This window comes from Metopolophium dirhodum, chromosome 7 (genome assembly GCF_019925205.1).
Source record: "Metopolophium dirhodum isolate CAU chromosome 7, ASM1992520v1, whole genome shotgun sequence".
In the NCBI taxonomy this organism is placed as follows: domain Eukaryota; kingdom Metazoa; phylum Arthropoda; class Insecta; order Hemiptera; family Aphididae; genus Metopolophium; species Metopolophium dirhodum.
In genome coordinates this window covers 18,868,675-19,157,032 of record NC_083566.1, presented here as the reverse complement: position 1 = coordinate 19,157,032, position 288,358 = coordinate 18,868,675, and the positions used below count along the sequence as shown (strand labels likewise).

General features: G+C 27.5%; 3 protein-coding genes and 1 pseudogene across 11 annotated transcripts; 1 reads left to right on the top strand and 3 right to left on the bottom strand.

Moving 5' to 3' along the window:
* Positions 1-77,514: 77,514 nt before the first annotated feature.
* Positions 77,515-222,869, top strand: LOC132949494 (tachykinin-like peptides receptor 86C). 6 transcript variants are annotated; one of them, XM_061020416.1, is made up of 11 exons: positions 77,515-77,654; positions 116,953-117,050; positions 153,234-153,565; positions 187,773-187,986; positions 206,345-206,479; positions 207,083-207,163; positions 214,118-214,268; positions 219,097-219,293; positions 219,356-219,486; positions 220,167-220,302; positions 222,732-222,869. In XM_061020416.1, exons 3-11 carry the CDS (start codon positions 153,244-153,246, stop codon positions 222,796-222,798), a joined length of 1,434 nt encoding a protein of 477 aa, XP_060876399.1. In that variant the 5' UTR covers positions 77,515-77,654; positions 116,953-117,050; positions 153,234-153,243; the 3' UTR covers positions 222,799-222,869. The 6 variants fall into 6 exon arrangements, with proteins under 6 accessions (XP_060876399.1, XP_060876398.1, XP_060876401.1 ...); XM_061020415.1 differs by having other exon boundaries at positions 153,231-153,565; XM_061020418.1 differs by having other exon boundaries at positions 153,231-153,565; positions 220,167-220,314.
* LOC132949495 (uncharacterized) lies at positions 222,670-225,322 on the bottom strand. Of its 2 annotated transcripts, XM_061020421.1 has the most exons (7): positions 225,197-225,316; positions 225,042-225,101; positions 224,879-224,956; positions 224,091-224,162; positions 223,993-224,022; positions 223,834-223,917; positions 222,670-222,915 (listed from the first exon to the last, which is right to left on the bottom strand). In XM_061020421.1, exons 1-7 carry the CDS (start codon positions 225,255-225,257, stop codon positions 222,848-222,850), a joined length of 453 nt encoding a protein of 150 aa, XP_060876404.1. In that variant the 5' UTR covers positions 225,258-225,316; the 3' UTR covers positions 222,670-222,847. The 2 variants fall into 2 exon arrangements, with proteins under 2 accessions (XP_060876404.1, XP_060876405.1); XM_061020422.1 differs by lacking the exon at positions 224,879-224,956 and having other exon boundaries at positions 225,197-225,322.
* Positions 225,323-238,026: 12,704 nt separating this feature from the next.
* Positions 238,027-260,448, bottom strand: LOC132949303 (regucalcin-like). 3 transcript variants are annotated; one of them, XM_061020126.1, is made up of 6 exons: positions 260,293-260,448; positions 239,977-240,164; positions 239,686-239,886; positions 239,210-239,440; positions 239,019-239,131; positions 238,027-238,952 (listed from the first exon to the last, which is right to left on the bottom strand). In XM_061020126.1, the coding sequence occupies exons 2-6, from the start codon at positions 240,158-240,160 to the stop codon at positions 238,704-238,706; spliced, it is 978 nt and encodes a 325-aa protein (XP_060876109.1). In that variant the 5' UTR covers positions 240,161-240,164; positions 260,293-260,448; the 3' UTR covers positions 238,027-238,703. The 3 variants fall into 3 exon arrangements, with proteins under 3 accessions (XP_060876109.1, XP_060876107.1, XP_060876108.1); XM_061020124.1 differs by lacking the exon at positions 260,293-260,448 and adding an exon at positions 240,231-240,940 and having other exon boundaries at positions 238,028-238,952; XM_061020125.1 differs by lacking the exon at positions 260,293-260,448 and adding an exon at positions 240,231-240,920 and having other exon boundaries at positions 238,030-238,952; positions 239,216-239,440.
* An 8,965-nt stretch (positions 260,449-269,413) lies between these two features.
* On the bottom strand, positions 269,414-277,513 carry LOC132949104 (regucalcin-like; annotated as a pseudogene).
* Positions 277,514-288,358: the final 10,845 nt, after the last annotated feature.

The following is a 288,358-nucleotide window of genomic DNA, read 5'->3' as shown; positions in this document are numbered from 1 at the left end:
ATTCTAATAAGTTTTTATAATATTGACTTTATCCCATATAAATGTTCCAATTTCATTTTTCAATTCGTTGATAATATATGAAACGAATTCTTTGCTTGGAAAGCAATGTTTTAGAAAATTCAGAAAATGCAGTTTATATTTAAATATTATAAATAATAATTTCTGATGCATTGATGCGGAAGAGTGAGGGGATGGACAATCTGCCGAACCGAATCTAACATTTTAAACACTTAATATAAACAATTTTTCACACACGCGTCATGGTATGAAAATAAAAAAATATTTATAATTCATATTTATAACGATTTTCTACCGAAAAAATAAATTACTTTAATCTCAATATTATTTATTAGTTAACGATATCTTTGCTCAGAATCGTTTTTCGTTTGTTCGTTTTGTATTTTAATAATTTATATTTGGGTATATTATTATTACTAATAATTATAGTAGTTGTGTTTGTTTTATTTCATTAATTTATTTAGTACTATACCAATAAATTATATATAAATTAATAATTTTTAAAACATTGTGTTCAAAAAAATAAAAAAAAATTTTTAATTAGAGTCTTGTAATGTACCTACCTATATTTAAAAAATAAATAAATATAATAATAAATGTTGAACTTTTAGGGACATAATAGGTAACACATTCGTGTATGTAGTATTACACTATTTATATAGGTATATTTAATTTATATACTTATACGAGTATATGAGTAGGTATATTATTCATAAGTGCGCACACGTCAGGATAGGCAGTTGACCATTCCGTGAATATACTTTTATGTGTACATGGTTATACATCCCTAATCCCTATGATATAGAATATAGATATTAGGTGAACAATAGAAGTTAAGTATGTGACACTAAATTAATAGTTACCTATAACTTATAAGGTTATAACGTTGTATTTGGAAAAAAAATTACCAGTTATTAATTAAAATTGTATCTTATGACTATTATCAGTTATAAGTCATAACATATATTTCTATAAATTAAACCAAAATATTTATATATTTATATTAAGTACCCTGTATAGGTATGCACCTATTAATTATAATTATTCTACAAACAGCGACTGGAAAAACGACGACGGCGTTTATATCTCGCGTATTTTATACATTTCTAGTCCGGAACTAAAATATGCTTCTACAACACTTGGATAGCACATTTTTCGTGACATTAAATATTTGTTTTAAGACTTAAAAGTAAATTTAGCCCCAAAAGAATATAAAAACAAACTTACTTTAATTATCGACTCCTTCGGCGGAATCCGTGACGTGTGTGAACTGCGACGCCCATGAGGAAACTCTCCAGAATACAGCCAGAACTTAGAATATTGTGATTTATGAAAAATAAAATTATACGAAACGCCGTAAGTTTTTTGCTCATATCTTCTTTGTTTATTGAAAATTTAGAATTTTTAATCGACTGTGTCTTCTGCAACGACTTTGAGATTTGCCATAGATTAAATAAATAAATGATAGATATTATACTAGGTACGTCATATGATGAATCCACGGATATAATATAATGCAACTTTTTATATCAAAGAGTTCTGTGTTAAGGACCAATTTGTTCATTGAAATTTGATATGACAATAAACCAAAATAGTTTATAATTTTGAATTTGAATTATAATAATATGATATAGGTATTATTTAAATTATTATTTTAGTTTATCAATTTAATTATTGATTAAGGTGGTGAATAGATATCAGAATCACAAGAAAATGTTTATAAGAGCATATTGTATTTTATGAATTATTAAATAAAAATGTGATTACTGGATTTTAGAGTTATCATAAAGCCATAAACGTATACAGTAAATTCATCAAGTACTATAATACCAACTATATTTTTACAATGATGTGTGTTTTTTTTTTTATATTTTTAATTATTTTTTCTTGTGGTCTGTGTAAACGATAAGTATTCGTAATAAAGATTCAATTTTCATATATAATATTATATTATAGGCACTCAGTATGTAATCATATGTTTATTTTTAGTTTAATTTAATTGTAGGTATTTAGTAAATAATAATAGGTATACGAAATTGTGTTTTCGAATAGCAATTTATTGTTTGTATTAATACCTACACCATAATAGGGAACTAAAATTTTGTAAATGATGTACAAATGTATTTTTGGTGTTTTAAGGCTGCTGTAAGATCAATTTATGAGAATCCTTGCATTAAATTGTTAGGACTATTTGATATGAATAATTATTTTATTACATATAGGTTTATAACATATTGGTAAGTCGATCAGAAACTATATTTACACTGATAGTAAAAAGCTATTAAAAAATCTATTATTTGTATTTATTTGTTAATAATAATTAAGACTTAAATATTAGCAGTAATCTTGTTCCTTTCACAAAATGTTTTTTAATTATTTTTAATTTAATTTACATTTATCCCAAAGTGATCTCTGAATAATCATTCAATGATGAATTTAATAGTTACATACTCGGTTACATTAATTGAATTATAAATTAAAATAAACTACAGTTTCCAGCTTCTACTACAACATTATTTTATATTTTATTTTATGTTTTTAATTTTTTAAACGCAGTCTGCACCTTGTGTTGGTGATTTTACACGTAATATAATAAAATTGATACTAGTGATGAGTAGGTAAGTACCTTATTGTTTAATCAAATTTACACGATTATTAACTAAAAAAATATCTATGAAGTATAAACATCCGCATTTCCATTAACTATAAATTCATAATTGTATGAGCTATACATGTTACATATATTTTTCAAAAAAACTATTTAAAAAAACAAGAATAATTCCTATTTGATGTCACACGGGTTGATCTAGCAACTGGCTGCTACGGCAACTGTGCAATTTTTTTTAAGCATAATAAGTTTTGAAAACGTCCAGAAAAGAGTTGGTTTCAAGACTGTCTGTCTTGATAACAACTAATTTAATTTAGAGTGTATTGTTATATTACATTATAATGAAATTAATAATTATAGTAAAATATATAATTGCAAGACATTTAATACCTATATCTATAGCCATCCATAAACTACACTAAAAAAGGTGTAAGTATGCTAATAAAATATATGAGGTGTATAATGTATTTATGTATATAAAAATATAAAATATAAAGATTAATAACATTATATTGTTTTAAATACTTCGCGCAAACCTAAGGTGATACCCGGCGTATTGTATAACATGCAAAAAGGTGCGTATTAAACTTGGCGTGGTGAAACGAAGACGGTCTCGCGTATTTTATACGTTGCGCTATTGGGATTAAACTTATAAATGCTTCTACGTCACGTAGTTAACAGATTGCCCGTGGCAATAAATATTTAATTTAAGTCTAAAAAGTAAATGTAAAATAGTAGGTAATAATATAAAAACAAACTTACTCGTAAACATCTACTCTTCCGGTGAAACGTAGCGAGAGTGCCGCCGTCGCCGAAGAAACATCTATCTTCATCCATCTTCATCTAATCATCTCACTCCGGTGAGCTGAAACTTGAAAGTATCGAAATATTTTATGAAAATAATCTGATCAAACGAAATTTAACGAACTGACCGTTTATATTTGTGGCCTATTATTTTTTTGTTCACTGAAATCAAAATATACAATATATTATATTTATAATACAATAGTATTTCTGAAACTATTAGAATTGTTAACAGTCGCCGACGAATTTCGACAATTGACGATTGCCATAGATATTATAAAATATATTACGCCATAGATATTATAAAATATATTATTTACTATGATAAATCCAAAGAACTTATATATTATTATATAAGTACTCAGTATACCTATACGGTATATTTATAAATCGTATGTTCTTTTACAGAAATCTTTGTGATCTGCAATGCACCTATTGTGGTTTTCTATTTCAATTATAGTTCGCATGCCAAATTTAACTATACAAACTGGTCCGCAAGTTTATAGACATTCTAATACATTCTCCCGCCAGTGCCAATAGACAAAGTGTTTGAGAAGTTATATTTTTTTGGTACCTAATTAATTTACAATATGAATTATTATAAGTTACCTATGTAGGTACTTGTCCAAAACTCGACTACCTGCAAATCATTGGTTTTTATGGTATAGACTTACGAAGTTCACGATTTTCGGTGTTTTACGCACCCGTACAACGCTTAAAATTTACCGAGCTTAAGTATTACAAATTAATTTTTTTTTAATCTAGGTAAATCAACGTTTTAAAATTGATGATGCAAAAATAATTCTGACACCCACCCATGGTGGTTTTACATAACAAGTCGAGGGATGTTTTTGATTTTAATTGTTCGAGCAAGCGCAGTGTGGTATATACCGGGTACATATGAAAATACCAAAAATTTCAATTAGTTATAATACATATAACTTAAAAATAAGACTGACCGCCAAGTTCAGACTTCCCTGTCGTTTTCAGTTAAAAACTAATGATTTCCGGCAATTATTTTTTGCAATATCGTTCTTAATTCGTTGTTACTTGTAATATATACATATGCCTATTTTAAAAATATTATTCGTGGGTAATTGAAACGTCTAAAATATATTATCATATACAAATACGATGATAAACAAATAATAATAATTCAACTTAACCCGCTATGGTATTAATAATATTTAATAATATCAAATGTGTGTTTTTTTTTATTTTTTTTTTGTGTTTGTCATCACCTTTTAGGACAGTAAAAGTGCTTGAATTTTCTTTAACAGTAACTTTTCTGATAGGAAAGTGAATCTAGTTGGTACTATAGGGGGGTCAAAAGTAAAATTTTCCCAGTAGTTTTCAAAAGCGACGTGAAAAACAAAGGAAAAACGGGAATTTTTTACTCAAAGTCCGTTTTCGAGAAAATCGATTTTGGTTTTTGGTGCAACTCTAAAACAAATGACCGTAGGTACATTAAATTTTGACTGAATGCTTATATTACCATTTTCTATACACCAAAACATTTTCCAAATATTTTGACTTATTTTGAGCTGTTTACGGACATTTTTAGTTTTCAAATTTTTTAGTTTTTTTTTTTTATAAATATCAATAAAATTTTATCTGTTGAGTAAAAAAGCTTGAAAATTTAATAGAAGGCTCCTAAGTTATTGTTTCAAAGGCAGATGAAAAATATTAAAAATCCTTAGTCACAGTTTTTTTTTATAAGCATTTTAAGTTCAAATTTTGACAAAATACTGAAAAATCACGAAAATTAGCAAATTATTTTGAGTTGAGAATTCATAAAAATTTTTCTTTTTAAATCTAAGATTTGAAAACGTAATATAAGATTACTCATAAGTTTTTCTACCTTTATCAAAAAAAAAAATGTCTACAAGAAAGACAAATTAAATTTTTACAACATTTGATATTCACTCGATTTCTCATGTAACGGTTTTCTTATTTTGTTGTAATTATAAAACGTATGACTGTAGATACTTAAAAATTTCACTGAATATTTATATTAGCATTTTCTATACACCATAAAATTTTGAAAATATTTTGACTCTTTTTGAGCTGTTTACGGACATTGTCAGTTTTCAATTTTTTTAGTTTTTTTTCTATAAATATCAATAAATTTTTATTTGTTGGGTAAAAAAGCGTGAAAATTTAATATAAGGCTGCTGATATATCGTTCTAATAGCAGTTAAAAAATATTAAAAATACATAGGCTCAATTTTTATTTATAAGCATTTAAAGATCAAATTTTGACAACATTTATCAAATTTATAATTTAATAATTATTTTGTAGTTAAAAATTTATAAGTTTTATATATAAATTACCTTATTCACTATAATATCATCAAATATACTTGGTAATATCATAGGCTGACGGACCGTTTTCGCTGAGAATCGTTTTTCCTATACAATGATATTATATCATTGAATTCAAATTTAACACCATCCATTACAGTGACCCACTTGTAACCTACTGTACAGCAGAGCGACATCCACTTACCCAGCTTTTTTTAATTGACCTCCCTTTTTATTTAATTCCTGATAAACGAGTTTTGGATAAGTACCTACCTACATAATAGGTACCTGTCCTACCTATATTAATTAATTAAAAACTATTTTTAACATGACGTATTTATTTATTATTTTTGTCTTTTAGTTTATCTAATTTTGTATGATTAAAATATGTTCCTTTATACCCAAATAATTTTTAAATACCTACAAATAATATAGAACTCAATTTTATTTTAAAAATAAATACTTTTATTAATACAGTGTTGACTTTGTAGATGGGTAGTAATAAATTAACTGTACATTCAGGATTACATGCATTCAGGTGAATAATTATAAGATTGCAATGATAGATGTAAGATGTAAGATGTATTGTTGATTCATCAATACGATGCTGGGTGGACTTGAGGACTTCCCATGTTCAGCGACCGGCGTCGACCCGTTTTGTGGCACAGCGGAAACTTCGTACAGCTGACTGTTCGACAAAGACACTGTAATATTATTTGAAAAATATTATTTCTACTTAATCGTAATAACTGGGTATAATGAGTTTAATATTATATTATTTTACAATAAATATTAAGTACCTATATTATTAGCTTCTAATAATTGGGACGTCATTTTTTTAGATATTGATCCGGACAAAATGATGCTGGCCCAGCGCTATGCCACGATTTATGGCGTACCTATCCGATGAAATTGTTGGAGACTCTTTCAAACTGGGCAATCTGATAAACGGTGACGTGATCGTTACTTCGCGGCCATCATAGGGTAGACCAGAATACACAAAAATGTAGGTCATCGGGCCGTCGGCTGTATGTATGATAAAGTCCTGGAAGTGGGAATGACAATAGCCCCTAAAATGCTGTTACGCCTCAACCTTAATAAAAACAAAGAATGATTAAAAAATGGCAACGGAATTGGCCTACAAATCTGAAAATAAGTTTATGGACAGATAACTTCTCAACGTAATATTATGACCGATCCAATAATAACTTTCCATAGGTACATCAGACCTATGTGCGACGGCTACTCACCAACGTATCGACATCCACCAGATAACTTTGGTAAGTTTTCAAACTATACCACTCATTCTTGCGGAATGCTAAAGAAAATTAATTTATTAGATAAATATTATACTATAACAATTTTTAAATATAGACGTTTTCAACTCACAGTTATGCAGATGGATGTCGAGCGATTTGGGAGCGACGTCTGATACGCCATTGTTCTAATGAATTCAAACATAAATAATATATTATTATAATATTTTTATATGTATATAGGTACGGTTGGGTATATTAAATTAATTAAGTAGGTACTACGTTAATATAGTCTATTAATTATTTTTTTACTATGCTTTTATTGTATTAAAATATACACAATGACTTATAACTTGCATTATTGGACCGGACATACAGCAACGTCGAGTTGAGGTACCTGTCCATAAACACATTTTCATCAGCAAAATATAATATAAAATATAAAGTAAAGCAATGCATAAAGAAAAAACTGTATTTATTCATACAATTTTGAAATCAAAAACATTAGAACAAGATAATGCTTTCTTGATAAATTAAAAATATTTTGTTTTTTGGATAGCGCTGGGAGTTTTTGTGCACAAACGTCGGTACCTGGTGCACATTTCTGCACAAACGATGCACACACGTTTGGCACATTCAAAAATCCAAATATTCAATGTGGGGGGGGCTACCGTTTCAATGCCCCCCCCCCCATTTTGTTTTAGGGATAGAGCTTTCAGTTTTTGTGCACAAACGATTGGACTTGGTGCACATTTCTGCACAAACGATGCACAAACGTTTGGCGTGGTCAGAAGTTCAAATTTCGAAAGTGGGGGGGCCATTGAAATGGACCTCCGGATCTAAGCTTTTTAACACACGGGTAAAATGAAAATATACGCCCATTTCAGGGAGATGACCAAAATTAGTATTTTTAATACGAACAATCAAGCACACTCACACAGTATTGTAAGGTCAACCATTAACAAAACCTTTCGCAATATACTTGACTAATAAATTATTTACCACAAATAATTTAAACGATTTGAAAACTTAAAAATGAAACATTTTCAATTTTAAACTAATCAAGTAATAGTTTTAGAAGCACTTCTTAATGGGTTATTTAAAACTAAAATCTGTGGTCAATATTTCTAAGTTCCAGGTTAAGAATAAATAATATTGATAATAATAACATGTATGAGTTATTAATTATTAACAAATCTAAATTAGGTATCCATTGCTTACTTTTAATATAAAAAGCATTATGTAAAAGAACAATATTAATTTACAACATAATAATATTATACATTTTTAATATTTGTTACAATCAAAACTTAATATGTACCTAGGTGCTGAAAAAATACAATGAAACAAAAATGTAATTATGTACTGAAAATTGTAATATAATGATTATAACATGATAAAGAAATTTACTTTATCATGGATTAAATGTATATACTAAAACACCTACATTCTACAATCTACATTTTATAAATTTCCAAAATAATAAGAACCCGGTTTATTTGACATCTTTAACGATTTTAACTATATAAATAAATTAGATGAAAAAAAGTTTATAATAAAAAAATTAAACAAATAGAATATAAATGTCCTTTTAAATTATTTTAATTTAATATGTAAAACATGATATTCAATCTGACTTGGGCTATATATCAATAGGATAGTAATTTTGTTTCAATTATTTAATTATGTTGTACTTTTGTACTATCAAGTTTATCAAGAAAATTAATATTTGTATACTTGTATTTAAAAAGCTACGAAAATTATGTAATTTAATAAATAATCTGAAAAGTGAAAACAATTAAATCAGTAGTAACAGTTTATGTAGTAGCCGGTAGGTACCTATTTGAAAAAATATACAATTGTTAATTTTAAATTACATAACAATAAATTACAATTATTAATAGTACCATTTTTTGGATTAAGTTTTAAATAACTATCTACTTAATATATAGAAAAAATTTATAAAATATATTAATATAATATATTATATTATATGCAAGAAAACGATGTAATTTACCATACTTTATTATATCATTAATCGGAGAGTACCTACGTTAATCTATAGGCGTGTACAGTTGACAGTTGTGGACGGGTATTTTCACGGCACAGCGTACTTATTTCATATTTTGTCCTTTTTAATTTGTAATTCAACGTTATTATTTATTAGTTACTACTTATCTCGATTAAAAATAAAATTATTTTATTTTATTCGCATACCCAATATTACACATTTCCTGTAAAATATTATTTTGTAGTTTTGATTTTTGTTTTAAAGTCCATTTTCAATTTTAAAATTTAAAACCTTAAAAATACGCCCTGCGATAAATCCCTTACTTCCCCCTCACCCCCCCCCCCCCCTAGATCCGGCCCCGCTGCTAGTGCATATTTTATCATTAGTTGACTGTTATCAAATCAAACGAAGGAAAACAACGAAAGCAACAGTAGGTATTTACCATGAAGTAAGATATTTAAATTTTTTTTATAGTTCGTGATATTTGATTATATATTTTCATTTATTAGCTCAATCATCATGTTCTATTTTTATCGTTAACCTTGAAAATCTACACATAAGTCATATCACACCCGTGTAAATAGCACGATTTATGTATTTTTTCGATAGTTTCGGAACACAATATTTTCAATATTATATAATCTCTACATTGGTTACTGGTCTAATAGCGTTACTAATGTTGCGATCGAGACCATTGTTAAATTCAGTAAAGTGTCGAGGGTAAGTAACAGGCTATAATAATTAATAATAACAATATAAAAAATCCAGTCTGACCCACCGTCTCCGATCAGAATAGTTTTTCTTATACAATATGATACTATATCATTGAATTCAAGTTTAATACAATCCATTATACATTGACCCACTCTTAACCTACTGTACAGCAGAGCAACATTCACTTATCTGCTTTTTATTTTTTATAACAATCAGAAAAAAAGATGACGGTATGGAAGTAAAAATTTAAAAGTATGAATAATATTTAAATATTTTATGCTTCATTGTTTATTTAATAATATGAGAAAATTAACAATCATTATAACTTATAAGATTAAAGTTTCACAACAAAAATTAATTTTGATAAATATTATATTGAATACGTGATTAATGAATTATATATATACATGTGTTTGTGTATTTAGTTTGATAACTTGGAATGGAATTATGCGATTAAAACATATTACATATGTATCTGATACATAATTTATTATTTACCTTCAATATCCAACTAACCACATATCATTGTGTTACACACAACTTTAATTTGTTAACCATTGAAATGTTCCGTAAACTCACATAAAATTTAAAAAAAAAACATATTGTTATAATAATACAGCACTCCTGGCTGTTTTCAATATTATTACGAGAATCTAAAACTGAACTATAATTAAATTGATGTTAAACATTGAAAGATACTTATTATATTTTGCAAATGGCCAAAACCAATTGTATTTTAAATTACAGTCGGATAACTAATAGAGATAACCAAGCTTTATTGGCACCAGCTAGACGGTCGAGCAAATAAAATGAAATCACCAATTTATCAGAGAAAAAATGTAAAAACGTACAACTCTAATAATGTATTTGATAAAATAATAGATCATCAAAATATAATATTAAATTATATTATTGAATTCATACAATTAAGATGAAAATTATATACATTATACCTATCAATGATAACGTCAGAACCATAGAAATGAAAGGATACTAATAAATATAATAAATGATTACTTAAATAAAGCAAACTACCTCTACCTATACAAATGAATCATAATATTATGTTTTAAAATCTAATATTTTATTCCAATCGTCGTAGCAGCCATATAATTTTCTTGAATGGCTTTCTTAAAGTCTTTTTAAATGTCACAGGAGTCAATTTGTTGAACATTCATATATTTTATAGTATGTTTTTTACTTACTCAACATATATTATATGCACACGGTAATGTTTAATACATAATTCACAAATGCAATTTAATTTATTTATGAACACGATTCCACGTAACACTTAACTACTAACCGTATAAGTATAGACAACGATTACAGTTTTCTTATTGATTATAACTATTTAATGGTGGGTTAGTATTTTTTACATTATTTCTGGTGATTCTATTGTTTGCTTATCGACCTTCAAATTAGTTTCAAAATAGAATGAATAAAAATGTAAATTAATTTACTTTTAGGATTTGTATATTTTTTGCAGTTCTTAGTTGTTCGTCATATATTATAATGGTTTTAAACTTTAAAGTCAATTCAGTCTTTTTTAGTTAATTTTGTACATTTATGTGATTTGTGATAGTTAATTTATTTTATATTATTATTTTTGTTTTTTTGGTTCATATTTGATTTTAATAATATAAAATAGTGTTTGAAAGGTATTGTCGTCCAACCAATTAAAATAAATGATATGCCACGAGCGACTACGTTAAAACATATCAACTGTGTTGATGGAATATAATCATATCATACATTATTATTATTTATTTATTTACGTTTGTTAAGATATTTTCGTTTTTCTTATATTATGGTGTTCAATTTGTTTTTCCAAACCACTTTAACCAACTTCTGTAAAACGATTTAACAACGGAGTATTACTCTTTATGGGTTCATCGCTCCTACTCTATATTAAATGGATTCAAACAAATTGGAAAATTATGTTATATAAAATAGGAGTGGAACTGATCTCAGAAAAACATCGAGTTCAATATTTGTCTGTAATAATATAATTTACATATTAAAAGTCATAATATTATCATATTGTGTTTTACAAGGGTGTGCATGTTAAAATCCATACGCTTTATCCACAGGTGACCCATTTAATAAAATATAAATGACGTGTTCAAATCAAAAACTAAAACATCAACGGCAAAATAATTATATAGATATGAGATTAATTATTAATGGTGTTAATATTATAATATAGCTGTAGCAATGTAATAATATAATATTATGTCCTTATCTACACAATATGGCTTATGATATCACGATACGATAAAACGTTTGTCAATTTGTTCGTCCTTCGGGATCGTCGCGCGATACGCCCACAGTGATCCAAAATTTGAAGCAAACTGCACAGTAGCAACATAAGCATGGTCAGGTCCTCTTAGCAGGAGAGGTAAAACCGTAACTGGGTGGGCCCGATGGGGTTCCAGGACTACCCCCAAAATGAATTTCCAGTTACGGTCTTAAAGTGAGTCAACAATATTTGAAATTAGAATCTTCAGTCCTCACACAAAATCATGTATATTTTTTCAAACAAAATTGTATATTTGTCTTTACGGTTAGGTAAAATGTAAAAATATCACAATACAATATGATAATTTTTATGGGTACGGTTTCGTCGATTTAAAATATTAACCGAAAATAAAAAATAAAAATAAAACTAAGACCCGTCAGTAGAACAACAAAAGGTTCTTTGATCCACTCTAAGAATGTATAAACTAATAAAAACAGATACCCACCTCAACCTTTATATATATATAAATATAAATGTATTATTATTTGCCCAAGAACGTACTTATTACTATTGTTTATACCTACATTTATTTTACAATATTTGCAATTCTATTTGAAAGACACTGAAAAGTCGTTATTTAAATATAAAATTAGTATACTAACCTACCTACAGAATAATATTAAAAAAGATACACGTGTTTTTTACATTAAATGTAAAAAATATTTAAGAAATGAAAATTATAAGAAATTTAAAAAACATACGTCTGTATGATGGATTGATAGGTATTGCACCGAAATAAAATACATTTGGGGTTCTAAATTTGGTTGAAATACATCCTGCGTACAAAATATGTATAAAATGTTTAATTTTAAGCTCGCTAACTATATTGTAATATGCTACCTATTGATATAATATGTTCAACATACAGCTTATTAGAGCATAATCAATTATACAAAACCATGCGTAAATACCTACAAATTATTACAATACGTATTTGTTGTCTTTGAAATATTTCCATACCATAAGATTAAATTACATCATTTTGTTGTATTCGATTGAAATAAATATAATTGTCTTGCAGAACTCTTTTAAAATGAGACAGAAAACAACATTAGTTAATATTACCTATCGGCTACCACTTACTATGTATAATTATAGCTATGGGAATTTAAATTGGAAATACTTTTCGGAAATTAACACGGTTATATTATACAATATATTGTGTGAGATTTAATTTACGTAAATTTATTTGGCATTGACATATTAAGAAAATATTTGACGTCGTGTTCGGTCACACGAAGTATACTGAAAATTTAATGAAGAACGTCATATTTTGTACGGTGTGGGAGTCTTATAATTCAAAAATTCAAGTGACGTGGAGGAAACGTATAATCACCGATTATTCACCTAGTTCGTATGATTGTAATATAATGTATAATATTATGCATACCATTTACCAATCATAATAAACATCTCACCTCATCGTGCTCCTTCAATCATGCGCCTCTTAAACTTTTTTATATTTTGACGCTTCTAATTATTTTCATTAGAACATTTTACTTTGTAAAAATAATATTTCAATATTGTAATTAACATTTTGTAATGTTGTACCTATTCGATAAGAAATAATTAAAACTTTTTATAATAATTTAATTTATATAACTTTTTACTATAATTTTATAGTTTTGTAACAATCCTATGTATATCAATATTGAATAAGTATACTGTGTCTTTTGTCAACCCACAATGTGGGCAGTTCGCTTAATTAAGTGTTTACCTGGATGTATAGTTAGAAATTTTAGAATATATTTTTATATTATGTGACCACTAATGTTTATGTTAAGAAATTACAAGTAAAATAATATTTTTTGTAATTGTTGATAAATGTTACTAGTATTGGTATATCATATTTCAACTGGGTATCGTGTACCTACCTATTTTTTGAAGATGGATGGTTGGGGGGGGGGGGAGGGTAATTCATAAGCTGAGTTAAGTTTAATCATTGTAAGGAGTGCTAATTTTTTTGAAGTCTGTGAGTCCTCTTTTTTTTATTTTCCCGATAAGAGCATTGGAGGGTATAATAATATGTTTATGCGCAGGTAAACTTTAAATCGTGTAACCGCTCTTAATTTTACAGCAAGTTTTAAAAACTAATTACGCTAATTTATTATTATGCGTTCCATTTTTTAAGCGTCCAATCTAATGATAAAACAACATTTTTACATTTCATAATAATTATACCACCGCATATAAATTTATTTTTAATGTTTTTTTGTCAAATTCATGTTTTGGGTGTACATAGTTTGACCCGTTGAGATATATTTTATTAATTTCAGGATAATTATAAAAGCATCACTGTGAATATATTGTGTGGGAGCATTAAGAGAGTGGAGGGCAGAAAAACCACTACGTTTCCGGTGACTGTTGAAGTATATAATAGACGTGTACAAAATATTTGTTTTACGACTTCATCGCTCACTACTGCAGGATTCATGGATTCATTTAAAATTGTTAAGTGTATAAACAAGTGCTCGCGTTCCATACAATATGTTATACGCTGACCCGCTCGTCTCAAAACACTTAAAAATATTGAAACAGATGAGGTGACAATAAAAACACTACCTACCTATATAAGTATAATAGTATATATATATATATAATATAAATTATCTCATATATACGTAGTGCACAGATACACGCAAAATCCATTGTTTGGGTCCGTTTACTTGTAAAAGCCACCTGAACCAGACAAAACATTGTGAAACCCCTAAGTGTGTATCGCACTTTATAGATTTGAACTTTTCTCGGTCTGCACTACACTCATACTTTCTCCGTTTCAGTTATCTCGTACAGGCGTTGTGTATAAATATGGGTGACTTGAAAAGTATATATAATATTAGAGTTATAAAATGAAACATTCAAGGACCTACCTATACGTATCATGTAAGTAATTCTATGAGATGATCCACAAAACTAAATTACGCTATTTCGTAATTATTATAAGGGTTTTTCGTTCTCTAATCGCGTGAAAACAGTCTCGTGTCGAAAATCTGCAGAATCAATTGCACGTCCGTCTCACGGTTAGTGCACTAAATTTGCTTGCTGAGTACCAATATAGTTTGGAACTCGTTGATATTATATATCGGTGATGAAAACACACATACCCGTCGTCTCGAAGTCGTATATAATATATTATTATAACGATGGAGAAATCTCGAGGTTATATACTATGTTATACATTGCATGTTTCGTTTGTGTCACGCGACTTATACTTTTTGGCCTATTATACTCTCCCGATTAACGTTTTGTTCAGAATTGCAGATGCATTATTATGCCTCTCGGCCATCCGTTATATTATCCATGTTATGGATACATACATGGCGCCTATTGAGTTATTGTCCAGCTTAAGATCAATATATTTCTTTTGTAAGTTTTGTATCATGTAACGTCACATGAAAAAAAAAACATCCTTTTAACCAAGTGCTATACAATAATATAGTCGGCTTACAATAAGATTATCATTAGTTCTCTTAACAGTTTTCAGCTGCACAAACTTCATGTAAACGGACTCAATTGAGTGGTATCTGTATGGTTAAATTGTTATGTATTTTGTTACTTTTTATTGGTTTCTAAAATGATTTATGATTTCACCAATAATTATTATTTTTAATTAAAATGCTATCTATATTAGTCATTGCTATTAATATTAAAACTACACATGAACAATAGTACAAATACCTATAACTTACGAGACTATGAATCGTTCGTCTAGGGTTTTGATAGTTTTACGTTTGATAAAATATATATTAAGTTAATTCAATATAAAAATAATTTCCTTGCAATAATATTTCAGTACAAATATTGAGAATTGAAATAGATTTTTCCTTGCCCAACTAAAATTCAATATTATTATAGCAATAATAGAAGCAGAATAGAAAAAGTGAAGGTCTTCGGTCTTTCATGAATCCAATTCAAGACGATGCATTTTATTTATACATAGTAAATAAATTATATTAAAGCTATCATAAATACTGATCAAAAAACAGCAAAAGACAATGTAAAAATATTAGCTAGGTGATATAAATATAAAACCACAAAGCTTATAAAAAGTGGGAAAGTTGATAACCGCTCTCCTGTTTAGTATACGTGTCAAATGTACCTCGTCACTAAGTGACAATAACTGTAATTTATGTGTTAAAAATTTGAATTCGATAGGTAACAAATCATTGCATACGAAAAACGATTCTGAGTTAAGACGGTCGGTCAGATGAAAAAACTTACGAGGAACCTTGTATTAAAATTTCAATATTTTTGCCCGACCAAACATTTTTTTCATCTATATCTTTAAAAATAAAATTTTTAAAATCAGTCATATAAATATTTATTGAAAATGTCAAGTATCAGTTAATTATGTTATTGAGTGATACCAAAAAAACAAAATCAATTTCGTTAAAAAATAGATTTTTGTAAAAATTCTCGCTTAACTTAATTTTTTTTTGTCTTCCAAGTACCTATTTAGAAAAAATAGTTGGAACATTTTATTTTTGAGCCCGCAATTGTACCAACTGTTACCAATTTGTTATTAAAAACCACCTTCAAATTTTAAAATCCAAACTTTTTTTTTGCTAGAAACAGTGTTTTCAGACATAAAAAAACACATAATACATTTATCGTTCCATTCAGAATCGAAAATGTGTATTGTTATTGAAAGTTAGATTGATAATTTTCATTTATATCACCTATATCAGGGGTCGGCAATGGGCGGACAGCGGGCAAAATCTGGCCCGTAGAGTGGAAATAACCAGACCACCAAGAATATTTTTTTTAATGATGGTTTTCCGTACATAATAGATATTAATTCAATATTTGATTTATTTTTATGTTATATTTGGATGTACTTTGGCTCAACATACATATTATGTGAAACTTCGTTCTCGATAATGACGTTTTCAAAAAAAAAAATAATATTGTACTGATCTCCACCGTGACAACACTTCGACTTCACACTAGTTGTTCTCCAAGAGCACCAAATTTTAAAAAACTGGTTAATATTATATCATATTAAATAATTTGCTTTAGACAGCTTAAAGCTGTATATTTAACACAAAAATAAATAAATTATTAAGTATTAACTAATATTTAAGTTTTTCTGGCTCTCAACAATTTTTTTTCAAATTGTCCGGACCGCTATAGAATTTAATTGCCGACCCCTGACCTATATCAATAAAATATTAAGTTACAAATTTATAATTTTTTGTTATTATTATTATTATAAAAATCAAATTGGCGATTTAATATAGCTGTGAAAATGTATTAAACTAATTTATTTAAGTGAATAATGTATGCATATGTAAACAAATTTTGAACCACTGATGATGATAAACTACTCTATATACCTACGAATATTATAGGCATAAAAATAAATCCATCGATAACATGTTTATGATATTTTAGTATCAATCACTATTATAGTGATAAGAAGAGAATTTTAGCATGAACAAAAATATGTAAAAATAAAATATAAATAATATTTCATTTTTCATTTAAAAAAAAATTCCAGTAATTTTTATTAAACCCAGCAACTAAAGTATCTAATGGATATATTTTTATATTTATCATTATCAGGATTAAATTATCTATGACGTGTTATCTTACATGTCATTTGTATAAATCCACACTTATACATTATGTGTCTACTGTACATATGCAGTGAGTGTGTGTGTGTGTATTAGCATTTGTGTTCATGTACTTATATATAAATGGATAACATTTTAAAAATTGATTAACTACACTCCAATAACTATCTTATATTTTTTGACAGTTTTTAAGTTCATTATTATGTAAATGATAATTTTTTTATGCAAAATTATATTGAGATTATATTTCGAAATAAAAAGACCCTTTTAAAGTTTTAGCCATTTGTCTGAAAACTATTATAAACACGTATTTTAAGCTAAAAATATTAAGATGATAATAAATTACCATTAAACGTTCTAAATTCTTAAAAAGATATTCTTTATAACAACGAATCCGGAGGTGTACCTACTAAATTTCAACTTTAATTTAATTTGAATTTTCTCGGAATAACTTCACAATTTTTTTCTTCAACGGTTATCTATTTGCACATTTGCATATTACTCGTAAATATTTTTGTAAAATATATAGTTGTGCATAACTTGATATTATTTTAATCTGAATAATTTATCGTTTAAACTGCAATATTATTGTATTATTTATATGACTAATATATTATTTTATTATTAAAACATATTAATTATGATTCAATAATGCATTATGATTGTAACTTTTATATTTATAATTAGTATACATAATTTATACAATATTAACACTGTTGCATTTTTATGATAATATAAAATTCCCACTAAAAGTGCGAGAAGGGTAGTTAAAAATGATTTGGGTTTTGTATATTATTATGTAGGTCACAGATGACCTTTTCATGATACACAGTGCATGTAATAAGACAATTTGAGGTAGGAATGATTAGTAAGTAGGTTTTGACTTACTATCAAAATTCTTGATAGGTAAGAACACGTTATTAAAATAATTTTAAAATATGCCCCAGGACAATATTTTTTTAATACCCCAAATTTAATACTGATAGACAATTTATAATAATTTGGTGAAATATAATAAATATGACGTGTACATTCAATAAAAACAAATAATAAAATAGCGAAATAAAAATGATATATAATTACCCATTTCCAACCATAATATATAGTTTAATATTAATAAAATAATATCTATTGAAATCCATAAAAATGTATTTGTTTGAGAATAGAAAGTTTATTGTAAGTAAAACTACAGGGGTTGTTTAACGATGTTTACGATAAAAACATACTTATTAATACCAACGTTATATTATTAAAGAGTATAATCAATTAATTATAAAATGTCGATAAAATGGTTTTATAAGGATGTTGTTATAAACATTACACCAAAATATGTACTAAAATGGCGTCAAAACGGGTTGATCTTAATTTCTTCGTTCTTTTTTTTTTTTTTTGTTATTTAAAGTTTTCCTGACAATCATCATCTAAACTTATGTATGTAAAATTTAATTTTTTAACATTTGAAAATTGGATCACAATATATGGTATAAGTAGTTGGAACTAAGGATTATAGTGTAACGATTTTTACATACGAACAATTAACATAAAAAGATAAAAAAAAAAAAAAACTTGAGTAAATAAGTATACAATAATTACAATAAAAGTAGCTATTTCTGAATTATGACGTCGTGGGGACGACCACGTTGAAGTCTGTGGTTGATTGGGCGGGCATTCAGTCCATAATGTAGTGGACCACTTGCTTTTTGTAGCTGGCTGAAGAATCCAACCGAAAGTTCCTCGATGTATTTTTTTATCGTTGGTAGTTTGAAATCTTGGTGCAGTGCCTCGTTTCGCACAAACCATGGGGCTTTTTTTATTACACGTAGGATTTTCGATTATAGGAAATTTCTTCGTCCTATTTTATTGTATCAAAACAAGTACTATACGTAAATATTATTAATAAAATAAGTAATACGTTTGACACAAAACCCGTGACATTATGACCAATTTATATTGTCAACATTTTTGACATTGACCTATTGTCAATGTCATTAATAGATATATTATATGTGTTCTTCATTTAAAGATTATATCGACTAAGTCAGAACTTAATTGTATACCTACATATCAGTAAGCCAGTAAGAGATCGGTTAAGGTGTATTTCGTGGAAACTCAAAAACTCGAAGTAAAAACCATGGTTTTGTATTTTTGAAATTATTATACTTTTGAACTTGAAATAGCATTTTCAGTTTTCACCATTGGAATTTGGAAAATTGTTATGGATTTTATATTGATATTTTTACTTTAAAAGTCACAGTTTTTATATAATATGCAACCCCTAAAACCCCCTTAACATATTATCAAACAGCCCTCGCTTTTGGTGGAAAGGCGGGGTTATGGATGTGTATTTATCTTTATTTTTCATTCTATGTCCGCCCCACACGTTATCGGTCAATTATTAATTGTTTTTTTCTTTTACATTTCAGCATCTCTTTTTTTAACACATGGGATATACTATCGTAATTTTGAATTGGATCTGAGATAGATAGACTACACATTAATATGTTATATTATATTTAACAGTAAAACCAATGAGGTTCAAACGAAAATTAGCTGCAATATACAAACCCATAGTCATATAACGTCGCTGTCCCGACTTATACGGTATGATACAATTATTACAAAAATAAAAAACGCAATATACATCGGCCAAATCGTCCACTTTACGCGATTGCTTAATGTCTTAACGTTTAAAGTTATTCGCAATAATTTCCAGTCATCGATAATAACTACCATGCGAGGGAGTTTTCCATTTATTGGTTTTAGTCGACCAATAAACTTTAACCCGACGATGAAAATTTCTGGTGGAACAGATTATAATATTGTTATGGGCCGCAGAATACAGTTGCAATTTTGAGGCCCTGGTGCAAAACACATTTTGAAACAATCCAGCACCGTCGACATATAGGGATGAATTATAGGATGTAGCTTAGCTTCTAGTAAAAATAGGTTCCGGGAACCCCTAAATATTAGTCAATAAATAAATACCCTCCGGCCACCAATTCTTTTATTTGTGCCTATGACCTTAAATGGTGCACAAATAAAAAGTTTAACTTTGAGGGTCTCCCTGCCCTTGGAATGTGTCCCTGCTGACCCAGCAGAGAAAGTAAACGTCCTGTGAGACGATAAATAAACGTTTCGGCTTTTTTTATCTGATGGTGGAAAACATAATAACTGCGAAGGAAGAAGAAGAGAGGGCGCGACAGTCGGTAGAGGGAAGGTGACTATGACCTTCCGTTAGGTGTTTGTTGCTACCACGAGACTTCACAAGTGGTGGGTACATGGCGCCTCGCGAATAGGAAACTCAGTACGTGACTTCCAAATACTACATGATAATTGTATTGTGAGTGGATAAGGTGGGGTAAGTCTTGCCTAAAACCCAATGTTGCAAAGCCAGTCCTAACACTGTACACTATCAGGCTGTCATAGTATGCCAGGGACCTATACACATATTATATACTAGTTATCGCCACGGAAAGTGGTCCCTGACTTCCGGAGTGTATATGGATATTAGATACCAAATTGTAATAAATTGTTTTATGTATTGATTGCTAAAAAAAAAATTAATAAACGATGGCAGCGATGTCGACGTGATGCTTGAGCAGTTCTGGCAGCGCCGTCGATGCCACAAAAAAAATTGAATGCAAGTTTCAAGTACAATTAAATAAGAAATAACACTGTAATAAAAACAAAATATTAATAAATATAAGCACAAAACAACCTTTTTATTATTAAAACTAAATTGTTAAAAAACAAAGGTTTTTTCTCATACAAACATTTAACAATATTGAGAACGAACAAATAATTTCAATCAGGACATTTTGATTTCTTCGCCTTTTTATTGGAACTATCATAAATATTATCTTGTTCATAACAAAATACTTTTTCTTCAGTCCTTTCATGAAATTCGAACGTGTAGTTTACAGTTTATTGTGCCAAAACTTTTTTTGATTTTGCTTAACCGAGATGCGGAGTTACCATATATACATTTACAGCAATACACAATTAAAAAAAAATTATATATACGACTTTTGGGCCACTCACGTACGTATGTACCATGTATCATTATCGACATGTAGGATGGAAAAAAAAAGGCTGTAATTGGAGTCCTTGGCGTCGGTCGTCACTTTGTGCATGGCTCTAAGTTAAAACCGAAAAAAAAAAAATACGAATACGGTCATTTACTTTAAGTGTGCGAGAAGACTTCAAGAATTTTATACTCAAACACGATGGTATATATTTTGTCACGGTTCGCTTTATAATATTTTTATTTTTATCACCACGCCTTAAGCCATTATACTATTGCTTGTACGAAGTAAATTCAATGAAAGCTATTCGATATTTCTGCGTCTGTTAATTATTGGTGTTACGCAAAGAATACGTGGGCACATTATGTTTCCGATGGAAAAATGCAATCATAAACTGAATAGCATAATATTGTTATACATTATGTAATATTTATTTATTATTGTTACAGCATCAATTACTATAGATTATTAGCTTAAAGTAAAATAAATATTAGCTATATAAAAAAAAATACAATGTTTTCTGAAATTGCCATATTTATTATATATTATATATATTATGTGTATAAATAATAAATAATATGCTGCGTATAGAGACATGTCTTATCATTTGCTGAAAATGTCGATATAAATAATTATTATTTTAAATATATTTTTTTCATTTTTTTCCATTTCTCCCATGAATTTCGCTTTAACTATTTATCGTTCTGCAACGAAATCACCTCATCAACGATTTTTATGTGTGTTTCTCACATGTAGGATATTATACTAACATTACTGCAGGATGTATATGGTTGCAACTTGCAATGTGGTTTTACATCTCAAAACTTGTCATTGAAATTAAAGGAAAAAATTCATTTTCAGGCGTATCGTAGAGATTTTTTCTACTAAATGCAATACGTATCGAACTATTTGTACGTTTATTTTTCACTAGATATAAAGAAAGATATAACTTTTAGATTAAGGTCAATACAATATAAAACTATAATAGCTTAGAAGATAGAACAATGCATTCGTTTTACAATAGTTTATTATTTTTATGAAAACTTTTTGAGACAAATGAGTTCTTCAAAAGTTTTTCGTTATACCTTCATATTGTTATATTCTTATATATCAGAAATCTCATGTAAATAGTTTTTACAAAAAATTCATTTTCCGTTTTTTTTTTCCTCTAATCGAAAAGAAAATCTACAGACAACCTAAGAGAAATGTTGGATGAATATCAACAAGCTAAGTTTTAACCGAGCTCTACTCAAAATCGTTTATCGAATGTTTATAACCACTTTGAATTTAAACTAATTAAATAATAACTAAATTACACACACTATACGTTATCATCACTATGAGTACTTGTACAATTATTTATGCATACCTAGGTGAGACGAGGGTAGGTACCCTTTAAGGTACCTTTAGGTACCCAAAAATAGTCCAGTCCCTATTTTTACTAATTAATTTATTTATTGTAAAAAGCATACCGATTATATAACAACCTTTAAAATATTTTGTTTTCATATCAAACTAGTTAACTTTCGAATAATTGGTAACAGATCTCCATGAAATCAATGTGGACTCCACGAGCGAGTGGCTAAAATATTTAAACTTACAAACATCGGGGATCATAGTTTTATTCTGCGCTTCAATATAATAATATAGTCACTAGTCAGTGTAATGGAACTGTATGATACTACAATTTAAATAAAAATTCATCCCCGAACACAAACGGCTATATTAAATAAATACCATGACGTGGTAAAAATAAAACTATGAATTGCAAATGAAATGTTTAATAAAAACTGTTGAATTAAAAAAAAAATACAAAAGCTCAATATCATGACGTTAAAGGCACTGCAGCGCACCCACAGTAATGTCCCTACACTTTTTTCTTGGTGAAGGGATGAATTTCATAGATTATGTATATTCACTTTTGTGATTTCCATTAATTTATGTATTATGAATATTAAACATATTATAATTTCTAAATTTCCAAATAAAAATCAATAAACATTAAAACAGGAAATAGGTATGCATAAATCAATACCTCGTGTTTTCAAATATAATTATATAATGTGTTGAAATCAAATACGAAAACACAATTTTATTTACAACTCATATGACATATAATATTGTATGTCATAAAAAAACATAATTATTTTACAATTTTCAATGGATACAAGGCTATAAGTTTAATTTAAAACTTAGAAAAACAACCATAATATAATATACATTATACATAATTGAAAACAGTGGACCCGAAGAAAAACTAAAAACATGAAACTTGTTCTAAGGTCAACGTAGATATATTATACAAGATGATCAAACAATTTGGAAATGCTATAATTACTGTTTACATATTTTTATACCCACATAATATAGTAATAACAATTAACACAGATGCGCACATTTATCAGGTAAAATATGACCACATTAGTTAATATAATATTACCGTTTACCAGTTCTAACTTCTTATTAGTGTAATGGCCGTATCCAGTGTAAAAGTCTTACTATAATAATATTAAATATATATTATATAATAAGCTAAAAACAACATCTAAAAATGTTTGTGAGACGGGGAGCTCAAGCCTTCCTTATTTGCACTTATGGCAGTATCCAACATTTTTGAACACTCTGAATATCCACCTTTGTTATAATTTTTAACTATTATACAATAAACATTATGAACTGTATTAGACGCTGTCGTTTACAAATCTTCAATTGTGATTGTTACTACGGCCTGTTCACACTATAATAAATTAGGTTAAAATCAATATTATAGTTATTCATTTGTATTATTATGATAGTACCACAGTACGAAAGTATGAACAGATTTACAATTAGCAGAACAATGCTTAACGTGTGCACTGCAGTGCACAGTCGTAGGTGTGTTTATATATAAACAAGGCGTTGACCATATTACGATATTATGCATTATCAGTCACTGTAGGTAAGTAAGTTGGTAGGTAGGTGCAGGACGGTACTCGGCACAGGTCTTAGTTTTAATAATTTAATTCCATTATGTTCGGATTACCCGACGCGAGCAAGTACACGATTCTCGTGAAGAAGCGACGCAGAAGAACGAAGTGTGAAATACGATAATCGTACAAATAATAACCTGAAAGTAATGTGAGGAAAAAATATTTTAGTGCGGAATAGTGTCACGAGAATTTAATTTCAGTTTTAGTGTGTGAAAAGCAAATCTTGTTAACACTCATTGACATAGTACATAATATTTTTATCATTTTGATATGTCAGAATATTATTGTAAACCCAAATTAAGGCCATAGAATGAAATCAAAAAATTATGTTTGCATTAATTTGTTTGGAATCTTGTCGAATTCAAAAGGTGTAACTATAATATACGAGCAGTGCAATTATTCTGCTCAAATATTTAAGTATTTTATTAAACTGCAGAGTAAAGAGACATTTTAACTTGTTTATCTACCTACAAAATAATATTCATGAAATATTTTACTCGAAAACTCAGCTTGGTAAATACTTTTAAATGCATATTGTATGAAATATTTAAACCAGGCTGCAGTGAAAAAAATAGTGTATACATTCTCGTGAAATATTTAACGATAAAATTATGTATGAGTTTCAAAATGTTTTATTTTATACACGCTCTATATGTTATAATTTAAAGTCGAATTTGATTCAATTATTTATAATATACTAAAACAACATATCGAATTATATTTTTTATAAATAAATGTATAATTTATTAGAAATTTAATATTAAAACCCAATGGATACTGATGCTGTGTACCAATGTACAGATTCTGTACAGCATCCTATTTGGATAAGAAACTCAAATTTACAAAAAGGTAAAATTTGTTGTATCCACATGTTATCACTGCCGGTATACATACGGTTTTTGAGAAATATTAATAAGTTACATAATATTTTTGAGAATTTACATATTAGCATATTTTATAAATCAAATCAAAAGTTCTGTAACTTTAGTCTATATATAGTTTTAACCAAACGATTGTAAGTTGTCTGTTTAGTACGTTGTGGTTTTGTAATATGTTCCACTTGTATTATAATATGATTCAACAACTAAACCTGTGTGGATAGATAGGTACTAATTATATACTTGGGAACTTGACATAATATATTATGATATATATGTAATAGGTAATACAATTATATATTTTGTAAAATGTCGTAGGTATATAATTGTATTTATAACATACACCTAGTTGGATATTATTTAATTTTAAACTTATAATGCATTTATATGGTACCACGCTTTGTCACTAACTTTAAAATTTAGTGACTCAGTGAATTTAACGTAGTTACCTACTGTATGCTACACTGCGTCACTGCAGTATAATATTTTAATTATAATAAGTAATGTAAAAACAAGATGGATTAAGTAATATCTCCATACACCACAGCATAACAGTAGTTGTTTGCCAATAAGAAATGTTTAATTTTCATCCGGAAAAATGTTAATCTCTAATGTATATTCCGTCCACATTGTCAGTTGTCATTAAATTTATTAAAGAAAGTTATTGCGTCCCGGGCAAGGCATCGCGAGTTTCGGGGTATTTGGCACTCACTCGCCTCGCGACGCCTCGAAAACCACAAATAAGAAAATACCCCCTCCCCCACCACCCCGGGCTTGCAAACAGCCACGCCGGTATAAAGGTCATTTATTTTATTTATTTTTCACTGACAGAAGTTGGTGTGTGTGTGTGTGTGTGTGTGTATACACTATACAGTATAGTTATTGGAAGAGGAGTTTCTTGCACACGTATTACCGTTGATTTTAAATTTCCCAATTTTCAGTAGATGATCGAATTTGTAACGGTCTATTGAAATAAACGGAACGCATTTATGCATTTCCAAATTAAAACCTTCCCGAAAAAGTGTTTTCAGTGTAAAATAATATATTATGTAAACTTATTTGAAAACAATATTATAGGTAATTCGTCGTTGCAAAATTAATTTTATTTTCTGTCACTCGGAATCTAAAATATAGATATTATTATACTTATAACTTTATTTTGCTGTTTTTATTAACCCAATTACTCGACCGGTGTGCTATTATTGTTTGTATACATAATAATATTATGACCTCGACGCTTAGTGGTGATTTAAATTCATGTATAATCATGCAACTTCTAAATTAAATAATAACTATACTTAAGTTTAAATTCAAGAGAAAAAATACTTTAAAAATAGTTTATAAAAAAGGACTTCCGACTAGTAGAACTTTAAAACGAATTTCTAAAAAAGTTTTTGCTGTGGATACATAGCTCGGCTTGTTGTTAAAAATGGTAATAAATATTTTTATTTTTTTTAAACGAAAGACATCGTGGACTCTTGTATACACGCCTAGCCGAATGTGATGAAGTAGGGAGTTTTAGCCTTTTGGTATCTGGCCTCAAGACGTGACTAGTCTAAGGCTGCGACTACTACACGCGTACAAGTACCTACCTAACAACAGAATATATTTTAAACAATGTGGAACTATATCGATTATGAACCGACAGCACTGGAATGCTACGAGTGAACAATTTGTTTTCAGCGAATTTCCAACTAATTGTATTATCTATGTTATATTTTAATATAATATTCTATACAAATACACCATATAATATGTTAAATTCTATAACGCAGTTGTTTAGGTTTGAATGAAGTGAATATTGATCGCGAAACATATTATTAATAAATACAAAGTGCAGTTTGATTTTATATTATAATATCATTGGTACGATTAGTCTTAATAAATGACATTCTGTTCTTAACAGAACTGACAACATATATTATAATATGTGATTACTGCCTATACGTAATTGACCTTTTGTTCTACTCAATATCTCTAGCGACTAGCATAATGTTAATTAATTAGGTTACCTATATAGGTAATTTCTGGTAAACTATATACACACATTTTTTTTTATAACGATTAGAATAAAATCGGTTAGCCAATTATATATTTCAATCCTGTTTGTTAGTATTATAGTAGTAGGTATAAATAATAAAAAAAAAAAAAAACATCAAAACATAAATTATCATTTTATTCCATTTTTTTTAAAATATACTATTGGTAGTTAAGAATAATAATATACCTACTATTAGTTTTTAGGAAAAATAAATAAATTACAAATAACAAAAGTTTTCTTTTCTACCAACAAATAGCCCATATTATAAGGTATAGGTATTGTAATTATTAATGTATCACAAATACTTTTTAAAATAATAATTCTGCATGCGTAGTTATTACTAATGAGTAATGAGTAATGGTAAAATTTTAGATTTACTTATTTTTTTTAAATATTAACGTAGGTATCTAAATAATACAATTACCTATAAAATAATATATGCCAAATTAAACAGAAATAAATTTGTGTACTTTCTGTTTAATTATATTATGTTGTATTTAATATAATACCATAGGTATTCTGAAAATTGTATGTGCTAATACTTATTTTATTTTTAATAAAAAATATTGGTGCAATATTAGTATAATAATATTAATCCAATAAACCATCATAATGTATTTGGATATTAATTATTTTTTAACGACTAATTATAAAATATTTTAAATGTATATTTTACATCTCATTTTTCAATAGCCTAATAATTATTATACCTGAACAAAAGCATTAAGATTTTTCAATGTACAAATTTTGTTATGTTAGCGGATTTTAATTATAATTAAGTGACCGATAATTAAATATTTAAGATATTATCTTACATCTCGCTTTTCAATAGCTTATTTCTTAATAATAGCTTTAAAAATTTACAGCTAACAAGTTTTTCAAAGAAAAATAATACACAAGCGGCATCAACACAATACACGCTCGTATTATTATTGATTTTTCCAAAAAATCGCACTTGAAATAATTTTGAATGAAATAAAAATTATTTTGTTATGCTTTTAGTGTTATATAATTTAGTTGAGGGATGACATCTTTGAAAAATGTTACTCTCGTTTAGGCTTTTTTAAACTTAAGTTGCACTATATAGCTATACAAATTTAGTCTATGGCTCACCGTAGCATTAGGGTTTTTTTTCATGCACACAAAATAATAATTATTGTTGATAATAATAATTATGTACACTAAAAGTATTTCAAAGAATTCACAAACGTTTTAAATAATTGTTAAATATAAAGTTATAGCGATTTAAATTATTTAATTATTATTCTCGCGTGGTTGGATTTTATGGCGATTAAACTATTTTTATAGCAACGTGGGGCCACGTTAAACGATATTAGATCTACATAAATCCTTTGTACTTGAGAGCATAAGTTTAAAGCTTTTTTCCCGATTAGTTACAGCCATAATGCTAGTATAACATTGCTGCTAAACTCCTTAACTTGTACGTTTTAAATTCTAAAAATAACTCGTTAAAAAATATAGGTAAATGAACATTCCTCAGCTTAAGCGCTGTTAAACACAAAATATAGGTATTGTAATATAATTATCGTATTCCAAACAAAAAATACAATTATTGATAAATTTTTAATAAATTTTATTTTTATATGATAAATTTTAATCCGACAAGTTGTCACATTTGTGTTAGCCGTTTAATTTGCGTCTTAACTCTTTTTGAATATAAGTAATAGTAGGTACTACCTACTCAATATTATGCTGATAAGAATTTTATTCGTAACTTTTCTAAACGTTTATTTTTATACAGTACAATTTATTTTTATTATCACATAATTACATTTCAATAATTTTAATAAAAGCTGCACATTCTCATAATGTATGTTAAGTGGTTTTTAATATTATTTTCACACTTTTCAGATATATATCTTTTTAGTTTCTGAACAAAGTGAAAATTGCATTGGTTTATAGATATCAAGTTCTTTTTTAGATAGACTTTTTTTTCACACTGAAAAAGTTTCAAAAGTTTCATGAAGTCCAAACGGGCGATTGGAAATCGAGTCTAGAATTTACATTTAGAGAAGTGGTAATTTGTCGATTTTCTCACTGCAGTCTTCAAATTTCCAGAATTTGCAGTTTACCATCCCAAAAAAATAATAATATATTAAAACAGTATTTCGTTGAATGGTGTTGATTGGAGAATATTTTAGTAAAATGTTGGTATGAGTAAAGATAATCCTATAAGTTACAATTTTTTTTCATTTTATTTTGCAGTATAACCGCAATTTTAAGTTAGACCAAATTAAAAAACGTTCATTGTTCTTAATTGCATCAAAATGTACAAAAATACGTAGTCTATTATTGTTTTCAATTTTTGAAATTCCACTCATTATTTATCATTTAAATAGTCATCTAACGCAAAGCAAAACATCCTATAATCTTGGATTAATGTTGAGGCTTTTTATGCGATATGATTATAGGTGCCCAGAAAGGGACAAACGGCTTACCTACAACGGTATTTGTATCGATTAGTTTCTTACTCCGATTCATACAAGTAAGTACGCGTTTGTTCGGGAAGCGTTTTTGTTTTCCTGTATTGATAAAATTGTAATATATTACAAAACCATTCGTAGGTACATGCCACAGCGTGATTGTAAAATATTATAATGATTCGACATTTACGTACGGAGTATTATAAGTGATATAAATCATCGCACATAATATACGAGTATAATTTGTTGCTTTTGTTCTTCTTCACGGGGTACGGTTAAAAATTCAAATTCAAACTTTGCGCTCCGTGTGATTTATTGTGATTCAGCTCGAGTGCAACAGTATGGTGATGTATTACAATGCGAAACCACATCAGTGGTCCCGGAAATATTGCTCTTTAGCAGTAGATCCGGTGAATTGTATACAATATTGTTATCTAGAAAATAATGCATCGGTTTCGGGGTCGTATATTATTACAATGTACCTGCTATAATGTGATTTCGATATCAAATGGAATTAATCTTGCCGAAATTTCGTACACGTGTTACGTGCGGTCACGAGCGTTGTCGTACTGACCACACGTATTATATAATAATAATAACAATAACATAGGCAATATTATGCACTATTACCCGTCTAACACGAAATAAAAAAAAATTATAGTTACTGTCAATAGTAATAATACCTAATAATAATTCGACCAAACACCGTAAATTGAACAAATTTGCAAAAAAAATTATGCACGTTCAAAGCAACGAATTCAAACTATATTATGTATACGGAGTGACTCGACAGTCACGTTTTTGGCCACGTAATAATGTCGTACTCGCATATTATACGGTACTATACTCTAAATTTTAAAATTACCCAACTACATTTAACACGAAACCATCGCGTAGGTACAGTTAAAATAATTTTATTTCTAGTTGAGATAAACCAAAAAGTAAAAACTATAATTCATATTATAATAATATGTTATGTCCTTATAATATACTGTAATATATATATATATATTAATAATAAAACAATATAATATTTAAAACGAAAATATTGCGTACAGTTAAAATCATTTTATTTCGAGTGGAGATAAACTAAAAATTTTGTACTATAAACCATCATAATAATATGATAATAATTTGGTGTCGTTCCAATAAATACTGCGTTTTAGTGAAATAGTTTTGAAATAGGAAAATAATTGACGGCGACAAAGACGGTGAAACATTATTATATCGCTGCGCCGGGTCGGTCGATGAGAGTATTTTGATTAAAACCCAATTCCGAAATCAATGTCGTGTCGCTGCGGCAACGGTGACGTGCCGTTCGTATTTTTTTCCCCGTCCTTAGGTAGGTACTCAATACTTCCACGAAACGGACAATACTGTCGGTCGTCGCTGGTTGTTTGGAGGGGTGGTCGGTGGGTGATACGCGCTCGAGAGGACTCGGAACCTTCGCGGCTATTGTTGTCGCACCACCACCGCCGACTATAAATTATAATAATAATAATAATAATAATAATAATAATAATACTATGGAAACTCGACGGCCAAATGTCCGAAAATTAGAACGGATTCGAAAGGACAGCGCGACGGACGATATCATTTGACGCGTTATTATCGCCATTCGCCATAATCCGCATACGCCAATATTCAGCGTATACCATACATTACAGACGTTCTATTTTACGATAATATGCGATCAATTTACTGGAATATTATAGCCCGTGAATAATATATATAGATAATAATATGTTATGCTGAGTTGGGGGGATACTTCCGGTTCGGTTGAAAAATCGTCCAGAATCCGCTAATAATGTGAACAATAATCGAGTCTCGAGACGACGAGAAAATAATGGCACAGTGTGCACAGTACGAAATCGATTGGGGGGGGGGGGGGCATGGTATGCATCAACAACAATATTTTTCGAAGGTTAACACATTTTCAACAACTTTTTAACAATATTACCGATATAATAATATATATAATATTATATTATATGTACTGGTCGGTTACCGTTTTAATAAAGGTTTGTTTTGTCTTACGTATATTACCGAGGCATATTATATGTATATTATCGACTATAATAATATAGTCGATGCTGGTACCTATATTATGGCGTACACAAAGGAGGGAAAGGAGGTCAATGGTAAAAACCTAACTTAACCTAACAAAAATAAGCATTTTAAAGCAATTATAATAAATATGCACTTAGAAAAAAAAAGTATATAAAAATAATTTTAGGCGAAGCTGATGCTGACGCCTCCAAATTAAAGAGTCTATAAGATACGCCTATGTTTATTCAGTTAAATCTTATATTATAATACTATGATGATATTAGTTGTCACGATTGCAACTATAATATCTTAATTATATAATCGTGTGGTCCCAGATAAACAATTAATTCAGAGAATTGACATTGGAAATTCCATCTGCTGTCTACATAGTATATCTTGACAACCTATTGTGTATAAACTATATTATAGTTTACACAACTGTCTAGGTATATAGTATATTGTACAGGGTTGTCCGTGATGATTTGCCCGTTGCAATATTTCCAAAATAATGGAGATATCATAATTTTGTTTTATTCATAGGATTCGTAGAGACAAGACTTTTGTAAAGTGCATTTTTCTGAAAGTTTTGACGTTTCAACATTTTATTTTAATTAACCCCATGATTTTTAATATTTTTTATTTAGTTTCAAAATAAATTGCGAATTAATAATTAATACCATAGTCATTAGTTTTGATATTATCTTTTCTCGTTCTCTGATAAGACTTACCTATTTAATTATTTGTTTTTCTACAACATTGTAATACAAAACTAAAAAATAAAATTTTAAATCATGGAGTTCATAATAATAAAATGTTGAAACGTCAACATTTTCAGAAAAATAAACTCTATACAATGGCAAAATAATGAATAAATAATTTTTTCTTACTAAAACATTAAATTAAATTAAAATATTATATATTTGTAGTCATTGTCCCTGCGAGTCTTATAAAAACAGAATTATGATATCTCCATTATTCCAGGAGATATGACAATGGATAAATCCTCACAGGACATCCTTTGTACCTACTAGTGTGTAATAATATAGAAATATAGTTGTTGTGCTATATCGAATTCGTATATTGGCACTATAATGTACTTGTATGGTAGGTATGTGTTACAATTAAAATAACTACATTGTTCTGTGAATATATAACATCATTTACATCAATATTATATTTATAAAGCTTATCTAAGTAAGAAACATGATTTAAAAACAAATCATGGGGAGTCTCATCCCCCACCATTTACGCATCTTGTTTAACCCTCAGTAAAAAATGAAACAAGAAACCGAGAACGGATTACGATGGACAAGAATCAATTTTCAAACTGTAAACAATAATAATTATTCAGTCGTGCCGACAAGTTACGGCTGGCAATACAATTAATAACAATACATTTATATATATATACACGCGCGCGCGCGCGCTCATTCTATTCGAAAGAAACAGTGCAAAAGTTTTCCAATTTCAGTGGCCAATGACGGGGTGGTAAGGGTGTCGTTTTATTCTAGTTTACACAAAAAAAAAAATAAAACGTAGGAATTTCCGAAAACTTTTTACATTCGGTAAACGCGGTTCAGCGTGGACTGCACAATGGCTATAATGACGCGTTGTGCTTTTGTCTCGCGAACTGTGTGTGGTCAACGTGTACACAATTTGTTTATTAACCAAATTACATAAAATTTGATGTACGCCCATCATGGTAAAATTGTGGGGAGGGGCAAAATAAAAAAAATTCTCAATTGTAAGATATAATAAAGATTTAATGTTATTTTCAAATATTCATGAAAATATGATGTTATGCTAAATATTAATAAATTGTATTTGTATTGTTGTAGGTATATATTATAGAGTTAGTTAAAAAATATTTTAACAAGTATAGAAAAAGAAATAGATAAACAAATAATCCAATCAAATATATTATTCAGTATCATTAAATGAGAACTGCGAATTTCTTCGTTTTATCCAAACATATTAATGACATCCCGAATGAAAGTATCCTTGTTTATGTTCACTCTTTTACGACGAAGACTCATCGCACACAACCCATTTAAACGATCTTCACCTGTAGTCGACCGAAGTCACGTCTTTACTCTTCTCAATGTACTGAACGATATTTCTATTGTGCACGTTGTCGGAGGCAGTGATATAAAAACATTAAGTATATGAAAAATAGCAGGATAATATTCGCAATGAGCCAATAAATCAACAAACGCAATTTCATCACACTGGGATTCAACCAAATTTTTATCAAGCCAATAATGATAACAAATATTAAATTCCTCTATCATATTTTCAGTTTTATAACAATCACTAATCGGCTTACTTATCTCTTTGAAATCATTAATGGTGTACTTTTAATATTTATAGGATGTAGTAGACTTATTGATAATGCTATTTTATTTGCGTTTGAAAATTGCCATAAAAAAGATTATATTAGTGAATCTAAGTATGGAATAAAAATAGAAAGTCTGTGATAGCGTTCAACAGAATCGGTTACGTAATTTGATCTATTTTTGCTTTGGATGTAGTGCGTGGAATTTTAATTTCTGCGCCAATTCTTTCTGCCATGTATAAGGAGTTACTAGAAATATCATTGAAAATGATATCTGATCGCTCTGTCTCTTATTATTGAACATAGTCAATAAATCTTGAATATGATCTTGACGCGGCTACGACGGTGGTGGTGGATGGTCCGCGGAGAGCCGGTCGTTGATGTGGTAGGATGGGTGGCACACTCGAGCGTTAAAAACAACAAACACAATTTCGGGTGAACAAGATCGGTGTTTATTTCACCCCGTACCGGGTACACGTATATATATATATATAATATATGTATACAAAAAAAATATTAAAGGAAAAAAAAAAAGAACAACTGACGGCGGGCTATATGAAAAAAATATAATATATATGGTTGTGGTCGTGGTGTGTGCTCACAACGTGTGTCTTTTTTCTAGTGACTAGTCTACGACGGCCGGTACTTGTTCTACGCGACTGCCTTCCCGTCCCACCTTGTGCCTTTGTGGCGCGGTGGGGGAGTTGGCGTTGTCGCGCTGTAGCCCGTAGTGGCGGTTGACGAAAAGTGTAGACTGGTCGCTGCGGTACCTGTACTTTGTACTGGTGGCCGCTGCGTACCGCGTCAATCTTAGAACAAGTATAAATCAATAGACTTTGTCTGCAGTTTATTGATAACTGGTTCTAATTGAGCAGAGTATTTGCATATGATATTTAAGGATATAATAAATTGTGAAGTTTATGTCGCACATATGTTAGTCGATGAGCTTTTTTGCGAGTAATGGTATAAACATAAGACAACACACTATAATATACCAGTTAGACTTCGTGGGTTATCATTTTGATCGATATTCCACTGCGTACCCTACAGTAGGTATAATATTATATTCATGAACATATAGTTGTTTTTTTTTTTTTATTCGTTTTTGAAGCATCGGTGACTATGGCCATATATAAACATTTTGTTAGAGGTTACGGTTCATTTTGTTTTTTTTTTGTTTTTTTTTGTTAAGTGAGAACATCATGGGGCGACGGAGAGTAGGCTTGCCACTTACTTTGAAAGTATTGCGCACTTTTTGAGTAATTTAGTTTGTCGAAAAAGTCGATAGATAGATTTTGCAGTGACGTGTAGGTTTTAACAGTGGGAACTTTGAAGTCTGTGAGAAGGGCTTCGTTTCTGACGAACCATGGCATATTTGACGTATGTTATTGAAATATAATTATGTTTCAACAGAAATTGTACACAGAGTTATATTATAATACTAGGTTGAAATATTCGGCGAAAATCCGTTTGCTGATTGTATCATTTTCACGTGTGAAAATTATAGCGTAATTTTACTATACCTAAATGGTTTTTCCCCATGTAATGACATAGGTATGCACGTTGGAAACCATAATTTATTAATACTAATTTTCTAGTCACAATGCTTTAACCTTTTTTCTTGTTACTTGTTTTAAATTTGAAGGTATTTATTTGTTCTCCTATGTATTGAACCATGTATAATTAGATATGAATAACTGAATAACGAGACTGACCCGTTTGTGTTAATTAATTAAGAACCAATAATATTATATTAATAACACAATAACTCGAAATGTTCTTTAATATTTCATTACCACTCTCCATTGCAATAGGTATATTTATTATTTTACAAAATGTGTTATTATTATAATGTATTATAATAATAGGTATGTAATTTTTTTTTTATACTCAAGAATGAATATAATATTGATTTGCTTAACATATTTTATAGATAAAATTATTTTGAACATCTAAGAATTTATAATACAGAACCGTTACTGAAAATTATAGTGATGGAAAATAATAAAATATTATTATTATTGTTATTATTATTACTTTTTATTTAAGTCGAAGCCTCAATAATAGGACCATTGACTTGTAGTATATAATTAAATTATTTAAAACTCTCTCATCAAACGTTATTCCGGGTAAGCCTCTAAGGCGCCTAAAACGAAATTGGTGTAAAGATATGCTAACTTAATATAAAATTTAAAAAAAAAACAAAAACAAAAACATTAAATAAATAAATATATATATGAAAATTAATGTATAACCTCAATTTTTAAGTGTCATCACTGGGTGGCTGCTTTTATCAAGCGTATTTATGTATTATATCTTGTATTTCAGATAATACTCTTATTGTGCCCATGTGGTACAGATTTTGTATTTAACAATAAAGGAAAAAAAAAATTATTTAAAATGATTTGTACAGTTTATTAATATCTTTCATGAATAATACATTTGTTTTAATGGAATCTTCGTTGGTGCACAATGCATTGTGGAGGTGCTCGGGTATGTTGAATTTTAGTCGGGGTTCTTGTGTGTCTTTGCATTCTGTGATAATATGTTTGGTTGACGTTGGATAGCTACACGTTTGGCATGTCCTTGGTGGCTTTTTTTTCTTCTTCTTCTGCTTCTTCTTATTATTATTAAATTGTATATTAGTATAATTTGATCGATACATATTATGTATATATGTCTATATTATTTTATATAAAGTACCTGAGTTCTGAGTTGTAAGTTCGTGTTTAAGACCTTAAGTGCACAGAAAACACAACGAACACTGAATTGAAAAACTTCTTAGTCTGCAGTTTGCACAGTCGGATCCATGAATATAAATGCCAGACCGAGGTGCCAAAACTAAACTCTTTACTCATATTTTTATACATATTACATTTATATAATTATTATACTTTCATAAGTTATATTTTCGGTAAAATCGATCATTCGCCAAAAATGTATACATTGGTATTAGAAAATAAATGTATAATATATTTTTATTTAAACTTGTAAACGGCTACACTGATTGTCCAGAACTATCAAGCTTCCTCAATTTTAAAGTTCCTCAACGTAGAACTAAGTCTACTAATATTTTTTTATATAGGTTCTCAAAGAACAAATTATTTTTTATCTTCACCTGTCAACAGAATTATGTAATTAAAGAAACATTGATTTATTTAATTTTACTTCCTTGGAATCTTTTAATAATTTCTATGTTAATAGATTTTTATGTTTTAATGGATTTGTATTATTATTATTATTGATTATTGCGGTTGTTATTATTATTATTGCCTATCATATTTTGTACTATTAATAATATCATGTCAATATTGTACTTGAATCTTACGATCCGTTTATATAATTTAAATAAATAAATAAAAATAAATATAAATAAATAAATACTTACATTTGAAAGTACCACATTCTTCTATCGTAAATCACCAGAAATCAGGATATGAATTATCACGTCATATTGAATGGTTAAATATGTGTTTTGTCCAACAATGTAAATAGATTCATAATAATTCTAATATCTAATGGTAATATACTAATAACATATATTTTAAATATTTAAACTGACTATAAATAAATGAAAGGTTTTAATGTTATTTTTATCCATTATCCGTATTATGCATTACTATAATAGCACATAAACAGTTATTTTAAATAAATATAAATCGCATGTTATTATGATGTTATCATAAATTGTAGAGTTAATCGTACAATTCCATTATAAAATACATTTTTTTTTATTAAAAAATGAATTTTAAATTTTAATTTTAATCAAACGATAAATTACAATAAGTTCAATTACTTTTTATTACAATGAGGCATTAATATTGAATTATTATGACGTGTTGTGTATAATAATATATATTTTAAGACAACACAAACAATTGATTTTAAAAATATTTTCAATATGACAGGTGCATAATATAGTATACCTACGTGAGAAAACCCTCCAAAATGGTTTGATAATGACATAGTGCTACTGAATAAACAACTATTTAATCTTACATTCCAAATTAATAATAGAATAAGTAATCTTTTGTAATCAATAAATAATTTAGTGTATTATTTATAATAATGTGTCCACCTCTACCATAGTGTTAAATAGTTTATTTCTTATTATTATCATTAACACCATTTTAGGTATAACTTATAAATTAAAGAAATTTTCGCAAGCGTGTATCACTGTATCCTGTCCAGATTTTAATTTTTTAATTCGTGTTGAATGCAATTACATTGTTTGTTCGTAGTTTGTTAATTATATTCGTATTTAATTAATAAATATTGTGTTTACTATATCATTTTAAAATCTATAGAAATACAAATTTCGTTATTTCATTCATTAATTTTCTATCATCTATAAAAATGGTAATTCTTTCATTACAGTGTATTTTAAATATCAACGATTTAGCTAATTTTGACGATTGTAGGCTATGCTAAATGGTCGATCAGGTTTTATCCTGATCATCCACCGCTGTGATTATGAGCTATTTATTATTTATAATATTTTAGATTCTGAGCGAAACGATGAATATTGATTTTACAATGATGTGTGTTTTTTATTTTTATTTTTTTTTATTTTTGTGTCTGTCATCACCTTTTAGGACAGTAAAAGTGCTTGGATTTTCTTCAATAGTAACTTTTCTGATAGGAAAGTGAATCTAGTTGGTACTTTGGGGGGTCAAAAGTAAAAATTTCCCAGTAGTTTTCACAAGCGACGTGAAAAACAAACGAAAAATTAAGGAAAAACGGGAATTTTTACGCAAAATCTGTTTTTGAGAAAATCGATTTTGGTTTTTGGTGTAACTCTAAAACAAATGACCGTAGGGACAAGACATTTTGACTGAATGTTTATATTAGCATTTTCTATACACCATAAAATTTACAAAATATTTTGACTCTTTTTGAGCTGTTTACGGCCATTGTCAGTTTTCAATTTTTTTAGTTTTTTTTTCTATAAATATCAATAAAATTTTATCTGTTGAGTAAAAAAGCTTGAAAATTTAATAGAAGGCTCCTAGGTTATTGTTTCAAAGGCAGATGAAAAAAATTAAAAATCCTCAGTCACAGTTTTTATTTATAAGCATTTAAAGTTCAAATTTTGACAAAATACGGAAAAATCACGAAAAATAGCAAATTATTTTGAGTTGAGAATTCATAAAAATTTTTCATAAAAATAATGTTACACAAGATTATCTATAAGTTAATCTATATTATCAAAAAAAAAATGTCTACAAGAAAGTCAATTAAATTTTTATGAGCGTCTGAAATTTATATTTTTACAACATTTGATATTTACTCGATTTCTCATGTAACAATTTTCTTATTTTATTGTAATTAAAAAACGAATGACTGTAGATACTTTAAAATTTCACTGAATGTTTATATTAGCATTTTCTATACACCATAAAATGTTGAAAATATTTTGACTCTGAGTTGTTTACGGACATTGTCAGTTTTCAATTGTTTTAGTTTTTTTTTCTATAAATATCAATAAATTTTTATTTGTTGGGTAAAAAAGCGTGAAAATTTAATATAAGGCTCCTGATATATCGTTCTAATAGTAGTTGAAAAATATTAAAAATACATAGGCACAATTTTTTTTTATAAGCATTTAAAGTTCAAATTTTGACAACATTTATCAAATTTATAATTTATTAATTATTTTGTGGTTAAAAATTTATAAATTTTTGACTTTTATGGGTAAGGATTGAAAATTTAAAACAAGGCTCCACGTAAATAGGTTATATATAAATTACTTTATTCACAATAATATCATCAAATATACTTGGTAAAATCATAGGCTGACTGACCGTTTTCGCTCAGGATCGTTTTTCTTATACAATGATATTATATCATTGAATTCAAATTTAACACCATACATTACAGTGACCCACTTGTAACCTACTGTACAGCAGAGCGACATCCACTTATCCACCTTTTTAGAATTATTAGGTACTTGAATATTATTATTTATTTGAATCTGAAATAATAGAAGCATACAATGGGATCTAGAGATGGGGAATGTTGAAAAAGACAGTGTGTTTTTTATAGGGTTGTATTGTGATGGCTTGGATGATTATTTTTTCAGTGCTTGAGATAAGATTAATGTAAAACACAAGACTAAAAACGGAAGTTGGTGACAAAATCTCTTTGTCTGAGCTCCGTGAGAAAAAAATAAGCGGTGGTTCACCGGTCGAACTATAATATAATATTACGACACATGTACTACCCTGAACTTCATGCCCCATCCAAATCTGGCCCTTTTTATACTAATTAAATTGGTGTATATTTTGTGTTAAGCCCACCCTTTTTTTCAATTATATATCTACCACAGAGTACAGCCAATAACATTTTAAATGCTAATATTCTCATTGCGCGTTTATTAATTGTGTTAGACAAATACGTACGTTACTTAAGTACACAATACTACGCAATAGACACCGAATTACTTGAAAGTGGTTGCAAAATAATAGCATGTAGGTGAAACTCATAATGTGTAAACATTTTTTGATTTAATTTGTATTAATACTTAATTAATTATGAGTACACATATTGCGAACACTATAAATACAACACATTATTTCTATGCATCACGTACATAATACCATAGATCGTGACTTGTGATAGGATATCACTGATAGCTGCATGCCACACAATTATTCGGGTAGAGAAATATGGGGAAGCAAAACTACTGGACGGAGAATAAATTATAAAAAAATTATCCCAGAAACCCAAAAAGGATTTAAAACAAATACTCTACCATACATTAAATTCATATGCTTAACGATATTATTGGTTATTGACTGGATAAAACTGAAAAGTAGATTATTCTACCATATTCTTATGTCTCTTCCTGCAGGCTTTCTTACTTCCTATTCGTTTTAAGTTCTATCTTGAAAAGCATGACTGCAACAAAAAATGGTAACAACTGAAGCCAGTGGCATTTCCAGGAATTTTGAATGAGAGGAGGGATGTTATAAGTAATAATATATTTAAAAGACTTAATTTTAAATGAAATACTCCTATTTTTTATAATTGTTTTATTCTTCTTATTTTTTTGCATACAAATACTTTGGTACTTTTACTTTTTATTGAAATAACTAAATAAATAAATAAAAATATGTACCATCGGTACATGATAAACCAATGTACATTCTGGAAAATCTACAAAATTAAAAACAAAGACTTAACTGATGTGGTATACATCATACAATAGGTAACTGGATAATATTATGATGGAAGGAGATGTCCAGTGACACTACTTCAACTAACTTTGATACTTTAAATGTTATTTGAAAATTAAATATTTACTAATAATATATCAATTAAGGAAAAAAATATTTTAATTTAATAAAGTTGTTCAAAATTGTTTAAAATTGTTTAAAGATAGTATTATTGTAATACTTTACCTATAAAATCTATATATTGTATTTTGTCATCGATATGGGTACATTTCTCATGGGTAATCACAATAATAAATTGACCTAATAAATAATAGTTCATGTTGTACAATATTTCCTCATCGATATTTTTCTATGCATAATCTAAATGCATTTTTGCAATAACTTCTATTAAAAGTAAACATGTGATTTATGTAATCAAATATAAAAATGATATATTCACGTTATTTGGGTTTTATCAATAGGTACGACCATTATTCCGAAAAAAATTTGATCTAAATTTAACTAAGGTTATTTAAATAATCAGTTCATATAATGTTTCCACGATTAAAATTGGGATATTTTCGTCTCATCGTAATATACCCCATCATTCTCAGTGAAAAACGTTAACCATGTTAGTATAAATATGATTTATAAATTAATGACAAAATTATATTATGAGTTATGACGTACTTTTGCATTCTGGTATATTATACCGGGTGTATCTTATGACATTGTACGCGAGGTATTTATATATTTGCCAATATTTTTTGAAGGCAAGCTAAATGGTGAAGAGTACCTTGCTTATGCTAATAATAATTATCTATGGTTCAAATTTCAAGTTCATAATACCACTATGAGAAGAACACCAAAAAACATTGCATTTTTTTCATTACACATCTTTTTTAACCCCCATACATAAGACGTATTAATGTCAACTACCTTAGCCACCTGGTAAAGAATCCAAATCTGTGCTATTGTAAAAAAAGTAGTTGTGGAGAAAAAAATTTAAAGTAATTAATTAATTAATTACGATTATAATAATACTGATTTTGGTGATTTTAATGAACTATGTTTGCCGACAAGTTTTGTTTTTGTTTTTTGGACGTGTCATTAGATTACCAATTTAAGTGTATAAAAATATAGTTATAAAAAAACTATTTAGTTCTTGTAAATTTAACATATACTAATTATATTTCAATTTAAAGTATTATGCATTTTTTACTTAAGTTTAAAGGACCATAGTTAAAAAAAAACTAGCCAAAATTAATGATTTGAATATCAACATTTTCAGAAAAAAAAGCTTTACCAGAATCTATTAAAAAATATAATGATGACCAATTGAAAAAATAAAGTTGAATTTGCTATTGGTACTAGCAAAGTAAGTAGTAATTGTTATAAATAAATTGCATGATAAAAATAAAGAAACAAGTCTTTTTTCGTTTTTCCGAAATTCCATATCATCGATCTATAATCGTTAAAAAAAAAACCCGTGTACAATGACATAATACACCTGTATAATACACCCTGTATATACACCCTGTATAATTATATGTCGAAGCTTCACCATGTAATATCCTTGTTAAAATAAACAAAACTATTGATTTATATTTTTATTATATTTTAACAATTTCATCTCGTTGGCTTATCTTTTTCCTGTAAGCAAATCAGATAAAGAAAAATATTTAAAGACTAGATATATTATATAATATTGTACTCTATTATAACGCAATTTTTTTAAACTAACAATAAAATTATTAATTGAAATTTAAGGGTAAACATGTAGAAACACAATAGTACAACTGATGTTTGATTTCGTTGTTTATATCGTTAGACTGGTAGCAATGGCTCTGTGGTAGTGAATTTTTTTTAATTTGTTGGGTGCCTCGTAATTCTTGTACCCGTGTCATAAAAAGTATAGTACCTAGTCAAAACATACATACAAAACCTGATCCAGAGGTTTTACTGGTTAACAATGACCAATCCGATAGTGAATTATTGGGTGATTCCTAGGATCGTGATAATTGTTGTACCGTTACCGTATAGCTGATTAAGAGAAAAATGTTACAAAAACAAAATCAGAGATTATATTTTCAAAGTATCATAATTTTGTATTATACATTGCTACTGGATCAAATAGATGAGATGTCGATAATTTATATAATTAATCCTATATAGTTAATGATAAGTTGGTTGGCTAATTCCTACTACTGCACGGACTTGGTCTTCAGAACTAGGTTGTTAATGAGATATAAATAGTGTTTTCCGAGTTATATTTTACAGGTCCTATTATATTGCTATAATGAAATTAATACTAATGACTCGCCTATAGTAAACAAACCAGAAAAATAAGATTTTAAAGGTTTGTGGTTGCTTGTTTCTACATCTCCGGCGAAACTCGGGTACTCGACTGACTCGGTGTATACTTATACTATCGTACTCGGTGTCCTGATTACCTAAGCCTAGCGGAGGTAACATAATAACGAGTCATTAAATGCTACATTTTTCCAATGCAATATTGTATGATAACTATACTAATATATAAAGCTGTAGGGTTTGTTTGAACGCGTTGATCTCAGGAACTACTGGTTCAAATTGGAAATTAATTTTTTTGTTGGATAGTCCATTCATCGCGGAAGGCTAAAGGCTATATAACACCACGCTATGACAAATTAATAGAAGCCTGGGGAAGTGCTCAAACAGGAATTTTGAGATTTACGGTAGAAATGTTTGTTTATATAAATGGTCACTATTGGTTATAGAGAAATAGTTAATAGATAAAGTATTTATTTATTATTGGTTGTCATTGGTTAATCGGGTAGATCAGGTACAACTGGTACAAGCATGCATCAAATCGAATTTTCGCACATTGCCTACCTGAGTGCCTGTTATGCACTTAATGCAGTGAGTTACACCAAAAAGAAGTTGAACAATCACAATTTTTTGAAGAGTTTTTACGGGTTACGAAGTGCGAACTAGAATTCAATTATATATATATATAAATGAATGTTTATGAGAAGATTATTTCGGGCAACAGAAAAGTTAAAATAAATCTATAAAATCATACACCGACTATTAAATAACGCATTGAAAAAAGTTTTAGTCATATAAAAGTTTGTACATTTAACGGGTAACGAAGTGCACGGGATCAGCTAGTTTACTATAATTGATAGTTATTTATTGGGTCATCACTACAACACACATGTCTATTTTATTTATTTACTTCCAACTATTGACTAAAGTAGTAACTAAATTATATTTATCTAGTTGTTTAAAGCATTTAAAAAATTTTAATTTTTAAGGGGCCTGCTCGTGTGTCTTTAATAATGGGCAATATTTAGGCGATTATATGCAATTTCGTTGCCGCCGCCCATGTAATTTATGTTAGTCGTCAATGATGATTAGTGTGAGTGTGATTGTATGCGGGTACCGGGCTGCGTATTTACGGATACTACTCGAGACTGGCCAATAGATCCCGAATTCAGTTAGGGTTCGTAAAACAAATTTATTTTACGGATACTACTTGAGTCTGGCTACTATGTAATATACCGCTATACTCAAATAAAGGCACATGTAATTTACCGCTATACTATGAATTTATCTAAATTTATTCTAATTTTGTTGATAGGTTAAAAATAGGTATGTAAAAACAATATTATTAACAGTGTATTTGCGACTATATCTATAAAAAAAATTAACTTATAATCTAATATGTAGAATGTAGATATATTACAATAATTTTAATAACGTTCATATACTAGTATTATTTAAATGTCTGTATTTTTTGTCTACGATATCTACATCCTTTCCTAGATAAGCAAATAAATAAAAACTATTATAATATTCTTAATTAAAATCCTAAAATTCAATTCCTATGATTTTACCTACTGTATCTACGATATCTACATCCTTTCATATGTTTTTATGTTTATAATATATCCACGTATAATTTAATATTTAAATATTAATTACTACTATTATAATATTCTTCGTTAGACATTAACAGATTAAAAATATGGTATCAATTGCCACGTATAATTTAATATTTATATATTAATAGCTAAAGGTGGGAGAGTATCCTAAATATAAACCTTAATGTCGGGTTGTATATCGAGGATTGCATTAATTTTCCTATTACAAAAGTTATTAATAGTTATTGCTTTCGCAGTTACACTTATGAGTTATGACTTATCACACTTAAATATTATTAGTTGGTAACTTACTACGTAGGTACGCACATTATGATATTTTGGAAATATAATTTTATTTACATTTATATCATCTACAAATATGTCTCACTTTTTTAATTTCGATTCTAATGTCCAAGTAGTGAAGTCTTATATCGTTAATGATAGTGATTATAATGCTACAATTAGAACCAAAATTTGCCAAGTCGATGATTCATACAGTAAAGGTTGCGATGATTGGGTTCGGAAATATTAATTATATTCAAAAACAAATTCTGAGTGGAGATGGTTTGGCAGTCTAGGATATGTTATAAGTACTATATTAATTATATTATTATTATTAAAAAAAAAAATGTAGATACCAGTGGCGTAGACATGATTTCTGAAAGGAGGGGGATCAAAAAAAAAAAAACGACAGCTAAATGGGAGGTGAGAAAATTGGAAAATCTTCACCCTCCCCAAACTTTGTCTAAGGTACCTAGTAATATATTTAACAATAAGGAACAATGAATATAATTTGAATTGATTCAAAATTCACATTAAACACAATATTTAAGATTATCCACTCCAATACTCCATATTCTATAAAGTCAAAACTTACAAAATGCTACATCATTAAATAAAATAAATAATAACTAAATTAACAAATCTATCTAAATTTTTTTTGCTACTTCAAAATCTAGTGGAATTGTGGAAGTATTTAGTCGAGCCCACATACGTCATACATATTATTATATATATACTATATGTATAGTGTCGTCTCTATAAATAATAAGATAAGCTATAAATTATAATAAAGTATATCCATCGTCAATCGTCATCGACCATTTCGACCAAATAATTAATATTACTATTTACTTTGCAATTAATAAACGATAATAAAATTATAATGGTATCAGTATGTTGACAAAACTGTCAAAATTCAATAGCTCGATAGATCATAATATGACAAAATATTACATCATAGTGCATACTACATAATGTAAGCAAAAACAAAAAATAAAGTTAATGGGTGGGGGGATGTGACCCCCACGTCACCCCTTGTCTACGCCACTGGTACATATACCCAAATAACCCAACTCACTCAGTCATAGTAGGTATAAACATTATACAATTTAAAGTACCCTCGACTAATAATTTTTTATTACAGCAATATAGCTAAAATTGTTATTTTTGGTTATTTAATTGGTAATTTCATCCGAATTTGAACTTAAAATAAATACAAAAAAAAAAAACTGTGTTTGAATCGTTTTTAGATTTTTTTTGCAGCAGAATTAACTATTTACGTGGAACCTTGTTTTAAATTTTCAATTCATAGCTATAAAATTTAAACGTTTTATACATTTTATTTTTATTAACTGAAGAATTTGTAATCTTTCAATTAAATACATTTTGTCAAAATTTGAACTTTAAATGGCCTATGTATTTTTAATATTTGCTTAATGTTTAATCAAACTGCTATTATATAAACTTATGGGGAATCTTGTATTAAATTTTCAAGTTTTTTAACCAACGGATAAAATTTTATTGACATTTATAAAAAAAAAAAACTAAAAAAAATTGGAAATTTCAAATGTTTATAAATAGCTTAAAAATATTAAAAATATTTTGAAGATTTTATCATGTATAGAAAATGCCAGTATATACATTCAGTGAAAATTTAATGTTTTTACGGTAATTTGTTTTAGAGGTACAACAATTAATGTTCGTGTGATTCACTAATTTAAATAAGTGCATTTTTTCATACAAATAATATTTTATAGATATAAAAAAATAAGATATTTCATTTTTACTAACCTCCATGTTTCAAATAGTTGATATATTTGACGATCGGTAGGATTGATTTGTGCATTAGCTAATTGTTTAATGCACTCCATATTATCCGCATCGTCAATAGAACTAGTGAGTTGTACTTCGTGATATGTTTTAGCAGCAGCAGGTCATTCCACCATTAAAATAGGTAATGAAATTTTCGCGGACCTCCTTACTTACTCTAAGGTAGCTATATGCTTCAGCATTATAAACTCTATGAGTATGGACAAATACTACCTACCCGAAAATAAAATAAATTAAAAACCTAAAAATTAGTAAAATAAAATTATTTATTTGTTTGGAAAAATTGTCTTACCTTTATTTCTGTGTCTAAACCTTGACGCATATATTGATCTTTTCTTTGTGTGTTCACAGTATTTTTTTTTACTACAATTTTAATTGACGCACTGCAGTTTTTATCACGTAACCTTGTCAAATTAGAATTATGACTTTTATTCTTTGATGAATGTTGGCATATGTAGTCTCTACGATAAACATACATTTGTTTGTTAGGAAATGTACATCTAACTATCCAATTTGTTTTTGAATATAATTAATATTTCCGAACCCAATCATCGCAACCTTTACTGTATGAATCATCGACTTGGCAAATTTTGGTTCTAATTGTAGCATTATAATCACTATCATTAACGATATAAGACTTCACTACTTGGACATTAGAATCGAAATTAAAAAAGTGAGACATATTTGTAGATGATATAAATGTAAATAAAATTATATTTCCAAAATATCATAATGTGCGTACCTACGTAGTAAGTTACCAACTAATAATATTTAAGTGTGATAAGTCATAACTCATAAGTGTAACTGCGAAAGCAATAACTATTAATAACTTTTGTAATAGGAAAATTAATGCAATCCTCGATATACAACCCGACATTAAGGTTTATATTTAGGATACTCTCCCACCTTTAGCTATTAATATATAAATATTAAATTATACGTGGCAATTGATACCATATTTTTAATCTGTTAATGTCTAACGAAGAATATTATAATAGTAGTAATTAATATTTAAATATTAAATTATACGTGGATATATTATAAACATAAAAACATATGAAAGGATGTAGATATCGTAGATACAGTAGGTAAAATCATAGGAATTGAATTTTAGGATTTTAATTAAGAATATTATAATAGTTTTTATTTATTTGCTTATCTAGGAAAGGATGTAGATATCGTAGACAAAAAATACAGACATTTAAATAATACTAGTATATGAACGTTATTAAAATTATTGTAATATATCTACATTCTACATATTAGATTATAAGTTAATTTTTTTTATAGATATAGTCGCAAATACACTGTTAATAATATTGTTTTTACATACCTATTTTTAACCTATCAACAAAATTAGAATAAATTTAGATAAATTCATAGTATAGCGGTAAATTACATGTGCCTTTATTTGAGTATAGCGGTATATTACATAGTAGCCAGACTCAAGTAGTATCCGTAAAATAAATTTGTTTTACGAACCCTAACTGAATTCGGGATCTATTGGCCAGTCTCGAGTAGTATCCGTAAATACGCTACCGGGCTATCTACGTCACACTGGATGTGCGCACAACGGTACCGCCGACCAAAAATAAAATGCGTAATTTTTTGCTCAAAACACGCTTTACGGGAAAAACTCTCACGCATCGTATAGAGGTCTGATTTGATTAATTTTTTATTCGTTGGAAATGGGATAATTTTCTACAGGGCGCATTGGACTTCGATTTTTAATTTCGTTGTTTAAAACATATTATATAGTAAAAATAACAAAATCTTGAGAAAATTGGTCATATTCAAAATCGCATTATATGGTTTAGAAATATAATTTTTAAAATCTAAGTCTAATGCACCCTGTAAGAAGTGTCTCTTTCAAAAGAAAATTATCGAAATCGAATCATTCTACGAGGCATGAGAGTTTTTCCTGTAAGGCATGTTTTTGAGCAAAAAAACAGGTCACGTGCAGACCCCTTAGTAAATTAATGTAATACAATATTATATTATCATTGTTAGGATGTTTATGATTAACATAACACAACTACAATTTATTATTAATAAATTAGTAAAAAACATCTAGTATCATTATTTTTATGAAATTATTTAGATTTTAGAGGGGCGTATTTATCTAAATAATTTAATCCCAGTGATTTTGATTTTTAAAAAGATATTATTGGTAAAAAGTAATATGCCACAAATCCATATTTATTTAGTTATGAGTAAGTATTTATTTTATTTTTTGTGGTCAACGCTACCTTAGATAGTAATATCGTTTGGAAGTATTAAAAGAAAAAACCAATAATCCAATTTCTTTCGACATCACCTATAATATTTTTGTATTTTTAGTTTGACATTTATGATTTATAAGTTAATAAAGCTCTTTATACATTTTGAGTCTAAAATAATACTGTCACTATCAATAATTGTATCATGGTATCATTTTTGACGGAATTTTGGTGTTCTTCGACATAGTATTAAGATGGCAGTTAAGATTGGTTTATTTTTATAATAATAGCGTATCTGGAAAAATGTATTGCTATTTTCTCTCAAACAAATATCTTACGAATTCCAAACAAAATGATTTTGCTAAAGATAAAATTGAATGATTCTTATTTCTTACTATCTAATTTATATTTCAATTAAAATTCTATCTGTCATTTATGTTTATATTTTTTAAGTTCCGGTTTGTATTCATCATCAAATTATACGATATATATATTTAATATAATATATCTATTATTATCTATACAATGTTCATATCAATTCTTGGGAAAAATAGAATTACTTATACAGTTATACAAATTTTTTTTTTTTTTTATTTATTACCCCGCGGCAACTTAGGCCATTGGGTGGTTTTTTTAACTGTGTGGGAGGGTACTGTAGGTTTAAACACGTTTACACAGTTTGCAGATTTTTTAGTGGGCACCCATAGGTATCTGCCATGTCCGGGTGGGGGATAGCGTCACTTCTCTCCGGACACCGTGAAGAAAAATGCCACCCGCGGCCGAGGATTTGAACCGGCGTCGGTGCGCGTCACAACCGACGCCTTAGTCCGCTCGGCCACTCCGTCCCCCTATACATATTTTATACAATATAATATTATATAGTTACCACCTATTGTTTAAAAAACATTATTTTCAAACATGCACATTATATTATCTATTATTTTTAGGGGAAAATAATCACTTTGCTTGAGTACCTACCTACTGCAGTATATTCGATATATCTTCGCAGGTCATACTTCAACAAACGACCGTCTTTCTAGAAGGACATTATTTATTTTCAAACTATTATTATACAACGAAGAGATAGTAGGTAGACACGCATTTTACTTACATATATTAATTGTTCTATATTTATATTTTTTGTAAGCTCGATTCGTTATTTTAATGGTCAGTTTAAATTTTAAAATGTCAATTTCCTATTTTTCTACGATTCACATATTGCAAGAATCACTTCCTTCCTTAAAATATCCATATTGTTTGACCTCTTGGTTTTTAATATTTATTTTTATTCCATTTAATTTTATGTTTCATATATTATCTAGAAAATAAAACGATTAAAAATTGTCGGTAATAATATTATAGTATTATAAATATATCAACATCAAATATTTCATTTCACTTTTGCAGCTTATCATTTACCAGCTACAACTACAAACATAAGACTATAGATTTATTATTGTGTCCATATTTAGTATTATTATTTTAACCAATGTCCAATAATATAAATTAATAATATAATTTGTGGTCTATTTTTTACTCTCTTTACATTATTATGTTGATTACTATTTGTCCTGAAGTAACCGTTGAAGGGTTTAGTAAACGATATTTACAAATATTATATTAAGCACAAACTACAAACTGTGCCGTATTTACTACAAGTAAAGTTATCTACAAATCATAACGAAACTCTGATTTACTGCATGCAATAACATTTGCATCTCTATGGTATTCAATACCCAATTTGGGTACACGGTCTTATCAACAATACAGATAAAATAACGCGTAGTAACTTACCAAATTTAATATTCGTTTTGTACGTTTAATTTTCTATGGTTTTTCTTGCAGTCAAATAAATAACATTAAGTTATTACAAGAAAAATAATTATTTCCATTTTCTCAACAAAGCAACAGATTACAAGTCAGTAGGTATGATTATTATTACCGTACTTGGGTACACATTTCCGGGGAATTCTGTCTTACACCAGACTTTCAGATGTACTACTTTTCTTTTAGATTTTAATTTCATCCAACACGGTTGTATAATATTACTTTAGGATAAAACATGATATTGTAGTAGAATAGTACTATATTATAAATCTACTTTCATAATAAAATATGCAGTGTATAATATTATACATTCGGTATGTTATCGATGTATACTTAATAATTGTAATTAAAACCTTTTATACACCTAAAATAGGTATATTCATCTCGAAAGGTAAAAAACCAAAAGTATAACAATAATTGTATCAATTAATTCAGTTAAAGACAAATATAATAAATTTACAAAAGTAATGAGGACAATAGTATAATACATTTTTAATTATATTTTCCCACGTAAATATCAATTTAATTCTCGTACGAAAATCGACTTTTTGTGTTTAAGTTTAATGATTACACTCGTCTGTCTCAAACCAAATTACTTATTTTAGAACAATTTCAATAATATATTTTCATTACTGTTTATGTTACTGGATTCAAGCTAACTGTAATAAGTGCAATCGCACAGGAACAATCTCTAATGAGTAATTTTGGGCGTTGTGATTGTAGTTTAAAACAAATAGCAGTAGTCGCCTCAGCGGTTTGAGTTTAATTGGTCTGTCGTGAAACCAAATAGTATAATTACTTTTATTAAACAGCATTTACGCTGTATTAAAACGCGAAGTGAAATGTAAAAGAGCGTTTTGACGATCGATTCAAATTGTCAGGATGATATTTCGCTTCATAGGTTCAATAAGAAGTAGTCTTAGGTATGACAAAATTTTAAATTAAATCAACTATATGCACCTATGCATACACACAAAGTTATGTTTGGATACAGAACAAAGCGAAGTACAATTTATGGATGGAGCGTTATATTGTTTGTCGATAGTTCTTCATTATAACAGTATAGTAACGTCATCCATATTAATTGTAAAATGTGTTGAAAATTAGTTATGTGTGTATCGACGTATCGTGCTATCAGATTGAAAATAAATGAGTTTTTAAATTTGAATGAGTATTGCTTTAATACTTTGATTATGATTACAAAATTTTTTTTTACACAAAACATAATAATTATTTATCCAACAAATTCGATTAAAGACTTAATTTTACTTTTTTTATTAAAATAGATAAGTACCTACCTCCGTTTGATTAGTTAATTTTTGTATACATTGAACTCATTTTGCTCTTATATATATTTCAAATTACAACATGGCTATAGTGAGTTCTCTTCAAATTGTTTAAATCGGTGGAAAAATGACATAGTTTGTTCATCTGATTGTTATTATCGTGAAAATATGATATTGTATGAGTCATCGCGTCACTAAGTATAGGTAAAAAATATAAATAATATTCACTAGAAAATATTTGATCTACTTAAAAGTTAAAGGACTTGTGGTTGCTATATTACGTTTTCAGTAACACTATTTTTATGAAAACATGGTGAAAAAACTAAAAATAAAAACTATTACCGTTGAATAGATACAACAAAGTATAGGTACCTATTACTAAAAAAGTTGAATTAAAGATTGTATAATAAAAGTGACCATGATAATATAACCATGGTTATTACCTAATTATCTATGATAATTGACAAACTATATTAATGATTTCATTTTAAAAGCATAATATATGATTAACGCGTGTTTATAAATTATTTAATATAAATTATAAAATTATAGGTTTATATTTGCGTATTTAATTATATTCGCTGACCCAAACAATAATAAAAAACATGTCATAGAAAATAAAATATGAGTTTTTGTTCAGATAAAACATTTATAACTTACCAGGTCTGCTGTGTTATGAATCTGTTTTTATAACTGAAGACAGTATAATATTTACTCTAGTCCATGTCCAATGACAGAAGTGCCACCATGAAAAAAAAATTGATTCGTAAAAATTGGTATGTATAATTGGAAAAAATATGTATAGATCAATAACTGGAAGCCAAATGGCCTCTAACCACTCACGAATGCGTTTTTGCTCGTGTATATTATCGTACATCAAACGAGTAAAAATAAAACAGATACTCTTTTTTTAAAATAAAAACAATTGTTCATACATTCTTGACTGGATGATCAAAGGCTCCTTCCGATAAACCGTTGTTTAAAATCGCTCCAAGGTGAGTGCATGGCAACTATGTTCAGAATATGCCAAAGCAGTGTTCGATAAATAAACGATTCAGATTTTTGTACCAACAAAAAATTTTGCATTTAACGACTACGAGATCTAGTGCACTAGAGAAAATTCAAATCATTATTATGTTCAACTATAATGTTAGTTATTAACAAAAATGGTTAAGTACGCGTAGATAATATTATATTGTTCAGATAATATACTGATACAAATATCAAATTAATTTTAATCATAATAATAATTTCTCATTGAAATATCATTATGTTTTATAGTTAATCAACTATAGTTTAAGCTATGATACTCAAAAGAAAATGAAATTGAAACATTTTTCGAACATATTCAACAGTATATAGAAATACATTTTTTCTAAAATTATTTGTATTATATTATATTATTATTATTATTATTTTTCGAATACAATGGCTGTAAATTAAAACCTATATCACCTCTCTTAAGGTCACGTAATGATTGCAAAGAAGCGAAAATTAGACTATTGACCACCTACATTGAACCAAACAACTATAATATAACAACTGCCCGGATTAAAATATTATAAACACCACCCGTCAATAATGACCTTTAATCAGAAATTACATTTATATTATCTATAGTGTACTAAATTAGCCGCTTGAAATTCGATTGATATCGTTTATTATAAGAACTATAATATTACATTATGCTCCGTGAATAATAACTGCAATTTTCGCAACGTCAAGAATTCACCGGGTCATAAAAAATTAAATCAGCTCGTTAGTCTCAAGTCACAGACTTAAGAGGACGATTTTGCATCGAAATCGTCATCACTTATAGTTTATAACGAATTTGATTAAAAACACAATTTTTTTAATACAGTTCTTAATGAATTTTTGAATAATTTATTGTTTACTAAGTATATGGCATCCACTGTTTAATGATCGACCTTTTTTATGGATTAATTACGAGTCTAGATTTATGATTGTTTTATGTACATTAGCGTGTAAATTATTGCTCGATGGCAATCGAACTGTCTCGTAAATGTAAATACAATATCAGAGTTTTTATAACATTACGAGTTTCAATTCACATCTCGTCCGATTCCTCGTACATTGTATTAATTAATTTAACACGAATGTAATAATTAATTTACATTCGTGTTATGTAATAGTGTTAACAAAAGGTCATAAAATACTGTTATTCAAATAATTTGCTATTAAAATTAATTTTAACATGATAATTAAACATAGCACGAGCATATAGTATAAAGAAAAAGTAGGATCAGCGCATTTCGGTGGTGGATGGTCCATCGTCTCTTCGGGCCTCAGACAGGATAGTGTAATTTTACTGTATTCGATTTGAATGCAATGATTGCATTCGATAAAAAATGATTCTGAGCGGACGAGGAAATCTTTTTTATTTAATTTTATTCGTTTCTATGGTGATAAACAAAGCGTTTTAAGAACAGCTTAAGAACGATTTATATAAATAGGTAATTCATATAATTATAATTTATAATTAGGAAATATCATAAAAATGAAAAAAAAAAGAAAAGAAAAGAAAAAGCTCATAAGTCGTTCAAATGTTTTGAAAATTTTACCATGTCTAGGTATGAATCATATAAGTAAACAACCCAAATTTCAAGAGTTTTTACAAATGTTTTTAACCGAAGTACAATAAAAAAACTCCCAAAATTTAAATGTCTATAAATAGCTCTAAAATGGCTAAATTTTTCAGAACTTTAAACCGTAAGGAACAAAATTCAAAATACAACAAAAAATATCTCGTGTAATTTTTCATTTGAAGCAATATTTCTGGTAGAAAACGTCGTCCGTAATTATTTATTATTATAAAATAGTGAAATCGTACGATTTTTCTCCTTTAAACGCTTTTATTTCGAGTAGCTTTTCGAAAATCGAAAAATAACCTCTTTAAAGTACCAGCTCAAGAACATTACCTTTCAGAAAAGATGCTATAATTGATACTTTTGAGCAAGTTTAGAGGGAGAAAAAGTGTTTACAGAATAAAAAAGAAAAAGAAATAAACATCATTGTAAAACCATTACATTCCTCGCTCCGCTCAGAATCTAAAAATGAAGCAGTATAGGTATGTCTGAAAATCTTCTTTATATTATAATAATATAATATTATTATGTTTCCGCGAGTACACAAAAAAGAGACATAATAACATACTGCAGGTATTATACTAAAAGCTGACACAATATAATAGTTTTACTTCCCAACAACGTACGACAAAATGTAACTGAAATGTTACTCATTCTTGGTACAGTTTAAAAAAAAATTAAATCGAATACCTCCATTTTTCGTGTCTACATGTTCGTAAAATATTGATTCGAGGATGTGTGAATTCGCGAAAATCGTGTCGCAAAAAACATTCCGTACTTGTAAAACTCAGCTGTCTACCCAACACAAGTCCATAGTGTTTCTATTGATTTATTTTTCTATAAAATAAATCGTAGCAGTATTGCAGTGACACCAACAATTATTATTGTATAAACAGAAAAAAAATTATTAAAAAAAAATTATAGCTATCAAAAGATCGGGTATGAGAATTAACGAAAACCATCTCGTACGAAAAAAAAACGTTTCTGATTAGGTGTGCTCAACTATCGTCGAGCGGCAACATAAACTCTGAACTCGAATGGAATTTCTTTCGATGTGATTCAAAATTTCAATACGGTGGAAAAAAATACTACTAGGGTACCTAAATTATAAGTATTATAATATATTTTATAATACCTATTAAAATATAAGAAATAATTCTAGTCATCGGATCCGCAAAGTTCTCCCTTGCAGAGTTAAACGATGACATATAGCTGTTCGAAAGAAATACACAACTATAATAATATTATACACTGAGCTGCGACCATAATATAATATGCACTGACGTAACTTCGTAAAACATTCGCTCTGACCAAAAAAAAACCGATTTCCGCCTGTAATAATATTATTGTTACGACGTCGTATCAGTACAGATTTTTTTCGAACAGAATGAGCTTTTTTTTTATGTTGCTCAAGTACGTATTGAAAATCGCTCGTGCGGAATATGCACGCTGATTTTATGTCGTTGCCGTCGAAACACGGTCGTGGTATATAGATCGGCGGACGAACACGTCGCGTTGTTCGACGATCGGTATTCGGCGGCAGACGCACTTACACCGGCGAGGACCGAAAAGAGCGTGTGTGGACTCACGTGCGTAATGGACGCACGTCGTACCCGTAAAAACCATCGGACGTGTAATATGTGTGAAATAAAAAAATAACAATAATAACGTTAATAAAAAACGAATACAGTACACAGACGGTATACAGCGTCTAACTTGCGATACGACTCGATGTTTCATTGTGTTGTTGTGTGTATTATATACAAAGCTCGTATGGTGACGGCCGCGGAGACGACTACGACAGCAGCGTGTTACGGGCAAATATATATATGTGTGTGTGTACAATAATGGCGTATATAATGGATGCTGCCGAGTGCAGCGATTTGTCGACAAAGGTGTTACAATAATATTCTATTCCAAGACGGTGGAATATAATGCATGTATATGTACTCAGACGACAAAGAGAGAGAGAGAGAGAGAGGGGTAGTGGACCAAAAAACGACGGTTACAATAATATTATTCTACCTATATAATATTATTATAATAGTGTGTATTATAATGATATGTAGGTACAAGCTTGCATAATATTATGTTATTGCGATGATATTTTGATTGGAGTTTGGCTGTCTCGTAGCTGTTGACAATAATTCAGGAACCATATAATATTATATATTTTGGTTTTCGACAGTTTATTACTTAACGACTAGCCCCGACGATGCACGGACGTGGTTCAGTTGCAACGTACTTTTACGATGTTTCGTATTATTATAAATTATAATTAATAGTTAGGTAATAATATCAACAGATACTTGTTACTGTATACGTTTTAGTAAAACACTTTTGTTGTTTACCAATTTGTTATGCATTTTAAAATTTAAATTATTGTTTTGTCATTAAAAAAAATAGACTATAAGAACTTATAAAAAATCGTTTCATTCTCATTTACCTAAAAATGCTTTCAGTTATTTAATATAATATATTATTGTTATAATATGACTATAACCAATATAGGTACTATAATATTCTAATATTCGTCTTGAGTCTTACTCATTTATATCTTACACATTTAATGACATTTGAATAAAATATCATTTTTTAACACACCTCAAAAATTAACACTAGTGTAGCTAAATTGCCTATTTAAAGCGCCGTGCGATTATAATTTTACTATTAAAATAAAAAATAAACTCAAAAAATGCCATAATAATAATAATAATAATAATAATTATTATTATTATTATATTAGATAATAGACATAATGACGAAAAATTGAAAAATCATGTGTTAAGAGGACGTAACACTGGTATTTGTTGTCGTCTTATAAGTGCGTAACATGGCAAATTTACGCTCAACAGAACACGTGTAGCATCGTAAGTTTAAAAATTAGAGTGAATTGTCCAATTATGAAACTTGATGGTAATAATATTATCTGTGTTTGTATGTAGGTTTTTTACGATAATTCAATTTTTTAGCAAGTTATGCGTATATAATATACCGTAAATTAAAAATGCTCATAACTCACTTAAAAACTGCTAGTGTTACGTCCTTTTAACTTGAATTGAATAAACCTAAGCAAATTGTCTGATACCTATGCATTTTGTTATATTCGGACACCAAGATCACCATACTATGTATTAATAAATTCTCAACAAAAATCATGTCATAACATGTGGTTGTATAAACTATAAAATATGTACAACTCAATTAAAAAACATCATGTTTGCACTTATACCTACTAAAATGTATTTTTTAAGTGTATTTACCAAATAACCTAAGTTTAAATGAAGTAAGCGATTTTTTTTTTAAAACAAGGTGGGAAAGTTGGTAAGTAAAAATTAACGCTGTGCAGTAGATACAGTAGGTTTTGTATGGGTCACTGTTATGGATAATAATAGTGTGTAAAATGTGTATTCAATGACATAATATCATCGTATTCGGAAAACGATTCTGAGCGAAGACAGCTTGTTGGCCAATATAAATAAGTATAATATTATATCACATTAGTCAGTCTAGGATATTTGATACTATAAAATTAATATTGTCATTAGCAATTTAATTCACTATTAGTATTATTTAGTAGGTTAATTTAATTTTTGCCAATAACATTGCAAATACTGTTACGCCATATTGTATGTATCCGTGCATTTAATTTTGAATAAAATATAAAGCATAATAAACGACTTTTTTCAGTATTAACTATGATTTTTTTTTTAACTAATATAATAATAATATAAAGTTAATTAAAAATTAAATTTCTGAACATCTATTCCATGAATGATTTAATAAAACAAAGAACAATAATTGTTCTATCCACAGATGGTAAACATTTTAATTAAAAAAAAAAAAAAATTGGTCGTTAATTAATGGAGTATGAATTTAATTTTTAAAATATTTTAATTTTCGAAAGTTAACTTGCCTCCACTGTAGTTTTTGTTTCAAAGAATTGTTCATAGCGAGTCTGACTGGATTATTATTTTTTTTCATAATATTTTACGCCCAAACGCAACAATGAATATTGCTGACTTGTTTTTTAGCTCCATAACAGAATACGCCCCATTTATTACACTGTATAAGATTAAAATATGTACCTATATTATTTTATCAAGTTTTCAACATCTAGGGGACAAGAAATATTATACTATTGGATTTCAATTCTCAATAATGTGGTTTCAAAATGTATCGCAGTGGGTATAAATGTATATTATGTATCGGTACATATTATAATATATTATATTGTGTACATTATAAGCGATTTCAGAATATGTAAAAAAATATTATAATAACATCAAAAATTAATTAAATTATATAGTTAGTATTTTTTTTTTATGTCTACTTATTATGAGAAAAAAAATAGGTACCTTCGTATTCATCTCCTAATCATACTACCTATAGTATAATACTATACTATGTATATAATATATATAATACAAAATACAAATGATTAATATTACGTTTCTTTTCAGGTATATGACAGGTTACTAACCCAAGCGTATACATTTATATACAATTTATATGTACGAATGAAACGACAACTCTTAACTGATATAATACAATAAATAAAAAAAACTTTTGTAACATTTTTAGCTCTCCACAATGTATAAATATATAATATATAAAACACACATGACATTATATCGTAAAAAAATTTGTTTCCTTGTCCCATTCAGAAACAAAAGATCGTATCTACCTGTTTGTTTTAATATTAAAGTTAAAGCAATAACAGTTAGGTATAATAAATTAATCAGCAGATTTATAATAATACTATAATAAGCTAAAAATGTGTATAATGTAAAATAAATATTTTAATAACCTATATACATATTAGGGGAGATCGGAGACAGTTGTCACACGGGTTAGTAGGTATAGTCACAATGTTAATAACTCTGAAACTAGATTTTCGTTATATTATCTATTGTACACGTACAACTGTTACAATGAAAATAATCATCTTTATCTCGGCTATGGGCAGATTGTAATCGTATAGCGAATAAATTTTAAGACGAAAAATGTGAACTTTAAGTCTGTGAGTAATTTTTTTCCGTAAATACATTTAATATCTGACAATATTAATAAATGACCTAACCTACTATCATAGGCGAAGTTGTAATTGTGAGCTCGACACATAACTAATACTAGTGTATTACGTCGTCTGTATTGATTAAGAGTGATAAAGGTCATAAAGTTAATTTGTTGACAAATATTAGCTTGGAGTCTGTTGTCATATGCGTTTAAAAGGTTCATACTAAACATGTTTAAATTAACTGTTACATTTTATTACCTTGTTGTTTTTAGATTTAGAATAGATAGATGAATGTGTTGATTTCACAATGATGGGTATTTATTTATTTTATCTATCTGCAATCACATTTTGCCTTTTGGAGCAGTAAAAATGCTTTGATTTTCTGCTTTATCATATTTTCTAGAAATAAAGTGAATCTAGTTAGTATTTGGCGTGGGAGGAGGGAGGGCAGATTCAAAGGCAGATAAAAAAAATTAAAAATCCTTAGTCACAGTTTTTATTTATAAGCATTTAAAGTTCAAATTTTGACAAAATATGGAAAAATCACGAAAATTAGCAAATTATTTTGAGTTGAGAATTCATAAAAATTTTTATTTTTAAATCTAAGATTTGAAAATGTAATATAAGATTACTCATAAGTTTGTCTACCTTTATCAAAAAAAAAATGTCTACAAGAAACTTAAATTAAATTTTTATGAGCGTCTGAAATTTATATTTTTACAACATTTGATATTCACTCGATTTCTCATGTAACAATTTTCTTATTTTATTGTAATTAAAAAACGAACGACTTTAGATACTTTAAAATTTCAGAGCGACATCCACTTACCCACCTTTTTTTAGTTTATTCTCAAAATGTTGTTTTGAATAATGTGACAAAAAGCACTTGAAAAAAAAAGAAATATTGAAAACTATGACAACTGGCCCCGGTCTCCTCTTATTCTATAGACCAGCAATAAATATTTACATTGTATATAAAACCTATCATTACTACAGTAGAGGGCTTAAATATGTTTTGTACCATTTTGATCGATAAGTTCGATGGGGTTAGATGAGCATAAAATATATACATAAATGACTGTGTACCGTATACCTACGTCATAATCTAACTATAATAATTTCAAATATTTAAATATGACCTTTTAATAATAATACAAATTCTCTGGCATTGCAAATAGCATTCGTTTTTATAAATATATTATTTATCAGACTAATAAATTAATTTAAACAAAAAAAACTTATGTTGAACAATTATTTATATTAACCAAGAACACAATTTTAAATGTCAACTTGTGACTCGAGTATTTTAAATCTGATCTAAAGCTGATTAAAATAATATACCTATAAGTATATAACATACCAAAAACTTAGAGTCACGATATTATTACATTATTAATTAATAATATTCCGTTGTTTGATTATTTTAAATGTCTAAACTCTATGTTTAATGCACCTATACCTGTATAACATAAATATGGTTATATCTGAATTTAATTATGGGTACTAAACGTATTTCCGTGAACATGTACTTATTTAATATAATACTTAAGTAGACATGGTTATTAGTTATTACCTATACATATATATACGTATACATGTATACAGATGATGAAATAGTGTTAAATTATATAAATCATACAAAAACATAATAAACAAATGCTTTGAATACTGTTCTAAGTATTATAATAGTACTACTAAATTAATATTCACATATTTTTGTAAGTATCATATATTTATATGTAGTAATTTTAATTTTAATTTCGTTGAAATTTTCATTTTATCATTTGTTTTATATTTTATGAAGGTGTATAGGTAGTTCATCGAATTTACAAAAACAATGTTAATAATGGCTGGTACAAATTTTTAAAGAATTGTACACTATAAAATTAATGTTTATCATATTTAATTTCATTCAAATTTCAAACATATTTGATGCATTCCAGTAAATGTTAAAAGAATTAATGACATATTTGTACTTTCATAGGTGGAATTTTTGACCGGATAAAAAAGTAATGAGAATTTACTTACCTGGAAAAATAATCTAAAATATGTGTAGTTCCATTGGAATTTCAAAATGTTACCTTGCACATTTATCTCAGTAAAAATATCTTTAGGAATCTTTACCAATGAAAGTAAGGCCTATTCAGGAGCTTAAAAATCCTAAAACATAAGTAATAGACTACTATAAGGTTCGATGACATGTACACCCAGTAAAATTATATAAATTGTGTATGTATTAACTATTAACTATCTAAGTTTGATCCTATATATTGTTTTAATTTCTTAAGTAAAGTAAGTAGGAAAAAATCAATTTAAACTCAAAAATATGAATTTAATGTAAAAAGTTTGTCTTTTTTTGTCTAAAATATTGCAACACTCGCAAAAGCCATGCAATAAATACAACGCTGAAAAACACAGAATTAAACCATTACATAATATACGCGTCAGACAAAACAAAAAATGTACACAATTCAAGTCACTAAATATTAACATTAGAAAAAATCAAAAATTATGTATTGCTCTGTTAAGCCGATTAAATTAATAATCTTTTTTTTCTTGTAAACTTTGTAAAAAACCATTAGTTTGGAGAAAAAAAATTGAAATCTTAGTAGGAATTAATTAAATATTTTTTCAAGAATACATTTAATATTTTAAATATTCAAAACGAAGAAAAATCGGCAATTCCTTTTAATAATAACATCATTGAGTATAAAATTGTACAATGTGAACTCTATGGTTATATTTCTATGGTTTGTAATTTATAATGCTTTTTAATTAACAAAAACCTTATATAAAGATGGAAGATAAAAGCAATTTAGAACCATCGTAATTCTTGAGAATTATAAGGGACGCAACTTCAAGTAGTTGAAAACATATCAATGCAATTCGATCTTTATATTTTTATTTAAGTAATTTTGCTATAATTATTTTACAGAGAAAATAAATTAAATAACATATACATAAGTTATACATATTATATAATATTAAACATGTATGTTTTATAGATTTGTACTACCTACATCCTACATATTATAGTTAAATGAAATTATTACTATATTTATTATACCATCCTATACCTATACAACGATCAGTAATAAATACTCTATTTTTTTTTTTTTTTTTTTTTATTGAACTTAAGCCCGGCGACTATGGCCATTAGCTGTTGTAGGGGTTATGAACTGTGGTAGGGGTAAGGTTGGTACAGTAGGTTGATTTTACGATTGTCTTAACGATTGTTACGGTAGGTAGTAAACACGTGTATGTGTGGCAAGGTTTTAAACTACTACGAACCCGGGTGGTCACCCATCCGGGAGCTAGTAGCTGTGGCCGTTAATGACTCCCAGTCGCATTACACGACTGGTAGTAGCCAACGCGCCACGCCAAGCCACAAATACTCTATTTAAAAATATTTAAGATGAAACAATATTAATTATTGGTAGATAAAGATACATTTTTCATTAAATAATAAAGTTAATTCTATTGAATTTAATAGGTAGTTAAAATGATTTGCAACTCTTCTAAGTGATATCGAATAAGTTATTTTTTTAGTAAGCCATCGGCTTTTAAATTAATAATTAATAAATAACCATGCTTCCTAATAACTTAAAATGTACGTGTAAACTAAGGATAATAATAAAAATAAATATTATAAGATAATATTAATTAAGTTGTTATTTTACGTTTAAAGAACAAAAAACATGTATTTATTGACTGGTTAAGTTGTGACGTCTAGCGTTGTATTGTCCCAAAATTAAAATACGAGCAGATATATTATATATAGTTCATAAGCTATATGAAATAATATTATAAAAATAGTATTAAAATTAGTAAATATAGATCACAAAATTTGGAATACCTACCGGCAATTCATTATAATACTTAAATAATAAAAAGTAATAATAAGTATTGTATGGAATGGATATGCATTGTATAATAATGAACGTTAGTGTTAGAGTTATAATCAAAAAAAAAATGTTAAAACATTTGAATGCTCCTTAAAATGTCACCTTAAAACCTACTGATGCACTACTGTACTAGTGACAACTACTAATAGAGTGTTATTTTTACAAGTCATAAAGTCTTAATCATCTTAAGTCATTTTTCCTAGGATATGTAGGGAAAATATTGAATATTTTACAATTTAATAAATATAGAATTGAAATAAATATTATTTTGATTACAAATTAACATTTACCATATTTGAAAATTAGACAGTGCTATAAATTATAATAATAAAATAAAATAAACTTGCTCACATACAATAACAGGTAATACATTTTTATAAATCGTATGTGTATTATTAAAGATATAATTTTATTTATGTTGATAATCAAGAGAAAAAAAATTTAGTTGTAAATTGGTAATCGAAATCAACTATTTGAAAACAAGCATCTCATTGTAGGAAGCCGGATGAATTATCAGTATCCAACCCATTAGTAAACACGTCACACGAATCAGGGAACTTGGACGATTTAAATGAATATAAAGATTACCAACTGTCTAGGAAGAGAGATTACGAAGGACGCTAGCAGATAGTGACCAAGAGAAATACAGAGTTATAACTTTAGGGTTAACCATCACTATATCCACGTTACGTTAAAGTGTGGTGAGAACCCATCTCTGCTCGATGATTCAAAGAAAGCTATTGTGTGGCAAACTGGGTGGGTGTGACGATACATAGTAATGTGTAAATGCATTCAATACCTACGTGTTTCAAGGGCAGCTGTTCTTTCCAGAATCACGTGACGTTAAAAATAATGTATACCGACTACCGATTACTATAGATTTCCAGAATTTCCTATAGCTACCTATTTGTTCTAGTTAAAAACTGAATGTGCCATTGCAAAATATTCTGATTTTCAAACCAAAATGTAATATCATGTGAAACCTTCTAAATTAATATTATTATTAATAGTAGGATATTAATTCATGTCAATATGCGAATTGTATGGTATCATTCACTCTTTACAACATTTTATCAATTAAATAGTTTTATTGAAACTTTAATAATTACTGTACAGTTTAATATTATGTCTTTTTATAAACACATTAAATGATCACAATTAAAATGTCTATAACAGGCTTTCGCCGCTAACTACGATGTTTTCTATTTCAAAACCTGGTATTCAGTAACAGTTTTTTACTTTTGTATCATTTTACTATTTTAGAATATAAAACCATAATACAAATTGTTAATCAGTTTTACCTACTTATAAAAAAATTAATAAGTGGCCCTTCCTATAAATCAAACTTAACATTACGCTCATGGATCTAAGATTAAAAACTGTATAATATGGAAAAGCCAAACAAATGCTTATATTAAAGATTCCATAATCCATAATCCTCTACCTTCTTATTCAAATCCACTAATCCAAAATTTATACGACCCTTTATTGATTTTTGATAATCCTCGTAAACGCCTGATGCGTAAATGGAGGTGAGATCTCATACAATATAATGATTAACTAACATACTTATAGAAAGTGTCATCAATGGGTTTTTTCATCACATTTATGCCTATTAGTCTTTTTTTTATTTACTCGTCACTGATGTATCACTAAAAAACAATTTTTTTTTTAAATAAAAATTTCAAAAGAATAAAAATTGTATACAAAAGAGTATCTAGGTCTCTATAAATATTGTGCATATGAAATTAAATTTTATAATGTGTAGTTTTTCTTATATTTAAGTGTATTAGGCAACGTGTGTGGTACTAAAAAAAATTATAATATTTAGTATTGTATTTTTCGATAAGTTACATTGTAAGACCGTATGGTATATGTAATTGTAACGGTTACAAGGTATACATTTATGATGAGTTATTTAAAATGTGATAAAGCCGAAGTACCTAGTACCTACCTATAATTGTTTCATGCAAAATTAAAATGAACGAATATATTTTTTAAAATACAAATTACTTAATAATTGAGAATATTTAATAGTCATATGAAAACATTATATTATGAGTATATATTATTATATTATTGGTTGTTGAGTATTTCAATTAAGACTTTTGACTATAACGTTTGACAGCCGTATTTGGGCAATGAGATATGAGGCAAAACATAGAATTTTAAAAATTTGTGCTAGGTCGTCATTCAACAGACGAAATCTTTGTTTAACTTTGGCAATTAAACACCGATTACAACTTAATGAAACATTTTATAAGGGTCGATTATGTCCTACCATTAATGTAGGTCCTCGTAAAATAATTAGTTCAATGAAAGTAAAAAAATTATTAATGAACTCAATCTTAATTCCAAAGAAACATTATTATTTCCTGTTACTTGGGCTACTGTTAAAGGTACATGGTACAAAATCAATAGCATACTACCTCAAGATATTATTGAAGATGATAATAATTTCAAATTTATTTCTGTTAAAAATATATATATTTACAGTTCTGATAAAATCATTTTTGAATTTATTCCGTTAATTACTTTATGCCTTAATGAACATGTCTGTGCCTACGAAGTAGAATTCGATGAATTTGTAGATAGTTATAATTTTATTTTCCAAAATTCTATAATTTCCCCTATACCGAATCATATAAATATCACTGCAGATGGAACTAAGTATATAACTATAAGGAGTTCTTTGTAATGTATTGTGAACAAAATTGTAAAAATAATAACTTATAATTTCCTGTATACAAGTAAAAAGAACATTTTTAATTATCCTATTATTTTATAATGTACATATGTTTATAATTTGTTTTAAGTATAATAGTATAATTTAATTTAGTGTAAATATATAATTATATTGTATTGTATATTTGTATATATATTAAGTATAATATTATATATCATCTAAATATAATATAGCACGTGTGCAAATTATCCAGTAATGATTGTTATTTTCCCATCATTTTCCTAATACAAGGTTGATTAATATTAATATTTCAACAGTCAGTGAAAACAGGGGCGGCTCCAGGGAGGCCCTAGGGTCGTAGCCCCTCCGAAGTTTGTATTTCTAAAAAAATGTACGTATAATATTACAATATAATTTGTGTAAGAAACAATTAAATTTGATTTTTATTGCATATTAATAATTGTTCCCTTAACCAGCAATTAAGTATATCCAACATAACCATTTTATTATCATTACAAAATGATTTGCTGCTCGCATAGTTATATATTGTTCCTTCAACAATAGTATAAGACATAAATTAGTTGTTCCTACAGAAAATATTTTGCCGCTAATATTTGGTTTTATGTGTTTTGTAAGTTGAACAAGAATGTATGTGTTTCTGTTACATTATTTCTGTAAGCATCACCAGATCAAGTTTAGTAATAAACACAATTGTTATTGTAAAAACAACTAATAACATCCAACCAAAATTGATTGGTGTTCTTAACTGAAATTACTGCTATCCGTGAGCCAACTGCTTTTCATTGTTGTGATTACCATAATTTGGTTATTAGAAATAATTTTTTTTTTTCAGTGGGTTATCATAGTAATACAGTGTACTCTAGCTTATCCGCGAAATAGTGTGGCTTGATATCCACTGATAAATGAATTCCGCGGATAATCCGCTAAATTCAAATTGAAACGAAAATTCAATAACTACATTTTTTTTAAATTATAACAATGTAAATTTGTTCATGTTACATGTCTAGTATTTAAGGAAAAATGATACCACTTTTATTTTTATTTTTTTGGGTTAACCGATAACCCGATAACGCGTTAGTTGAATTTGATCATGTACATGTTCGTTTTGCAGAAGACCGAGGATAATCGAGAGTACACTGTGTTTTAACAATATAATTTGATATTTCCTAATGCTGATTAGTTATTAGGTACTGATTACCAATGTAAGTAACAAATTGACATTTCATAACTCAATACCACAGTTAATAGTCACCGATGAAAATCAATTATGATGTGCAATCATTATAATTTATGACCCGTTTCAAAATAATTTGATCAAACGGGTACAGTTAAACTTTCATATTATTACGAAGTCTCGTGGGTAGTTCAAAAACGTAGTATTGAGAAATTCATTAATTAAAATGAAATAAATTTGGTTCTAATTTGGTTTGGTTCACAAAAATATTTCGTTAAACAGAAAACTTTATTAAATGGAAGTTCGTATAATTATATGGATGTTTCACTGTATAGTATTATAGGTACTATTATAGTATTATATATCGTTATCATGCTGAAGTCCGAATTAAAACGATTTTTAAGTTCATCACACATGGCTGTATTGTCTATTTGTGCGAACAACTCAATTGTTTCGGCGATTAAAACCAATATACACTATGGCCCGTGCATTAGAAGTTCCCATTAACAGTTTGCAGTCTCTCGAGGTTAATGTAAATTTATCAACATGCATTATTTACCGACTACGACGCATATATTATTATAGACAACCTTTTAGCGACTGTTTATAGTTGTACACAACTTGCTTAAAGTGTTGTACCTCTGCTTGTATCCATAGTACCTGCAGCGCCGTCATTCAGTGCCACATTAATATCTGAAAAATGTATCACAAAAATAAACACAAAGTTTTGATTCGACAACAGTGAATACATCGATTTTATGACTACAAAGTTATAGATCATATTTGTATTTTTATGAATTATTATTAAAACGTAATGTTAGACATATTATGTAGTTACTATTGATTCTTAAGCACTGATAATGATCAAATTGGCGTTATTGTAGATTTTAACTAAATTCTGACGTATACCAATTTCAATAAACTAAGGCAAAACATTAAGTTTCAATTATTTAAATTATAGTACAAAATGTTTCTTATCGTACATAATATGAATGTATAAATGTATTTTGTATAATATGCAACTCAACACATAAAATGAAGTACAAACACATTTTGTTTGAGAACGAAAATACAAATAGACCGGAAAATTACCCATTAAATTTGGTCAATTAACGTTGTTAATGTGGTATGCTTTGTTATTGCTAACCGAAATCATCATAATATGTGTCATTATAATTATTATAATATTATTTGCATACTATACTATAATAGTTATTGCACCGCGTTGGATGTCGTTGAAATCCGTGCTCAAGGTAGTCATTAAAATTATATATTTAATTATTTAAACATAATATTTATATTGTTAAAACCATACAGCAACATGTACCCCTCCCCATGTCGTTTAATACGTTATTGGGTTAAGGGTTTATACGTGTCAATGAAACGAAGTATTCGCCAATTTTGCTATATTCCTCGGATTACCCACTTGTTAACTCAACCACTAGCATCACTTTATTCTATAATAACAATGTTTCTCGTTAAGCATAAAAGTGACTAATTACTGGCTCCTATTAATTATACGAGGCGCTATTAACGTTCCCAAAGCAAAGTGTTTCGTAAAATATTATGTCAGTATAGGTACACTTACCCTTCTCAAATAAATCCGAATATCTAGGTTATCGTGTACACTCAATCATTTCACTTCGGGACGTACCTACGCCACCCCATTTAACTAACAGGATTATTATTTTCCTTTAGTTGATTTCCAAAAGGTCTATTGTGTTAGTCTCACCTTGATTTAATTTCGAAAATAATTCATCTTTTCCATTTGTATAGGCATTATAACAAACGAACACGCCGTTTCTTGAAAATGAATAGTCGACATAATAATCAAAAGCAATGATCATAACAAATGATCATTTTTTCATGTTTTTACCTTAGAACAATACATAACCCGTCCGAGTTTCTCGTGAATTCACGTCACGATTTCCCTAAAATTAATTACTGTGGGCCATGTGAACTTATAAATAATACCACAATACTTGGATTATATTTTAATCTCATTCGTAGACAATCTATAGGAGTGGTTCTCAAAATATGGTAAGCCAGTGGTACGGTGATACGCAGAAAGGCTCAACATATTGTCTGTACGTGGAAGGCCGTTAGGACGCACAGAATAAATTAATATTTTACTAATTTGTGTAACTGACCTAATATTTATTTTATGTTTTGTGCAAGTAGGTACTAAATATTATTATACTATAAAATGTAGGTATCTAAATTATCATTTTTAAACATAATTGTAAAAAAAAGTATTGAAATTTCGAAAAGTTCTATTTTTAATAATAAGTGATACCTGACCGAACCTATCTAATGCACAAGAGTGGTAGGTAAAAAAAAAAGTTTGAAAATCTCCGATCTATCAAAAAACAAATAGTTTTTAAAATTAATCAACGTAGATTATTAGGCCAGAATATTAACGAATAATATATATTTTGACGTATTCTATTTAAAATCAATGCCTTAACTAAATAATGTGGTGAAGTGATTACTAGAGGAATTATATATAATTTGAATATTTTCAAAAAAAAATCAACCTGACAACCTTAATGAAATAAAAACCACTAAATGTCAGTTTATAAGATTCTACGGTTTTAGCGGGAGAGTCTAACACGTACGGTGGCACCAGTTGAAACTTCAACTTGCAAGACGTAACAACTGACGAGTTAGTGGAATGAAACCGGCAAAATCCACTGGGCATACAAAATACATTGTAATAAGTATAATAATATGTTACAAAATAATTTTCTTCTTCGATATTAATATATTCCTCAGATCTAAATTGGCAATGTTATTGTAGGTATAAACTATCTCGTATATAAATATGATTTAAAATAAGCAATATAAAAATTATATATTATTATATAGGTATATTTTATTTATATAAAACCATCCATATTTTATCAACATAGGGATATTGGGTGCATACTACTAATATTGAATTATATATAATTATATATATATATCATATTATTATTTAACACCGACCAAAAAAATACATACAAAATTGAAACAAATAAATAGATTTTATATATTTTATTATATGTACCTACCTAATTATTTATTATTTTATTAAATTACTTATCATGTAAAAGTTAATGTTTTTTTCCACGAAAATGCTTAAATAGAATAATAACTGAAATGATTACGCTTTTACATAATAGTATTTATTTTGAAAACTTATTTTACATTAATTTAATAATTAAAAGTTATGAAAATAGGTATGATCGGGAAATAATATAACTATAGGTAGGTACTACGCATAAGTATAGCCGTATAAATATTATAAACAACGCTGTATTAATGATACTATTTTATGCATTTCAAATAAAAGCTATTGCACTATTTTCGATTATTGTAAATGTTTCATAAATGGTATGAAGGAAATTATTAAAATTGTATACATTTTAATGAATTATGCTTGATTTAAATAAACCCGAAAAACAGTGATTGTATAAATACGAATACATGAAAATATTTGAAAGCTGTGAAATTGTTGTAAAATTGTTTACAAATAAAATGTAATTAAATTGAACAAATATTTATGGAGAAAACATTTGGTTTAAAATTATGGCAGTGAATTCTGAGGTCCGACCTTTATTTCTCTAATAAATAATAATTAAGGCATTAATCTGTTGTTATATTTGGTAAAAAACTTGAAAATAGCAAAAACTGAAAAAAGAACATAGACCTGTACACCTAGTAAATTAATGGTTTTTATTTATTTAAAAATTCGATAAAGACAATACTGAATACAATTAAAACAGTTTTTAAATGAGATGTTTGACACGACATGAAAGTACGTTTTAATAAATTTAAAGTAGGTAATTTCTAATCCAATATGAAACTACAAGAATTTTCAACGCGTTTTTCTATGTTCGTTATACATTATTAACTACGAAATTGATGTGTTGAGTGGAAAATGTATAAAAATAACAAAACAATACACTAACATTTTCAAGTGCTCGCAATATACAATATAAATGTTGTTACTGTGTATGTGTGTAAACTCAAAATGCCAAAATAGATTATGACAAGACGATCCAAACTAGCATAATATGAATTACTATTGATCCTCTGAGCGTGATAATACGCAGCTATAAATATATATATAACTGTAATAGTACTTTCAACTTCTGGCACCTAATGAACTAGTTAAAAACATTCTCGCATCAGTATGAATCTTACACCCACTGAAATTGAGAAAAACTAACTCACAAAGAAAATAACAAAAGAAGCCATCTGCACAGATAATAATATAAGCATTTCAGTGATCGCGAAATTTCTAACTTAAAGGACCATTTGAGAAGTACGCCGCTCGTAGAATAGAAAACTTTAAAAACTCAAATGAAACATTGTTCATTTTAAATATAAACGAAAAACAATTAAAAAAATGAATCGTTATGTACCGTTAATTATTTGACGTAAAGTTGATATCAAAAAAATAAATAATGTTATAGTCTTCAGACCTTCAGTGGCCGTTATTTACATACAATAAATTCATTATGAATTACAATATTATTGAATATTATCATGTGACAAACATTATGTGGGCATGTAAAATATTTTATATAATTTTCTACCGTTCTAGATTTTCTGCAACACATATTCTGCGTTAAAAATATATATCTATGCAGGAAAACACTTATTGCCCAACTTAACCATAGTTTTTAGAATACGAATATAGTATTTATGTACACGTGATCATAAACATTAATGGTGGAGTGTAGATGTCGTAAAATGTAAAATATTACGAATTATAAATGTAATAATATTAATACGGTTACCTATATTTATATTTAATATTATATAGTATATAACCCAACAAACAATATAATATTAGTATATACAATTATACTATATATACTGCACACGATATTATAACGTGTCGTATAATACCTAATTTAAAATGAAAAGTTCTACGCAGTTGAACCACATTCCTTCATAACGAATTCTAAAACTGATTTGATTTATAGTATGATAACAATTTAATGACATTAATGAAACAAAATAAACTTTAAGATAAGAACACAATATAATATTATAACAAGAAAAATGTCAAGTAATGCTTCCTATGAAAATATACTCGTTGTTGTGCTCAATTTTGGCGACGCATTGACACGAAACGGGACGAACGTAACATAATAACAGTATAATGGTAAGATTTAAGGGAATCGACATTGGACAATAAATTCAATAATGGCTGGATTTTCGTGTTAACGAAAACACATAATATAAAGGAAATATTGTCGGTATTTGCTGTACGGAACAGACATTTAACTTAAAGAAGTACAAAAGTTACTACACTTTTTATAGTTATTTTTATCAGAGGTACCTGTATATTATATAATAATATCATATATATTTATTATAATTTATTATCTATCTTAAAATCGTGTCGAAATGTATCATCGTAGTATAAACTGTATACATTTCTACATTTCTACGCCATAGATTTTCGACGTCGTTGGTTGACATCAAAAGAATATTTATGTAAATACAACACATGTTTAAATTGTCAATTATACACAAAGTATAATATAATGTGCAATGAACATCGACATCAAATGGAATAAAAAGAAAACTTACACAACAGTCGCTTATCATTAAGCATATAGACAGATTTAATGTAGGTACCTATTGGTAAACCTATTACTTAATACTTATAAAGTTATAAAATATATTATACTATGTACAGTTATTATAATACCAAGATATTATTCCCTATTCGGTTGTTGTATTTACAGTTTTAAACTAAATTAAACTGGTATTATTATTTTTTTTTTTTTAAATAACATTTTTTTTTATATCTATACAATATTGTAAACAAACCAGACAATAAAAACGTGATATTAAAATTATTATATTAAAAATAATTTGTATACGTGAATTCACCAAGAATGCTCACCACCTTTTTTTCCCTTTCAAAATTAATTTATTCAAATGAATTAGTTAAACATTTTTTTTTGAAATTTGTAAATTGTTGATGTACTAAATTCAAAATTTTCACGAGTAGTTCTCAAATTGTTGTTAAAATAGTTATATGTACGTGGACAACAGTTAGGCGGAGCTATGGGTAACTAGTCAATCAAATGTTGAAATTGTTTATTATAATAATATCGTAATACTATAGGTACTATTACAACAAGTATAATACAGTAGCGGATCCAGGGCTTAATTTTAGGGGGGGTATGGAGGGGACAAAAGTACAAAAAGTACATACATTTGCTACAAAATTGGCTAAACACAGTGTAAAACAAAGGGAAACTACGGTGATTGGGGGAGGCAAATGCCCCCTTTGCTCACCCCCTGGATCCGCCACAGGTATAATAAAATAAATGGTGATTTGTCGCAGCATTTTAATATACGAAAAAAATATATTTTGGTACATATTTTGATTTAAATAAAACCTAACATTTAACGTAGATAATAATGTGTATTTTATATGTATTGATAATATCACAATTTAAATTTGCCCATTACTCGCTTGAAAATTAAAATATGTATAGTAAAATTTCCGACGCCCAAGTACAGATAATGTTCTTACATAAAAGTTTGACTATAGGTGAATTCATTGTAATATCAAAAACTGACAGCACACCATAATTAAAACTAGTGAATGAAAATTTGTTATGTCATACATTTGAAAGACGGAGACAACAAACGCATGGATACCGTAATCTTAAGTATTGTAAAAAAATCTTGATAATTTTAGAATAAGTACAGTCTTTAATAATATATTTATAAATTTTAAAAATAAGATTTTGCATAACTGCGTCGTTGAAGAAAAATATGGTAAGCGTGCTTTGTGAATCATCCTGTACCTATATATTTAAATGGTTTTATTATATAAAAACTATGAACTTAATATTTTAACTTTTCAAATATCATTTTATCGTATTTCTATTTCATGTTATCGTATTCTTTGCTATTTTTATTATTCATTGCTAATCGTTTGATTTAAGACAAGATCTAATGAACGATAAGGAATCATATTATATTTTATTTTGAAGCTATTGAGAATTTTAGAATACCACGAAAATATTGAAATCCTATAAAAATAAACGACTTGCTCTGAAGTTCTTGGTAATACCAAATACAAAAAAACAATTAAGCCATCATCTCATTTACCATCATATCACATTTTCAATAAATTTATATATGTATATAGAATATAATATTTGAAATTTCCAATAAGCTTACAAAATAATAAAATCTAATAAAAATGTTATCAAAAATAGATATAGATACTTGAGATGCGATACACAATATTTTAACAGAAAAAAAATGACTAAGTCAAAACTGTTTTTATGTATATATTTATATTTACCACATGGTATTAGTTCTATCATTCCAAATACAAGTATCTACAATACCAGGCCTACTCGTGTACAGATAATTGTATTGTTTTCCTGCTAACATCGTAATACCTTAGTCATTACTCATCAATTATAATATAAAATAAAATCTAATATATTTTGATTTAATATCATTAACAGTATTTAAATTACTAATATCATAATAATATTCAATACGCTTTACAAAAATACAGTGTTTCCTGCAAAGGAATTTCTGTAAGTAATGTTTATTTATTATGCATAAATATGCTTTATTATAGACTATAATATATTATGGTGAGTTTATATACTAAATTGTTATGCTAACCTTAATATTAATTTGGGTTGTTGGTTTGTTATTTTATAAACAAAAATACAATACTATAATAATATAATAGTATATAACCGTACGAAATAATAAGGCAATCGTAAGGCGTCGTAAAGCCATTATAATATGAAATGATAATTTCTGGTTTTGTAAATAACAATATGTATATATTTAAATAAATATTCTTCAAAGAATAATTTACATAAGTATTTTAAAGAAGGACATTTTTCATTTTATTTATTTACAAAATGTTTTCATTGTTAATGACATTTTTGCATTTTATAAAATATAGGTAAGTACTTACATTATAATATCAGTTATTAAAATGACACTATATTTACCACGTTTTTTTTTACTTTATGAAAATTATTATAAAACGTATTATATAGGTACTTAATGATAAATTATATTACTAGAGATTAAAATCGTTTACTCACTGATTGTGCTAAAAACTATAAAATAAATAAAAACGTACTCGTTCATTTGGCTATCATATTTCAAGTCGTTCTAAAATATTATATTAGGTACCTACGTATAATAATCAAGCATTCAAGCTAAAAGCTAAACCTTTTGTTCGTCAAATACTCAAATATGTATAGTAGGTATAGGTTTCATTCACACTAAGGATGTTTATAGATTTAAAATTAACATGCAGATTGGTACTCGGTGAGGAGACGTCTAGGAGACCATAACAACTCAAGGAGAACTGCCTCTCCGAGTATAATAATACTTATAAACTAATACATGAATTGAGTACGTAAAGCTATTCCTTTACACTGGAACGTAGGGACCGGCAGAAAATATATAATATTTATAATGATGATAACAATTATTTTATCAGTATACAAACATTTGAACTCTGTTCGGCTGCTGTGTGAATGGTTATTTTACAGCGTTTTTCTACCCTGTTATTCATTTTATTTATTTATAACAATTTTTCATTGTTAATGACATGTTTCCATTTTATGAAATAAACTCAAGCACTTACATTATAATATCAGTTATTAAAATGACATTATTTACCACGTTTTTTTCACTTTTTAAAAATTATTATAAAATGTATTATAATATAGGTACTTAGTGATAAATCATATTATTAGAGATTAAAATCGTTTACGCACCGATTGTGCTAAAATCTATAAAATAAATAAAAACGTACTCGTTTATTTGGCAATCATATTTTCAAGTCGTTCTAAAATATTATATTAGGTATATGCACAATAATCAAGTCAAGAGCTAAACGTTTCGTTCGTCAAATATGTCAAATAGGTTTCATTCACACATCAAGGATGTTTATGGATTTAAAATTAACACGCAGATTTCTATCGCGACGTAGGGACCGGCAGAAATTATATAATAATATTTTTAGTGATGATGACAATTATTTTACCAGTGTACAAACATTTGAACTCTGTTCGGCTGCTGCGTGAATGGTTATTTTACAGCGCTTTGCTACCCTGCGTCGTAGTACCCACGCGCGGGCACACAGGGTTTTCATGAATAGGGGTTGTGCGTAGGGGAGGGGGACAAACAAATGTGACCTTGCGCCGTAGGAAAAACCGACGGAACTCTCAAAGCCCGCGACCAGTCGTGACACGTGCTGAGCCCGGTGAGAACGATCGAGTTCGAGAACACGCTTATCGTCATCCCCGGCGACGAAACACCGACTTTATATGGATACATTTCCGTATGCGTTTTCCGGTGTTTTGTCGTTTGTTTTTTTTTTTAAAAAAGGTAAGACCAACATAGATATTATAAGAGTGTAATAATATAACAACCATCGTACCATATTAAGATAAGTCCGAAATAGATTTTTAAGTAGATAGGTAATGAATAAAGAAATACAATAAATTGTTTAATATTTTACCATAATATATATTATATGGGCTAGTTACAAAATATATTATAATCGTTTTCTTAGTTTGGTGTTTTAATTTTCGTAGATGGGATTTTAAACCTTTTAGACTAACCATCGAAAAAAAATGTGTAAAAACTGAGGTACATTTTTCGGTTCATCCATAACTGATAATTCGATACTATTAAGGGGATTCGATACCGTGATTTTCTGTTTTTGTCTAACACACGCGCGACATAGTATTTTAGACGTGGTTTTTGCCAAACATTCCAATTGATCTATTGAAGCGATAAGAATTCTGAAAACAGATTTGAATTCATCGTCAAGTCTACTTGAAATCAACTCTCCCACATTTTTGATATTATCCCCCAAATCCCAGAAAACGTCATAATATTAAAAAAGAGTATTTCAATATTTTTGTATTTCAATTTTTGGAGAAGCTAAAATCAAAAAATCAAAATTGTGGGAAAGTCAATTTCAAGTAGACTTGACGACGAATTCAAATCTGTTTTCAGAGTTCTCATCACTTCATTAGATCAATTGATATGTTTGGCAAAGAATCCGTCAAAAATCCTATGTCACGCATGTGTTAGACAAAAACAGAAAATCACGGTATGGAATCCCCTTAATAGTGTACGAATGTTACCAAGAAGCTTGTAATTTAAAATGTATATAAATAAACTAAATAATTTTCCACAGGATACATAGGATAGGATATAAATAGGAATTATATAATATTATATTTAAAACAAAATATAATAGGTATGTTAAAATTAGGGGTTTTTGTTTGTATAATACAGTATAGAACCTAGCAATATCTTAAATGATCGGAAATTAAATAAAGGTTATAGAAATATTGTATAATATCACCAATTTTAAAATGGCAAAATAATTTCAGAAAACATTTTAAAAACAACAATAATACAACTATTTTAGAGTAAATTAATATGCAAATTCTACCAATCCAAATGTACCTATAGTTACTATAAATAATTTAAATTTAAAATAATGTAGATAAAATACACAGTAAATTATATTCTTAAATATGAAATATTTTCTAATAATACAAACATATAACGTTTTTTTTTTTTTTATACAATCTGTATAAAATAATTTTATACTGTGTACAAACTTACTTCTCTATTTATAACACATAGTATACTGTCGAGATAAATCCACGGTTAATCCTTAAAATTAAAATTAAATGAATCTAGGTCATGTAATAAACATAAATATGTTTAAACACATAATATATTAGGTGTATTTTAAAAATTCCAAATTAATACTGATATGAACATTTCATAAACTAATATAACTATATTTTAAATAAAAGTGATTAGAATTCGTATAAAGTACAATTTTAGATTCTGAGCGAAGCGATGAATGTATTGATTCTACAATGATGTATGTTTTTTTTTTATTTTTTTTTTTATTTTTGTGTCTGTCATCACCTTTTAGGACAGTAAAAGTGCTTGGATTTTCTTCAATAGTAACTTTTCTGATAGGAAAGTGAATCTAGTTGGTACTTTGGGGGGTCAAAAGTAAAAATTTCCCAGTAGTTTTCACAAGCGACGTGAAAAACAAAAGAAAAATTAAGGAAAAACGGGAATTTTTACGCAAAATCTGTTTTCGAGAAAATCGATTTTGGTTATTGGTGTAACTCTAAAACAAATGAACGTAGGGACATGAAATTTTGACTGAATGTTTATATTAGCATTTTCTATACACCATAAAATTTACAAAATATTTTGATTTTTTTTGAGCTGTTTACGGCCATTGTCAGTTTTCAATTTTTTTAGTTTTTTTTTCTATAAATATCAATAAAATTTTATCTGTTGAGTAAAAAAGCTTGAAAATTTAATAGAAGGCTCCTAGGTTATTGTTTCAAAGGCAGATGAAAAAAATTAAAAATCCTTAGTCACAGTTTTTAATTATAAGCATTTAAAGTTCAAATTTTGACAACATTTATCAAATTTATAATTTATTAATTATTTTGTAGTTAAAAATGTATAAAATGTTTAACTTTTATGGCTAAGGATTGAAAATTTAAAACAAGGCTCCACGTAAATATGTTATATATAAATTACTTTATTCACAATAATATCATCAAATATACTTGGTAAAATCATAGGCTGACTGACCGTTTTCGCTCAGAATCGTTTTTCTTATACAATGATATTATATCATTGAATTCAAATTTAACACCATCCATTACAGTGACCCACTTGTAACCTACCGTACAGCTGAGCGACATCCACTTATCCACCTTTTTTCGTATATATTTATTCTTAAGTCAAACAGCTTAAATACGTGTTATTACTTCATTTAAAAAATGATTCTAAGCATAGTTTGATTCACCCAAAATATGATGATAATTTTATTTTATGACAATACGTTCACATTCTCAAAAAAATTACTTTTCATTTATGTTTTGTCATTTAGTATTCAATTGCCGATCCACAGCCTATAGGTACCACTTAACTACTTTAATTTAAAAATATAGTTATGTGTAAAATACACATAATTGTATAACTGTCAGCTTCATTATCCATTTAACTAAATATCTATTATTAACAGAAATTTATTTGATAATAAGTAATCAAAATAATAGCATTCGTAAAGTATTTCAAAATGTATAACACTGTTTAATTATTATTATTATTATTATTATTCAAATAATAATTGTTTTATAACGTTTCATAAACAATGATATACATATTTTATTTGGATCATAAATTTAGTTTTGAACGATCCATTCTAGGTATAGAAATTGAAATTTATGATGGCTATTATTATCTAATTCATATAGAAGACGATTAAAAAAAATGTACGAATATAATAAAATTAATTTATCTTTTGCAATTTGTTGAATAAAGGAATACACATCAACATATCATGCATGTTTTTTATAATGTTCAGATGCCTAGAATCAGTATGGATATATAATTATAAAAAATTGTGTATAAATTATTGTTATAAAAAAATAAAAATCTAGTATTGAACATAATTGGGTGGTTGATTTTTAATTTAAGTCAGATCACAATTTTTTGCACAGTGATTACTGATTATTCTAAATAGTATGCTACCTAGCATACATTTTACATTTATTTTGATTAAAGTTTATCATAAAAGTTATAAATTTCTGTAAAAAATTATTGTTGGTTTAATTATTTGTTTTATTTGTGTTTGTCATTACCTTTTAGAACAGTAAATATACTTAGAATTTCTTCAACAGCAACTTTTCTGATAGGAATATAAATCTAGTTGGTATTTTGAAGTAAAAAGTAAAAAATTCCCAATAACTTTCATAAACTCTAAGAAAAACAAAAAAAATTAAAGAAAAATGGGAATTTTTTATTGATATATTGTTACCATAGCAGTTAAAAAATATTAAAAATACATAGGCATCATATTTTTATAAGCATTTAAAGTTCGAATTTTGACAACATTTAAAAATTGTTTTGTAGTTGGAAATTTATAAAATGTTCAACATCTATAGCTAAGGATTGAAAATGTAAAACAAGGTTCCAAGTAAATAGGTAAATAAATTACTTTATCATCAAATATACATAGTAATATCATAGGCTGATAGCTGATTGAGTGTCTTTCGCTCAGAATCGTGTTTCGTATGCAATGATAATATTATATCATTGTCAGCTATTAAATCATAATCTATTAAAAGCTCATTTTAAAAATAAAAATATTATATTGTAACACAATTTATAATATTGTAGGAGCATATTTTTTTTTAATAAATATAAAATCATATTAAACAAATTAAGATATTTTTGCTCGTCGTAATACTTGAAAATACCTATACTGTATTTTAAATATTTAAAACCTTGCTCTTTGAAATATTTTTTATCTTTTTAGTGTACTTAATATATTGATATATTTTGAGTTATCTGTTCAGTCCATAAGGCTTCTTAAATCCTGTACTTATAAGGATAATCATTGATAAAACAAAGACAGTAATAATGTAAGGCTTATATTTGTTATTCTGACTACTTTATTACGATTCAAATTCTTAAATGTATTATGCCAGTCATTCCACTTGATTGATAAATTATTTCTATTATTGAAAAATATAATAATTTCATAATATCATATTATTCCCTATCAGATTTGCTAGGATATAATCGGAATTGTTACCTCTTAACACTTAAAAGTGTACCTACAAATATGCGTTTAGGGTTGTATGATTAATAAATACGACTTTAAATATCGTTACTTACTAAAAATAACAAAATGCATACATAAAGCATTCTACTGACAAATAGCGAGTGTGAAGTGATAAGTGACGAATGACAACATTTGTGGGTCTATAATAATACTGAAAATTAATTGAAAAAAATAACATTAGGCGACTACTTGATATAAGCTATTTGTCGATAAGTGAAGAACAAAAAAATAGTAAAATTAAGGCATATAAGAAATTATAAAATTATAATTATAATTAAAATTATAAAATATCTGTATGGTTGCATTTCATATCCTCTACTCTGAACTAGGAACCACGAACTAAGATTAACAGGACTGGAAACAAACAATAGTGCACGGTATACCTATTATGAAAAGATCCATATCTGTTACGAAAAGTCAACGAGCCATTGTGGCGCCATCTCTTAGTATTTGTCTTTTTTCGTCAGCTTCATACACTGTTCTATGACCGAACGGTGACTTATTCAATTTCTTTGCCATGATCGCTTGTTAACTTTCCGTAACAGATCTTGTTCAAATGATAAAGGTTTGTTTCCAGTTCTGTTTCTTAGTCCGTGCTAGAAACTGTTTTGTATACAAATTTTAATTTTAGCGATTGTAAACAACGAAGATAAATAAGTATGTATTAAACCGTTGAAATGTACCTATTTCAAAAATCTACAATTCTCAGAATTCCAATGCTTTTTTATTTGTATACCTTCTATATTAAATTATAAATTTTCTTTTTATCCTAAATATAAAAACGTTTAAATAAAACTCTATGAGTTTGACGGTCAACGTAATGATATTGATTTAGAGTTGGGGGAATATCGGATCTAAAATCATCAAAGTAAGTGCTTAGAATAATTTTTTAAAACTTTATAGTAGGTACCTTAAAACATTAAAATAACAAAAAAAAATTAATCCAAAAAATTTGTACCCCTCCAAACTAATAAATAATAGACTCTCCCCATAAAATCATATGTTATTTTACAATGTAAAATTGACCATCTCAAGGAAAAATTGCACACCTCAATTCTGATAATATGTGACTTTTTTAAAACTGTACAAGTGGACAATTTAATATAATCTACCATTATAAACTTATACATTAAATACCGTAGCAAACAACGTTGAAACAATACGACGAACGGCTTGATCGAGAATCGACTAACCATACTTTATCGTGTTGATCACACTGATGGTATTTCTCGAAACCATCGGTTTGCCGGGAATCAGTGATAGTTTGTTTTCCCTGTGGCATTGTCTATTATCAGAAAATTGGAATATTTGTATTGCCATGACCACGGGCCATCCACGACTGACGCAATGGACAGAAAAAATAAATAAAGATGAGTTGGTTATTACTACTAGTTAGTAGTTACTAGGTATCTAGTAATAACGGGAAAAATTATAGAAAAATCAGGTTTATGTCAGTGGCTACCATCTGTTACATCTGTCTAGTAGAAATTAAACTAAAAAAAAGCCCATTACAATTTCATATAATATGACATATTAATAGAGTTGTAAAATTGACGTACATTTTGTATATTTTGATATTTTTGTTATTTAATCATAACTTCCTCTTTTTCATGAACTTATAATTACGGTAACGCTTATTTTTATTATTTACTGGGTATTCACTATTTATGATGGTATTATAAATTAAAAACTTTAAAAGTACCTACATATATTAGGTAGTGTATTATTGACTTTTTCATATATTTTAAATTATTATTTTATATTAACGTAAATATTAAAAAGGTACCTGTAAAATAAATTGCAAATTAATCAAATCAGATTCATTAGATACCTATAACATCAACAGAAAGTTGTGATATTAACATACTATCATGCACTAGTATACGACTGTCATAGACCGCGATGTCGATAATATCAAACTTAGCGAAGGTATAATTAATAGTGATCGTAAATCGTAATAATTTATTGTATGGTTTATAATATTATTATCTATAGACTATCAATAATCAGTAGTTGTGGGCGTGTTGAACACTTGAACGTTTTACATTTTATGTAGACTATTCCATTTCATTTATATGTTATGAATATTCGCCTCGTTAAGACGTTTAATTTTAGATGTCCATGCTATTTTTTTCTGCAAAAATATATTTACTTGTAAAATAAATAATCGGTAAATGTACATGGTAAACATTTACCGAACTTAAATCTCTATTCTCTACATGTTAGTAACATGATATTAATTTCCAAAACATTAGACTTTAATTTAAGTCAAGCAAGAAAAAGCAAATGCTGTAAGTCCCGAAACCTGGATATTATCATTAAACCCCGTATAATTACTATAACCACACGCTCCGCCGAGGTAACATTCCAATTACAATTATTTTTATTACGATAATAACGAAAAAATATAATATAATATTAAAGCTTTACCACAGTTTCGATATACTAGTTTGTATTGGGGACTTGGGGTGCGTGGACCACGAGTAGGTACATTATAATATTTATTAAAGTAAGTCATATTATTTTGATATTGATGTGGGTATTGTATTACTTAAATCCAACCCGCAATTATTAAAATATACCGTTGCACACTATATTTTCATAATATTATTGTAAGATGTGTTTCCGGTTTTTCATTAAAAACGACGAGAGTAAACTCTTGTTGGTGCGAGTGAAATCGAAACTTATTTTGTTTTTTTCAAATGCAAGATTTTTTAGGGTAGGTACTTATGTACATTGCGGTAGCTTTAAACTTTAAATAATTAACTGTCGAGTCCATAAGTTATGATTTTAATGAAACATAGACTGTCTTAATAAGGACCTCGGAGAGTCATGTCCGTAGTCGGAAAATTTCAAATATCATTTGACGCATCAAAATAATATTGGTATACCGGAGGACGAAAATTCTTCATAATGTATTTATTATGTGTATTTACAATTACACGACGAAGTCGCATTATCATTAATTCGTATCCGCAAAACGCAGAATAGGTTTTCGATTCCACTCACTACCATTGTATCATTCAAAAAGTTTGCGTGGAACACCCGGAAACACTCTGTACGTTATATATTATGTATGGAAATTAGAAAGCTGACATGGTATCTGTGGGTACATACAAACAATTTTATAATGTATCGCTTGAGACATAATAGTGTACGTATGATAACAAACATTTCATACTGTTATTTAAAATTGTTCGCATTCTGTGACAGTGTTCGTTTTACCGTTGATACGATTTCATTATAGCAGTAACGAAGCTCACATTAAGTTCGCTGGCTATTATTTATCTCGTCCTAGTGTAAACCAATCTCATCATGGTTTGTAATATGTTTCAGCAATTTAATTATAAGTACGTTTAGGGCCTCCCTGATTAAAAATAATGGTATTCTACATACAGTTTACACACATAGTGCGTGGATATTAATATCACATGCATACGTGTTTCTGTTATTTACTTTGCAATGACGTTTACATTATATATATATATATTAGAACTACAGGACTTAAATTATTGTTTATGGATTTGCTGAGTGTCAGAATGTCAAATTAATATCATATCATTAATGAATTAATAATTTATAAAATATCCTTGAAATTGTCTAGGCCGGGATCGGTAAATCGGATCCCAAATGACCTTATCCTGGTACTTTGGGTCCCGGAAAAAAGGTACTACCTAGGTAAACTCAAATCGGCGTATCGTATTAATTTATTAATAATTTGTATTAATTTTATTTTTATATTAATATTTTGTCATTTGTTCTCTTAAGTGTTGTTTTTTATCGAGCGTACTTTTCTTTTTTTGTGTTGTGCATCGACATTTTATATGCGTTTCTGACTGTACTTCTAACAGTTCGTCAACAAAATTAAAATATTAGGATGAATGCTGTAAAAGCATTGATTTAATGGACAATAATATGATTTGTTGTACGCACGGTGGTAGCTGCAAATTCAGACCAAATATTTGGGTGAAATGTAGCATCAGGTGAGATATAATAGTATCGACATCGAGTATATAATCGCAAAATCACTGTGTTTGTTTGTCATTAATTGGTTGTATGGTCATTAAATCATCTACAAAACATTCCGTAGCTCGAAATCCACGGTAAAAATAGATGGCTACACACCACGATTTAAGATAGTATGGTTGGCCAACGACCCATTAGAAAAATGTTATCACACGGCCTACGGTTTGAATCGCGATTTAAGATAGTAGTATACTACTATTAGTAGTATTATAGTACTATCTTAAATCGTGCTACACACACACACACACACACACACACACACACACACATTATCACAATCATTATTATATTTTGTTTGTAATTTTTGTTTATCTTTCGGTGCGTAGAATTAATTGGTGTCCGGGCAGTGTACTGCTATAATAATAATTATGCTCTCGGGCCGAACAGGTAGGTAAGTGGGCTTATAGCCGGGACCCAACTTACCTACAACTTTTTTTTTCGGGACTCAAGTTACCGCTTTCAAAATGTATATCTAATATGTAAAAATATTGTTATTGTGTGTTTTTTTAAAAATATATTTTAGATAATTAAACCGAGATATAAAATTAAAACCGGTGGGTATAAATAACAAACGACATATTCTTAGTAGGTACCGTAAAACGTTTAAAAAAAAGAAATAAAAACCATTATTATTTAATTTTGTTCACACAAACGATGTATTTATTTAAGGAAGGACATTAAAAAAAAACGTTATGTTACAAATTTATATAAATATTTTAGTAAATTCAGCTAAAAGTTAGATAAGGTTATAAAAGTTTAAGTAAATTTTTTTTTATTATTATTTATAATCTTTCATATTTAACTAGTAAACATTTTAACTATTATAGGATACAAAGAATTAAAAAATTTGACACAAAATCATCAGAAATTGTCCAGAAGGTTTAGAATATTGTTTTGATAATAATAATAGGATTCATGGTTTCCATAATATAATACCCGTTCATAATTATTAATTATTAAATGTAATCGACGATATAAACATATTGACACTAAATATGGTAACATAAAAATAAAAAAAACAAGTACGCATACCACTTAATAATACCTATTGGCTAACAAAAATCATGTATAGTTATTTTAATCTTAGAACATTTCAAGATATAAAAACTTTTTTAAACAACAGTGAACACATTAAATAAAAAAGAATTTGGTAGGCTTTTTAGCATGTTGCAGTTATTACTTATTAGCTTTTCAACTTACATTTTTTTTGTTTTAATATTACTTTTTATTACTTAATAGTTTGTGGTTTTGTATTAACTATCACAATAGTTATACATTTCAGATCTTTCTTTTCAATTGTTTGCATAATAAATTGAAATTCTCAAATGCATAATATACATTACCTATATAATAATATAATTATTGTAAATGTAATATGTATAACAATTTTATAAATGCGTATATTTAAAATGTATAAACTTTAAATACAATGCACGACGTATTTGATACCAAAACGCTGTTAACCTTAAATAAAAATAATATGTTAGGTTTAATTTGTATAAGAAAATTATTTATGTTTTTGTATTTGCTTAGTTAAAAAACAAAACAATATGGGTGGCTTGGAACGGCGCGTTGGCTGCTACCAGTCACGTGTGACTGCGAGTAAGTAACGCCCGCTACTAATAGTTCCCGGATGGGTGACCAGTGACCCAGTATTTTGTTCTATAAAACCTGTGAATTAAAGATAATAAGTATTTGATTATAAATGGTACTATTTATGATCAATAGTATAACCACTATAATCATAATGTATAATGTAATATGTTATAAAACTATTGCTCCATGCAATATGATGTTATCATCCTTGTTTTGATTATATGAAATACGATTTGAATGTATTTAACTAGGTATATCCACTATATTTTAAATCTTCTTTTAAGTTTTAACCCTTTCATGATACTACAAGGTAATTATTTTTAGAGCAAACACTCATTATCGAATATAATTTTACTTTTTACATATGATTTATTATTTTTTTTTAGTCATTATAAATCAAAATTTATGAAAAAAATGGATTTTCAAGAATTTAGTTCTGGTATAAGCAAATTATGTAAACGTTTATTTTCAAAAAAGTTTAATAATTTTCAAACCTATATTTTTGTCGTTAGTGTAGTGCATCAAAAATGTAATGATTTCGTGAAAATACTTCTAAATATGGGTATAGGCGTATTGGTCGGCTCATGTTTTTATAACCACATTTCCAATAATTCTTATCATATATTATTAATTTACTATATTAGGTCAGAATGCCAGATTATCTGCAGGTGTACCTATAAATGTTTTTATTTTATAAATCCAGTTTTAGTTTTTTTTTCAACGAAAATGTATAGCTAATATATATTGTTTAAACCATATTATAGTGAAATCAAATGGGACATTTTTCACATCATTATCAAATTTTTTTCTGTCCCTATTTCTTTGGATATTTTTTGTGGATATTATAATTCTTCTCTCAGTCACCTACCGTCGACTCTATATTATAGTATAAAATATCCACAATAGCGACTACTTAATTTAATTTGTATCTTTTATTATAAATATTATAACACCAAATTTATATTTTTTGTTAAACGGTTACTTTAAGTAATATATAAATGCTATATTATATAAAAAAAAAATATGCATACATTTAATAATTTGATTAGTATAAATATTGAATTATATATATAAATACACACAAACATGTATATACTTTATTGTTAGACCTGTTGTGAAACTATTAATAAGTGAAAATAAAAGATACAATTTAAAATTACCTTGGTTATAGTAAAAGTAAAAGTTTTATTATTTTCGTTCATTTAATTTAAATAATATTTATTTTAAATAATTGTATTACCTAAAATGGAGGCAATAAAATTAGGTCCTAAATAGTTTTAATAAAAATAATATATAATATATAATTAATATTGTGACTTATTTTTGTAACTTTAATATTGTCTACCCACAATGATTTGAATTTTAAACCCATTCGGTATTCCAAATGCACATAATATTTGGCCCTCGATATCCCTTAAATTATTCCACGTTTGAAAATTAAAATAAAATGAGTACAAAGCTTTTGTTAAAAATTACGTAAGCCATAATACCATATGGAATTATATACTATACTATATAATATCTTTATATTTTTAAAATACATTTCAAGATTTCCTGACTTAGTAGTTTTAACTTAATCAATACAGAATAGTGAGCACTTATAATAATATATAATAAATAAAAATATTTCATCTATAATATTATAACAATCGTCCTATTTCTGTATTATCTCCATAATGCTTGAGTAAATTATTATTTTACTGTATTTTACGATACCAAAATTGAAACATATTACATAAACTAAAGTGCAATAGTTTGTAAATACGTAGATGGAAAATATTAATTTATTGCAATATGGCAGTATTATGCTTTTTGAAAATTTAAATATATATTTTAATGTTTAGTTCAATGTTAATTATTAATTTTTCGCAAAGTTATTTAATACATATTTATATTTATTTATATACAATGTGATTCACCAAACATGTTCACCTTCTTTTATCTTATAAAACAGATTTAAAATCTGATTTTCAAATTATCAAATATACAACACCATATTTATAAATTCGAGAGATTTTTCGTACTACATAAAAAGTGTCTTGTGGATATACAAACTTCTTTTTTTCAAATGAAAACTTCTCTTTTAAATTGTAAATTATTTAGTGTATACATTTTCTGAAAATGATGATATATATTAAAATCAAAATTCGAACGAGTCGTTTTTGAGTTCTCATTTGAATAATAGCAGTTTCAAGTTTGTATATCACTACAAAGCACTCCTTAAGTAGTACAAAACATCTCAGGAATTTAAAAATATGGTTTTTAAGTATAGGTATATAAACAGTTTCAAAATTCAAATTATATTTATATTTATTATAAATCAAGAAATAGGGGTTAAATTTAAAATGTATGTAAAATCTGTATATCAATTGATGTTATTGTTAAAAAACAATAAACTAAAAGCATGTTATGATAATTATTAAAAATACAAAAAGTAAACGTTATTGATTGTGGTTATAAAAAAAACCCTTTACCTAGAGGTAGAAAGCAAAGAATAGATTTTTGTTTTGAATTTAACAGCCAAAAATGTTTTTGATAAATTAATAAGCTAATAATTCTTAATTTATTTAAACACAAAATATTGAACGTTGTAGTTAAGATATTTTTGAATGAATTGAAAGCATCACATGTGCCTATCCGTTTTAATTTCTATTCGACTTTCAGAAAAAAAATGTTTACTCTTAAGCCCCTACGATTTGTACTTGAACCACAATATCTAAAATATTTGTGGAGGGGAGGGGGGGGGGGGGAGTCAGTAAATTGTAAAGTATTTTTAGTAGTTGTTGTAGATTAATATATGGGACCAGCGATATAATTAATGACATAGGTACCTATTATCACAGTATAACACACAAATCAAATCGTGTCCAGTTTAGTCCACATTAGTAAACAGTTAATAAACTTGACAGGGTATATTAGCTATACTAAAATTATTTTATGTGGAAAAGTTAAATGGTTTTTGTTTATTATTTCCACTTGCCTAATATATTATGTGATACATAGTTTAATTTTTGACCAAAACATAAAATATTCACTTTTCTTTAGGTAATTCAATACAAATCCACATCAATTTAATGTTAATACATTTCTTTGAGATATATTATAATTCAATTAACTTATTTTATATTTCTTTTATAAAATAAATATTTTAATGGTTCTGTTAAAACTAAAGTAGATATACCTTTACTATAAATCCAAGCATTTTAATAATCCTCGCCTTGTGTTTTGAATTTAAATCTTCGTACGATCCACCCTAAACATATTTTAAATGTTCACTAACAATTTCAGATAATAATGGTTTATAATTTATATCGTTAATAGCATGGTTTTTTTTGTTACGACTTCCTATGTAAGTATTAGGTTTAAAATGTACCTATTTCATAATGATTCATTAAAAAATGCACGTTCTAATTCATTAGTTGTATAATAACTAATTCACATTCCCCATAATATAAAATAATAAGCACAAACCAGTTTTAGGATATTAAATATAGGTACAATTTAATCAATCTATAATAATTAATTTATGATCTCAGTTTGAGGAAAACTTCTGCCAGATCTCAGTTATTGAAGCATTTGAATGGTTTATGGTTATAATACAATAATATTCCTTTATGAAATGAATGCCTTAATTCTCACGTATAATGGTTCATGACATAGGTACTTGTACAGTGGCGTGAGGAGGAACTTTATTTAAGGCACGTGCCTTAGTTTAAAGAATTGCGGGTGTCCTGGAGACTGGGGAATTTCACATAATATAATAAATAATTTATTAAGAACACACTAAGACTAATCCAATATTTCTCATTTACCATTTACGTAAATACTTAATCACTTATATAAGTATTTATAATGACTAATATAAATTATTATGCCTCATAAGTGAATGAAGTTCGCCACGCTGTACATAATATATCTTTCTCTATGTTTCGTATGCAAAAGTGAAAATTACTACAGTCTGTTCAAAACAAAAACTTATATTTAATTTCCTACACCTAACTTTATAAACTACTATTCGATCGAAACCCTTTGAAAACTGCCCACACAACAACAGTTTGAATATAGTTAGTATTATGTTGAATAATTACATAAGGACAAAAAATGTAGTAATACTAAAAAGCAGTTAATTTACGATTTTGTGTTAACTTTGTTCGAATGATTCACGGTCACAAAACTTGGGCTGGGTCGTATGAATTTAGCCAACTGACTTAACGTGTTTACTCTTGCGGGCAGCTGCCAGTGACCGTTTATCTTAATCGGATTTCGTATTAACAACTTTTTGGGGAGAAAAAACTTAAAAACTTGTAGTATAGGTATACCCTATTTAAAGAAATATAATATAATAATATATAAGATATATTTTTTAATATTTTAAATTTAAGTGAAATGATATATTGCTGGTAATTTTAGATTCTGAGATGAGCGATGAATGTATTGATTTTATAATGATATGTTATATTTTATTATTTGTGTGTATACGCGAAAAGTAGGTAAACGATATTTATAGACATTTTAAAATTGAAATGTTTTTTCTATTAATACAATTTTGTTGGGTCAAAAATCTTGAATATTTAATACACGATTTCTTAGAAGTTTTTATTTATAACAGTAAAAAAATATTTAAAAAAAATACACTGACAAGATTTATTTCAAAAACGTTTTAAGTTAAAATTTTGACAAAATACATAAAAAAAATCGCAAAAATTTGCAAATTATTTTGTAGTTAAAAAATTTTAAATTAAAAATAAGACAATTAGGTATAATCGAAAAATAATAATATGTACTAGTTATTTTGATAAATTTAAAAATATTATTTGAAGGTACCTACATGATACTTTTAAAGTATATTTCATAGTTCATAGTTCATACACACAATGACGTTTTAAAATTCAATGTTTTCGGCCATAAAAAATCTAATAGCTCCGCCTACTGTATCACTAATACTAAAATAAATTACATTAATAGCAACAATATCATCAAATATACTTAGTTATACCTAAAGGCTGACCGGCATTGCTAAAAAGAGTTTTTCATATATATCATTGAATTTTAATTCAACACATCTGCAATGGATACCTACCTAATGTACCTCAGCAGAGTGCTACCCACCTTTGTGCCAGAAGACGTTTTTTATTGTTTAGAATTTGTTTCTTTCTTCGACTTGGATGAAGGTTTATGGTATCAAATTAATTCTAGTTATTACTTTGAAAGAGGTCTGAAGTTAAAATTTCCCAGTACTTTATTGCTAGTTGATCGGGAAAAAAAATAAATTGAAATGATTAAGCGAAACCGGTTGTCGACAATATCAATTTGGTTTTTTGTTGCAATGTATTTATAAGAAGATAACAGCAGAGACTTGAAATATTTACCAAATATTTATATTGGCATTTTCTAGACATGATAAAATTCAAATAATAATTTACTCATCTATTATTATATACACGTTAATAATTTTAATTTTTGTGATTTTTATTCGGATTATGTATAACATATTTATTTCTAAATTAAATGCTTGAAAATCTCATATAAATTTCCTCACAAGTATTTCTTATAGCAATAAATTGAGAAATATCAAAAATATATTATCACTTTTATGTTTTATAATAATATAACCTTCATATTTCGAGGACATTTGTCAACATCTTCAAACTATAAGGTAGCTAATTATTCATTCAATTTGTATACATACGGTATAAAAATTCAATAGAAGATTTCTCATAAGTTTTCCTTCCAGTAGTTTAAAAAAAAGTTTAGTGTAAAGCCACATTAATGATTTATGAATGTTTGAGTTTAAAATTTAGACGAAATTCGTCAAAATTGCAATTAATACTATTATTTTCTTTGGTATTGACTTAAAAAGTTACAACAGCTAGTAATATTGTATGAAATAATATTATTAAAATTACTATACAATAAGATAATATTTTTATTTATAAAATATTTGAGATTTGTTTTTACAGAAATTAGATAAACCAACTTTATTACTAATACAAATATAAATTATTAATAGCAATCTAAATATTTAACAAAATAACCTTAGAAATATTATAAGCTAACGCACACATCGTATACAATGACTTATGATTCAATTAAAATGTGCACTGCCCTATTCAATGATGAGTTACACACGACAACTATAATATTATACAGTAGGTATAGAGAGACATTCCCGAGTTTTTAGGTTTTTTTTTAAATTAATCAACAAACTTTAAATTTATAAACGTACAAATTAACACTTAGAATATATTATCTACCTTGCAGAAATACCCCCTCTAAAAGTAAGAAGACTACAGATTTCCGTCAAATACGAGATAAAATTATCATCGTCATCAAGTCTAAATCACACTAATAATTTACAAAAATTAACTTCACTATTGAAGCACCACAATCTCAAGACCTTCGATATCCTCCTTTCGCGTTTCCCTGCTTTCACTCAATAGTCACCATAATGAATCAATCAGAATTTAAAAAAAGTTTCAACTAATAGTACAACCTATAAGCAAAACATCTCCAAATTTTACACAATTTATCTGGAGAAAAAAGTACACAGATGCTTCAAAAAGTCACGTGGGAGTAAGCTTCGGTAATCTGGAATAATATAAAACTTATATAATATAAGCTACATAATACAAATTCAATTTTTAGTGCGGAATCATACGCAATCCTCAAAGGTATATACAATTAGTCAAAGACTCAAATATTCCAAAAGCAACAATTTTCCCAAGATTCTCATAGTGCGATAAGCAATATCGAAAATTTGTATAACATTAACGAGATAAATATTCGGGTACAAAATCTGTTACAAAACTTCCGGAACATCTTTCAGAATCACTCGGCCACAACAGATCCTTCCACACTCGCAGCCACCTTAGAATTCATCATAAAAGCAAATATACAAATTAAGCATATACCTTAAGATTAGCTTTATTCTATCATTGCTGATAGGTATTAAGAGTTGAGTTTTTACTATCACAACAATTGAAAACATAATATTACCTAAACCTATTTTGTTTTAATGTTTGATATTCAAAAAACAGTCTACGAACTATACATCTATATTATAATATATTAGACATACTTTAATGATATTATTATTATAATATTATGTGATTGTTGAAAACGTCGAAGTCTTCTTTTTGTATACATTTTAAAACGACAAAATAAATGTATAATATTATATCTATATATTAATTATGAAATGTGGCAAGTCATTTATAAAATTATACGTCTTAATGTTTAGTAAAAAAAAACCATTCGTCAGTAAATATTATGAAATAAACAATCCTTCTATCCTTCACATCCGTCTTCCGTCTAACATTTTACAATATTGAATTTGTTTATAAATTAATATAATATAATATTGATATTGAATAAAAAACAACCGAGAAACATTATAAAATATAGATTTTACTAGTCAATATCAAACAAAAGTATTTCAAGCGTAAAAACCTACATAATTTAAAATTAACAATCAGTACCCAGTACTTATACAAGATGGTTTTCATAAAAATTCAAGTAATTCAACACATAAATAAAAATTAAATGTCAAGTTTAATATTTAAAAGTACAACACTCTCTCTTTTTATTCATATCTTTCTGTCTCGTATATCCACCCTCGATTATCTTCGTCGTTCTCGATATAAAATTAACCCTTGTCTACCATTCCATTATTATACATAAAGCCATAAAGGTATGGCTTATACCTTAATATACACAATATTATATTCCTTTGCTAACAACGCTTTCGTTTTCATCACTTGAAATTCCGTAAGGTTAATACAAAAAGGTTTATGTACTATAATATAGTATATTATGTATATATAATATTATATAGTATTAATATACCTATTATATTCCATATAAGTCATGTTGTATTAAAATTGTCTTGTAGTATTGTCATTTGTCATAGAATATAAAGTTCAAAGTACTAATAACGTTAAATATAATTCAGTTCTGGAACTGTGCAGTGTGTCACTGTAAGACGTGGATGTGTTCCGTGTTATTTTGTGTTGATGCGTTAAATTTGAAATCTACGTATTCGACAATCGATTCTTAGTGGTTTTATTCAAATATGTGCTTTCTGAAAAAAACCTAAGGGAGTTAAATTTACCAATTAAAATATAATGTTCAAATATTTCCCTACAATTCTCCACAGAAAAATATCTAAAAAAAACAAACAAACTGCAAATTTTCTCTTTTGATCCAGATAACAGGCAATGCCAATAAAATAATATTAAAAGTATGATAGGTATTTATATTAATTAATGCAACAAACAAATAATAATTATCAAACTAATATAATTATTAAATATTCTTGCGTTTGGTAAATTGATGATTTTGTGTGTTATACAAGTGCATAATATATAAATATAAATTTGGTTGTTATGGAATTCAAGATATATCTTTATAGTTTTAATGCTTTTCGTTATGAGAATAATATGGGTGTTAGCCATAATTTGGAATTTTATAAACCACATTTATGACGCATTGATGCATAATGAAAATAATTTATTGTACAGACTTAATCTTGATATTATGTGTTTCTCCTTTGGCAAAGCGGCGTTGTTGTAAACATTAAAATCTTACATATTATTGGAAAACTTCTTATTTTAAATTGTCATCGTTGTGTAGTTTGTTTGTAGTCATTATAATAACCATTAACGCTCATCAAAAATTAAATTATAATACAAAAATATTTGAATTGAAATTAATGCAATCAAAAAAAAAGGTGGGTAGGTAAGTGGATTTCGTTCTGCTGTACAGTAGGTTACAAAGTGGGTCACTGTATAATGGATGGTATTAAATTTGAATTCAATGATATAATATCATTCTATATGAAAAACGATTCTGAGTAGTGACGGTTTACCAGTGTGGATATTTTAAATTATATTTTTATTGTTATTACTTATTATTAATACAGTAGCCGGTAAGTTGAATTAATATTATTGTAAAATTACAACAAAATAACTCGTTATTCTTGGTTATTTAATATGTAATTTCCTCCAAATTTGAACAAAAAATAACTATAAACAAAAACTGTGTTTTTATATTTTTGAAATTTTTAGTTACAGAATTACCTACGTGGAACCTTGTTGTAAATGTTCAATCCTTAGCTATAAAAATTGAACATTTTATAAATTTTTAACTACAAAATCATTTTAGATTCTGAGCGAAGCGATGAATGTATTGATTTTACAATGATGTGTGTTTTTTTTTTAATTTTTGTTTTAAATTTTTTTTTATTTTTGTGTCTGTCATCACCTTTTAGGACAGTAAAAGTGTTTGGATTTTATTCAACAGTAACTTTTCTGATAGGAAAGTGAATCTAATTGGTACTTTGGGGGGTCGAAAGTAAATATTTCCCAGTAGTTTTCAAAAGCGACATGAAATAAATGTTTTAATAACCTATATACATATTAGGGGAGATCGGAGACAGTTGTCACACGGGTTAGTAGGTATAGTCACAATGTTAATAACTCTGAAACTAGATTTTCGTTATATTATGTATTGTACACGTACAACTACTACAACTGTTACAATGAAAATAATCATCTTTATCTCGGCTATGGGCAGATTGTAATCGTATGGCGAATAAATTTTAAGACGAAAAATGTGAACTTTAAGTCTGTGAGTAATTTTTTTCCGTAAATACATTTAATATCTGACAATATTAATAAATTACCTAACCTACTATAATAGGTGACGTTGTAATTGTGAACTCGACACATAACTAATACTAGTGTATTACGTCGTCTGTATTGATTAAGAGTGATACAGGTCATAAAGTTAATTTGTTGACAAATATTAGATTGGAGTCTGTTATCACATGCGTTTAAAAGGTTCATACTAAACATGTTTAAATTAACTGTTACATTTTATTACCTTGTTGTTTTTAGATTTAGAATAGATAGATGAATGTGTTGATTTCACAATGATGGGTATTTATTTATTTTATCTATCTGCAATCACATTTTGCCTTTTGGAGCAGTAAAAATGTTTTGATTTTCTGCTTTATCATATTTTCTAGAAATAAAGTGAATCTAGTTGGTATTTGACGTGGGAGAGGGGAGGGTCAAAAGTAAACTATGTCCAATAGTTTTCAATTGCGTGTTTCATGTTTAAAAAAATAAGACCAAGTTTTAGACAAAATTGAATTTGTATTTTGGTGTAACTCAAAAACTAATAACCATGGAACCTTGAAATTTTGACCAAAGGTCTATAATATGATCGTTTTCCATAAATGATAAAATGTATTTATTATTCATTCATTTTGAGCTATTTATAGCAATGAGACATTTTCGATTTTTTTTCAATTATCGTCGTTTAGTATTGACTCAAAAATTACGACAATAATATAATATGACAGATATATATACACTTTTATAATAGTTAAATATTAATATTAATATTAATAGGTATAATAAATGCAATATCGTCGGCAAAAATTAAATAAACCTACTAATAAGATAATACTAATAGTAAAATAAGTTACTTAAATAGCAATATCGAAAAACATATCATGAAATATACTTGATATAGTCTGACAGTAAAAATACCATTACAGCTCAGAATAGTTTTTCGTATCCAATGATGTATCATTGAATTCAAATTGTACACATTCATTACAGTAACCCACTCGACACCTACTGCACATTTGCCCATCTTTTTATTTGTGGATTTAATTTACTTGTATAGAGTAATTCTAAAATTATTATTGACAACTAAAAGTTTAAATGTGATGTGGTTTGTCATTAGAGTTACCTTGGACAAATAACCCCGTGATGATATGACAAACAACCCAGTGGCGGAGTCAAGCCCGGATTAAGATAGTTTTGGGCCCGGGGCCAAACAATTTTAGGGGCCCATAGGCCATAACCATAATCAAAATTTTGGTGATCCATAAATAAAAATAATTAAGACAAAAAAAAATTATATTTATAAATTTAAATTTATTTTTTTTAAATACCTACAAAAATAAAAATTTTATGAGTATAAATAAGTTTTTCTTGATTTTTGGGCAGCAAACTCTTTAATTATTTCATCGGTATTAATTGCCTCCAAAACATCACTCTCCGAACACAAAACCATAAAATTATTTAAATTCTCTTGAGAAGAGCTTGTTCTATATTTGTTTTTTATACGAGCTAATTTAGAGAATGCTCTTTCAGCTGAACAATTTGCAACAGGTATGGTTAGATATATTTTAATTGCAGTATATAAATTAGGAAAAGAGAGTAATAGATTTTTTTTATTGAAATGCTTCCAAATATCTAGCAGATAATCTTGTGTGTCATCATATGTTTACTGATAGATCAATATTTTTTGAATTGTATAATTTCATTTTGTATAGTATTGTCAACATCTTTTTTATACAATAAAATAAAATTGTCAAGACTCTTATTAACTTCTTTTTCTTCATCATCAGTATCTTGTGGTAAAACAACATGTAATTTTGTGATGAACAAAAAATTGTTTTTTAGAAAATTATAAACTTCAATTCGTTTTTCTAATTGTGAACAAAAACTATCTATAATAACATTATAAGCCTCTACTCTAAACTTGTCATAACCACTTAAAGATAGGTACTTGGTTACAACCAGAGTCATTTGGAAATTTCTTTTTTTTTTATTCTCTCTTGTACATCTGACTATTTCTCTTTTATTTTAGGACTAAGTGTACATGTTTCTTTTGATTTACAAAATATACTATAATTACTAGGCAAATTATTTTGAGTTGAGAATTCATAAACATTTTTCTTTTTAAATCTAAGATTTTAAAATGTAATATAAGATTACTCATAAGTTTTTCTACCTTTATCAAAAAAAAAATGTCTACAAGAAACTTAAATTAAATTTTTATGAGTGTCTGAAATTTATATTTTTACAACATTTGATATTCACTCGATATCTCAACGATTTTCTTATATTTCGTAATTAAAAAACGAATTACTGTAGATACTTTAAAATATAATTCGAACGACCTTGGATTAAAATAGATGATATGTCTCGCACGAAATATTCGAATTTATAGTAATACTGTAACCTTTCGATAATCGATAAGTATTGTTTACAGAAATTATTTTTTGTGATAAAGTGATAAAGTTTGATGGGATTTTACTTGACAGCTGATGAAAAAAAAAGATATAACTTTAACACTTAAAATAAACCACTATTTATGGAGTCTATATTTCCTGCATACAATTTATACAAGTACATGATGCATGTACCTTTTAGTAAGTATGCATAAAATAATATTATTTTCTATTACTTATTACTTAGTTATAAGTATTTATACACAAATAAACTAAATAAATTATTATATCTATCGCGTTTTCGAAGAAATAATTTCAAAATAGTTTTCATATCGATAAGTATTTATTAATATTGGGCAGTACTTAACAATACTTTATAAATTGATATACATAACAGATTTTACATTTTATTATATTACAATAAATATAGGTTCAATAATTAATATTTTACAAGAATAGTTATTTAGAAAATATATAGAGGAGGTACATAGGTAGATCGTATTTAAAAATGATATTCTGAGCCCACGTAATATGTTGGCGGCGGCGGTGGTGGTCGCGGAAACCCTAAGCGAGGGGCTGGCACCCTCATCATTCTCGGGGGCTGTGCAGGCTGCCACGTCGTGTAAACGGCCGGGCCGAAGTTTTGCATCGGCAGCGTCGGCGGTGGAAACCTTAAGTGAGCTGCGGCCACGTGTCCCATAGCGAAATTCGATTGCTGCCACGTCGTGTAGAGAGCCGGGCCGAAGTTTTGTACCGGCAGAGGCGGTCGCGGAAAGCCGGAGCGAGCGACGGCTACGCTTTCAGTAGCAAAATTCTGTGGCTGCCACGTAGCCGGGCCGAAGTTTTGCACCGGCAGATGCGGTCGCGGAAAGTCGGAGCGAGCGACGGCTACGCTTTCAGTGGCGAAATTCTGTGGCTGACACGTGGATTTTTGGGAGCGGCGGCCGCGGCACCGGTGGGGCCGTGATCCCGGAAGATCTACTTGCGTGAATGCGTGCCTCTTCATCCTTCTTTCGGTCTCGTCGTTCGCCTTAAACACAAGAATAATCACATAAATTATTAAAATTTTATTATTGCGAAGTCGGTGTTGCAATTCGTTTGACCAACCGGCGTGTCCTTCGATTTGCCACAGCCACAAACCAGATGAAATCTGGGGTCACCGTTTTCCAGTTCAATCCAGTTTTGGTAAAATTTGCGCACAATATCCGTAATTTTTCGTAAGTTGAACAATACGGTGATCAGCAACAACCGGACGGTGAACTCGTTTACACAGTACATTGTTATATAAGTTATAGTTGTAGACAAAATATTAGAACGACTAACAGTTAGGCTGCAGAATAACAAATGATGACGTTTTTCAAAAAACCGTTTTAAGGCTTGACTTTATAATATGATATACGTTGTCATGTTTTTTGATTGAAGCCAGAAAACAAAAACGATTTTAAACATAATACTATTATTTAATATCGAAAAATTAAAAATATGTGGAAATTTAACTGAATTTCAAATCAAGTCCGGTCGACAGTATGATGTGCGAAGCCCACTGCCTACCATTGTATATCAGACAAAAGTACCTAATTACAAAGTTCGCAGCCAAAAAGATGTCTATTCCCCAAACTGGCATAATAAGGACAATCTCAAACCCCTATCACGAACACCTCCTGAAACCTCTTTATATAAAGCTCCACGACATCCTTGAAGAGATATCCTTCAACATCAGCAACATAAAACCTAAAGAAACTTTCTCAACAATCCCTCCATGGAACACGAACCACATTGAAGCCAATATAGAACTCATCAAATTCAACAAATATGACACACCTCATAGTCTGATCATCAATACCTTCTACGAAATAATAAACACCGAATTCAAAAATTACTACCACGTCTATACAGATGCCTCCAAAACAACATACGAAACCGGTTTCGCCATTACCCACAGGGATGAAAATAGTCTCCATAAATTAGACCCCTTCTCCAGCATATACACAGCTGAAACTTTCGCCATACTCGAAGCTACATTAACCGCACTCTCCTCAAACCACGATAAAGTCCTCATCATAAGTGATTCTATGAGTGCAGTCACCTCAATAGCCAACGTACATACAAAATGCAACCTCGCCCAAAGCATTCAAAACGTTATCCACTCAACCGACAAATCTATCAAACTCATGTGGGTTCTATCTCACATTGGCATCCCCGGCAATGAACTCGCCGACGAACTGGTGATGAAAGCGGCTAGCTTCCCGGACACTAAAATATACCCGCATGTAACATACGACGATGCAATCCGAGCCCTCAAATCGAAATTTTATAGTCTCTGGCAGAATCAATGGGAAAAACAAACCAGCCAAAACAATAAATTTAGACATATAAAACCATCAACCATAAAATGGCCGGACCCACCTGTCAAGCTTACACGACATGAAGAGACCATGGTTACCAGAGTACGTATTAGACATACTAGAATCACACACTCCTACCTTATGCGTAAGGAGCTCAAACCCATGTGCGAAACATGCAACAGTGAACTCACCGTTCATCACATATTCTTAGAATGTCCCATTTACCAAAACGCCAGAACAAAAGCGAACATAAACACCACCTCACTCAAAGACGCACTCGGACCAGGACAAGAAAAAAACATTACAAACTTCATCAAGATGGCCGACCTCACCACGAACATATAAAGCAATGGATCAACGACGCCACATCATAACCATTAACTTTTAAACTGTATTTATAAATTATTAATGTAAAAAACCAAATTGTAGGCTAATAAACTTTGTATTTGAAGCCTTAAATTAAATAAAAAAAAAAAAAAATATAATTAGATATACCTATAAATACTTCATTATGTTATTATCATATTGATTATGTATGAGATACTTATTACAAGTATTTATGTTTTTGTTTAGTTGAATATTATAAAAATCGAACTTCAGAACTTATACCTATTAAAGTAAATAGGCATATACATATTTTATAACCAAGCTCAGTAATTTTATTTGCGATAAAATATAAGTTGCGATTTATATTACTTTATTGAAAAATACATAGGCACAATTTTTTTTATAAGCATTTAAAGTTCAAATTTTGACAACATTTATCAAATTTATAATTTATTAATTATTTTGTAGTTAAAAATGTATAAAATGTTTAACTTTTATGGCTAAGGATTGAAAATTTAAAACAAGGCTATAAATTACTTTATTCACAATAATAATATCATCAAATATACTTATTTCATAGGCTCCTATCATAGGCTGACTGACCGTTTTCACTCAGAATCGTTTTTCTTATACAATGATATTATATCATTGAATTCAAATTTAACACCATCCATTACAGTGACCCACTTTAACCTACTGTACAGCAGTGTGACATCCACTTATTCAACTTTTTTAATTTTAATTTGATAAATGTTGTCAAAAATCAAAATTTAAATGCTTATAAAAAAAAAAATTACGTCTATGTATTTTTAATATTTTTCAACTGTTATTTAATCAATATATCAAGATCCTTGTATTACATTTTGATGCTTTTTGGCCCAACAAATAACATTTTATTGATATTTATAGAAAAAAAAACTATAAAAATTGAAATTTTAAATAGCTCAAAACAAGTCAAAATATTTTGAAAATTTTATCAAGTATAGGAATCGATTATAATAAACATATGATATGAACCTCTAGTGTCTTCCGTTATACGTTTTTGAATTACAACAAAATAAGAAGATCGCTACACGAAAAATCGAGTGAATACCCAATGTTGTAAAAATTTGAAATTCAAATGCTCATAAAAATTTAATTTGACTTGATATTTGTTTTTTGATAAAGGTAGGTAATTTTATAAGGAACCTTGTATTACAATTTCAAATCTTAGATTTAAAAAGTAAATGTTTATGAATTTCTAGCTCAAAATATTTTGCATATGTTCTTCATTTTTACGTATTTTGTCTATATTTGAATTTTAAATGCTATTTTTTTTCTGGGTGTTTAAAGTATATTTATGATACAAGTTATTAGTTAAACTAAACGTCTTGAATTAGTATCAGTAATAAGTGTATTAGTGTATGACATTTACCGATTTTATAATTGGTTTTCTTAAAATAAAAGTGTAAATACTCGGATAATTTCTATATAAAAAATTTATAACTCTAACCTGGGAGGGGGACGCCCTTACACCCCCCATAACTACGCCACTGATTACTTTATAATATTGATAAACGTTATACAATTATATCCTATTACGTTGTTAATTTGCATTTACTGGAAAATGATACAACTATTATAGTAGTACGTACCATAAATAAAATATAAAAAAGTATGTGCAAGATACACGGATTAGCTTGTTTTGACGCTAGTTTCGATTCGACCATTTGGGCCGTAACGTTTATTATTATTATACTAATAAAATCAACAATAAGACATACCATAAACGAATTTTGATTAAACCTAAGTTTACTATAATGTCTATTTATCATTTAATGACATTCTTATAAGTGATCCTTATTTTATGACGGTAAGGATTATCTAAATGTATATTGATATCACTATGATAAGTATAACATAACTATAATACAATCACGAGTTTTGAAAGTAAAGTATCGTTAGCTAAAACTAATGTTAAACTATTTCCAATTTTAATTATCAGTCTTATTACGTTGTTTAGAGTTCGTATGAAATAATTTTTAACTTTATTATAGTTAGGTACTACACTTAGTTATCTATATATTATTTTGTTTTATTTACATGTAATTATGCATATAATTTTCTTTGAATAATTATCGATTAATATTAGCCTACATTAAATCTATTTAAATTTGATATCATGAATATTTCACATTTTTCCCTATGAGCATATTTGGTCCAAAAGATGTGAAGTTAAAAAATGATATCGATCATATTGCTGTATTTATCACTTGACATTTTTGTACCTCAAAGGAATAATACTTTATAGTTCTAAAAGTCAACATTGGCCTACATAAAATGATTTATACGTCTTATGTATTATTTTTACCTGACATTTTTGTTTACTGCCTATTTGTATAATAAATTTACACCAAAAAATTTTACATTTTTCATTGTTATGTCAAAATGTGTACATCCACATTATGATCTTTAGTGCAAGTTTAGTTTCTGAAAAAAATAAAACAGATAATATTCTACTATAAGCTCATTAACCAAAAATTACAGTTTATATGGAGTTTTATCTATAACTAAATATTCATTCAATTTTCATTCAATTTACACTCGTTGAATTTGCCATTACTTAAGCATTAAGATGATGTACTATTGATGTTAAAAATAATAAAATTTCACCATGAGAAAATTAGTTAGTGAAATTAATCGTGGATAATGATTATACTGTTTTATTGCCCAACACGGATTAAACTCAACTAGTAGGATATAGACATAAGACATATTATGTCTTTTATCTTTTATTGTAAATTAATTATGTCGGATGGCACTACTGAGTGCCCTCCCAATATCTGTTAGTCTCGCTATGTATTATTATCTTTAATCTAAATTATTTATTGTATCAAATGTGTATAGATTGTAATTATATTTTAATAATAACAAAAAAAAATTAATTATAAATATAAATAACTGTAATAAATATGGAAATAATTGGTGTCACCCAAACTCCATACAAAATATAATATATTAGTAGGATATTAAGTAAGAATGTCATTTATATGTATTACAAACTGAATATATAATACTTGTCATAATTACTACAGAATTTGTGCCACGAATAAGCTAAATTTCTCTGAAAATTGTCTGAATATAATATATTTTACCTGGATCTTATCCAATAATGTTTTGTAAGTAATTTTTCTCTTCCCCCTATAATGTAAACGTTGAAGTAGTTTTGTTTACTTACAAAGTGAAAGATTACAAACCAAATTTTTGCAAGATACTATCCGACTTTCTAAATATTGTGTAAGATTTAAATGAACTATTATGTGATGTTTTCGAATTTCAAATAGAATATATTAATATAATTTTTATCATAATAATTATAGTAAAATGAATTTTTAATGTTACTTCTGCTTTTGTTTTACTCAACGAATTTATGTTTATAGTAAACACGTTCAGCAGCTCACCATCTCGAAAAAAAAGTTTTTACCAAATCGACCGAGAAATGAATTTCTTTAATAATACGATGTTTTTACAAGGTTTTTCGGTAAAGGATTATATAATATGATCAAATATGCAGAGAAAAACGTGCACAGTATTAATTTTGATAGGTACTTTACATTGATTTATAATACTTCTAGATCATTAATCATTTGACTAAATTGAATTATCTTGTACTTCGTAAACAAAATATTTAGGTATGTAGATGTTATTTTGTAATATTATACATATAGAAGTAATAAAATAGACTGTTGTGTAATATATTACAATTTTATTCTTTCTTGCATTATTCTCCCCTTATAATGTTGATAAAGTTTAATTTTACTATATAAATATTAAATACATATTACAACAAATTATTAGAATAGTAATAATACTATAGGTGCCTATAGGTAAATATCATCTTAAGTATTTCGTTTATAAAAAGCTTACTAAACGTGTTTTGACTTTTGTTTATGCTAGTTATAAGGATTATAAAAAATATGTATTATTATTATTATTATTTCTAAAATTTAGATTTGTCCTTTTGATAAACGCAGATAAAACAGATGTATAAAAAAATTAAATGGAATAATTATTATTTTTCTTAATAAAAAAAAAAAATAAGATATCACCTAAAATAAACTGATCTCAAAATATAACAAATTGTTGTTGTATGGATAATCACGCATTTTGTCAAACGTGTTTAGTTATAATCATGGACTAAGAAATCTTAATAAGTAGATAATATATTATGTTATAATATCTTAGTACGTGGTTATCATAGTATGCACATTTGTGTACAGCTAGTTGAATAATATACATTTTTTCGAATCGCGTGAAATAATAATATAGATAACATCTATATTCTATCCTCAGGCTGAAACAATAATTTATTAAAGCTATCTCCTCCTAAACTAATGGAACCGATTTAAAAAAAAACTTGAAATATATTATAATCACGGCGGTAGTCTGAAAAGTGTATGGATGACCCCGATTCGATGTTGTCGTTAATTAATTACAAGAAATTATTTATTTACACACTTGAGACATACATGCGACGATATACTCAATACCCAACTATCGAGGTGACATATTATTCTATTGTCAGTAACAGACATATTTGACATGCCACCATCTTGAAAATCTAACAAGTGGAATTAGAACGTTTGAAAACTCAACTTATACAGCGTATTCCCCCTTCTCTTTTTTTCCGTTTGAGCGTATAAGTATAATATTATTACGTAATACACGGGTATAAGACTACGGATGTATCTCTTCAAATTTGATCGGTTTCCATTATTCTGTGTCCATACTTCTCAAAACAAACGGTTATCTAATGTGCATACATATTTAAATTTAATATAATAAAATTATTTGTGCACGTGCGCGTAGAGTTATTATTTTTAAGACGAGATATTATTCTGAAGTACCATTAGTGAACAGCTTACTCTCCAAATTATGTACACAAACTTTTATTATTTACTATTACCAAATTTACCGAACTGTTTTAATTAACAGATTGTAAATATCTTGATAAATAAAAACAAAAAGATAGTACTTATTAACGGGAATTATCGAAAAAAAATAACGTATTGATACTCATTCATATTTCATACGAATAACATAATATTATTATAGGACACTACCATATTATTATTACAACCATATTTATTCGAATTTTGATTCCTATTGTACCGTTAACGTCGCCATTAAAAAAATACCAATCTTCGTGTACCTACCTACTCGAAAACGATTTCCTTTAAACCCTTGCATATGCAGTTGGAATTATCATCGGTCACAAGGAATAACTGTATGAAAAGCTATAGCTGATATTGGCGATATTGAGCTCCAAATATTGAGTTAACATACCTACATGGCACTGGCACGTATATGAAGACGTTATCTAGGTTATTACTTATTGCTGAAGCCGTCGTTTAATTTCGATCGACTGTTAAAAATTAACTGCAAATTGCTATAGTTGAGCGTCGAGATGAAATTCAACGATTCATTTACATAATGGACATTTATTGCCGTTGTACTTTTTTGGAAACTACAACAACCAAAAATATTATTAACAATTATTTTTGACTATGCATATAGGTAATATATAAATGTACTAATACTATGATAGTTGTATGACATACTGATAATGTAATAACGTTTTGATAAAAAAATTATATTGTAGTTGTTCAATTATGTCTTAATGGATTGTAGAAAATTAAAAAACAGTTAAAGTTTATCACGTGCAGAATATTGTATTAATAACATCTTATGTGTTATAAGTTATACGTTTTATAGACTACCTATTGTATAATTATACGTATTAAAGCGATTAGTAATACTAATTTATTGTTTCCTAGAACTTCGTGTAAGTACTCGTACGAACTGGAATTTTAAAAACGACCACACGTTAGTGCATAATGAAGATTTAGATCATTCATCAATGACAACCTATTTTACATATAATTTCCAACGTTAAACACATAACGTGTTATACATTTCCAAGTTATATATTTAATGTAATCCAACATTTGAATATTATTATCATGACATAGTTTATCCTGTTACCGCTTTGGTGCGTATCGATCTAAATTAACGGTGTAGTGCTAATATATTAATGTATACAATTTTTGTAACCATAATATCTTAACTTTTATATTATATAATTGTAAAGGAAACTGCATTAATTTAATTTTAATTTCTACAATCTATAAAGTAACTTATAACACATATATACATTATATTAATATTTAACAAATAAAACATAATATTCTACCTTGAAAGAAAGGTAGAATTCAAAAACTTATCGTTAATATTATTCCAATGTCGTTTGAGACTTTAAAGACACTTGTTCTATACTGGTTCTCTACCATTAAGCGTTTTAATAAAATGTGAGAGATTTTTCAATGGATCAGCAATAATAATGAAATTCTTGGATAGAAACTATGAACGTGTCGTTTTATTGAAGGATAAGATGACAAATAACCTTGAGAACATTGATGATTATCGCAGATTTTAAATCCTTCGGAGTTGAACAAATTCTTTAAACATCCTGAATTTTCTTACACGAAAAAATGTTCAATACGGTATAATATATTCGTCGAAAAAAATGCTTAAGTTAAGTAACAATACATAGAAATTGGTTCCAATAAAATATATTATTAAAGTAATTACTTAATTAATACTATTATTGATGATATAAATAATAACAATATAACACATCCATGTATCGTATATAGTACGGAATTATTAAAAAATAAAACTTAAATCAATTATAAAGGATTTCATGGGAAAAAAAGTGTATCAGCTTTATTTTAAAATGTTCTTTAAAAATACCACAGTATGAAGGTAATGGCTGATGGCTAATAAATCCATAGTAATATGATAATGATTAATGATACTTATAAATAATATTAAATTGTATGCGATATAATATAATATATATTACCACCTTCCATAAAAAAAATATTTTCCTAAATACAATATGATTCCTAGTATGTGTAATAATAATGGCCTATTATTACATTTAATAATACGTTCGTTCTAATTCTGATTTTCGGAGCTTTAGTGTATATTTAATGGTCTTATTTTCAAATACTTAAATTCTGTATACCACGACCATCTAGGAGTGTCCTGTAGCGATAACAACTTCTTTTTTTCTTTTGTAATTTCGTCTAGTATTACATATTATGTGTCAACGCTGCAAGTTGATAATGTATTACTTATGTAATCAAAACTATGAGTAATGACTTACAAATGTATACCATCGAAACTCTACAACGTTTTAATTCATAAAATGAATACATTAATGATGTATGGTTATTATATGTGAAGTTCAAAATCATAACAAGTGTGTAGCAACCGATGTTAAGCTCCAAGTAACAACACAAAAAAAAATAATCTTCGATTTAATAATCTAGATAAGATGATATTTAATGAATATTATATAATGATATTTGTATATAAAACTATCTACAAACAATAAGTGTAATGAAGGTGAACATTTAAATTTGTATCTAGACAGAAATATAAATGCCTTTAAACATAATATATATGTTATAATGTGAATATATGATGGATATTTTTAATGTTTTTTTTAATAGGTACATACAAAAACAATATATATATTTCATAGTTATCGTTTGTTTTATTATTTTATGAGATACGTACTATTATTATATAAACAGTTTTAGTGAGTATCATTTGGAGATGAAATAAAAAAATGATTAATTTTACCCACGACTTACACCTTCATTTAGTAATAGTAATAATAATTTAACTAACACATTACAATAACATAATTATTATTATCAATACTGTCCGGGTATCATGGAACTGAGTAAATATTATTCATTCTTATATAAGTTTTTAACTGCTTGGTTTATTTTTCCCCGTGTATACGAATAAAAAAGTGTATGCGAACAAATCATATATAGGTTTCAATATGTATTATTTCTAAACTATTTTTCTTGTTTTTATACTGTATAGTACTGTGATTATATAAAACCAACTGATTTTATGTACAATTTTACTTGTAATATCTCGTTAAATATTTAGAAAATATATATTTTGTTATTTATCTTGATGATATAAAAATAAATTACTTACTATGTACATACTTATCGTTGGTAGCGTTTATAACTGTACAGATTTCTATAGCTCGAAAAACCTAACGGCAAAAACTACGAACTTGTGATAACGTATTCTGATGTTGATATCTGTCGTTATAGTCACTAGTAAGTCAATCTTAATAAGTCAGTCAGTCATGATATACTCATCAAAAAGTCTTAATATTTATTGACGAAGAACTACAGCTGCCTTAAATATGTGGATTATTTTGCTATTTTGAATGAACTTCAATATTGGAAAATTCGGATTAATTGTCACATAAATTATTTAAACGAGCCAGTAGTTTTATCGAGCCCTTTGAATACTACGTACCTACGTGTAATGAATATTGAAATCAGTAATAAAAACAAATTAATCGGTAATTTCGAAACCACTAAGTACAACATTACCTAAACCTGCTTGTGCATCTCGCACGGATCGTATACAATTAAATTATAATATCATAAATCGTAAACCAATGGCATGCGGGTAATGTACTAATGTAAAATTATAAGTATAATTATGGTGTAATAAATAACTAATAACAGTGTAACATAACAGCTAATCTGTGTCCATACGTTATACACATACATTTCGTACACTATCACATTGCGAATTCTGTTAACATAGCTTAACTACTACTACCATAGAAACTACCGACGTCAGAATAAATTAATAGATTCCGGTGGAGAATGGTACAAAAGTAATAACATAGAACCACCTCTCCGGTAAAGTGTTTGTTTGTATACTAATAACATACAGTTTTAATTTTAAATGCCCTGTTTTATTAATTTCTGGTAATTAAAAGATATGGCCAAACATAATATTATTCTTTAACTATTTAGTTTTTTTTTTGCGTTTTACTTACTATTAACCTTCCGTTAAGCTGTATAAATAAAATAATTGATTATTTATTTATTTGTATCGTAGAACAATGTTGTGTGGAGATGATCCATTTCCAACAGCTTGATAAAAAAATAAAAATAATTTCATAAAAAGAAGATTTAATATGAATTTTTGGTTGTTCCGATCCCAATTATATTATATAAACATTGTATACCCAGTCATAGTTTGTTTTTTTCTCCATTAACACCTTCAAAATTATCAAATTATATTTAATTAATATAATATAATACAACTTTCAGAACACGATAGTCAATAAATATTTTAAATTTTTCATTGATAGATATCACAACAATGTGTACTACGCAACTGGATAGTATACAAATATACAATATACACAGCACTACAGCAGTCTCTTTATTCGTAATTTAAATAACTTAAAAACTTCGTGTTTTGACGTTTTGGTGCAATAAATTCAAAAGAATCTCAAAATAAAACGGATATACATTATTTTTAAATTCCTATACCTACCTACCAATTTCCTATTTTAATTTATTATAGAGTTGTATTCTTTAAAAGTTATACCTAGGTGATTTAAATAAAATAAAATTTTAAAATTGAAACACTATACTAATTACTAGGTATAACTAATTATTATATTAATATGATCGTATTAAATATATTTTATTTATTATATTATCATTTGCATATAAAATGTGTATTGGTTTTTGTCATTAGTTAGATATTATACACGCCAGAGTATGAGTGGGGATACGTATTTTAGAAAATTTGATTGACATTACATTTAATAATCAACATAATATTTTATTTCAACTACTAAATGAAGTATTCTTTTCTATTTTTATGCACCATATATATATAATATATATTATATTTAAATCAAATAACACAAAGCTGAAAATAACGATTAAACAGTCAAACTAATCTTGATCTTCGATATAGGATTTTAGTATTTTATAATATAAGGCTATGGCTTTAAGCTATCGGTTGAAATATGTATATAAATTCAAAACAAATCAATTGTTCGAGTAATATAGAGAATAAAAGTAAACTTGAAGAAAGTTTAAAATCGTATAAAAAAATAAAAGTGATACTAATAAAATATTCTGATAATGTGATCTGTACGAAGTCACGTATGGTTAGAAGTATCATTTGAAATAGGTCACGTTTAGTTTGAAAATAAATTATGCATTTAAGATTTCTTTTTATATACTTTCCGGTCCATACATTACTTTTGGTACCGCACTTTTGGAGATAAATGTGAAAACGACAACTAAATGCACTTTTTCGAGCACTCTACTAATATAAGCACGACCGGTTTACGTAATTTATGGCTAACGTTGCGTTTTGTCCGAAATGAAATAAGACAAAGGATTACTTACCGTCACGTTTACAACGGTAAGCTGACACAATATAGGTACATAACCAATCTATGTTGATTAAATAAAGTATTAAAAGATGAATAAGTGTAACATTGAGAACATCTAAAAAATAAACGTTTAATAGATACTTGATATTTTACAAGTAACATATTGCAACTGTTTTTTTTTTATTTTAAAATTATTAATCAATAAACATCTGCTAGCTAATACCCATAATGAAATTCTAAATTTTTTTTTGTTTTATACTGACCAGTAAGGTTTTTACACAAAACATATTATACTTCTAATAAGTAATTTCTAATAATTTAAAATTAATACTATACTTTTATAATTAACGAAGCTGAAGAATAATTACCAATTATGACCATAATCACACATAAGACTTTTGATAACAATTAATCCATAATCACAATATCATCTAAATATAAACTAGAAACTATAAAATAAAGAATGTTAACGCTAGATATTATTTATGTTTTTGAGATATAAAAGATAATAAGTATTTAGTGTTGAATTTCAAAACAAACAATTAAATTTCACAGATGTTTAAAAGTTTTCGCACAGCTTGAAGCGTCCAATAGAGAAACAAACTTTTTTTTTTAAATTGAAACCTCACGTTTTGAGTTAAATTGTTCTCCAAATCACTTGGCTGTCAAAAGTCAGACAATTTAAGGGTACACAAATCAAAATATATTAGAAAATATGTTCACGCTTTCAATTATATTGTATACTTGTTTGAAAGTAAAACACAATTAAAATTCATCAAAACAAAGTTAACGTTCAACATTTTTAGATATTAAAGGTATAATCGTTGAGTTATAAAAAAATCTAAATAAAAACTTTTTACCAAAAAAGATTTTAAATAATTATTTTATAAATCCTTCACGTAACTAATTAAAAATAGCTTATTAAAATGTAGATTTGGGATGTTGATTTTTGGTGCACTAAAATGTTAAAATAATACTAAATTATTCACGGTTATTTGAGAATTAAATGCTAAAATATGAACTTATAGTTATTATTATTTAATTGTATATTGAATATATGAATAACCAATGAGATGATAGGTACAATGGTACAATATGTATTAGTTTTATAACTATATTTTGACCGTCATCTTTATAAGTTCAATTACTTTTGTCTATAAAACTATTTCTTTCACTTAATATTATTTCAAAACAAAATAAGTCTCTAATTTACGCGTTATAAAGATTAAATAAAATAAGAAAAAAAATAAGATACTGGAACTAATTTATTTTATAAACAAACAAAACTTATCCATGTATTTTTATCCCCATCTCTAACATTTCAGTTGTCTTCGTTTGTAAGAATTAAGATAATATGTAAGATTGAAAGAATTTATACGCTCAATCTTTTTGGTATACCTATATTCCATCGTTAATTATTTTGCTCACTGCATGGAAATAAGCAATAATTTAAGATAGAGAAATATTAAGTCTTTTTTTTTAATTAGATGCTTAACTATTAACAAGTGTTAACACACGAAATCTACAATTATATAACATTAGTTAATTAGTTATCTTCTTCAAATTGATATATTATTGTTGTAATTGTTTTCATTATAATATAGTAACTTATTTTGTAAAGACTTAAAATTATGCAAAAGATACATTTTCAAAAACGTTAATGTTTTTTTTTAAATAATGATTGTCTAACGTTAAATGGATCACTCCGTATATTATTATACTGACAATAGTGATGAGTGATGACTGATGTTTATTATACTATTGAACTATTTTGTATTTAATTATCTATTGATACACCTCGTAGATTATTATAAATAAGCACAAAGGGATGCAAAGGTTGACATTAATACATTATGTATATGGTGTATCATAAATAATTACTTTAATCTAATCTCAATATTATACTATAACATAATATAACAACAAATTATTCACCTCGATTTGAATCTATCAAAGTACGTTGTGTATCAGATAAACATTATGTGGAGTTGTATTGTTTAAATATTAACATTGACTCCATAATCACATTTTACTTTAATAATTTTTTTAACAATAACTATAATGATTGCATAATATCATATAGTATTGAATTTAATTTAGTGTTGATTGCATTATACAGCACTATTCAATACCCTCCTAAAAAGTCAAAATATAGATTATACAAACTATGATGTGAATTCAGGTAGCTTGATTTAGTAACAGGTAGTTAAACAGTTTTTAAATGTTTGATATCACAATAACGTTATTAGACTTACCAGAAATTACAAAATAATAAATAAGTGACATGAGATCAAAAAAAAAAAACTGTTAATTACATCTGGATTCTAATTTTATTGGTTAACTAACCGTATATAAAATTGGTTGTGAAATTAGTTTTCCATAAGCCGTATGTAATAAACAGTAAACAGTTACGACTAAAACAGTATAATATAATAGAGCCCAACATTAAACATTTTTTTTTACTTCTAAGGTACATAAAAACTTTACCAATGAATAAAATTCGCATTTCAAATATAAATTTATTGGTTTTAAACAATAGTTTAAAGTTTTTTAGATTCGTAATTGATTGTAACCAAGCTATTGGTTTTATAATAATGGATAATTGTTTGGAGTAGTTAGAACAATCCAAAAGTTTTATTTACATACAATATGCATTTCTGGAAATTGGACATGTACTATACAATTATATTGAATTAACAATTATATTAAGTGCTATTTATTTCGCAAAGAAATCGTCAAAATATCTTCATTCTAAGTATTATCTACATATGATTAGCCCGTAAAGATTAATTAAATTAAAAAATAAAATAAAGAACGCGACTGCAAAATAATTTAAGCATAAATATAAATTTATATAGTCACTCAAAGACTTCTTAAAGTTTAAAGTCGGTTTTATTCACAAAAAAGTTATGGATTTTCTAATATTGATACAGTATATACGTAAACACTGTTAACATAAAATGCAAATTCATTTTAAATTTGCATGCCAAAAATAAACATATATTTTATATTGGCAATTTCAAGTCTAAAAAGTTTGGAAATCCTAAATTTGAAGTGGAGTTCACATAAAGTATCTTTTATATAATATTATGCAACAATAAAGTCACAACGTGAATAGTGGATTTCTACGTTTTTGATATATGCTGTATGTTTATGAATTTATATATTGAACATGTGTTAGGTATCATATTATAGTCACAATAAATAATTATTTAACACAATAATATTGAATAATTATAACATAAGATATACGGCAGTAGAGGTACTTGGTTAAAGTTGATTTACCGTAGAAGCACATGATTTAATTTACGACCAATTATAATAATATTATTCAACTCATCTCGTTTCATATAGAACTTCCAAGTTACGTTCAATTTATAAATATCGTGTGTCTTGGTATATTTCTGAGGTCAGAGACCCAATATTTCAATATACATATACACACGTATTCGGTACGTGTTTTTCTGTCGTAGTTCGGGGGATATAAGTAAAAGCTTGAATTGATGATAACATTTATCGATAACTACGAATAATATATAATAATATGTTCTAACGTAGTCCTGAACTTAAACAAATTATTCTGAAAATAAATGTAAAAATGAATTCGTTATAATATAGTAGTTATGCAATTTATATTGCACAATTATTCAAACACTGCAGAAGTCGTAAGAATAAACATAATAATAAGAATCGCCTTAGAATAAGCAATTAAAAATATGTGATAATTTTAAAAAAATAGAAAAACTTAGGGAACAAATGATGTCGAGATATAGGTAGATGAAAAGAATCAACATGTATAACTTACTATTTATTTACAAAAGTTCAGTTTTAAACAGAAAATACAATTTTAATTTTTGAACTTTTTACTTTGTACCTCCTTGAATTTATTGCACATCAAGCCTTGACTCATGAGACAATTCTCCATATACGTCACTGGTTGACTACATAATTAATGCACCACTTGGAGCATAGCTAAATGTTATAATAACTCAACATAGTGGGTATGGTTACATCGCCGTACAGGAAAGCTCATTTTTCGTGTCAAAGTAGAGAGTGCGTGATCTAGTATTGTTATCTACCTTAGTCCTGAACATTAATAATTACCTACTTCCTTATAAAAATCGATAATTATTTATTTCAATTTTTTGAAATACCGTGATTAGCCTACTTGGTGTTTATCACGCCTACTGAAAGGTATCTTATCAACAAAATATCTTAATATTACATGACGTCATTACTAGAAGAGTTACTCAGTTTTAGAAAAATACTCTCGACGTGAGATGAATAAGCCATTCTTCATTAGAGTTTTATGAAAATTAATTTATAAATAATATATTATTTGTCATTTGATACGTTCAAATTTTATGTTCCAGAATTCATCTCAAAAATTACAAAAAATAAAATGCATTCACTTGGTTTACATAACAAGTAAATAACATCGCATATTTATTGTTGACGAAAACCTCAATTGGTAATTATTTATTGTTATTATTATTAGTATATTATATTTTTTTATAGATGATTGTAGATAGGTAACTAATGAAATTAAGGAAACTAGAATTTGATTTATAATATGTAATAATTAGTTATCTATGGTTACATGTTTTATAAAACATAATTATAGTAATAAATAATAATTAATATTATAATAATTACATTTTTGTGTACATTGATTATGACTAACTTAATTTTATATTGTTAGATATAAGTATATAACCTCGGATTATTGTATGTGTTATCACTGTAAAGGTTTGTGTGTGTGTGTGTGTGTGTGTGTGTGCGTGCGTGCGTAAAGTTTAGTCTGTTAGGAGCCTACTTATCTCTTGCAATCGCAATAATTGTTGCACTATTTCTTGCTTTTCCTTTGTGGTTCTTGCTTCCTCCTCCTCCAGCTCTGTTAGCTCGGGTCAAGCTAAATCATAGTCTCTTATTGATATTAAAAAAATGTTTCTTGCTCTCCAAAGTTAGGAGTATTTCCTTTTATCGCTAGCACCGTTTAAACTTTTTATGTACTGTCCATTTTTGAAAACTGAAGTTGCTTTTATTTGTTCAACGTGCCGGTTCCAAACGTCCATTTGCTTCTATTTTAAAATGGCATTTAACCATTTTTTCTTCCCATGAGTATAAGATGTCCTTACCACTGTATCTCCTTTGTCAAGCTTCCGTCTCTAGCAGTTGTCTGTTTGGTTCTTACGGGTTTATTCTTAATAAGATTAATCCATGTACGTGGGTATAAACTTATTTTTGTAGGATTTCTCATGAACTACACTCTGTAGTTATGTTCATAATTTTAGGATTTTGCATTTAAAAAAAACGTGTGTAGACGACTTTGATTGTTAGTCATTGATTTCAAATTTATATTTTACCGTCTGAACTCTGAACATATCTTTCTACTTGACTGTTATAGTAGCTGGATGTGTTGAAGTTGAAAATGTATATTTTGTCATGTCATTCAGACGTGTATCTAAATTTATTAAATTCAAATTATTATTATTTGGTGTAATATTTTTTAGAATATTAAAGATTAACGTATAAAATACCTACCTATATAAATAAAGGATTCAGCTCATATTCATGATATTTGTATGAAATATTGTTTTACTCAGTTGTCTAGAAACAATATATTTTTTGACTTTATTAACGTATAAAATATAAGTATTACAATGATTTGTTAACGACTGGACAAATTATATTTAATCCTCTAGCCTTAGTACTCTAGTATATATCTGAAACAACTGAAACTCTCTTGGCAATAGCTTGTTTATAATCTCAATGGATGCCAAATTAAAGAAGTAAAATTAACAGCTTAATTGAATTAATCCATACTCTACTTGGGGTACGATAATAACAAAATCTGTTGATCTCTCTCAGTCAAACTAATGCTATTTTGAAATATATTTATATAAATGTCATGTTATTTGTGTTTAATGTAACTGCAGTTGTATGTATTTAAGTTAGAATTACGAGTATGATACAAAAGTAAAATTGTGTATTTTAGCAAAGCTTCATAAAGGAATATATTTTCATTATTATAATTTTGTTGATCACACACCAGGTATAAAATAATTTACAATTTTTTATAAATATTAATTTTATACACAAATAAATGCTTAAATTTAAAAATAATCAACATTATTAAAAAAAAAAAAACTCCAAAATGTAAAATAACATGTATTAACTCGTATTAACAACAGCAAAAAAGTGAATAAGTAGGTACCACTCTGATGTAACCTACTCTGATGTAGGTACAGTTGTAAGTGTCGAGGTCACCGTAATGAATGTGTTAAATACTTAAATTTTAAACCATTGATATATTTTTATCATTTTATAAGAAAAATGATTCTGAATTAAGACGGTCTGTAAACCTGGCACAAGTTAATTTCATTATTTATTGATATGTGTTTTTTATATTGCTATTAAAGTAATTTATTACAACTATTACTATTTTTGCCAAAATATTGCGTTTGTTATATTATTATAATAGTGTATATTTAAATCATTGTTATCATTGTTATTAACTTCTGAGTCAATATCAACCAAAAAGAGTGATTAGGATCATGGTTAAATAAGTATAACAACTTAAAATAATAATTTAAATATTTTGAAAATACCTCTGCGAAATACTATAGTAAAATACCAAAATGTATGATATATGCAAAATTTTTCAGTTTTCAAGTCACAATGATTTTTAATTTATACAAAATAATGTTTTTAAATGGATATATAAAAACTTATAAGAAACCTTGTATTAAATTTCTTAAAAAATAAAAAAAAAATTCCCATGCCTATAAATAACTCGAAAGGAGTAAAGATTTTTTTTAAATTTTAATATTTTTCTATAGAAATTGTGAAATAAACGTTTTTTGAAAGTTTGAAGTATCTACGGTTAGGTTAGGTTAGGTTATACCAAAAAAACAAAACCAATTTTGTCGAAAACTTTTTTTGTCCCCTTAATTGGTTTGTATTTGGTTTTCAAGTATTCGACTGTCAAATATCAATTTGTTTAAAATAATTATGTAAATACATTAATATATATATATATAAATTAGTAACAATGAGTTGTAACCAAATTAAATTAACATGCATTTTAAATACATTATATTTACGTTAGAAAACTGATAATAATATTTGTATGATAATACTTGATCTGAAATTTAACATAATCGAAGTGAACTCATTAACATTATTTCAAGTTTTCTTCAAAATATATACCATTCCTGTTGGTTGTCTGGTCCACACACTAAAAGTACGGATATCGATTTCATACTATGGAATCTGACCAGACTACACTGGAGACACTTCTAACTCTTATATACACAATATACAAGTATGTACAACAATTGCACTACAGGTGTACCTGACAAAAGCAACAGAGTACGAAACGTTAATTCCTTTAATTGTGCTATTACACCGGAAATTATGTGCACAGAAAAACGATATAGTTAATAGTTATTATATACAACATACACCTATGGTTACAAATAATTTAAAAATATTTGTTTGACTAGTCATGAAAATTTATTTGGATAAGGGGTATTTATTTTTATGGTTTACCCTAATAATATTTAAACTATGTTTTAAAAACGAATGTAGCGTAAAAAATGATTCACAACAATATGTGCTAGCTATATTATAGGTATACAGATAACCATGTAAGCGCCTATCATATGAAAAGAGTATTTTATCATTTTACCAGTTTTTATATGAAGAGCTTATATTATTATTATTTATTAGTAAACCTATTTCTCTGAAACTCGAAATGGAAACACCCCATTGCTTGGCATCAAGTTGGTAAATGATAATTCAAACATGCTGACAACGAGAAAGCTTGAAACAATTATTTAACCCTTTTCTGCGCTCTACATAGCAATACATCATAATATATTATAATATATGCATACGTCTTGTAAAGTCGAGAACATTTTATGTCAATTACTTTCTAATTATAAAAATTTGTAATAATGTCTCATTTAAGTAGTAAATATTGTTATTTTCAAGATTTATGATAAATTATAATTTACCAAAGCAAAAAAAAGTTACAACAACAATTATTGATATTTCTTGTTCAAATTATTGATACCTAATAAGAATAATGGTTGAACCACAATATTTTTATGGTAAGTATACTATTATCTACACATCGTACTGAAATTAAACAGTTGTAATATTATCGAAATAAAATAGGTTATAAAAAATAATATTTCACGCTTAGCGTAAAGTAATAATTAATAAGTAACCAAAGTTCTTAGTTTTTAAGAAATTATGAAGAAAAAACAATATCTATAAGCCTATATTTTTTCTTCTAAATTCAGTTTTTTTTTTTTAATTTCGACTTACTATAACCTCAGTTCTTACAAATTACAGCTTATTTCCAGTAAAGGAAAGGACGTACGGTTCCAGATGTTTGCCATTTACGATTTAGCATCGTTAGTTATGGTTTAACTTCGCCGTAAAATATTTCATTAGGACATTGAACCAACTAAGTTGACTTGATGAAACTTCTTAGCTATGGAATACCATTATTGATGGATTATTATACCCACCGTCATTCCTATATACATAATATACTTTTGATTTTCGGGAACATTAGATTGATATAAAAATCAAAGATGCTTTAAAACTATAAATACTGCAGGGGATTTATACCTGTATTAAAAAAATTCAAAATACTTTTATATTTTTCCAACGTTGGTTTATTTTGTTACATTGTATAACATAACTTACCTAGAAATAAAGCACAAATAAATTATACTGTTTAGGAATATAGCTCATCATAAACCATAGAATATAATATTATATATTATACATACTACATTGGTAGGTATTTGGTACTTCTACTTGTTTAATAACAAAATAATAATATTATATTATATAATTTATTATTAATTAGTAATTATCAATATATAAAAACCAAAATTTCTCTAGAAAAAATTAACACAAAATTAGTTTTTATTTTTATTTTTATTATTTAATGTCGATTAGGACCTCAAATACGTGAAATGTACCAGTATCTATAGGTAGGTACTCTATGTATATTATAAATACATTAGTAATGTTGGTTTATTTAATATATAATTGCCTACAACTGTGTGTTCTGTATAAGGCTTATACATTGAAGTAAAACACGGTTGCACATTAATAACGTTCCCGTATTCAAAATATTAATTATTATAACGGTGTCCTGAATGCAATAAAGTAGTCGTAATAATATTAATAAGAATACGGTTTTAAATTACAACCATAGTTCCATATTTATTTACTTTATGTAGATTTTTTAGTTTTAAACACCAAAATCGAAAAATATCATTAATAAAAAATTAAAACAAAACTTTTTTTAACTATAATTATAATGCCAGGTTTTAAAAACAAATGTTCGTATTTTTTACTCAATCGACCTAAAAAAAAAAACTAAGAAATTATGTTACCTAATTCACTTTATAAAAGTTTCCGAATAAATCAATATATTTTGTAGGTAAAAAGAAAAAAAATCATATGTACTAATGTTAAATTGTTGTCAAATACATTTTAGCTATTTAAGTGTAATATACAAATTGCGTGATATAACATCTTTATTATTACGTTTAAATAAATGTCATGGTGATTGTTTTGATTCATACCAACATTTACAAATATTATTTGTAGTCCAAGGAGATTTATGATACTTTTTATTCTTCAGCATTATTAAATATGTCTGTGACGTGTTTGAGGAGAATGATTTAGAGGAAAAAAAATTGGACTATGATGTTTGCACCTGGTGTTCATAGTGTATGCGAACAAACAAAAAAATGTGATGATTAAGTACGTTTTATATAATTTAATATTTACTAGAAACAAGATATTACTTATATATTATATATTTTCTTTAAAAAAAAATCCTAACATTGTTATTAAGAAGATCTGAAAAAATTCAATTTTTAAAAAAATATTAGTACAAAAGTTTTCTTCTTCGACCTACTTTAAGGTAACATCTCAAGCAATTTAATTTTTATATACCAATGAAAGTCTGACATATTAATAGACTTGTATACTATCATAATATCTACCTAAGGTCTTATTGAGTAAGTTGTATTTATAAGTTTATTATATGATACACTTAAGATATTTACTATCATTAGGTTATACTGTTATAGTATTTAATATATTAATGGAAATCACAAATTTACAACACTAAAAACAATTTCACTTAGGTTTAAAGTAAGTTAATATCTAAGCAATATGGTGAAAACAATAACTATTCAATGAAATACAGGCGTTTGAAAATATGCATGTGACGTCATTGAGCCGAAGTCGGAACGGCGGCGTATGTCTTACCCGTAAAAGTGTCTAGACTAACACAACAATTTCAATCGTTAAAGATAATGTTTTTAAATTTTTTTTATATAACCTTAAGTGTTTTTTTGTGTTTATGACACTGGCGTATTTATAATTTTGATATACTTTTTAATTTTTTACAGTAGATAAAACTATTTTATTGAATTTCGTCAAATTTGGTTTATACCAAATGGTAACGGCAATGCAACGCGAGTCGTGAACTGAATAATTTTACTTTATTATAATTTATAATATGTATAGAAAACAAGATATATTAAATTTTAAATCACACCATCGTCTTGAGCACATAAATATACTTTGGATGTATCGAAAAAATCATTTAGATATTTGGATGGATTTCGGATGTTAAATTTGTAAGGGGTTTTTATTAGGGTTTTAATTTTTGTTCAAGTTTGTATTTTTGTTTATAATCTCTTATGACTTATAAAAATGAAAAGTTAACAAATATATTCAATATTAACTTTATATAACGAACAAAAATATTATACTACAGAAGCGTTTATAAACTATAAACTATAACTTATATTTTCCAAATAATTTAATGAGTTATAAAATAAGTTTATGGATAAACATTTTTTATCTCTAAAAAATGTGTAAATATAATATTAATGCTATTTCTTTATATACAAGCTGATATCTGAACGAATAAATACAAAAACTAATTTATGAAAACTAATATTATGTGGAGAAAAACACCGTAAGCTATAAAAACATTTAAATATATGAAATACATAATGATAGGTATCAATTAATATTCAAATGTTATACAAATTGATAAAGATAATGCTTCTAATATGTATTTTGTATATACAATATACATATTATAATATTATGGTATATTGTATATAAAAATATCTGTACCTATTCAAACAATTTACAGTGAAATAGGAGGTAGTATCCATTGTTATAAATACATAATATAGATAAAAGAAAAATTTTATTTTATTATTTTAAATATGTTTTATTTAAATATTGGGATAAGTATTTATGATTTAGTTAATACCACTTGAAATTCACTTTTCAGTGTTCCTCATATGCAAGTGGATACAGTTTAAGAATTTGGTAGGGATGGATTCTTTAAGCAGAGCCTAAATTGTCATTATATAGATTTTAGATTCGGAGCGGAGAGATGAATGTATTGATTTTACAATAAAATGTGTTTTTTTTGTGTGTCTGTCGCCACCTTTTGGAGAAGTGAAAATGTTCCAATCTTCAACTTAAATACTTTTTCTGATAGATAGTAAATGGAATCTAGTTGGCACTTTGAGGGGTCAAAGGTAAATAATTCCCGGTACTTGTTTTAATAATCGGGAAAAACAAAAAAAAAGCTTGTTTTATTTTGTTGTAATTTAAAAACTAATAACCGTAGACATATACTGTAATTTATACCTACTGTTGTATAATATTATTACGGTTATAGAAGGGTATTTCATGATATATAAAAATAGCAAAGTAAGTTGTTAATGTAGCACAGGTCGGTGAAACGATTGTGTTGAGACCACATTATTACCATTCTGAATTAAAATAAAACGTTGCATGAATGACTAGCACTGTGCCATTTTTGCCGGGGTTTCGGTGGAGGTGTATACATTTTTAAAGTATATTTTTAATCTTGTGTGTGTGTGTGTGTGTGTTTGTTTGTTTGTTTGTGTATGTGTTTCCACTCATGCTTCCGGAGTAGTAAAATAGAAATACACCTGCAGTTTCAAAATCTGCCCACCTAGACTTTTTACATTTTTTTTTTAACTTTTCAGTCAGTCGTGTTTAAAAGTCGGCATTGTTTATATTTGTTCTTTTTTTCAGTTACAGTCTTAAATATTTATTTATTGTAATTAAAATATAATACTAATAATATGTTATACGATTAAATTGTACAATTTAAGCAATTAAACGTGTTGCAGATTGATACTACTTGGGTATATTGGACGATTCCTGCAATATTTGCTCACATTTATAGAACATCCATAAATGTTAAAAATAAAAATAAACTTTAAATATATAATGAAGAGTATAATAAATTTAAAAATGTAATTAAAATTGACCATCAATATATTGGGATGTACCTATACCAACTAAATAAATCCATAGTTCAAATACATTAGCTATATTGTTAAATTGTTTAATATCAAAAAGGCGTTTATCAATAAAAAAATAATGAAAACAACTATGAAAATGGCTTGATAGTATAATAATATATGACGTATTTACTATTTAAGGGTAACTAACAAAGATAAAAATAAAATCATAGAATTATTACGAAATGTATCATTTCTATAGCAGAATATCTAACCAATTTTTTTATCCAAACCATTAATTTTTTAAAGACGAAATTTATACTTGACTTGTTTTAAATATTACTAATTATATTTATTATTATTTTAATACTAATTTTAATTGTATCAAATCAGAAAATACATTAACGATTTATTAAAAAAATATTATATATATTTATCAATATAATTTGAATTCATTTTATTTTATAATGCACTAAAAAATAAAAAAAAACTTCATACCTAGGTATATCAAATAATTGTTTTAAAATTATGGTGGAATATCTGCTTTAAAAATTGTACCGTAGAAAAATTATGTTATTCCTTCGATAATAGCCAAGGGGATACAACTGTCCGTGGACATAAATAATATATACTTGAACTGTTTCTATTATCATAGCCCTATTAATAAAGTCACTTAATAAATCAGCATATTACAATTTAAGAATAAACATAAATAATATATATAGTTTAATTTTGCATTCATTTCATGCATAAATACTGGGGAATGTAATAGGTAAGTTGAGGTTAAAAGCATATTCTTAAATTATGTTTTACATTAAAATGTGTGTATACTGTATAGTGTAAAAACTAAAAATTAAGTTCGAACATATTATTAATTTTAACCCTAGCTAGGTACTAATAGATTTTCCTATGTAAACAGAATTTTAAATTAAATTATCTATCTATTTGTACATAAACTGGCATAAATTTTATTTAAATCATTCAAATTTATTTTTGGTGTAAATCGCATTTTTGGCCTTTTATATTTTAAATTAAATTATTTAAACGTCGACGTATGCTAGACGTATGAGTCATTTATTCATGAACTCCACAAAATGGGAAACTGTCAATTTAACATGATCTAGAGGTTTCCTTTAAAAAACTCGTCGTCATCATTCGTAGAACATGCAAAACATGTTTAACCTTTACTGACACTTCTTCAGGTAATATCATTCAAAATTCAGCCATTTTCAAATAAATTCAAAACATACAATAACATTTTTATCAGTATTTTTTTTCCTACTTTAGTTTATAGCACGGACTAAAAGATACAGGACTGGAAATGAACCTTTATCATTTGATCGAGATCTGTTACGGAAAGTTAACGAGCGATCGTGGCGATCGTGACGATAAAATTGAGTAACTAAAATTTATTCACCGCGGTATATAGTAATAGAGCAGTGTGGGAAGCTGGTGAAAAAGATAGATACTAGGAGATGGTTAGGGTAGGTTAGGTTCTGTTATGATATAATAATACACCATATATAGTAAAAATGAATAATAACATAATAAAGAACTAATGTGAAATAATACAATACAGTAAGGTAATTTATTTAAATACATAATAGTTTGACAACTGTATCTAAAGTGTGGGTGGTTGTAATGACATAATAATATATTATTATCTATTATTAGGTAGGTACTAGAATAAAATATGTATTTCTTACAATATAATTTAACTCAAAATTATGGAATAATAATTTCATAATTAAAATATGGTTTAAGAAATATAGTAAACGTTTATAACCAAATAAAATATAATAATACTAAAATTAAAATAGATAGATATATCCATTGTATGTTAAAAATGTATTTTTCATTAATTTTAAATATATAGGTATACTGCAAGTTCGATTTTTAATAAAACTATAAAAGTGTATTTTCAATGTTCAATAAATAGCTGCTTTTATTATCTGAAAAGAATTAATAACAAAAATTTATATTAATTATTATCTGAATTTAATCTTGCTTTTAATGTTTACAATAATTTACTTTGGAAAGTATCAAGTTATTTCAAGTCCCAGCTTTATACAAATAAATTTGTCACCGTCGTTTTCTTCATAAAATATATAAATCATTTATAACCATAACAAGTAATCTAACATTTAACATCAAAATATTTTAAAATATAAGACACAATATTTTTAGCTCAACGAGATACTTAAAATATGATATTTCATGTAAGATCAACGTTTTTATTATTAGTTACATAAAATAAAAATGATGGTCAGGAAATTCTTCATATTATTTTTATAGTCGATTTGATCCCCCGTTTTTGACAAATAACAGCTTAAAATAATTTAATACTTAGAACTTAAGTATAATACATTCTACATTATAGAATTGAGTGATTATTCATGAATAGGATTACTTTGGAAGGCATGCTTAAATAAATAGGTATATAGCTAAATATATTGGATCAAGATATCAGTATGTTTATGTTTAATAAACAACAATTTCAAAAATATTATAACAAGTTAAGTTACCCACACAACAATTCACAAGCAATACAATGGGTTAATATTTGTTGTGATATTAGTTTAACCTAACCTAACCTAACATCAATAGCAAAAATAAAAGTATCTACTCGTTTAAAGTTACCGGTTAGTTGATAACAAAATAAAAATATATTGAACTAACCCTCTCGATGCATTACTCTTTTATACAGTTTACTGCATGCTATATAGTATATTCCTACTAAACTATTATTGTTTTATTCTAATAATATGAATTTATTATTAAATAATAACATTACTACAAAAATCACAGCACACGGCACAAACCGTCTAAACCAAATTTCTCGAAAAATGTCTAAAAATAAAAGCTTATTGTTTCGTGAAAAATAATCACATTCAAAGTTATACGAAAAATTTTTTTCTATCTAATTGAATTAAAATCCAATTATAAAACTTCAATTTGATAAACTTCTAAAATAATTCTACACCGACAACTAAAGGCACCTCCGAATAATGTAGTGACTTGAGCTTAATGAACAAGGAGTGAATACACGACTTTTGTACACAAAATCAGAAACAAACTTTTTCTTAATCTATGACTAATAAGATATTTATATCTCTAGTCTTTACCCTTCATTTATAATCACTTTATTGTTGATTTAGCTAACTACAGAGGTTTTCAACATGTTAAATACAACAAATAACATACGATTTATTTGTATATTATATTAATTTAATGATGTATTGACCTTTACTTGATTTAAATTTTTAAGTTTTCAGATAAAAATGAATATATACGTTTTTTTAGTTAGAAGTATTAATCAAAATATTTTATATCGACCCCAGGTGGTACATAACAAAGCTAATTTTCAGAATTCCACATGGACATAAAACCATAAATTCAATATACGGATATGTATTCAAAACCCTAACATATAAATTCTTTTTATTAGTACTTGAAATTTCAAAGACATGCTATAAACACTATGGTAAACTGAGCTTCACTCAGTGTTATTTTTTAAATAGGATATGTTATCGTTGACTTAATATCTACGTATAGTATTAATAATATTTTACAACCTTTTGCTGGATTGGCGAGCGAAAAGATGGAAATACCTAACAACTGCGCATCGACCAGTTCAGATGGTGGCTATTGCTACTAATTGATATAAAATACTCAGGTAGCACAACCTTATATGCCATATGGTATATATCATGTTATATTATATAAAATAATAAACAACAATTTAATAACAGTAAAAGATATAGGTATATTTTATTAATATTTTTACATGTATAATATTGTTTAATGTTTTTTTTTTATTAAATATAATGACTGCGGTAGCTCTTGCCGTTGGTCTAATATATTATATAATATTGTTAACCGTTTTTTTTAAAATTATATTTTGCTTATAAGTTATAACAGATGTTTACAGTGTACCTAGTTAATAATTATAATATTGTACAATCATTATGTTTTAACAGTACTTTTTTTCGTGTTTTATAAACTTAATCGAAAAATTAATTGTACAATGCCAGCAGGTACCTATTTAAATATAATAAACGATAGTACATTAAAAATTAAAATAATTTTTATAAGATTTTTCACCTTTACTTCTAAACTCGTGACCCAACTACATCCAAACAAGAATGAATATTGCTTTTGCATATTTTTTTAATATTATACATGTACCTATTGTACCTAAAATACTATTTTCGTTGGAAATAAAAAACAGAAATAATACACACATTATAGATAATAAATAATATTGTACTTACAAATGTATTAAAATGTCACGTAATTCAAATTATATAATTTTTTTGTGAAAATAAGTATTCTGATTAAAATTAAAAATCATAATAAGGTTGGCAAACGAATTTTAAAACAAGTGTATTGTTGATAAAAAAAAAAATGATAGGCATAAGATGAAACGAAATATTATTTAAGTTTCAATTATTGTTTAACGGAGCTTAAACGTTTGTTTTTGGCCAATCGTGGTTTTTGTCAATAAGTCAAAACCATCTACTAATGTCTGCTAAAACAGATTTTATGTATCATGAATAATAAAAAAAAACTATAGTGTTTTCTATCAATACATCATATCAGTAGTTTATTATGCTGAAACTACGATAAGGAGAATACATTTACCTTGAAATGTGTAAAAGATACATAACTTATATCAAATAAACAGAATATTATTTACGATAATGTATAATAAAAAACTACTCTGAATAACCTAAATTATAAAATGATCACTTTTGTATCATTTTAAAATAGTTTATATTTGATCATCTAAGTATAATTCCAAATAGTATTTAACCTATCGTTTCCTATTCTCATTCTGGATTTTTGTAAATTATGTTACATTAATCAATAATGTTTAACTTTTTCTGAGATTGGACTCTTAAGGGTTAAATACAGATACGTATTTAAGGGGATAATGAAATATTCACCCCGGGGTGACACATTATTAAATAATTATATACATATTTTCTTTCATAACTATTATAATATAGGTAATGCAATATTGTAATATACTATAATGGCCCTAACTTATTTTCTAATCATAAATTAAGTGCAGTATATTTTGTCGGACACCGTCACCTTTTTCCTAAGTTATTGTATTTTTGTACGATGAAAACGATGGTGCAAATATAATTTGGCAGTAATACTTAGTTTTGAAGATAAAGTAACTTGAAGTTGGTGAATTGTTGTGTAAGGTGTGGCACGAGGTGGCTTAAGATGTGATTAATGTTATGCATTTGTAACATCATTAATTTATAATATTTTAAATTTCATCTAAATTAATTGCAAATGCATATATTATAATATAAAAAGTAAGCCACTTTAGCCACTTGTAATACCAAATAAATTTGAAGTAATGCTTTATTTTATATTTAAATTTAATTCGAAAAAGCAAATTCTGGAGTTTCGTCGTCATCATGGTTGTCAATATTTTACGATGACGGTATTCAAACTCTTTTACAAACAGAAGTTCGTCAGTCCAGGTATCTCGCGACTCATGTGTCAAAACGGAACTGTAGAAGGTTAGTTTGTCAGATAGTAGACTGGTATTTTAATGTACATTGAAACGAAGCTCCATTCATGAATCTAGTGATAGTGTGACGAACAGAGTCAGTTTCTGGAAGGCATAACATGTGGATCTGGTTCCTTAGATACTTTAAAAATGATATACTAATTGTAAATACCCGTTAGGATGACTGACAAAATAACATGTGTTCATAAGTTAATGTCTAGCTTAAATACCTATTCATATGAATAACATAATATGAATAATATAGGTGACAAGATGTACATCTTACTTGACGCACTGCCCCCGGGCTCGGCTTGGAACTGGAATATGGTCGGAAATAATGAGGTTGGCAATATTGAATATCTTACATATTGATTTAAATGGTATTTATCAGTAGTAATACGTAAAACATAATTTTCCACTAGAATTTCGTTTCACTACAAACCACTATTAATAATAAGTAACAAGTGTAAAACGATGCGAAACCAGTTTGGTCGATAATCGTTGAAAATGAGACGAAACGATAGACGTGGAAGAACATGATTGACGTCCATCATTTTCCTATAATACTAATAAAGGAAAATATCGCGGTTCTCGTAGGTATTTAAACCGTGGTATAATAAGGTATGTTACCTTGACCACGGTCGATACAGCATACTTTCTACCACGACCGCTGCCTATATTAAAGTTTACGTTATTCGCGAACAGATGGCCGTGTCATTTTACACTGGTCAGTCTGCATAGTAAATTATGTCCATCAACTAATTTATCCGTTTCCGCCAACGCCGCGTTAACAGATTTTCGACCATTCTCGTTCAAATCGTTTTTTTCGTCATCTTCCGCAAATTATTTAAGTATTGTGCAGTGCAAAGACATTCCAGAATATGTATACATGCACCGAATGTGTAGGTAATGAAAAACTTAAAATACTGTGTTAATATTATGATCATTAATATTAAATAGTGTGTAAGCTTTTTTTTAATTTGTTTTTCCTATTAAATTATTTTTACTACCCATAAAATTATTGTTTGTATTTTATAGTAACATCATTTCTAGATGTGTTCTTTTTATTGATATCAGTCTTATTTTATAATAAATACCATTTAGGATTCATGATTTTCATTAAGTGCTATACATTACTATTGGACATTGGAGAAATAATTTAAGTATATTATACATAATATGGAAAATCAAATAGTTTGTGTATAATGTATATACTTTGTTCTTAAGACAATAAATAATAATACCCAATATGTTGGTGGGTTGTATGGGTTAGACGAGTTGTGATATTAAATTTTCAACTTACTGTTGTCACAAAACAAAGAAACTTACCCTTAAATCATCTATTATTTGGATTTAATAATAACATCCTATGTATTATATTACACCGAATAGCATCTATATGGAATGTGACATGTGTGGTCTGTAAGTGAACTAATTACAACTTTCAAACCACAGAACATATCAACATATAGATTTAATTTATAATCTGGTTTTAGATAATATGCCACATTTATTAGTAAATAATCGATGTTGTTCATGAAACGTCATAGTTAAACAATATTCAATAAAAAAAAAATGATGTACATATAAACTGCTAGAATCATTTTGTGGGTCTAATTTCAGTGTCTGGTTGTGCAGGGGATTCGCATGATATGCGCGCCCAGCACTTTTTGGAATTTCCATTTTACCACTCGGCACTACGGGGATTCCCACTTTACCGCACGCTGGACGGAAAAAGGTCGCTTTCCAACGCTGCAACCGTCATCGAAAACTAAACTTTCGGTGCGTGCGTTACAAAAAATGTATAACAATACATTCTCAATCATTTTTAACTGGAATTTAAAAAAAAATCTAAGCTTTTTTGTTATTTTTTTTTTTAATTAAAAAATTTATAATAATAAATTTGAATCAATACATTATTAAATTAAAGTTATAAAATATTTAGACCTATTTTATGCAATTTATGGGCATTTAAAATATTAGTGTAATAATTGTAGTTTAGTTTTCTATAAATGTCGATAAATTTTCTTCACTCAATAAAATGCTTGAAAATGTAAGAGAAGATCTTTTATAAGTTGATCATTATTTATTAATATCAAAAATGCATGGATATATAGTTTTTTTTATAAGAGTTTTAAATTCCAATTTAACAAAACTTAAAATTTAAACAATAAATAACGATTGTGGCTTATTATATTTAAGTCAAAAAATAATGTTTATATTATGTACTATATTTATAAACTATATCTATAAAATATTTTCAAAATATTTAGACTATTTTTAAGATAATTGTACCAGGAACATATTCACACCATTTCGTCAGTATTGACTTATTATAAATAATATAATAATAATGACTATAAAATATATGCGATTCGTCGCGATAAGTAAAAAAAAAATGATTTAATCTACCATATAACTAATACGAAAATAAATTACAATAGTTATATAAATCTTCAAAATATATTTATATAGTAATAAATTAATGTTTGTGTAGTGCTTATAGACTTTGAAACTACTGTACCGATAAACTGGCACACATATTCCTTGAAGACCATATGTTTTGCTTTTTGCTTTTTTTAGCCCATAAAGTTGCCATAGGAGGCTCATAGATGAATTTCGTTTTGGCTCATGAAAATTGAAAAAAAATCTCGTATATATTTAGGTGTTGCCATTAGTTCGGGTAAAAAAAAAATTATAAAATTAGCTTGGACTTTCCTAATCGCTATAAGATTTTTTTTTAAATAAAAAAAAATAATATTTAATTAATTGTTCACAGGGTGTTACCACTGGGTATCTTCCCTAATCTAACTACTCATACCATATTTTACCATTCATATATCAAACCTACTTATTATACAAAAAGCATGTATAGATTGTAGATTTCTTCAAATAAATAAAAAAAAAAAAAAAATTAATTGTTTGTTATTACTTATTATAATATAATATATATATTATAATGTAATGTCCTTTTGTTTGAAGCCTATAGACTAAAAAACTAATTACCAATTTTAACGAAAGTTTCCGAGATTATTCTTCGAGATATCATAATAGTTTAGAAAGTAGTATTTGAAACACGTTCAAAAATATACCAAGTATTATAACCAATCCGACGAGGGTAGATTTACCATCTTAGTTGAATTAGTTCACATGTCAATTTTCTGACGAACTGAAGTCTACCTACACTATAAAACTAAAATGCACTATAATATATTGCGCTGTATTTTTTATGTTTGTTAATTTTTCTTGGGCAAAATCGGCCTTATTATACATCTAGTTTATTATAATTAAATACACTTCCTAATATAGGGTGACAGAATGCCTCCGTACTTAAAAGTCCTTTTTTTATGAAATAATTTATCATTGAATTAAAATGTAATACATCCATTACTGTAACATACTTAACCGTGAAGTACACTCGATGCCTACTTTACAGCAGAGTGACTTCCTGTTTTTTTTATGTCAGCATAAATTACAAATACAATGGAAGAAATGTTCTTGTAAACGAAGATTTAATGTATAATGAGGATTATGAGTTAGATGTATTTATGTATTTTATATTAGAAACTCTATTATTCATCAAATAATAATTTCAAGAATTTAATGATTGGACAGTGTCAACAACTAAGTTTTCCAAATATTGAGTTCTGAGTAATAAAATAGTGAGAGATGTTTTATATTTTAAATTATAAAATGTTTAACTTGTTAATATTGAATGACACGGCGTAAAATATAGGCAAAAACGGTACACTCTTGTGTAAGTGAATATATTTCGTATTTTATCATTTTGAAAATAATATGTCATCGCTGTAAAATTACTATATCGTTAAACGAAATTAATTAGCTTATATAGGTAGTAGTCAGTCAAAGTTTAGGACTACCTAGTAAATTAGGGTTCTGAATTTTAAATATTTCAAAATTGAATTTTGAACGTTTATAAACGTTGATAGCCATAGTACAAGATTGTCATTGTAAATGGTTATATAACTTTATCAGTGATAAATGACTTATCAACAGGGTCTTTATTATTATTGCTTAAACTTTGTTATCAGAGTTAAATTATGCCGTTTATGTTTGTGATTTGTATTATGCAATAATAAAATGTAATTTGCAATATTGAGTATTTTAAAAATGTCCCTTTCTTAGTAACTACCCATATTTAAAATATTAAATAACAATACTTCTAAATGTCAATAAATGTATTATTATGACTTGAGATAATGTTATCAAACAATAATAACTAATAACTAATAAGTAACAAATACTATTAAATATTAAATACTAGCTGATGCCACAATTTTTTTTTATTTACCATAAAAAATTACAACTTTGAAAAAAATTGTGATTGTTCAACTCCTTTTGGGTGCAACTAAGCCTCCCTGGAAGAAAATCTGACTACGTTGGATCTCGGACAATGTGCGACAGCATATCAAGTAGCCAGTAGGCAATGTTCAAAATTCGATTTGATGCACGCTTGCACCTGATCTACCGAACTAACCAATGACAATCAGTAAAATAATGAATTCTTATTTATACTTATTATTTTTCCTATAACCAATATCAACCATTTATAAACAAAAATTTCCACCGTATATCTCAAAATCCCTATTTGAGCACCTTTCCGGGATGGACCTACCGAGTCCAATTGTGAATCTAAATCATCTCGAGAACCACTCAAACATACACAACAAATGTCATCAAAATCGGTCCAGTCGTTTAGGAATGCATAAAAGACACACAGACAGACAGACAAACATTTTTATATAATTAGATTGACGATTTGTGACATACTAGTCTGTTTGGTATATATGTATTTTTTTATATTATAATCATTGTACTATTATTTACGTAATCAAAACTTAGTGGGTTAACTGCAATGTAGAAAACAGTAGAGAAGTCAAAATGTGTAAATATGATTTGTAGTTAATTCGTTTATTTACAATGTATTTGAAATCGGAAAAATATTAATAAAATACATAAGATCGTGTTGGATAATAGGTAGGTACGCTATTTACAAAGAGATTTATTTTTTTAATGTGACAATAATATATTATAACAAAATTTGTTTTAATTCTATGAGACAGAAATATTTATTAATTTTCTAATATTACTTCAACATAATAATACTATTGTATTCTGGTGCATGTCTCTCCTAATATTTTAATATAATGTAATACACTGCAGTAGAACATTTAATACGAGTTGTGTTCACATACAACTTTATAAAAGTCATAATTGTTAGAATAGATAATGCTAATATTGCACTAAAGCATCACAGGATTGGTGTATCCTATTGTTACTTGGAACTATTTACATACTGAACGCAGAGAAGGACAATGTGACCAACCTTGAACCTGAGTCCACGGGTTCAGTGAGTATTACAATATATTATTACTTTCGTTGCATTACGTGCTTGGTGAACTGGCCACCAGCACAGGAATTCCGGTCGAATCAACTACAAGGTCACCGTCGTAAACTTTCAAGGAGAGAATTCTTGCACACAGCATTATAAAATCCGTAAGTTTACCAAGCGTATTCGTTTAATGGTCCACTCGATATTTCACGGAGTTCTGTTTGTCTTTAGAAAAGCATGAAAACTCGGAATATTGTAAAATTCAGGTTAGGTATTTGATTTAAATTGGGTAAATATAATTATTGTCACAATGTTTTCAATATCAGTAAGAAAAATGATCACATATTGTGCTAATTAAATAAGTAATGATAAAAATATATCTTATTAGCAATATTGTGTTATGATCTACAACCATAATATTATAAACATTAAACTGATTAAAGTATTATTTTATGAATAATCGCATATTATAATATTATTTAAAATGCACCTAGTGAATTCTTGAAAAATATAATTATACTTTTAAAACAATTCCATATTTGAACTGAAATGATAAATATTAACATACAAAATGCATTTAAACATCCTTTGTCTTTACATTAATTCATTGTATTTATGGAGCTTGTACAATTATTTAACAACTAAGAATAAAAAAAGAAATCTACCTAATTAGTTTTATAATAAAATAAAATTTTTATATCCCAATAAAGAATACTTGTACAATGTTTATTTTTCAAGTTTTCAAATAAAACGGAAAATGTGTTTAACTTAAGAGTTTAACCTTTTAAATAACAAATATTAAACTGAACTAATAATAACAAAAAAGTTCTGAATTCTGATATCAGAAAAATGAGTTGACATCATTTAAAATGAGTTCGAATGTGCCTTATAAAATAAATCAGATACCTAATACAATATATTGTTTATTTTAATTAACAAATTATCAAGATAGTTTTATTATATTGAATTATACTCATTTAAAAAGTTCTAGTTGATTTTAAAATAAAACAGTGCTGTTTGTAAATTTTAACTATAATGATAAGTGTTATTGATTACTTCCTTCCGCGAAATATTATGTGCTAGGTTGATTACAAATTATTATTCAACTTTTGATTAACATAGGCAGTATTATTGGTGCATTCAAATTAAATTATATAAATACTAAAATTAAAAATATTAAGTTTTGACCGATGACGATAACTGATAAGTCAATACTTTCTCTATTCACGTATATTAAAAAAATACCTGTTGAAGCTCAAATAGTTTTTTTCTTATTTATTTACACTACCTACTCATAATAAAATCTACATGAAATTTCTTTGTTATTTTATTAAATTATCTTGTTATGTTTTAAATTGTTTACATTTTAAATATTGTGTTTCCAAATTCATACACTAAACAAATGTTAATATTATAAAATACATGAGATTTATTTTACTGGTTTTGGGTTGATGTATATTTTAGTATTTTAGATTTAAAGACAAAGGATCCTTCTGGTTCTAAAGTACTATTAATAAAAAATAAAAAAAAAAATTTTAAAAACACACTTTTCCATAAAAACATTTAAAAAAAAAATTTTAAAAATTGCACTAAAAAGACAAAAATAATTCTCTGTACTTAAAAATAATGAAAAATTTATTGATGAAAAATTTAAAAGTGTGTGGTGCTCATACACTTGACATATATTCCCAGTCACTATCTTATAAACATGATTGAACAAAGAAGTGTATGTGAGACTTTCCTTGGCTTTTAAATTTTTCATCAGTAAATTTTTCATTATTTTGCTCTTATACTTGACATATACTGCCAGTCACTATCTTATAAACAGGATTGAACAAAGAAGTGTATGTGAGACTTAGCTCGGCTTTTAATGTTTTGTATGATGCACCACACACTTTTAAATTTTTCATCAATAAATTTTTCATTATTTTTAAGTACAGAGAATTATTTTTGTCTTTTTAGTGCAATTTTTAAAATTTTTTTTTAAATGTTTTTATGGAAAAGTGTGTTTTTAAAATTTTTTTTTTTATTTTTTATTTTCTACTTTTTAGTTGAAAGTAAATAATTAAGAACATGAAGTTACGAACAGTCTGTTGCTCTTATTTTCACTGCTGACTGTAGTGTTTAAAGAATATCGGTATCCGGTGTTTTCGGTACCTATATCAGAATACCGGTATAATGTTATTTGGTAATAATTACCGTTGTTACCATAGATATTATAATAATGGATAGGACACGCTTATACTTGCTTCGTAAGAGGTTGCGGTTTTTTTTGGGGAAGAGAGAAAGTTCAATATCTGCGAGAGATATTACGGCGACGTCGTGGGGACAATCCTTTTTTTTTTTTTTGGTCCATGTCCCAAAATGACAACGGATTATTGTATTGTCATCCAAGACCAAGGTCTATACCAATTTTCAGAATTTTTCATCTTCAAAAAGTGCCTCAAATCGAGCGCGCAAGATTTGATCACAGACAGACGTGAAACCAAACTTAAGAAAAGTGTTAAAAACAGTTATAAAGTGCTTTTCTGATTTCAATTTTACAAAAATTAGACAGTGACCGTGTACTTTAAGCTAATGTTTTATGTATGTAATAATAATATAATATATTACATATATATTTTCTTATTAAAAGCTTGTTTGTATTTTATTAGCTAAATAAGTATTTGTATTATGGTTAAAAAGTTGAAAACTAAAAATTAATTTAAATAGGTAACTCAAAAAGGTCCAAAATATTCTGAATATTATACTATATCTATAAAATTATAATACAATTATTTGGTGAAGAAACCATACATCTACAGACATTTGTTTTTGAATTAAAACAAAATCAGAAAAACGATTTGGTCGATATATTGATGTCACGGAAATATTTATATTTTTCCGTATTTTTTCATATTATTTTCTTCTCAATTATTAAGAAAAGTAGCAACTGTACATTTTTAATATTTTACCCCTCCCCCCCTCCAAAGTACCGACTAGCTACAATTTTCTACCAGAAACCACCCTCAAAGTTGAACTTTGATGCATTCTCTCTACTATAAAAAGTATCTGAAGACAAAAAAAGAACACACACACATCATTGTAAAACCAACATTCATCGCTCCGCTCAGAATCTAAAAAACATTGTAAAACCAATTTATTATTTTCAAACTAAAAAAAAAGAAATAACTCGAATATATAATATATAGGAACAATGTAAAAACAATTTCCGTTAAATAAAATATTATAAAAACAGCTACGAAAAATGCTTCAAAATAGTATTATACTTCGATATTGAAATTGTTATGCCTCCATCAATTTGTGTTCCAGGAATTGAACCAAATTAACTAAAATAAGAGAGTATTTATAAATAACTAGCTGATCCCGTGCACTTCGTTGCCCGTTTAAAGTTCCAACTCTATATGATTCAAACTTTTGTAATTCGTTATTTAATATTTAGTGTCTGGTGTTGAAAACTTTAAAATGTTCATCGATCAACTTAAATCTAAAAATACTTGTACAAGCGCCACTTCAAAATTAAAATATTGGAAGATGTTTTGATAGTGTACGAAGGTACCATGAATATTTCAAGCCTCAATCTATCATTATTTAGGCTCTACGTTGATCAGTCAGTGAGTCAGTCAAGACATATTCGATTATAATTATAATATTATAATATTATAGCCATCCCGCCCGGGATATTATACATATTTCCACCTTTCCGGTAGATTTTTCCGATTATTTAATAGTTATTCTGCTATACGGAGCGGAGACGAATCTAACAAATAATAGATCATTACAATTGGTCCATCCATTCTTGAGTTATAAATGGTGTCACGGTATTGTCCGAGTTGCGGTCGCAATAGACGAATTGCGGTCTTAATAATATTGAAGGTAAAATTAACGTCTTAATTGCGGTCAGTATCCGGTTATCGATTATCCGATGAGCTCTTATCCAATTTTCGATGAAATGTGTATCATATAAATATGAACCGGTTTAATATTATAAATGTATTAATTTTATTCGTTGAATGTGTGTTTTGTTTTTTAAAATATGACTATATTATAATTTAATGTGTAAGTGTAACTATAAACTAACTATAAATTTGTATTTTGACGTAACGTATTTTGACCGTTTCATTTTTGTATTTAGCATAATAATATGTAACTATGTTACCGCAACTCGAGATTATAACAGGTAAAAAAAAAAATCCGAGTTGCGGTCGGGATCAAAACATATCAAAATATCAAAATATCAAAATAAATATCAAAATAGGTAAAAATCCTAGTTGCAGTGAAAAAATATGATTAATAATTATTATGTTTTTAATATTGACATAGTTACATATTATTATGCTAAATACAAAAATGAAACGGTCAAAATACGTTACGTCAAAATACAAATTTATAGTTAGTTTATAGTTACACTTACACATTAAATTATAATATAGTCACATTTTAAAATACAAAACACACATTCAACGAATAAAATTAATACATTTATAATATTAAACCGGTTCATATTTATATGATACACATTTCATCGAAAATTGGACAAGAGCTCATCGGATAATCGATAACCGGATACTGACCGCAATTAAGACGTTAATTTTACCTTCAATATTATTAAGACCGCAATTCGTCTATTGCGACCGCAACTCGGACAATACCAAAACCGTATCCACTAAAAAAATTGACTTGATACTTTATCTACAATTTTCAATAATGACTAAGAATAGTATTTTTTACCTATTATATTTTATCATTAATTAATAATAATTTACTTGACAAATTATGTAGGTAGATACAATATGAATACGTTCAAAATTGATATTAAATATTTTAGATTCTGAGTGAAACGATGAATGTATTGATTTTACAATGATGTGTGTTTTTTTTTTTATTTTTTTTATTTTTTTATTTTTGTGTCTGTGTACACGATAAGTAGTCGAAATAATGCTTCGATTTTCGACTTCAGTATCTTGTTCGATGGGAAAGTGAATATCGTTGGTGCATTGGGGAGGTCAAAATTTTAATTTCCCAGTAGTTTTCAAAAGCGATGTGAAAAACAAATGAAAAATTAAGGAAAAACGGGAATTTTTACGCAAAATCGATTTTTAACAAAATCGATTTTGGTTATTGGTGTAACTCTAAAACAAATGACCGTAGATGCATGAAATTTTCACTGGTTGTTTATATTTGCATTTTCTATACACAATACAATTTTGAAAATAATTTGACTTTTTTTGAACTGTTTACGGACATTGTCAGTTTTCAGTTTTTTTAAATTTTTTTTCTATAAATATCAATAAAATTTTATTTGTTGGGTAAAAAAGCTTGAAAATTTAATAGAAGGCTCCTAGGTTATTGTTTCAAAGGCAGATGAAAAAAATTAAAAATCCTTAGTCACAGTTTTTTTTTATACACGTTTAAAGTTCAAATCTTGAAAAAATACGGAAAAATCACGAAAATTTGCAAATTATTTTGAGTTAGAAATTCATAAAAAATTTTCTTTTTAAATCTAAGATTTTAAAATCTAATACAAGATTCCTCATAAGTTTGTCTAACTTTATCAAAAAAAAAATTTCTACAAGAAAGTCAAATTAAATTTTTATGAGCGTTTTAAATTCATATTTTTACAACATTAGATATTCACTCGATTTCTCATGTACCGATTTCCTTATTTTCTTGTAATTCAAAAACGAATAACTGTAGATACATGAAAATTTCACTGAATGTTTATATTAGCATTTCCTATACACCATACAATTTTGAAAATATTTTGACACTTTTTGAGCTGTTTACGGGCATTTTCAGTTTTCAATTTTTTTAGTTTTTTTTTCTATAAATATCAATAAAGTTTTATCTGTTGGGCCAAAAAGTGTAAAAATTTAATACAAGACTCCTGATATATTTTTACAATAGCAGTTGAAAAATATTGAAAATACATAGGCACAGTTTTTTTTTATAAGCATTTAAAGATCAAATTTGGACAGAATTTATCAAATTTATAATTTAATAATTATTTTGTAGTTAAAAATTTATAAAATGTTCAACTTTTATAGCTAAGGATTGAAAATTGAAAACAAGGCTCCACGTAAATAGGTTATTTATAAATTACTTTATTCACAATAATATCATCAAATATACTTGGTAATATCATAGGCTGACTGACCGTTTTCGCTCAGAATCGTTTTTCTTATACAATGATATTATATCATTGAATTCAAATTTAACACCATCCATTACAGTGACCCACTTGTAACCTACTGTACAGCAGAGCGACATCCACTTATCCACCTTTTTTAAATTGTATATACAATCACCATAAACAATAATATTGTATATTTAAATTTAATATCTTAAACTCTATACTTTTCATATTATTATATTATTATTGGTTTTGATATTTTACTTTCACATAACAAATTATTAAATATGCGTTCTGTGTAAATTTATGTTTTCCAGAATATTTTCAACTTCAGTTTAAATTTTCTGAAAATGTATGTCTGTAGCATTCATTTAGCTAGGTATCAAATACCACAGGAAATTGCACCAAAATAATTTCTAAGAGTTTTATGTTATATAAATATGGAAACTACATGTATAATAAAATAATAAATACCTCTTTATACTGGAATCCTATTTCCGTCTGTAACTCAAAATATTCGACATTATAGTAGTCTGTGAAAATTAATTTCAAATTATTTTAACATATCATTTTGAAGTTTCTTTATTTACATTTATAACTATTTTTTTTTTAGATTCTAAGCTGGCTTTACGATAATGCGTTTTTTGGAAGTGAATAATAGGCTTAATAGGCTTAATAGGTTTCACCTTCTTACACTTTTTCAAATCATCGCGTTATATGTTACACCCCTTTTCTATTACTTGTTCTATACCAAACGCGCTGTGGTTAACGCAGGTGCAGTAACGTAGGCCGTCGTCGCCCGCCAATGGTACGGTATTTGACGGGGGTTATGGTAATTCGGGAAATTACTACGTACGTTCGGAGTACGGACGACCAATAATAATAATAATAATAGTTCAACATTTTTTTAAAAGTAAATTCTGCATATCTATTTACTGAGTATTTAGTAGGACGTATATTATCATATTTAAATTATATATAGAGGAAATTCTATAGCGGAAAACGTTTTGCAGTACGAACGCCAACATTTGAAGCATTGAAAAGGTTGAAATTCTTAAGCGCACCAAGGTATGTAAATTAACCGTGGACCGCGTGGTGTATATTATTTCAAGACATAATAAAGGTAACTGTTCTAATTTTAAATAAAATCAATATAGGTACTTATAAAGTTTTGATTGGGTAATAAACGTCAAAATTATGGAAAAGTATGTAAAGTTAAGTTTGATTATAAATTATAATAAATGACTAGATAACCCGTGAGACTCGTGTTGAAATTCGGAAGGCGGAAAAAGTATAAAAAAAAACTCAACTGCGGTAAGTATTGGTTATTAGAACTGAACAGACAAAACCCTGGACCATAGCGTTTGTAATGTTTGGCATTGTTTAGCAAGCAGATAGTCCGAATTTCTCTGTTATCAAACGTTCCCAACGTTTACCACAATAGGATTTCCTCTACGTATTCACTTCTGGCGTGCGTATTGACACCAGATTTTATTTGGGTGTGTAATGGTATCACCATCAGTACAATGTCTTGCATTTTCAAATTTGTGGATGATTTTAGATATTTTGTTGCAATCAAAATAATATTATTCGTAGAGACTTAGAACTATTCGTAAATTCGTTTATTATTATTTACTATATGCATTTTAAACTAAACGCACCATATAATATGTAATTTATTTTGGGATAAAATAAGTTCAATCTTCCGTATTACTGATGGAAAAATAAATTACTACCTAATAGCATTATAAATATTCAATAAAATGTAATATATTTAGAAATATAGGCTGACATGCCATCTCCACTCATAATTATTATTCATTGTATAGAATGGTTCATCATTGAAATCAAATTTAACTCATCCATTTCTGTGACCTACTTACTCAAAGACGAGGTAAACTCAACGCCAGCAACCTACTATACAGCAAAGCGACTTCCCTGGTATTTTTTTACTTTGAGTTATATATTTCTCCACTTTTAGTTCGAGTACTTATTTTATGGTTGTAAACCAGTAACGACACAATATATAACTATGATTGCCTTCTAGATAAGTATATATTTAGTTCATTAAAAAATATTTTTGGCTATTTATTGTATAACAGACTATATAATATCATACCTATTATATTATATTATTTTTTTTTAAGGCTGAGCATTAACTTAACTTACTAGTACGGTGTTTTAATTAACTTTAATTTAACTCATTTGCCACTACATTAACTTAAAATCAACTCATATTTTTCTTAATTTTCTCAATTAAGTTAATTTTGAATATTCCAGCTATCCAGAAAAATATTTTGTTTATCACGGATTTTCGGTTTATAATAATTATTATAAGTTCGCAGAATATAGAAAATATTATCGGGAAAAAAATAAGATATATTTATAAAGATCTTCAAATGTATGTTTAAGGGGCCTGCACGTTACCTGTTTTTTTGCTCAAAAACATGCCTTACAGGAAAAACACTCACGTCTCGTAGAGTGATCCGATTTTGATAATTTTTTTTTTTCGAAAGAGAAACACTTTTTACAGGGCATTGGACTTGGATTTTCAAAATTTTTTCTAAACCATAAAATACGATTTTGAATATGAATAATTTCCACAATATTTGGTTATTTTTATTTTGTTTGTTTTAAGCAACGAAATTAAAAATCAAAGTCCAATGTACGCTGTAAAAAATTCTCTTTTTTCTAACGAAAAAAAAATTAATCAAATCAGACCACTCTACGATAAGTGAGAGTTTTTCCTGTAAAGCGTGTTTTGAGCAAAATATCATGCATTTTATTTTTGGACGGTGGTGCCGTTGACATGTGCGCACATGCAGTGCGTGCGTAGATAGCACGGTACCCGCAATCCGCATACAATCACACTCAACACAATCATCATTGACGACTTACACAAATGTCATGGGCGGCGGCAAAGTAATTGCATATTGCCTAAATATTGCCCCTTATTAAAGACACTCGAGCAAGCCCCTTAAAGATAAAAACTAATATATATTGTATTAATATAAGTTACTTATAAATATTAATATAGGGGTAACATTAGTCGCCCGTATGAAGACATCAATGCCACGAATTATATTCATAAATAATAATACCTATTCATTAATAATTATTTATTAATTATATTTTGTTAGTGCAACAATGATTATCATAGATTGTTTGAATAGTAATATACCATGGAATGATGTTTACTATTCAAGTGATAATCACTTATTTTATTAAAATATTAAATAATACTTAATAAATGCATTTTTTTATTATTAACTTAATTTATTAATGGAAGTTAAGTTAAGTTAACAGTATTTGTTAACTTATTTTAAACTCCATTGATGTATTAAAAATGTCTATTAACTTAACTTTTAATTTATATGGAAAAAAAAACTTAACTTAACTTACAACGAGTTAAAAATATTATTAACTAGCGAAGCCATAATTTTTTTTTACTAATCATATTTTTCAACAGCAGGATTTCATTAGCTTTTCATATAATTCACATATATTTCACATAATTATATAAATAATAATAAAAATAAAAAACTTATAACAATTTGTATTATATTAAATATATTTCTCTCTTGCGGTACCTACTCCTTAGAAATGGGATTACGTTTTTGGGTTTGCAATCGCAGGCGAATTAATTCGTAGAAGTTCTCTGCTATGTTGTCCTCTTTTCTTTCTTTTTCATTGGATTCCACCATTATATGTCTTACCGTCATTACCTACCACTCCAAATAAATTAAACTCTATTGGTGGTTGGTTTTGCACGCGGTGTCCATGTAAAGTGGTGTGCCCGATTCTCGGTCGGTTTATTATAAATTTTTTTTTTTTTAGATATTTTAAATTGTTTCCATGGATTTATAGTGGTTTTTATTTCTCATAATTTTGTGTTTTTGTTTGACCAGTTATTTTGTCAGATATTTGTGTGTAGATAATTTTTTATGTTTTTTTCATGTCAATTATTGTATTGTATTTTAGTTTGAGAATATCTACTACTGATTTAGATACTACTGTATTTTTAGCGTGATGGTCGGCTAAACCGTTTCCATGTATTTTACAAAACCCCGGTTTCTAAATAAACTGAACATTCTAGTTTTGTGCTTTTAAACAAGGAACTTTATTTACTGAATTGATTGCAATGTCGTTGGCATAGAAGTTATTTTGGATACTGAGGATGGTGCTTGTTATGTTGAGAATAACTAAATAATTTTGGTTAGAATAATTTTCAAACTATGTACTATTATGTCTACATAAAAACAGTAGATTAGGATATGTTTTTCATTAGGTCATAATATTATTATATTTACGTTTAATACATGTGTTATTAAATCTCTTGTGCCAAAAAAAAATAATACAAAGCTTTTTTTCTCAAATTCATTATTGATGCTGTAAATTAAGTATTCTAAATTATGGGAAACAATACATTAAAGTGTTTTGTTGTTTCAACATCTATAAAAAGGATTCTAATAAATTATAATGTTAGATCTTATATTATATTTTAGCCTTGAAATTTCGTTTATAGTTGATAATTTAATTCTAGTACTTCTATTAACAGATACAAAGAAGTGTTTTATTGCTTACTAATAATGTTCTTCTTTATACCAAATATATGGAAACAATTGTGATTAATATAATATAATAATAAATTATAACTTATAATTATAAATGTACCTACTATATAATTGAAATTATACATTTTTATTTATACTTATTAAAAACATAATAATATGTACTTATATAAAAAAATTAAGTTATACAGTCGCTTTAAACTAATGGTTTTATTATATTATTTATATGTGACGAAAAAGATCACTTTATAGCATTCTGACATTTGAGTGGTTCTCGTTACACATAATGGTACTTTATTCTAAACATTTTGTATTTGTATTTCCTTTAGGATTTTGTGTTTACATAAATAAATGATGAGTTTTTCAATCTAGATATTTTCTATTTAATATTCCTATAAATTTAAAATATCTTTCAAGATAAAGACATCATAATGTATAATTATGTATATAGATATATTTTATACATTAGTTTTGGTGATTTTAGTTTATACTTTATATTATTTTTTTATTCCATTAGAACTTAAGTTATAAAAGTAGTTTTATTTTAAAAGCGCAACAGATTTTTGTCACGGCTGCACTGAAAGTTTTGGCTTTTGATGATGGTTGAGCTTTGGAAAGCGACCTTTATCCGTCCAGCGGGTGGTAAAATGGAAATCCCTAAAAGTCCTGGGCGTATTACTTGCAAAACCAGACACTGGTCACACAGAGGCGTGACAAAACATAGTATGTGTGGCTCATGCGGGAAGGCAATTTCCCGCCTTAACCACACAATATATTATTAGTCAATAGGTACCTAAACATTTTAGATTCTGCACGAAGTGATGAATGTATTTACAATGATATTGTGTGTTTTTCTTTACTGTTGTGTCTAAACCCCTTTTTTTTGTAATGGAGGGGGGGGGGGGGGGGGGGTGCGAAAGTAAAAATTCACAATACTTTTCTAAACAATTTGGAAAAAAGAAATAAATTATGGAAAATTAAGAATTTTAACTCAAAAACCATAGATTTCCTTATTTTGTTGTAAAAAAAGAAACCAATGACCGCGCATAATTTCTCTAAATGCTTCACTACTTTTAGACATTTTAAATTTTCGATTTTATTGCTATAATAAATCGATAAATTTATTTTTCATAGGTCAAAAAAACATGTTTAATTTAATATATAGAAAAATATCTTTAAAAATATAGACTGACAGACTCCCTTCACTCCGAATAGTTTTTCGTATACAAAATGATCTATCATTCTTATTAAAATGTAACCCATCCATTTCAGTTAACTACTGAACGACGAGGTACACTTGACACCTAAAAACTGTTCAGCTGATAGTAAACCTACTTGCCGTCGTTTTTTTATTTATTTATTATATTATTACTATGAATTTAATATGTACCTATATCCATAGTACACAAGAGAGAAAAATACATGTGTGTGTGATATTATTATTGAATTGAATCATGTATCAATGATATATATTGAATTATAATTTGGATGTTCGAAAAAAAAAATTATTTGTGATTTTATAAATCTTTTAAGTATACCTAATACAGTTTGGTTATTCCAATTTTAAAAACAAAGTGTAACTGCCATTGTGATTTTTATACCTGTGCAGAACATATGTCGTAAATATAACACCTTACATTTTCTTGGTTATTATAGTAAGGATACAAGTAAGTTAGTCAAGTGTAACGATTTTTACAATATTATACTATTTTGAACCCTTGTTCAATTTGTATATACTGTGCTGTGCGAGGTTCGACAGTCATAATATACAGTGTTTTTTATTTTATTATATATGAATGTGCTTGCAAGGACAATGCATCATATTTAAATTTGATTATTTTCCAAATAACATACAAATATACTATGCACAGTATTGTCTTATTCTGTGCTATGTTACACAAAAATTTTGAGTTGATAAATATTCATCTTTTAATTATTTTTAGTGATTGGTTTAAGTACCGTAAATACTTCGTATCGTCACTGAACTGTTACTTTTCGTGACGTTTCATCTTGTTAATTGATTATGGGATAATAAATTAACATGTAATTAAATAGATTTTTTTTTCTAAAAACTAAAAACAAAAAAAAAATACAAAATACATTCAAGTTGGATAATATTATTTCAATAAGATATTTTAAATTTTAGTACTTATATTATGTTAAGTAATTTTTATTTAATTAAATAATGATAACATCGTAGTGATCCTTTATTACTTTCACCAAACCAACACAGCTAAAATAAAACCTTAAATGTATGGTATTTAAAATGATTGATTGACTTAACCATAAAAAAAATTTAAAATTATGAATTTCTTAGTAATATGTATTTAAAATGTTCGAAATATATACAATAAAAGAACAGCTTGGACACCAGCGATAGGTAACAGCGATAAGTAGCATCAGCTAAATTATGTTTGTCAGCCGAGTTTAGGTATTAAACATGCATATCCAAATTTATATCCAAATTGTAAAGTTTGTGTGTATCTACGTTATTCAAAACAACAGTGACAATAATAATTGAGATATTTTTGGCTACTCGTTTAATTGTTCTGTCTTCTGCGTGTCTGTATTATACGACAAAAACTCAGTTTGTGTTCGTCACGTGTCAACGGCAAAGTTCGCACGCAGACCGTTTAGGTGCCACGTGAGAAATTATCAATTACCACTCGTCGATATATGGACACACGTCCACAACTTGCTCGTAATCGAACTCTTTACCATGTCCAACATGCATGACTGTTGATTCGTAAATCATAATACTATAGTCACTATAGTACCTATTGAAAAGTAGTATAGTGTATATTGTTTGGAAGAAAAAAAACGATTTATTTTATTATACTTATTATTGGAACGTATTATAATAGATGTAGGTATGTGATTTATTTATTTTGGAATGGTACAGAAACATAATTTCTTCTATTTCCATCTATTCCTCCAATGCAGTGCTCGAATTGAAAAAAATGAAGTAGAGGAGCTCAATCTAACAATTTAAAAACTGCGTTTCGAGGGCACAATTATTCAACATAGACCATACAAAAAATAGTAAGGGTACGCAAAAAAAAAATAAAAATAGTAGAAGAGCTCCGTCCCCCTGCGCACCCCCCCCCCCCCCCCCAAATCGAACACTGCTCCAATGACAAAATGTACTTTCATTTCTATTGTGAGTCGGATCGTTGCTAATCAAAGACCAAATACAACTCACGTGTAGGATACTCCTATCTCTTTCCCGAAATAATGTTATAAAATATTTGTTCATAAGATGAAGATAAAAAATAATATGTTTAATTTATTTGAACATTTGTATTTTGTTTATGTATAAGACATTTAATTTGGAAATAAGAAAAATGTATAATAGGATAGTACCTACTTGTTTGATCTCAAAAATGATAAATATTAAATACAACAAATGTATTATAGTTCATGTTGTCATTAATTGTACTATGTACGTTATATTTATGGTTTATAATATAATAAGAAGAATTTATAATTAAAAAAACAATTAGAAGCCGAAGAACGAAAAATGTTCCATTATTGGTTCTACTTCCCCTATAACGCTATAATAGTTATCCATTCCTCAAGTGTTGAACATATTAAACAGATTAATTTTATTAGGAAACTTTCCGATTACCGGTCGTACAATAAATATTATGTGTATGAACTAAACGCGTCGGATGCCTGTTCTCAACAGTAAAGTCGATATATGACAAAGCGCCATTTGGGTTAAATATAATATAATATATGATAACAACTACCACGGTAGCTGGCATATTCGTTCCGGTCGCTCGATATAATAATAATGTTATATATTTACTTCTACAGCTTAGCAGCGGTATTATAATTACTATTTGGATTGGTTATTTATCGTCGTTAACATTAACAGGTCGACGATAATATAACCGTGTACCTGTATAAACATACAAGTATAATATAAGCTTACATTTTGCGAAAATTGTGTAAATGCACTGTGTCAATGGAGTATAATTATGGACGCCTATTAGGTGAATCACGGTCGTGTGATAATTCTTAATAATATGAGAAGTGAACTAGTAATCGTTTCATAAGACTAATATTTCCAGCACTTTATATAGATAACAATTTACGATGTATGAAGAACCTGTATATCTGTTAATTTTAAACAGTGGGTACAGTGAATAATATAATGATGATAATAATTGTATTGCGAAAATAAAGTTAAATTATTATAAATCGTTAAATATTATATCTACGTACCTACGCGTATTAAAATTTACAAATCATGCCCTAACGGTGTATGAAATTAATTGATATTTCTATCAAAATTTACATTTTTATTCCTAACCATCTAGTATATTTTTATTTGTTTTTAAAAAATATTTTCTACCGTTATCTACATATACATACCTATATACAATTAAGATGAACGCGTTTTATATAATATGCGTATGCCTACGTTATTATAGTATATCATGGTTTAAGTAAAAAAAATACTCTCGCATAGATATTATAATGTACGAGATAAATGTTTGCGATGTGCGTCAATTTATGGTGTTGTACAAAACACATAAATAAATTTGATGCCTAAATTGACAACGTGCTGTCAACATTTTAATGAGGTTACACTTTTTGTTTTTATTATTCGCTATCTGTTGACCATTTATATGATGAATACTTTTCACAGAGTAGTGCGTATTCACATATATTATTCAATATGATGTGAAGAGCTAGGTGAAACAATTTCCACGGACATCGCTCTTAAGGGCTGTGTAATTCAATGAACGATGCATCAATAAATATGTTAGTTAATTTTATATAACATCACAACAAATACCTATAAATAAAATCAAGTCACAAATAATTTAAAGATCTTGAAATGGTTGTAGTTCATTGTGATATTGATTATTGTATAATAATAACGAGACTACATTTGGTATAATAATGTAATGACATTAAAGTGGTGTATATTATTAATTACTAGATAATAATATGATAATACAATAAAATGTATGGCTCATTAGCCGACCACAGGAACCAATATGGCAATATCCCTAAGATGAGGAAGTACTCACCATTGGAAAAAGGAACAAACACACTGACTAGATAGTGTGAGTCATATCATAGTATAAATTGGCACGTATTTTATCATTTCGTATGATAACTACCTGATGGTTAATGTGTTGATTCATATCTTATCTCGCTGCCGAAGACAAAAAAGAGACATGAAATTGAAGAGAGAATTATTTAGTCCTCGAAATCGCAAATTACGCCGCCTGTTATTCTTTTTTCTGTGACACAATGTCATCCTTTTCCTAGTGTGGACGCAACCTACTTAGGTAGCTGGCGAGTAGCTGAGTCAACATTTCTATCATTTGCTGCTTTTTTACTAAAAGTACCCTGTCCTCCACACGATTACGAGCCTGTCCGTATGCCTTAAATTTATCTAGTCTTATTTATCGTAGACGTAGTGCTAATATTTCATTTATAAATAAGCTATAATCTAACGTAATTGACAGCCCTACCCTACTCTCTCAAGTAAGTTTTAAAGTTCCACCACGTCCCACTAAATATACTCCTTCATTCTTAATTCCATTTTCTTCTTCTAATTATTTAGCTAACTCCACTATCAACCATCTTATGCGTAATGCAGACCCTACCTTCAATTATTCTTCAAAAATGGTTCAACTGGGTATTTGCTAATATTATTTGAAACATTATTACCATTAGTTATTATCGGTAGATTGATAATTTTGTTATAATTGTTACTAGTTATCATTTAATTTAATGTTAATATTTGTTATATATTTCAATGGTTTTGGGCCCTGCCTGTATCTTATTAAAACTAAAACTAAAATAAAACAAAATGCACTACGGAGTTCGAACACGAAGTTGTGTACGTGCACTTTCCTAGCTTACGACTTGTCCGGTCTTCCATGCAATGACAACTATACTCAGAATCACTTCTGTATTTAATTTATAATTTTATACATATTGTATATTTTCATTCTGAATTTATTCTTATCGCATCAAGGCATACCTATACTTCGGTCGATTATTTCTAAAACAACGGATAAGATATTCATATTTCATACAAAAATTGTAGCGTGTGGTGTATTTGGTCAGTTCCCGAACACGTGACTTCAAGAGCGCTCTGAACATATCTAGCAAAGTTTAAACGTTAACCTCGATCTTCAATTATTCTTTGATGACGGATATTAGTTAGTAATTTTTACTTTATTGGAACACAGTGTAACCATTATTGATGATATATTAGTTTTAAAAAAAAATTAATTCGCTCGCTATAGGAATTGTAAGAATATATAACTACGCATATTAACGAAAATACACATAAATAAAATATAACTACGATTTATGAGCTATTTATTTACTTCTATGGAAAGGTTTGATTACGTAGATAATAATATTAAATTAAATTAAAAAATGATTAAAACACTATATTATATTGGTATGAATATTATACACAATTATTTTAAATTTATATTCCGAGAAACAAATTAATATATAGGTACCTACTTGTAATTTGCATGTTAGTTATTAACGAAATTACAGTAAATTAAGTATAATCTTAAATTGCAGTGTTCTTGAATAATTTATAAATTATGACGTACTTACTTATAATAAATTGTTATTAAGTTACAAAAAATATAAAAATAATATGGATGTACCAATAATAAATTATATATTATTATAAACTATAAAGTATGCGTAAATTTGTTTCAGAAGTATTTTCACAATGGAAGGCAATATAGATGACAATATTCTGCGCAATTGTACAGCAATGGTGCTATCTTCAGAATTTGATCAATCATCAAAAGAACTGGAACATTACAATTCCACTGCACTTTTGGCAATATTGGGAAATGTGTTAAAAGCGGCTGATTTGACGATGTCCAAACGCACAATCGCCAAAGATCGATTGCATGATTGTGTTTATCCTCTACCGGAGCCATCGCATAATATTTCCACGTGGCACAAGTTAATCTGGTCCACTGTTTTTATTGCCATGTTAATCGTTGCCATCGTCGGGAACTCAATTGTCATATGGATAGTGGCAGGTATGTGATAAATGAGAACTAAATTAGTTGGTTAAGTTTTTTTTTAAAGAATAATAATATAATGACCGATACATGACGTATAAATTGTATGACCAAAATTGTATTATATTGAGAATTTAAACTTAAAAGAAATAAGAAAAAATTTCAGGCCAAATGGCAAATACCATATTTTTGAAATAATTAACGTTGAATAAAAATGATCAATTATTATGCATGAAGTTCTAATTCATATTTATAAGCTCATCTGTACCTAATATCAATGTTAGATAGAAAGAAAAAAATATTCTTCCGTATAAAAATGAAATACTTGTAGTTGTGTAATATATTTGTTATTTATATTAATCTAATACCTTATATCTAGTTATCATATATTATTTAAATGCATAGGTTTTAAATTGATTAAAGTAGCTTGGTGTGGCGCAGTGCGTACACTCAACTGCGGAAACTCACTGAGCGTACGTAACAGCCGGCGTTGCTAGTTCCCGGATGGGTGACCACCCGGGATTTTCAGCAACGAATCCTTTCCACACATACAAAACGTGTTTTCAACCGTTCCTCTCCCTACTAACAACCTACAAACAAACAAAAAACCAATAGCCAATGACCTAAGTCGCCGGGCTCAAGCTCAATAAAAAAAAAAATTGATTAAAATGCATATAAATGCATATAAATTAATCGAAAAAAACGTTTTTAATGCTATACTTATACTTTATTCGTATTACAACTAGAAACACATATTATACAGTTATTTTATATATAAATACCCAAATATATGAAATTATTATAAATTGTACGATATCGTTTTATACAATTTTTATTCGAGTAAAATGAATTTGAATTTTAAATTTAAATTAAACAATACAAAATACATTATAATAAGATAAGTTTTTTTTATAACCAAAAATATTAAATAATTATTATATGTCGTGTATTAAATAAACATTTTGATAAAACTGAAAAAATTCTATTTTATATTATTTTCAATATTAAAATATTCTTAATGTGAGAAAAGCACCAAAAGGTTTTGACATCTCTACTGAATAAACAATTTATTATTTAATCTTATATTCAAAAGTGATCATAGAATAAGACTTTTGAAAAGGTAATATTGTACTACAGTAGTCATCAATGAATTAATAGGTAATTATAATTATTATTTATAATGATATGTCGACTAAAGTGTCATATAATATATATCTTATTACTATTATTATTAATGATGTGTCAAATTATCAAACTATTAAAAGTTAAAGAAATGTCAGAAAGCGATCACTTACCTATTCTCTGATTTATATTGTTATTTGTGTTAACAAAATTCACATAACTCATTCATAGTTTCATAGTTAGTAAAATATGTATTATTCCAGGGCTTATATTAAATAAATCTTATGTTTACAATATCATATTATCACACTGTAGAAAATAGTGGTGGTTGGCTGCGTTCGCTAATGTGTCCTGCGGTCAAGCATCGTCCGGCGTCACTAGCTCCCGGATGGGTGACCACTGGGGTTTTTAGCGTTATACAAACGTGTTCCTAAAAACCAATCGTATAAAAAGGAAAATAATATAAACTGAACTTTTAAATTGAATAGTTTTTTTTTCTTATGGAATGTATATTATTTAGTTACTACAAAAGTGCATTAATCATACTTATAGCCAATCATTTTTGAAACCTTTATTACCAGAAGCATATTTCATTTAAGTAACGAAAAAGTATTTTTTTTTTCTCTCGCAAAATAAGAATCACAGCTCCTCCTTTACATTACAATAATTCTTTTTCCGTAAACAATTTAATATTTAAATTGATATGACACTGACATAACAGACTATAATATCCATATAAACATACAGATGATTTGATAGAAAAACATAACGTTGTATAATGTATATAAAGTAGGTTAAAACCACCTACATGTCCTATATAGATATATGTAAATAGGGAAAAACACCCTATAACCCGTAGATAATATTTACTATTCAGCTGAAAATACCTAGGTTGTCATATTATATCAACGCCAACAGATATCTTCTGTCAATCGTGGCGACGCGTTTCACTATAACGTATATTTTTGTTCATCATAACTTTAAACATTAATCAGTGACACAATTGTAAGGTACTCGATTAAAAGTAAAAAATATAAAAATGTTTTAAAATGAAAAACTTTACTCTTGGTTTCACCATGATATAAACATTAGACACCTGGACACTATAAATAACTACAAGACAATCCTTGAGCATAGTATTTAAATTATTCCTCTATTATTACCTAGTGTGACATGTAAATGTATAAACTAATTTAAGTGGGTTTACATTATTAGTTATTGACACATACCTCCTTGTATTGACAATTTTACCTAACTTAAACTGTTGATTCAAAATTAAAATAATTATTCAATGACGTTAAAATAACATTAAAAAAAATACGTATTTTGATTAATGACATAATACATTAGAAAAACAAAATAAAATCTTATAGCGTTTCTCGTTAATTAATTTGTTTATTAAAATAGTTTTGGTAGGTACTAGGTACTCACCTTATGACCTTTAGCGTATATCGTAATTTATATACGTTAAAGAAAACATTTGAAGTAACGAACATAATAAATTGGGTATTTTGAATAAAAATGTAAACTCATTATAGATTCTTTGTTAAAATGTGTAAATAATATTAATTTTTTTTTCGAATTCATTCATCGAACAAATAATGAATTAAAATTCATTATTAACAATATTAAAAAATACAGATTATTACAAAACAATTTACTTTTTACGGCCTTAATAATGTATCAAGTCACGTTAAAATAATAAAAGGATAATAAAATTATGTATAGACTAGGTACGATTTTAAATTTTAAAGTAATGTAATAAACTACACTTTTATCCGCATTATTATTATATATATTCAACTCCTAATTACAAACAATCTTAATAAGTTATAAGATATTAAGTCATACTATACTTTTAACTAAAATGCTTAATTTAATAAAAGAGTTTACCGCCTTCGAATGAAAAAAATTGAGCTTCCTTGAAATAAACCAAAATTAAAATAAAAGTATAAAGGTATTAACCTTAGTTAAGGTCAGACAAATTTATTAAAAATTGGCTAAATAACCGAACGATAATAACAGATAAGAAGAATGAATTAAAAGTGTATCATTAGGGTAATTATTGATTCCTGTGAACAAAATAAAATAAATTAAAATCACAAAAAAATCAATATGGAAAACAAGATTATTATTGTGATAATAAGATTATTTGTATAGGTTTGATATATTTAGAAAGATGGAAAATAGTTCCCAATACTTACTGACTGATAAATATTACATTTTTATATGCAATAAAGCTTATGAAAATAAATACTCAATTTTATTATTGTTATCGGTTTTTAAATTATATTTTATTAAGTTTGTACTTATAGGTACCAAATTACAATTGTAAAGTATCTAAATAATTATTTATTTTGATCATTACAACTCAACCACTCAAATATAAAATGTCTATACATCAAAGAATTTGTGAAAACGATATCATCTTACTTAGTCAAAAATATTGAAGTATACTCAAGCTTTGAAATAATGGAAAAATACATTCTATATAATTTCAAAATATTACAATTTTATTTTTTATTTGCATAAATCGTTAGCAGTTTTTAGTCATTTGTATCAAATGTGAAATATGTGAACGTTTGTAAGCTGGAGAAAATCAGGGAAGGCGCTACAAATTGCGAGGTATCGTAAAATATTGTTTAAATAAAATAATTTTTTGTTAAATTTTACCTATATAAATAAACTATATAATACATTTATCAAGAGTTTCAAAACTAAGATAACACATTTGGATCTGAAACTTAATTATTCGCACGCCTATAGTTCCATATTAGTTTAGATTTAGATCTTTTAAGTACTTCAGTAGTTCAGTACCTTATAATTACGATTTGCGATTTACGTTGCATATCCTATTCAATGTTTCGTAAAAATTAAATATTGTTGTTTTTAAATATAATGTTTTAGATTTTTTTTTTATTTTTTTTTTTTATTTTATGCCACTCTTTGTGCAATTTATATAATTCTATACCACCAAATAAAAAAAAATAATTATATTTAAAAAAAAAAACAAATTGTTAAATTTTATAAGATTTTAATATAGATGGTATTATCTTGAGCTCATCGTTTTTATTTTTATTCTATTTTTCAACTTTATTTAACCAAAAAAACTGGTAGTGTTTTTTTTGTTATTGATTTTGCTTAATATACGTTTCACAGATTTATGTGTTCCACTGGTTCACTTTTTGACATAAATTAACCATGTAACTTTTCACAATCTATTAATTATACTAACGTTTCATATTTTTTATTGTTATTGTTTATTTCACTTAGTTAATGATTTCGTGTTTTCCACAATTTGTCCCATTCTATAATTGTGAAGTTTTATTTATTTTCTATTTATGTTAGAGTAATTAATTGTGTTTTTATATTTATATGTTTAAAAATGTAGAATAAATAAGGTAACGTACCATTAGAGTTGTCCTCATTTGTAAAGAAAAAAAAAAAATTGATATCTCCATTTTGTTTATTGCTCTATGAAAATAATTTACATTAAATTTGGTCATGATTACTCAACCCCTTCACGTGCCACAAATGGGTTGAGCAATTTAATTTCTTTAAAAAAAGTTTAGAAGTATAAATTGCATTAAATTGACTATTTTATTTTAATAGTAGAGTAAAGAAAAAAGTGAGTAAAAACAAAAAGCTAGTGCCGAGTAGCCACTAACGTATATTAACAGGAGCCAGAATTGTAGTACCATTGAAAAACCATTTTAAGCTAATCCATAGACCTTCTCTACATGGAAAATGGCTGGCTGAATAAATAAGGGCATATTATATAAGGTATCAATCGATCAGAAACATTGTGCAGATGGGAACGTGGGAACTTTCAAGCATATTGTTTGAATGGCTTAACGTTACAACGAAAAATGTTAAAGTACTTTTAAATCCGATTTTTCGTACCTATGCTACGAAAATATCGTAAAATATAATATTGTCACCCCGATTCGCCACTTATCCATCCCACTACTCTCGTTGCTGCGGGAATTAGTTAATACAAACAATATGAATATATTAAAAGGAATAATAATATTATATATTATATTGTTTAGACAAACGTGTATAATATATAAATAAATAAAGCGTAGCCTTGAGTATTATTAGGCTTATATATTTTAACGACCGTTTTCGAATTAAAAATTCATCTTCTGTAACTACTATCTTAAAGCACGTTATTACTTATTGTGTTAGTTACGTAACAATGATTTACAAATAATAAGGTATCAACAAAAAATTAGTGATATCCTAACAAAAACACTCCGTCAAACTCCGTGTAAAAAAAACGATTAGTAGGTATATAAAAAAAATACTCTAAAAGTTGTGATATCATTTTATAGCCAAGTCTTTGAACTATAGATATCATTTATGAAAATACTCTTCTAAATAATTGGACTTATATTGGCGACTTCAATTAAAAATTAAAAATACAATACCAAAATGAGTACATAGTAATACAGTCTACAATCATTGAAATACGAGGTGTAATACTAATCAAGTGTTATAAAGTCCCCAAGCCAAGTTCAATTATTTAGCAGACAATTTAAACATAAATGAAATCTATGGTTCATAGAATTAGATATAAAATTATATCACAACTTTTAGAGCATATTTAATATACTTAGTGGTTTTTTACACGAAGTTTTTTTGTTGGGTAATAATTTAACCAAAACAGCAGTTTTGTTTATCTAAGTAAAATTAATTCTGAACTACAATTATTATTTCATTCAAAGTATTTCAACACTTCTAAAAATTATTATTAAGGTTAATATACATTATGCAAAAATAACACCTTTTAGAATGAATTTGAAATAAAATTTTCTATGTAAGCAACATCTATCAATCAATATATATATATATATAGAACCACTGTCTATACATTACTCCTTATTTTATATTCATAAAGCTATAAATAATTTATTGTGGAAAACTTGACAAATTAGCAACAGTATTTCAAAAATTAAGGTATAATTTAGTATATTATATTAGTATATATAAAAATAATAATACTCTAAAAGTTATGATATAATTGTATAGCCAAGTGTATATGGTTCAAAGACTTATAGATATAAAATTATATCACTACTTTTAGAGCGGTTTATTTTTTATACTTCACGTATTTTTTACACAGAGTTAAGCGAAATATTTTTGTTGGGATAAAATATAATTACGAGAAGCTATCAACAATAAAAATATTTTGAAATTAATCAGAATAATTGTTTATAATCAATGCTATGAAATACAAATCGATCCATATATTATACAAAGATTTTAAATGTCTATACCTCGCCTAGTTAAACGTATGTGGACCACTCTAAATGGTTGCATTTTAAATACATTTTATACGCAGTAGTGATTTATCGTTTTTAATACTACAATTCTTATTGTTATTAATTTAAAGGACAATTTAGTACAACCATTATTTATTTCGATTTGTACAGAACAGCGCTTGCAAATAACTGATACTATATATTTTGTTTTAATTATTGATATGGGTATATATTTCATAATATATATGACGTGATAGGACACATACCTACCATCAAACCTTATTTATACTTCCAAAGTATTACAAATACTTAATCAAATTTTAAAATTATAAATATCATACACACAATACACATAATAATAAATTGTGTACAGTGTTTTAAGTACCTACATCATTATTTGCATACGTTAGTACGTTACTAATGGACTACACCTTACTACGATTAACTTTTAAATATAATCTTGTGGTGACAATCGTGGTTTTGATCACCCACTCTGCAAAACTAGGTAACAGATTTCATGAACAAAATATATTATTTAACAGTTTTATTTATTGACCTAAGCTTCTAGAGTCCTAAAAATATGCTTATCTCTTAATTATCATGATTATATTAACTGAGCTTTTTACACTATTATGTTTTGTATTATGATACATAATATAATACGTGATTATAGAGAGATATCATGATAATATACATAGGTATAATTACAGTGGTAATAGTTTTAACTTTTTTTCAATATGACGTGCATCTCCTTCACCTCTGGTCCATATCATTGTTCACCACTTCTGATGGTTGATTTTTTTCTATGATAATAACAAGTGGAAAACTACGATATAGGCGAAGTAAAGATTGGAGGGTGGGTATCAAAAAACTGTGATGATACCTATTTAATTTGTCTCATGTGGGATATATTGTACACATTGTAGACCAACACAATCTATATTATTATGTTACCGTTATCTTAAACTTATTACATAAGTACCTGGTACCTATTGTGCTTTTGTCAATTCTGTCAAGACTTGCCATAAGTTTTGACAAAATGATAATTTGATTGAAAGCAAGTGCCTTACTTTCACTTATTTTTTTTTTTGTCAAAATGGTTTGAATTATTACATTGTATTTTCAATAAAATTGCATTCAAACTTTAAGTTCCTTAATATCCATTGCCGCACTTTTATTTGCAGCTGATACAAATGCATTAATTATTTAGTTGATTTATAAGACTATTGTAAATATGAACAAATTTATCATATTAATAATTAATGTTTTTATTTTTAACATCAAACGGCAGCTTAACATGATTAATCTGTAAAATATTACAAATATGACATAAAGTACCTATACGAATCTAGTGAAAGCATGTAATAAGTTGTAATACATAGGTAAACTTAGAAGTATTTTTAACTAATATAAAATGTAATGATTTAAATATTTAAATGTGGTCACTGGTCACTATAGTCAGTGGTCACAATAGTAATATACATGAATAGTAATCATTTCACACTCGCAAATCACGTGTAGGAACCATAAACTCCGCATTGTCATATGAGCTTATTGTTTTTTCCTTACTTGTCATATCTTAATTAAATAAAACACCAACGTATAGTTATTAATAAACATCATAGATATATACCAATATTTCGAGGCAAAATATTTAAGACTTGAATCATCTTCAAAGAACTCACACAAATTATGGAAAATCATATTTTCACGTAAATAGGTCAAAATAGATGGGTGTGTTTACCACTCTTAATTAAAATAAGTACATATCTTCAGTAATTATGAAAACCTTATCTTTTGGTAACCTGATCGAGAGAACACCTCCTTCGATGTAAAAATATAATAATAATTATACCTAACCTAACTACTTTTTTGATTATAATAAACTAAATTGTTTACATTGTTTTCAGTATCTCGAATATGAAACCGAAAAATTCGTTTGAGCTTTCTAATCTACTTCCGTTGTTTTTCACTGATATTTCTTTTTCCCGCCAAAGGTAATGTTTAAGACTTTGCTAAGCTATTCATTAAAACAATAGTTTTTACTTTCTTGTTCAACATTAAGACAAATTAAGATTCCTGTACATAAACAAAGCGATCATAACAGCGTAGGTAATGTGTTGGAAACCGTTTCAGCCGACCGGGAAAACGTAAACCGTCATAAGATCCGTTAATATTGTGCTGTTTGTTGTCATTCCGTTCCGGTATTAATATCTAGATTGGTATGTTATATCTTATGCCATATAGAAAACCTAAGTATAAAGTGTATATATGATGTCGCTCGGATAGTGGTATAATTGTAATTTGTAAATAGTAAATAGTTACCGTGGTATTGTTTTGCAATTGTAAAAGAAAATGCATTTTTCCAATAATTCATTAACGAATATTTATTGTTTTTAAAACATGACATGTGGGTATGAAATATTAATAGGGTATTAATTTATGAGATCCAAATCGTTAATTTTATAACTAAAAGCAATAAATTTAAAACTGACAATATTTTAAACATAATTGTATATTAATTTATTACTAAATATCATATGATTTTTTCTCACATATATTTTTTTTTTACATTTTCAAATACATTTTTATAAGACTGTTTACCTAAATTATCATAACATAAACACTTTAGACTATATTATTAATTTTAGGTTGACACAATTTAAATTTATTCTAGATTTAAGCCTAGTGCATATTACCAAATGAAATTAAAATATGTTTATTTCAAATCTAAGAAAGTTTAAGAAAGCTCATTAATAAGAAAGCTTATAATAAAACTATATAGGTAACTATACTATTTATACCTAGTTAAAATACTTGTAAAACTTAACAATAAGATTGAAAAGTATTTAATTTTCTCAAGTTTCTATCAAATTTGTGGTATTAAATTATTTATGTTAAGCTTTATCTTTCACATTTTTAAAATTATCTTTAATTATTTAATTTATAAAAAACTGGTTTATTCTGAACAAAAATATTGTTAAGACTTTTAGTTAAACCATGACCAATACCATTATAATTGAAAAACAATTATAACTTGCGTAAATCAATCCGAAATCGACCACTGTAGTTCTTCTTCAAACAAATATCAAAAACAGAAAAACAATTTACAAGGTCATTACTGCAAATATAAAATTACATGTAATATACTATCCAACTAACCTAAAATACAAAAATACACATAGGTAGTTGAGTTTAAAATTTTAAACTAACAGTTAAAATATTTATTTTTTTAAAAACCGAAAAAGTTGCTCTGCTAGTAGGTGTTGAGTGTACCTTGTCATTGTGTTTGTCACTTAAATAGTAAGTAAGTGAACAATTTGAATTACATACGAGAGTCTCTGAGTGGATGCAGGATTTCACCCTATATTTCTAAGAATATTTTATTATAGGTATTTATTTTTCTATTAGCAATAAGGTAGGTAGAACTAGTTTTTCAAAAAAAAAATCGCATAGGCACCTCATTATGTATACCTAATGATTATTATAATACTATTTCATACAATATTAACTATATTAATAAGTATATTAACTTATAAATTAATACCAATGCACCGTAGAACGGTTTTAATAGGTTCATGGTATTAACTATAAACAGATTAATTAATTAAAACAATTTTAAAAATTGCATTATGTATAGAAAATAATAATAATAACAATAATAAAAAATAATAATATACCTACATACTTTTAAAAATTTAAATTAAAGCAAGCTACCTAATAAATCGTTACGTTTTGTTTAATTATCCAATTTCGTCAAAACTTAAAATTTCTTTAAAACAATTATCTATACAAATGTATTTAAGATCAGTTTTAAACAACTATAACAACATATTATGAGGATTCTTGTATTATATTTTCAATCCTTACCTATAAGAATTTTTAATTATGTAATTATTCACTAAAATATAACTTACAAATATCGTTATAATTTGAAAATTGAATGCTTATAATGAAAGAAATTGTGCCTATTTATTTACGATATTTTCAAAATATCTACTTTAAGTTAAATTTATTGGAAAATACCGTTTAAATTGTTCAAACTTTTTGACCGAGTATGATCAATTTAATGATTTTTTATTGAAAAAAACTTAAAATAAATTAAAAATTAAAAATTCTGATAAATAGCTTAAGATAATACATAGGTAACATAATTTTATAAAATTAAAATTTAAGTTGTTGTGAAAATGTGTAATGTTTCAATTTTCTGCTTTTAATATTTTTGAATAATAGCTAATTTGAGGATATTTGAGGATAAATCGTTATTATACGTTTAAATATCAATATCGTCAAAATTTGAATTTAAATCACCCATGAAAAATTTTTAAGGATTACGCATTTTTTTTCTTAATTCCATCAAAAATACTTACTAGAAATCATATTTTAAATCAAGATTTTTTTACTCAGAAACAATAATTTTATCATATTATTATATAAATCGAAAAAAAGTTGAAAATTAATATGTCAACAATTAGTGATTTGTAATTATAGGTGATTCCTAACTGAATTTTTTTTTAGTTCATTCCATTTATTTTGAAATGTGCTAGAAAATGGGAATATTTTTCTTTTATCTTCTCAAATTACCACTAGACCAGCTTTCTACCAGAAAACACTCTCAGGGTTAAATATTAAATCATTTTTACAGCTCCAAAAGGTGATAAAAGACACAAAAAGTGTATTAAATCAGGTGTGGTGATCATGTGACATAAACGTAGCAAGCTTCTCAATATTTTCCACTTCGAAGAAAAATGTATAATATGAATCATAAATATGTATTAGTCAGTAACCATTAATTACATACATACACCTAATGGGAATTAGATAATTCTTACATTTTATTTGTTTCTATGGTGATAAACAAAGCGTTATGCGAAACCAGATAGACAATAAAAATATCTGTAACCAACCCAAAAACATATTTATGTTATAAACAGGTCATTTAAAAAAAATACATTTATCAATCTACTTATTATCTAAAATCAGGATGAATAAGATACAAGAAAATAAACATACAGTTAATGTTAAGAAATAAGAAAAATTACTTGGGTCAGTCATTCTTACAGTAAAATAAATGTTTAACGATTAAATAAGCAAATTATTATTATATCTATTTTTTAGTATTAATATCACTCGTTTAACTTACCACTTTATTATTTTTTGTTTTTCTTTATACAAACAAATTAAAAAAGGCACTTAAAGCAAAGTAATAAATTTAAATAACCAGATAAGTTGAACCATTCAAGATAAAAACTTTTTTTTAAATATAAATCATAAGTATCCAGTATCCACTTTAATTTATTAAGATGTTTTTGCAATACTTAATGAAATTAAATTATAAGTCTATAAAAGTACTTCTTAAAAATATAATAATATGCACAAATAAAATTATTTATAAAATTAATATTGCCTATATTTGATATACATTTTAACCTATTCAATGAGGACTTTTTTATCTAATTAAAAATCGAATACCAGTACATTTTGTAAAGTCTGGTTCTTTTAAGTTATAAGTGAACATAAAATGTATAAAAATTATTTAAAATAGGGCACTCAATAGTTTCTTGTCACCTTTTACCTATCAACTACCATTGCTAGTGTATACTTACCTATAAAAGTACTAACATGATCAACCTGAGTATATTGTATTGTTTATTTGTTTCACAACTTCAACTAGACTATATTTAAAACTATGTAAAGTAAATTTGATATTTCTCAAGGTTTACGCATCAAATAATTTTTGTAGCACAAGTATAAATTATTGATTTATCTTGAATGAATAAATCGAATAAAAATAAATTGAATAATACATTTTGAGTTTTATATTAAATAAGTGTATTTGTATTCTATTATTTGCATAAAATACACAATTCATTTATACAATCAAAACCTCTCGATGTCACCACAGAGTGTGACGTCAGCGTACCGAAAACCTTAATAACAATTCAACTATAACCCTCACTGTTAGTTCAGTGGCGAGTTGTCAAAATCTCCAGTACATAGTACGTGACTTTAGCATTAATATTTTCTTACGAAATAGGTGGTCAAAACAGATTATTTTTTTAACAACTAAAAAAGTATTTTATTAGACCCAATGTAAAAAAAAATACTATGTTGTTTTTATCAGTTTTTATTTTTATCAAAATGTAAACTTGAGAATTCCAATGTATTCTAATTAAAAAAAATACGGTAGTTACTGTTTTTGTTACACGCCGATTAGGTTAAGTATACATTCAATTTTAGATAAAAACTTTGTGTTTGATACTGGGTAAATTTTAAGTACATTATTTTATGTTAAGTACCTACCTATAATGGAATTCAGTAAATATTTATTAAAAGTTTAAAGGTATTTGAGGATGAAATCAAAGAGTGAAATTTAAGTTTTCAATTTTGAATGCATTTTGTTTTTATTCAAAAAATATTTCTAAATATGATAATTATTGAAGCTTTTAAAAATGCAACATTAGGTTGGTTTATAATAAATTTTGTGTTTAACAAACATTTGAAATAATATATTCACTTTATTTGATAAAAATTAATTGAATTAATTAAAAATATATATTTTTTGAATAGTTTATATGATCATTAATCTTGCTTGAAAATAAATTTTAAATGTATTTTTTAATTAAATGTAAAATTGTATGGTAAATAATAGTTGTATGTTGTATGTATATATTTTTTAACTATTTATATATTATGTTTTTTTTTTAAAAGAATAGTTTAAATATCTGCCTTTTTTACGTATCTACCTGTGTAATATAATTATGGGCAGCCACATGAACCTGTTCAGTGGGGTCAATTATATTTTCGAAGAAAAACAACAACAACCACAACGATTTTATAATTACAAATAGGTTTAACTCTGAATGTGAAACAATTTGACTTTTACTGCATTTGTGTATGTATAGAAGTATTACGTGGTGGAAAAATATTTATCTGAACGAAAAGATCTATTCATATTTACATTAAATAAACGAACAGTTATGTATGTATCAACTATGCATTCAATAAAAATACGATGGGCTCAAAGAATAGACATATCATTAAATTCTAAAATGATTTAATACTCTTACGATGGTGATAAACTGACAACAAGTCCTCGCTTTATCTCATATATACCTAATATTATACTCCACATAATATTATAAAATATATAAATATTAGTATTCGTACCTACCGAGACCAATTTCAGATGAGTTATAACAATGCTATCACAATTCAAAACTGGAAAATATTATAATATTATAATATAGAAATAATATATCATGATTTACTTTAATTTATTCGATAATGTGTAGGCACAAATAAGAGTGAACCACTAATCAATCGGACTTTGTATAATATTGTTAGATGTGTTACCCTACTTCGACCTGGAAAAATGAACATTTTATAAAATACGGCAGTCGGTGTATTTTGGTAATATTGGTATTAGTGTTCCTAGCTTTGTGGATAAATCCAACCAAGGTGAACAATCAGCCAGCGGTGGTTTAGATACAACTATACAAGCATACAACACTTGGTGTATTTCGGTTTAAGTATATAATAACTTTATGAGCTAATTGGTTTAGGTGTGAAAATGAAAAATGTTGAAGTACGGAAATTCTTAATACAGTAGGTTATTACATGGCATATATTATTATAATCAATAAAAAAATTTTAAAAAGTTTGTTCAGCACTACCGATCGGACGTGACTCATACTACGTTCTAAATTGTATACTTATCTCTAAAAAACAATCTCTAAAATGTTAATTTAAGTCGGTCGAGTAGTTTTTAAGTCTATAAACTACAGTCACACACATTCCATTTTATACAAGTATAATATACAAGATTGGAGGTTACAGTCAATAACGCCTAAATCACAAAATAAGTTAAGAAAGCTCACTCTGAGACCGTGCTAAATTCCCGGTTTCTTAACCTATTTTAATACAACGCAATAAACTATACTTCCAAATACAATATTTAAACACAATTTGGTTGCGCTAATATTTTGGTAGTATAATAAGTTTGACTGTATAATTTGGTAAGCATGAATCTATATTGAAAACGTCTTATACAATAAGTAATTATCTTAATATCAACAATCATAATTAATTAATATCTTAATACTACGGTTATCTACTGAAACATTACGTAAATATATTGAAGGCAATGCCGGTATGGAAGATTTATTTAAACCACTCGGCTGCTAAGTTACTTAGAAGATATAATTGAGAACAATGACTTAAATAAACAAAAATAATTAACCTTACACTAATTTATTATAAATTACTATCTGAAACCTTGCACTTTGTTGCCCGTAAAAATTCGTAATTCTTAAAAAATTATGATTGTTCAACTCCTTTTGGGTGTAACTTGCCAACTCAGCCATCCTGGTAGGCAATGTTCAATAATTCGATTTGATGCATGCTTGTACCTGATCTACCAGAATAACCAATGACAACCAATAATTAATAAATACTAATGTATACTGTAGACTATAATCAATGGCAATTATTAATAAATAAAAATAAAATTTCAATTTCCATTGCGAACCTCAATGTCCCTGTTTGAGCACCTCTTTAAAATGTGAATTTCGGCAAATCCTTTCTTATTGCACGGTAAAAGTATTAAAGGAACCACTATACCAAATTTCAAGTTTGTACGTTTAGTAGTTTTTGAGATACAGCGATCTGCAGTGAGTCAGTGGTATTTGGATTTTATATGATATATATATATATATATATATATATATAGATTAAAGATACATTATATAAATAACAATGACGTCGCCACGTATTAATTATAAAATATGCCGATATTATATAACCAATGAGAACCACTAATCAATAAATATTAATCCCCGGCTTGATTATTCACAGAATTACCCGAAAAATGGTGATTGGTAACCGGTATCAAAATTTTTTTACCATCAAAGCGATAACCGATAATTTCGTTAACGGTTTCAAGCCCTGTATATATAATAGAATTAAAGGAGGTAGCAATTTTTTTTAATTTCAAGAATAATTACTTATACTAATTCCAATATATTATTCGTAAAAAGGGATAAAAATAAAATCGAAAATTTGAATCTAAAATTCCGTAGGATATTAACATCAAATACTAACAATTGCAATAGTTAAGTTGGATCTAAGACGAGTAAAAACTAAAAAAATAATTTATTAACAATAATTAGTTTCGTATTGTGTCATTTGGGTACCAGATATATATTTTATGTATTAGGGTTCGTAATATAATCTATACTGTATACAATATCGAATAATAATATACATAAATCAATAATAAACAATATAGGTACAATGTACATACGACAAAAATGTTTTAAGTTTTTAATGGTATAACTTTATTGATAATATGCATCCTGCTAATAATGTTATCATAATACAACTTCAACTACAATATTCAAAGCTCTATTCAAAATCTAAGACTATATAACTATATGTGCTTATTTGATTTATATTGTATATGAATTTAATAGAAATAACTTATAATAATCCAAAGCTGACGTCTACGCAAAAACCTTATATTTCTAGTGTTTTGTTTTATCATTCATTGTAATTAAGTTTAAACAAAATATTGTTTTTGCGGGAGAGAGAGAGAGATATTTGGTATCTACCACATCGTTAATTTGTTATCAGTTGTAAATTATAACAATGAATATCTATATCGTTTCAAGTTCAGTATTTATTTATACTATTTCCAGTTGTATTTGCTAGTATTTTATGTAGATATAGTGATATACATTATACATACACCAACACACTATACTGTACATATTTTATTATTATACAGTCGAATAGCTGTCAAACATATGAATATAATAATTTACTGACCCCCAATATGCATTACATGCGGAACATAATATACAACGTCAACCACAATATAGGTACTAACTGAATTTTTAAAATACGAATACCTCTGCAGAAAAGAAAATGATCTGCCTGAGCAAATATCTGAAATCCTGGGACCTGGCTAACCTACGAACATCAAAGTAATACATGTTTTAAAAACGTCAGCATTGTATAATTTAATTTAACAAAATATTAATACTGTTTATAAAAAAAAATGTAATCGTGTACGCTAATAACCATTGGCGTTAAAGCGTTTTGTTCAATAAAAAAACAAAAAAATAAATAAATAATTTACTGAATGCCAAAACTCATAAATAGTCCGTATCTATTTTTAATCAAAATTTTAAAGTAGGTATTTGTAATCTGGTAATGAGATATTATGTCGTGTTAAAAATACACTTTTTTAAAATTATTTTTTATTTCTACAAACATAAATCTTGTACATTTCAATAAGATAATTGATTTTATAACAATGCTGTTTAAGCTATAAAATACATTTGAAACCTTATTAGAATATAAAATATTGTATGAATACATTGTATTCAAATAAAATAATGATTATCTTTTCAAAACGCCCAATATCAACTATAAATTAGTTGTTTAGTTATTAGTTGTCTTTTAAACACACTAAACAAATTATTATTCAGAAATGTAATCAATTTTGATGATGTAGACTCGAATAAATAAAAAAAAGGTTATAAATTATAATATAAGTGGGTTTTGAGATAATGTAGTAAATAGTCAAATAGGTAGGTACACAATAAAGCATACGATTGACTTTGATGCTCTTTCCTGGTCTTATAAATAAAAATGAAGACACAAATGATAAGATATAAAATGTCTATATTTAATCAAAAATTGGTCAACATATTTTATTGAATAAAAGCTAATCGTGCACGACGTTTCCCGTGACAAATTAAATAATGTCAATGGATTTACCCTGTCTTAATCTAAACATATTTTTAAAACAATTATTTGGGTGAGTTTTACCAGATATTAAATACAGGTCTAAAATGATAAACAATAATTATAATAAATATTTATTTTATGTAACCAATGACAACCATAATATACAAACAAAAAAATATTCATTTTTTGTGAGTCAGCAAATTGTGCCTCTCTTTAAAATGCAAAATAAAAAAATGTGCAAAATCCTCGAGTAATAGGATTACCTAATTTCAGTACCATGTGAGCGATATATTTGGCTGTACAGGATCGCTTACGCTCACAAATATTTATTAATATAGAATTTATAAATTTAATTGCATGTTCTCAGGATTGATTTACTTCTTTTAAATTTCAATAAAGCAATTAAAATCTAAATATGAGAACAATTTATTATAGTACTACAACAATAGTCAGGTAAAACATTTAGAGAACAACTTGTAGTTAAAGAAATAATCATATATTTGGAAAAATCTAAAGGAAACACATTTTAATTATTGTGAACTTGTTCATTTGTATTAATTTTTTGGTTCATTTGTTAACATTTATAATTGTATAGGTACGCCTTCGAATCGTTTAACCTATAACTTCTCATTACGAAATCCACCAAAATGACAGTTATTTTTAAATAATTACAAACGTTTTATATAAGTATTTACATGAATTAAACACTAAATACCAACCTTAATTCAGAATAATATTTAAATGGAGCTTTCAAACATAATATTATACCGTACTGAAAACAGTTATTTACTCATCATATTTATTATCACTTTAGTTGTAGCACAATTTTTAATTTTTGAAATACTGTTGCTAATTTGTCAAGTTTTCCACAATAAATTATTTTTAGCTTTATGAATATAAAATAAGGAGTAATGTATAGACAGTGGTACTATATATATATATTGATTGATAGATGTTGCTTACATAGAACATTTTATTTCAAATTCATTCTAAAAAGTGTTATTTTTGCATAATGTATATTAACCTTAATAATAATTTTTAGAAGTGTTGAAATACTTTGAATGAAATAATAATTGTAGTTCAGAATTAATTTTACTTAGATAAACAAAACTGCTGTTTTGGTTAAATTATTACCCAACAAAAAAACTCCGCCAAACTTCGTGTAAAAAACCACTAAGTATATTAAATATGCTCTAAAAGTTGTGATATAATTTTATATCTAATTCTATGAACCATAGATTTCATTTATGTTTAAATTGTCTGCTAAATAATTGAACTTGGCTTGGGGACTTTATAACACTTGATTAGTATTACACCTCGTATTTCAATGATTGTAGACTGTATTACTATGTACTCATTTTGGTATTGTATTTTTAATTTTTAATTGAAGTCGCCAATATAAGTCCAATTATTTAGAAGAGTATTTTCATAAATGATATCTATAGTTCAAAGACTTGGCTATAAAATGATATCACAACTTTTAGAGTATTTTTTTTTATATACCTACTTAGCGTTTTTTTTACATGGAGTTTGGCGGAGTGTTTTTGTTAGGATATCACTCATTTTTTGTTATTACCTTATTATTTGTAAATCATTGTTACGTAACTAACACAATAAGTAATAACGTGCTTTAAGATAGAAGTTACAGAAGATGAATTGTTAATTCGAAAATGGTATCGTTAAAATATATAAGCCCAATAATACTCAAGGCTACGCTTTATTTATTTATATATTATACACGTTTGTCTAAACAATATAATATATAATATTATTATTCCTTTTAATATATTCATATTGTTTGTATTGTATTACTAATTCCCGCAGCAACGAGAGTAGTGGGATGGATAAGTGGCGAATCGGGGAGACAATATTATATTTTACGATATTTTCGTAGCATAGGTACGAAAAATCGGATTTAAAAGTACTTTAAAATTTTTCGTTGTAACGTTTAAGCCATCCAAGCAATATGCTTGAAAGTTCCCACGTTCCCATCTGCAAAATATTTCTGATCGATTGATATCTTATAATATGACATTATATGTTCAGCCGTTTGCCCTGTAGAGCGGGCCTATGGATTAGCTCAAATTGAGTTTTCAAAGGTACTACAACTCTGGCTCCTATTAATATAGGTACGTTAGTGCCGTTAGTGGCTTTTTGTTTTTACTTAGCTTCACGCCATTTCCGTCGCACTGGATTATTTACATATTACCAATATTATAATTTCAACTGAATAGGTGCTCATATAATAGAAGATTCAAACTGAATTGTAAGTACTTAATATTTAACAACTATTCACACATTTTCAAACGACTTAAATTTGAGAGATTTTAATAATACAGTATTGATATATTTTGCATATTTAATATATTATAACACTCCGGTCAAATCAGTGTTCACCCAAAACAGTAGCTCAGTGTGAAGAATTTCCTCTTTAAACATTTTTATTGGATATTCCAGTATGTCACTACAATAATATATTATACTTGCGCCCACGAGATAACGACCATAAAAACTCGTCCGTCGCTGCGTATGGCCACCATATGGGGAGGCTCCATATACCTAACCATACCTAGCGGACGCCAGTCGGCTACAATCGACGGGAGGCATCGTTGACATTCGTGTATACATAGCGATAACAGCTATCAGCTGCCGTTACAACTACGGGCAACGGCTACATTGTAGCCGCTATATTTGCGTTATAATGTATTTTTATAGTAGTTTTTTTGCTATTTTGTTTTTTAAAATCTATAATGTATTAAACAATAATATAATCAACTTGGCGCTCGGCGTCGTTATGCATTTGGTATTTGCGTTCTTGTGAACCGCTGTGGTACACGCCACCGAGTTGTGGTGACTGGTAACTATGGTGGGATAAAATCGGCCTAGCGGCACTCAGTACGATGAGCGAATTATGATCGTTCTCTAGTGGGCGAAAGTATGATAATATGTACTCATATTCTCATAGTTATAGTAGCAGCTCAGTATTTTGTACATATCAAATAAGTATATTAGACCATTATCACGATATACTCTCTAATTTTAATTTATATGATTATATTCAGTGAATTCTTCAGAACTTGAATCGCAAAAGGATGAAAAAAAATTCTAATTATTTAGCTGCAGGTACCTATATAATCGATTTACAGAGAGCTAGAGTATTATGAAATTGCTAGGGGAATTTGTTTTCATTAGAATTACTGTCGAGAATTTCAGATTATTTACCTATGACTTATCAAGAAGCTGAGAAGGGGCCGATCCAAAACGATCCACTCATAATACACTTCAACGAACGATATCGAACAATATAGAAATATAATATGTATTTATGTGTATAATTCATATATAAATACATTTTAATAAATAAAGTGTTATTTCTATATTTGAAATTCTCACCTAAATATTTAATCGATGGTAAAATTTGGCCATCGTCTTCGTGTTTTTTGTCGGTTTTTTGGTAGGGCGTTCATTTCGGTCCCAGTTAGACTACGGGTTGTTACAGCCGTTCCGTCATCGGTGTTGGATGTTCATCGCTGATGGTGTATGTCGTCACAACAAATTCCGTTTTGTAGGTGAATGATGGACCACTCGTATAAATACCGTTTTTATGAAAGAACGGTTGAATTTAATAAGCGCAATTGAAAAGGAGAGGTAGAAAATGGACAACTTTATAAGTGCTGTTTATAGAAGAGAACGGTTGACTCTAATACGCACTTGTTCAAAAGGAGAAACGGACAACGGAGAATTCTTATAAATTCCGTTTATGAATGTTTCGTTGGAACTCTCTTGTTATAATTCATAATAGTAATTATACCGATGTATATAATTTCTGAAAAATAACAATATCTTAAAATAAATTTGAAAACTTCGGCACAGAAAATTGATACTAAACAAGTCTTTTGGTGCTTCCAACTATGTACAACTTTTCTGACCTAATTAATACAGATTACAAGCTCTTTGGAACAGACTTTATCACTTGGTAATTGCGTTTTTTCTTCTAATATTTTTATTATTTTTACAATTTATTAATTAGGTAATATCAGTATTTAATATCTTAATTTATGTTTGATTAATAAAAATTTACGAGTTAATCAATTTGAACAAATATAAAGTATAAACATTTTATATTATTTGTTTTAGCGTATCGTATTATACAATTGACGTAAAAAATTGTATGATGGAAGTATCATACCTACAAAAATGTTTTTAATATTTACATCGATTATTAATATTCTGATTCTCAGCTTCAGCCACTATTTTGATAGGTCGTTAGAATCAACAATCTGCGCCAATCTAATATCATGTTATCAAACATGGTAGACCGTACGTGTTTATGGGGTTGTTATAATATACTGTTCGGACAATGGTTAGGCCTCAGGCCACGTGAATCAAAATCAGACCCACCCATTTGCAAGTCCATGACACGTCATGTTTACGTCATATTTCACGTCATTTCACTAATTTATTGATTCGTATTCGTATTATAATTTAATAATCGAAAATAATACAATAGCATGGTAAGTGGAAACTGAAAAGCTGACTGGCGATTCACGGTCCGACTGTTTACTTTGGCGAAATTTATGAGTTTAATCTATTAAATGTATTTCTATTAATTAGGAAACACACATACAATAACAAAATATTCATCAGGTAGTTTTTAATTTTATTTTGTTTTACGAATCTTTCATAAAGTTCTGTTGGCCGTAGTGATGGGAAAACTTGTCTGGGTCTTGCAGTCTTGGTCTAGGTCTAACTGCAAGACCAAGACCAAGACCATGACTGCAAATTACTTTGATAGACCAAGACTGAGTCTGCACACGACTGAGACCAAAACAAGACCCACATGGCAATAGTCTTGCAGTCTTGCAATTTTTATTCTATTTTTTTTTTTTAATTTTCCCAGAAAAACATGTTATTTAGTGTACGTTAAATTAAATAATTTATTAGGAATATAATAGGCATTATTGAATTATTGAAAACTGTTGTGTCAACTAGTTAGAACGTAAGTTCATATGTGCGTAGAATAAATATGCGTAAATTCATATATGCCAGATTAGATAAATAGCTAATCTAAAAAAAGAATGGGTCAGTGAGTACCATATTCTGCTGTACAGTAGAGGTGTCGAGTGGGTCAGTAATGTATTTAATTTGGATTTAATGATAAATCATTGTATATAAGATGAAAAATGATTCTGAACGAAGTAGGTATATCTTTTTGATGACCGAACAATTTTTTTAATAACTATATTAACATTTTAACTTTTTTCATTTTTATTTCTTACTTATTATAAAAAGTACTGGGAAATTTTAATTTCAACCTCCCAAAAGTACCAACTAGATCCAATTTGCTTCCAAAAACCTCCATCGAAGTTGGTGAGAAGAGGATTTTTTCTACATGAAAAGTTGAAAAATTGAAGTTGTACAAACATTTTCAAATACCTCACCTAAACGTCTGAAATTATTAGATTGTACAAAATAAAAATAAAATTGTTATTCATTTTTAAACCCCTTCCTCGTGCATCGAAAAATCTTGCGTACGCCACTATGACTGATAAATTAATATTCATTCATGCGGGCTCCATACATCAAAATTGCATTGGTGTCTATATATATACACATTTTATGATTATTTATCGTCTTTTAACATGAATACATAAATCAATGAACGATTTCAAGTATAGTTATGAAAAAATTTTCATGACGAGATTTAAAATATGTAATATTTATTAAAACCTAGTACACATATTATATTAGGTAGTTATATATGTCTCTATAACGAAATTACAAAAAGTTTTATAAAATATATAATGTTGTTTTTATTTAATTTACTAAATTAGGTACGTGCTTTTGTATTTAAATTCTTTAGACTTGAGTGTTTAGTCCTTTATGAAATAGAAATTTATTCTACTAAAATAATATATTTCAAGTTTGGTCCTTGACTCCTTGTATTTAATTTAAAATTGCTTTGCCAGAGAGCTTATTGTTCATAAATATTTAGATTAACTGGAGAACCAGAAAATGTAGATACCCTAATGTAAGTAATATTTGTATAGTTTCAACTCACATATGCTATTTGATTACTTGAATACTATATAATTCAAAGGTACTTGAGTCGAAAAATATTAATATTAATAATTATTTTACGTGGAAACTGAAAAAAAAATTTAAAAGGATAATAGAAATTAAAATAGTTATGAGAACTGATAGGTTATAAATGGAAGCATGCCTTCACAAGATTTACAGATCTAAAGATGTATAGCTGATTTAGTGGAGATGTTGAAGATGCTACTGTGCAATAGTGTTAGTGAATTATAAATTGAAAACACGAGCAGCACATGGTGTGACAAACGTGTACAAAACGACGTTTTAGATATTATGGTCTGTGAATATTAAATTCTACTAAAATTATAGCAGTAAACATAGGCGTGTCTACGGTGGCAGCCTAGGGTGCCTGGACTTCCCCTGCAATTTTTGAAAGGTGCCGATCAACCGAGTTATAAGTCAGAAGGGTTACATTTATTTTTTTTAAAAACTTGATTTTTTTGTGGGTATTGTTATAATTACCATTTACTTACAAAGATTCTTTTCCTGACTTCCAAAATCGGAAAAACTTACTATAAATACTTGAGACAGACGACGACGGTACAGTATACAAATCTAGATATTATTGATATCATTGTTGTATTGTTTTTGATTTGTAGCTAGGTGGTGTAATCCAAGGCTGTAGATGAATAATATTTCTGAAGTTACTGTAGATTATTATTGTAAATAGATCATTTAGACTTTTTTTTTATTATATAAATATTTAATTGTGGTGGGGGGGGGGGGGCTTAAAAAAATACGGCTTTGGGTGTATAGGGTTTTTTCAGTTCCCTAATAAGATAACGCCGGTTTTTAGCTAGGCAGTAGGCTGCCCCTGCCGATGAAGTCTAGTCACGCCTATATGGCAGTAATAATAATATTATGTTTACTGCCATACTATATTATACATACTATATACTATATTATAGTTCGTCGGATTTGAGTTTATATAATATTTTTCAATTTTTGGTTGTTGCTTTATTGAATTTTAATCTTTAATTATTATATCTCCACACTTATCATACATAACATTATAAAATTAACACAGACAAGAATATATATTGGTAAAGCTCACCCTATTAAATTGATATCATTTAACTGGAGTTTAAAATAAAGAATACGTTTGATAGTGATTATATTATTAACTGTAAGAGCAGTAATGAGAGAAAAGCTAATAGGTACCATGATTTGAAAAAATAACTTTATTTGATTTCTTTGACGGGAAAGTGATGGACAATTAAGTAGTAGATGTTGAAAGTCGCAGTAAGCCCCACCACAGTCGGGTAGGGTGAAATACGTGCTATAGTTTAGTTACCAGTGCAGTATCTGATGTATTAAATTAAAACAGAACGAATATTTTTTAGAGATGAAACCATTATATAATATTTACAATTATAAATAATTTACCAAACTATATCATATCTATTATTAGAAAGTTAAAGATGATCATTTCTTATGAATATGTTTTCTTATACTGCTACTCACCGCCTATCAAAATAATGTAATAATGAATGCATATTGGAAAACTATTTTATGATTATTTTGTAATTACTCACACATATGACATATACAATACAAATATTTAAGTATATATAAATTCTATAAATTAGACATAGGCACCTACTTATTTAAAGTCTACACTAATATAAATTTAAAAAATATAACATATACCTATTGGCTTTTATTATATTTTAAATGGACAATATTATTAAACAGTTATATAATAATGAATGTTTCAACCATCAAAAGTGTTTAATAAATCAATAATATTATCAACATTTACAAATACCTTCTAACGAGTAACATTATAATTAGGTACAACTAATAATTATGGTATAAAACAATGAAAATGTTTACTGTTTACCTAATTATATTAAAAAATTATTTTGAATACCTACGAGTATAAAAAGAAAATCTAATAAGTAGTTTAAGTTTCACAAAGAAATATACGAAATATATTTGCAATAAAATAATATATAATGCACAAAGAATTATTAATTATTAAGTGCGGTATACTGAAAAAATAGTGTATAATTCTTCAAAGTTTGGTAATTTAATCTAATCATAAATGTATACACAAACAAAAATATATCAATGGCATAAACTAACTTTATAAGTTTATAATCCTAAATAAATAATAAGACTTCAACCAGTAAATATATCTGCAGTCTTAGCTTAAAAAGATTAATACCAAATCCGTTACTTGTTTTGTTCTGTGCCCTTTATATAATATTTATTAAACACAATTGTTGACTATCACATTTGAATGTCATATCTCTAATATTATATAACATCAGGGGTGGAATTTCAATGAAAACACTGGAGGTGCAGAAACCCTTTAATTTTGTAGCTCATAGATTACACAATAACTTCGTGTAAATTGGCCCCCCCCTCCCCAATCCACATTGAATAAATATATATAAACAAATGATAATGGCTTTGTACTGTACATATTCATTTGTAAATATAAAATAAGAATTATAATGAACGATAGATGGAATAAATAATTGCAGTCTTGCTTTTGAATCGCCGCAAACTAATAGCACACTAACCCCCCCCCCCCCCACCATCACCAATTGAATCAATGCATAACATTTTATCAATGTGATGTATATTTTAAAAAACTTGAGTTATTTAATAAATGTTTCTTTGATCTACGTAATTTTAATTATTGATACTTGATGGCACCGAGTTTTTTTTTCGCTCGAAAGTCATCTGCTATTAAAAAATATAAAGTTTTAAATAATTTATCATTGTGAAACATCGTGTTATTGAAGTTTTAGAACCAGGACGAATAATAATACTCCTCAGTAAATGTATTGTTTTATATTTTAACTATAACATTATCCAATCAATAAATTATATATTTAATAACTTCAAGTAAACAGAAATTCAAATTTTAATAATTATGTAATCTAAAAATACGTTTTATTTATAAGACAATTGAATAATTTACTTTAACGAATTCTATTTTATTTTACTTTCATAAAATCTAAAATAAAAATAAATAAAAAATGTGTTAATTTTTAAATTATTAAATTTTAAAATACTGAACATTTTAATTTTAAAGAATAACATGTTTCATAATAATTGTATAGGTAATATTTTAAAGTTAATTTCTAAATTCAATAGGTAAATGTAATTGAATGGTTCGATACGACAATACCTAATAAATAATAATATTTATTTTAGATTCTGAGCGGAGCGATGGATGTACTGATTTTACAATTATATGTATTTTTTTTTTGTGTGTCCGTCATTACCGTATAAAACAGTAAAAATGCCTAGATTTTCTTCAACAGTGTCTTTTCTGATAGGAAAGTGAATCTAGTTAGTATTTTAGGGGGTCAAAAGTAAAAAAAATGTCTAATAGTTTTCAAAAGCGCAGAGCAAAAAAAAAACGGAAAATCGATTTTAGTTTTTGGTATAACTCCAAAATAAATGACCATAGATACATGAAATGTTCACTGGTTGTTTATATTAGCATTTTCTATACATAACAATAACATTTCCAAAAAAAAATGTATACTTTTTAAGTTGTATGCGGACTTTTTCAATTTTCAATTTTTTTAATTTTTTTTCTATAAAGTGTTATTTGTTGGGTCAAAAAGCCTAGAAATTTAATATAATATATTGTTACTATAGCAGTTGAAAAATATTAATAATACATAATAAGTACCTACAATTTTTTCTTACAAGCATTTAAAGTTCGATTTTTGACTACATTTATCAAATTTAAAATTTTTTTGTAGTTAAAAACATCTTTTTTAATTATTGAACCATGTATAAGAACTTGTTAATATTATATAAATAACAGACCATTATTTTATAACACAAAGTATATGATTCAATATATACCTATATTTACAATATTATAATTTCTTAAATAAATAAAAAAATATTTATTTTATTGGTGTTTTTAGTACAAAGATGTATATTTACAATGAAAATATGTAAAAAGTTCAATAATATCGTACATGAGTAACGAAATCGTTAAAAAAAATATAGGATACCCAATAAATCTTACAGAGATTTGCATCGGTCACAAAAAAATTCCATGGTAAAAAGGTTTCAAACAAAACAAACAAATATTAATGTAGTGGTTTTTTTTTAAATTAAGCGTAAAAACCATTCCGGCATGTCATAAATACTCTTTTAATCATAATATAAGTTCTCTAAAGTTATAGAGTTAAATAATAGTTGGTAGGTACTAGGTAGGTATGTATGACCTCAAATGTGTGACCCCTTTATTACAGTAAAATATTATACAGTTGCTGATTTTCAGCATTTTCAATGATGATTATGTAGGTAAATCAATGTTTTTTTTTTTTTGAAAATTCAATACCTAAACTCGATACTTGGATAAATATGTGGAACATCCAATATTCTTCAAAGTTTCAATAAAATGTGAAAATGAGAAACTGAGAAGCAAGTTAATAGTTCTGCACTCGGTGGTTTAAGCACTCAAGACAAAAGTTTAGTTTGTCGTATGTCTAATACAACTTATAAATTTATATTTCTTAGGTATACTAACTTAAATGTAACTAAATATTTATATATTAATAACATGATTCTATGAAATAAACATGTTAAGCTTCAAGCTGATACATTTTAATAATAATGATACCAACTGTCATTCATATAACTCTTGAAAAAAAAAAATTTAACATTTTAACATATTTTGGATGAAATTCAATAAATTAAATAAAGTTTCATGTTAAGCAAAAAGAAAAAGTGCGTTTAGCAATCCAAGCACTTTATATACAATACCCTAAAGTGTCGGTAAAACGAGACAAAGTTTTCTCGTTAAATCAAGTTTATTTTCTGTCATTTCATATGCTTCTGCAATAATATTACATATTTACCTACTGACATTATATTTGTAGACATAGGTATATTTTATTTATATTTTTACTCCAATCATATTATTATTTAGATAAAAAAAATGTAATTATTGGTTTTTGTTATTTTTTTTCATTTCCAGTAAAGGTATAGATAACTATATCTGATCTTATTGGTCAGTGCTAAAACTACAACTTTCTATGTTATATTATTATGCATTAATGTGTTATCAAAATACAATGTTGACTGTCCACAGATATCAACTAAATGTTTGGCTTGTCACGTTTTATTGTTTATTATATTACTATAATGCATATGGCACTAAAATAATTAGTCATAAGAATATTCTGAAATTTTAGGTCAGATTAAATATGTAAGGCTTACAGATAAATTAAACCAATTGCTTCTTTGTAATTGTGTTTACTGTCTTATTTCATATTTAACCCAGATAATAAGTAAACTAATTGTCCAACCAAATACTAAATTGTATTATCACCGACCAGTTCAACTACAATTATTATTCATGTACAAAAAAAAACATATTTTATACTATCAATTCTGGAACCTCTCCAATAAAACACTCTCAAGTAATAAGAAATTAAATTTTTAAAAATATTTTATAAAGAGCATTTTCTATTTCCTTAGTTGTGCTGCACAGTAAGTTATGTATTAATTTGTCCATATCACCTCTTAATATAAAGCACACAAATAAGTAATATTTATGTATTCCGTATAAAATAATTATGTATAAATTATTAGTACTTACTCGTTAATAGACAAAACGTTAGAAAATCAAGATTTATTTTTCTAACTAGTATAATAATTATACAATTATTGTAAATTAAAATAACTATAAAAATATGTTATTAAACATAGCATATTATGTACAATGAATTTAGGTATTTAATTTTTGAAATAAAAAAAATATTTACATTTGATACAATTTCTTGAACATTTCTTGATAGATATATTTTGGCTACATACTTTAGATGCTAAATATCTAAGAATTATCGATCGGTTATTCACATGCAATTTTTTTTTTTTGACGTGGTGGGGGGGTCTTTTAGGGGTGATAAGTATTAAGCATAAGTACCCAGTTTTTAAATTAGCATCCTCATAATTTATGCCATCTGTGGATTAACTGAAAAAATAAAGGGCTTCATCACCACCATTTTTTTTATTTAAACCACTGTCCACTAGTACTAACCTATATAAGATATTGTCAAATATTACACTTAATAATAACTTCGTTTTTACATAACCTAAGTCATTAAACATATAATATATTTTTATTTTTATTTGGAGTAGAGGCTATAATATCTAAAGGACATTAATCAATTCTATAAATTACTACATGGTTATTCACTGTGTTACAGTGTTAATCAATATAATAATATTATATAATCGGTATTTTATTAAATGTATTGTGTTGTTCCTTTATTTTTATTTTATTGATCTACTCACATAAACTTCAAAATTATCAACCTACCTGTCAATCAAATTGTACGATACTGCTCGCATGAAGTATAATACCTATTACCTATATTTACTGGCAATACACAAATTAAATCTAGAGTATAGAACATAATATTAAATTGAGAATAAATAAATAATAATTATACATTAATCACCATGGTGGCTTATTGCAATAGACTTTTTTGCTATAAAAATATATAAGAAATATAACTAACCTTAATATTCAGATTAATCTTTAAGATATGATTATTTACTTTAGTATCTATAAGGAGTTTGTGGAAAATACGAATACTATTTCCATTATAATACCATTATTTAGTTCTCAATAATAATGATATTCAACGATATTTTCAAAATTAGTGCCATGTGTCCTGACAAGATTGTATCTATACTACACAGCTACTGTTTATAGTTTTCAACTACCATTTAACTTATAGCAAGCAGTATTTTTCATCCCTAGTTTAGATTCAACAATGAATATAACAATCTGTGCTTGTCTTCACCAAAATTCAATTCTTGTTGATTATTATTAATTAATATAATTATATTATAATATTGAGTTTATCCATCATACGTAATAAGGATATATGTTAATTTCACTCAGATTAATAAATTGTAATCTAAGTTACCTATTGGCTATTGCACTATAGATTTAAACGTTCTTTACATTTTTTTTATCATTAATAATATTGACTGTTAATATACTTTGTTAAGAATAGTTGGATCTATTATGTATAGCCGGTCATCTGGTATCGGTAGGATAGGTACCAGATATAATTATGGTATACATCTATGCGTATAATATTTGCACAGTGACGATAATATCGTAACTAATGACTAATGAGTTTCACGCAAAGCGTGACAATTATTATAGTTGACATATTTGAATATAATTCATCATTCACTCTGTAACGGGACCCTGTTTATTTCAGACGTTGACAAAGCTGGTATCTTTGGTGTTTAACTAATTAAAAATACGTAAAAATCATGCAAATATTAACACCAAACCTGAATATAATAATATAATTAGTTCATACCAAGATATATATTATTATTATTATTATCATATTAATGACTTCTGTAGAATATGAATTTATTATGATATCCTTTGTCTATGATCTCTTTGAATAACATATTACAATAGTGAATTAAACTTAAAAATTATCCAAAAATGTAGTGAAGAAAATTGGTTTTTTTTTTTTAACTCCTCTCGACCTCCCATTGTATAATATAATAATTATCATCAAATTTTCTTATTAAACGAATGTAGAAAATAAATGCATTTATACATAAGAAAAAAATTAGAATAATTGTATTTGTTGATTAACATATCGCATATTATATTAAATACTTTTCCATGTCATTTAATATGGTAATAACAACTGATACAAATAGAAAGTAAAGACTCCAATGTGATGCTTGAGTAAAATCCATTATTCCACAAGAAACAATTAAACAATGAACATAAAATATCTCAAATGAATTATTGTATTTACTATTTTATGCACATAATTTCTTACAATGAACATTAAACATTTAAACGGACAGCTGTAACGTATGCTACTAAGTATCCGGTTTGTTGATATTTGCGAGAATATATTATCCGGTCGTTACATATATAACCCAATACCAAATTCTAAAGTCGAAATTCTGTTGGAAATTATCCAAATGAAATGTTTCTCCTCCAACATACATACCTATTACAACTATTCAATATATTATTAACTCTTACCGTAGTATAACAATGTAATATGTATACTACCGTCTACCGTAGATTTTTATTATGTCAACTCACTAATAAATTGTTACGCAGCTTGTAACTAACCACATTAGTAACTGATTATCATCAGACTTTGTCACTCTCGTGTACAGAATATTTATACATCATGATCATAAGTACCTATATCTAATATGATTTTATGTTTTTAAACTACGCCCTTGTCCATACAACTAAATATAATGCGTGCTCTTCATACGTGTTACCGTGGAATTTAATAGAATATATTATTATTATGGGCTTGTCAATTTCTATGACAGCATCATAAAGCCATAACTCACTAAAGATAATTCGAAGAATACCGACCACGGTGGTAATTATTAAGGTACCATTGTTTACGGTGACATGTTTAAAAAAAATATACATTGATAAGCATAAATCTATGGGACGTGGGAAGTTGGAAACCCGGTTTAAGATAATAATTCATTGTCACCGGTGAAGATTTGACCCGTATAGTAACTTATAGATATTTCTAGAGAACCACGGATGTATATAATATATAAATACGTGCTAGAAACCAAAACAATGTTCTATAACCTATACTGATCAAAACACGAATAAATTAAAACTAAAATTAAACAATATATTAATAATAATATAGTTCCTAGTAATTTGTAGTATTATAATATGTAAATATAGGTAGTATGTTAAATTGTATTTTATTTTTAAATCAGCAGTTATTTCATAGATGCACATAAAACAATATTTTTCAGTTATGTTGTCACAAAATTAAATTTATGAATTTTCGTATATTGTTATGCTCAAATAAATTAAATTAACTCAGTGGCGTACGCAGGAGTTGGGGTTAACTGAAATCCCCCGCCTCCGTTGCCCGTATTATTATTACTTTAAAAAAAAAAAACATTTATCAAGTTTCAACTGTCGCCAACCAGTAAGCAAGAACGTAAATTCATATACGTCTTACCGGGTTAGCAATAGTCAACGTAAATAAAAAAAAAAAAGGTGGGTAAGTGGATGTCGATCTGCTGTACAGTAGGTTACAAGTGAGTTACTGTAATGGATGGTATTAAATTTTAATTCAATGATATAATATCATTGTACAAGAAAAACGATTCTGAGCGAAAACTGTCAGTCAGCCTATGATATTACCAAGTATATATTTTGATGATATTATTGTGAATAAAGTAATTTATATATAACCTATTAACGGAGCCTTGTTTTCAATTTTCAATCCTTAGCTATAAAAGTTGAACATTTTATAGATTTTTAACTACAACATAACTATTAAATTTTAAATTTGATAAATTTTGTCAAAATTTGAACTATAAATGCTTATAAAAAAAAATTATGCCTATGTATTTTTAATATTATTCAACTGCTATTGTAACAATATATCAGGAATCTTGCATTAAATTTTTACTTTTTTTTACCCAACAAATAAAATTTTATTGATATTTATAGAAAAAAAAAACTAAAAAAATTTAAAACTGACAATGCCTGTAAACAGCACAAAAAGAGTCAAAATATTTTCAAAAATGTATGGTGTATAGAAAATGCTAATATAAACATTCAGTCAAAATTTCATGTACCTACGGTCATTTGTTTTAGAGTTGCACCAAAAACCAAAATCGATTTTCTCAAAAACAGATTTTGCGTAAAAATTCCCGTTTTTCCTTAATTTTTCTTTTGTTTTTCACGTCACTTTTGAAAACTACTGGGAAATTTTTACTTTTGACCTCCCCAAAATACCAACTAAATTCACTTTCCTATCAGAAAAGTTACTGTTGAAGAAAATCCAAGCACTTTTACTGTCCTAAAAGGTGATGACAGACACAAAAAAAAATAAAAAAAACACACATCATTGTAAAATCAATACATTCATTACTTCGCTCAGAATCTAAAAGTGGGACAATGGGTATCGCTATGCTGTACAGTAGGTGTCGAGTGGGTCATAGTGTAATATTGTATTTGAATTCAACAATGTATTGTTTATAAAAATCGATTCTGATCATAACTGGTGTGGCAACCTAGGGTATTTTATATTATAACAACAATATTATAATAACATTGCTTTTAGAAATAACTAATAATATAGGTAGGTTGAATTCATTTTAGTAAAAACATTGTACTTGCAGAACAATTTTCATAAAATTATCAGTAGTTTTTTGATTCAAGTATGATACTATACTAACTAAGTATTCAATCCTCGACTACGCAAATTGAACATTTTAAACTACAAATTAATTGTGGTTACGTCAACATTTGAACTTTAAATGCTTATAAAAAATAATCGTGCCTATATACCTATTGTTAATATTATTAAATAGCTAAAATAAAAACAAATGAGGAGCATTAAATTATATTTTTAAGCTTTTTAACTGAACGAATAATTTTTTATCGGTTATTTTAGAAAAAAAAAATTAATCAAAGATAGTGCAATCTAACTAAAGTTACCAAACAATTTGTTTAATAATAATACAACTTTAACAAATTGTCTCTTATTTATTTTTGTTTATCCTTATTATTTTAAAAAATACTCTCATTTTTTCATTTGACCTCCCAAAATTATCAACTAAATCCAATTTTCTTCCAAAAACCTCTACCAATGGCCACAGCATTTATTCTACTAGAAAAGTTGAAAAGTTGAAGTTAAATTATTAGACTATACAAAATAAAAATAAAATTGTAATTAATTTTCAAGCCTCCACCCCCTGTTGCAAAATCTTGAGTTTACCATTGATTGAACTTAATTAAGACAATTATCACATTTATATAAATATGTTTTAGTATATTATTTCTAATTACTATTATTGCATTAACCTAGAAATCATTAAGCTATGTTATTATAATATAGACCAATTTTTATAATGTTTTTTTAAAACTTAGATCATTATGTTTACAGATAAATTTTATTTTTATGAAGAAAAAGTATAATTTATTTTTTCAGCTCACAGACGAATGCGAACTGTAACTAACTGTTACATGGTCAGTCTGAGTATCTCCGATTTGTTTATGGCTTCACTCAATTGTCTACCAAACTTTATTTATATGCTCAACTCTGATTGGGCTTTTGGTCTGGAACTTTGCATGGCATCTAATTTCATTGCCTACTGGACAGTCGCATCATCAGTCTTTACGTTGGTCGCAATCACCCTCAATAGGTAAGTTTATATACATCCAATTGTGTAGTTTAATTTCTAATCCTAATATGAGTAAATACGCCGTAAATGAAGTTTCATGGTCGCCGATCAATAGTCATCAACTAAAATAAATATCAATATGTTTTATGTTCATAAACATTGTACGTGATTATTACAATGTTATTAACACCACAAGGGGGTTAAATTAATTTTCACATAGGTACCTACTATTATTCTATTTAAATTCTAAAGATTTAATGATTGTTTGGATAACTATCACAGTAACACTATACAGGGCCATGCTTACTATAAATAAACTATAAAAGTTACACAAAACCATCGCATCGTATTTTTCACTGAAACGTCACACTACCGTCAACATTATACAGGCCGATGCGGTTGACGGGCGATACATTATGGTAGCGTGACGACAATCTCACTGTCGACAAATCAACAAACAGTCGTCGTCATATTATAAATTGTACTCCAACCAGAACACAAAGCGAAAAAATCGCCACAGACAGAAATGTTGATGATCGTTGGAAACGTATATTTTTGTTTCGTTATTTATAATAGTCCACTGCTGTATATACATATAGCATATCCCTCCGAGCGCTGTAAATTGCTCCGGAACGACAAAACCCCACAATAAATTATGAAATCACGCATCGTTGTTCGTCCTTGCCGTTCGAATAATAGGAAAAGGAATTTTTTCCATATTTCGTATATTATATATACACCGCCGTTGTTTTGCTTTTACTTGGTGAAAATAAAAGGCGATTTATCGCATAGGTGCGCAAGCCAATAGTGCCAGGGTCATCCGCACCAATAATATGTCAAAACATCGTAAATTGCACTAGAAACCGTCGTAATTTATAAACGACAATAAACCATCGTAGATCATAGTATTGTACCTATTACATTATTATACCTGCAAGTCGTGTATAATATCTTTCTATCCTCACTATTGTACGCCGAGGCATTAAACGCCAAATTAATATCGAGCACATTAATTAATATAATCTTAAAAACAAAATATACAATATTACAATGTAATAGCTCATTGCTATCCTCTGATTTTCTTTTACAAAAAATATAATTAATAACTATGATCATAATTTTGTGAACTTGTTGTTTTCGCATACATGTAAATTATTTTTTAATTTTGTAGTATAGCTTAAAATACATTAATATATCCGAAACCCTATTATATCATAGGATATACTTGGTTCTATAAAACTCAATTCATATAATTTACTTTAAAAGCGAAAAAAATATTACCAGCATCATTTATATTGTAACTGACAATAAGCTGATAAGTCGGTATGATAAATGTATTTATACGCAACAATAAAACTACACGAAGAGAAATTATTATGTTACGAATATTTTTTACAAAATAACCACTTTTAAATTATCAAACTAGGACTGAAAAAAAATACCCATACATGCGTATTACCTTATATTATATAAGAGATAAAAGAACACTAAATACCTGATACATTAGCGATCAAATGTATACATGACCTTTATTTTTCAAAATAATTATTAATGAATAAAGCATAATACTGTTATAAACCTAGCATTACCTTTGTCTTGCTAAAATACGGAATTAATGCATAAAATGTTAATGAACATGCATTAAAAAAATACGTTACTTGTTGGCTTATTAAAAAAATCTATATTTTAATCACACATCTAAAAAAACACGAAAACAAAAACAAATTATATCAATTAAAAACTGTATTAAACATTCAATTTTATTTTTATTTTATCATATTATCCAATGTCTCATCTAGGCCGTGGAGGGGTTACAAATATAAAGTTTGTATACACCAATAAATTAAAAAACATGTTGATGTATTCTAAAAAACTATATTAATTTTAAAACCAAATCGTATACCAATAATTAACTTTATTTAAAAAACAAATATTCAGTCTGTAGGTACCCTGGGGTACAACAAAAATATTTGTGGTAAATTAATATAAATATGAGCAGTGAACTGCATCTTGATGGCATAAACAGCCTATAAAGTTGTTTTATAGTATATTTTAATTGTTAGGCGGGCGCTGAATATACGTAGGTACATTTACTTAAATATCAATTGGTGTGTTAACTCAATAGTCAATATTATCAGTAAAAAAATTACTAATTACTAATTCAATAAAAACTTATATCATTGAATATTGATTTTAAACATAATAATATTTATAGTAGACCTACTTACAAGGCACAAGCCCACAAATTATCTAAATCCCGTAAAAAATGAATACGGTCGATATTGTTATATGGTTTGAACTCGTGTTCGTCTAACAGCTCATAGCACAATTATAATATTATAATCTCTATATGATCTCTATATGATCTATATATGATAAAAAAAACTAAAAAGGATAAGGTGACTGACAGAGTGATCTATCAACGCACAGCCCACTGGACGAATCAGGCTGAAATTTGGCATACATATAGCGTATACGCACATACTACACAGGCGTCCGCTAAGAAAGGATTTTTGGAAATTCAACCACTAAAGGGTAAAATAAGGGGTTGTATAGGAATAAAAAAGTGGCGATATCTGTCCAGTTAATTAATAAAAAATTCCACAGTTTTAACGCATTTGCTTAATTTTTCACTAAATGACAAAACTTTTGAACTTGAAACAACTGTTCTTCTAATGCTCTAAATGTGCTTGGAAATTGCTCATTTCATTCCGTGGCATACGTTTTATTTTGTACGCGATAAAATCATCGATATATTCGAATAAGAGTAGTTAACTTGGTGATTATTGATTGGGTAATGTATAAAGAGTTGCATAAAGTAGCTTTCTTGCTAGACACTTAAATCCGGTTTTTGATTTTATACTTTTTACATACAAAAAACTCCCAGATATGCGTCGGCAAAGAACACATTCAATCCGCCGTATGAATATTTCATATACATTATACATTGAAAAAAAAACAAATCTTTCCCCGTGTATGCCGGGGGGACAGCCTGTATTGTATGTATACACAAAAGACGGTTAATTATTATTGAATGATATTGGCTAACCGGATCACAAAACAACATGCATTTTTAAAGAATCAGGAATTTTAGGTTTCGTGACACATCGAACTACTGAAGTGTATTGAATACGTACATATATAATTTATTGTTGTTGAAGTTCACTTAGACATTTGTGAAATACGAATTTAATTAAATATAAGTGGGATTTTTTTTTGTGATATCCTTACAGTATAATATAAAATGCAAAACAATACCATTCGTAAATGGAAAGTATACCTTAGTCTCGGCGGATGCACGTAAAACTGTAAAAGAATATGAGAGGAAATAAATTAACTATTATTATAATAGATCAGTGAGATATGTATCATTTCGTGTGTAGATTATTTCTGCCAAAATTAAAACGTCACATTACACATTGATAATGAATAATGATTAAGCGTTAATACATTGCACTTACAGATGAATCAATGAATATTTCCAATAACATTTTCGCAAATACATTAATATAATAAAATAATATTAATTCATATAGAAATAAAATAATAATTTAAGTGACAATTATTTTTAAAACTTTTGGTTAAGGCTTTTAAGTATTGAAAACGATTCCTTAACTGGAAAAAAAATTATTTTTGGGTACGAGGAAAATTATACAATAGAAAAATGGTAGATAGGGCATGTCTACCACGACTCTATATATACAAATGTGATTCTGATCGAAAGCGGTTTGTCACCAAATATTACTAAGTAAATATTTTATGATATGATTCCTATTAAATTGATTTATTTTACAATTATTCATTGGTAATAGATTAAGTTGAATTAAATTTTGCCAAAAAAATTGCATTTTAAAATGTCATTGTGTGTATACAATAAAATAATTTACTTCATAAGTTTCAAGTACCCACAGGGAATAATATTTTTAAATTATAACAAAATAACTAAAATCGTTATTCATCGTTTAAAGAATCTAGGGTTATTCGTTTTTGAATCACAACAAAATAAGAAAATCGTTCGATGAGAATTCGTTCATTTACGCGGGAATTGTCCAATGTTAAACGCCCAGAAAAAATAAATTTGACTATATGCAGTAAAATTTTTTTTTTTGTTAAAAAATGTTTAGGAATCTTGCATTAAATTTTAATATCTTAAAAATAATAAAATATATTTTTTTACTTACACCCAAAATCTAAATAAATTTTTTCAAAAACTGGTTGTGCGTAAAAATGCCGTTTTTCTTTAATTATTTTATTTTATTTTTCATGACGCTTTTGAAAACTGTTGGAAAACTACTTTTGATTTGATCCCCTTGAATACACCAACTATATTCACTTTCCCACCAGAAAAGATAATGAAATTGAAAATTGAAGCTTTTTTCAACTACTTATCGTGAACATGGAAACAAAAAAAAAACATACATCGCTGTAAAATCAATACATTCATCTCTTCGCTCAGAATCTCAACTATGTTATATAGATAGTCTTAGTCTTCAGAATAAATATTAATTCAACCCACAAAAAACATTTATAATAGTTATCACTAAAATTATATGGAAAATATATTATATTTATTTGACACATAAATACATAATATAATATTAATTCAAATTAATTATACATTTGTATATAATTAATACATGTTTCTATTGTTTATCTATTATTTATTAATAATGTAGGAAAACCCGCACATAGGCAATAGCTAAAATTAAAATTAGAAAAATCTTAACTTAAGTATTATTTTTAATTTGTTTTTATATAATATTATTGTTGTTTACAAAATTGTATTGACATAAAACAAAAATAGCTTCAAGACGTCATGTCATGAATTAAACCCATTAAATTTTGGCAAAATAGATTATGCCACGTTAACGTGGCATATACAATCCAATATTATTTATTTAATATTATATAGAACTATACAATATATGACTTTTTATTTAAGGTTTTTATACATAAGTCGGTTGAAATGATTTAATAATATTAGTTGTATTAATGGGTACCTAGCTTAAAATATTAAAATTAATAATAACGATTTAACTTCATATTTTATTATTTTTAATGATGCCCGATGGCTGTAAACATTGGTCACTATATTTTATTTTCAATCAAATTGAATACCTATCTTCCGTTCCACTAATAATCATTTGAATTTATGTTCTATAATAATGGATTATTCTTTAAATTAATATTTATTATATTACGCAATACATTTTGAGCATTTTTATTCGTTTATATTGTTATTGAAAAACCATTAAATAGTTCCATCACCAATGTTCACAAATAACAGAACGAAAACCCTATTCAATATTGTTATTTAGAACCGAACAACCGATGTTTCATGAGTTTCAAATATTATTTATTTAATTATATTAAAACTGATGCAACTCTAGCAGATCTCTGCAACATTGGAATGTGACATTTTATTAACTTTTTTTTATAAGGAAAGAGGTAAAACTAATTAATAAAACTTGATGTTTTTAAATTTTTACTTTAAATTAATAAAATTCCAGACACAAAAAAAATGTAAGCTCGGACAAGTCTGAAATCAGCCATTAAAATTGTGTTTGAAAATGTTTAGTTCCCTTGACATCCTATTATACAATAATTAATTTATAATATGAGGTAATGAAAATGTTGTAACTTTAATTCTGTGTAGGTGTGTCCTGGAAACAAGTCGTAAAAGAATTTATATTGCTCATCATAATAATATAAGTTATAACTTATAATCAACAACACATGAATAACACATCATACTTTCTGAAACTATCCTACAGAATATGTCGTTTAAATAGTAACAAATGTGTATTTTAGCTATTTTATAAATAAATAAATAATATTATATCCATAGTCCATAGAATTCCATTTAGATTTAGCATATTATACAACTAACAAAATATATTTACATTAAAAATGATAAAAAAAAGTATATATAATTATTATTTGAATCCGATATTCCAATCGCCTTAATAAAAAAATGTGTTCAATAAAAAAATGTTGGTTACTTAAAACCATAGCATATCAATGTTATAACTAATAATTCGATATTACAAACTCCAGAGGATGATTAGTCAAAGTAAATCTTTAAATAAATCTTTGAGTGAGCAACAAATAACATTTATCATATTTAGCATATTATGCTTTAAGAGGACGCTACCCATGCATTTGCTGTCTCCGTCTTACACACGCACTTTCGGTTCACTAGTTTCAATAGTGTGTTGTTAGTTTTAATATTAAAGTGAAGTGACCTATTATTATACTTTTAGGTAAGAATATTATCTGTGCTTAAACGTTGGCGATTTTTCAATATTTTCATTTTCAAGTAAGATATGTGTATATAAAATATCAAAAATTAAAAATGCTCAAATCTCGCTCGAAAATTAAAATATCGAATAAAAGTGAACGCTTAAGCACAGATAATGTTATTATATAAAAATGTTATTATAGGTCAATTCACTCCAATATCCAAAATAATAGCATACTACTGAAATTAGTGAACGAAGATTTGGTATGTTGTGCGTGTGTAAGACGGAGATAACAAATGCATGGATAGGTAGCGTCTTCTCAAGTTTTTAGAGTATATCAGCGTACTATTTAATTTCTCTCTATTATCCACGTGCAACATACCAAATTTGTGTTAAGCCGGATCCAATATTGTGTTGTTGGCTTTAGTATTAGAATGAATTGACTAATAAACAATTTTAAAGTTCAGAATATTAACAGTTTTTGTAAGTTGGCTTTTTTATGATGTTTCAATTTGAATGCAAGTTATGAGTAAGTAAAATATTAATTAGTCACTGTAATGTATGTACTTAATTTGAATTAAATTATATTATAATATTATATCATTGTAAAGGTACGTGGGAAATACTTACTAATATAAATTAATATATTCGGTGAAAATTGCAAGTGTCTACGGTTATTCATTTTTAAATTACATCAAAATACCAAAAATCGATTAATGGAAATTCGTTAATTTACCGCTATAAAATATATCAAATATCGTAACAATTTTAAACTCAAAAACTTGTAAAAATTAATGTTACTCTCCAGTAAACTTTTATTTAAACTTTAAATGCATATAAAAAATATTCGTGCATATCTATCTTTAATATTTTACTGTTATTAAAGCATCTCATGAGGACTCTTTCATTACATTTTCAAGCTTTATTACTAAGTGAAAATATTGTTATTTACAATAATTTTAAAAAAATTTACAAAAAAAACTCTAAAAGAGTCAAAATATTTTAAAAATGTTACCATGTGGATAACGCTAGTATAAATATTAAGTGAAAATTTAAAGTGTCTACGGTTATTAGTTTTTGAGTTACACTAAAAAAATTAAATCAATTTCAATTGGATTTGAGTATAAATTACTATTTCTATTGTTTTACCCTATGCTTCCGAAAACTATTGGAAATTCTCAATTTTCACCTCTCGAATACACCAACTACATTCTCACCAACTCACATTTCTATCAGAAAGCTTATGTCGAAAATTGGAACATTTTTACCATCCCAAATGTCGGATAGAAAAAAAAATTTTTAATTAAAATAAATAATAATATACAAAACGAAGTGCAACGATAAATAGCAAAACAAATTTTTGACATTGTATATTATTTTATGCAAGTTTTCTGAGAATAAAATCGTTAACATTTTAAAACTTTCATAGATACCTATGATGTTTATGTTAGTAAAAATAAATATAATATTTGTTTGTATACAAATTGTATTTTTAAAAAAACTCTTTACACCTTCCCAAACTTAACGTTATTACAATAAATATTGTAAAGCTCGTAATTTAAAAATCACAACATTTAATAATAAAAATAAAAATGTAAAAATACAAACAATGACCTATGAAACCCATGCATCATAAAATATGTACACATAATATGTGAGTTTGTAATAATTGTAATAATTTCATATTATTTTTAAAAATATGAATCAACATAACATAAATGGGTATATCTTATTAAATTTGGATAAGAAAACCTAATCATTAGATTTATTCGGCAAATTATCGATTTAATAATATTGTATTCTTTATTTTTCCATTATTGCGTATAAGTGAAATATATTATGTAGATACCGATAATTTTTAAATATAATGCAATTATGTAGGTATAGGTACATAATAAAGAAATAAATCTGAGAAAATGATAACAAATAATGAGCCAAAAATATATTAAAATCTATAAATTGATATTATGCTTATAATAAACCTATAAATTCAAACTGTCAATTATATGACAAATTATATTTTATTATATAAACATATTATAGTGGTATAAGTGTATAACATTTAGAAGAAAAAAATGTAAAACGTTTTGATTTGAACAATGCAATATGTATTTAATAACAAGGAAGAATAAAATAAATTAAGTTCTTTTTTTGTTTTTAGAGCAGCATCAATGATATCAGAACAAGATAGAGTTACACAATACATTTATATTTATAATTTATTTAAAACAGAAAAAATTACCTAATAAATCAGTATTTTATTTTTTACATAACTGGAGAGCTCTTTGAAAATATATTTTTTTAAATTTAGTTTGATAAATAACATTTTCGTGCAACTGCCATAATATATTATTAGGTCCCACACAAATAATAAATAAATGGTAATTGCACAAAAATGTTATTTGTCCAGCATTATTTAAACGATATAGGTATTTTTAAAGAGCCATTCAGTTGTGTACAAACTATAATACTGATTTAGTGATTTAATATGTTATATTTTTGGAATATGCATATAATTTCAAATAAAATAAATACAATCGTTTATTTGTTTAACGTATGGTTAGTAAATAGATTAAAATGTCGTATCTTAAAATTGATATAGATATACAATAATATGAACTTATAGGTACTTTTTAATACGTAGTTTTTTATAAAAATCACATTAATTGTATAATATAAATAAAGCACATTTTTAAATATTAATATAAAATGATTAATGTTATACAACGTAGAATCCACATTATAATTGTACCTACCACGTATATATATTTTTAAATTATTTTCGATGTTCAAAAATTATAAAAGTATTACTAACAATAACATTATGTTTACCGTTAGTAATAGTATCTTAATAATGTACGGTTAAATATGATTTTCAACTGGCATCGTTATTGTTTATTTATTCTTGGACACACATAATATTATTATTATCTTTATGCGTCACTAATAAATAATAATTCTTAATATTGTTCTAGTATTCCGTGGCTTACAATCAGCGTACTCTTGTTATACACATTATGACATATTTCCCTTTCATGATCGATGTGTATCCAAAAAACTTGGGTACACAATTCACATTTTCCATTTCCATACTTTATCCGATTTATGTTTGCCACGACGTGTCCTTAAGTCACGTCATGACTAAACCATCTTCATCTGCATCATATTATAGCAATTCTGTTATAGTATGTTTTTTTTTTTTGACGAGGTCTCTAATACGCTTGAATATTTCAAATGATCCATATATACCACTACATTTTTATTTGGCTAATAACATGTTTTGAAGTTTGAACGTACATTTTATTATTATTATTATTATTGTTAAAAAAAAATACTATACATATTACATTTTATAGTAATACGGTGTTAGTGTAAAGAGAATTTGTTCGACAATAAGATTTTCGTGCGGTAAATGTCTCCAACAAACCTTAGAATACGTAATTCAATGGCTTTTTTTATTTCTACTGTGTAGATATAATATAATGTTATTGCGAACAAAGTTATTTTAGGATTAAAGTTACAGCTGAACATTTTAACAATATGCCATTACCTTGATTCACTATTGTTACCATACTGTATATATTATAACTATTGTTCACAATGATCATGTTATATTGCATACATGGCGATTAGCACATAAGATTGAAATTCCATATATAAATCTATTTAAATAGCTAATAAAAACGTCATATGGGCACATAAAATGAAATAAATAAAACATCTATTGGTTCTAAAATAAGTATTAGGTTTTTTTTTTGTTCAAATATTATTCAGCATGATATTTGTCATGATAATATTATCGTAGGTACCTACATTATAATATTATGTGTCCTATTATTTTAAAATTCGATTATAATATTATCTTACTTAAATTAAATATTAAAACTCGTGGAGGTAACTAAGAACTAAAAGATATTTTTAAAAATAATTTTTTTTTACTAATTAGTCATGTATAGTATTTCAATACTATTTCAATAACTTAATAACGACAACTTATAAATCCAAAGAGAAGTTCCATAAAATATATATTTTAATCCCCCTTGAGCCGGTCTACAATTCTGCCAATTTTTTTTTATTGTTTTCCGGATTTTATAGCATAAAGAAGATCATAAAAAATCAAGTGAGATAAAATGGGAAATATCAGACCGTCAGTGGCTTCTGGACTTATACTAGTATTAATATTTAAAGGAATATTATATTTACGATTTCATGAACATACATGGAAATCCCACAGTAGTATTTAAGATTAAACAATTGTCAGAATTGACACAAGTACTTTTCCAATATAGTTAGAAGTTCCAACTAAATGCATTATTTTAAAGAGTTAGTGGATTAAAATTTAAAAATGATTAAGTTTATACATAAAATAGTTATACTGTATTTATTTTATATTAATGGAATACTGGCGCAAATTATATTAGTTAATTTAATTAAAATATAAGTTTTTATTCTTGAATTATTAAGTGTGTTTAAGCCTTTAAGGAAATGTAATTATGTGAGAGTTCGTATACCTACTAATGATTAAAAACAATCAAAGTCACTTACTGTTAAGTATGAAACAATGAAGTAAAAACATTTGAAGTTAATTATAAAATCAATATAATTCCAACAAATCAACCGAAACCACATCAAAATCGTTTAATCAGATGTGCATAATAGTGCCTATAATAATATCTTGAATCAAATTCATGATTGAATAAATATTTCAACAAGTTACCTAGTTTTCTTCGTAAATCTAAATATTAATATGACTAGAATTATTTGTACATTATTCATCATAATGCATATTGTACAAACTTTAGGGATATACACTTGTATATTATTTTCATTTAGATTTTTGGTTAAAATACGCAGTAAAATATAATAATATTATAATTTAGGATAAAATATAAAATATATTATAATCAAAATGGGTATTTATACACATTGAAATATTCAAATTTCGCTTAATATATTCATACGATAATAAAGTAAAAAATAATAATAATAAACTATTTCGATAGTATAATAATGGTAAAATAAAAATCCCACTTGATATTTTATGTATGTATAATGTATATGGTATTGCAACATCAGTTATAAAAAAAAAATGTATTCACCAAAAAACATTCTTCGATATAAGATATAACTACAGTTTAAAGTTATAGGCGGATTATAAAATCTTTTAGTGAATTATATTAAGTGCGATCTATATCGTTTAAAACAATTTTATTCGTCGACTCTTCATAAGAAAACACATAGTAATTATAATATTATACAGCATAGACTTAAGTAATGGGAGCACTGTTTAAAACGAAATCACAACGTCCATTCATGTAAATGTTCATTGTCTACTAGGAAATTAAAAAAATAATGGTTTTAAAATATAATCTGTTAATATTGGATTCACAACAAATTATTCAAAATAAATGTTTAATAACTATTGACTTGTCAACCAAACAATTTCTCAAATACTAAAATAAAAAATAAAATCACCCAAAATAAGTCGCAAAGGGCGTAACTCCATATTTTTGCAGGTGATTAAAATTAAGAAAAAAAAACCGCATCGTATGATAAAGTCATAACTTAAATTGTATCATTTTATCCTCCATGAAATTGATGATTAGAAATCATCGTATCTCCGATGTAATGATTTTAAGACCTAAGAAAAAGTCGTATCGACATATTATCATTGTAATAAATGATGGAAATACGCCTTTTGCGGACCCTTCTTGAATTATGGAATTAAGCAGACGAAATGTTTGAAACGTTTTATTCCTCTCCTGAAAAATTTGTAATTTTGGACATACGCCCTTTGCGACTCTTAGGCAGACGATAAGTTACTGATGTATGCGCAAACATTGGTACTTTGGTCTTAAATTTGACTAAATTAAAGCTAATGTTGGATCACATAAAAATTGTTAGTAACAATTGGCACGGTCTACCAAAACCAAATTAAGATTCGCGAAACTAACATAAAAATAAATGATTAACAATATAGGTTGTAACAGGAAGACAAATGACAAATGAAATAACTTATGTTCTAATTTATTGCCCCATACGCTACATGTATAGTATAACATTTATTTATTTTTGTAATACTGACAATTATTATTTTAAATCTGATTTTTAATTTAAAGTGTTTTACGATTTTTTATGATTTTTATGATTTTTTCTATCAACTCTACTTAACAAAAATAATAAGATTTAAAAAAATTGGAAGAATAAACTACATGACTTAAATAAATATTCATATAGTCAAAATATATCTAAAAATCAGATTTACAAATTGGCTATTTTGAACTTTTCAAAAAAAATATCAGATTTTAAATATTTTATTTTCAGTATTAAAAAAAAAAAAAAGCATTTTATACTATCCATAGAGCACAAGCGTAAAAAAATCGAATAATATTGATTAGAACAAAAAATATATCATTTGTCAGGGCTTCCTGTTACACTCTGTATTCTAAAAATATGTATAATAGAATACGTAAATAATTTCTTACAACACATAAATGCACTAATTCTGCCTATACAATGCGCCGTGTTACAGTATTGATGCGTTGAAATTTGCTGATAATCGCTCTGCTTCATAAATTATCTTTTTAATCATATAAAAAATAATGATTGATTTTTAATGAATCATACTACTATAGAATAGTTTTATTTTTTCAAGTGAATGTATAAAGTAATATATTATTAGAAAAATATGTTGAATAATAATATGTAAAATATGTATTGATTGAAAAACAACATTGAAAAAAAAATTCACAAAAAAATTTATTAAAATTTAAAATTTGAGCAAATGACAAACTCAAAACATTAATATTTCAATTTATATATATAGTTTACTCAGCGGAGCGAGGGATCTAGTGGTTTTACAATGGTGTTTATTTATTTTTTTTTTTATCCTGTATACAAAATTTCTACCAGAAGGAGTGCTTCGATTTCAACATATAGTATTTTATCTTTTAGCAAATTGGATCAAGAATTGGATTTTAAAGAGGTCATTTTTTGATTTTATCAATCGTTATTTAATGCCACGATTAAAATCACCGACAAATTACAAAATACCGTTAAAAATGGGATTTTAATTTCTAACGCTTTGTATATCACCATAGAAACGAATAAAATTAAAAATATAAATAACGATTTTAGTTATTTTATTGTAATTTATAATATTAATTCAACATACAGGCTATAATTAAATATAATAACAATATAAAATATCCAGGCTGACAAACCGTCTCCGCTCATAATCGTTTTTCGTGTACAATGATATGATGTCATTGAATTCAAAATATTTCAAACAATCCATTATACAGTGACCCACTTGTAACCTACTGTATAAGCAGAGTAACACACACTTGCCCGCTCTTTTTTTTTATAAGTTTACCTAATACAAAATGCTTATTATTTTTCTTTTCCTGAGTATACATTATTATCAAAACGATCCTATTAAAAAAAAAGAAAATCTTGTTATAAAATATTTGCACTTGTTAAATAAATTTGTTCTCAGATATTTCAATATTATTTTTGCTAACCAAAATAAAAATAAGAAAATGTCCTTAAGTCTTTGTATATTATTATTTTCATTGAAATAATTTTAGAACTCAGACATACAAATTTAATTATAGACACAAGGTTTCATCAAATATTTATTAATAAGTTATAAAAAATTCAGCTTACTATAAATTATCAAATGAAAATATATAATTAAATAATCTGTATTAAGAAAAGAAAATTAATATTTAAAATTAAAATAGCTACATAACCAATTAACAGAAAAATAGTACTGAAATTAGTTTAGTTAAAATTGTTTGCTCTTTAAGTGAATATTAAATATTTAAATATTCTATATAACAGTTTTCAATGCAATAGTTATAGTTTCTCATTAATTCGAAGGATTTATTTTAAGTTGGATCAGCTATAGCTATAATTTGAACTACCAAATTACTAAAAATTCATTGATTAAAACCGCTGAAAAAAAACTATTTTGAATTTCAATTAGTTTCTATAAAACTGCCAATTTACTTTCATTGTTATCATTTCAAAGTTTCGAATAGGAAAGTTTTCCTGTATCTTATTATCATTAAAATATTCTACTTGGTAGCCAAAAATGTTCTCAATAACTTTCCAACCAATCCGAAATCTCCCAGTTCGGTAACCAAATAAAGTGTTCTCACGGGAACAGTTTACTTTCGGGACGTTGTATTTTATAAAGTTGGTATATAATATTAATTAGCTTAGTATATCCCTATGGCCTATGTTAATATTATTTCATATTAATATTAATTTTATGATGGTTATTGCTTGATGGTGTTAACTTTTTAATCTGCAATTTATGTTTTTAAACCAACCATAATACACAAAGGTCAGTATTATAAAAATGTATTTCATAACACTATAATTCTGGTTTTAATTGTAATCACCTAATATGTTTTTACTATTTTGTATTAGTATTTTTATGTCATTGAGTTGTATTCAAATGTATGACTCTGAATTTTGGAGAAATAAAATTTGCCTTTTTATAAATAAAAACTACGAAATGTAACATGCTACTAGTTATTTTTCACCTGTAAGGAAAATTATTGAGGAATCATAGAATTTTTTTGAGTATATTGCAGTAAATAAATCTTGCAACATGCTACATTTTGTTATAAATTTAATAAATTATAAACTATAGATTGATTTTTAGTATAAATACGTATTAGTATATATATTATATTATAAAATATATTGATTCGCATTTTTATGGTGATAAACAAAGTGTTTCGCAAAATAATTGATTTAAAAAAACAAGTTGTACCCAGGTGAAAAACATATCTATGTTAAAAGCAATAAAAATCCTATTAATTTGTTCTCTATTGAAATATAATAGCTACCTCCGTTTTACCATTATTTAAAAATTGTGTTAGAGTTATACCAATAGAATATAAATACGATTATATAGAAAAACAATAATTGGTTACATCGATCATATTGAAAATCTGCCCATTCATAATTTATTAAGCTTATTGTTAAATTTAGTATTTTGTAATCAAAAAAAATCGGAAAAAATTTGGATGTCACACTATGTACACAGTAGGATAGAGGTATTATACGTCTAGTACTATTCGTTATGAATCGTTATGAATAAGAATAAAAATATTTCAGAAACCGCATAGTAATGATTCTGCACTCTGCAGTAGTGATTTGGGATACTGCAGGTAACTATAATGAAATGTATTGTAAAAAACGTTTTCCTACAGATATATTTAAATATATCTCTCTTATATATTTATGCAAACGATGATAAAATTCTATAACTAACAAAAAATAAATCTTTGTAAAAAACCAACACATTCTAAAAGACTGTTAATATCGTAGAATAATAATCAGAATATTCATCCAGACTCCTATAACTCCTAAACTCCATACGAATTATACACAAAATATTACACTTTTTAGGAAGTATTAAGAAACTATCATTTAAGAGAAGACTGACAAACAATTTAAACGCATCAGGGTATCTGGGTATACGTTATATGACTCGGTAGTATAATATTGTATAAATAACTTTGTTATAAACTACTTATATAGAAGACTGATATAAGGAAATAAAGAAAATCCAGAATCGAGAACGTGAAAAGCGTGCATAAAGAGACCGATTAAATGGCTAGAAGGCCCTTTAATAGACTCTTTGTTTATCTCCGATCTATTGATTTATAGGTATTACTACTTGAATGCGTATTGTGTGAACGGCTCGCTATCTTATTCTCTAACGAACTATGACTTAAGTTAGTGTGTGGTTTTATTGGTTTTCCGTTATGACAGTTATCTGTTTCGTCTCATTTGCAAATATTATATTACTTCGTATAATGATTACATTTTATCAATGCTTTAAAAATAATTTTTATTTCATCGAGCGTATTTTTGAATAAATAATAATTTTTGATATTATTGTTAAAGCACCAACGTTATTATACTATTTCAGTATCTATTATAAGTAGTAGGTATCGACACATAATATCTATAATTAAGTGGTATATACGAATTTTAATGTATAATAAAATCTTCGATAAGAAGAACGAATATTACAAATTTATTTCTTGAATATTATGTATAAAAACTAAAAAAGTTACAATATAAGATTTCGTAGGGTAACACATATATTTCTTTTGTTTCATTAACCATGTTATCTAATTTTTTACAGCATTACGTGATTATCGCCATTCTGATAATTAAATTAATAAAAATTTACATTGCATAGGTACTTACTACATAAATATAGCAAAAAAGCCCAAAATATATCGATTACACTCGAGACCGTACTTACGGTAAATAATTGGTATAAAATAATGTAAGTTTTTCCGAGTACATTAAAATGCTATATATAATTGTCGTAAATATATTCGCGTACCTATTTAGGAAAAAGTCATAACTTATAACCTATCGGAGAGCAACGACCAAAATCCGTGTTGTAGGTGATATTGTAGTTATGACTTATGATATGTTATATGCGTGAGCCATATTTATTTCACTTCTGAGAATCGTATTACCATTTTATGGCCCGCCATAACTTTAAACTTTTTGATTATGCTTATTCGACAACGCGCGCTGGATCATCAATTGAACAAGTGACGTCAGGCTATCGAACTCAGTATTTACCACCGAACTATATACCTTCCCGAGTGGAAACATCCTTTCACACAATGTTTCTCATCGTTACTCTATTGAATTTTCTACCCGATTTCCTTTTTGTAAGAAAATTAATAATAATAATAATAAATTTGAACCAATAATTTATCCACAGGGTATATCCACGGTTAGGTAACAGTAAATATTCGAAAATTAATGGTATTGGTGATGGCTGACTTCGAGAATCCAGAGCGCAGTTTTCGACGAATATTTACTTTTTAACTGCCACTAATATGAGATGAAATAATAAATTAGTATTTTCGGTCTTGGTGTGTTTAGAAAATACAAATAATATTATGTCAAATCTCAATGTTAGGTAGGAAAATAATCTATAACGATCGATATGTACAGCATAAATATCCTGTATAATATTATTCATAGCAAATTCTATAATCGTTTGCTTTTTTGATAGAGTTAGAGAATTTTCATAAGACTTCATGAGACAACACACAAAATATAATTATAGATATTATTTTGATTTACATACGCTATAATGATAATTAGGTAGTTAATATTATGGGTTCTCAAAAATATATATAGGTATAACCAAATAGTTGACAGAATATTTTAAAATTTCATAATTCCCATTTATTTCTAAAAATAATCAACTGACGGTTAAAGACTGAGAATATTATACGTAAGACTAGGTATTATACTATATATCAATGTATTGTGATAATTGTTATTACTATATTATACAATCATGAATCCTATAATACGGACATATTTTGAAGCGTAGTTAAGTGTAACTAATTATCAGTGCATTTAGCACAATTTTTTTTCCAAAATATTCGATCTTATCAAACTTTAAATTTCAAACATCGAACAATTGTTTTTCATTTATTACTATTTGTTAAACAATACATTTCAGTGATTTTACACGTAACAACTTTAAGTGTATTAAACAATATGAAGAGTTTGCTAAGTTTAATAAAGTTCGGTTATAATGGACAAATGCTAACGAATTTTGACTTCAATTTATAACCTGTCATAAAAGCCACTAATTATTCGATTGTTTTACTATCATAAGACGTTGCTTCTAGCAGTAAATGTTCAGAAATTATTTTAAAATATTGGGTTTAAAAGTTGTAAAAAGTTTTTAAAATGAAGACATTTTGGATGAAATTATTAAAAGAACTTTTTTGGCCATGGTAATTTTTGTTATATTACTCTGTGAAAAATAATAAATAGAATATTTTTGGAATAAGTATGTTTACACTCATACAACATAAATTTAAGTTTTCTAAATTAATCTGTCAAAATATTTTTTTATAAATCATCTATACATATAATAATATTTTATAACTATAATTTAGGGTCCTTAAGTAATAAAATATTAAATTAATGTATGTATAATTCATGTATTGTTATTTATTGCGCTTTATCATTTTACTCAATGGTAGTGCTTTTTTTAAATAACATACAACCAGTTTAATTTTTACGTGATTTGTTTTTGATTTAAATAAAATTGTTATCAGGTACATGGCCATTGTGCATCCACTTCGACATAGGAGGTCAAAGACGAGAACTCAAACGGTGCTTGTTCTCATTTGGCTAATCAGTGTGTTTCTAGCGTTGCCGTGCATTTTATATTCTGACCTTAAAACAAAAAGGTTTGAATTTGATTTTAATATATTTAACATATTATGCACAACTTATTTTAAGTACACATACATTTTTAGTTTGTATGATATATTTGGCATAATATAATAATATACAGATAATTAAAAACTGGTATTCAATCATCCTTCATGGTTTACTATATACCTCTATGGTAACTATTTTGGAATCTGGAAACTTAACCAAAGTGTGCTTACTGCTTATATTTCTTAAATATTACCATACATTTAATATATTTAAGTACCTACATATTAGAATTTCAAAACAGTTTATATACACAAACTATACACTCAGAGTGTAATTTACTAAAGTTCTAATAAATCAGAATTATTTTTGGAACTGCCTTTGGCTTAATATTAATATATTATCAGTATTTACCATAATAATTGTTCATATACACCATATACATAATACAATTTCTAATATCAAATTAATATTTATTGTTTGATATTTTATTGTATTTCCAGAAAATGCACCTATTTAAATTATTACATTATATATTTCACGACAAATACCGCATAAATCCGTGTTTTATAAAATAAACATTTTTCATTTAATGTTTTTTATAATACCTATATTTTTGTGACCTGTTTTAGGTACATGAATGGAGAACTAAGAAGGGCGTGTTACATGCTCTGGCCAGATGGAAGGTACCCGAATTCTAAAACCGAATACATGTTAGTACATTCAAATAAATCACGTCATATATAATGCACAGTCATCTGCCCCATCGATAAAATTTGGATTCATTTAAAATGATTTACTGCAATTGCTGAATATTGATACAATTCAGGAAAATTCAACGCTATAATCACCAATTCCATTCGTTCCAATATAAATCGTTTTTTTTTAATTATGACTACAATAACCAAATTGAATATTGTTAGTTAATATTTAAACATCAGGACTCATCATAAACAACAAAATACCATTAATGTAAGCCTATCAGATATTTTAAATCAAAACAAACGCAGCAACATTATTATCGTTCATTTTTTTAAATTGTACATTGATAATTAAAAATTTCTTTGACTTATGTTTAATTAATAAACTATAAAGAAATAATTGTTGATATTTAAATCTTTTGAATAAATTTGAAAAATGTTCAATGCGTACAAAGGAAAGATAAACAATTTTATAAATAATTTATACATGTCATACATATATTTGATAGTAGCGGATAACTATTTAAGTCTAATGGTCGTAACTTTTTAACTTTGAACATATTTCAAAAAACGCTGAAAATTATGATAATTATTGATAGTTAAAATAATTTTTACCAATAATTATATTTTGTAGTTTGAAATCATTCATTTTTCAAAAGGTGCAAACAGACCGCTCAACAGCAGAAGCTATTTATTTCAATAAATGTATTTCTCTGAAACTTCCATGATATTTTTGTATATATTGCTTTGTTGTTTTAATTAATTTTTGAAAACGTGAGAAAATTTCCCCACAGCACAAACAATGCGGTATGACACGATTAAATTTTGAAAAAAAAATCGTCTGTCAGTAGGTATACACGGCGTCAGCGAACCATTAAAATAAAATATCGTGGTGACCGTCAATATAAAAAGCTAGGCATATACCTGTATTGTATATTATTATATAAACGGTAGTGGTGTACGTCAGTCCGCCGTAAAACTATAAAAAAAAATGCATATTTATTTCGGGTGCCAATTGAACCACCTACAACGAATTGGAGTGGATGACAAACGTGGGACGGGAATGGGTGTTGACGACATAGACAAACTACCCCGCCGTCTGGTCGCAGCACGTCTGCGTCTTTTTAATACGTCTCTCGCCGTTGTGTTTTTGAGTAAATAACCATCCGTTTGGTTATTAAACACCTTGTTCTGGGTTCCCGGTGGCTTTACGTGATATTAATGAGATTTTAACGAATGCGAGAGAGATCCGACACGAACGAGCTATAACGGTGTTGGGGCAGACGGTCGTCGTCATTTATCGGCTGATGGGGAAGAAAACATTATCCGGCCGGAATTAAATGGAAAAGGATGAGTATGGTTTTTTTTTTTTTTTTAAAGTGACGCTGCTCCGTCTTCCCGGCCAAACTGACTCCTGGGCATTCGATTTATTATCACAACGTGCCCGAGGATTTTTTTTTTTTGAAACAATATTGACGGTGCCGAGTGGTATCGAATACGATTTCGAGCTATTATATTGTGCTCACGCCAACGCCATTATACTACACACAGACACATAGTAGGGTCCACGCACGACCTGTTCTATCTTATGTAGATCAAGTGTGTACAGAATACATTATAATACGTAGTGATTTTTTAGTGATCATGTTGTATGTCAATATTTTCGTCATAAATTAGAATGCTATGTCAATAAACTAAAACTAAGAGAGCCGCGGAGGGATACCTACCTACTATAGTATAATAGTGAGTAAAAGTTTAATAAAACCGTAGCCGAGACAGAAACATTGTATTTCTCCGACTGGAGGTTGTTGAGGGAAATCTAAAACCATTCGGTAGAAGTAAAAGATTCTAACTTCTTATTGTAGAGTGCAGAAAAAATACCAATTGAACCAAATACGGTAAGAATATTTGTAAACCATTATTATGACTTGTGTGACCTAGTCGTAATGGCGGAAAGGCCCTAGGAAACTGACGGCAAGATTGGTAAGATCACAGAATCAAAGGACGGAAAGTAATTTGTAGGTAATAGTATGATATGATCGTTTGCCGGGACGCAAAATTCGGCAGTAACACGAATACCATTATTGGTTGGCCGAGCGTTTTATAAGAGTATATAATATGACTATAGTAAGTTACAGAATATTGTATAACAAAGGATTTTAGAAATGTAAAACTATAAACGTGTAATAAATCATGATAGAATAGGTATGATATGTGGTCCGTATTCGATTTACCTCAATAATTGCTTACTCATAGAAACACGTCGGATGTTTATCCAATGGATTAAATATTTAATACCTCCGTAATATTAAAGCACACGCGAGACACTGACAGGGGTGAGACTGTTAGAGTAATTGTTTTGAGGCAACGTTGAGAGTTTAATGCAATTAAAATGCTTCCATGATAAAAAAAAAAATCCTGTACAACATGCGATATTATATAACATAACATTCAGAAGGTCAATGGTGACAAGAAACATGTAAATTATCCGTGAAAAAATACCAAGTTATATTATACTTGTACTACACAAGTCATATACACGGCGAGCCACTAAAACGTTCGATTTTCAAAGTTCAATTATACAATTTAAAAAACAAATGAAAATTAATTATTAATTATTAATAGATTATTAGAATAAAGTACATAACATTTAATGTTTTTAAATTATTTCCTCAAGATGAACGCCACATCTCATCTATAATGTTCCAAGGGTGTTTTCTACTACATGGTAACACTTTGAAAGGTGTTCTAGCAAGCTTCTTGCCGAATTCAATTTTTTAGTTATTTTATCGTGAAAGCAAGCAGTTTACCACTACACTGTTTCATGTTCCCTTAATCCCGTATTGATTTCAAACTAATACTATTTAGTGAGCATTCTGATTTTAAATTAACATCGGGAAACCGTTTTTTAAAATCAACCGTTTCCTTGCTCTCGCCTTTATATTAAAGTAAAAAAAATGAATTTATTTTTAAATAAGTACATATTGTCTAGCATTATCGTTTAGTTGTCATTGTCAACACATAAAAACAAACAAATAACCAATTAAGTTAGTTTATTTAACAATTTAGTTATTTATTACTACAAATTTATTTATATATAACATTATCGACATTTTTGTGTATAGAACTTCAAAAACTGTATTTACATTTAAAAACTTTTGCCAAGTAATCTATACTAGCTGGACATAAAAATATTTTATTATTAACTTTTTTACAACCTAGTTTAACACTCCAGATCACATTTCAAAATCAGTTAAAATAAATTTTACATCATTAGAAATTGTTATAAGTACCTACACAAATGTTTTTTATAGATTTGACTGATACGATTTATATTTTATATTTATATTACATAATATGATAATTTATATATTTTTTTTATTTGCTTTATAAAAATATTTAATCAATTATTCCTATTGTATCATTTTTAAAAGGGTAAAACCTATATTGTGATAAGACCAATATATGGGTGATTTTGATCTTTGTATAGGTATTGACACAAACAAATGTTTTGTTTTCGAGTACTGGACAATACTGAAAAGGGATGACACGTTAATTTGGAAATTCTATCTTTTCGCATGTCCAAAAGCAAATTATGTTTTAAAATTTAAAACCAAATTGGTCGATATACAAAAACAACTGTGACCCTTTTTTTTTTTAGCAGAACAACAGACGCGACTTTGATAAATGAACAATTCAACACAGCTTTCTTATTGTAATGAAACACGTCATGACTTACAATACAAATCTTCACATAATACATTCAAATAGAACCAAATATATATATAATACATATAGTTTAAATGTGTTAGATTGAACTTATTAATTTTATTACGTGTGTTTTGAGTTAGGTGTAGGCGTGTAGCCAAGTTTAATGCATTTTTCAGCTACGGTGTAGCCACTTATCTAACAAATAAAAATTGAACATAATTATAGATGTAAAAATGTATTTTATTTAAAATAACTAATGTAGAATTCCGTTGTAAAAGTGTAGCGTCTGCAAAACATGTTTTTAAACAATTTAAAGAAAACTACTTATTTGTCTAGCGCCAGTTTCTTTACAAATATAAATAACAAATTGAACATTATAGTTTCAAATTAGTTTTACTAATATTAAAAGTCTACTTAGAGCATTATTTTATTTTATTCATAGAGTTTTATTTTAACATTATTTTTTTTTTTTAATATTGATATATATTTATTATTTACTTAAAATTATTAAGCAAACACATAAGTATCAATTCAATATGTGCAAAGCTACATTTTGTGTTGAAAGTCCTTTTAAATTTATGAAAAAACCAAATCAAATAGTAAAACACTTTCGAGGTCTTTATTATCGTGCATTATTTTATTTGATAATTAGTCAGACTACATAATAGTATCTAATTGAAGTACTAAGTAGTTTGGAGTCAAAATTATAATTCACATAATATGATTAATATAATTAGTTTTTATAACCATAGGTGGAACATTTTTAAACATTACAAAGGGCTAAAATTGTTCAAGATACTGAATTAGGTGGACTTAGATAAAAATAAAACCCCATCAGCCTTTGCATAATGATTAATATATATACGACTTAAATATGAAAAAATATAGTAAGATATTCCAAATGGATTAATAACCATATAGCCTTTTAGCACATTTCAGACTCGTGCTTAAGATCGTTAATTCTCCATTCATAAATTAAGCGCACACTTTGGGTATCATAATATAATATTTAAACTTTTTTTAAAGTAAACAACTTAGCTAAAACTATACGTGTTTTACAACTAAACACATAATCACATAGCTAGAAGGGATCCGTTCATAAAGTATTTATCCTTGGGTATACGTTTTGAAAAAACTTAAAGTCTTCTTAATCTTTTAGACCAACGAAAAACATCTACTAGGTGAACACTAGGTCACACAGTAAATATAATGTTTTATATATTATGTATAATTCAATATTCAAGTTACGTTATATAGAGGCATTATAAGACATATAAGACCGTTTGCTTAATACACACATGATGCATATCAAATTCATTAACATATACAATTACTTTTAACACAATAACACCACAATATAATATTATAATACGTATACATTATACACTATAGTACAATTATAACACAATAATACTATAAGACTAGATATAATACATTTCAAGCATACTTGTAATATTTCCGTGTCTTTATTAAAAACAAAACAGGTATAACTTCATTTCCTTCAATCAAAAGATATTTGTTTAAATTAAATTTCAATGAAATATTCTAATACTGTTTTCAAGTATGATATACAAAAAAATATAAATATTAGTTCTGAACAACTCAAACGTGATGATAATAATATGGAAATCCATATTTGCATTTACACGTATAACAGATTAAGACATAAAAATGAATATTTAATTAATTTAAAAAAGATTTTGAAAACAATCTATCACTGTTTTAAAATCAAGAATGATTAGGAACATTTAAAAATGTTTATCAGAAATGTATAGGTAGGTTAAATTGAATTGTGTTTATGATCATTATTGCAAATATTTCATATAAAAATTCTTTTACTATACTTCAATCTGAATAAAATCATTCAAAACAAAACTTTTTCCATGGTATTTTATCTACTAAAAATTTAGACATTAAAGTATCTTTTGAATAAAAAAAAATATTTCTTATAGACTTATAGTAATAAAATAGTTATAAGTAAGATTTTCGTGACTCTTTTTATTCTTTAAAATCGTATTATTTTATTACGTCAAACCAAACAAAATAAAAACTAGCTAAATATTAGAATAACATTAACTTTATTATTTGCATATTGTATAGTATAATAACTCTCTATCTCCATCACAAGCTTGTTTAAAAGAGATAAATAAATCTTTTGAAATTTAAATAAGTTAAAAGTATGTAACATTGTTTTGGGATTTAATAAAAAAAAAAATAGAACTTTCAAATTTTCTAAACGTTTGAGGTTTAAACATAACTACTTGAAATATATATAAAATCAGTTTATTGATTATAGCAAAATTATTAATGTTATTCAACTTAAGCATACAGTTGACATCTGACGAATAGGATAACACGATAGAACTATAGTGTGTGTACTCAATATTGGTTATACCTACATTTCTAATGTAGAAATTTAAGTATCATTCTATATGATATCACTAAGTCTGTTCTTCAGTGTTATTTATATCTAATCCAATGACCCAATATATTTTTAATGTTTATACTTTATATTACATGCTGAGAACTTTATGTTTACACAACGCCTAATGGTGTTTTTCACATGAATAAAACAATGAAATACCTAACTATATTGATTCGCTATTACTTACAATAGATTAAATGTTTGAATAATTCATATATGTTTTTATTATTTCTATTTTATACAATATACATGCTAAACTATTGTGTTTCATAAAAATAATTTGACATTTAAAGCAGAGTGAAGCCAATAAAATTATTCCATCGATTAACATTCGCTTTTATTAACAAATACATTTTTCTAGTAGATTATAGATTCACAATATTTAGACACTAAATCACTTAAAATTGGTAGTCATTTTATATAATGTAAAACATATATAATGTATGTATAAACGAATTTATTAAATAAAATGTAATAAAGCTGAATGCTCATCACGTGAGTTGCCAATTAGACACAGTTTACTATTAAGTACAATGTGTCAAGTTATTTGTAGAAGAATAGATATTAAATCTTGACAAATAAAAATAAGAAATACAAATAAAATAAAATAAATTACGAATAAAACAACATCGATGATAACTACACTATACGTAGTTTAAAGGGTATACGTACAATTACATGTTATGGCTTATAAGTAACACAGTAAAAAATAGTTTTCGATTAAAATTAATATTTGGCCCACTTTTTCAATTACAAGACATGTATAAAATACGTATATTGCATATGTCACGAATTTATCATTAATGATACCACACATTTTCACTTTACAGATATAACATATTGTTTCTATGCGTCACTTATATAATACCATTGGCCGTGATGGCTGTATGCTACTCGATCATGGGTAGAGAACTATGGGGAAGTAAAACCATTGGACAGATGACACAGAGACATGTGGAGTCAATCAAATCGAAGAGAAAAGTGAGTACCCACAGCTAGCCGTTTTAATGATAACAACGTAATATTGTTTTGAAACACGTTCTGTTGTAACCAATGTATACGTAGGTACCATAGCTAAGTGATAAAAAATATATTGTAAATATTATAGTCTAATTAACATATTATATCGGATTCGTGAGAGGAAATAAATTAATTGAAAATTCGTATAATGACGATAGAAACAAAAAAAACTAGGTCAAACCTTGTAAATGAGCAGTTTTGTATCACTTGTGTGTTATATTATGTAAATCGATTCTATGTTAAGACAGTTTCAAACATTTTTTTTATAAATTTAGTTTCAACGATGTAATTGTCCACAGTTATTAGGAAACACTAACGTTTGTTTTTCGATGAAAAAATATTTAATGTATAAAGTTGATTTACATTTTTATTGTTTAGAATCTTGTTATCTGCAAACAAATGTTTAAAACCGTATTTTTTTCCATTCGCAGAACTATTTTTTTTATCTAATACGTTATAAAAACATTGTAGGTACATTGCTCAAATAACATCTCAAGTGATAACAAATTTACAATTTTAAAAACTATTTACCAATTAAATATTTTGTAGGATCAGAGTTGAGTACAATTTTAAAACGTAAGTGGAGATAACGAACTCAGCCTCCCTCCCCCCCAAAACAAATTTTGGGCCACTGTACTAAATGTTTTTCCGGGCTTTATACGAAACTTCCAATAATAGAGTACAATAAACCCTTTACAAGCGATACAGGTATCCCCCTAAACGATCATTTTAGCCTTTAAGTAGGAACCACAACTACTATTTTTCTAAAAGTGTACTTTATACATTTTGTTCATTGATAAATATTAAAATGTGTTCTAATCAGATAGCCATATTCTTAATAATGAATGAACTTTTGATGTATTTGCTGAATTGTTGTATTCAAAACTTGAAATTTAAATACTTAAATACTAAAATATAAGTGAAAAATACATTTATTACTATATTATTTAGTTAATTTCAAAATGTTGAAATTTGTAATTCATTTAAATAAAAGAAAGTGAAAACAGGACACAAACGTCACAAACACAATAATATAGTTTAATTTTCCATCAAAGAAAAATATTGATATTAATTTGATAGAAACTTCTATCAAATTCCTGCATATGTTAATACGCCCCTTTGACATAATATCAGTGCTCTTGTAGTGTGTTACCGCGGTTGGTGTAGTATTCTACCTACCGTTAAATACTACCTACCTAAAAACTGTTGTTCCTAGTTATATTTAATTTTGTAGTATCGCTAATACAATTTGTCTTGTCACTTTTTTTAACTTCAAAAACGGTCGTTCCAGAACTCCTTTGACAGTTTTACAACACATACCAATAGTTTGGCAACCTTTTTATTAACATCGTGCCTAAATAAATAGTTTTTAAAAAAATCACCATTCGAGTCTCTTTACAGTTATTTGTTTGATGTTCTTTCAACGTGCCTCCGCATAAAACACCATATTTTAGTTTAGGGCAACTATCAATTTCTGGCAGCAAGTTTCTCTCTAGTATATAATTAACACAATGTTTCCTCATTAGATATTGCATGCCCGTACAAATAACACATTGATTTATTCATTATATTGTTTTAAAACAAAAAAAATGCACAATATAATATATAATATTATAATATTATAGTACAAAGTAAAACTTGCAACGAAAAACCACATAAGCGAACACAACATAATAATATTATACAACATAGCCTAAAATAATATATCTAAATGTAATTTAACGGTGGGTCTTGGTGGATATTTATCAGTAGGTAATCATAATGACTATTTAGCTATAATATTGCACGACTGTTATATGTTATTAATCTTAATGACTCAAGTCAGGCGTACTTTCGAGCAATAAAATGAAATAAAAATAACTACGGTAAGTAACATATTACAGGCATACAGTTTTTTTGGTAGGTAGCATACTACACGAGTACTGACATATCTAATGCACTGTTTATATTTGTTTAAACACTTTTATATATTCTATATACACGTAAGACGGCATACTGTATAGGTAAAAATGGCACATATTAAAATAAATGTTGGTGGACATCATTTAAACACTTAGACCGTATTCTTAGTCGATGCCTAAGGATAAGTATTGCTTAATCTATACTTATGACTCAAATGAAAAGAAAACTTAAGAAAAGAAAAAGTATTACTTGTTTTTAAGGTTGGTCAAGACCTACCTTAAGCATTACTTGTAGTTATTATCACAATTTTTTTATTTTTAAATTATCAAAATTATCTTAAGCAATACTTATTCTTAAATCTTAAGTATCGACTATACGACCCTTAATTCTTCTTTTTGTAATTTCAAGAAAATTAGTTATTGTTGTGAGAACTACAGTTACAATACCAAACGCCGATTATAGAAGCAAATATGAACATAATCAAGGATGAAATAAATAATATAAAAATTTCGTTTTTACAATTATTCTAGATATTAAAAAAATATCATGAAACTCGAAATATCTTTAAAATTCATGAATTTAATACTAATAAAAAAAGTACTATATTAAGTTCAACAAATTTTGTCGGTGATCATTCAGCATTATTATGAAAAAATATATAGAAAATTGTAATAATATAGTATTTTTATTATAGACGATATTATTTCACCATGTTTTATGTTATTGCGTTTTGAAAATATTTATATTAGATGTTATATTATACAAGAATTTTAGATCGTCATGAATTCATGATATAACCTTTTTAATTTATTTGTACTTTGTTAGGTACCTACTTCTTTAATAATAATCAGTTAATACTTCATCTATCCGATGAAACTCACATATTATTATACATTTTTATTGTAACAACCAGAAATTTATTGAAAAATGTTTTCCTAATTTCAATCGATTTACGCGAATAAAGAAATTCTTTCTTCTGCCATGGTTCAAGTTTTTACAATCATCGTGGAAGTGTAGAGACGTAGAGTCTTCATTCAATCACCAATTATTCTAAGCCCAAAACCATAAATCACCCTCTAGTCAAAGTGTTAGTGAAAATCTGTGTAGTGCTGTAAATGTAACACTCAAAAGAATAAATAAGACTTTTATTTTGGCGTCTACAACTTTAATGCGTATGTTATTTTTAAGCTTATAATTTTAACAATTCCAAATAAAAAATATAGATTCAAAAACTTATACTAAAAGAAACTGTTTATGAATATATATGAGAAAAAACATAATATATAAAACCATTTTTAAAAAATTAGAATTAGAATTATTAAAAGCAGAAAGTCATAATATTGACAAATTATTTTAAATGATTAAATCTAAGAGATACACTAACCTAAATCATGTTGAGTTTAAAATCAAATGGTATTAAATTACTTACCTACCAATCTAAGGTATTAGTTTTTATAAGAATAAATAATAATACATTATATTATATTTTAATTCTGGAAAACAAAATAAAAATGTATAAAATAACGTTTAATTATCATAACCTTATGACGTATAGTATATAACTTTTTATATAAATACTCTTTATACTTACTCTTGATAGTTTACAATGTTTTCATTGATCACAATTTCTTCGGCTTCATACTCCGGTTGCTACCTACTTTATTTATTATCCTAAAATACTGATAAAGGATGCCCTCAAACAATTACGTTGTTTTTGTGAAGATCAACATTTCAGATTCAGCTACTAAATCACTTTTTTGTTTTTGGTATTCTGCCATATTTTTATTACAAACCCATTAATAACTATTAAGATACTTTCACGTTTATACATAAATACATACATTACATAACACTCCACTTTTATATTTCTAGTATAACTATTATTTTTTTTTATTATTATCGTTTTTAATTTTGTGCATAGAAAAACTTTTATACTTAAAAGTGTATTTGACAATATGAATTAAGGAAAAATGTTTTCATTTACCTAGTAAAATTGTTAATAATTTACCAATATTGTGCAAAGATTAAGTTTTTTTGCAGAAAATTTAACCTATAAAACTATTTCAATTTTGAGATTGGTGTACGTACGCGCGAAATCCCTTGGGTAATCACAACAAATAATGTACTAAATAATTCATATTGGAAAATGTTTCACCATCAATATTTTTCACTATGTATTCTACGTAAAATTTTGCATTAACTGTGATCAAGAGTAGGTACATTGAACATTGAACGTTTTTGATAAATCATGATATTTTTCTAATATCGAAACATACGACCCGATTCTAAAAAATCCTTTAGATACATGGACTACTAAATTGAGCCAAGGCGGTGAATTTTAATCGGCTCATGTTTCTACGATTGAATTTGGCTTATATTCGTCCCAACGTAGTATACCCTGGTAACATCACGCTCGGTGCAAGACGTTAACCACGGTCGTAAATATGATTTAAAAATCAATGACGCAAGTATATTATGACGCACTTGATTCCGGTCGAAGGCACTGGGGCGTTTTCAGGAAGAACGGTTCAGTTGTTTTATGATACGGTCGAAATGTAATCCATGCTTTTCTGTGGTCAATAATTTCTGTATTCTGGAATAAAAAAAAACTTTATGAGCTCAACAGGATCCCCACTTGATATTGTATTTTATTAATCCACGTATGTACATAGAACCTACTGTGGTGAAAAATAATAGAAGTCGTAATTTTTCAATGCAAAACCATTGTTAAGAGAAATAATACCTACAAATGATTTAGATTTTTTTGTATTTTAACATTTTTTCATAATCGGCTTAACCATCATCCTATAAACTAAGTTTAAGCTTAAGTCACAGAGTTACAGACCGTTAGACAATAATAAATCCATTGTTTGCTTTGATTTTCTAGGTCGTGAGAATGTTTGCTGTAGTAGTGACAATTTTTTTAATTTGTTGGTTGCCTTATCACTCGTTTTTCGTATACGCATACCACAACAAGGGCATAGTAGTCAAAACGTATGTGCAAGATCTGTTCCTGAGTTTCTACTGGTTAGCAATGTCAAATTCGATGGTGAATCCGATAATTTATTATTGGATGAATCCTAGGTGTGTGGTAATCATCTAATCGTCGCCGTATTGTTGAATAACTGATAAATGTTTAAAAACAGATTCAGAGCATATTTCAAGTTAATCATATGCTACTGTGGAGGCATAAGAAATCCTGACAAAGCGTCTATTGACCTTAACGTGATTCGAATGAACGGTGAATCTCACTATTACTTGACCCGGTCCAAATCAGGTAACATATTTAAAATACGTGCACAAATAATAGAATAGATTAGTATACTGTAGACTTCAGTCATGACTCATTAAATATAAAAAAAAAATAAGTGGGTAGTGAGGTAGATAGAAAAAAAATGTTATTATAATAAAAACATAATATGCAGGGTAGCATGGGTGATTTTATGTTTAATGATTATTTTACAACGGAAAATAAAGTAGTAATCCGTTTGAAATTGTATAGAGACAAACAATTTCATGAATATAAAATAAGAGAAGGAAAGAGAAAAAGTTTAACTGTAGGCATGAATTTCATAATTTTAAAAATAAACATACTTACTTTCAAATACAACGAAAATTAATTAGTTTTTCACTATAAATTAATGATGTTCTATAACGTTATTATATAATATTATATTATTATGATTATAGTATAGCTATAATGAATTACTTAATTTAAAATTAAAATTTGAGAAAAATATTTATTCTAGAACACAATAAACTTTATTATTGCGCAATCTCTTAACGCAGGTATTTACAATAAATGTCATCAATCAAAACAATTTAGCGGTTTATTTAATTTACGTAAATGTATTTTTAACTACCCTTCGTTTTTTTGCCATTGGCGTCCTACATCATAGACACGACCATTTTGTAGTTAAGTAGCTTTTGACATTCTATAGTGGAACGATTAACCAGGTCCAGTATCGTTGGGAGTCCAACACTTACGGCGCCCACCAGAAACCCAAGTATTATGTCTACCCAGAGGCTACAGCGAAGTAGTACGGCACTCACCAAACACACGAAATAATCAAGAAACAAAGGCGATTCAAAGGTAAAACTCAAGGTGCGAATAACACACTTCAACTACGTTTAAAAAATGATCACGTTATAATTAAAATAATATATATTATGTTTTCTTGGAAGATATAAAATATCTCTTTGTAATAATAATAAGCCAGACACAGTATAACACCATAGCCATACAATTTTCGATTATATTAATAATGATCAATTAACATTTTATTAATTTGATGATACCGACTATCTAGGTTAATCCTACATTATATTCGATAAAAGTGAATATTATAACGTTAACTAACCTATTAACTTTTATACTCATTGAGTGTACATAACAAAATTATGTACACAAATGCGTAGGTAGTAGGTACCCTTATATTTTACGCGTGGTGTAAAACATATAGAATTAGCCAATGTATTGTAACTATTTTTTTATACCTTTAATTAAATTCAGCTTGCAAAATATTATGTCAATAGTTTCATAATTGCGTTCGGGTATTTTATATTATTAACACACATGCTATATAGAAAAATTATGAATTGATTACCTATTTAGAAATGATTTTTGAACTGCAACAACTATGAAACAAAACAATATCCTCATCATGTTTTGTATTTTCGAAATAAAATATTATTACATTATAATTAATTAGTTTTTCCCGATATTTTAGAACATATAGGTATATTTGCTGTGAAAATATTTTTGAAAAATTATATTATTTAAAGATGTTTCGAAACCATGGCCTGCAAACGTTATAATAACGTTATATTTGATAATAAACGATTGAAATTTGTAAACGTAATTATAACGGAAAGGGAGAATCAAAAATAATTAAATACCGCAAAACAAAACATTACAATATTAACAAAATATATTATATGTCATTAAACAAAACATAGCGCAAAACGTAATTTATAGAATATCATTAAACGAAAAATAACGCAAAACGAAATATTTTAAAAGGTCTATTGCGGTTTCGTATATACATTTATTTATTTCATGGAAACAATCTAAGAATTGATTATATTATATTCCGTATCCGGGCCATTACCTACCCGCATTAGTTATTTTTTAATTAAATTTAATAGGTATTAACACTATTTTAATTAACGATAAACGCAAAACTTGGATAACGTTTTAGTTCTAAATAACGATAAACGCAAAACTTGGATAACGTTTTAATTCTGAATAGGTAACGATAAACGAAATAGTTGAATAACGTTTTATTTCTTATTAACGATAAACTCGAAAATTGTGTAACGTTTTAATTGTAAATAACATAAAACGGATTTTTTTTTCAAATGCAATCCCTACTCGAAACCATTGTTGTTTACAACAAACAATATCTTTTTTTAGTTGTAATAAAGAAACAGAAATTTATCTGAAATTAAATATACCAATAAACTATATAGTATACATATATTTGATATTTATTTAATTATATTAAGGGGCCCGGTGCCAGTTTTTCAAATTTTCCGAAATTCAATAAAATTTTATATTTTAGTTGCCACCTCAACTATAATACTTTTCCACTAATCTACTACCCGATACCTATTTAGGGAGAGGGTTGATAAGGTGTATTATATCGAAAAAAATAACTTCACGGGAATAACTCTCAGGCTTTGTAGAATTGTTGGATATTGATGACTATATTTTTATCTGAAAGAAGAAGTAGACTTCCTACAGCCCGCATTGATTTCTGATTTTGAATTTTATTTCAAATAATTGTATAAAAAATGCTTTTTATCTTGTATATTTTTAGACATATTATAAAGTTTGAAAATAAAATATTGAAAAACAGAGATCGATACAGGCTGTAGAATATTACCCTCTAGCAATTAAAAAAAAAAATGATGAAATTTGGTTGATTCTACAAGGCGGTATCCTTATTCCCGCAAAGTGTATTTTTGAGGACAAAATGGCATCGGCACCGGGCGTCATATAAATTTATATGGCACCAAATATTTTTATTATTTATTGAACAACCAAGTGGAATATGCTTGAATATTTTGTAAGCCAAGTAACACAGTTTATTAAAAAAACAAAAAAAACTAAAACTTTGTAGCTAATTATGTCGTTAAGTAATTTACTTTACATTAGGTACTGTTATGTCATACCCAACATTACACGAACACAAGTTCTTTGTCACCAACCACATGCATGGTAATACGAGTATTACAAACATCTACATTTTTAACCATATTTTTAAATAATTGTGATGTTATCAATTATTAAGATAACTCGGTACCATTTAAACAAATTATCATAGTATAATTTATACCAAATAATATATATTATATATATATATATATATATTTTTTTGTAGAACTAGATATTCTATGTGCACTTTTGTGTCCGTTTAATTATATTACCAATATTTATAAACAACTAAGAACAAGCTTCTTTTTACTATTTTTATTTCAATTCAAATACAAATTAATTAATACATATTTTACTATTAGTTCTAGGCTTCAGAAACTACAGAAGACTAGACAACTTTCTACACAGAAGCCTATCTATAATCAATGACGTTGATGATGAATGTCATACGAAGATCCAATTTTTGAAAATCCAAAACCTATTGTAAATAAAACGACAACAGCCATTTTTGAAAAATGTCCATGTCACTGGGTCCCGTGTAAATACCTATAAAATATTTACAAATAACTCTGTTAAATAATAATGTTATATTGATAAAAAAAAAAATTGTTTTTATTTATTTATTGATTGTACACTTTCATGGAGACATTTTTAAAGATATTTAAGTTCTAACCAGACGATAATATATTGAAATAAGCAACTATATTACTAACGATGTGTATATTAACTGAAATGTTATGATTAAACACACATTTCAATCTACCACTAGTAAGCTCAATCATCTGGACATTTAAAAAATAGAATTTTCAGTTGATTTATCTGTTATTCCAATTACCTACCTATTTATTTTCTAATCGGTTTATTATTGTTTTAGAAAAAACCCAATATAAGTATCTACAGTTTAGTTTATATTTTAGATTCTGAGCGGAGGGATGAATGAATTGATTTTTCATAGATGTGTTCATTCGTGTATCTGTCGTCACCTTTTGGAGCAGAAAAAATGCTAGATTTTCAACTCAAATACCTTTTATGGTAGGAAAGTGAATCTATTCATTGGGTACTTTGAAGGGGTCAAAAGTAAAAATTTCTAACACTTTTTTGAATCATTACGAAAAAAAAATGTTGGGGAAAACAGAAATTTTCACGTAAAAACCAAGTATTTGACAAAATTAACTATCTTATTTTGTTATAATTTGAAAACGAAGAACAATAAATTCTTAAAATGTTCAACGAAATATTTATATTATCATTTTCTACACAAGGTATAATTTTTGTTCAGTCAAAAAAATTTGAAAATTTAATTCAATATTATTCTCATAAGTTTTTGTTAAAACTATTTAAATATATTAAAGATACATAAAAATAATTTTTTATAAGAATTTGAAGTACAAATGTCAAAAAATTTCGTCAAAATCACAAAAATTTGATTGGTATAATAATTACCTATACTTAGTAGGTACTTACCATAAGCAGTCGAAGTCGAATCGTCTCTTTTCCCGCTCGATTTTACTGGTATATATGATCCTTTTTGAACTCTACTGCCCACATCTGCAATTGATAATTTTTTCATAATTTAATATAAAATATTATATTAATTCAACCAAATAGTGTAAAGACGTTTACCTTTGGAAGTGTCCTTACCCAACATGAAATCTACAACAACATAAATAATGAAAGCAATATAATTTATAAATTATTGACAACCTAACGGAACCACTCACTTTTAAATTGATTTCCTCTTTTCGCGATAATATTGGAGGCTGCTCTTGCTCTAGCTTTTGCAGACTGAGGTACTGATTCACATGAAATAATATAAAAAAAAAATGTTTTACCCCAGATATGTCCATATAGTATTTCAGGGAACTATTATATGGGCTGGAAGTAACAGAAAAAACTTAGTTAAAATTAGAATGAAAGAAGAAAACGACTGTTTAAAAGTATTAGGATTCGGAATAAAAACATTACCTACACCTACGGTATGAATTGTAATACTATTATTAATAATAGAACGCGGATTTCTATGCAATTGCAATTTTTTTTCCTTTTTCACAATTTTGTCAATAATCTTTACGATTTGTAATAGTTTGAAATTAATGGCGATTTTTTTTTTTTTACATATTGGTTTTTATTTATTATTTAATGGTAATAGCTACCTATTTTTACAAAACTCAAAATGTATTGCCTATAGAAGTGACAGTTAAAAAAAAAGGTATAAAATAATATTTTATCATTGTAGAAAAATCAAAAATAAATTTTGTAGGCACTAAATAGTAATTGAAATAAAGATAAGATTACGATGTAAGCTTTATGTCATAATCTTAATAGCTCTTGCTTGTGTTTAAATATACTAATATTAATATTGCACAAATTTGTGATGTAAATAATTGAAATTTTCTTGCATATTCTTTGCATATTTTTATGATATTTACTACATATTATATGGCATATTTGTATACTTCTTAGTGCATACAAATCTGCGATCTAATGATCAATAGCTAAATAAGCTTACTGTCTGCAGAGAATGTAATTTTGCAGGTTCGTTCAACGACACCGTCATCAGTGATAAGAGGAGGACGACAGTAATAAACTATAAAAATATATAAATTGATATTTTTTAATTGGTGTTTTTTGAAAAAAATTATATCGGTACCTACTAATCAAATAAAACTCACGTGATAAATCTTTCAGAAACGTGTCACTGTATTGTTGAACATTTTTTTCTTGGACGGATTCTTGGAAAAAAAAATCATATCACATTAATAATATATTGTTAAAAGGTTCCACATATACTAATTATTACATTACTTGTTCTACACGTTGTGCTTACCTGTTACGATTATAACAGTCAAATAGCAAATGAACAGAAAACACACTCCAGACGGCTTCATTTTTCAAATGAAAGATTTTAGTAGGACACTTTGCAATTTATAGGGATATACTACAAAAAAGGAAAACATAAATATATATGCATAGCGATCAAACACAGACAAACAGTCTATTATACCCTAGAGAGTTACGTGATCCAAGTTTCATCCCGTATTGTTTTTTCATATTTACTCATTATTTCCGCTTCGATTGGATTGTCTTTTACATTCGGATGACGTAAGTATAGCCATTATGCCTATATCAATCCCAAAACCCTATCCGTTAAATTAAAAAGTTGAAATCTGTACGGCATGTACGAAATGTGCATACAATTTTTACTTAAGTAATATTCAAATCATAAATTTTGATAAATCTCTAAGTAGCGTACGCATCAATTTCATTATTGTAGGTCATTAAAATTATATAATTATGTATATTGTATATTAGTTATTAGTTTACGTCAAACTGTAAACAAGTCGTAACAACTGTGAGGCAGAGAGGTTTAAAATAACAATATATACATAATATATTATGTATAGGTATATGGTATAATATGTATTATTATAATTAAACCTTAAGCCAGTCATACCTTAACTTATATGTCAATAAATATATAATACCAAATACAAAAACGTAATAGATGTAGGTACCAATAATCTTAGTTTTCATGAAATAAAGAGAGCTTGTAATTGCACAAAACAAATTAAAACATTCTATAGTTGAAATTATAATTTAATTAATTGTTGATGCAAGTAGTTTTATGCATTTCAAACCATAAAACAGTTTAATTTTCGTTATTAATTAGAAATTATATTCATAATTATTTAACCCTGCAAACATTATTTAGCGCATTCAGCAAATTACTGCATTTATATTATAGGTACCTACCATTTACTAAAATCACACTTTAATTACTTAGTCATCTTAATTTATCCAAAGTAAAATTAATTGAATTTTGTCTTTATACACAAGAACTCGTGTATTAAATATGCATTATGCCTATTACAAATTAATGGTGTTGACATATTATTTTTATTATAAAAGAATATCAGATATTTTATGTTCCTAAAACCCCACTATAATTTGTTTACTTTAGGATCCAGTTTTGTTTCATTTGCAAAATGGAAGTTGTCTTATACTACGAGTACAAGTATAATAAAAGTACCTATATTATTATTATTGTTATTATTAAGGCAAACAAACGATTTCGGAATTTAAGTAAAACCCCTTAGTGTACGTGCTCCAAAGCAGAAACATTTTACAAATAATATGATCAATGTTTGTTTGTTTACACTAGATAGGTAACCAGAATAATTTAGCATTCCTTTATAATATCCTTTCTACTTTAAAAGCGTACACACATATTTTTATTACGACCATCGCATATTATATTGGGAATACATTTACAAATATAAATTAGTAACAAGTACATTTTATACATTATCTGTGTCATCGTTTTACAATTTATATCAAATAAAAAAAACTTATACAATCTCAGTAAATATATTTGTATGAATATTGTCAAAATCTCGGTAAATAACAAACCTACATGTTTTAAATGTTTTAATACAATAATTAATTGATATTAAGAGGATACAAGCGCACTATTACTTTTTTGCTGGTAGTCTGACCCCAAAAAAATATTATACGCGTGAGTCAGAGGAAAAAATCAAATAATGCACTGATATCCTACGAAATAATTATAATAATAGAACGTAAATCATATGATATAATAATTCTACAGATTTTTTTTATCTTTTTTATACTCTATACTACAATATTTACATTTCATACTATGTCATAATATTATTAAATTATTTTCCACATGTATCATTGTTTATCTATAAAATCAATAATGATTAATTATATAAATATTAAATTAATTTATATTTATTCATCAAATATTAAGTGCTCGTAATAATAATTTATGACTTAATATTTTATAAGTGTGCTGAATAAATTTTAGTAACATCATACTTTTTTAGCACAATAGTGTTTAAAAATTAAATTAATAATTACTTAGCGTATAAATAATATAAGGAAGTAGGTAAACATCAATATTAAAATTGCCATAACTCTTTAAAATAATTTAATTAGTCCTATTTCGATCGCTTTTGAAAAAAAATTAAATTTAAATTAGGTAATGTTGTGGGGCATAAATTTATATTAATTTTTAAATAATTCAAATTTTATAAAATGCAAAACAAAACATTTAATTATTATGTTGGTTTACTGAATCATCTGAATTCTAAGTATAATAGACAATATTCTTATTTTAAAAACATTTACATTTTAAAACCTATTAAGAATTCTGCTTGTGACAGGAGAAGGTAATGAAAAAAATAATAAAAAAATGTTTACGTAACAAGTTTCATCAATTTGAACATTTTACTAAGCCTCCTTATAAACTAGCTGTCAATCAAAACATAAAAATCTGCTGTCAATACTCCAATATTGTATCTGACATAAAATATATTCAAATTACTATATAATTTACCTATTCGCTTAAATTGTAAGGTAGGTATATTATATCAGTTTACTGATAACTATATGCTAGTAAATAATATTAACGTATAATTTATTGAAATCAAAAACCGAAATAGGTATATTTTCAAATTGATGATATAATTGATGATTATAAATAAATCTCACCTATACCTAATCGATATAATTCAAATGCCAACTGTTTATAAACTAAAACGATTAAAAAATTGCATATAATTATGTAGACCAGTAGGTTATCAGATCCTATAATCAATACTAAAATAGAATTTTAAACATAATTCCACATGGTTATAATAGGTAATACTTAAATAAATCATACTGCACAAATTGAATAGAAATAAATTGGTGAAAAAAAACCAATTATAATTCAATTTATTATCGATCGATTTATTTATAGGCATCAATATCATCATAAAACATTAAGGCGACTATATTTTATTACTATAAACTACATTAAAATCTCAAAGAGTTTGCCTAGAGCCTAGGACGTTACATATCAGCTGGGATCGTAAATAACCCACACTGATATCAGATGAACAACGTCAGTTACATAATATTGTATTTGTTAAGTACCCATATGACCATTGTGTACATATACATAAATTTCCGTCAAACTGAATAGTAATTAAAAAGCTGTTGTAACCATAACCATAACCAGACTTGTTTTAGCTTCGGCAGTAAACGTACGATTGTCGCTAACGTGGGTTTAAAAACGCATCAGCTATGACTTTGGTAGACACAAATTGATCGTCGAATACAAAATCCGAAAACCGCAGACTAGTATACTTACCTATATTATATTGTTGTCGAATATTGTAAATAATATACTAAATGTAATAATATGTATAATGTTATAATGTTCAAACATAATATAATTATCAACGAAATATTATGGTGTAGGTACCCATATATACCCATATACATACAATTCCATATCCCGTATACATACATGTGCAATGTGCAATATTTTATATTATGAAAATGTGTTTATTTTGAGTGTATCTATAATATTATTCACACTTACAAATAGACAGTAGTTACTAATGTATATTTCTATTACGTTATTTATTAAAAAAACATGCAAATAATACATTATATTTATGAATATTTTGGCTTGTTTACGAATAAATGGAAATATAAAAGCCGTTATGTAGGTATGCACGTTTAAAATAAATAAAGGTTTTTTTCTGTTTAAAATATTACTCTACGTAAGTGGACGGTGTTTAGAATATGGGAAGTTTTTATATCTACATTACGTGTCTGTTGCAAAAAAAAACAAACAAAAATATCCTCATTATTACTATATACAGAGTGGGCCACAGGAATAGGGACAAAAGTAGACAGGTTTTTCTCAACGTTGAATGTGAGTAGGGAGGTCTAGATAAGCTTATTCGATCCGTCAGATAATGCCATTTCTTTGTCACTATGGCGCAGTGGAGTGAAGTTCACCGTGTGATTGCGTACGACACGTTTGTGAAAAACATTGAATCGGTAGTTAAGGTGCAGCGCGCATTCAGACTTCACTTCAGCGTCGGACGTCGCGGTGCTGCTCTCGATGGGAAAACAATTATAAGGTGGGTCATAAGCGTGCAAACAGGGGGGAGGGTGGGTATAATAAATAATAATAAATTAAATGTCTTTAAAAATAAAATTGATAACATATTACCATTACAGGTTGCGAAATTGTATTTATTTAAAATATAAAACTGTGTTGACAATTAAAAGATTTCTTATTTAATTTTTAAAAAATATGTATCTGTTTTTTATGCTTGAATGATTTATGCCTTAAATAGTGGGTGATTATGAGTAGGTAAATTAAAGTATGTAACATTTTAATTGTTTCTTCTATCGGAGTTCAGATTTCTTAATCTTTATTGACTAGCCCACCCCAAGGGCGTCTGCAGGAATTTGTCAAGGGGAGGGCTAAATATTTTCCTTTATACATTTTTTGTCTCACTATCCTATTAGTTATAAAGTATTTTTGTGACATATTTTCTTTCATATAGACAAGGAATGTAAAAATATTTATGAATTATACGTACAGAGTTAGTTAAAACTTAATCTTACAGCATTAATTTTAATTAATTGTTATATAATTTTAAATTATCAAATACATTATTTTTTAATAAATAAAATGTTACCGTTGGTTTTATAATTTTAGGTAATTTATAAAATTAAATATTTCTAGCCTATTTAAACATTGATACCACAAACTTAAAAAGTTGTAGCTATTGTAGGTATGCCATCTATGAACATTAAATTTTTTATCAAAAAAGTAAAAACTTGGTTGACGCACTGCAGTATTGCACTTGGTCCCATCACTACATCTCATAATCTATAAAATCAACGTTCTTAGTCCTGACTCTGAATCGAGTATAAAAAAATCACTCTGTAAAAAAAAAAAAAATATTTTTACTTTAAATTAAAAAAAAGTTTATTTTACGTTATTTTATACTACAACTGTAATGATTGAAGTTGGGATTATAATGCACTTTGCATTGTTTTCCAAATCTACGCAATACTCGTTTTATAACATACCTACATTGAATTTTTTGACGATTTTAAATTTAAGGTCATTTTTTGCATTTAAAAATTTTTAGAACATTTTGAAGTATATTCTAAATTTAAATTTCAAATTTTATTTTAAATATTCACATGTTTTTACATGGTTTTTATAATAAATATATGATCTTAAGTCTAAACCTATTGGTACAGAAAAAAAAATAGTTAATTTTCAGATTAAATAAGTAGTCTAAATGATAAGTTCTGTCTGTAAAACTTTTCTACAATCATATAAAAGTTTAAAATCTATATTAGAATTTATATCTTTAATATTTGAAACAAAAATAGTTTAGTGCACTATTTAGAATTGTTAGGGCATTTTTTAGTTTTTTTAGAACATTAAAATCATCAATAATAATATATGATAATCAACCCAGAAAAAGCCTAGAGAGGGGCAACTACCCCTATTTGCCCCCCCCCCCTCTGCGGACGCTCTTGGCCCATCCTGCCACAAATGTCTGCGCACGTCTATGAGGTGGGTAGATAGTTTTCGAACGGGGATACTCAATAAAAAGAAACCAAATGGTCCCTAACGTATTGTAACAACTCCCGAGAATACGAAGTCTTACCGTCTGAATGCGCGCTGCACCTTTACTCCCGGATTCATTGTTTTTCACAAACGCGTCGAACGTTAACACACGGTGAATGACATTCCACTGCTCCAAGTGATAACAAAACGGCATTATCTGACGGATCGAATGAGCATATCTAGACCTACCTACTCACATTCAACGTTGAGAAAAACCCGTCTATTTTTGTCCCTATTCCCGTGGCCCGCCCTGTATATATATTATATATAATATATTGAACATATTCCCATCAACTCCCTCTCTCCCGCCCTTCCCCCCTGCACATCCATCAATCGATCACAACGCAGCTGCTGTACTAGCTTTTACAGGTGCAGGTAACTACCGAGACTGGGCATTAACGAGTTAAAAGTTAATATTGAGTTAAAACGTTAAGTTAATTTATTTTAATTAAGTTAATTAACTCATTACTTTTTTTTCAAATTAACTATAAACTTTTTTTCCAAGATAAACGTGTTAACTTCAAGTTAATTTCATTTCAAGAGTATCTAAATTAAGTTTATTTTCGTCCGAAGAATAATACAAATTTTCGAAGGGGTTTTTACTTTGATGTATCATTTTAAATTTCCCCAGTAATTTTCTTGAGCGTAAATAAAAACTATCTAACAAACTATATTATGTGTCTGGAATTTTTATTTTTCCAAATTAACAAATTTTAACTTTACATTAAGTTAAGTTACTTTTTTTTCAAAGTTAACTTTTAACTTAACGAGTTATAAGCTATGTTTGAACTACTTTGTTTAAAGGTTATCCTTGAATTAAAATTCAGCATGATTAAAATTTAACAAAATAAAGGTACATTAATCATATCACCACCGGGTTAATATCACCACCGGTAATCATATCACCATATCACACCGGGTCCATATCACCATCTGGTCTCATATCACCATAACACCACCGGATCTCATATAACCCCCTTGCTATATCACCACCGGTCCATATCACCACCAGGTCTCATATCACCACCGGGCCCATATCACCACCACGGGGTCCATATCAGTAACTACCTACATAACTTAAGTTTACCTCGTGCACTTTTTGTCGAGACTTGTCTGCGGGTTGAACAGCCAGTGCCCAGTAGCAAATTTGAGAAGGGTGCTCCCCCCTCATGTACTTAAATTTTGTAATCGTTAAGTCTTGGAACTAAATCGGAATATGGAATTCGATTAAATGTTAGGCACTATAATTATAATAAGGCCTTTTGATATATTTTGATTATCTTGTCAGTACAAATTATTGAATTCAAAGAATATTACGTGTACACTGTACACAGCAAACTATAATGATGATAATATTTTATGTTGAATAATATATTATATTAAAATTATAATATATTATATTAATTTCTAGTCTTTTTAAAACAGAGTTTGCCCATGTTTAATAACCAATACTATATGTATTATTATGAAAATAATTTTTTTTTAGCTTCTTGTAAAACTTAGATTTCTTTAACACAGTAAAAATTAGGTACCAATGAAATCAATTTTGAAACTATTATTTTATATTTTTTTGGCGATGTCTTGGTGCATTTTCTGGATTTTAAATGCACTTTATATGGTTTCAAAAGCTGTATACTACACAAATAACCAAAGGGGGTGACGCAGAAATACGCTATAATACAGTTTCTATAGTTCATAAAAATTCTTATATCTTCCACTTTAAGTGTAGTTTCTGGTAACAAATTGAATCTAGTTGGTAGGTACTTTGAAGAGGTCAAAGGTAAAATTTCCCAGTAGGTACTTTAGTACCCTAATATAAGAATAATTGAAAAGAAAAAACAACTAAGGGAAAACGTAAAAATCTTCAAAATTTCGACAATTTGCAAATTATTTTCTAGTTGAAAATGTAAAAAAATGTTAAATTTTTATACTTAAGGCTTTAAAATGTAATACAATGATTCAGATAACCAATAAGTATAGTTTATACTGAAATAAAAAAAATCTAAAAATATATAAGTAACCATTTTTTATTATAGACATTTTAAGTTCGAATTTGGATGAAATTTGATACATATTCAAACGAAGAATTACAATTTTGATTAATTTGTTGCAATTCAAAAATATTATTCGTACCTACAGGAACTTGAAACTTTTAACGTAGGTATATCATCATTATATATCTATACGCACAATGACTTTTTCAAATGCAACTAATCCTTAAGCTAAAATTAATTATTACCTGTATTACTAATTCCAACCTGTATTACTATAATAATAAAACAGACTACTTTAATTAAATATATTTGATTACATCATAAACTGACGACTCTCTCTAGTCCTACTTCCACCACCGCCCCCACCATTTTTTTTTTTACGGCAGATCGGAAACTTTGAACGGATTTTGCGCCGGGCGAATATTGGACGGTTGGCCGCGGAAGCCCGGAATGGCGATCGTCGACCGAAGTCCGGATCGGAAAAGTTGTCCGGAACGCAATACAATAATATCGTCTGTGTGGCTATGAGTACATCCGTTACCGACGAGCACGTAAAAAAATAGTAAACGAATTGCGAAGAATGCGTTGTATAACATAATAGCTGCGCAAACGGGATTACCGGAAAACTGGTAAGAGGCGGACGGTTCTCGCGCTGACCGTGGTCACGTCCACCAGGACCTCGTTTTTGCTATAGCACCTATTATATGTACCTAGGTAATATACTAATATATATATAATATATTGTTTACCCGATTTACGTGACGGCAATCGGCTGCAGTCGCGATGCGTGTAACAGTATCGTCTAGCAGCAATATATTCGAAGATCATCAGATTACTACAGAGAGACCGCGTGTCGTTGCAGACAATAATATTATATTGTATTGAGACATAGCTGAAAATCGTCGACGCTTGCCCAGACATTTTGTCGTGTTTCAATACAATGCGATGATATTTTTTGTCTCCGAATTTTAGGGCTGCCCGCCTCGTTGCATTTAAACATTTTAACATATTATATTATCAGCTCTTCCCGCCACGAACTGTAATGGATATCCGACGTCCAATTCGATCGCGGTCTAAAGATATTTTAAATCCATTGCGATAATGCCGAATCGACGTGTGCCCGACTGTAGCCGCTAATGTTTCCGTCGTCACGGTTTACAGATTTTTACTCGAAGAAATACTTACGGTGACATAAGCGTGTAAAATCAACCGTATTTTCGTTTTTATTACACACGCGGAATACGAAACTATAAAACGATAATAATAACTCTAATAGGTAGTAATAAAAGGTTATATGCGTTTAAAGTAGGTAGTTTTTCTGTTCTTACTTAATAATAATATTATATTCATTGTGCTTGTCAGTGGATAATAATAATTATCACTCGAGGTCATACACCACTGCAGTATAAATATATGACCGTGATCAATCTAGTTATAATATAATATATCCGTGTTACTCCGTGCAGTATAATATTTAAATTAGATTGTTTTAATAAATCGAACCATTTGGTAGAAATATAGTAGGTATATTATATAATTTATTATAATCAAAAAACATAACGTCATGGCTATAATACTTATAAATAATATAAGTTTGTTCGAATCATATATCTAAATGGTACCTCTATAAATGTTTTAGTGTGTAAAAATAATCTCAATAATTGTGTCCGTACTGCAAGTCATATAATTCCAAGGTAATTTTTAAGCTTGTAATAAAATTACGAATAAAAATGTAGGCGTATAATATGTAATAATTACATTTACAGTATACCTAGTACCTACTAAGGGTATTAAAAATAATTTTACTGGACAATTTGATGATACAAACAGAAATATAACTACAATGGTGTTGCATTACTAAGTGCAGAGTACAAAATGTTAACCTAACCTAACAAAAAGTTGAGAAAATAATAGTTAGAGGACTATATCAAAATAGCTTCAAAAAAGTATAAGTCAATAACAGATGATCTCATTTTCGGCAACCATCAAATTGTGAAATAGTAGAAACCACAAATACAAGAAAAATTCGAGTAATTTTGCTTTTGTAGAAAAAATATTAGTTTAAAATAGTATTTTACTTTATTCTGGTTAATAATTTTTATATGTATGACTATTGACTATTGACTGGATAAAAGTTACAGATTGCTCTAAATTTAGATCAGGCAATAAATTATAATACGAAGTATCAATGTACAAAATACAAATTATAATTCATAATATACGACTTTACAAGTATGCCATAAATTGTTGCAAGAAAACCAAATTTTTATTTTTATAATTATTTTATTTTTTGTCCCAGCGTGCAAAATACTATAGGCCTTGATAGTGCCAAACACTGCTTGCTTTAGGAAGAGCGGGGGTGGGGGGGACAAGCTCTTATGTACTTAGTTATTCCGATAAATCTTACTTTGACGGTGTGGTTATGAAACTTAAGCACCCGCAGTCGATAGTCAAGTCAATAAACGTTGGGTATATCTACGTTATATTTGCAATAAGGGGAGCACTGTTATAGGAACAAACAATTTCAGCGACATTATTCAATTTGGCACTATCGACTTCGTATAGTTAGAAGGATATGTGCCACGGGTGAGAACAACAAAGTCCTCAACTGAGTGAGTGTATGTTATATATGAAGTTCGTATATGCAGATGATATAATAATAATAGGAACTACGGAAGAAAGGCATAGCACTGCGGAAATAATGGCATAGGTAATGGAAGAGGGAGATAATATTGGCCTAATTATAACAGCGGAAGATATTGTACTCCATGGTGTTGACAAGCAAGAATCCAGAGAATCCTCAAACTTAATGGTCGGAAACCACATATTTAATCTGGTACTTAAAGTACCTGTGGTATAATATAACCTCGAATAGTCAGAATAATACATAATAATACACCTGTAAATCAACAAGTTTGTTCTGTGGAATCGCCGCTTCGATATACTTAAAGCATTTTCAAATCGAATCTACACCGTAAAATAAATAAACTAAAAAGTATAATATATAACATTTAATGTAAGACCAGTCCAATAGCTTTATCATGCATGTATCAGACTAATAAGTTTTAGACACAATTCAAAGACTGAAATAAATAATCGAAAATCATTTTCAAATAAGTAGTTAAGTACCTACCTATGTATAATGAGTATTTTTTTATTTGATTTACCTATTGTTTATTATTATAGTTTTTATTCTAAACATTATCAAATAAACTATGTAAAAATATTTCAAGTCAAAACTCTATAATTTAAAATTTAAATATACCTTAATAATAATCAAATTTTTCTTTAATACAACTCTATATTATATAAATTCTAAAACTAGTTATTTATTACAGAGTATTATTATGAGTACATACGAATTCAAAATATCTTATAATGGAATCTTATTATGGAATATAAGGATAATAATTTTACCAAAGCAGGTATACTGCCGGAAACGAGAATCAAACCTTTTTTAAATTGGTGGAAAAGGCCAATGGTAGAAAGGGTATATTCCCTATGAAAGAAAAATCTAAAAAACTTTATAATACATATATGCCGAACGATAACTAACTAGATATGAAATTAAAATTAATTCACTTAATTCACTTAATTCCAGTAGGTACGTGCCTATAGTGATTATCTATACCTACTCGTACTATGTACCTAACTATAATATCCGGCTATGAAAACAAAAATTTAATTTAAACTAAGTATAGGTACCAGGTCCTTGGTGTTTGAACGAGGCTTTTGTGAAATACTTACGGATTTTTAAAGTTAACGAAATTAGACCGTAACCGTCAAAATGTTAATGTCATCATATCTGTAAAATTTTCACACGACATATTTGAATATTTCTATTATAAATTTGCTTAATCTTGACAAAGTATATATTAATATTATATAATATGTCGGACTTTTTCTTTTAGGAGTTTACACGTGTACGTGTATGTTTTTAGACTGTCTACCTTTTAAAAAATAAAATATTTATTATATTCAACAACAATTGGTTTATAGAAAATATTCACAACCGAATTCGATAAGCCCTTTCTTACAATTTATACGAATTCCTCTGTTATTTCTTTTTCCCAAGTAAAATTTGCATTGTCAACTATATAGGTACACGAATGAAACGAATGCATTATGAAAGTCTCATAAAAAAATCATCAATCTTCAGAAATCTGCTGTTTTTAAATTATTGTTCAAAGCAACAGTATTGATTACAGCGAATATTTTGTTTAAAAAAAATACAAAATTATTTCTATAGCGAATGAAAATTACTAATGTTTAGTATTCAAATAAAAATCAAGAATTACTTTTTTCTGTGTAACCTGCGTTTATGTAAATACTTTTTTAGAAATATATAATTTGTACAAGACATTGTATATTATAATATATTAATATGTTATGTACGTGATAGGTACAAGGGCACAAAGCATGTGCAAACAAGTGAAGGGGAACCGTCTGTTGACGGAGCTCCTAAAGTTAGATTACATAATTATTAATTGCATAAGTTACATTTATAAGAGTATAAGAAGATTCTTCTGCACCAATGTATTTCCATTTTCCAGGCAGCGAGGGGTGGACTAACAGTGGGGTAAGTTCATTGATCGGTTGTAGGTTTGCATGATTCTGAGTTCAATTTCTGAACCTTTGTCTACAATTAATATCGAATATTTTGATTAATATACATAACGATATTATCAAGTATTATAAAATGTATAGAACAATATCATCATATAGTATATCAAAATATTCACACATTTATCGACAATTGATTTAAATAGCATAGAATAAACCAATTCAGAATTATAAATAAGAGTGAAAAAAATCAAAAGAAGAAGAAAAGAAAAAATATAACGTAAGTACTATATTATGAAATAATCGGACCCGACTGCCAGCTAGAAAACGTCGTGTCATTCCTCAGGAGTGTCGAAAAACATTTAACAGATATATAAGCAAATAGTTATAAGTCCCCTTTGTATTATTGTTATCAAATCGTTATCATAAATAAGTAAAATTTAATGTATAAACCTAATAGCCCCTGCTACCGAAAATAAAGATTAATTAAAAAAAAAAAATTTAAATAATGAATACATTTGTATTACCCATAATATGTATTACTATTTTCTATAAAACTAACCTAAATGTATTATCTATTGTTGAAATGATTACAGGTAATTTAGTGTATTATAAAAATATAATTGTTTATTATTTTGTTTTTATAAACACTTTTTTCTCATTTTCTTTATAGACATATAAATCATAACACATCATATTTTATTAATTTGCATGTATATTGAACACTTATATTGTTAATATAATATTAACTTTAAAAATACATATACTTCTATAGTTCTGTGAATAAGTTAACAATTATTTTATCAACCATTATCTTACTAGATAAAAACTTCACAGATGGACTTTGAAATAACTCGACTTTAAATAAAGTAATTATAAACATATAATATTATTAATATTTTATCTGTGTCTGCCTATAATTACTCGAATAGGTATATATATTTTTTAATTTAAATATGACAGTATACAAAATGCTCCTACAAGTGGGTTATAGTTACTGCTAATATGTATCTATTAGAAAATACATAAATTATCAAATACGTAGTTGAATATAATGTCTTAATTTATGTATAAGTGTATAACAAAGTAGGTACATATTATATACATTCAGACGGTGACAATGCAAGCAAGTATTACAATTATACTACAATCATAAAAGTCACGGACAAAATCACAAAGACAATAATTAAAATACAATTAAATATTTACTAAATTACGTTACAATTATTACGAATTGTTTTTTGTACAATAGGAGGTCGGGACACGTCATTTTGTAGTAAAGCACAAATTACTTTTTAGCTTACGATAGTAAACATTTACGGCTGTCGGAAACATTTTTCACGTATTCGATTATTCTTTGTGCCTCTGACTCCGAGACCAGATACCTCTAATACCTTTCCCGTCATCGGATACTCATTGAATTGTTCTGGTGTCACTCCACGACTAATTGTCGTTACGTACAGTTTGTCCAACTGAGGTCCGCCAAACGTGACAGATGAAACCTTTTCGGCGGGGATCTTCAACTTGCCCAACAACTTTGCACTGGTTCCACTCACATGCAGCACCTAACCCATTCGTTTAGAAATTTATGATAAAAAAATTTTAAACACCAAACAAATCAAAAAATTTACCTGAGCGCCATTGTAATTAGCTATCCAGAGATCACCGTTGCTGTCGATGGTCATACCGTCCGGGACGCCCGGTATGTTGTCGGTCTTGAAATCGTAGAACGTTTTGCGGTTCGCTGTTGGGAAATTGAAATCGTGTTGTCAGACATTAGTTTTGGACGAAAAAAACATAACAATATGAATGTGAACAAAACCATTACAAATAGAAGCCGTAACAGGATTGTAGTTGAAAACCACTATTTGCTTGGTCGGAGAATCTATGTAATACATCTTTGTATTGCCGTCGTTCCACGCAAGCCCGTTGGAAACGGAAACACCCGGTAAGACGGGTTCGAGGCTTTTGAAACAACTGGTGTCGTTTAGCTTGTACAAAGTCCCACGCCCCGGTGGGATATTTCCAGCAGCGTCCTCGAATCCCATGGTGCCTGACACAGTTTTTGTTTCGCTTTATTACTCATTTAGAAAATGACAACGTAATACATAATGATCCCGTGGGATTACAATTGTTTTTACTCTTTACGAACGATAAATTTGGAAATAAAAATGGAATATTTAATTTAAAATATTACACTAATTTTTGTTTGGTGCATTTAAAATTCCTCTCTACTTATTATATAGGTACAATAATAATATACACCTACTGCAGATTATAAATATTATGTTTACATACCAGCCCACAAGTACCCGTTGGTGTCCGCTTTTGCATCATTCCATCGGTTGCCTGGTTTATTGTTGTCAACGGTGGTCAGCTTAACGACTTTGTTAGTGCTCTCGTTGAGATTCCACCGGAGACTAGCCAACGTCGTTCCCAGTCCGATGACAAACAGGCCTTGTTGTCCGCGAACCGGGATCACAAAACCCACATCGCCGTCTAATAGGATTAAAATACATAATAAATCAAGTGCACGATAAAATCAGAAAAACTTATATGTAGGTAATAAATAATAATATAGATACCTACCTAATTGAACATGTTCCAAACGGTTTTCGTAAAATCTGTAAACGCGATGCTGTGAAATGTCGACGAAATACAATACGTTGTTCTCAGAATCCCAAAACGGCCCTTCGCCGTGAACCATCACGTCGTCGGCCACTTCCCTGATCGACGCGGCATTATAGTTAACAGCGCCACTTGTCACGGCCATCAAACTGAAAAATAAAAAATAAAATTTAAACTAGCCGGTAAGTACAGACGACGAGCGAAAGGTTCACTACCTTAGGAGCACAACATTACACTTGAGAAGCGACATCGTGACTGAGCCACACGTACAAGTGCAGTACAACTATAATACTATTATATAGACTATATTATACTGTCTATATAGTGGCATACTGCAGTCGGTAGAGGAATAATAAATATTAATTACCTTGTGGTTTGCTAATTATTTAACGGTCTGTTGGAGAGTATTTAAATAAACATGCGGTGACACTAATGCGCGCATCTTATCTGTTTCCACAAGGAACGAATTCCAACAAATTTTATTCGCATAATAACGTTGCGGGTTTAATTTTAACACTTTTATCGACCCGTAGGCCGTAGTTGCCTTGTCAACTATAATGTATATGTCGAATAAGTGTGAAAGAAATATAAGTGAAACTTATAAATCTAAAACAATTTAATTAATTATTAATCTATGGCCATGAACATATTTTCTAAAAGCGTTTCTATATAGACAGAACAAATTTTTATACCGTTAAATTAGACACTATACCTAGACATAATAACACAAGCAATATTAAATGGTAATAATTTATAATGCTTCTTAAATTGGACCATATTTTATAAATAATCGATTTTAAGCATATCAAATTAAATGTCAGTTGTACTTAATTTATGTGAGAGATTGGCCTCCTTTTATACATAATTATTAATTATAGATTACAATTAGGTGAAAATATTCATAAATCATGGAAATGTTCATGTTTTTTATATTTTGAAATCTGTATATATTTTAACTTAACAACCATCTGATATTTTAATCATTTTAAGATCAAAAGTAGAAATGTCCACAACCTTTAAAAATAATCAGCAAAAACAAAAAAGTAAAAACAAAATTCGTTAAACTGACAAAAATATTTTATAAGTTTGTTTCTAATCCAAAATTCAAACATTTTTTAATTTAAATATTTAAGACTACAAAATATTTTTAACTGGAATTTTAAATAAAATTTAGCGTAAAGCCACATGCATTTTTTATGGGTGATTGAACTTCAAATTTTGGTAACATTAAAAATTCATACGTAAAATAACGATTTCACATTAAACCACTTTTGTTATACTTTTGTACCTAATTCAAAAATTATTAATCATAGAAACTAAAATTATTCCACTTTTACTTAAATATCGTTTTCTACACACAATGACATTTTTAAAATATTAATTAGAATAATTTATTTTTAACTTTGTCCGAAGACTATAAACCATTTTTTAAAGTGTTCAAATATTTTAAGTTTTTTTCTGTACATTTTGATAAAAAAAAACTCATGATTGGTAAAAATATTGAAAATATAAACAAGACTCAATAGACTCATCAAACTTCGTACTTATAGCAACTTATATTTATATGTACCTAGGAACAATTTTTTTATGGCAATTACAGCAATTTGGAGTTCTTATTTTTAGAAAATTAGTTATTAAAATAAAAAATAAAAATTTTAGTTATTTTTACCTGCAACTCAATAAATATCATTCATAGGGAATTTAATGTTTTTGACTAATGGCAAATTACGTATACTATTATTCACAATATTGAATATAGTATCATTCACATTAAAAACGTTAAGCTATTTATACCATAGACCAATTCATACCGATCTACTGTATTCACTTTTAGTTTAATAACAGGTTAACATCTCTATAGTAATATTAAATGATAATATAATATTTTTAACAAGTTTATAATTATTTAAAATACGTGATTTTTTTTCGTCAATTAGTTGAATACCTACCTGAATACCTGATTAGTTATTGCTAGAGTACGGATTTTGATGATATTTACTGCTTTTTCTACCAATTCAACATAAATGATGCTTTATTATCTATAAATGTGATTCACATACCTAACGTATAACATATTTTGGTACTTACATAATTTTATTTTACTTTTTTGCTCTAATTTACGGTTTTATGCTTTTTTGTTACTATTTTGTCTTTTTAGAGTTTTTAGTATGCCTACTAATTATTTAAACATAATAAATTGTCTGATCGTTGACAAAAGTAAGTAATTATTTTAGTAACCTACTACTAATTTATTTATTTTTATAAATTATCTAAAACAGTTTATTAAATACTACAACATTGAAAGAAAAAATAAAGGAACATAAACAACATTTTAAAGGATTATTATAGCTTTTTGCCGTATTTTAATGCTTTTTCTGTAGTTTTTTAGTGCTTCAAAATCCGTACTGTAAGTAAAACAATCTGCCAGTAACCAGTGATCAACAAAATAAATATTTTATTGGAATCATTCAGCTAACTATGGACGATAATAGTTAGTTACAAATTAACAATCTACCAATTATAAGTTTTGGAAAAAACTCAAATTATTGTTTTATCGTTTACTAGTCGTGTCAAAAGTATTATAATTTTTAATGTTTCAGTTTGTATTTTTATATGGAATATTTCAACCAAACTGTTAACAAGAAATATTGTAAAATATTGAATTATTTATTTCATACATAATGCCATTGTTGGTACGTCCTATACAGAAGTTTCTCCAATGTATAGAAAAACTAAAAGCATACAAACTATTGAAAGTATAGCATTACCTAACAATATATAAGTACCAACGTGAGATAGATAAACTTTTCGGAAGACGTTCCGTTTAATCTTCTTACTGTGGTGGAAAATAGACGACCTGTAATCCGTTTCACCAGACACAAAATGAAAAGAAAAAATAAGTTAGTACCTGCTTTGAAATCATTTGATAAAAATAGAGCCAAGGACAAATCGTGTCCATTGATATAATAATAAATAAAAATATTGCTTTGTAAACAACCGCACATTATTAAGTATAGATATTTAAGTATCTTGAACTATAGTACAACTCAATCCGTTAAAGGTAACTTCTTTTATTTTTATTAATAAAAAAAGTAACATCTTTTGTGAGTACAACAGCAGCAAAAATAATATTACATTACAAAAACAACGTCATATCCATACAACTCATAGACCTATAAATTATTTTATAGGTCAATCGTCTATACAACAACTAGATAACCGTCTTAAATACTATACAGTTAGGGCCGTATTTAGTGTGGGGCACTGACTACAATTGCCCCCGGCGCCAGTATTTTGGGGGCTTCAGAATTTTGTGGTCCGCAATTTGTTCCCTTGAGAATTATTAAAACTTATAAAATTGAAATTATTTTAAGGCAAAATTAAATTAATGTAAATTAAAATTATTTCCTGACAAGACTCCAAAAACTATTCAGGATATCTGGATATGTGTTGTTTTTTAAGGAAAAATATGTACGGACCTTTATATAAGATATATCTCTCATATTTCCCGTGGTTAGGCCCCTTAGCTTTTGGAGGTGCCATTTTTTTTTTTGCACCAGGGTGCAAAATGTCTATATGCGGCACTGACTACAGTTGAGACAAATGTCGGAGTCGGCCACCATTTATAAAGCAGACAATGTTTACATTTATTTTACATTTATTCATATACACATAATAATATACTGTGATAATATTATTTTGTAAACATTGCCTGCTTTGTAAATGGCGGACGACTTCGATGATAAAAATGAGACGGCTATCTATATAGTAATTGTTGTATTTATCTATGGCCAGATCTCATAACGTCGAGACCAACCAGAACTACACAACTGTGAACTGGTAACACTGGTTATGGTACCCCTACCTATAACAGAATAGATACTAATATACTAATATACCATAGTAGGATAAAAAAGAGAGTTCTGGAACCCCAGCCTGCTGGCTCAGCCCTATACCTGATGGCTCAACCCGCGAAACCCGTTGCTCAACCCATATACATCTATACACCTCTGCTCAACCCATGGGTTGAGCGATCTATCACATACGTACACGACATTCCCCCCGCTACCCCGCTCTTCAGATACCCCCACCATCAATCACGCACTTGTACGATAATCCCCCCGCCACTCTTCCCTATCAATTAGCCGCGGAAAATAATTTAAAAATTTTTTTGCCGAACCGGGATTCGAACTCGAACAGGTCGCTTCCCATACGACATCCACACCACTGCGCAACTTACTCGCTTATGATTAAAATGTAAATTCTATCTCATTTAACTGGTGTTTACGACAATCGTTCATATACGTACGAGATGTATAATTTCCCCCACCACCACAACCACAACCACTACACCTTACAAAAGGCCGCCGCGAACGCGCGCGAGCCCGCCACCGCGTTATCATACCTATGTTATCAGTTATCACATCTATAAATACTTACATACGCACTTACGTACAAACACACATACATACATATATACACGTTATACATCTCAAACAAACACACATTCAAATATATTATAATATAGTCTACATATAATATACATAGGTACTTACATATATATAAACAATTATACACACATCATTATCACAGTGACTTGAACATATAATATTCCACTGATATTTCTAACAATAAACATTCTATAATTTCCCCCCACCACCACCACCACCAACACCACCAACGCTACACCTTACAAAGGGCCGCCGCGAACGCGCACGAGCCCGCCACCGCGTTATTATATCTATGTTATCAGTTATCACATCTATAAATACCTACTTACATACGCACTTATGTACAAACACACATACACATACATACATACATATATATATATATATATTCATACATACATACATACATATATACATACATACATACACACACGTTATACCTCTCAAACAAACACACATTCAAATATATTATAATATAGTCTACATATAATATACATAGGTATTTACATATATCTAAACAATTATACACACATCATTATCACAAACCCCTGAACATATTATTATACAATTTATACACTTATTACTTACATATCAATAAAACGCATCATATAAATATGATATAACCATACACATACAAACTATAATATACTATTAAACATTATACAGTACTCTTCAGTTTTCATTCTGAACTTATATATACATACATACAAACACACATACACATACATGCATACATACACACTTACATACATACATACATACATACATACATACATACATACATACATACATACATACATACATACATACCCACATACACATACATACATACATACATACATATATACGAACATACGTTATGCTCATAATATAATATAAGGTACCTACAACATCACACATACCTATATACAAATATTATACCATAATATTATATACTTATTACTTACATATCAATAAAACGCATAGGTATATTTATTCATATAAATATGATATAACCATACACATACAAACTATAATATGGTATTACACACTATACAGTACTCATCAGTTTTCATTCTGAACTTATATAATAATATTTACAACACACACAAGCTCAACATATATATTATATACCTTATCATACATAGGTACACGCATGCATGCATAGATACATACATTCATATCACATCACATCACATACACACACACACACACACACGATTCCAGTATTCCATATAGTATACAAACAAGCCACCCAGTCCTTCGTTATACATGAGAATAAATCTCAAACACACACAGACATAAACTTGTAAAAATATTTATTTTCAAAATATACACGTCGGAATATAGGTACATTCGCTTGCATTCACACATTCCTCTCCCCGACAACATACGGAAATATTAATTATAATATATATATATATGTATATATGGTCAATCGTTTAATCGTTTACAGATGATGATGAGTTTCATTCACACATTTCTCTAGCACAACACACTTACACTCATATACCCATAGGATAGTTCATACATATTTAGATACTTACATAGTCGCATATTATATGCATACATACACACATTCATCAGGTATCACAAACACCCAAACATATTATAATATATATGTATATGCAGTATTCATTTATATTTAGTTTATGTACATATATTCACACATACAACATCACAAACACACACACAACCAAACATATTATACAGCTTAGGTACATATCAATATATTAAGACACAAAAGTCATACTTACAAAAAACATAGTCGCAATTACGTAGATGCATTTAAACATTCCAATCCATCCACCCTAGAAAGTATTTTCACCCCCGCCATCCCTCGTCAATTACGACTACAAAATTGTAATTCCTATTAAAATACATAGATCTAACTATTTTATACAGCTCAAAGGATTACTCGACAACATACACAAAATTATATATTTATGACACACAATATTATGAATTTGTGTAACTAGTAGGTATACTGACTAAGGAGAATAGACGATATCGACTCTGAGGGTCTTGGACGTCGTCTTTGAGTATATAGTTTGGTCACTAAATGCAAAAATTATAGTATCCTATTTCGACTTCACCGTTTATATACCTGCTACATTTATTTTAATGTTTGAAATAATACAACATTTAATCTAATATATTTGAATTAAACACAAATATGCTTATACTTACTTTTCATTTTAATATTTTAATTTTTGTGTAAAATAAAAACAACCGTGATATTTAAAAACAAGTTGTAACAATTATAAATATAATAATATAACATATTTATATGTTTCATAACACTTATGTATATAATACGAACTCTACCTTATGTACGATTAACTGCTGATCGATACATTAATATTAAAACACACACACATAATTGCAAGGGCTATGACCAACACACACCATGGATTAGTAAAGCAGTTCACTATACACCTCATATCTCAATACACACTACGACTATGTATGACTACGATACAGTCACATATTATAATAGAATATAGCTTAGGAATATTATATTTGCGAGTATTATTATTATTTGTCAGTGCTTAGTAGACAATAAACCATAATTATAACTGAAATGGAATCCTAGTAATTTAAATATATTATTTAAGATTCTGATATTTACATATCTGCCCCTAACCTATTTATATCTATAGGATCCTACGATTCTCCCTGAATATATTATATTTAACTGCTCGTCCCCCCGATCATGATACAAAGTTTTTTTATTTATTGGTAATAATGCTACATAAGGTTACACCACAGCCGTCTCAATCAACATTCGCCAAACACCCCGCACCAGCACCTACGCAATGTGAGACGTAGATTATTCTAATATTTATAGGAAATTAAATAGTTTATATGAAACAAAAAGACACGATATATAAAAAGTATTTTCAATTATTAAAATAATATTAAGGTTTACAATAAATATTTACAAGGTTCTTACTTATCCATTAAATGGATTATAAAATTGTATCATTATCTGAGTAACATATATTTCTCGGTATTTCGTCATCTTCTAGGTAATAATATATAAAAACGTATATGATGCCTCATCCATATTATATATCCAACGGTATATTAATTTTCATATCTCCTTTATACTTTCGAACCAACGGATACATTATGTATCAAACAACGTCTTGATCAATTGTTATGTAATACATCTGAGAAAAACAACATTCATCAAGACTAGTCATGCATCTACATGTTTGTTTGCTAATAAAACCTTAACTATTGTTAATCAACAATATTGATATATTTTAAGAACGAATGAGAAAAACATACATGTAAAAGCCATTATCACTTGTGTAATATTTATTTTTTACATTATGTATCACACCTACCATATTATTATTACACAATATATACCCCTCTTGATCACTAATCCTTAATCATTACCTATCACTTATTCAGTATTCTTGATCCCTTGATCCTCTGATCTCGTGTTCTATATTTTTCATACCTGTGCATGAGAAAACACATACACGAACGCGCATACAACAACTTACATATTATCAATAACCTGACCGACATATATATATATATATATATTAATTCATGCATGTACACGGGAAAAACACACAACATTACCAGTCACAGTCACCACCAACGAAACACTCTCAAAAACATATTTTTTCACGCTTACATATGAGAAAACGCATGTGTGCTTGCACATCAACAACTTACATATCACTCAAGTGGCCGATGCGTATATTTTATCAGCACATACGTACAACAGTCATATCACTTGTATAATATTTTTATTTTACCGTCATACACACACAGGCATATAACACCACCGCCATATATTATTGTATAAGTTATAATATCGGAAAATTAAGAACTATTAACAATATCTCTCATTTCAGCAGATACTTTATGCGGTTTATTACCTAAATTTAGAAATATACAATAATTAACGGCACATCTGTAGTACCTATCTTACCAACATCTTTATCAATTTAACAATTAAAAATTTTCATATTATTAGTCATTTTCCATACAGGCTCATGCTACAATGTGCATACATGTGGGAACATACATACATTCCTGTTATTGTATGTTTATATACACAATACTATCAGGCTAACCTATCCTGAATAATATTACAGATACTTATATTTTTAATCAATCATACATACATTGAAATATTGTATGAGATTACATTAGACTAAAATCATAGCTTATATATACATACATGGATTATAGGTATATACGAGAAAAAATAAATCTCTTTAACTGTTATTATTGTTATTATTATTCGTCATGTGTAGTGAGAATTATAATATATATATATATATATATATAACAATAAGTAAAAAAAAAAATAATACTAAAAACTATTATCAACCCATCACTTAGTTCTATAGTTACCTACATGGATACGCGATACCTAGTATGATATTATGAAAACCCACATTAAATCATATATACATATTCGATATTACAAACGCCTAAACATATTTTATAGTTAACATAACTATATATACATATAAACATTCATATATATATATAGGTACACATCAATAAGTCATCTACATAATATAGGCATACACATATATTACTTACATAGTATGCACACACTTGTATACCTATATCCTTACATATTTGATATTCTTATATATTTAAACAGTATTCATACATACATACATACATACATAGACTCGATTATTTCAAATAATAATTCACATAAAATATTTTCGGTATATAATTTATTCAATACCTGGATTCTTTAACATATATTAATTATTATATATTTACATTAGATAGGTACATGAAATATATCACAACGTCGCCGTGGATACTGATGTAACGATATCCAATATACAACAATTAAATGCAATATAGTACCTGATCATATATTATAATTTACTCATTTTTTCGTTAAATACGTAGGTAGAATTTATGCAGAAACCTAAAAATATACTCAACAATGTGAATACACATTAAAATGTACTGATTTTGATAAAAAAAAAAAAAAAAAAAAACATTGCTGTCTGTGTGTAAATACAGAAATCTTGCTAAAATAAGTAAAAATATCAAAATTTCAATAAAGCATATTATGGAAACATCACAATATTTTAGTAAAAAATGGGCAAAAATATCATAATTTCATTAAATAATATGTAATATTATAAAAAATATCATACCCATGTCTAGTTTATTACCATCAAAGGCATATATACAGTTTAGTTATTAAATGTATCTAAATGCATGACCATCACTATAACGAGTCATTATTACAAGTCTCAACATCCGAAACATATCGTTGCACTATAATATAATAGTTAATACATACATACATGCACACACATACACACGTACATACATTTGCATACATATTTACTTAAACAGCATTCGTGCATACATATAGACGCGATTGATTATTTCAAATAATAATTTATATAAAATACTTTCGATATATACCTATTTTATTTAATACCTGAATTCTTAAACATATATATTAATTATTATATATTTACAGTAGATACATGAAATATATCACAACGTCGCTGTGCATACTAATACTACAATTAAATGTAATACAATACCTACAAAATCATATTTAAATTCCATGGTATTCGATAATGAGAAAGATAATATTATATTATAGTTATTTTCATCACATATTAGCAAAAACAAAATAAAATGTACCTACGTCAAGCTGTGATAATCTTTCACTTATGATATCATATAGTAAACCATATATATTTCAATTATTTTTAACGCATATCTTACACAGATGGCCCAGCAAAATAATAGGAGTTAATTATTATTTATACAGTTATATCTATACTACATGGATGCTTATCACTGATACTTTTCATGTATTAGGTATTCTATATGCTTACTTTGTAAAATAATCATGGAATCGCTTTATATTACCTTCACAAGCTTGGAAATATATATATATATATTTTTTTCTAGTGAAAATTGATAAAAATACCTTAATTTCTCCCAAATTATTATATTAGGTATATTAATGTCGATAAAATCTTATACAAATATAATTTCTATGTCAAGGACATGTCTAAAATATCGAAAATCTCAATAATTACATATAACTATAGTCTGCAAATCATTCCATCAATCATATCGCATTAGATATATTTCAAGTTTTATGACTCATTCATTATATTATGTTAAAACATGTAAACATTTCATAAATTCAATAAAAATGTGTTCAATTATCATAATCTCACTGTAAAAATAGGTATATATAACTAATACATTACCTTTAAAAACCGGTATTTTCATAGATACTTTTGCTAAAAGTTATTATTTTTATTTAAACATCATAAAAACTGTATTCATAGAGCCTCACTCGTCAGCTATATAATATAATATACCTATACTCTCATTACAATCTTCACTGATTTTCATCATTATACCTGTCTTGAAATACACAAATCTATAACACGTCGATCAAGACCACTATATTTTTATGATTTTCCATCAATGTAACATAGAAATCATATATTTGTCTCCAATTATCGCTAAATACATGAGGGTATTTATGCTGAAACCATACCCGTTCATCTATTTACTTCACAAATAATGTAAAACACACGTATATTACCATCACAAGTTAGGATATATCTTGCCATCTCTAGTAGATATTAAATAATTAGTCATAGTTTGGTTTTATATAGGTATAAAATAATAATAATATAATATTATATTTTTATATTCGATCGTACATATACATACTGATCATAAATATAAACATATTTATACTCCAACACATATAGACACTATTCAGATCTTGATAAAACTATCTGAATAAGACGATACGTATATATTAAAAATCTCGCAAAAATGTATAATTTCAACAGTCTACAATGCTGATATAAATATAGTTTTTATTGTATTTGACTTTACTCTAAATAATTGATAGGGACACATATTTGTATAATAATATCATATTTTCAATGAAAATATATACAAACTTCATATTCGTATTAAAAAATCATATTAGATGCATCCACATGAGAAATATTATATTTCTGTAGTTCTCATAAACATCAGCATATTTATACCTCAAATATAAACTATTTTCATACTAAATCCATATACAAATATCGTAATTTTATTAAAAACACATATTATAATTATTATCATTATCATCATAAACCGTTATACATAATATGATGATTTCATACGTTAACTGTTTAACTCAAGATACATTAAAGATCATCCAATTCATAATTAACATTCGTACGGTTCGAATTCAGAAATCACAATCACTCGCATACGTGCACGACTATATTTCCCCCTCCACCCCTCCACTAGGTTAGGTTAGTTTCCTGTAGGTTAGACTAAAAAAAAAAAAAACAAAAAAAATACAAAAATTAAATTAAAGGTCATGATCCATTATGACTCTTTACTTCATCCTACACTCTGTGAAGGATGAAGTAATCTTTAATCGTATTAAAGGTCAAGATCCATTATGACTCATTACTTCATCGTTCACAGAGTGTAGATGAAGTAATCTTTAATTTAATTTTTGTATTTTTTTTGTTTTTTTTTTTTTTAGTCTAACCTACAGGAAACTAACCTAACCTAGTGGAGGGGTGGAGGGGGAAATATAGTCGTGCACGTATGCGAGTGATTGTGATTTCTGAATTCGAACCGTACGAATGTTAATTATGAATTGGATGATCTTTAATGTATCTTGAGTTAAACAGTTAACGTATGAAATCATCATATTATGTATAACGGTTTATGATGATAATGATAATAATTATAATATGTGTTTTTAATAAAATTACGATATTTGTATATGGATTTAGTATGAAAATAGTTTATATTTGAGGTATAAATATGCTGATGTTTATGAGAACTACAGAAATATAATATTTCTCATGTGGATGCATCTAATATGATTTTTTAATACGAATATGAAGTTTGTATATATTTTCATTGAAAATATGATATTATTATACAAATATGTGTCCCTATCAATTATTTAGAGTAAAGTCAAATACAATAAAAACTATATTTATATCAGCATTGTAGACTGTTGAAATTATACATTTTTGCGAGATTTTTAATATATACGTATCGTCTTATTCAGATAGTTTTATCAAGATCTGAATAGTGTCTATATGTGTTGGAGTATAAATATGTTTATATTTATGATCAGTATGTATATGTACGATCGAATATAAAAATATAATATTATATTATTATTATTTTATACCTATATAAAACCAAACTATGACTAATTATTTAATATCTACTAGAGATGGCAAGATATATCCTAACTTGTGATGGTAATATACGTGTGTTTTACATTATTTGTGAAGTAAATAGATGAACGGGTATGGTTTCAGCATAAATACCCTCATGTATTTAGCGATAATTGGAGACAAATATATGATTTCTATGTTACATTGATGGAAAATCATAAAAATATAGTGGTCTTGATCGACGTGTTATAGATTTGTGTATTTCAAGACAGGTATAATGATGAAAATCAGTGAAGATTGTAATGAGAGTATAGGTATATTATATTATATAGCTGACGAGTGAGGCTCTATGAATACAGTTTTTATGATGTTTAAATAAAAATAATAACTTTTAGCAAAAGTATCTATGAAAATACCGGTTTTTAAAGGTAATGTATTAGTTATATATACCTATTTTTACAGTGAGATTATGATAATTGAACACATTTTTATTGAATTTATGAAATGTTTACATGTTTTAACATAATATAATGAATGAGTCATAAAACTTGAAATATATCTAATGCGATATGATTGATGGAATGATTTGCAGACTATAGTTATATGTAATTATTGAGATTTTCGATATTTTAGACATGTCCTTGACATAGAAATTATATTTGTATAAGATTTTATCGACATTAATATACCTAATATAATAATTTGGGAGAAATTAAGGTATTTTTATCAATTTTCACTAGAAAAAAATATATATATATATATTTCCAAGCTTGTGAAGGTAATATAAAGCGATTCCATGATTATTTTACAAAGTAAGCATATAGAATACCTAATACATGAAAAGTATCAGTGATAAGCATCCATGTAGTATAGATATAACTGTATAAATAATAATTAACTCCTATTATTTTGCTGGGCCATCTGTGTAAGATATGCGTTAAAAATAATTGAAATATATATGGTTTACTATATGATATCATAAGTGAAAGATTATCACAGCTTGACGTAGGTACATTTTATTTTGTTTTTGCTAATATGTGATGAAAATAACTATAATATAATATTATCTTTCTCATTATCGAATACCATGGAATTTAAATATGATTTTGTAGGTATTGTATTACATTTAATTGTAGTATTAGTATGCACAGCGACGTTGTGATATATTTCATGTATCTACTGTAAATATATAATAATTAATATATATGTTTAAGAATTCAGGTATTAAATAAAATAGGTATATATCGAAAGTATTTTATATAAATTATTATTTGAAATAATCAATCGCGTCTATATGTATGCACGAATGCTGTTTAAGTAAATATGTATGCAAATGTATGTACGTGTGTATGTGTGTGCATGTATGTATGTATTAACTATTATATTATAGTGCAACGATATGTTTCGGATGTTGAGACTTGTAATAATGACTCGTTATAGTGATGGTCATGCATTTAGATACATTTAATAACTAAACTGTATATATGCCTTTGATGGTAATAAACTAGACATGGGTATGATATTTTTTATAATATTACATATTATTTAATGAAATTATGATATTTTTGCCCATTTTTTACTAAAATATTGTGATGTTTCCATAATATGCTTTATTGAAATTTTGATATTTTTACTTATTTTAGCAAGATTTCTGTATTTACACACAGACAGCAATGTTTTTTTTTTTTTTTTTTTTTATCAAAATCAGTACATTTTAATGTGTATTCACATTGTTGAGTATATTTTTAGGTTTCTGCATAAATTCTACCTACGTATTTAACGAAAAAAATGAGTAAATTATAATATATGATCAGGTACTATATTGCATTTAATTGTTGTATATTGGATATCGTTACATCAGTATCCACGGCGACGTTGTGATATATTTCATGTACCTATCTAATGTAAATATATAATAATTAATATATGTTAAAGAATCCAGGTATTGAATAAATTATATACCGAAAATATTTTATGTGAATTATTATTTGAAATAATCGAGTCTATGTATGTATGTATGTATGTATGAATACTGTTTAAATATATAAGAATATCAAATATGTAAGGATATAGGTATACAAGTGTGTGCATACTATGTAAGTAATATATGTGTATGCCTATATTATGTAGATGACTTATTGATGTGTACCTATATATATATATGAATGTTTATATGTATATATAGTTATGTTAACTATAAAATATGTTTAGGCGTTTGTAATATCGAATATGTATATATGATTTAATGTGGGTTTTCATAATATCATACTAGGTATCGCGTATCCATGTAGGTAACTATAGAACTAAGTGATGGGTTGATAATAGTTTTTAGTATTATTTTTTTTTTTTACTTATTGTTATATATATATATATATATATATTATAATTCTCACTACACATGACGAATAATAATAACAATAATAACAGTTAAAGAGATTTATTTTTTCTCGTATATACCTATAATCCATGTATGTATATATAAGCTATGATTTTAGTCTAATGTAATCTCATACAATATTTCAATGTATGTATGATTGATTAAAAATATAAGTATCTGTAATATTATTCAGGATAGGTTAGCCTGATAGTATTGTGTATATAAACATACAATAACAGGAATGTATGTATGTTCCCACATGTATGCACATTGTAGCATGAGCCTGTATGGAAAATGACTAATAATATGAAAATTTTTAATTGTTAAAATTGATAAAGATGTTGGTAAGATAGGTACTACAGATGTGCCGTTAATTATTGTATATTTCTAAATTTAGGTAATAAACCGCATAAAGTATCTGCTGAAATGAGAGATATTGTTAATAGTTCTTAATTTTCCGATATTATAACTTATACAATAATATATGGCGGTGGTGTTATATGCCTGTGTGTGTATGACGGTAAAATAAAAATATTATACAAAGTGATATGACTGTTGTACGTATGTGCTGATAAAATATACGCATCGGCCACTTGAGTGATATGTAAAGTTGTTGATGTGCAAGCACACATGCGTTTTTCTCATATGTAAGCGTGAAAAAATATGTTTTTGAGAGTGTTTCGTTGGTGGTGACTGTGACTGGTAATGTTGTGTGTTTTTCCCGTGTACATGCATGAATTAATATATATATATATATATGTCGGTCAGGTTATTGATAATATGTAAGTTGTTGTATGCGCGTTCGTGTATGTGTTTTCTCATGCACAGGTATGAAAAATATAGAACACGAGATCAGAGGATCAAGGGATCAAGAATACTGAATAAGTGATAGGTAATGATTAAGGATTAGTGATCAAGAGGGGTATATATGTAATAATAATATGGTAGGTGTGATACATAATGTAAAAAATAAATATTACACAAGTGATAATGGCTTTTACATGTATGTTTTTCTCATTCGTTCTTAAAATATATCAATATTGTTGATTAACAATAGTTAAGGTTTTATTAGCAAACAAACATGTAGATGCATGACTAGTCTTGATGAATGTTGTTTTTCTCAGATGTATTACATAACAATTGATCAAGACGTTGTTTGATACATAATGTATCCGTTGGTTCGAAAGTATAAAGGAGATATGAAAATTAATATACCGTTGGATATATAATATGGATGAGGCATCATATACGTTTTTTATATATTATTACCTAGAAGATGACGAAATACCGAGAAATATATGTTACTCAGATAATGATACAATTTTATAATCCATTTAATGGATAAGTAAGAACCTTGTAAATATTTATTGTAAACCTTAATATTATTTTAATAATTGAAAATACTTTTTATATATCGTGTCTTTTTGTTTCATATAAACTATTTAATTTCCTATAAAATATTAGAATAATCTACGTCTCACATTGCGTAGGTGCTGGTGCGGGGTGTTTGGCGAATGTTGATTGAGACGGCTGTGGTGTAACCTTATGTAGCATTATTACCAATAAATAAAAAAACTTTGTATCATGATCGGGGGGACGAGCAGTTAAATATAATATATTCAGGGAGAATCGTAGGATCCTATAGATATAAATAGGTTAGGGGCAGATATGTAAATATCAGAATCTTAAATAATATATTTAAATTACTAGGATTTCCATTTCAGTTATAATTATGGTTTATTGTCTACTAAGCACTGACAAATAATAATAATACTCGCAAATATAATATTCCTAAGCTATATTCTATTATAATATGTGACTGTATCGTAGTCATACATAGTCGTAGTGTGTATTGAGATATGAGGTGTATAGTGAACTGCTTTACTAATCCATGGTGTGTGTTGGTCATAGCCCTTGCAATTATGTGTGTGTGTTTTAATATTAATGTATCGATCAGCAGTTAATCGTACATAAGGTAGAGTTCGTATTATATACATAAGTGTTATGAAACATATAAATAATGTTATATTATTATATTATAATTGTTACAACTTGTTTTTAAATATCACGGTTGTTTTATTTTACACAAAAATTAAAATATTAAAATGAAAAGTAAGTATAAGCATATTTGTGTTTAATTCAAATATATTAGATTAAATGTTGTATTATTTCAAACATTAAAAATAAATGTAGCAGGTATATAAACGGTGAAGTCGAAATAGGATACTATAATTTTTTGCATTTAGTGACCAAACTATATACTCAAAGACGACGTCCAAGACCCTCAGAGTCGATATCGTCTATTCTCCTTAGTCAGTATACCTACTAGTTACACAAATTCATAATATTGTGTGTCATAAATATATAATTTTTGTGTATGTTGTCGAGTAATCCTTTGAGCTGTATAAAATAGTTAGATCTATGTATTTTAATAGGAATTACAATTTTGTAGTCGTAATTGACGAGGGATGGCGGGGGTTGAAAATACTTTTCTAGGGTGGATGGATTGGAATGTTTAAATGCATCTACGTAATTGCGACTATGTTTTTTTGTAAGTATGACTTTTGTGTCTTAATATATTGATATGTACCTAAGCTGTATAATATGTTTGGTTGTGTGTGTGTTTGTGATGTTGTATGTGTGAATATATGTACATAAACTAAATATAAATGAATACTGCATATACATATATATTATAATATGTTTGGGTGTTTGTGATACCTGATGAATGTGTGTATGTATGCATATAATATGCGACTATGTAAGTATCTAAATATGTATGAACTATCCTATGGGTATATGAGTGTAAGTGTGTTGTGCTAGAGAAATGTGTGAATGAAACTCATCATCATCTGTAAACGATTAAACGATTGACCATATATCATATATATATATATTATAATTAATATTTCCGTATGTTGTCGGGGAGAGGAATGTGTGAATGCAAGCGAATGTACCTATATTCCGACGTGTATATTTTGAAAATAAATATTTTTACAAGTTTATGTCTGTGTGTGTTTGAGATTTATTCTCATGTATAAACGAAGGACTGGGTGGCTTACATGGAATACTGGAATCGTGTGTGTGTGTGTGTGTGTATGTGATGTGATGTGATATGAATGTATGTATCTATGCATGCATGCGTGTACCTATGTATGATAAGGTATATAATATATATGTTGAGCTTGTGTGTGTTGTAAATATTATTATATAAGTTCAGAATGAAAACTGATGAGTACTGTATAGTGTGTAATACCATATTATAGTTTGTATGTGTATGGTTATATCATATTTATATGAATAAATATACCTATGCGTTTTATTGATATGTAAGTAATAAGTATATAATATTATGGTATAATATTTGTATATAGGTATGTGTGATGTTGTAGGTACCTTATATTATATTATGAGCATAACGTATGTTCGTATATATGTATGTATGTATGTATGTATGTGTATGTGGGTATGTATGTATGTATGTATGTATGTATGTATGTATGTATGTATGTATGTATGTATGTATGTATGTAAGTGTGTATGTATGCATGTATGTGTATGTGTGTTTGTATGTATGTATATATAAGTTCAGAATGAAAACTGAAGAGTACTGTATAATGTTTAATAGTATATTATAGTTTGTATGTGTATGGTTATATCATATTTATATGATGCGTTTTATTGATATGTAAGTAATAAGTGTATAAATTGTATAATAATATGTTCAGGGGTTTGTGATAATGATGTGTGTATAATTGTTTAGATATATGTAAATACCTATGTATATTATATGTAGACTATATTATAATATATTTGAATGTGTGTTTGTTTGAGAGGTATAACGTGTGTGTATGTATGTATGTATATATGTATGTATGTATGTATGAATATATATATATATATATGTATGTATGTATGTGTATGTGTGTTTGTACATAAGTGCGTATGTAAGTAGGTATTTATAGATGTGATAACTGATAACATAGATATAATAACGCGGTGGCGGGCTCGTGCGCGTTCGCGGCGGCCCTTTGTAAGGTGTAGCGTTGGTGGTGTTGGTGGTGGTGGTGGTGGGGGGAAATTATAGAATGTTTATTGTTAGAAATATCAGTGGAATATTATATGTTCAAGTCACTGTGATAATGATGTGTGTATAATTGTTTATATATATGTAAGTACCTATGTATATTATATGTAGACTATATTATAATATATTTGAATGTGTGTTTGTTTGAGATGTATAACGTGTATATATGTATGTATGTGTGTTTGTACGTAAGTGCGTATGTAAGTATTTATAGATGTGATAACTGATAACATAGGTATGATAACGCGGTGGCGGGCTCGCGCGCGTTCGCGGCGGCCTTTTGTAAGGTGTAGTGGTTGTGGTTGTGGTGGTGGGGGAAATTATACATCTCGTACGTATATGAACGATTGTCGTAAACACCAGTTAAATGAGATAGAATTTACATTTTAATCATAAGCGAGTAAGTTGCGCAGTGGTGTGGATGTCGTATGGGAAGCGACCTGTTCGAGTTCGAATCCCGGTTCGGCAAAAAAATTTTTAAATTATTTTCCGCGGCTAATTGATAGGGAAGAGTGGCGGGGGGATTATCGTACAAGTGCGTGATTGATGGTGGGGGTATCTGAAGAGCGGGGTAGCGGGGGGAATGTCGTGTACGTATGTGATAGATCGCTCAACCCATGGGTTGAGCAGAGGTGTATAGATGTATATGGGTTGAGCAACGGGTTTCGCGGGTTGAGCCATCAGGTATAGGGCTGAGCCAGCAGGCTGGGGTTCCAGAACTCTCTTTTTTATCCTACTTACCATGTCAGAAGGTTGTACTTAAAAAAATTTATCAGCAATGAGAAAATATGTACAGAGGGATATATTATAAATAATTTAACGATTTTGGATATAAAAAATATAACAAATTACCATAGCATAAATGTATGAATTCTGAATTAAAGTTAAAATATTAAAGGTACTCTGCAATAGAATTATTTTCGTTAACGCAAAATACTCAAATCAAATCTAAATTTATTTTATTTCACCTACCTACGACAAGTTATAATCAATAATAATGAAAATATATAGGTAAATCATTATAAACTGTAAATTAATGAATCTCTGTAGTACCTATTAAAAAAATACAAGTACTATATTATAATCTTAATAATTGATATTAATTTTTATTTCAATAAAATAGTAAATCATTGCGTTATCATGCGTGTTTATATTATAATATATTCAGAGAACACTTACCCAATACCGGACGAAAAAATGTAGGGAAACTCAGAATATGTTGACGAAATGGTAATATCAAAATAACTATTAAGCCGATGATCAATAATTTGATAAAACTAACATAACTTAATCATAGATAATATAAAAATGGATAGGACATAAGAACTTATCACTAGAAAATTTAGTGATATGTTTTAAATGTTTTATGGGGCAAATATTGATATGATGATTGATAAATGATGATAAATAACATTAATGATTAATTAGTGATAATTAACGGTCTATATTTTTCTTTATTCTAATTACAATTAATTATGTATGCAAAGTTTATAGTAGGTAATTTGAGTATTCCAATTTCCATTCTCAGGCACAACAATTAAAATACAAATTTGAAATTGACAAATTTTGTAAACAGTTTTTGGATATAATCTTAAAAAAGCCCCATATCGTCTTTCTCTCTTTACGTTCTCTCTTCCTCAAAAAAAGCACACAGCCCCATATGAAACTTGTATAGACATGTCCATTCTTATATTATCTATGAACTTAATGAAGTTAGCAATGTTTGATTTCTCAAGTTTCAAATTATTTTGATAAGTGATAACAAATTTATTTAAAAAAAACGAAATTGAGGTTAACCAAAATATATCGTTACCTACACGTAAACAACACGTATCTCCAATTTTATCAAAAACCATGTTTTGATTTTAAAATATTTAGAATCTCCTTGCGGTTATAATTTGTAATAGCTATAATATTGATAAAATCATGTTTTCCCTCCAAAAATCGTTAAAATGTGATAACACGTATCACATATTCAACATCAACAACACGACGTATCTCCATAGTTTATTCCATAGTTAGCGACGTTTGCGTCGTACGACGTACTTACACGTCTTGTGTATTGCGTCTTGTGTCTTTCTATTTTTCATCCAAGAAAAGAATAAAAGATCAGTGTGACACTTGTACATCATTTAAGATGAGACAAATAAATGAAAAGGAGTATGAAAATCATAAAAATATGAAAGACCGCGCACAAGATGAAAAAAAAAATGATAAAATGATTGCTGAAAACGATAGTCAATATCTTGTACTTACAATGGATTTGCAATCGGTTAAACTGTGCCCAATACTTAAAACAAGTGCACTTTACTATTCTATGAAATTAAAGGTACACAATTTCACCTTATATAATCTTGCAAATCATAAAAGTATTAACCACTGGTGGAATGAAACTGAAGGCGAGCTTGAAGCCTCAATTTTCTGTTCAATTATTACAGATTATTTAACTTCATACTTGGCTAAACATGAACAAGAAGGTTTGAATCAAAAACCAAATAAAATTATATTATATTCTGATAGATGTGGATACCAAAATCGTAACGTTATAATGGCTAATGCTTTACTCAATTTTTCTATTCAACATCAGGTACAAATCGAACAAACATTTTTAGTGAAAGGGCATACACAGATGGAATGTGATACAGTACATAGTGTTATAGAAAGAAAACTTAAAAATAAAGAAATTTACCTTCCATCTGAGTTTATTAGATTAACAAAAGAAGCTAGAAAGCATCCAGAACCTTATGAAGCTAAACATTTGTCACATGATAATTTTTTAGATTTTAAATATCATCATCACTATAAATCCATTCGCCCTGGACGAACAAAAGGAGACCCTGAGGTTAAGGGTCTCAAATATGATACTAAAGCACAAAAAATTAAATACAAATTATCGTTTGATGATGATTATAAAGATTTACCACAACGAAAATCACAAATCAAAGACCTACCGTTAATCTACCCTAAGTTATACAAAGAACCGATTCCACTTACTAAATCTAAATGGGATGATCTTCAAAAGTTGAAACCGTTTTTACCTATATACACACATCCGTTTTATGATTCGTTACCTCATGCCAATGAACACAAACCAAAGACTGGTAAAATATGACATTTTTATGTTAATATTATATTATTATTATTATTATTATTATTATTATTTATATATTATATTGTTGGTTATGACAATTTATATTACATTTTATTGTTATTTTATTTTAATTATTATTTAATTTTTATACTGTTTAATATAAGTTACAAGATGTTAACTATTTTAAACTAAATTTATAACTATTTTTTTTTTTAAATATTTTTATTAAAAGACTATTAAGTTTCTAGTCAAAAGTCATGAATTTCATTTTATTTGTTATACTGTTTTTATTGTATTATTATAATGATAATAGCTGTATATTTTTAATTCGTTAAAAAACAATAAAGAATGTTTGATTTATAGCCGTACTTACTAAATTAATTAGGTACCTAACCAATTAAGATATCATACAATTTACAAAATAAATATAGCAGGTTATAAGAAAAATAAAAAATAAATATGGACAGAAATAACTCGTATTACCAAAAAGGAGTGAAACAATAGCTTGTATCTCCAAAAGCAATTCCACGTATATCCAAAACAATTTACTAATAACACGTAAGTACCAGATATCTAGAAATTTTTACAGAAATTGGTTTTTTTTCTGTTGAGTAGTCATATAACACGTAGTACTAACTTTAACTAACAAAATTAATTTTACATATAATGTGCAGTCAACATAAAATAGTTTTTTCACTCTCCTGAAAAATGTTCAAAATGGAGATACGTGTTGTTTACGTATAGGTAACGCAATGTAGTATTTGAAACTGATAGTGTAACGATAATCAGGTAAAACCAAATTTTTTAACACAATATTATATTCTTAGGTTTCATTTATATGTTGTTGAGTGGCATGCCCAGTGGGTGGGAGGTTAGGGGTTTATTACTAGTTAGAGGGGGGGGGGGAGTATGCAAGGTGTACATATGCACCAACTTTTTTTTAAAACGCCTTCTTTAGCCTACCAACAATAAATATAAGCGCCGATATACCTTAGTGTTTTACATTATAATAAATATTTTATATTTTTTCAGTGTTGAAAAAAAATGTGTTATACTATAATGTTTAATTTCCAAGAATGTTTGATGTCGTTTTGTGGTCCCACAATATTATAATTAGGGCTCGGATTTATATGTAAATACATATTTTCTCTGCGACATGATAAACTAATTTCGGCAAGTGATAAATTTGTTTCACAAGATTTTTGATAAAACGAGCTATATTTGGTTTTACATATTTTTACATATTTTGTCATAAATACATGTTATTATATATTTTACAACTATTCAATTTGTTCTCACATATTTAGACAATTATACTGTTTTAATATCTTTTCTTCAGAGTTCAGAATTATTGAAAGGTTATCATGACTATATATTATATCGACGATCTTTTGAATTCGAAAATTTTAAAGTGCATGTTATTATTATAACTGCAATCAAGATAATTAGATAATTAAATAAATAAATAATTTTTATTACATTTTATTTGATTATTAATTATTATAAAAATTTTACGACAAAATCGGCGATCTTTTGGATTCGAAAATTTAAAAATGATTGTTATTAATTGTAATCAATATATTAAAATTAATATACATTTTTATTACATTCTATTATACCTATTATTAATTATTATTATCATTTTTTTTTTTTTTTTGATAATATACATATTTTGAATTCTTTAGCACATATTTATGTTCATATTTTTGTTGTATAAATACATACTTTGGTTATATAAATACACATAAATCCGAGCCCTAATTATAATTGATAAAATTATAACACAAACATTGTGAAGAAGGGTACCCATAAAATAAATTTCTGGTTTTATTAAGCTAGTTATATTATATATTTTGAGTATGCAGGGAGAAAAATTTGTATATTTTATTATAAAGGTGTTTTATACCGATACATTAGATACGATAGAAGTGTCGCCATCCCCCACCCACGGGACATGGCAAATACCTACTGGTGCCCACTAAAAAATCTGCCAAAACCAAAACACACGTGTTTAAACTTACAGTACCCTCCACCACAGTAAAACCACCCAATGGCCTAAGTTGCCACGGGTTAATGAATAAAAAAAAAAATTTTATAGATCTCATAGGCAATAACAACTCTTGATATGTGTTCGATTCGTTAATTTGTAATTTTAGATATGGTTTTAAGAGATGTTTTAGGAGTTATAACCATACTAAATACAACTCTACAATCAAAGACATTAGGGAGGGCCGAAATGATTATTAATACATATAATATGCTATATAACGGTTTACCTTTTTTAGCTCTCCCAAGATTTGAACTCTAGTTGCGCCACTGTCCATCAAACGTCTCTACAAACATAAATATCAGAATATAAACCAATAGTGTTAATACGTATTCCACTTTAGCAAAATAAAAGCAAAAAAGCGACCACTCGACGATTACTTGAGCGGCCTTTGCTCAAATACGTGACCGATGATAACGGTGATTACAGCTCATCGCAGTACTCACGCCCTAAAATAAAACACAGTTATTTTTCACAACATATACAAATTACTGGAACTACCTATTAACTCATGTACAGTTAATATGTCTTACTTACATATATTATTTTTTCTCAAGAATGCATATATTAGCATTAGGATGAACATTTTGAACAATATTTTATATGGTATATATGCCTCTCAAAAGTATTTATTGATTAAGAACCGTTTATAATTTATTTTAAGTTATGAAAATATTTAGGTTTCCAAAATGGCATCTTTACGACCCTTTTATTATTTATGAGTCACATTTATCCCTCGAGAGTCGAGACCGCTCAGTTTACTCCTGTACTGGTCTATAAAGTATAAACACATTAAATTTGACTTTCACAATTTCTTTGTTTTCTATATACTATTAATTTAGTTTAGAAACGTTTAATTTAAAATTAATTGTAATAACGCTGGTGGTAATCTACCATTGTCTCGCTCTTATATTAAAATAGTGCTCAAGAAAATGGATCTAGTTATTCAATTACGTAGGAAACCAAAGTGAATTTGAACCTAAAATGTAGACAACTAGTACATATTTTCGAGTATATAATCTAGTTACATTTTAGTTGAACATCTTAGCTATTTTCAGCTATTGTAAAGTTTATTTCCTCCACAAAAAAAAATTAACATAAGACAAAATTCACTTATACCTACACGGCTACACATAATATATATCAGAGTTGGATTAGGTCACCGGCATACCGAGGCCCCGGTGATCCACTGATTAAATTTGTTATATACATAAATATTTTTAATTGATGCTATATGTTTAATACTTGTTTCCGCAATCGCAAAATATGTGTGCTAGTGTGCACTTTAGTCGAACATATTATATCGGTCGCCGTCTGCCTATGATAAATGATAATTTATTATTAGACATTTTCCCGAATGCGTTCGGCCGACCACCGACCAAATTCAATGCGCGCGTCACAGAAGACTCATAAAAGTATATAGAAAATTGGATTTAAAAAATTAAAAAATTAAAATAATTAGACCAATAACAAGTACCTATGACACAATTAATAAATGTATAAAATGCCTTGATAATAAAACCTAATAATCTTAATTTTGCGTACTATGTTCTCTATTGTGGCGAGCATTTATACATTTTAATAGGACCAATTTAATAAGTAAGTATGTAGAATGTACAAACACGTCGGGATTTATTACAGTGACTTCCTATAAAATTATGGTGTTCACTCAAAACATATTATACAGTAAGGCGATTTTCCAACTGTTTTTATTTGACATTTTTGGGTCGATTGCTACATTCCCGCCAATCATGTGCATAATATATTAATATAATATGTAATTTAACCGTCGTAAATTATAATAATAATTTATTAATATTGTAGAAAAGCTTCTGTAGGTGGGCGATAAAAAAACATCGTTTTTTAAGACTACAAGTTTGACGTGTGGATGATCGGCAATCAAGCAAAAGGGATCTTTTGTGCAGTCGTGTCATACACCACGGCCAGATAGAAGATATAGCGACGAAGTGCGATGGGCTGGGATGGAAAAGGAAGGTTTACGAGCTGAACATAAATCTACGAACGGGGGCGTTAAAATTACAATTTTTTCATCAAATAAAATATAATGTTGTGGGTAGCGGCCGTTCTCTCAATAGACGACGTCACTGTGGCGTTGTTTACCGTTCCATTGATAGTTGTCGTCGCGGTGGTGTCTATAGATTTAGACGTAACCAAAGTGGTCTCTATTGTGGTGAAGGTTGTGGAATTTTCCGGGGCTTCAATATGAGATACGGGAAAATTTATTTTATCGGACAACATTCTCGCACTGGGTTTGGCTGGACTTGATTGATTATTTGCAACCGGATTCTGCCGGACATTTCACGTTCACTGAAGTAACGACAAAAAAACGACAAAGACGGAGGCCGGAATCACGTGATAATACCGAATTTTCATCGTGTAACTAAAGTATTTATTACACACGATAATGTATAGTCTAATAATGGACGGGGCTTTTATATTTATTATAGGTATTAAATGGAAAACTTTAATGTGCCTGTTAAATTATCGTATATACTATCAGAAGACACCCAATGAACTTGCACGGTACAGGCGCATATCACATACTGGCTTCGAAATATCACTAGTTAAACCTACCAACTCAAAAGTATCTGACCATTTTCGCAATCCATCAAATGTACGCATCATTAATATATACTTATATTTAAAAATATCTAATTTGCATTTTATTATAATATTATGATTTATGTTTATTGATACACTTTCATACAGACAAAATATTTATTTATTTATATTTTATGGTAATGTGAGTTTTGTAGTTATTTCATAGTTTTAACTGTTTAATTGCATATACGATATCGTATATAATTATTTATGTTAAAAAAAGAGGTTCTATTTTGCATCTCCACATGAAACTACTTAAGTAATACAAAAAATCACAAGAGTTTGAAAATATGGGCTTTGAGTATATTAAATTTATAAATTCTAAAAATCAGATTTTAAAAAACTGCATTATTGAAGTAAAAAAGATGGTGCACATGCTTGGCGAATCACTCTGTTATATAAGCCCTGAACTCGTAACCACGAGACTGCGTCAATCTTATTCGTCTCGAACTATTGGTTTACAATCTCTGGTAGACGTCGTGGTGTGTCCATCCGTACAAATGTCCACGTAATCGTATCTACTTACAGGAGCGATGATAATATCTGCTGACATTGTGTATTATAGGCCTCCTGGAGTTTGATCGCCTTGTCTAAATTGGCCAGTTCACCAGGCTATCATCAATAGACGTCGTCGTGGTCGCGTTGTTGGTTAACTCGCTCTGGGTTTGGCCCAGTGTTGAGTTTATCTAGATAAATATTCTTTTATCTTTTATCTAATCTAGATAAATAGAGAATAATAATTTACAAGTTATCCAAGATAAAAATCACCGTTATCTAGATGAACTTATCCAGATAATTTAATTTATTAAACGGATTTTATTTGTTATAATTTATAGGTAGACAATTAAGTAATTTATTAAGTAGGTAGTATTTACTAATAACTATCGACATTTTCGATAACATACTATTAAGTTATTCTATAATTTCTATATTGCTATGAACTTACGGAGAGTGCCATAATCCAATATAAAAAAATTTATCCGATAATTTATCTTTATAAAAAAAAAAAATTTCATCTTTATCTAGATAAATAAATAATTTAGTTATCTTTATCTTTATCTAGATAAAATTATATTTATCTCGGCTCAACACTGGTTTGGCCGGACTCGACTGATTATTTTCAACCGGATTCTGCGGGACATTTTTCGCGTTGGCCGAAGTAACAATGGCAACGGTCGCCGATACCACGTGATCAAACCGAATTTTCATCGTGTAACTTAAGTATTTATTATACACGATAATGTATAGTCTAGTAACGGACGGGACCTTTATATTAATTGGTATGGTATTAACAGTATTATACATACTATACTGGCGTGTTTAAAAGTTTATTATTATTATTATTTTTTTTTTTTGAGCACGGCAATTATAGCCATTAACCACTGTTTTCTGTTTGTAAGTTGGAGGATTGGAGGAATGGTTAAAACGGTTGGTTGAAACACGTTTGTATGTGTGGCAAGTATTTGTAGCTAAAATCCCGGGTGGTCACACCGGCCGATACGTACACTCAGAGCGTTTCCATAGTTGGACCGAGCCACACCGCGCAACAATTGATTATTATTGTCTTATTTGTTTATATTTCTAGTTAATCAATATTACCTATATATGATTTATTTTATGTTGCCTATTGAATAACAAATAGCAATACAAGTATACTTTTTGGTCAAAATCGGATAAAAAAATCTAAAATTATCTCAAAATCTAATCCAATAAGCTACGACATACATAATCCGCGACAACGCAGTAATATCAGAATATTTTTAGATTTTAGTGTTTAAAAATAAAATATTTATTAATATTAAAGCGCTTTTCGTGATTCTTAAAATACACAAATTTAACCAACTTTTTTAACTAAACTCGACGCCACTATAGCAATATAGGGATAACATAAAATAACTACATAACTCGGGGAGAGTCCTCAAAGAACGCACTCGTGTTGTAGCCTGCCAAGGATGTGTGGATCACGATCCTTCTAGTTTCTAATATGTCAAACGATAATTATTAAAAATATTATGTCGATGTTGCTGTAAACGGATGTTATATAGTTAGTTTAACTGCAATATAAACGCGGGACGGTGTATGCAGCGTACAATATAGGTTTTGGTTAGTTGAAGATATTCAAATTTTAAACAATGCAGAGTCGTCGCCAATAGCATTAAATATTTTACCAGGAGTTTTGACAAAAATAGTTAACAAAATATAAATCAGATTAAAACTCTCGAATGTTGATGTTGAATTGTGTATTGTTTATATATAATATTTAAGTGATGAACTGCAGTATTAAAAGTAGGTACAACTATCATAGCGATGATTATTAAAATTACGTTTACAATGTTTACGTATATAATTATAACATTATATTATTATAATATAAATAATGGTTTATTATTATAGATCAAACGGAGATACAATCAAAATTCGAAAAATTAGTTTAACATTAATACAATATTAGTAGCTAAGTATATAATAATTACTTATAATAGTTTGTACATCGTCGTACGTCATATTATTTCGCGAAAACCATCGACAATATTAAACTTTTACAAAAGGCGAAAACATTTTTCGCGAACACGACGATTCGGCATACCACGAACACCAAGACCGGACACTTATAAGTTATAATACCTTTCCCGTCATAGGATATTCGTTGAGTTCTTCTGGCGTCACGCCGAAACTAATTGGCGCCACGTACAGCTTGTCCGGTCGAGGACCACAAAACGTGACCGACGAAACTATTTTGGCGAGTATATTCAGCTTGTACAGCAACTTTGCGCTGGTGCCACTCACGTGCAATGCCTACCAAGTTCATTAGAACAATTTATAACAATAACGTTTTAAACATATTTGTACTTCATATATATATATGTTATAGCCTGTAGGTGTTAAACTATAATATTATTATACCTGAGAGCCGTTGTTATTGGCGATCCAAAGATTACCGTTTGTGTTGATCGTCATTCCGTCGATGAGGACGCCAGGTACTACTTGAAGTCGTAGAACCTTCTGCGGTTCGCTGTCAGATAAACCAAGTTTCTCGCATCAATAATCTTGGAAGATAAGAACCATAGTTATCATTATATAATCAATGCATAAACAAAATTATGATAGTTACAAATGGTCGCCGTGGCGGAATCATAGTCGAAAAGTGCTATTATGATGTCGATGTAAGATATTTGTACCGAATAAATAATTATATTTTAGAAACATAGTAATTAATATACCAAAGTTATTTTTTTTCGAAATCTACATAACTTTATATCTATAACATAAAAATGAATCGCAAAATGCGTTGGTAAGCGCATAACTCAACAACGCCTGGACCAATTTGGCCAATTATTATTTTTAATGTTCGTTGAAGTCCAAGGATCGTTTTTACAGCGAGAAAAAAACGAATAATTGCTGGGAAGACCCTAAAAACAGTCCTTTTCTTTTTAAAACAGCCCTTACTATAATATGGATAATATAATATTGATCGTCTCCATGGCAATGTAATCACTGATCAAGAACATCATCTATGGTGTTCGATTATTCGTGAGCTCTCTGTTAATGAACGATTAAAATTATAATGATTTGTTAGATGAACAATTTACAATGCAAATTAAATTAAATTAAATTCGTATATCGTGTTTTGTGCAGAGTGTTAAGTTACCTATGATCACTAATTATTGCATGTGACACAATAATTTATATTTGATATGCCTCCTATACGACGAAGCAATTTAGGTAGAAAACCCCGAAATGCTACAAACCAAGGTAATTACCGATCTAACCAAAGTGCACAAGAACGTGACGACCGAAATGAACGTGAAATAATTCGGATATCACAAACGCGTGAAGCGCGAGCGTGACATAAAACTAATAATCGCGCAAGTTTGAATCGAGCTGCTTTCAGTTACGATGTGTCAATTGACTACAGTAATTACCACAGTGTTGTTATTGGTTCTATAAACTCGGTTTACTCATATTGTAAGGCTTTGAAATACAAAAACGAAGCCAATGGATTGTGTTGCACAAATGGTAAAGTGAAATTGATACCATTGAGCATTATTTACATCCAATTTATTCCTTCGTCTAGCATTCGAGTATGGGCCCGATATTAAATATTACGCTCATTCGAAAGTAGAGATTGGTGCTATGGACAGGGAATGTCCGCATTGTAATGAGCTTAAGTTCAAAAATGATCCAGCCGGTATGTGTTGCGCGTCAGGAAAAGTGCAACTACCGGAAATTGAAACACCACCTGAAACTACTGAAACACCACCCACGGTTTACTTATTGGTACGGATCCAGATTCTAACCTGTTACTGAAGTCAATTCGAACATTCAATTCATGTTTCCAAATGACATCGTTCCGAGCAATAGAAATAGTTAAAACTAATGCTGCAAATGGCCAACAGTTTAATTCAACGATTTTTATGAAATTTTATATGCATATTCAGTAGGTCTTTGAATCAGCTACTATCTATTTTTCATACCCCTAAGTGAGTGATAAGGGTTGTCCCGAAAAAAATAAAAATAAAAATAATAATAGGGTATTATATATTGGTTGCTATTAGTTAATAAGGCATGTTTGTTGATTTGTATTATTATTTTTTGTCAAAATATATACATAAAAAATAATGTTTGTGTGTAGATTAGACCTCTGGGAAGAAGATAGGCTAATTTAAAAAGGATTAAATTTGGTTTTTTTTTATTCATCGGATTTTAGTACGGTTAGGTTAGGTTAGGATTTTGTATTAATTGATTATATTAATCCACCGTAGGTGGAATTAAGTAAAAACGACAAACTTGGTATAACTTTGATACTTTAGAGTTAAATCGTACACTTATGTACAAACAGCACGGGGTCCGCGATCTACCGCAAATAGATTGCCTACCTGATAATATACTGCTGCGAATTAGAATTTTTATTCCGGGCAACAGAAAAGTTAAGATAAATCTAGAACATCATACACGTAATATTAAATAACGCATTGAACAAAGTTTGAGTCATATATAGTTGTACATTTAACGGGTAACGAAGTGCACGGGATCAGCTAGTTTATTATAGAATTGATTTAAGTTTAATTAGTTAATAGGATTACTATTTTTTTAAATAGTAAATTAAACACTACGAAAATGGCAGAGTTGTTACTATGGTGAAAATTCATCAATTGGTCTCAATTGTTTATGTTACTATGAAATAAGTTGTTTAATATAATTTGTTTGTTTATTTTCAAAAGCTTATTAAGTTATGTATATTTTATAAAATTGTTTTGTTACTAAGAAAGTTCTAAGTCTGATTGATTTAAAATATATTAATAAGAAACTTAAATATTGAAATGAAATTACTTATTTATCTAAGAAAAGTTGTTGTAAGAATAAAATATATTAATAATATTAAGAAATTTATTTATTTATTTATTGAGTTTACGCCTGGAAGGCACAAGTACCTACTGATATATAACGAATAAATTACTCAAATGTACAAAGATACAGTAACAAAATATGTGATAAATAATAATAAAAATTGGTAATAATAATAAAACAGTGGAACTTAAATAAATATATGATAAATAACACTTTAAAATAAATATACACAGATATTTCATTATGAAATAATGAATAATAATGATAGAAATTTTCAACCGACGGTCAAAGTGGACATTGACTATAGGTACTGACTAGAGGCCACTGTATTTTTTTTAAATAATAATAACTTATTATGTATTTGCTTAAAATTGTAGCTGATTACAAATTATAATTTCTGACATGTTTAAGTACACAATCTTGAAGGTTTCATAAATAAATAAAATCCTAAAGTGTGACACTATAATATGATGAACCTTAGGGTTGCCACTTCCAACACCTTTCCCCTACATCGCTCCGCTGTTAAACGTGTATTCCCACAAGCAACTATCTGACCGTTTTCGCAGTCCGTTGAATCACAGAACAAATTTATATAGAAGCAACACTGCTTAATAGCCCACAGATAGGAGTGTGACGTCGATGTTAAAACGATTAACTGGAGGTTTGGGTGTGTTTTGAACGATTTTTTGAACAGAATAAACCATTTCGAAATGTATGAATTGTTAATTAAACTAATTTCTATTAATGTATGATTATGTATTTAAGTCTATTACACATAAAAATTATTTCGACTACTTTAAAAAATTGCCTAAAACCCAAAATCGAAAAAATCCATTTTGAAAATATTAAAATGGTATCAATTATTGTAAACATTATGATATGGGCCGTCAGCTGATTCTGATAAATATAAAAATAGCAGTGGAAATGTACCCTATTTTTTCAAAAAGCATAAGGAATCGGGAGTGTCAATCCTTCGTTAAAATGTATACTCGTCACACCTATCTTTAAAAATGTTAAATATTTACGAAAAAATAACATACGATATACATTTTATTATAATATTATGTTGATGTATTTATTGAAGCTCGTTTTATAAATATATGAAATTTTATATTTTTATTATAAAAATTTGCAATGCCATAATATATTATTATATACTTACGGTGAGTCGGTACGTAAGTTCAAAAATCGTCTGAGTTTAATACGTAGATAAATTAATAAATCATTACATATATTGTAAATAGTTTTGTATAATTATTTTAAAGGACTATTATTATTCTTACTTCTTATTACGTTATAAATTTTAATAACTCAGAAACAACTCATTATAGTTTTGATGCAGGTATAAGTGTATAAGGTATAACTATAAATGTTAACATTTTCTAAACAATTATGGTATTCAGAATCTACAGTAAAAAAAGTTGGTACTCGTTCAAAAAAGTTCGTATCACCACAGAATACTTCTTAAATGGTTAAAATATCGAAGTAGGTACTTAAAGACGTTATGGTCCTTAAGTATACATAAAAATGTCAAATACTAGAGTTAGAATTAATTGATTATTAAAGGAAAAATGGGGGTTTGCATGCTTGTTAAATCACTCTGAAGTCTGAATGGGTAATGGGTATATAAAAAGACAATTTAAACTCTGAATTTCTTGTTACCAAGGTTATTGTTATTGTTATTATTATTTCTATTATTAACATAAAATCTATATATATAAAAATAAGTGTACATTTTGAATAAATTTTATAACTCAAGATCCCCCAAACCGATTTCGATAAAAATTTCAGTACATATTAAGATTGATATTTAGATGGTTTCTGTGAAGTTTGTACGCTGTGGGATAAGTGGTTCTTGAGTTATGGCCTCTTAAGTGCACACCTGGCGACATGGCCAAAAACAACAACAACGTCTATACAATTATTTTTATCTATATATTAACCCGTAGCAACCATTAAAAAACAAAAAATGGTATCGTAAATCTCAAAATTCTTGTTTAAGTACCTACTGGAGGTGATCACTTCCCTTTTTAAATTAGCCTATGACACTCACAAACAATGTGGCTTTGTATAAATGAAAGAATTTTTGAAATCGGTTCAGTAGTTTCGGAGTTTATCCCGATTCCCGAACATACAAACAAACGCTATCATTTTATATATTAGTATAGATAAAAATGAATGTTTGTGTGTAGATTAGACCTCTGGGAAGAAGATAGGCTAATTTAAAAAGTGTTAAATTTTTTTTATTCATCGGATTTTAATACAGTTGCGTTAGGCTTTAATTGATTATATTAATCCTCTGTAGGTGGAATTAAGTAAAAATGACAAACTTGGGATAATCTTGATATTTTATAGAGTTAAATCATACACTTACGTACAAACAGCTCGGAGTCCGCGATCTACCGCAGGTAGATTGCCTACCTGATAATAAACTGCTGAGAATCAGACTTTTTATTCCGGGCAACAGAAAAGTTAAGATAAATTTTGAATACCATACACCATACACCGAAAATTAAATAACGAATTGAACAACGTTTGAGTCATATAGAATTGGTACATTTAACGGGCAACGAAGTGCCAGCGGGATCAGTTAGTATAAATATATATGTCTTTAGGCTGGATTCAACATTTTTTGTTTCCGACTGATTTTCCGTAAGCTTTTTTTTGCCATGGTTTCTTATTAACAAAACCATATTTATGATACAAAGATTTTCCTTGTCGTGGAAAATATCGAGTAACATGCTATACAATAGTTTTATTATTATTACTTAATTCATAGGCGTGTCTACTAGGACTACTAGGCGGCCCCTGAAATTTTTGAAAGGTGCTGGTCAACCGAGTTTTAAATCAGAAGGGTCACAACATTTATTTATTTTTTAAAACTTGATTTTTTTGTGTATATCATCATAATTACCATTTGGCATTTACTTACAAAGATATGTTCAACAAAATTAGGTAGATAATATCTTTATTTAACATGTATTGTCAAATTAATTTCCTGACTTCGGAAATCGGAAAAACCTACTATAAAGACTTGAGACAGACGACGACGGTACGGTAAGCATATAGGTATTATGTTTGATTTGTAGCTAGGTGGTGTAATCCAAGGCTGTATATGAATAATATTTCTGAAGTTACTGTAAATTATTATTGTAAATAGATAATTTAGACTTTTTTTAAAATTATTTAAATATTTCACTGTGGAGGTGGGCTTAAAAAAATACGGCTTTGGGTGTATAGTGCTTTTTTCGGTTCACTAATAAGGTCATTAGCTAGGCTGCCCCTGCCGATGAAGTCTGGTCACGCCTATGTTATTAAGACTAGGTATATTATTGTTGTTATTATTCCAATATTCTAAATATACAATATATACATGGGTAATTCATCTAAGTGTCAATACACTCATTATTTTGAAAAGTTTCGACTTTTTTGAAAATATAACTTACATAATGATATGTCATTTCAAAACAACATTTTTGAAAAAAAATGATATTTTTACTATTTTATGGTTATAATTTCAATCACCATCAATTCAACAAAAAACGAAACAGTTTTGTGCCAAAATAGCATTGTATATGCCAACGTGCATTGAAAAATCCCAGCTCAAGTGATGTCTAATCAAAGTATTGTTGCTATGTTGTTACTGATTTCGAAGCTGATATTTTGTTCTGGTTCACTTGGTGGACTGTCAAAACGGTCGTTGGCAATCAGCTTTCATGAATGGAAGTTGTTCAATGTCTTGCACTCACGTACACCATTGTAACGATCAGAGCGACTAACAACAAAATACTAATTGAACAATTATTCATCGTTTCACATACGATTATAATAATATGTGACTTTTTTCGAATAAATACCAAATGAAACGATTATAGCTAATACTGTTAATAGTAATCACGAACAATATTCTACTAATCTGCTATGTTTACTGGACTAAAATCGAACACAAGACTGTTTTAAGATGATCACTACCGAGTAGATACGCAGAGTATTTTTTAATTATTTTTATTATTTTATTCGTCGTCTAAACGTCTTAAGTTTAATTAAACTTATTTATGTACGTGCCTCACCTCTTGAGATTTTTAATATAAAATATATCATTATCTTTTCACTAATAGTTGTATTTTAATATTAAGTATTATTCTGTGTTATTACTCTGAACCAAGGTGTATCAATACACCTTGCTCTGAACTTAACCCATTATCTATTTAATATTATGTTGTATTTGTTATTGATTTAACAGGTGTCCATTGATCAAAGTCTGTACAAATAACAAATTCCATTCAGATCAATAATACCTAGATACTTTATCTCTATTCTCTATATTCCGAACCGAATGAACTTCGTGTGAAAATGTATTGGTTGTACACTTGTACAGTTATATTTTACACGCATTTGTTTTTTTTATATACAGATAAAATACAAACCTTAAAACGTACATACCTATATAATATGTTAATCATAGATTTAAGTCTCAAATAACATATTATAATTAATATTATTATTATTTTGTTATAAAAATATACTTTTTTTACTTATGAGTTATGAATACTTATGGTTATCTATCAAAGACTGGCTAACGTGGTGCCTAGTCCAACAACGAACAAACATTGTTGTCCGGCGATCGGGATCACAAAACTGACTTCTTCGTCTAAGAATAAATTTATTATAAACGGATTAAGGTAAACAAACTATATATAATTGAGTGAGTGGCCGTGGACCACGGTGGGTAGTGACCCTAAATGAATAAAAACAATATATTTAATAATCCAACCGGTAGCTAAGTGTAATATAGTGAAATACTAGGTACGAAAATACTAAATAGTAAATAGATTGGAATATTGGGGATGTATAAAATTGTTGCATTTTCAATGTTTCAAATAAACAGTACTTACAATAAAATTAGTTCAGAACATTACATATTATTATATTATGATTTATGATAAATTAGGTATAAATAATAATATGTATTAGTAAGTAGTCAATAAATGTATACCTATAGTTGAGATAAGGTAGTTATTATGTTTTATTTGTTTCATTTATTCAGTGGCTATACCTACAGTATATATTATGTCGCATCCATATCGCGTTAATGTATAAATTTCCCGAAATGGAACCCGGTTTCTCAACTTAACATAATTCACTTCACTAACCTAACCTAACCTTTTTTTTTACATAAAATGGATTATATTTCGTGAAATGGATACCTAAATATTATATAATTCACAGATAATGGATACACAGTTATGGTATTGATCCGTGAAAGATTTAGGACTTTCACTTAGGTCCATTTCAATGGCCCCCCCACTTTCGAAATTTGAACTTCTGACCACGCCAAACGTTTGTGCATCGTTTGTGCAGAAATGTGCACCAAGTCCAATCGTTTGTGCACAAAAACTGAAAGCTCTATCCCTAAAACAAAATGGGGGGGCCATTGAAACGGTAGCCCCCCACATTGAATATTTGGATTTTTGAATGTGCCAAACGTTTGTGCATCGTTTGTGCAGAAATGTGCACCAGGTCCCAGCGTTTGTACACAAAAACTCCCAGCGCTATCCAAAAAACAAAGTGCGGGGGCCATTGAAACGAGACACCCTCTTTTTGGAAAATTGAAATTTTTAATGTGCCAAACGTTTATGCATCGTTTGTGCAGAAATGTCCTTAAACAGCTCAAAATAAGTCAAAATATTTGGAAAATGTTATGGTGTATAGAAAATTCTAATATAAGCATTCAGTCAAAATTTAATGTACCTACGGTCATTTGTTTTAGAGTTGCACCAAAAACCAAAATCGATTTTCTCTAAAACGGATTTTGCGTAAAAAATTCCCGTTTTTCCTTTGTTTTTCACGTCACTTTCAAAAGCTACTGGGGAAATTTTACTTTTGACCCTCCCATAGTACCAACTAGATTCACTTTCCTATCAGAAAAGTTACTGTTAAAGAAAATTCAAGCACTTTTACTGTCCTAAAAGGTGATGACAAACACAAAAAAAAAATAAAAAAAAAAACACACATCATTGTAAAATCAATACATTCATCGCTTCCCTCAGAATCTAAAAAAAAAAATTGGAAATTACTCTGCTGAACAGTAGGTTACAAGTGGGTGACTGTTATGGATAGTGTTAAATTTGAATTCAATGATATAATATCATAGTATACGAAAAACGATTTTAAGTGGAGACGATTTGTCAGCCTAGGATATTGTATACTATATTTAAATTGATATTATTAAATATTATTAATACCGTAGCCGGTTAAGTTGAATTATTATTATTTGTTTATTATCGTATTTGTATATGATAATATATTTTAGACGTTTCAATTACCCACGAATAATATTTTTAAAATAGGCATATGTATATATTACAAGTAACAACGAATTAAGAACGATATTGCAAAAAATAATTGCCGGAAATCATTAGTTTTTAACTGAAAACGACAGGGAAGTCTGAACTTGGCGGTCAGTCTTATTTTTAAGTTATATGTATTATAACTAATTGAAATTTTTGGTATTTTCATATGTACCCGGTATATACCACACTGCGCTTGCTCGAACAATTAAAATCAAGAACATCCCTCGACTTGTTATGTAAAACCACCATGGGTGGGTGTCAGAATTATTTTTGCATCATCAATTTTAAAACGTTGATTTACCTAGATTAAAAAAAAATTAATTTGTAATACTTAAGCTTGGTAAATTTTAAGCGTTGTACGGGTGCGTAAAACACCGAAAATCGTGAACTTCGTAAGTCTATACCATAAAAACCAATGATTTGCAGGTAGTCGAGTTTTGGACAAGTACCTACATAGGTAACTTATAATAATTCATATTGTAAATTAATTAGGTACCAAAAAAATATAACTTCTCAAACACTTTGTCTATTGGCACTGGCGGGAGAATGTATTAGAATGTCTATAAACTTGCGGACCAGTTTGTATAGTTAAATTTGGCATGCGAACTATAATTGAAATAGAAAACCACAATAGGTGCATTGCAGATCACAAAGATTTCTGTAAAAGAACATACGATTTATAAATATACCGTATAGGTATACTGAGTACTTATATAATAATATATAAGTTCTTTGGATTTATCATAGTAAATAATATATTTTATAATATCTATGGCATAATATATTTTATAATATCTATGGCAATCGTCAATTGTCGAAATTCGTCGGCGACTGTTAACAATTCTAATAGTTTCAGAAATACTATTGTATTATAAATATAATATATTGTATATTTTGATTTCAGTGAACAAAAAAATAATAGGCCACAAATATAAACGGTCAGTTCGTTAAATTTCGTTTGATCAGGTTATTTTCATAAAATATTTCGATACTTTCAAGTTTCAGCTCACCGGAGTGAGATGATTAGATAAAGATGGATGAAGATAGCAGTTTCTTCGGCGATGGCGGCACTCTAGCTACGTTTCACCGGAAGAGTAGATGTTTACGAGTAAGTTTGTTTTTATATTATGACCTACTATTTTACATTTACTTTTTAGACTTAAATTAAATATTTATTGCCACGGACAATCTGTTAACTACGTGGCGTAGAAGCATTTATAAGTTTAATCCCAATAGCGCAATGTATAAAATACGCGAGACCGTCTTCGTTTCACCACGCCAAGTTTAATACGCACCTTTTTGCATGTTATACTATACGCCGGGTATCACCTTAGGTTTGCGCGTAGTATTTAAAACAATATAATGTTATTAATCTTTATATTTTATATTTTTATATACATAAATACATTATACACCTCATATATTTTATTAGCAAACTTACACCTTTTTTAGTGTAGTTTATACCCTAAATGGCTATAGATATAGGTATTAAATGTCTTGCAATTTTATATTTTACTATAATTATTAATTTCGTTATAATATAATATAACAATATACTCTAAATTAAATTAGTTGTTATCAAGACAGACAGTATTAAAACAAACTCTTTTCTGGACGTTATCAAAACGTATTATGCTTAAAAAAAATTGCACAGTTGTCGTAGCAGTCAGTTGCTAGATCAACCCGTGTGACATCAAATAGGAATTATTCTTGTTTTTTTAAATAGTTTTTTCGAAAAATATATGTAACATGTATAGCTCATACAACTATGAATTTATAGTTAATGGAAATGCGGATGTTTATATTTCATAGATATTTTTTTAGTTAATAATCGTGTAAATAATTTGATTAAACAATAAGGTACTTACCTAGTCATCACTAGTATCAATTTTATTATATTACGTGTAAAATCACCAACACAAGGTGCAGACTGCGTTTAAAAAATTAAAAACATAAAATAAAATATAAAATAATGTTGTAGTAGAAGCTGGAAACTGTAGTTTATTTTAATTTATAATCCAATTAATGTAACCGAGTATGTAACTATTAAATTCATCATTGAATGATTATTCAGAGATCACTTTGGGATAAATGTAAATTAAATTAAAAATAATTAAAAAACATTTTGTGAAAGGAACAAGATTACTGCTAATATTTAAGTCTTAATTATTATTAACAAATAAATACAAATAATAGATTTTTTAATAGCTTTTTACTATCAGTGTAAATATAGTTTCTGATCGACTTACCAATATGTTATAAACCTATATGTAATAAAATAATTATTCATATCAAATAGTCCTAACAATTTAATGCAAGGATTCTCATAAATTGATCTTACAGGAGCCTTAAAACACCAAAAATACATTTGTACATCATTTACAAAATTTTAGTTCCCTATTATTGTGTAGGTATTAATACAAACAATAAATTGCTATTCGAAAACACAATTTCGTATACCTATTATTATTTACTAAATACCTACAATTAAATTAAACTAAAAATAAACATATGATTACATACTGAGTGCCTATAATATAATATTATATATGAAAATTGAATCTTTATTACGAATACTTATCGTTTACACAGACCACAAGAAAAAATAATTAAAAATATTAAAAAAAAAAAACACACATCATTGTAAAAATATAGTTGGTATTATAGTACTTGATGAATTTACTGTATACGTTTATGGCTTTATGATAACTCTAAAATCCAGTAATCACATTTTTATTTAATAATTCATAAAATACAATATGCTCTTATAAACATTTTCTTGTGCTTCTGATATCTATTCACCACCTTAATCAATAATTAAATTGATAAACTAAAATAATAATTTAAATAATACCTATATCATATTATTATAATTCAAATTCAAAATTATAAACTATTTTGGTTTATTGTCATATCAAATTTCAATGAACAAATTGGTCCTTAACACAGAACTCTTTGATATAAAAAGTTGCATCCGTGGATTCATCATATTGACGCACCTAGTATAATATCTATCATTTATTTATTTAATCTATGGCAAATCTCAAAGTCGTTGCAGAAGACACAGTCGATTAAAAATTCTAAATTTTCAATAAACAAAAAAGATATGAGCAAAAAACTTACGGCGTTTCGTATAATTTTATTTTTCATAAATCACAATATTCTAAGTTCTGGCTGTATTCTGGAGAGTTTCCTCATGGGCGTCGCAGTTCACACACGTCACGGATTCCGCCGAAGGAGTCGATAATTAAAGTAAGTTTGTTTTTATATTCTTTTGGGGCTAAATTTACTTTTAAGTCTTAAAACAAATATTAAATGTCACGAAAAATGTGCTATCCAAGTGTTGTAGGCGCATATTTTAGTTCCGGACTAGAAATGTATAAAATACGCGAGATATAAACGCCGTCGTCGTTTTTCCAGTCGCTGTTTGTAGAATAATTATAATTAATAGGTGCATACCTATACAGGGTACTTAATATAAATATATAAATATTTTGGTTTAATTTATAGAAATATATGTTATGACTTATAACTGATAATAGTCATAAGATACAATTTTAATTAATAACTGGTAATTTTTTTTCCAAATACAACGTTATAACTTTATAAGTTATAGGTAACTATTAATTTAGTGTCACATACTTAACTTCTATTGTTCACCTAATATCTATATTCTATATCATAGGGATTAGGGATGTATAACCATGTACACATAAAAGTATATTCACGGAATGGTCAACTGCTTATCCTGACGTGTGCGCACTTATGAATAATATACCTACTCATATACTCGTATAAGTATATAAATTAAATATACCTATATAAATAGTGTAATACTACATACACGAATGTGTTACCTATTATGTCCCTAAAAGTTCAACATTTATTATTATATTTATTTATTTTTTAAATATAGGTAGGTACATTACAAGACTCTAATTAAAATTTTTTTTTTATTTTTTTGAACACAATGTTTTAAAAATTATTAATTTATATATAATTTATTGGTATAGTACTAAATAAATTAATGAAATAAAACAAACACAACTACTATAATTATTAGTAATAATAATATACCCACGTATAAATTATTAAAATACAAAACGAACAAACGAAAAACGATTCTGAGCAAAGATATCGTTAACTAATAAATAATATTGAGATTAAAGTAATTTATTTTTTCGGTAGAAAATCGTTATAAATATGAATTATAAATATTTTTTTATTTTCATACCATGACGCGTGTGTGAAAAATTGTTTATATTAAGTGTTTAAAATGTTAGATTCGGTTCGGCAGATTGTCCATCCCCTCACTCTTCCGCATCAATGCATCAGAAATTATTATTTATAATATTTAAATATAAACTGCATTTTCTGAATTTTCTAAAACAAAGAATTCGTTTCATATATTATCAACGAATTGAAAAATGAAATTGGAACATTTATATGGGATAAAGTCAATTTTATAAAAACTTATTAGAAAAAAATTAAATACAATTAAATAGAGGTAATTTTTTTTCTTATATTTCTATTTTTTTACGTACCCATTATGTTCGATACTATAACTTCAGTCTTCAGTTATAGAAAACAACACTTGCCAATATGGAATTACTGTCGAATTTTTTTATTTTAAAATATTAAATAGCATCTGATCGACTGATGTGCTATAATGAAACTCAAAATATAACGAATACACTACCTATACACTTATCTAAATTCTATTTTATATTCGTTTAAATTGGACTTTTAATTTTTCTGGCCATTTTATTAAGCTTTGTAATATAAGTGCATTAAATCGTATTTTTAAGGCATTTTTCTTATTTTTAATGCATTTAAATCCACGTCCTATTTATAACTTAACGTTATTTTGTATATACCAATCGATTAGTGTACACAATAAAAAATATAATATTATTGATGGGTTAAATAGATAGTCATTTATAGTAGGTAATAAATTCACGTTTACCCCTCATTATTATTAAAAATAAATCTTGATGCTAGAAGTAAATGGTAGGTAGGTAAAAGTTATAAAAAAGTCATAATTTATTTAAAAGAAGATAATTAATATTATATATAAATAAATATTAAATTACATAATCTAATATTTTTATAATATAATCACATGTTTATTCTATAAATTGAAAAAAATATTATTGACAATACCGTGAACCGTCGTCGTCGTCCGTCGCAGACCGCAGTCGTCTCGTGAATCGTTATTGGTGGCTATTTTTACACATTTTGGAATTTTACGCTTATAGTTATAAATATTATTATAATTTATTTTATTATATTTTACAATAATAAATGAATTTTGTATTTAATATCGATAATATTATGACCATTGTTATATGTACCTACCTTACCCACAAACTGTATTGTTATCATTAAGTATTAACTAATTATTTTTTTTTTACATAGAATAAAAATTCTTCTTTAATAAATTGTGTGTCGCCCAGTCTTTAAAAATACAGTCAACTAGGCGACAAAATATCTTCACTGGGCAACATATGTGTCGCCCAGTTTACTAGCTTAAAAAATGCACTGGTAGGTAGGTACAGTTTTGTAAGTTCAATGTATCGTTCTTAATTCATAAAGTAGCTAAATGAGTCAAATGATTTTGTCAAGGGGTGGGGGGGAGGATATGGCTGATTTTTTAACATGCACTATTTCAAGGGCTCTTAACCTATGGGGCGCACCACTCTAAGGAGGAGTGACACAATTTCGTAAGGGGGGGGACGTGAAAATGTTTAAAAAAAAACACGAATTTATTTAGTCATTTTGTTATTTAGGTAATACATATTAATTAATAGGTATTTCTTAATTTTTTTTTATTATTTTAGTTGAAACAATATTTTTAAATATTGGGATCAATAAAACTATTTTTATATAATTACTATTTTATATCAATTAGAATTTGTTTATAAACCAAGTAATAAATAAATGGTTACCAAGTAAAAAAACCGTTATCTATATTATAAATTTGAATTCAATTTACCGCATTTGCGTCTAGTAGAAACAAATAAATGTTTTTTTGAAGATAATGTAAAAATATCCATCATCCATCGGTTAGGACCATATATATATTTTCTATGATTGGGACGGTTAGGTTATAATTATAAATAATCTATGGCAAATGACAATCGTTTGAGACGAACAGCGATTCCAATACGTACTCACATATTTCGTTCCATTCTGGTTATTAAGCTAGGTGCCTATTTTTATAAATGTCATTAATCTCAATACTTCCAGACTGAACTTTTGGATCGGAGATATGAAGACGCGCGCTGCATTTTGCTTGGCGGAGACGCACAGCTCTGACACTAGACAATATTATACACTCAAAGGGACCGCGTTTCGCCGGAAGAATAAATAATAACGTAAGTTTTGTCCTACTACTCTGTTGACGCGGTAGACCTAATGTAAATATTTATTGTCAGACAAACTTATATACCCACTAGACGTAGAGTAGTTTTTAAAATCCAGTTGATATAGGTGTACAAAAATTAGTATATTACGAAAAAAACCTTTAATTATAATACTTTGCCTACAACTGTTAATTTATTGTTATAGTAGAATAATTTTTAAAATTTGAAATCAATGATTAGGTAATGCTTTTATAAGTAGGAAGGTAGGTTTTTATACCTACCTAACAAAATAAGAAAATACATAATGATTAATGTTATTTACTATGATTTGTAAGTACATAGCAGATTATACCTATTACTTGGTGACGATTATTTTTGTTTTATACGTTCTTCGTAATTCAGTTCCGTCACGATAGTTTTAGTTTTCGTTAAATGTGAAACATACATTTTCTATGCATACGGGCATTAAATATTTGGGTTTTAAGAGAACACCTCAAACGTACGTTTTATTTTGGGGGTTTTACGGGATATACCTATAGGAAATTTTCTTCAAATTTTCACATTTCACTATTTGATATTGTGATATTATTTGTACCTAGGTTAAGTTTCTGTTTTAGAATCGATCGATATGTTACCTAGGTATATCACATTCTTTAATTTAAATTCTGGTAGTCGAGTATTGGACAAGTACCTACGTAACTTATAATTCATATCGTAATTTAATTACTAAAGAAATATAATTTCCCCAACAGTGTCTAGGGCCACCGGCAGCAGAATGCATTATAGAATGTCTATAAACTTGTGGTCTAGTATATGGTTAAAATTGGCATGCGACCAACAACTGGGGGCTTGTTCTGGAAAATTTAAATGATCTAATAAGGTTCATCTCATTATTTGAATTAAATTAATTTTTAAGCAATTGTTGTGTTAATCAATTTTTTAATTTATTTCATTCAACACACTCGTCTCAGTTTTCTAGTACCTCTGGATTTCTAGATTCCGTCACGGGGTATGTGTTTTCTTATTTCTCAGTAGGTTTTTTTTTTATTATTGTTAATTGATCAAAGGTTGTATTGCCCGACGTTTTTCAATATTTGTATTGTAATTATATTGGTATAACACTATTCCGGCTATCAATAAAGTCGTGTTAAAAATTAGAAAATTGGGAGGTATGATATTTTTTTAAGTAATTCTTTCGAGTAGGGAATTCGCTCAATGATATTTAAATATTTTCACCGATAATCAAGTACGATGACTTGTAGGTAACTAGAGACTGGGTGAATAGGAATTAGGTAGTGTGTAATATGGCGAAGATAAGGAAATGGGTCAACAGGATTTCAGAATGTTTGGTGTATGAAAGGGAAAGATGAAAAAGAAATGTAAGGTTAGGGTAGGTAAGTGGAGTGAGGGTAGCAGATATGAGAATAATAAGTTAGGTGTTAAGGTACAAAAGAGGATAGAATAAGAAATTAATTAATTAAGGGTAGTGTAGGTTAGTGTACATATTGTAGTGAAAACAAGAGAGAATAGGTTTAGGTGGTTCGGTCACTGTATGATAAGAGATAGTGAGAGTGGCTATAGAAGTTAGTTAATTTAGGTGGGAAATGAGGAGTGAGAAGACTGAAGAAGAGATGGATAGACAGAATACCGATCATATGGAGGTGTGGAATGAGAGTGGCTGAACCTGTATATAGCTGTGAGAGACGGGGTAAGAAAAAGTGTAAAGGTAGAATAGTTATGTTAACAATGCTGAATACATAGGAAAAGATCTTGAATTGCAAAGGCCACTAGCTTCAACTAACCATAGGTTTACCTAACTAACCTTCTTATGACTCATTAGGACACTTTGAATAAAAGATCCTGAGTTAAAGGTGCCGAACTTAAGTGTTTGATTATCAAGTCGATCCTCTGATTGTTGACACCATGGATAGTCCACGCCTATGTTAAATACATTTGAGGCCGCGTTCCCGGAGGGGAAGGCAATTGAGGCTCCTTTATATTGATAGTCGATACTCGATATGAGTATACTTTATTTGGCATCAATTGTTCCCCTCGAAGGACGAAGACCGCTGATAAGACCATTATGTCCTATCCATATCTTTATTATCTATGATGGAGCCATACAAAGCTCACTCGTGTAAACTTGTTGCTGGTTGGGATGTCAGCGCACTATTTGTTTTCCATCTTTGACCCACGCGTAGCATACCAAATGTACGATTAAGAAAACACTAAAATGATTGTGCGTGGGTCGGAGAGAGAAATAAATGGTGCGCTAAAAATCTGACATCCTCTTAAGTGTTAAATATTTGCCTGCATGTATGCACTAAAAGCAGGCAAATATATGCACTGAAATATTCAAAAATATTAAAAATAATAAAATATTCAAAAAAATACTGAATGAAAACGTTTTTATTAAAATTTTTTTAAATTAATAAATAATAATTCAAATTGGTTTACAAAAAAAATTCTTTATTTACACACTTGGTAGGTAGGTAACGGATGAACCGAAAATATAAAAACATTTTAAGAAAATAAGCATAAATACGAAGAAATCATGATAACATGCAATTATATTAACTAACCAGAAAAAAAACGCATATTGGTAACGGTGTTGTAATAATAGGGATCTCCCCAAAAAAATACGTACTAATAGTTCAAACAAATCATAAAAGCCAACCTTAATAAATATTAATTTATGAAAAAGTATATTAAAAAGCATTATTATTATAAATGAAATAAAACTATCAACAATGGACCGTGACATAATATAGGTATTTCTATATTTTTAGCTCCATAATTTCTGTTAAAATATTAGGAAAATGTATTAAGTACCGTAAAAGTGCTAAATTTGAGTTATTACTTAAAATATTATATTCATAACAAATTATAATAGAAGGTTAGGTACTGTTATTCCACAAAAAACTAAAAAAAATCATACTTGAAATCTATGTATAATATACGTATATTGTAATAAACGATCAAATGTTTACTATAGTACATTATAAAAAATTAACTTAAGTTCAATATAATACATTATAACAGGTGTTCAAATAAACATTTCATACCACAAATTTTGTTAATTCACACAGTCTCTCTTCAATTTTAAATTTTTCTTCAAATTATCTACAAAACATAAATGTTTAGTAAATTGGAAGACTTGATTAAGTATTTAATCATTTATCTAAAAGAGATGTGCCAGGTCGCCACATTACTATATCGAGGGACCATGGTGCAAGTGTCGTCCATAAATATCATAACATATACTATATTAGAGATAGAAACTTAATATTTCACTAACAGTAAATATTATAAAAAAATATTACGAAATGTACTATACTCATATTATATTATGATTGTATTAGTTACAAACTCTTGAATTAAGAGTTATGTTTGAAGATTTAATTAATTTCCTAAAAGG

Coding starts and splice junctions, on each gene's coding strand:
- LOC132949494 (XM_061020416.1), top strand. CDS start 153,244: ATGGAAGGCAATATAGATGACAATATTCTGCGCAATTGTACAGCAATG. Junction 207,164..214,117: donor AATTCTAAAACCGAATACAT/GTTAGTACATTC, acceptor TTCACTTTACAG/ATATAACATATTGTTTCTAT. Junction 219,487..220,166: donor CTTGACCCGGTCCAAATCAG/GTAACATATTTA, acceptor ACGATTAACCAG/GTCCAGTATCGTTGGGAGTC.
- LOC132949495 (XM_061020421.1), bottom strand. CDS start 225,257: ATGAAGCCGTCTGGAGTGTGTTTTCTGTTCATTTGCTATTTGACTGTT. Junction 224,163..224,878: donor AATTACATTCTCTGCAGACA/GTAAGCTTATTT, acceptor CATGTGAATCAG/TACCTCAGTCTGCAAAAGCT. Junction 222,916..223,833: donor TTCGACTTCGACTGCTTATG/GTAAGTACCTAC, acceptor AATATTTTATAG/GTATTTACACGGGACCCAGT.
- LOC132949303 (XM_061020124.1), bottom strand. CDS start 240,265: ATGTCGCTTCTCAAGTGTAATGTTGTGCTCCTAAG. Junction 240,165..240,230: donor TGTAATGTTGTGCTCCTAAG/GTAGTGAACCTT, acceptor TTTATTTTTCAG/TTTGATGGCCGTGACAAGTG. Junction 238,953..239,018: donor CTAATTACAATGGCGCTCAG/GTAAATTTTTTG, acceptor CGAATGGGTTAG/GTGCTGCATGTGAGTGGAAC.